This window comes from Lonchura striata, chromosome 13 (assembly GCF_046129695.1).
Source record: "Lonchura striata isolate bLonStr1 chromosome 13, bLonStr1.mat, whole genome shotgun sequence".
Taxonomy (NCBI): Eukaryota; Metazoa; Chordata; class Aves; order Passeriformes; family Estrildidae; genus Lonchura; species Lonchura striata.
Genome location: NC_134615.1, coordinates 22,822,118 through 23,084,330, shown reverse-complemented (window position 1 = coordinate 23,084,330; position 262,213 = coordinate 22,822,118). Strand labels below are relative to the sequence as shown.

The 262,213-nt window shown below is 59.1% G+C and overlaps 31 protein-coding genes across 39 annotated transcripts in view; 11 read left to right on the top strand and 20 right to left on the bottom strand.

Annotated features, from left to right (window-relative positions):
• The window catches only part of NFAT5 (nuclear factor of activated T cells 5), a 51,293-nt gene extending 20,641 nt beyond the window's left edge, over positions 1–30,652 (bottom strand). For 2 of the 3 annotated variants that reach the window (XM_021526905.2, XM_077786403.1), the window contains exons 1-3: positions 30,540–30,652; positions 12,392–12,517; positions 1,079–1,637 (exon numbers count right to left, since the gene is read on the bottom strand). In XM_021526905.2, coding sequence (XP_021382580.1) covers positions 1,079–1,637; positions 12,392–12,517; positions 30,540–30,612 — 758 coding nt within the window. In that variant the 5' untranslated portion in view covers positions 30,613–30,652. Of the gene's footprint in view, positions 1–1,078; positions 1,638–2,110; positions 2,598–12,391; positions 12,518–30,539 lie in introns of those variants that run through there. The other variant, XM_077786404.1, reaches the window with a different exon arrangement.
• A 4,995-nt stretch (positions 30,653–35,647) lies between these two features.
• CYB5B (cytochrome b5 type B) lies at positions 35,648–46,443 on the bottom strand. The gene is made up of 5 exons (XM_021526909.2): positions 46,261–46,443; positions 41,003–41,131; positions 40,540–40,566; positions 39,238–39,269; positions 35,648–38,372 (listed from the first exon to the last, which is right to left on the bottom strand). The coding sequence occupies exons 1-5, from the start codon at positions 46,408–46,410 to the stop codon at positions 38,282–38,284; spliced, it is 429 nt and encodes a 142-aa protein (XP_021382584.1). The 5' UTR covers positions 46,411–46,443; the 3' UTR covers positions 35,648–38,281.
• A 3,879-nt stretch (positions 46,444–50,322) lies between these two features.
• TERF2 (telomeric repeat binding factor 2) lies at positions 50,323–56,128 on the top strand. 2 transcript variants are annotated; one of them, XM_021526974.2, is made up of 10 exons: positions 50,323–50,594; positions 50,676–50,771; positions 51,184–51,314; positions 51,512–51,598; positions 52,077–52,223; positions 52,417–52,868; positions 53,456–53,686; positions 54,486–54,571; positions 54,829–54,875; positions 55,287–56,128. In XM_021526974.2, exons 1-10 carry the CDS (start codon positions 50,366–50,368, stop codon positions 55,443–55,445), a joined length of 1,665 nt encoding a protein of 554 aa, XP_021382649.1. In that variant the 5' UTR covers positions 50,323–50,365; the 3' UTR covers positions 55,446–56,128. The 2 variants fall into 2 exon arrangements, with proteins under 2 accessions (XP_021382649.1, XP_021382648.1); XM_021526973.2 differs by having other exon boundaries at positions 53,300–53,686.
• A 584-nt stretch (positions 56,129–56,712) lies between these two features.
• Positions 56,713–58,375, top strand: TMED6 (transmembrane p24 trafficking protein 6). Its single transcript, XM_021526975.2, has 4 exons — positions 56,713–56,909; positions 57,591–57,717; positions 57,844–57,995; positions 58,151–58,375. Exons 1-4 carry the CDS (start codon positions 56,715–56,717, stop codon positions 58,373–58,375), a joined length of 699 nt encoding a protein of 232 aa, XP_021382650.1. The 5' UTR covers positions 56,713–56,714.
• Positions 58,376–58,846: 471 nt separating this feature from the next.
• Positions 58,847–61,105, bottom strand: NIP7 (nucleolar pre-rRNA processing protein NIP7). The gene is made up of 5 exons (XM_021526976.1): positions 61,001–61,105; positions 60,523–60,609; positions 59,705–59,843; positions 59,265–59,405; positions 58,847–59,184 (listed from the first exon to the last, which is right to left on the bottom strand). Exons 1-5 carry the CDS (start codon positions 61,054–61,056, stop codon positions 59,065–59,067), a joined length of 543 nt encoding a protein of 180 aa, XP_021382651.1. The 5' UTR covers positions 61,057–61,105; the 3' UTR covers positions 58,847–59,064.
• A 62-nt stretch (positions 61,106–61,167) lies between these two features.
• COG8 (component of oligomeric golgi complex 8) lies at positions 61,168–66,139 on the top strand. The gene is made up of 7 exons (XM_031505875.2): positions 61,168–61,484; positions 61,630–61,837; positions 62,342–63,154; positions 63,800–63,968; positions 64,112–64,329; positions 64,411–65,119; positions 65,285–66,139. Exons 1-7 carry the CDS (start codon positions 61,168–61,170, stop codon positions 65,440–65,442), a joined length of 2,592 nt encoding a protein of 863 aa, XP_031361735.2. The 3' UTR covers positions 65,443–66,139.
• On the bottom strand, positions 66,051–69,752 carry VPS4A (vacuolar protein sorting 4 homolog A). Its single transcript, XM_021526978.2, has 11 exons — positions 69,658–69,752; positions 69,227–69,338; positions 69,011–69,158; positions 68,840–68,901; positions 68,497–68,616; positions 68,228–68,384; positions 67,435–67,583; positions 67,247–67,328; positions 66,952–67,171; positions 66,711–66,851; positions 66,051–66,436 (listed from the first exon to the last, which is right to left on the bottom strand). The coding sequence occupies exons 1-11, from the start codon at positions 69,676–69,678 to the stop codon at positions 66,335–66,337; spliced, it is 1,314 nt and encodes a 437-aa protein (XP_021382653.1). The 5' UTR covers positions 69,679–69,752; the 3' UTR covers positions 66,051–66,334.
• Positions 69,753–71,539: 1,787 nt separating this feature from the next.
• SNTB2 (syntrophin beta 2) lies at positions 71,540–77,783 on the bottom strand. Of its 2 annotated transcripts, none has more exons than XM_021526980.1 (7): positions 77,157–77,783; positions 73,728–73,938; positions 73,125–73,359; positions 72,615–72,730; positions 72,286–72,482; positions 72,035–72,216; positions 71,540–71,855 (listed from the first exon to the last, which is right to left on the bottom strand). In XM_021526980.1, the coding sequence occupies exons 1-7, from the start codon at positions 77,668–77,670 to the stop codon at positions 71,763–71,765; spliced, it is 1,548 nt and encodes a 515-aa protein (XP_021382655.1). In that variant the 5' UTR covers positions 77,671–77,783; the 3' UTR covers positions 71,540–71,762. The 2 variants fall into 2 exon arrangements, with proteins under 2 accessions (XP_021382655.1, XP_021382654.1); XM_021526979.1 differs by having other exon boundaries at positions 72,615–72,757; positions 73,149–73,359.
• Positions 77,784–78,201: 418 nt separating this feature from the next.
• UTP4 (UTP4 small subunit processome component) lies at positions 78,202–83,007 on the bottom strand. Its single transcript, XM_021526982.2, has 16 exons — positions 82,812–83,007; positions 82,300–82,491; positions 82,141–82,225; positions 81,981–82,070; positions 81,687–81,895; positions 81,390–81,561; positions 81,222–81,313; positions 80,784–80,880; positions 80,534–80,598; positions 80,311–80,433; positions 80,039–80,198; positions 79,699–79,805; positions 79,275–79,370; positions 78,965–79,150; positions 78,779–78,889; positions 78,202–78,434 (listed from the first exon to the last, which is right to left on the bottom strand). Exons 1-16 carry the CDS (start codon positions 82,968–82,970, stop codon positions 78,318–78,320), a joined length of 2,061 nt encoding a protein of 686 aa, XP_021382657.1. The 5' UTR covers positions 82,971–83,007; the 3' UTR covers positions 78,202–78,317.
• Positions 83,008–83,073: 66 nt separating this feature from the next.
• Positions 83,074–84,810, top strand: CHTF8 (chromosome transmission fidelity factor 8). Its single transcript, XM_021526983.2, has 4 exons — positions 83,074–83,118; positions 83,420–83,460; positions 83,535–83,652; positions 83,941–84,810. Exons 2-4 carry the CDS (start codon positions 83,438–83,440, stop codon positions 84,154–84,156), a joined length of 357 nt encoding a protein of 118 aa, XP_021382658.1. The 5' UTR covers positions 83,074–83,118; positions 83,420–83,437; the 3' UTR covers positions 84,157–84,810.
• A 792-nt stretch (positions 84,811–85,602) lies between these two features.
• On the bottom strand, positions 85,603–87,981 carry HAS3 (hyaluronan synthase 3). Its single transcript, XM_021526984.3, has 3 exons — positions 87,361–87,981; positions 86,738–86,839; positions 85,603–86,631 (listed from the first exon to the last, which is right to left on the bottom strand). Exons 1-3 carry the CDS (start codon positions 87,979–87,981, stop codon positions 85,708–85,710), a joined length of 1,647 nt encoding a protein of 548 aa, XP_021382659.1. The 3' UTR covers positions 85,603–85,707.
• A 2,413-nt stretch (positions 87,982–90,394) lies between these two features.
• On the bottom strand, positions 90,395–110,097 carry TANGO6 (transport and golgi organization 6 homolog). Its single transcript, XM_077786402.1, has 18 exons — positions 109,446–110,097; positions 109,132–109,248; positions 108,287–108,413; positions 107,483–107,607; positions 106,881–107,043; positions 106,286–106,368; positions 104,585–104,697; positions 103,122–103,298; positions 101,580–101,706; positions 100,889–101,068; positions 97,815–97,949; positions 96,175–96,597; positions 95,937–95,994; positions 94,339–94,505; positions 94,252–94,254; positions 92,331–92,465; positions 91,337–91,450; positions 90,395–90,721 (listed from the first exon to the last, which is right to left on the bottom strand). The coding sequence occupies exons 1-18, from the start codon at positions 110,085–110,087 to the stop codon at positions 90,545–90,547; spliced, it is 3,066 nt and encodes a 1,021-aa protein (XP_077642528.1). The 5' UTR covers positions 110,088–110,097; the 3' UTR covers positions 90,395–90,544.
• Positions 110,098–111,200: 1,103 nt separating this feature from the next.
• LOC110468793 (cadherin-1) lies at positions 111,201–119,832 on the bottom strand. Its single transcript, XM_031505876.2, has 16 exons — positions 119,691–119,832; positions 119,462–119,576; positions 116,074–116,303; positions 115,844–115,975; positions 115,596–115,751; positions 115,377–115,521; positions 115,092–115,264; positions 114,580–114,708; positions 114,290–114,475; positions 113,966–114,210; positions 113,718–113,860; positions 113,394–113,621; positions 112,669–112,890; positions 112,452–112,582; positions 112,214–112,357; positions 111,201–112,125 (listed from the first exon to the last, which is right to left on the bottom strand). The coding sequence occupies exons 1-16, from the start codon at positions 119,745–119,747 to the stop codon at positions 111,913–111,915; spliced, it is 2,649 nt and encodes an 882-aa protein (XP_031361736.2). The 5' UTR covers positions 119,748–119,832; the 3' UTR covers positions 111,201–111,912.
• Positions 119,833–120,773: 941 nt separating this feature from the next.
• Positions 120,774–126,639, bottom strand: LOC144247071 (B-cadherin-like). The gene is made up of 15 exons (XM_077786401.1): positions 126,498–126,639; positions 124,613–124,809; positions 124,428–124,538; positions 124,150–124,305; positions 123,929–124,073; positions 123,641–123,816; positions 123,420–123,548; positions 123,156–123,341; positions 122,826–123,070; positions 122,601–122,743; positions 122,068–122,292; positions 121,746–121,964; positions 121,517–121,647; positions 121,296–121,439; positions 120,774–121,207 (listed from the first exon to the last, which is right to left on the bottom strand). The coding sequence occupies exons 1-15, from the start codon at positions 126,637–126,639 to the stop codon at positions 120,995–120,997; spliced, it is 2,562 nt and encodes an 853-aa protein (XP_077642527.1). The 3' UTR covers positions 120,774–120,994.
• Positions 126,640–127,828: 1,189 nt separating this feature from the next.
• LOC110468794 (cadherin-1) lies at positions 127,829–130,795 on the top strand. The gene is made up of 9 exons (XM_021526914.2): positions 127,829–127,870; positions 127,978–128,097; positions 128,188–128,343; positions 128,418–128,562; positions 128,638–128,813; positions 128,881–128,970; positions 129,999–130,141; positions 130,369–130,504; positions 130,638–130,795. Exons 1-9 carry the CDS (start codon positions 127,832–127,834, stop codon positions 130,725–130,727), a joined length of 1,095 nt encoding a protein of 364 aa, XP_021382589.2. The 5' UTR covers positions 127,829–127,831; the 3' UTR covers positions 130,728–130,795.
• A 3-nt stretch (positions 130,796–130,798) lies between these two features.
• Positions 130,799–137,843, bottom strand: DRC4 (dynein regulatory complex subunit 4). 2 transcript variants are annotated; one of them, XM_031505864.2, is made up of 12 exons: positions 137,773–137,843; positions 137,271–137,354; positions 135,783–135,980; positions 135,430–135,636; positions 135,065–135,119; positions 134,419–134,624; positions 134,047–134,214; positions 133,862–133,915; positions 133,661–133,747; positions 132,511–132,720; positions 131,409–131,474; positions 130,799–131,166 (listed from the first exon to the last, which is right to left on the bottom strand). In XM_031505864.2, the coding sequence occupies exons 1-12, from the start codon at positions 137,773–137,775 to the stop codon at positions 131,017–131,019; spliced, it is 1,488 nt and encodes a 495-aa protein (XP_031361724.1). In that variant the 5' UTR covers positions 137,776–137,843; the 3' UTR covers positions 130,799–131,016. The 2 variants fall into 2 exon arrangements, with proteins under 2 accessions (XP_031361724.1, XP_021382585.1); XM_021526910.3 differs by lacking the exon at positions 133,862–133,915.
• A 614-nt stretch (positions 137,844–138,457) lies between these two features.
• DBNDD1 (dysbindin domain containing 1) lies at positions 138,458–141,852 on the top strand. 2 transcript variants are annotated; one of them, XM_021526917.1, is made up of 4 exons: positions 138,458–138,542; positions 140,555–140,698; positions 141,096–141,236; positions 141,324–141,852. In XM_021526917.1, exons 1-4 carry the CDS (start codon positions 138,512–138,514, stop codon positions 141,491–141,493), a joined length of 486 nt encoding a protein of 161 aa, XP_021382592.1. In that variant the 5' UTR covers positions 138,458–138,511; the 3' UTR covers positions 141,494–141,852. The 2 variants fall into 2 exon arrangements, with proteins under 2 accessions (XP_021382592.1, XP_021382591.1); XM_021526916.1 differs by lacking the exon at positions 138,458–138,542 and adding an exon at positions 139,602–139,654.
• Positions 141,853–142,187: 335 nt separating this feature from the next.
• On the bottom strand, positions 142,188–147,614 carry DEF8 (differentially expressed in FDCP 8 homolog). Of its 2 annotated transcripts, none has more exons than XM_021526911.3 (12): positions 147,506–147,614; positions 146,196–146,311; positions 145,997–146,079; positions 145,746–145,895; positions 145,408–145,549; positions 145,172–145,336; positions 144,661–144,788; positions 144,100–144,213; positions 143,612–143,692; positions 143,143–143,283; positions 142,936–143,045; positions 142,188–142,858 (listed from the first exon to the last, which is right to left on the bottom strand). In XM_021526911.3, the coding sequence occupies exons 1-12, from the start codon at positions 147,520–147,522 to the stop codon at positions 142,756–142,758; spliced, it is 1,350 nt and encodes a 449-aa protein (XP_021382586.2). In that variant the 5' UTR covers positions 147,523–147,614; the 3' UTR covers positions 142,188–142,755. The 2 variants fall into 2 exon arrangements, with proteins under 2 accessions (XP_021382586.2, XP_021382587.2); XM_021526912.3 differs by having other exon boundaries at positions 143,612–143,689.
• Positions 147,615–148,663: 1,049 nt separating this feature from the next.
• TUBB3 (tubulin beta 3 class III) lies at positions 148,664–153,741 on the bottom strand. The gene is made up of 6 exons (XM_031505877.2): positions 152,801–153,741; positions 152,333–152,675; positions 151,824–152,087; positions 151,138–151,246; positions 150,268–150,378; positions 148,664–149,961 (listed from the first exon to the last, which is right to left on the bottom strand). The coding sequence occupies exons 1-6, from the start codon at positions 153,739–153,741 to the stop codon at positions 148,886–148,888; spliced, it is 2,844 nt and encodes a 947-aa protein (XP_031361737.2). The 3' UTR covers positions 148,664–148,885.
• Positions 153,742–154,970: 1,229 nt separating this feature from the next.
• Positions 154,971–171,550, bottom strand: TCF25 (TCF25 ribosome quality control complex subunit). The gene is made up of 18 exons (XM_021526954.1): positions 171,371–171,550; positions 170,446–170,640; positions 169,072–169,146; positions 167,255–167,376; positions 166,577–166,642; positions 165,370–165,452; positions 164,817–164,947; positions 161,972–162,071; positions 161,563–161,656; positions 160,670–160,762; positions 160,090–160,195; positions 159,635–159,794; positions 158,320–158,407; positions 157,592–157,750; positions 156,955–157,045; positions 156,689–156,768; positions 155,964–156,036; positions 154,971–155,825 (listed from the first exon to the last, which is right to left on the bottom strand). Exons 1-18 carry the CDS (start codon positions 171,548–171,550, stop codon positions 155,664–155,666), a joined length of 2,058 nt encoding a protein of 685 aa, XP_021382629.1. The 3' UTR covers positions 154,971–155,663.
• A 556-nt stretch (positions 171,551–172,106) lies between these two features.
• Positions 172,107–179,356, bottom strand: SPIRE2 (spire type actin nucleation factor 2). Its single transcript, XM_021526985.2, has 15 exons — positions 179,127–179,356; positions 176,126–176,163; positions 175,590–175,949; positions 175,246–175,326; positions 174,883–175,047; positions 174,726–174,812; positions 174,508–174,616; positions 174,263–174,432; positions 174,033–174,183; positions 173,807–173,940; positions 173,429–173,563; positions 173,278–173,345; positions 173,144–173,171; positions 172,814–172,929; positions 172,107–172,723 (listed from the first exon to the last, which is right to left on the bottom strand). Exons 1-15 carry the CDS (start codon positions 179,338–179,340, stop codon positions 172,507–172,509), a joined length of 2,073 nt encoding a protein of 690 aa, XP_021382660.1. The 5' UTR covers positions 179,341–179,356; the 3' UTR covers positions 172,107–172,506.
• A 189-nt stretch (positions 179,357–179,545) lies between these two features.
• On the top strand, positions 179,546–216,113 carry FANCA (FA complementation group A; the record flags this gene model as incomplete). The annotated part of the gene is made up of 43 exons (XM_031505835.2): positions 179,546–179,627; positions 184,069–184,178; positions 185,054–185,126; positions 185,278–185,420; positions 185,715–185,810; positions 187,345–187,418; positions 188,373–188,488; positions 189,108–189,190; positions 189,634–189,667; positions 191,938–192,004; positions 192,676–192,788; positions 193,417–193,493; positions 193,947–194,088; positions 194,602–194,735; positions 196,085–196,195; positions 196,594–196,689; positions 196,782–196,841; positions 197,599–197,687; positions 198,080–198,140; positions 198,233–198,282; positions 199,342–199,418; positions 201,293–201,397; positions 201,852–201,994; positions 202,470–202,540; positions 203,650–203,749; positions 204,589–204,788; positions 204,917–205,013; positions 205,276–205,452; positions 206,446–206,519; positions 207,052–207,180; positions 207,637–207,703; positions 207,925–208,091; positions 208,386–208,491; positions 209,314–209,373; positions 209,726–209,830; positions 210,441–210,553; positions 211,235–211,376; positions 212,428–212,490; positions 213,657–213,759; positions 214,129–214,204; positions 214,564–214,705; positions 215,249–215,338; positions 215,913–216,113. Coding segments are annotated over 43 exons (4,326 nt in total), but the record flags the coding sequence as incomplete, so codon positions are not given.
• On the bottom strand, positions 216,102–223,479 carry ZNF276 (zinc finger protein 276). The gene is made up of 11 exons (XM_021526956.3): positions 223,299–223,479; positions 221,967–222,285; positions 221,826–221,878; positions 220,749–221,243; positions 219,879–219,957; positions 218,806–218,886; positions 218,395–218,505; positions 218,245–218,320; positions 217,765–217,882; positions 217,474–217,573; positions 216,102–216,879 (listed from the first exon to the last, which is right to left on the bottom strand). The coding sequence occupies exons 1-11, from the start codon at positions 223,477–223,479 to the stop codon at positions 216,594–216,596; spliced, it is 1,899 nt and encodes a 632-aa protein (XP_021382631.2). The 3' UTR covers positions 216,102–216,593.
• Positions 223,480–223,613: 134 nt separating this feature from the next.
• Positions 223,614–227,899, top strand: VPS9D1 (VPS9 domain containing 1). The gene is made up of 15 exons (XM_077786238.1): positions 223,614–223,730; positions 224,534–224,606; positions 224,690–224,782; positions 224,870–225,032; positions 225,296–225,407; positions 225,546–225,608; positions 225,758–225,810; positions 225,889–225,976; positions 226,176–226,261; positions 226,351–226,811; positions 226,922–227,051; positions 227,121–227,314; positions 227,390–227,471; positions 227,595–227,699; positions 227,824–227,899. Exons 1-15 carry the CDS (start codon positions 223,614–223,616, stop codon positions 227,897–227,899), a joined length of 1,896 nt encoding a protein of 631 aa, XP_077642364.1.
• Positions 227,900–228,452: 553 nt separating this feature from the next.
• Positions 228,453–229,853, top strand: SPATA2L (spermatogenesis associated 2 like). The gene is made up of 2 exons (XM_077786398.1): positions 228,453–228,800; positions 228,877–229,853. Exons 1-2 carry the CDS (start codon positions 228,453–228,455, stop codon positions 229,687–229,689), a joined length of 1,161 nt encoding a protein of 386 aa, XP_077642524.1. The 3' UTR covers positions 229,690–229,853.
• Positions 229,854–230,095: 242 nt separating this feature from the next.
• On the bottom strand, positions 230,096–233,345 carry CDK10 (cyclin dependent kinase 10). 2 transcript variants are annotated; one of them, XM_021526986.3, is made up of 13 exons: positions 233,140–233,345; positions 232,984–233,056; positions 232,515–232,586; positions 232,316–232,418; positions 232,126–232,207; positions 231,706–231,773; positions 231,447–231,499; positions 231,285–231,354; positions 231,146–231,205; positions 230,924–231,047; positions 230,702–230,841; positions 230,549–230,601; positions 230,096–230,472 (listed from the first exon to the last, which is right to left on the bottom strand). In XM_021526986.3, the coding sequence occupies exons 1-13, from the start codon at positions 233,281–233,283 to the stop codon at positions 230,375–230,377; spliced, it is 1,140 nt and encodes a 379-aa protein (XP_021382661.2). In that variant the 5' UTR covers positions 233,284–233,345; the 3' UTR covers positions 230,096–230,374. The 2 variants fall into 2 exon arrangements, with proteins under 2 accessions (XP_021382661.2, XP_021382662.2); XM_021526987.3 differs by having other exon boundaries at positions 233,002–233,056.
• Positions 233,346–233,472: 127 nt separating this feature from the next.
• CHMP1A (charged multivesicular body protein 1A) lies at positions 233,473–236,172 on the top strand. The gene is made up of 7 exons (XM_021526988.3): positions 233,473–233,582; positions 233,766–233,785; positions 234,329–234,406; positions 235,147–235,293; positions 235,531–235,659; positions 235,757–235,944; positions 236,106–236,172. Exons 1-7 carry the CDS (start codon positions 233,576–233,578, stop codon positions 236,125–236,127), a joined length of 591 nt encoding a protein of 196 aa, XP_021382663.1. The 5' UTR covers positions 233,473–233,575; the 3' UTR covers positions 236,128–236,172.
• A 2,312-nt stretch (positions 236,173–238,484) lies between these two features.
• On the bottom strand, positions 238,485–242,601 carry DPEP1 (dipeptidase 1). The gene is made up of 10 exons (XM_077786237.1): positions 242,341–242,601; positions 241,201–241,333; positions 240,849–240,981; positions 240,618–240,768; positions 240,456–240,525; positions 239,610–239,786; positions 239,454–239,538; positions 239,306–239,381; positions 239,024–239,159; positions 238,485–238,735 (listed from the first exon to the last, which is right to left on the bottom strand). The coding sequence occupies exons 1-10, from the start codon at positions 242,538–242,540 to the stop codon at positions 238,559–238,561; spliced, it is 1,338 nt and encodes a 445-aa protein (XP_077642363.1). The 5' UTR covers positions 242,541–242,601; the 3' UTR covers positions 238,485–238,558.
• A 993-nt stretch (positions 242,602–243,594) lies between these two features.
• Positions 243,595–245,542, top strand: LOC110468826 (sulfotransferase 2B1). The gene is made up of 6 exons (XM_021526989.2): positions 243,595–243,749; positions 244,161–244,369; positions 244,498–244,624; positions 244,695–244,789; positions 244,861–245,041; positions 245,117–245,542. The coding sequence occupies exons 1-6, from the start codon at positions 243,611–243,613 to the stop codon at positions 245,230–245,232; spliced, it is 867 nt and encodes a 288-aa protein (XP_021382664.2). The 5' UTR covers positions 243,595–243,610; the 3' UTR covers positions 245,233–245,542.
• A 2,553-nt stretch (positions 245,543–248,095) lies between these two features.
• On the bottom strand, positions 248,096–254,248 carry CPNE7 (copine 7). The gene is made up of 15 exons (XM_077786397.1): positions 253,930–254,248; positions 251,822–252,004; positions 251,683–251,757; positions 251,200–251,274; positions 251,040–251,123; positions 250,861–250,950; positions 250,555–250,653; positions 250,131–250,217; positions 249,971–250,030; positions 249,756–249,889; positions 249,576–249,630; positions 249,375–249,426; positions 249,174–249,307; positions 248,828–249,064; positions 248,096–248,233 (listed from the first exon to the last, which is right to left on the bottom strand). The coding sequence occupies exons 1-15, from the start codon at positions 254,134–254,136 to the stop codon at positions 248,096–248,098; spliced, it is 1,710 nt and encodes a 569-aa protein (XP_077642523.1). The 5' UTR covers positions 254,137–254,248.
• A 2,567-nt stretch (positions 254,249–256,815) lies between these two features.
• On the bottom strand, positions 256,816–261,977 carry RPL13 (ribosomal protein L13). Its single transcript, XM_021526924.2, has 6 exons — positions 261,912–261,977; positions 261,622–261,734; positions 260,634–260,775; positions 259,041–259,214; positions 257,805–257,861; positions 256,816–257,013 (listed from the first exon to the last, which is right to left on the bottom strand). The coding sequence occupies exons 2-6, from the start codon at positions 261,723–261,725 to the stop codon at positions 256,855–256,857; spliced, it is 636 nt and encodes a 211-aa protein (XP_021382599.1). The 5' UTR covers positions 261,726–261,734; positions 261,912–261,977; the 3' UTR covers positions 256,816–256,854.
• Positions 261,978–262,213: the final 236 nt, after the last annotated feature.

Here is a 262,213-nt window from a genome sequence, read left to right as displayed (position 1 = left end):
AAAAGTGAAACCAAAATGCACTCCTGCCTCCAAAAAAGCCCAAAATAAAAGAGCCAAATCTATCCATTTGACCACTTTAAAAGTGCTAAAGAAGCAACAAGTTAAAAAAAAGAATTAAAAAAGAAATGTATCAACACACTCTTGCAAACTGATGGAACTGTCCTCTTTAAGCAGCTACTGGAATGCATTTAGTGAAGAGTGTGAAGTGGAAGATGAGGGGCCACCACCCAGGCGTGCCCACGCAGACACACGCACACGACCCAGAAGCACAGAGAGAAACAGCATTAGAGATTTATTTCTGAAAAAATCAAATACAGAAGTGAATTCACAAGGAAAAACCAAAAACTGGTTCACCATATTGTCTTAACATTTCATTAAAAAGTAAAGCAAGTGATAATTTAAATGATGAGAAATCCTAATGAGACATTAACCGTTAGCTTCCACTCCCATCCCTATCTCTATTTGACAAATAGAGCAGCAGGTGAAGTGTACAGACTGAAATCCTTACATAAAATCCTGCAAAAAAACATTCAGGGTGCACCAACTCCATTCTGCCTTTCTTTTTAAATACATTTTCATTGCCATTTTATAAATGGAATTGTGTGGCCTTTAGGGAATTTCACTTAAAGAACAGATGAGCTCATCAGCGCTGCATTTAATTGCTGCAGGAAAGTTTAGCTTTATCTTCTATATAAAGATTAACAAGTCTAATGAGAACTTATCACAGAATCATGGAGTGGTTTGTGCTGAAAGGGAACTTCAAGAGATCCTGCTCCACCTTCTGCCATGGACAGGGACACCTTCCACTATCCCAGGTTGTTCCAAGCCCTCCTGTCCAACCTGGTCTTGGACACTTCCAGGGATCATGGGGCAGCCACAATTCCTGGGGGCAGGAAGAACTTATCCTGGGCTAGGACATGACCGGGACAGCAGAGAACAGAGGGGTTTATGTGAGAACCTAAGCAGGACATTTGCCGGGGCACAGGGGCACTTTTATTAGTTTGGGTTTACATACTGAGATAGAATGTTTTTTCTTTTTAATTTAAAAAAAAAAAAAAAAAAAAAAGCAGATACCAACCCATTTCCTGCTTTTGAGTTGCTTTTGCTGTCCGTGCTGAGCTGAGAAAGGACATAGTGAGGCGCTTTGGCACTGTCGGCATCAAAGATATCCATGTTGGACTCTTCGCAATCCCGGCGTTTGATCCCTGGCCTCTGCTTTGGGTTGCGCTTGCGCGATTTACGTGGCACCTCAGTGTTATCATTGTAGGAACTGGTACTCATGTTACTGAAGTTGGAGGGTGAATCCTCCATCCACATACTGCAGCTCTGTTCTGACTCCAATCCACAGCCCTCATCCTGGCAGGACATCCGGCTGTTGTCCAGCAGGTCCTCGGGCGGTGGCGAGATGTAGAGGACAGTGTGGCGCTTCGGCGTGGCCGGGTGCTGCTGGGCTGTGTGACTGGTTATCTGCTGCTCACTTACCCCTCGGGTACTTACCCCCACGGCCGCGGAGCAGCTCTCCACTTGCATAGCCTTGCTGTCGGTGACTGAGGTAGAGTAAATGGTAGGGCTGGAAGAGGTGGTAAAGGAGCTGCAAGCACCGCCCATGGAGGAAGAGGAGGGAGCTGAAGAAGCATCTGCGGTGTACAATTCACAAGTAAATACAGGACCCGTGGCGCGGCGTGCGCTGGCTATAGCAGTCCCAGTGAGATCAAGGTGATTTAGGAACCGATTGCTTTCCCCCGAGAAATGTTTGGAATTTGGTTCAGTTTTGGAATGGAAGTGCTTAAAGCAACACAGCCTAGCCGATGCTTTGGAAATGTCCAAACAAGTCTTAGCACGATCCACTGTAATCAAATTTTTTTTTACGACTTAATGTTAATTCATACAAATGGCTGCGAGTAAACAGAGCTTTCATTGCCTCAGCTGGACTAATTATTGGTGTAGAAGCCATTTTGTCTAAAATAGCCCCAAAGCAAAATGCTTATAATCCACATTCAATGCCAATTAAATAATTTATTGTTGGAAATTTTTAATATTTTTTTTTTTTTTTTTTTTTGAAAAAGATGGGACTGTGCTTAGCCACAAAATATTAAAATAAGTTTCTAACCTATGAAGCAGAGAACTACAGGTCATTTTTAATGCAGACACTCCCTGCTTCAGAGGCAAATCCTGGAATAAAAATATGAGAAAATAAATGAGAAAAAGAGCTGCTGATTATTCCATCATAAATGAGAAATAAAATATAAAATCAACTGAGTTGGTAGGCAAAATGGAACTGGTATCAGTCACTATGAGCGAGCTGTTGATTTTGAAGGTTCAAAACAGGGATGAAACATCTGTGTTGGAGACGCGCTGATCCAAGCACTGGGAATTTCTGTAATTTGACTTCTTCAGTCACTGGGACCAATTTCTCTCAGACTTTATGGGTCCCTTCCACAGGGACGGCTTGGGACAGACCTCTGGAAAATTCACATTAAACGGGAGATTTCCAACACTGTGACTGCAACTTCTGCAGAGGTCCCAGAGTTCAATTAGGTTTAGAAACATGAAAATTATTACACCAGACCTCTGAAGATTTCTGGAGAACACCATAATCGTTGCCACTGAAGAATTTTAATGGACAAATCAATGGATTATGTCAATTCAATAACCCAGGGGAAGCAGGCCATGCAAACATATGTATTTATTTCAATCAGCTGTAGCTCATTGAGGAATAACTGGATTTTATAGTCAGATTTTAGCTTTCTGTGAGGAGACCCTGTTTTCTGTATTTCTGCACTGCCACCCACACCTGGTAAACCAGAAGCACTGAAATAACCTAATTTTGGAAACAAATTATACATTAAATATGTACATAATAATACAATATGTTTGTTCAGCTACTTACTGCTGTCATACAGGTAATCTCTATTACCAAGAGGAACATGATGTTTTCCTTTTTGCTGCTTGGGATTCTTTTAAAATCCAAAATATCACAACAGTCTCTCAAGACAAATTAAATATTTAGAGACTGCTGGAGTATTCTATACAGTTTTAGTTATTTAAAAGTAACAGAATGAAGTATGTTCAGTCACGATACATACATTTAATTAACAGTAAAACTCAGCCAACTTGCCTATACTGGGAGTATCAATGACTGATAATAAAGAAATTTTAAACCATTACTGTTTCCTACAGCTTTCCTGTGCTAAATGAATGTAAAGCAAATTACGCCACTTCAGACTGTCAAATTCAGAGGTCATCAGTTTATCAGTAAACTACTCTACCTTCCCTGAGCCTCCCAGTGAACCAGGAGCAGCTGAATGATACCAGTTCCATTTTCCAGCTTGTTCTTTGGCAAATACAGTGGCTGAAATTGGAGAATTCAGTCACTTTGCATTCCAATTTAAAGGCAAATTTCTCCTTTCCACATCATGCATTAATTCAATGCTTCTTTCAAAAACATTTATAGGATTGGCAAGAACTATCAAATCTAGATATTCATTTCAGTGACAATATTTAGGAGCTGATTTGCAGCCACTTTGAGTTGAGACAGCCCGGTGCTATTTGGGATGTTTGTTTTGGTAATGAGGATCGTTTCCATCCATCATTTCCAGCTGCAGAGAGAAGCAGGAGTGTGCCCAGGGTCCCTGGAGCAGCCGGGGGCTGGCTGCCAGGAGCTGCCCAGGAAAGGAACTGGGGCAGAGCCCGAGGCAGCGCGGGCACCTCGGGGTCTGTGGGATGGGCACTCCTGGAACAGGCAGCAGGGCTTCCACTGCAGGGCTCCTCCTCCAACAGATTAACACCAGGTTTGGCACTTCACAGCAACCTGGGAGTGTGAGAAAACCTTGCACACTCCGGGCTCAGCTCTGCGTGCGCCACGTGCACCAAGCACTGCGCTCAGCTGCTGCTTCACTGCATCTCCTGGCCAGGAATGCAAAACCTGCACCTTTCCCTCACCTCCCTAGGAGAAAAAAATAAATATATCACTGAACCAAATATATCACTGAGCTAAAAGAGCTGGTGATGGCAGTGTTGTTTTAGGGCGCAGCATTGGGAAATATTGTCATTATTGCAATGTCATCATTATTGCTCTCCAAAACAATTTCTTCTCCTTTTTCTAGAAGTCACATGTACGTGCATGTGGGCTTTTATACTTTTAAAATGTAAATAAACATTGTCCATTATAAATTGGTTATGTTCTCCTCCATTTACCAGAGATGCCCCTATGTAATCATAAGATTAGATTTTGGAAATAAACTGAAACTGAACAGTAATGGCAAGAAAACCTCTCTTTAGCCTTATATAATAAATTAATGCCATTACTATCCATAAATAAAGTACAATAAATATTACAGCAAATGGAATAAACTGGCTGTATTGGAACAGTCAAATATACATATTTAAAACCTTTTGGGGGCATAAATTAGAAAAATTAGTAATTGCTTCAGTAACATTTTAAGTTATGAAAATACTAAGAAACAGTGAAATCTGTGTTTTCTCAGAGTATGCAGGCCTTGAGCCAACTCATCTTCCTTTGAACTAATAAATAAACTGGGTCAATCAAATAAGAATTCACCACGTTACTGCAATGAATAAACAGTGCTCTACATGGCTCCCATTTGGGTCCATCATTTTATTCCAAAGCCAGTGACATTTGTATCTGGCATCCAAATGAGATTTCTTGGATGAACATGCTGCATTTTGGAAAATAAGTAATTCAGTAATTTAAACTTAACTTGTGCTGCTTTACAAGGTGAGAGCATACACACACCTTCCCCAGCTTAGAGAATTCCTTTTATTTTACTTTCTTTAGACACATATTAACGGGCATGGGCACAGGTGGCTCATGATTTGCAATTTAACAGTGCGTGCAATGACAAATACATATATGTATTTTAAGTGAGTAGGTACATTTTGAAATAGAAGACTGAATAGATTTCATTTAACACAGTCTCAAAATCAAACTTGCTTTCAGAGCAATGACACTGAACAGAAGCCAAAAGTTTATCATGGCAAGTGTGCAGCCTCAGGAATAGAAATGAAATGTGCACCAGCATCACAAGGTGAGGGTTTTTTTTTCCTCCTTTTTTAAATAAAAAATAAGAGAAAAGAATATTCCACATTAAAGCAACTGTGATCACCGTTGAAACTAAACCTCCTGAATCTCTCCACTGCCATCACTGTTACATCAAAAGGAGCTGGAAGAATTCAGATTTTGTTGCCTGTGCTACAAGTTTTTCTCCCCTAAGAGAGGCAGAATTGTATCAATCAGTCCAGCACAAGGACTAAAAGTAAGGGAGCACATAACAGAGAGTGTCCCTGTGAGCAAACCAGGGCAGGCTTTTTCTTCTCAGTACCAAAAAACAAAGAAAATTTATTACCTCCTGCATTAGCAACCAAGGCAATGGCATATTTTCTATATTATCCTTGTCTCCTGTGAAGTCAAACAAGGCATTCAGCCTCTTAAAAAAAAAAAAAAAAAAGATTTGGAAAGGCAGGAGAGAGACAAAAAATGACTACTTGGCATTAAAGGAATTTTTTTAGGTAACACCTCTGTTTCAGCCTATCCTGAAATCCATGTTCACTCTTTTCAAGTACAACAAGGATTACTAAGTCCCCTAACCAAAACAGTCTCCTGATGACTTTGTTTTTAATTGCAAAAGTAAGTAATTTCCCAGACTGGAAATCTTAAGATTATAAAGACAAATAAATTGAAGATATTTCTGGTTTCACAAGTTCTCCAGTCACCTGTGCATGGACAGCCAGGACAAGCAAAAAGCCATCAAAGAACGAATTTTTTTTCTCAGAACTTCCCCTGCATTCCAGGGTATCCTCTATGTTCCGTGCAGAAAACAAGTGTCAAAAATGAAAACTCACCCACAGGGTGAGGGTTAAGTGGTGCATAAGCTTAACATGTGAAGCATAACTTTTATTAAGTGTGTTGATTTATCTAACATGTCATGTCCTTGCTAAGATTTTTTCATGCTAATTGGTTTATTTGAACCCCTGGACACAGAAGAACAATTTCAGGACAGACCCAGAAGGAAACTGCAAAATTTCCACATCAACCTTTATGTTGTCAAAGGTTTCCAAGGTAAAACCCAGAACTTACAAAGTGGCTGCAAACCTGCTTTCAACACCTCACATGCCAAACTTGGGGTTCTACTTTTCTTCTTCTTGTATTATTGATGTCATGTCAAAAACTTTTCCAAAAAGTTTAGTTTCAAATCAGTATCAATCCACTATTTAGAAATAAACAAAAAAAAATTAAAAAAAATTAAAAAAAAAAAAGAAAGAAAGAAAAGAGACTTATGAAGAAGTCTGAAAACAAGACCGACCTATACCCTGGGTGAGATTGGATGGGTTAAGTGTCTCTGGCACTATTTGTCTTCACTATTGACAGACACTGTCACACAACCCACCACTCGATGCCTGTCTCTGAATGGCGAAGCTAGAATGCAAGTTAAGTGTATTAATAGAGAAAAAAACTAGCATCCCAGCAAATATCATAAAGCAATCCAATTCACCAGTTATTAAACACACTCAGATTCAAGATAGGTAGGTTAATTTAATTTACATTAAGCCCAACAGTGTAAATTCCCCTTTACATTCCCATGCTGACCCAAGCAGTGTATTATTATACTCTGGGTAAATACATCAATCAATGGTTTTGTTATGACTCCCATTATTCAATTAACACTCAAGTTTAGGTATCTTAGGAGGACTTTGGTTAGTGGCTCACACACACCAATTCCATGGATCTCCGATCCTTCCCACTCAGTGTAAAAGGCAGATTCCAAGGAAGCAGAACTCTGGGATCCACAGCTGCTCTCTCCAAGCCCTGCCTGCCACCCCTCAGCACCGCCCCAGCTCCCTGCAGGAGAGCTTGGCATTGATGGATTTGGCAAAGAACACCTCAGTTCAAGAAACAGACTCTTTTCTCTTTTAGATACAGGGGTGGGCTTTTCCTAAGAAGTCAAGAACTGCTCTTGGCCTTCACGATGCTGCTGCAGAAGGAGATGCCCAAGCAGTGGCAAAATAGGATTGTTCTTGACCCTCACGGCCTTGGTTTTCCATTATTCCTTATGGAACAGGGAATTCTCCTGCCACAAAGTAGCTCTCAAGTCTTTCTAACCTAATAACAGCAGCCACCTAATGCAAGAAACTGTTTTAAGAATAAAACTTCATGGAATGATGAAATAGTTTCTGTTTGATTGAGCAGTTCTAGAAAATTTGGTTTACTGACTGTATGAAATTCATGAAGACTGATAATAAATTAAATTTAGAAAAAAGATGTGAACTAGACATGAAATTCATGAAAACTGAAAGCATACAATTTAGGAAAAAGATATGAACTAGACATGAATACCAATATAAATATGGAATTCTAAGGAAGATCATGGAGCAGGAAGGCCCTCAACACACACACAACTCCATACAATTGGAATATTCCAACTCAATTTAGAGAGAACACACCTAAAATGTTTCCATAAAATGGCAACAGTAAGAAAAATCTTTCTCTCTGGCATTTCCTAGCAATGCTGTCTCACCAGAAGACCCTCTGGAATGATGAAGGAACCTCTCCAGGCTAAGCTGACCCTCATCACAACCTGGCCTCTCCAGACTGGGCTCCACCACGGCTCTTTTGGGACATGAACTTCCAGGAGAAACACTTAAACCCGTGTACAGGAGCAGAAGGGCGAGTTCTGAAGGAGCCTTAGGGTCAGCTTGAAGTTCATTGTGTAGGAAACAAGTATTTGACTCGTGACTGCAGCGAGCAGACAGAAATCCCCGGAAGACATCCTCCTGGAAATGACAGGAAGGCATTTCCAACTGGGAGGGCGGTGGGAAGAGGAAGGGAAAAGCCTACAAAGAAATGGAAGTTTTTACAGGCATCGGAGACCAACTACAAAGAAGAAATTTTTTTTCTGCTCATTTGTTTACAACATGCAGTTGTAAGGCCAGAATAAGAAAACTGGGGACAGCACTGAGATCCCCTTTGAAATGTCTGGTAATTATTTCTGTATCAACAGGAAAAACTGACTAATGACACCAGGAAGGATGATAACTGAACAAAATATTTTCAGTAAAAATAAAAACAAAGGAGCCCAAGAAGCCACTCAGGGAAAACTAAACCAAAACAAACCCATCTCCTTTTGAGGCTTCATCAGAATCTTCCGTTAGAGAAGGATGAAAAAGCCTTATTTTGGCAGCAGAAAACATGGCCCCTTAGCACCAGTCTCTACCCTACAGGCAATGCAGGTATCTTTATCCATGCCTCTAAAGCAGCAATTCCAAATCAAAGCCTTGTTTTCATAATTAAAATGACCAAATATGCTTATGGCAACGTTTCAGTTACAATTCCAATCAAAAAAAGCCAATTACATCTGTTTGGGCAAGTAGCTTGTCCCTTTAATTAAAAATAAGTACAAAAAGAAGCATAAAATTGATCACAAAAAGATAGTTTCATCATTTACCTACTACTTTCCTAGGATGTAATCACAGTGCTTGGGAGCCAGAAGACTTCACTACATCACAGAGTTACTGTATCCCAGTATGAAGAATGCAAAAGAAGAGATCAGTAAATACATTTCAGTAGTACAAAACCTGTTTCCCTTCTGCTGCAGCAAGAAGACCACTCTGGAGAATTCCACTGGAGACTAAGAACTGGAAACTGGACAGCAATACAAAACAATATGGAAATATATAGATATATTTGCCTCTGTGGGAAATGGAAAGCAGCTTGAGAGATCATCAACAAGATGAAGTATCTCATTCCAAGTTTTGCTGCAGGAAGAACAAGGGATGGTGAGAAGGGAAGTGAGTTTCTGTAGCAGTTCACTGGGGTTCAGAAGGGTCAAGCATTCCTGGCACTGGAGATAGAAGATGAAAAAGCAACACTCATTTAAAGAATATGGTAGAAAATACTCCTGATCATCCCCCAAAGAGAAGAACCATGTGCTACCTACAAGCTGCAAAGACACTATTGAAAAAGGATTTAAATTGGCAGAGTCAATTTTAAGATTTTAAGGTTCAAGGTGTCTTGATCAACACAAAAAAATTGTTCAGGCTTTTAGAACCAACTGAGGAGAGACTCGAGCATCGCTCCTCGCAACTGGAGCTCACAAACACTGAGCGGGAGCACTGGGAAAGCTGCAGGAACATTTATTCCATGTAAAATCTCCAGGCAGAGCACACAATGACATTTCTCAGCATGACACCCTCATGCACTTCCAGAGTCTGGAGATGATTCATATTTAATGTGTTTATGGTGCTGCACCAGGCAAAATCCTCCTTTTCCTGTCCCCTGAACAAAGACCCTGGAATTCAAATAGCAAGCACTGAGAACAAGGTTTCCAGGGGTAAAACCAGATCTGTTCCCTCCCTTCTGTTTTCCAGAAGAACTACTGAATTAGAAGCTTGAGATAGCAGCTCAAAATCCCAGAGTTCTATGAAATCATACTTGTCTGATATTCAGAGTGGGTAATGACTCTTATGTCTGGTTTAATGAATAGAAGATACACCTTTATTAACAAATTAGTGAAAATCCAATCAGCAACATTCCATTTTCATACTCTTACAACTGTTCTGTAAATCATAAAACAAATTTCCAAATGGAAGAAGAACTAGAAGTCTGTTACTGTGAGGTCATCACTGCTAAAATCAGCCTATCCTGCTCCTCCAAAAAAACCAGGAGTTAACTGCAGCAGTATTTCCAACTTATAATATGATTTATATGGGACAAAACCCCACAGCAGGGTGACAAAAAAGCCTTGAGCAAGCTGAATTTCAGAAGATATTGCCTTACTTTGCGTTTCAGGAAGCAGAGAACAAGCTGTGTGAACTACTAGAGGAGTAGGAAAAAGCTCTGAACACTTTGGATCAATCCCTGTCACGGAATCTTCTCATTATCCAGAGTAATCAGATCTGTAGGGGAATTCTACATGGAGTGGCTAGCTGTTCAAATTAGTCCTTCCTTTTAAAAACAACAGTAAATGAGATTACATACAGCCTGATGCAGACTGAACTATCATTTCCATCTCATTCCTAAAAAAGGAGGTTTTAAGGCAAGTAAGACCAGATTAAAAAAAAAAAAAGGAATATTTACACAAAATGAGGGAAAAATTTCAGATACAACGTAAGAGCTTGCCATTTCTTCCTCCTTACCCTGTTCCTGTATAGCATCAGCTCCCCAAAAATCTGCCTACAGTCTGCTATTAAACACTTGATGTACGCAAATGAGAGTCAAAATTAATCTTTTGAAATGTAAGTGTAAAATGTGTTTGTCTCCCTGCACCTGGTTTGCACAAAGCCCAGGATAATTTTCCTCTAAAGACACCCCAGCCAGACCTCTCGTTACTACTCAAGGCAGGGTAGCAGACTGAAAGTGTGGTGGCAGCTTCTCAAAGATGCTGCAGAAATCCCACAACAATTAAAGAAAATAGTAAATCACCCTTTTCTCTACCAAGGGGGGACAGCTACAGAAAGAATACAGAACGTGCCACATCCAAACCAGCAATGGAAACAAAACAGGTCTCTGCTCCTCTAGGGCTTTGTTTTGTTGGGTGGGCAGTTTAAACAGAATTTTTGACACCTGTCACACCAGGCCTTTGTCCCAAGTCCCTCTCCTGGTCTCTTGAAGCTCCTCTAGGCACTGGAAGAGCTCTGAAGTCACCCTGGAGCCTTCTCTTCTCCATGCTGAATAATCCCAGCTCTCAACTTGGTATCAGCTCAGCCTTTGTGACCCTCTGTGGTCTCTGACACTGGAGAGTGTTCATAGGTGAATGATCAGGTCTTCTTTTAGTTTTAACAAGAAGTCTCAACATGGATTTTTAAAGTTTTTCATGCCAGAAACTTTCGCTGCAGTTTAACCCAAACACACCTAATGAATGCAGCTCAGGTTTTTTTAAGGATCTGGACTGGCTGTTGGCAGATGCCAAATACCTGGAGGCAACAGACTTTTAGTTCCATTCAAGTTTAAGTCTTTTCTGTTAGCTACAGAATTAATTAGCAGTTCAGGCCTGTCTGTGGATTTAGAGTGTAACAGGATTTGTGGGCTGTTTTTGTTCAGTTGTTTTGAGAATACAAGTTTCTACAAGATTTGGTTGCTGCTGTCTATGAACCAAACCCATCATTAAGCACTTTGATTTTAGAAATAGATGCCCAAATTATTTTTTTAGCAACTGATATAAAAACATCAAATCCTTTTGATATGATAGAAGCATCAAAATTCTTTCAATGACCAAGTTCCACTGTGCACAAATAAATCCACAGGTTCTCAGGAGAGGTCTGGCAAAACATGAATGGTGAGCAGTGCTGTAAAGTTTCTCTGACAAACCACTTCAGGTTCTGATCAGGATTCCAGGACCATGCAAATCTGGGAAACATTCTCATACAAACATTTAATGCGTATGAACTTGGAGAGAGAGAACAGGAATAATGCAGCTGAATCCTCACCCTATGGCCTTTTTTTTTTCCTCAAGCAACAATTTAAATCCAATTAGGAAGTGGAACATGACGTTGTAAGAAATATGGGGATCAAATAATGGAAAAAAACCCTTATCCAGTGAAAGGAGACATATCAATAATGGGCAAAATGATCTTTTTTCCCCATTGCACAGATGTGTACTACTATATACAAGTTACTGACAAGAATCCCAGATAGAAGCCAGCACTGAGGCTGATCTCCCAAATCAAACTTTGCCCTTAGATTCTCACTTTTTAGGTTTAATGAAGATCAGTGAGAGTCTTTATATCTAGAACATAGCTGGGAATAAGAAAATTATGCAGATTAAAAGGTCATGCCTCTTTTTTATACTGTCAATTAGAAAAATAACTACACTGGTTATTTACAAAGTTCCAGCTGATATACATTATATCCTCATGTATCTAAGGACCTTTTACCACATCACGCTAGAGATGTGTGTGAAAGGAGTTTAAACACTACACTTCCTCAGGCCCCAGTGGGAAACATGACCTTTCCTTCCTCTTCACATTTTGGTAAAAGCTTCATGGCCCAAAATGTCATCTCCCATTCCATTTTTATCCTAACTAGAATCCACTGGTCTACAGTCAGCCAGCATTCTGCCTTCGTTCCAAACAGGGATTTATTCCCTTGGAAGACAGAGTGCATTCTAGGAGTTAATTGCCTGTGTGGCATAACAGAATATAGGAACAGCTAATTTATTTCTTATGGAGCTGCATATATGAAACACAGCAACCATTAACATAAAACACCTGATGCTTTTGATCACCCAGCTGAATTATACCACCTACATTCTCCTAGAATGAACTCTGTTACTTCTCCACAAGCTCTTTTTTACACTCAGAACTTTGCCAGCACTGTTCATGTTGGCCAGAACGTCACAAACCTCAAGAAAACACCAGAATAAAGGAGAGTCCTTACCAGCAGCAACTACAGCTGGAGGCGGCGAACCGGCCTCACCACCGCTTGTTTGGCTCATGGATGCTATGGATGTTTCTCTGGAAGGTGGTAACTGCAGCTCCTTTGGGAGAAGGTCATAGACAGATTCTGTGGAACAAAAAGAACTTGATCAAAAAGTCACCCATGTCCTACACAAGAAAAGAAATAATGTTTTTGCCTAAAAGATATGAACTACAACCCAACCCTTTGAGAAGCTTTGGAAAAAATTACAGTAAGTGCCTGGAAATAACAGCATGGAAGAGAGTTATTTCAGAAAACAAACAAACTTTAAGATGCACATTCTGAAGACTGAAACAAAGGACGCAAACTTGTTCAAACAAAGAAATAATTCATGAACTTCCAGAGAAACTGTTCTCATCCAGAACGAAGGGCTGAGGGCAGCACATCATGTGATAATGTGAGACAAACCTGTTTTCAAAATTCCAACTGTGCAACTGACTTCCTAAGGGAAAAAGCCTAATTTAGCACCATCACCCTAACAACATCCTATGGAGTCTTAGCATTTGGGTGGAAAGTGACCTTAAAGCCCATCCTACCATGGGTTTGATGGGCTTTAAGGTCACCCCTGCCATGCAGGGACCCCTCCTGCTATCACAGGTGGCTCCAAACCCCATCCAACCTGGCCTTGGACACTTCCAGGGATCCAGGGGCAGCCACAGCTGGCACCCTGTGCCAGGGCTTCAGCACCCTCACAGGGAAGGATTCCTTCCCAATATCCCATCTAATGCTCATGTCTGGCAGTGGGAAGCCATTCCCTGTGTTCTGTCACTCCATGCCCTGTCCCAAGTCCCTCTCCAGTTCTCCTGGAGCCCCTTTAGGTGTTGGAAGGGGCTCTAAGATCCCCCCTGGAGCCTTCTCTTCTCCAGGTGAACACCCTCAGCCCTCCCAGCCTGGCTCCAGAGCCAAGGGGCTCCAGCCCTTGGATCAGTGACCTCCTCAGGGGTTGCTTCATGTCTTCCCTGTGCTGTATTAAACCATGGGTTTGATCTCTCTTCCTCCTTGTGTGTTACCAGGAAACCTCCTAAGGTTCCCTCCTAAGAGCTTGCTCCATCCTCTCGTTTTTTACAGCTCTCAAGTTAATTCCAGGCTCCTGTACACCTGCAGCCTTAGGTGTGCTCACCAGGGGTCTCAGGATAGAGGCTGGGTGTCGTATTTTAGACCACATTTCAAGTAACTTGGTCTGTATCAATGAAGCATGAAATTAAAGATTTGCTCTTAATGGTCTTGTGATCTTTGGGAATGTGCTTCAATTCTAATGCTGGCTTTTCCTTCCTTCCCTCTTTATCATATTGTTGGAATTATTCACAAAGATTAGAATTGTGCTGCTTGTGGATTACTGCAAAAATCATGTGCTCCCTGAGAAAAAATTATCCTGTAGGAGTCTTGGATGTAAGCATACCTCTAAAGCAAAAGGCTTGACAGAACCTTCGCCACATTGGAGAGTCAAAAATAAATTTCTTAGACAAAAAAAAAAAAATCCCAAGAATCAACCCAAAGAGACAAGCTCTCAATTACCCAAGAACTTGGGGTTTGGAAAGGAGCTTTTGTAGTCAACTCTGAATATATTATGAGTAATGACAGATGATGATGACAATTCACTCCTCTCAGAGGATTTCTTGAGGAGAAATGAATGGAAGTGTGTGTATATATTCAACTTACACATGAAATATAAAGTGTTCTATAGTTACCTGCAGACACACACTCATTCTGGAGCTCCTCACTAAACATTTTGAGTAGCAGCAGCCCTGAGCATCTGCCTGTGATTTTCCTGTCCCTACAGGCAGAAGTCCCAGTGCCAGCAGGAGCAAAGGCTGGTGCTCATTTACAAGGGCTTGTAGAAACTGCTGCACTCATCTCTGAGGAAAAGCAAATGCAGCTGCTCCTTGTAGTACAACAGGAGCAAAAGTGAGAACAAGTGTGACCTTCTGATCCCTTCCAAACCATTCTGTGAATCTATGAACTCATGGCAGAAGGTGACGGTCAAATCCAAGCCTCCAGAGGAGAAACAACTCTCCTGGCTTTTCTTGCATCAGATGCAGCTGCACAGTCTAAAACACATCATTACTGAACTGCAGCTCAACACGTTCCAGAGGAATCCCAAATGCCTGGGTACCTTTAAGAACTCTTGCTGCCACAAACCTACTCCACACTCATCAGACTTCAAATGAAACTTTGTGTTTTCACCTAAACACAGGCCAATGTTTATATATGCTGAACTATAAATAGCATTAAAGCAAAAACTGACAAATTCCAGAAACATGAGAGTTGTTGCAAGGAAACTAATTCTTCCCAAGAGGATACAGCTCCCCCCATGCCTCACACTGTCCTGAGAGCTGAAGTTACTGCTCAGCCCCTCTCCATCACCATGTTTAACACGTGTGTGCACTCACCAATACTGAGAACATTAAATTTCCTGCTAGAATTTTACGTTGATTCATGCAGAAAACACCCACTAAAGGCAAAGGCTGCTGCAGAAATGCAGTATTACATTTGGAGGCAAAAATAGCATTTCAGCATCACTACGTATTTCTACATAATTAGCAAGAAAAAAATGTGGAGACAGAATTCCTGCTTCCAGCAGCCAGCGCTGAATCAATGAGGAAGTTTAAGCTGCCTGACAGCACTAAGTGTCCTCTAATTTACTGGTGATTTCAATTCCTTTGACAAATACATTGGCTGATCCCAAGTTTCTAGGGTTTTTTCCCTGGAAGTAGCTCCATTTATACCTAGCACTTAAACACATTTTCTCTCTCCCTGCAGGAAGCAAGGAACACGTGTTTCAGGATTAGTGTTATTATGAACTATAAACAAGATAACACACAAAGCAGATAGCCAAACTAGTGATCAGCCGGAAGTCCCACACACTCATTTCCCAACACAAATCCTCACCTGCATAAAGTTAATCAGTTATCAGACATTATCTACAGTAAACTTCCAAATCTCTTATCTTGCCCCAAAATATCTTGCCTAGACAAGCCCAGCTTCACAAATTTTCCTTCTAAAACCATGGACACCCAGGGACAGGCAGATTTACAAAAAGTATTTTAAGTGTCAAATTTCTTCAACTGCCCTTTATCCAATTATCCTGCCCTTATAATCTCTCATCTGAGATCAGCTGCTTGGAACTTTGATCTTCCTGCCAGTTGTACTGGCAGTCCAGAAAATTCTGTTTCACGTGGTTATATGGACCAGAACCACACCAAATACGGGATCAGGATCCAACAACACAGCATTTGGAATCGGCAAAGAGAACATTCTGCTGTGTACTACTTGAACCTGCACACAACATTCTGAATTTATATATTAGTAAAAAACAATCAAGAAATTTAGGAAGGAATTGTTCCTTGTGAGGGAGGTGAGGCCCTGGCACAGGTGCCCAGAGCAGCCGTGGCTGCCCCTGGATCCCTGGCAGTGCCCAAGGACAGGTTGGATGGGGCTTGGAGCAGCCTGGGATAGTGGAAGGTGTCCCTGCCCATGGCAGGGGGTGGAACTGGATGAGCTTTAAGGTCCCTTTCAACTCAAACCTTTCCAGGATTCTCTGGAATTGGGTCATTTCAGGTTAAAACAACTGCACAAAAGGTGTCTGTGGCAGGGCTGGACACATGACCACCAGTCCACACAAAATATATCCTTGGGTCAACACGGACCTGGATCAGTCCCAGCAGCTGGTGCCAGGATCTGTGTCTTCAAGAGGGAGAGGAGAGGCCTTGGAAAGATTCAGGAAAAATAATGCTGAGAAGGTACAAAACACAGTGTGTGAAACTGATGTGGTGATGCTGCAGTAGGGGTGCAAACGGCTGGTGGTTTGTGATGGCAAACCAAATTCTACCAGGTCCTTCACCTCCTGTTTTGCTCATTTCCCCTCAGTGCACACGCACAGTTACCCTTTTCCAGGAATGGTTTTGTATTTCTGCACACAACCCAACCAGGCGGAGCTACAGACCTGGGCCTACAGCAAAGTCCGAGTGCTCGGCCATCCCCACCAGCAGCAAATGCCTCTGGAATTCCATCCTCATCCTCACAGCACCAAGGGACCTTTCAGAAACACGGCACACCTCGTGACCTGCAACATCACATTCCTCCTCACTCACCAGCATGCTGTGATTCCATTTAAACTTCATTCTTAGGAACAGAGCAATTAAGCTTACAGGAGCAAAGAGAACACAACACAAGTGCTTGGACATGTCCCATACAAAGCCCTGCTTTTCCCAAAGAGTAGGTGCCCCCATCATGGAGTGTGCTCTCCCTCCTCATGGAAGAAGTCTGGTGTAAAGCAGAAAACCAAGTACACAAGGATGCTCTATTCCACCACACACAGCACTTTCTTCTTCTGGGCCATGAACCCTCCATGACTTACTGGCTGCACCTACACAGACACTTCAGCAGCACAGAATAAAAACTGTGATTTCTAGAAATTCAGTGCCCTGTTACCTTGTGCTGTGCTAGCACTGGCTCAGGGTGTTAACAGAACCTCTCTGTCCTCAAACCTTTTGTGACACAAATTGAACTGAGATCCTTCTGGTTTGCTGACCAAATTGCTGCTACCTGTAACTCAGCACCTGGTGATGCTAGGAGCAGAGAGACAAGGAAAAGAGCAGAGAATACCCAACCAATGTTTAAAACAACAGCAGCTCATTCACAAAGAATGCAAACATCCTCACTTTGCCAGGACCCCAAACACTTTAAATATTATGGAATTTTCTTTACATAGAGAAAAGATACCCCTAAGCTTTGCTACTCCATATCAAAAGCCAAGCCATGTTACCCGGAACTGCCACAGCTGGAAGCCAAGTCACAAACCTGATAGAGAAGTTTGCTCTGGCCTGCAGGCAAGTGAGGCCATAACTAATGCAGAGGGCCCTGGCTGCAGCTCCAAGTCCACCACCACTTCTCCAGGCTGCTCCCAGGCCCAGCCTTGAGGAGGCTGTTGGAATCCAGCCCCTGCTCTCCTCCAGCTCACCTGTGTCTGTCCCACCACGGAGACCTGTTCCTGGGACTTCACCCCCTGTAACGCCAGCAGCATCCCTTCAATCCCCAGCCCTGGACTAACAGGTAATGACAGGTTTCCTGCTCCACAGAAATCATGTGGAGAGCAAGAGCAATACATGGGACAAGATGAGAACCACCTGAATTATCGGCACCAGCAGCAGAGATGGGGCATTTTCCACTTGCTGCTGACATTTTTGTCCTTAAGGACAAGTACATCCTGGAAATCCCTTACCACTTCCATGACCTCATGGAAGCAGCAGCCAAGTTAATCCTTGTCTTTAATAAGCTCCCTGCACTGAATGGCTGCCCATTTGATCCCCACTGATACTCCCCTCCTCAACATGGTTTAATACCCGCACAGATTTGGCTGCTTCTTCCAAAGCCATTTCCTTGCTGCAGCACATGACAGTCACACCAGAGATTAGGCAAAACCTTGGTGTCCTCCTCTAATCAGCTGGCAGCATTGGAGCAGAAATCTCTTCTAATGATGTTCACTAAGCTGATCAAAAAAACAAGCAAGCAAACAGGCCAAGAGAGTTGTTTATATGGAACTGAGATTAAAAGACAATTAGAAATCATGAAGTAGCAAGTAGCCTCTGCTACATGGGGGGGTCAATAAAGTGAGCACACATGCTCAGCAAATTAAGGAAACTATAAAGGAAAGATAACTGTATCCATATTCCACCTCACCCCCACTAGGGATGCAAATTCAGTTTCAGAGCACCCGCACACATCTAAAGGTCCTATGATGCTAATCTAAGACACAGTTTTGGGCTAAACCTGTATTACCAAGGCTCCAAATGTCAGTTTGTCACTCCTCACTCCAAAGGCCACTGCATTTTAATAAAACAATACATGTGACTCAACATATTTCAGAAATTCTTGTGGGTAAGGGATGCTAAAACCAGAATCTACTCTAGGCCTAAAAAAATAGAGGCCTCTGTGGTTGGTTTATCTGTTTATCCTGAAGTTCAGTTCTACTCAGAATTTCAGTGTCCGTAACCACCACAGCTTAGTGGTTGAGCTTACTGGAGGCCACTGATTCCACCACATTATCTTAGTTCACAGAGTTTTTAGAGAATGATGAAGGAATGGGGAGCACTAAATATTCAAAATCTAATCAAAGCTTCACTTTGTTAAAAGACATTTGTATCACATGGCCCTCAGGGACTTTTCTGTACACAAAAGCTTGGGTGTGGGAAGACTTTGAAGCAGATTATTTTGCCCATCAGGAAGAGCCTGTAAAAGCCAGCTGAGAAACCCTCCGGCTCTTCACCCCAAGATAAACAGGTTTTCCTGCAGACCCCACAAACAGCATTGACTAAGTTTGGTTATTACAACACAGAGAATTCAGAGAATCACAGAATCCTGGACTGGTTCGGGTGGGAAGAGACCTTAATCATCATTAAACCCCCAACCACAGGCAGGGACACCTTCTGCTATCTCAGGTTGTTCCAAGCCCCGACCAGCTTGGCCTTGGACACTTCCAGGGATCCAGGGGCAGCCACAGCAGCTCTGGGCACCTGTGCCAGGGCCTGCCCACCCTCACAGGGAAGAATTTCTTCCCAATATCCCAACAGAATTCAGGATACATTTCAGAAAACTTGGGCCACCCCACTAGAGAGAGTTCACATCTCAGTACGAGTGCTCTCCATTCCTCAAAGCTAATAAGCCAGGAGAAGAAACCTCAGGACCTGCTGGAATAACTCCTGCAGTGGAAATAGAACACTTCAGTAGCCTTCAGGATTTGAGTGAGCAACAGAACTGCTCCTCCAGCTGCCTTGAGAGAGCACACCCATAACTCCTGCCAGGGAATGCCAGGGAATCTGTCCCCAGCCCACGGAATGTTTTAGGCATTGAGATGGCAATGCTGATAACACGGCTGGCACAGGGACTGGCACTGGGCACCCGGCACTGGGCACCCGGCACTGGGCGACTGGCACTGGGCACCCGGCACTGGGCACCCGGCACTGGGCACCTGGCACTGGGCACCCGGCACTGGGCACCCGGCACTGGGCGACTGGCACTGGGCACCCGGCACTGGGCACCCGGCACTGGGCACCCGGCACAGGGACTGGCACTGGGCACCCGGCACTGGGCACCCGGCACTGGGCGACTGGCACTGGGCACCCGGCACTGGGCACCCGGCACAGGGACCGGCACAGGGACCGGCACTGGGCACCTGGCACTGGGCACCCAGCACTGGGACGGCGTGGATGGCAGCCAAAGAAGGATAACAAGGACTCAGTAAGAAGCTCAACAGAGGAAGCTCTCAGAGTCTGAGAAAGGAAACTGGAAGAGAGACAAAGCTCAGTGCATAAACCAGAACAGAAACAGACCGAGACAGGCACAGCCCAGATAGATCAGTGACCACTAAAGCACTTCCTACTTCAGTGCAGAGGGTTTGTTGTTGTTGAGGTTTGGGGTTTTGCCTTTTTCTTTGTTTGGTTGGATTTTCTGGGTATTCCTTAGGTGATCCAAACTCTCACTTGAGCAAGTCACCCATGACAACTGCAGGCCATGGCAGCTCTGCTTAAGGGACAGCAGAGATTTTCTGTATTTTAAAGTTACAAGAAAAAAGATTTGGAAGACAGAAAGAACACACAACAAAAAGTAAATGAGCTTTTCTTCTGTATCTGTCAAAAGAGGATTTAGGACATATTACAGACAATCATATTCCTGAATTTCCTAACACCTTTGCAACTTCATTGATTTAACATCACAAGCTTGGCAGCAGGGAAAACAAGACAAATTGTCCTGAAAACAGGCTTAGGTTTCACACAGAGCAAAAAGGAAGGACCCTGCTTCAGCACACATGGAATAGATAAAATACAGCAACTGTTCAAAGAATCACAGAATCACTAAAGTTGGGAAAGATGTTTAAGAACACCGAGACCAAGTGTTAACACAGCACTACCAAGTCCCACTGAACCACAGAGATACAGATTTGGATGGGACATTGGGAAGAAACCCTTCCCTGTAAGGTTGGGCAGGCCGTGGCACAGGGTGCCCAAAGAAGCTGTAGCTGTCCCTAGATCTCTAGACGGGTCCAAGGCCAGGCTGGAAAGGACTTGGAGCAACCTGGGACAGCAGAAGGGGTCCCTGGCCATGGCAGGGGGTGGAACAGGATGAGCTTTAAGGTCCCCTCCCACCCAAACCATCCTAGGATTTTGTGACACTTGTGACATTCTGTGACATAACTGCATGGCAAAAGCCAGAGAGCAAGAAGCAGCCCATAGGCAGAGCAGGAGGAGAACAGACACCCTAAAATATTTTACAGCTATTGGTCTAATCACTCCTATTTTTGCAAGAGTTGAAGCTGAGCTGTAGTAAGATCATAACACACAAGACTCCCCATCCTGTCTTACCTCAGTGCCAAATCCACCAAGTTGCACTTATTAAAACATTGCTTTTATGTCATATTTTTGGGTATGTCTCAATACAATTAAACAAAGGATTCAATAAAAATTGAGCATGCAACCTGAAATACGTAAAGACTAATTAGCATGTTCTTCCTAATTGCCCAACTGTGCCCATGATCTGCACACAGCTGTCAGATGCAGGTCCGTCCCCAGGGACTTGCCCTGCTGTCCTGCCAGAGGAAACCAACTGCAGAGCACTGTTCCCTGGGTGCCATGCCACCCTCAGCGTAGCTGGGATGGCGAGCAGGGCAGACTCCAGTCTGCTTCCAAGCAGGTCTTCCCACCAGCACTCCTGTTATTGTCAGCCCTGGCAGGGCTAGATTGCTGCTACAGCAACAGTGGCAGGTTTTCAAAGAAACTGCAGTGTATACAAGGATGTTTTACACAGCCAAACAGAAAATCTTCCTTCCAGTTCCCCCCCCCGCCTCAGACAAAAGCAGCAAACCCTAAATCAACTGGCTTCACGCGCGTGGAGGGAAAGGCAGAGGCCTGGTGCTGCCTGTGCTAGAAAACTTCAGGGTTAAAAAGCTGGTGTTGGTGCAGCTCCACTCTGCAGAATCCCCAGAGCATCCAAGTGCTCTGTGTTGATGACGTAGCACTGGGCACTAAAATTCAAATCTTGCCTGCAAATGCTGCTACTCCCTGAAATGCACATTCTAGTGTGTTAGAGAAGGAGAGAGATGAGTGTTCTGAAAGGCTGCTGCTTTAGAGAAAGATGACCAGTAATACATTATTAATGATTAAAGTCATTAACATTTGATCACAACTCTAATACCACAGAATCCCAGGCTAGTTTGGTTTGGAAGTGACCTTAAAGCCCATCTCATTCCAAGCTCCTGCCATGGACATGGATATCTTCCACTAGTCCAGGCTGTTTCAAGTCTCATCCAACACAGCCTTGAACACTTCCACAATATCATTATTTCTTGTACTTAAAAATAAAAATATAAGCTAAAAGATGTTTCTTATATTTTTCTAAAGGACAAGTATTACTTTCAAAAATGGCAGTATTAAATAGGTAATTTTGCAAGCAATTCATAGCCAGCTCCTGCACTATATCCCACCAACCTTCAAAAAAGTTGCTAATCTCAATATTCATGATTCTGCACAGCAGGGTAGAGTTGAGAAATTAATCCTTTTAAAGTTGAATTTCAACAACTGACAAAGGCATGTGTTAGCTGAATTCTATTTATGGCATTCATCCAAATATCAAATAAGGCTTTCCTGGCTGTGTTTCAGTCATCCCCATTCACAGCTCAAAGAGGACTTTTATAAATGTAGACAGGCAGTATAAATCCTGGATCTTGTTTGCATCCAATTTTACACATATCAGAATGAGAGAACAACATTATTTAGGAATTGTCACTTCAAGGAACAGACCAGTAATGACTTACTGAGACATCTATCCTGTGCAGCTGTAAACTCCAGACAGAAACCAAACAACAATAAAAATACTCCTAAAATACCACTGTGGACAAGGCAGAGCAGTAGGCAGGCTGACAGAACAGTAGGTACATGATCACAGAATCATGTAATCACAGAATCCCAGACTGGCTGAACTCGGAAGGACCTTAAAGCTCACCTCATTCCACCCCCTGCCATGGGCAGGGACACGTCTCACTAGACCAGGCTGCTCCAAGCCCCGTCCAACCTGGCCTTGAAATGTTTAAGAAACCCAAATACCAAGCGATCAAAGAACATCAGTAATAGCTATTTATCAACCCCTTTAAAACACCCGTGTTGTTTCAAAAATCAAAGTTCACCAGAAACAGAGGTAATCAGGCAGTTCCTTAGGTACAGCGCACCACCCAAATTCAGGGAAACACAGAATCCACCTGACCCACAGTTTACTGTTGTCTTACAACATTTCTCAGCCTGTGCAGGTTTGCACCATTTTTTGTGGTGGGGTTGTTTTTGTCATCTCTTACATTTGCTGTGAGCAAGAAAAGCAGCAGCAATGAAAGACACAAGATTTTTCTTTTGAGGCTGTACCACAACATGTAAGGTGAAGAACAAAAGGCACTCTAACAGACTTCCAACATGCTGTGGACACCCCTCGGATTCAGTATTTCATTACAAACTTGGATGTACAGGCTGTGCCCCTGAGACATGACCTGTCCTAGTAACTCTCACCATGACACGCGGCATCTCGAGCCCACAAAGCACCTCCACACCTCCCTGCCTTTGCTCCATTAAAAGGCATGTTCTTTCATCATCACCAAGACTGAGAAATGTTTGTGCTTCCCACCATCACTTTGCTCCCTACTGCTAACTCAACTGTTTGCTGATAAGCACTGTTCTTCAAACCACAGGCAATGTTCAATGCACAGCACTCCTGGCACAGCCTCACAGAGCTCTGGTGAGAGTCTGACACCTCTAACACTTCGAAGGGACTGACTGACTGATCAGGGACTTGAGGAGCATGCTCAGGAAACCTACAACTACTGCGCCTGGAAGGGATTCCTCAGAGAAATAAAGATGGAGAAGGCTCAGGGGGATCTTATTCATGTGTGGGAATTCCTGACGGGAGGCAAGAAAGGCTCCTCTCAGCAGTACCCTATGGCAGAACAAGAGGCAATGGGCACCAATTAAAACACATTGAATTCCATCTGAATTACCTTATCCATGAAGACAGCCAAGCAGTGGCTCATGCTGCCCAGGATGGTTGTGGAGACTCCATGAGGACAGTCAGACCCTGCTGGGCATGGTCCCAGCACCCGTTCCAGCACTGATTCCACAATCTCCAGAGGTCCCTGCCGGCCCCAGGGGCTGAGACTGAAAGCTGGCACTGCTTCCACAAGACTCACCCACATCCTCTCCCACCACCAGAACATCTGACTGTTTTCAGAACTTTAACCTAAATCAGATTCCTGGGCTCTGCATCATTTACTTGCGAGATAAAACCAAGACTATTAGAAACTGTAATTATAAATTCCTCAGTAAATCTGCTTTAATAGGGATACACATTCCAAGGAAAGCTGTCTTTTTTCCTCCCTAAGAAACAAAACATACTCAAATATTAGCAGGAGACCTCTTCATTCCCAAACTGAAAACAGAGTAAGCTTTAAATTAAATACAAGTCTTTCTTCACCACATATATAACCAGACTGTGGGATTTCTTGCTGAGTCCAAAAACAAATCAAGAGTCAAAAAAGAACTGAGTTGAAGTCCAGATACTCCTATTCTGCCCCAAATAGTAAGGATTTACACATCTCCACACTACAGGATCCTCGCTGCAAAGGCAGAAAACTGTCAGTTAACAGAAGCTCTGGACTCTGCAGCTCATTATTCCCCAATCACCCCATGGTGCTCCTATCCAAACTCACTGACTATTGCTGAGTGAATCCATACACACAAAAAACATCAGGCCTCCAGACAATGAGGGACTGAAACAACTGGATGTAGTGTCAGTTTTTCTGAACGGGAACGGAAACGCCAACATTTGGAAACTTTTTAGGACTGTCTTTAAACCTCTCTCTTCTGTATCTTGACCCTGTCTGGGCATCGACAGGAGCCACTGTCCATCTTCCCTGTCTGCCAAACCTCCCGACCTTCACCACACTCAGCCTGCTTTTAGGGTCAAAACCTTGTGTTTCTTCAGCACATCACATCAGTTTCATAAACTTTGTAAGGCGACCCCAAATTCTTCCTAGTTATTTACAAAGCAACCATAATACCTTTCCAGATGCTGAAGGGGCAAGTGATGGAAGGGAATGGAGAACAATTACAGAGTGTATTGATGTAAACAGTGACAACATTCCTCGGTCTAGTTAAATGATATGTGCCTCAGAGCTATACAATATAGTAAAATAAAGTACCTGAAGCTGGACATTTACATTTTAAACACTGCTGAAGCACTGCTTGCTTTGCAAACAGCAGTTACTGGAGATTTTATTGCATGTCCACTAGCACTTGCTATTACTACACAGTTCAAAGTTGGATCTGAGAGCTTGTTCAAAACTGGATCTGAGAGTTTGTTTCAGTCAGTTCCTAAAACAATTGCTAATGACAAACTGGCCTGACTGTTCAGCCTCCTCAGTTTACTCTCTACATACCCACCGAGATAACACACGTGATAACTGCAGAGACATGACCACACACCTTACTTCACCTGCACTTTGGCCACTCACCAACTCCTGCTGGCATTCACCAGCACTTCTACGCTTCAAAATTAGTTCAGGCCATTGCCTTTTTGTATAAAATGAAGCACTAGTTCTCTTTCACTTTCACCATCCCTGGAGGTCTTCAAGGAATGAGTGGACATGGCAATGAGTGCTCTTGTCTGGTCAACAAGGTGGAGATCATTCAAAAGTTGAACTCAACCTTAGAGGTCTTTTCCAAGCTAAATGATTCTGTGAAATACATTTCATATAAAACTACATAACCTGTGTACCAGTGCAAAAGTCAGATAAAGGTTCCAGGATGCCAATCATTTTTAGTGACAGATACCAAAAGGTAACTATGCTGTTGAAAATGTATAAATAAAGGTCAGATGCTTCACAAAAAAATTAAAAATCTTAACCTACAATCTGAATGTATGATAAGAAAATTCTATTTCTTGACAACACTAACCTGCAGTACAGAATCACAGAACCATGGAATGCTTTGGTTTGGAAGGGACCTAAAGTTCATCTCATTCCACCCCGTGCCATGGGCAGGGACACATTCCAATAGACCAGGCTGCTCCAAGCCTCATCCAACCTGGCCTTGGACACTTCAAGGCACAAAAGAATTGGGCAATGTATGGAGATTCTCTAACAGAAAAAAAAAAAAAACAACAAAAACTACAACTTTCAGAGAAGGACAAAGTATCCAAAACAAGTAAAACTGACAATCAAATACTCCAACCAGCGTCAGAACCAAAGAACCACACATTTCTTCACAGAAAGGGCTGCCCTGCCTGTCCAGGTCTCGGCACGAGAGCATAGTCACAGCAAATGCTACACAAGGCACAATGCAAGGAGCATTTCTTTCCATGGCAGAGCTCATCTGCTCCCACCTGCACCACTTGATCCCAGTGCTCCAGAGCCCCCATGTCCTGCCGTGACAGCACTCCTTGTGCAGCTGCACAGTAACTAGACCAGGAAGCAGAACAACGTGAGAAAATCCGATCAGAAGTACAATACCCCCATTCTAGATCAGTTTCCCAATCCCATTCATCTCCCAACTACAAACAACAATTGTGCTGGCACGATTCAGAGCACAGTCCATGGGTGAGAACAGACGGCGAGGAAAAGGGGCTGTTCAGACAGCTCTGCCACCAGAATATTCAAATTACACCCTGGAAAGCTGTGAATTCAAAGTCCTCCCCCTACCCCCAGCACCACACAATCATCTTGCAGCAACACATTCCAGAGTTTTGTTTTGAAAGCCAATAAAGGAGGAAGATTCCAAGGAGGAAAGGACATTTACGAGGCTGACACACAAGTTAAAGAACTTCAGTTTAATTCATTTTGGTTAATTCAGAATGTTTTGGAGGCATTCTGGTAGAGGTGCAAGAGGTGGATGTAGGGATTCATCCCTCATGGAACGCTCAGCACGGTGCATCCATCGTGGCACCTTCTACCAGCTACAAAAAGAGGATAAAAATTGCTACAAAAAGAAGCCAGTCTGATTTCTATTCCTAAAACCTGATAGTACTAGTTCTAAAATTCTACGCTATTTTTATAAAGCATCTTTTCCAACCCTCTTTGATAATTTAGTCACTGTCTTACTAGAATTATCCCTGGGATCACAGGAAGAAAAGAGTTCTGGTAAGGAAAAAGAAAAATCGCCAAACTCCACATTTTGTATCCCAATTCCCAGCAAACACAAGTGGATTACAGTCAGCTCACATTTACGCATGAAGAACGTTTGAGTTTTGGTAATATGACGTTTTTAGGGCAAAAGAGCTATTTATCAGAATACTAACACTTCTTGTTGCTACCAAATTCCAGGAAGTCTCTCCGTTTTACAGTCACTCCATTATGGGAAGCAAAATGCAGGACTTGAATAAAAACTTCTAACTGCACTTGTGCTACAGTGCAACAATGTCATTTTATTAGTACACACACATTATTGGGAAACTCAAAATGGATTTATTAGCTAAATTAATCCCATGTTTAATCAGATTTGGTCCCTGACATCTGATGAACTGCTTTAATTACAGGTTTTCACCTCTGCCTGCTGCCAATGAAGAGCCAACTTTGCTCTATCTGAATGCTGCAGATGATATTCAACCACAGGACAACCAGCCTCGAGGTTTTAGGTTTTATGCTCCAGTGATTTTTCTACTACATTACTAATCTGTATGCACATTTGGGTTGGTTTATTCCAAAAGGGACAGTGTGTTATGTAAAGATGGGAAAGTAACATACTACAGCCTAAATATTTTCAGCATGAAGTGATGCATTTTTTTTTGTATCTCTATTAACTTCTTAGCAGGAGATGTCATCCTTCTGCAATTGTTACATAGCATTTCTTAATTGATTATACATTATTTAATATTGATTATACATTAAAAAACTGGTTTTAGTCCTTCATACAAGCCAGCTCCTCAGGGTCTGTGGGATGAGCTCCTGTAACAGGCCTTGGAATCCACACCTCCCATTTCTTTCACTTTTAACAGCTACAACAAATATATGAAAGATTTAGAGATCCCATTGCAGAGGCTTGCAAGTTCGGTACAGTTTCACTATCATTTTAAGCCAATATGAGCTGCTGAAAGAACTAGTCCCACCTTTCCCCAAGGCCAGTTTCCACATGTCCCTTCCTTGAGTCAGCACAAGCCATTCATGAAGACCCACACAAACACAGGACACTCACCCCATTAAAAATCAAGATTTCTCCTCCCCTTTTTCTTTGGGAAGAATAAGGGAGAAGCTGAGTTAATTTTAACATGATCAGCTCCCCAGTCCAGCTCACTGAGGCCACGTCAGAGTTGGTGTGAGCAGAGCCACAAGGAAAAGAGGAGCACACAGCTGCCTGAACTGGGCATGTGGGAATTCACTGGGGCTGGAGCTGCTCGTGGAAACACACCTACAGGGGCAAAAACTGGAACATAAAGTATTGAGACACTCCAAGAAAATACTCACGTCCCAAGATACACATAAATGAAAAGAAATTACTCGAACAAGTTATCAGAGCAGTTTACGTTATCGACTCTCACTGCGGGGTGAGTTTATATTACCCACTCACACTCACCTGAGGTGTGGCAGCTTTTAGAGTTCTGTTTAATTTTTTTTCTTTTTTTTTTCACAAAATTCTTAACTGAGATGGCAGTGCAAACCAAAACTTTTAACACATGGAGGGGGGGACAGGCTGATGACATAAGTCAGTTTGTCCAGAGAAGGGGAGAAAATACACCAGGAAAAAAAAATCACACTGCTAAAAACTTCAGTCACTGGGCTTCCAAACGTAACTTTCCTTTTTTTTTTTTAATAGGTGCATGTGGACTCTGCCACTTGAACTCCACCAAACCAAATTTTCTCTGTCAGAAAGCCCCGCAGCTCCGCAGACCACCCCAGCCTGAGCTTCCCCCAGAAGCTCAGTGCTCCCCAGCGCCCACAGCGATGGTTCCCAAGACCAGGATCCCTGGCCACAAGCACCCGGAGCACAGGAATGCCACTGAGAGGAGAGGGACTGGCCCCAGTTCAACCTGGGGTTGGATTCCACCCGCGGGGCGGCTGCGCTGCTAAAAGCAGAGCAGTTAGAAGAAACTACTCGCTCTAACACACCCTCATCATAAATGCATATTTGTGGTTCTCTCACTGTGTTCAGACCTTTCCCTTTATCTCATCAGTTGTACTTGTACCCTGAGCCAGAGCACTTGTCCACGGGATAAACTTATCTGTATCTATCTAAGAAAAAAAAAAAAAAGCACACTGGAGCGTGTTCTCATCAGTCAGAGAACCAGTAACACCTTTTCCGAAATTTCAGCTAAAACCATACTCACAGTCACTTTGCTATTCATTCTCAAGAAATATATTCATTGGTTCTAAAGTTAAATTGCATTCCAACTTCTCATCTCCTTGATCTTTTGTGGTGACAAAACATGAAAAGCAAAACTTGCTTTAACCTCTTTATAACCCTTCTGTGCGTTATAGACCTCTGCCATGGCGTCTTGCTTGGATCGAGCAGCTCACTGTGACCACAACATCCTTCCCTCGACCTCTTCCAGCTCTGAACCCACATCTATGCACCGGAAGAAAAATACACTCTTGATTAATCAGTTTGAGACTCTCTTCCAACCTGAAACACTCAACCATTCCATTAAATACAAATAAAAATAAAAGAGAATTCACAGTAAGGTTGGGCAGTTCAAAAGTTCTCCTCAATTAACAAGTCCTTGAAGTAATGTTGTGACTTTTATTTTCAATGTGTTACAAACTAACACTGCACACTTCCCACATTTCCAAGAGGAAAAATCATAACTTCAATGGGGCTTATCACCTGTATTTATAATTTAATTAATATGTTCCAAGATACTCTTCCTACTGCTGGTACAAGGACTGAAACCAACTGGAACACCTTGTCCTGGGTAAACAGAGAGCCTTGAGCCCCTCTAGTAACATCCTAAAAAAACTTACAAGCTACCAGTGATAACTTTAAAGAGAGAGACAATTACTCTGAGCAGTTTGAGATCTTCCAATACGTACTTTAATTCATTAAAGTTTTTATTTCATTATACTTTTTATTTCTTATACCTTCATCTCTTACCAACACGCAATTCAAAGTTAATGTCCATATTATAGTCCTAAAAAAATTAAATCTTTACTGTTAACCATGTTAATGCTGTAATAACATTAAACTGGTTTAAACCTTCACTTCAGGGTAATAAGAGAGTTTTCCATTTATTTCATCATACGGCCCCAAAATTGCTCCCCTAACCAGCAGTACTGTGGGCAGGTGTGTGCAACAAACTACTAGTAAACTACTAATTCTAGTATCACAAATTAATAGTAGTGGCTTTCAAGTCTTTTAGACACGAAAAAAATACTTAAAAACTCTCTAGTAGTAATACTTGTCCTGATGAACTTAACCATGTTCACGTGCACTTGTGAGAGCTCAAATTCGGCATTAGGAAAACAGAAGTTAATCTAATTTACTTTTAAAGCCACTCCATCCCCTCCGGGTCCAACTCCCCACGGACAATGCTGCTTTAGCCCGGTGCACGGGGATAACGCCCGGAGATGCTCCGAGCTCCCGGCACCGGGACCCAGAACCGGCTCCGCTCCCCGGGCTCTGCGCCCGTTTTCAGCCCAAACCGGGGCATTCCGCCCCAAACATCCGAGCCTTCCCGTTCCACTGAACCGCGGCCCCGGGAGACTTTCGTGAGCCGCTCTGGGGTCCCCATCCGGAGGGTCAGGTCCCGCTCCAGGCCGGAGCGTGTCCGTCCCGGAGAGGAGAGCAGCGCCGGACCGGGAGCGGCCGGGAGGGAGCCGGCCGGGACCCCGGGCGGGCCGCAGCCCCCCGCCGCCGGCCCCGCCGCCGGAACCTGTCGGGACACATTCTTGCGGCGGCCGCGGCCGGGCCAGGAATGCGGCCGGGGGAGCCGGGGCGGCCCCGCGCGGCCCCGGGGCCCCTCGGGACGCGCATCCCGGGCGGGCGCGGCGGGCGCGGCGGGCGGGCGATGCCCCGCGGGGCCCGGGCGGCCCGGGGCGCGGGCCCGACGGTACCGGCGCTGCCCCCCCGCAGCACGGCGCGGCGCGGTCACTCACCCTTGGAGTAGAGCGACTTGGGGGACTCGAGGTCGAGGTCGGCGCTGAGCAGAGAGATGAAGTCCGAGGGCATCGCAGCTCCGCGGCCCGGCGGGGGCGAGGGGGCGGCGGGAGGAGGGGGGGCCGGGCCGGGGTTGGGGGGGGCGCGGCTGCCTCCGCCGCGAGGCGGAGCGGAGCGGAGGCACGGGCCGGGGGAGCGCGCGGGGCGCACGGCGGGCCGCGGGCGGCGGGGCGGGCGGGCGGTCGGGCCGGGGCTGCGGGAGCGGGCGGCGCTCGCAGGGCCGGTGTGCAGCGGAGCGCGCCCGACGCCGCTCCGAGCCCGCTGCGCCTGCGCGGGGCACGGGAGGGGCCGGCGGGGAACGGCGGCGGCGGCGCGGCCGCTCTGCGCGTGCGCGAGGGAGGACGGGGGGACCGGCGGGGGCGGGACGGCCGCGCGTGCGCGCGGGGGGGTGCGGGGGAAGGGTCTGGAAGGGAGGGGGGCGCGATGGAGCCCGCGGGGACCCTGCCCTGAGGGCAGCGGCGTGAGGGGAGCTCCTCGGGGAGCCCCCGGGTCCGGGAGCCCGCGAGGGCCCTTCAAGGGCAGCCCAGGATGCACTCTGAGGGGAGCCCCCCGCGTGAGGCTCACTCTGGGGAGCGCCCCGCCGTGAGGGCAGCAGGGTGGAGGTCCCGCCGGGACGGTCGCTCGGGAGCCCTCAGGGGGAGGCGGCGGCAGCGGCTGTCCCCGGGTCCCGCGGCCGGGGCTGTGCCTCAGGGGGCTGTGCCCGAGCGGCCCCGCCCGGTGCTGGGGGCCGTGATGACACCCCAGAGATGAGGGGCGGCTGTGGTGCCCCACAGCTCCATCCACCCGCAGGGCTCTGCCATGGAAACCCGCACGGCAGAGCCGCCAGACCCACTGGCGGGTATCGTCCCAAAAAACAGCTATTTCCGAATAACATGGGAATGCAAAAGCAGTCTCAACAGTGCGTTACCATTGACACGGATGGCAGCTGCCTTAAGACACAAGTGCCCCACATGTGGGGGAGTCAGGAGAACACGAGCACTGAGTTCTTTAGAGGGAGTTCGGGAGTCCCTTTTCCTGAAAGGTGTAAGACAGGGGAGGAGGTGTGGAAAGGTGTCTCGCACAGACATACAATTAATTTTCCGAAGTGTCCAAAATCTGCTTGGAAAGTGGGGAAAGGATGGGAAAATAAGAAGGGCTGCGTGTGAATGGATGGAGGTGCCAGGCGAGTGCTTAAGCTGTGAAAAATGGAGGCGGAAGGAGCTGTGAACAGCTGCCGCGTGCCTCCGGCGCCGCACAGGGTCCAGTTTCCCTGGGACACCAAAAGGTTGGCTCCCGTCCCTCCTGCTGCCAGCTCCTTGCCAGTCTGCCCTCCGATCCCAGCGAAATCTCCCTCTAAAAACCCTCAGGAGCTTCCATGCGCTCGCTGCAGCCCAAGAGCCAGCGAGGGACCCTTGAGCCCCACGCCCCGCTGGTCAGTCGGTCACTGTGGGATGGCCACACTGGTGTCCCCACCAAGCACTCGACCACTGTCCCATGCTTGTGGCACCACTGAGTTGTTCCTTGCAGCACCGGTATGCCACGTTACCCTGTTCTCTCCATCCCATGCCTGCAGGGCGCCAGGCAGTGCCCATGGTGTCAGGGTGGGACACACGTGGTGTCTGTGTCTCACAGCCCTGGCAGAGCAGTGGCAGCTGCACGGTGCGTGGTTGGTTGGTGGCATTTGAAGTCGGTTTCTCTTTCATCCCAGACAAGCTGCTTTAATTCCTGGAGCTGTCTGGCTTTTCATCTCCTCCACCTGCCTTCATTTGTGACGTGGCAGAAGGGCACAGGACTGCAGTACATCTATGGATTTCATCCCTGGCAATCAGCCATCACAGCTGGTGACCAGCTGGCACACACCAGTGAGCCATGGAAGTCTGCAAGACCCTTCCCTGGGCAGTGACAGCCAGGATGCAGCCAGCCGTCCTGGTCCCCAGGAATACTCGGTCATGGCACACCTGCAGTTCTGCTGCTGTTTCAGGGTGCTCAGCACAGCTTATCCATGCGTTGTTCAAATCAGGCACGAGTGTCCTCCCTAGTTAGAAGTCTTCTAAAAGGGCTTGCTGTGATCACTTAGTCCCTCAGCAAAATGTCCAGGAATTGGGCAGCCACACCTCCCCTGGGCAACCTGTGCCATGGCCTCACAACTCTCACAGGGAAGAATTCCTTCCCAGTATCCCTGGCAGAATAAGAATTTCTATCCCAATATCCCCTCTGGCAGTGGGAAGCCATTTCCCCTTGTCCTGGCACTCCGAGGTTGCTCTCCAGCTCTCTTGGTGCAGGCATATTCGGGATAGCTGAAAGGAAAGGTTCCCCTTTGGCAATCTCAAACCGGACAACTTCAGGGGAAAGGGGGATTCACCTGTGCTGGGCAGGGATTGCCCTGCCTTGCAAGGGAGGGAGAGCTACTGCTATGCAGGCACTACAAAACTGAATTGTTTGGGAAGCACCAAGGGAAAACCATGTAAGACTGTGCTATACTCGCCTTCTGTCTGAGTGATGAGGAAGACAGAGGCTCTTGGAGAAGGTGCCACCACCAGATGGGCTGTGGTGGGGAAGGAAAACAGATCTTAGTCCTGAAAGGGAAGTGGCAGAGAAGCCCTCTGAGAGACAGAGAGCTCAGGGATGGAGCAATTCAGGATGGAGAGGTGCCTTTGGGAGGCACAGGCATTCATGGCTGGGCACTGAAAGGACAGAGCCAAAAGCCTGAGCGCTGCTGGCCCAGCAGCAGCAGCTCCACGACAGCTACTGGAGAGTGTTTGGCTGTGAAGAGCTTTGCAGAGTCCTGGGAAGGGCAGAGCTGGGACAACACAAATAACAACACAGAATGGGGAAAAGCAGAGAAAAAAGGAGTCCATGTGCTCCCTGGAGCGAGGCAGGAGCAGCCCGGCTGTGCAATCCCACCTGTGCTCACCCAGCCTGGGGGAATTTCCAATGCACTGTCCTGGTAACGGCTGGAAAGGAGAGGCCCTGCCATTCCCAGCATTCCAAGACTAGGAGGCTATGGACAAAGGCCAAATTTGGAGAAAGAATTACTAATTTTTTTGGGAGGGAAGGACCAAACAGTCCTGGGCAATTAGAATTTTAAAGGACTAAATAAATGATTAGTCAGTCCATGGTGCAACACAGAGCAGCAGAACTGGGGGGAATAACCACACCAAGGCAGGTCAATAAAGCACATGTACAAGGTTTCCCAGGATCCAGTCAGAGCCATAAAACTCCTCTTGTGGGCCCTAAAATATGGAAAAGCCGTGGGAGGAGGCTGCAGTGGTTCTGTGTCATTGAGGTATTTTCTCTCTTTATTATAAAGTTCCTCTTCCTGCAGAAGCAGCCGGAGAGCAGCAGGTGTGAGGGGGAAGGAGCCTAAACCGGGATCGTGGGGACAAATTAGCAGGTGCCTGCAGAATATCACTAACCCCGTCTGCGATTCCGGAGCCTACGTAGGTGTTTTATTTTCTAGCGGTGTTAGAAAGACTGTCAGAAAATAATTAGGCTCTGTCAACAGTTCCCCTATTCCCAGATTACTTATGACTTCCTGACTCATTAGAGCTGCCGAGGCTGGCAGGAAACCTGTTTTATAGTAATTTCTGTTAGTGGTGTCCCTGGAGGAGAGACAACACGGCACGGGTGACACCAGCGTGTGACACCCGCGTGTGACATTGGCGTTGGCTTCACCCTCGTGATGGAGGCACCGGGGCCGCCGGGGTTGTGCAGGGCAGTTACTGCTGGCAGGAGACACTGTCCCACTCTGTCCCCATGCTGGTGACAAGGAACAGGACACTTGGCTGCGGGGCTGACGCTGGGCAAGGTCCAGCTTTAGGTTCACGGGATTTGCTGGTGTCCTGAAAATGTTCCTAGTTTGTGAGGGTTTTAAAAACAGAGGGGACACGTAAGTCCCATTAATGCGGTCTTTCCATTTAATCCATTTAAGCCACCACAGCCTCCCTGTCCCAGAGTGGGAGCTGTCATGTGCAAACACAAGTTGGCTGTGTCAGGACTCTTCTGAGACCCATGGCCCCTGAATTTTACCATCTCTGTCTCACACACCCTGCAAATCTTCCTCAGTGCTCAGAGGAGCAGGACCATGCATAGTACTGACCCTGCAGTGCTTGGAAGCAGATTTAAAAATAGTTCTGAAATCTTCTGTTTATTTCTCTGATTTTTGGATCTGATTCCTCTAGATCAAAGATAAATAAAGTTTACATGAGACAGTGCTTGCCAAGAACACAAAGCCCAACCTTCCTCCCCAAAACTTGCACTTCCCACTCAGTTCATGTCCTTTTCCCCTACATTATCTCAGCTAAAATCCAGGACCAAAGCAGATGTTCCCATTGATTTCCCATGCCCTTTTCCCCAGCCAGCACCTTGCTGACCTCTGGCTCCCTCCTCTGAGGCTCTAACCAGGTACTGCTGCCCTGAGGCAGCTTATAGTACAGTGAGATCCATAATTAGGCAAATTTTAAAAGCCTGATTCTGCTGACAGCCACGGGAGTGGGATGTTACACCCTTTTATAAGCAGACTTGCAAACAGGATACAAAATCTATGGTCTCCGTGCTATCTTTCCATTGAAAACAACTCTCCTACACACTCTTCTCATGGACATGGGATCCTGGGAGTCCTGGGACCACAGGGCAGTCACAAACCATGCAGGTTCTTCCAGACAAAACCCATGCCCATGGCTGCTCTACCACGTGCTCATGGCGCTTCCAAAGAGGTGATTTGGATTATCAGGGTGATGTAGGGAGCTGCCCTGCTGCGATTTTTAAAATTCCCACTGTAATGACAGCATGGAATATTGTCTGGACTCAGGAGCTGCTTGTGCAGCTTAGCCCCAGACTGCTGCTTCCCCAACACCCACAGGGACCATCAGGTCGCTCGGCCACACATGCTGCAAATCATCCTTGGCACAGGCTCAGCACCAGCTTCTGCCAAGGTTTTTCCTGTACCAACAGGAAGGCAAATCCCTTGTCTGCCATAGCTCACCAACACTGGATATTTGAGCCCTGTAACATGGGGGTTACACACTCCAGGGTACCCATCCTGGGGGAAGACAAGATCCTGCACCTGTTTGTTGTACACCTTTATTGAACACAGCAAACACACAGCCTGGCACCTCCTGCCAGGCAATCTCCAGGTACAAGAAATGGCATTTTGTGGGTGCCTGCATCATGGAACATGTACCAACTCCCCCCAGGAACACCCTCCCACCCCTCCTCCATAAACCATCAGCCCAATTAACAGCTACATTCTGCGTCATCGAGGAACTCGGGGTGGTGCAGAGGCAGAAAAGGCCGGCACTGCACTCCCAGGCAGCGCTGCCACGCTCACATTAACCACAGGAGCTGCCTCCGTGCTCGTATTTCCAGTTCCTCACTCAACCTCTCCTCCGCAGCACCTGAAGGAAGCAGAGCACAGCCCAGATTGAATTCCACCCTCAGAGGTTTCTGTGGGGTGAAAGCTGAGACAGCTTTGTCCCGGCATTGTGCAGAGACCTGGCAGCAAACACGGGCTGTGCGGGTTCAGCATGGGGACAGAGCTTGACAACTGCCTGTTTTAATCCTTACACAAAGTGAGTAAATAAGCTTTGTTAATGCCTCCCTTGCTGCCTGAGCCGTTCACACCTGTGGGACCCATCCTTGAGCCAGCCAGAAGAGGCTGGTGTGGTTTCACTACCACAGCAGAGGGAACCCAGGAAGCACTGGGCTCACTCCAGCCACCTCCATCCCAGACACGCTGCCCCTTGTCACTAATGGAGAAGGGAGAAGACTTTGATGTGCCCTCTGCAAATGCATCTCAGGTACCCTGAGGTCTTTGAGGAGCTGGCATATGTGCAGATAGAGGCCACTTGGGGTTCCACAAGGCACTGGACAAGGATCTTACTTACCAGCTCCAAGAAGCCTTAGAACAAGACTGAGAGTCTCCCTTGGGCAATTAATCCATTAAGAGGAAGAAAAGGTTCTGTAACATATGGGAATCGACAGGCAACTTCCCCAATAACGGAGGATCAAGAGCTGATAGCAAGGGTCAGTGATGGCAAGAAGTTCTTTACAGCAACCAAAATGCAACTGAACGTAGACAGTGCCAAGAAAACAGTATTAAAAAGAAGTCAAAATCCAGGTAAAAGTGCTGCCTATGGAGAAAACAGGTGTTTCCAGCATCACACCTGCCCCGTTCCTCAGGTGAGCCTGGTGCTCCTGGATCAAAACCAGCTGACCTTTGTGGAATCTTGCACTGCCCTGAACAACCTCAGCTCAGCAGGGTGTTCCTTTTGCCAACATGTGCCTTCCAACTTCAAAACCATTCCCTAATAGGGAACCCACTCTAAACTTCCCCAAACTGAGTTCAATTTTGTGTTACATGTGAAGCCCTGGCAGTGCTCTTACTCCAAGTTCCCTGGCCTTCAGTTTTAAAAAACAGAGTGTAATTCTACATCCAAGAATTTCTTCTATACAACCTTCTGGAGGACACAATAGTTTTGTGGTAGAGAGAAGAACCCCAACAACCCATGGGAGGTTTTCACAGCAGGACCCCTGGTTATCACTGCCCTTTTTGCTGCAATCCCAGGGGATGATCAGCGGGGCTGGAGGTCTGGATTGGGAGCCAGTGTCGGTGGCACAGCCCTGCCAAAGGGCAGTGGGCACCAGGACACCCCTTCATCTAGCAGATCCCAAAGCCCCAGATCAGTGTGCTGAAGAGCTGGAAAGGTTCCTGCCTCAGCACAAGAAGCAACTGTGCACTGTCTGCACTTCAAGGCCGACTGCACAACACACAAAAACAGGGCAAGAGGGAAATATTCTCCTCTATTCACAGACAAAACCAGCATTATCCACAAATCCCAAATGCATTTCTTTTCCCTTTTCATTTTGGGAGAAGAGACCAGATTTAATTGTTTCCCCCATCTGGTGCCCATTCACAGTACGTAAGAATGAGTTTAGTTTCCCATACATGTGTCAGATCATGACCTCAGGGAGAAAGAAGAATCTGCATTTCCAGAAGCCACATGCCAGTTCCCACTGGCTCTGCCACGCACAGCACAAAATCACCCAAACCAACCAGGATTCAATATAAGTTGTTCAGAGGATATACCTTCCACAGGGACAAGTACAAAATGAACAGAATCACTTTTAAAATCCATGTATTTGTTTAACCGTTAAAAACAGACATGTACAGAAAGAGGTGGCCAAACCAACAACTCCCTGCCGTTCCAATTAGTGTTGCCTGCACGCTCTGGGAATGTTCTTGCAGAACCAAAGCTCTGGACATCTTTTCTGGCAAGAGCTGGAGACAACTGGCAGATGATTCCCGACTGTGTGAAGGGCTGAGGCAGAGCCACAGGCCCAGGGCAGCTCTTTCATGGTGTCTGGCTTAACGCAAAGGCATTGAGAGAAAAGGTTGTCTGGGGGTTATGTCAGAGAGCAAGAGAGAGTGAGAGAGAGAGAGCATGAGGGACACCACACCAGTGTCAGGGAATACTGGAAGTTCCTCTTTCCCTGCCACTGCAAGAGGAAACAACGGATCTGTGGGTCCCAGAGTTAGGATAGAGTTTGGAATTAGCTTGGTCCCATGGATATCAACATCACTTGACAGACTCAGAGCTAAAAGCAAGGCAGGAAGGCTAAGGGCAGCAGAACTCCACGTGTTGCACACACACACTCTCTCTCTTTCTCTTTTCAGGCTGTCTGAGGCCCCAGCAAGGCCAGCTCACGAGCTTTTCCCATCCATCATGTAATAGCGACACATTAAACCTAAGACCAGTGCTCCGACGATGGGGATCAGCCATGTCGACCAGAAACTACGGGGAGAGAAAAAGAAACAACAAACTAAAGCGTACACACCACAGAAACCAGAAGGAAACACCTAGTTAATAATGCATTCCCAATATTCATCCCTTGTTACACATCCAGGGAACGCCACAGGTTGTCCCCCTAACCATGGCCACAGCTGGGGCAGACCCCACTGTCCCCATGCACAGGCTCTGCCAGCCCCACGAGAGGCCCAAGAGCAGCCTCGTGCCTTATAAAATTGCAGCTGGATGGCTGAAGTTTCCAGCTTGGCACACCCAGAGACCAGTGTGGGGGGTTTGTTGTTGGTTTGGTTTTATTTTCCTTAAATAAGTCAGGCTGTAATTTGTGTTGTACAAACAACAGTGTTGACTCAAGGATGGCGACGCTACAGCTGTGCCCCAGTAGATCTGCCTTGCTCAGACTCCAGAGGCCACAGCCTCACCCTCAACAGCCTCCTGAACAAAACCTCCTGCACCAGCTGCAGGAGACCAGGGTCCTGAGCTGGTTTTAAGGATTTTCAACTAGACTGGGCTGATCATGGTAAAATTCCCCAAAAACCCACCCATCACTGTGTTATGCCACCCCTCGGCCCACAGCGAACACCCAAACAACCCCTGTGGTGACAGGGATGCAACACCAGCACACGGGGCAGAGAATTCCAAACACTGGGATGCTGGTTCTGCCCAGCACAGAGCAGAGCCGGGCTCACATCCAGCAAGGGAGGTGCACACCCTGGCACTTTGGAGTTTCTGCTTGCCAGGACACTGCAGTACATCCCCAGGGATTTTCCTGCCCTTTGGAGTTCATGTGCAGCTCTACGAACAGTGTCCCAACCCCTCCATTTCTCACTCTCATTTTCAGGAGATACTATACCTTGTTTGGCCTGAGGATGTCCTACTTGGATTCTGGAGGAGGAAAGAGTGAGTTAGCAGAAGAACAAAGGAACATTAAATATGTGCTAATAAGACAAGCCTGAACGTGTGATTACAAATACAGAGGGAAAATAACGCTCTCCCAAACACCCCCTGTCACCAGTGTGGATGGCTTTGGGGGTGTTTGCTGTCATCTTCATGTTCTTTCCATCAATCCAATTGGTCCCACCCAGTCTCCAACTTCATGCTGGAACTTGCACCACTCTCAAAATAAGGCCCTGCTTATTACACCACAGTTTTGGGGTGGTTTTGTGTTTCCCCCCTATTTACTTGTACATTACTGATTCTCTCTCTTGTTCCATCTTTAAATTAAACTGGAACCTCCTTTTAAAACAGATTATGTGCTCTGGAGAGAGCCTCCAGCTGTGCACAATGTGCTGGACTTACTGATCAGAAGAGAAAAATACTTGAATAAAGTATTTAACTCAGATCCAAGGAAGCTACTCTGACCATCACCGATCTCTGTGCACATTTTCAGCATGTGATTCTGTTTATGAATCAGAGTTAAATCAAACAATAAATTTTAAGGTGCATATGTACATAATCACACATCTCCATGTCATATCTAAGCATAGGCTTTACCAGCCTGAGTTTTCCTTGATTTCCCTGCTGACAGTCCCCTTCTGAATTCCTGCTGCTCTGCAAGTGGTCCTGCTCAGAGGAACATCTCCTGAAGCCTTGTTGAAGGCAGAGCTGTGCCCTGTCCAGGCCTCCCAATCCAGCCAGCTGCAAGGCACATGTTTACCTCCCAGCTGGGATTCTATTTATTGCCTTTCCCTCTCCCCATCCCTTCCAAAGGCATTTTTGCAACACTCTGCCCTGTTCTAGTCCAGGAGTACCTGAGTGTTAAGCAACACCACTGATCCCTGAGGCAGTTAACAGAGAATTCCTGTTTGCCAGCCGGCCCCTGTTGCTGTCTCCTGGCTCAGAGGGAACAACAAGGAAACCAGTTCTGTGGTCAGGACACAGCCAGAAATGCAAAAAAATGGCCTGTGGCTCAAGGTGTGGAAAAAACGTTGCTGCTGCCAGCAGAGAAAGGGCACAAAAACTCACTTCCAATTTCACACTGAGGTACCCACTGAGGTTCAGAACAAAAACAAAGATAGAATTTGCTTGGGAAAATTATTCATGTGTAGTGTGCGTAAACATAAAGCCACAAGCTCCACAGGAAAAAAGGGGGGGGAAAAACCTCCAAAAGACGTGACATTAAATAAAACAGAAAACTGAAACGCTCAGAGCTTACCTTAGAACCTTCCTTTTCACGATCGCTCTGTCAGGCGGAAAAAGAAGAAGAAAGAGGTAAGAATGCTGACTTCAAAGGAAGGCTGCAGCTTTTATGAGGGAATTGTTCTGTACAAAGGTAATTGCCTGGGCTCAGTTTTCAAAGAAGTCCTTCCTTGGGCACCCAAAGGCAGGCAGAAAGGTGATTGTGCCCCTGGGAAACCTCACCCGCCTGAGCTCAGAATTACAAGGCAAACGTGCATTATGCTTCCACCAGCTACAGAGAGAACCCATGAATTCAGCTTAAGTGCCCCAATTTAAATGAAGTGAGAAATCTGTTCCAAATGGTGGAAGGAGAAGACTAATTTAGTTCAGTTTCCCCAGCAGAAACCCTGGACAACACAGGGACTGCCTGAGCCCCTCAGCTACTTATTTCACAAGACACACCTTGGTGTCTTTGCCTGGGGGTTACACGAGGCACTCACCGGGTGGACCTCTCCAATGTAGTACTGCTTCAGCATTTCCCTGGCATCTGTGGAATGCCCCACATCTTCAAAGCTCTCAGTGGCATCTCGGCCAGCTTGTTCAAGCAACACCTCTTCTCCACCTGGGTGCTGGAAGAGAAGAGTCCAGGTGAGCCAAAGGCTGGATGCAGAAAGGCACTGAGGATGTCATCAGCCTTCCTCCCAGCCCGCACTGCTGGATGCCTCAGCCAACACCATCAATAACATCTGACAGAGGCTCAATTGTCCAACCTCTCCTCAGGAATTCACAGGCACCACTGGAGGAAAGGATATTCTACTTCTTCAGGTGCTAAAAATGATGTCTGGCTGACTCTGCACACAGATGTGCAATACTGAACTCGATCCTGTGTGCAACCACCAGTGATATGGGAGGAGGAAATCCAGAAATACCGCAAAAATTCTACTGTTTAATATCATACACTGATTTCAGAGATCCAGAGCTACAACAGCCAAATCCCCAGGGAGCTCCACAGTGACAGGGACCCCCACTGCTGTGGGTGGCAGCTGGTCACAGCTGCCTCTCAGATGGGATGAATGGCACAAACCTGGGTGTGGTTCTGTTGTCTCTGGTGGGCTGGGCTCTGTCCACTGTCAATGTCACAATTGCAGGAACAGCCTGGCAACGGAAAGCACTAACCACACTCCTAGCAAAGGACAGTCCCTTTACAGCCTGAGTGTGAACCACCAGCTAATCCACTTACACCACTAAAGTGGTCACACATCCCAGGGCACTCACAGGGACTAACCCAGTTTTTCCAGGGCTTCAGGCAACCAGCCCTGAATTGAAGAAGAGATGTTGGGCTACATTTCAGATCAAAGGACCAACACACCTGATTCTCTCTGTCATATGCTTCTCCTTCCCTCAGATACAGAGCAGTTGTCACCCCTCCTCTTGCTTCAGTTTGTCTGCTTTTGATGCCAAAAGTCTGGATATTCCCTCCAGGCCATCCCACCTCGTACCAAACAGAGGATGGACACAAACCAGCCCCCTCAGTTGCTGCAGGCAATCCTCATATCACAGCTCTTTATTTGGAATAAAGCCCTTTATTGTCCATGTATGTCACTAAACCAACACAGAGCTTTCTCAGGAGCCACAAAGGGCAAGTAGGGGGACACAGTTTGTCACAGGCAGTTATCAGGTGGCTGAGGCTCCATGGCTCATTCCCTGTGTCTGGATGCAGTTCTTCTGGCTGCCCTTCTCCCACACCAAGCCTCAGGCTCACTCAATCCCAGAGGAGTCAGATCAGGGACTGCTGCATGTTGTCTGTTCACATTGCTCAGAACAACTGTCCAGTTTCCAGCTAAGGTCCACTGAAAAGCTGCTCATTTACCTAAGACTTTTAGAATAACTCCTTAGGGTTGCCTCACCAGAAATCTCATATTTCAGACAGGAAAATACCTGACTTTTAAGCAGACAACCTCCTTTTCCTAATAATTCACCCTAGAAGGATAGACAAAACCCTGCAGCAACAGGGAACATGCAGTGGATCTTTCAGTGACACCCAGTCTCTCCACAGGCAAGAGACAAGAGGAAAGATAAAATTCAAGAGAGGAGAACAGTAAAGTTCACTCTTCTTTATGTCTCTGGCTCTGAAGCCTTTCTATGCACTTGCTAAATCCACAATTATTTATTTGTGCATATCTGTCTTTCGCTGCCATCTCCAAGCCTAAAAGAAAAAGGCCTTCAAAATATTTTGGCATCTCCTATTTCTGAAGGGCTCTGTCCTCCAGACAGCACTGCTGCAGCCAAACAATTCCTACCTTGTCCTAGCCCAGCAAACGTAAACCCAGACTATTTGTACAGGAAGTTGTGGACTCTGCCACAAAACTGCCCAAATCTGCAGCTCAGCTGCTGCAGGAAAACATGGAAATGGTGTTGAAAACTATGGGGGGAGGAAGACTACTTCCAGGGGAAACAATGGCTGGAAAATGTCCGTTTCTGACAAGAAACAGCCAAAAGCAAACCAGAAGGAGGGAGGTGACAATAAAATTGGGTCCTCTGTGCCACTGGACCTCCTGCACACACAGTGAGTAACAGTGACTTGGAACTGAGGGCACCCAGCAAAGGCCTCTGAGAGCACACCCCAAACTTCCACAGGGAGAGAGCCTGAGACCCCTCCCCACAAACCCCAAGAACCTGTCTGCAAATCTCTGGCTGGGAACTGCTGGTACAGAACTGCTGGAGACAAAAGCGAGCTCAGCAGCAACACTAAGCTCCAGGACTAATCAGATCACTGTGTCAGGTAAGAGAAAAGATCACCAGGTTGAGGAGGAGTGAAACTTTCATTCCTAGTGCTCAGAGTTAAAGAAATAAACTGGGAGAGGGAAGAGTATTCCTGTGCAATAATCCTGTGCCAGCACCCTCCAAGCCAGAACCAAGGACCAGCAGTCACCTGGAGGAATGATCCACGCATCCTGCACAGCGCTGGCTGTGAGGCAGGGAAAAGGCTTTCCAAAAACACCTCTGCAAAGCTGGAGCAAATCAGCATGAGCAAACTCAGATGCTTGGTGCTCCTCCTTCCCTTGAAGAAAACTGTACCTGAAACCAGCTGAGCGATTTGGGTCAGTGGTGTCACAACCCAGGCTCCTTCCACCTGGAAGCTGGAAATGGATTCCTGCTCATGCTTATCACAGGGATCAGGAACGGCAGCATGTGCTGAGACACAGAGCTGTGGGGGCTGCTGTGGCTTGTGGGCTCAGATAACAGACACAAGAGCTTCCTGGAGAAATGTGCATCTCCAGACACCCCTAGTGACATGCGAAAATGGAGATAAACTGTATCCCTCCAGCAGAACCATAAATAAGTGTCTTACAGATTGTGCCTAAGTTAAAAGCTCAGATTTTGATAACCTTGTGGTGAAGTGTGAGCCTGACAGACCCCAGAGCACCTGCAGGAGGTACAGCTGCCTCCCTCCCTGAGCACACAGCCCCCCTGTTCCAGCCACAGCCTGCATGTGCTTATCTAGATCACTGCTACCAGCAGTAATAACAGGCATCCAGGTGTGGTCCAGTTACCCAGATCTGGGAGAAAATAGATCACCCTAAGGCTCTCTTAGATTTTAAAATAATCCCATTTCATTTCAGGCACTCACAGGCTCTCTGAAGCACAGGAGATTGCATCTCCCAGAAACACCTGCAACTGTCAGCTGCTGTCTCTGCACATCTCCTGCATTTGGTTCGTGTTCTTACAATTCAGCCAATTTTGTTCTGTGACAGATGTCTTGTTACTCCTGTTACACATAATGTGAACTGGAAACTTAAACTGGCCTACACGTCCAGCAGCACACGGATTTTGGGTTGGCTGACCTGCAGTGAGCAATTTGCAGGAATCATGAGGCCAAATTCAGCCTTTGAGCGGTGACTTCTTCAGGATTGCACAAGCCCACCCACGGACCGTGCCAGCAGTCTCAGCAGTGCCAGCCAAATCTGCAAGCAGAGGCCAGGAAGGGCATGCAGCAGCTCCTGCTCCAGTGACCAGGCGACAGGACCTGCGCTCTGCAGCTCCAGCTGCCCAGAGCTGCAGCTCCCACCCACCCAGACCAGCACTCCTGCTTCCCAGCGGCTGCACGGTGCTCCCGGCACTCCAGAGGGTAACGGACACAAAGAGGATTTCTGCCAATAAATCAGGCCTTGATCTCCAGCTCCCCTGCACCAGCAAGGGGTGTGCACAGCAGTGTTGTGTCAGCCACTCTGGCACAGCTCAACAGTGCCCTTGTTGCTCTCCTTCTCCCTCCAAGTAGGACTTTTTATGTCAGAGAAACACAAATGGGGAAAAGGGCCTGGAAAGGACAGAGTGAAATATCATCTCAGGGTGAAACACCATCTCAAGGTGACACTCAGGGCACTGATAAACCTGGAGGGACTGAAGTGTTTTTCTGGGCTCACTTATAATTACAAAGGTGTCCCAGGGAGCAGATCCCAGACCCCATGTTAGAGAGAACATTGAGGTGAAGTCTCAACCTCCCTGCAGTGTCCACAGAGACAAGTGTAAGACAAGATTCCCAGCGCCTGCAACTGCTGTCCCAAGCTCCAGCTCATTCTGGCTCTTCCTAAGGAATTTCCCCATGGAAAGGGGACTCAGGCCTTGGCAGGGGCTGCCCAGGGATGTTTGGAGTCCCCATCCCTGAAGGTATCCAAAGAACACCTGGATGTGGCACTCAGTGCTGGGGACAAGGCAGGGACTGAGCACAGGTTGGACTCAATGGTCTGGGTGGGATCTTCCAGCCTGGACAATTCTGTGATTTGGTCATTTTCTGGACCCAAAGAAGAAACCAGATTGTGTCCAACTTTATAAATAAATACTGAGAGCTGCAGAGCGAGGCACAACCTCCAGCTGCCAGGTGATGACTCCCCCCAGCCTGATGCAGCTGTACCCTCTCCAGGCAGCTCTGCCACCCCACAGCACACCGGCTTCAACCACGTGGGCCTGCAGGGAAACCAGAGCTGAATTCAGATCGGCAGAGCCAACAAGCTGGAACAAGTGCATTTCAATGAAGTGTCTTCTCTAGAGCTGGTGCAACCCAACCTTTGTACCCTGCAAATGCCACAAAGTCTTTGCTGTTATTTTAAGGTGGGATAAACCCCTTAGAGATTTTCATAGAACCACAGAATCACAGAATATCCTGAGTTGGAAAGGACCCACAGAGATCATCAAGTTTATCTCCTGGGCCTGCACAGACCCCCCCCCCCCCAACAACCCCACCCTGGGCATCCCTGGGAGCATTTTCCAAACTCTCCTGGAGCTCTGACAGCCTCAGGGCTGTGCCCATTCCCTGGGGAGCCTGGGCAGTGCCAGCACCCTCTGGGGGAAGAACATTTCCTAATATCCAACCTAAATTTCCCCTAACACAACTTCCTGCCATTCCCTTGGGCAATTTTGTTACTATCTATTCCCACTCCATTTGCAGCTCTCAGCAGTTAGGACACCACTCTCAACCTTCTCAAAACCAGAAGATAAACGTAGTGAGTCTTGGAGGGTTTTCTGTCCGCACAGCCAAGGGAAGCGGAGGTTCGGCAGAAGCGGCATTGTTCGCAAAGCCCTGGTGCGCGATCCCCTCGGGGCAGGCAGCGGAGTGGCGGCTGCGGTACCGCTGTCACCTCCTCCTCTCCCCTGGGGTGTCCCTGCAGCCTCCACATCCCGACTGCTGCAGCGCCCCGACCCCGCCCGGCCTCACGCGGCCCCGGCCTCTCCGCTCCCTCAGCCCGGGGCCGGGCCTCACCTCCTCCAGGAACCGCGTCACGTCGTACACGCGCCCGTGGATCACCAGCCAGGCCTCGCGGCTGGAGTTGCGCTTCGCCACCTCCTCCAGGGTGAACACGGGCCCGGTCCCCGCCGCCGCCGCGGCCTCTCCGCGCCGCCCGCCCTCCATGCTGCCCGGCGCGCCTCCGCGGAACGCGCGGCCTGGCCCGCGCCGGCCGCCGTACCGGTGCCAACGCCCCGCGCGGCCTTCCCTGCGTTCGGAGACCAATGGGGAGCGAGCTAGAGATGGGCGCTGCCGGCGCAGCCAATGGGAGGGCGCGGCGGCGGGCGTGGGCCAATGGGGAGCGGCCGGGGCGGAAGGCGGGAAACGGCGCGCGAGCGTCGCCTCTGAGGCGGCACCGGGGTCGGTGCCCTCAGCCCTCAGATCGGGGCGTCAGTTCTGGGCTGTCAGTCCCTGATCCTCCTCAGCCCCTGATCCCCCTCAGCCCGGGCGTCAGTCCTGAGCCAGTCAGTGCCGGGCCCATCAGTCCTGAGCCAGTCAGTCCTAGCCCATCAGTCCCTGATCCGCCTCAGCCCCTGATCCCCCTCAGCCCCAGCCCATCAGTCCCTGATCCTGCCTCAGTCCTGGGCCCGTCACTCCCTGCTCCTCCTCGGTCCCTGCTCTCTCTCAGCCCCAGCCCATCAGTCCCTGCTCCCTTCACCCCCATTCCCCAGTACTGGCTCCAAGCCGCCCTGCTACCCCTGTGCCACCAGAGAGCACAGTGCCCGTCAGGCAGCCTGCCCCCAGCTTTTCCACCGTCCCTCGCAGTCCCTCCTGCGCGTATGTAAGACAGCAGTGATCCCACAGCCCCTGGAACGGAGCGGTGGCGGTGCAGCACATCCCCAGTGCTGTCTTCCCCCAGGCTCCACAGCAAAACTCACCCTCGGGCTTGAGGAGAAGCACTGCGTAATTCTCTCCTCCCTCCAGCCGCACTGAGCAGTTCAGAGGCCGTTCAGAAGCTCAGGGACCCGAGTAACTCCAAACCCAATGGTTTCCCTTTAGGAACTGGTGTTTGTGGCATTACTTACTTGCGCTTGTGGCACAGGTACAGGGCTGGGCGGTGCCCGTTTGTTTTACAGGTGCTGAGGAGCAGAAGTGCCATGCTGTCAGTGCTAGCCCGTGACCAGCACTGGCTGAAGGCTGAAGCTGTGTGCAGGGAGGCCAGCAGGCAGGTCACAAACCCCTCTGCAGCCTCAAGGGAGCTCAAGTGCAGTTCTCTGTTTGGACAGGTCCATATATTCACACACTGGGATGTAAAAGGCTCTGAAACCTCTCCACAGTCACCTACTCAATAGTAAATATTAAATATTGAGCTGCTGCTCCTTTTGGTCCTTTCTGTCTATCTTTTCCCAGTCATCAGGGCTGTTTCCCTGGCTCTGTGTGTAACCCAGGCTCCTCTGACATGGAATGGTTCCAGCTCTTTGTTGTACCCAGGCAGCCCAGCTCTTGGCATCTTTCCAAAGTGATGTCTTTCCTTCTAGAGCCTTCCCTTTCCTTCTAGATCCAGACCAGTTCCTACGGGACGAGTTACCTTTGCTCAGATTTGCTCTACTTGATGGGTTTCTTACGTGCCTTTGTGTTTCCTTCTCTCCGTCCCTCATGCCTGGAGGGTTTCTCTGTGGATTTCAAAGAGATCTCATGACCCCCCTCCACATTTCCCTTGTCTCCTGTTCCACTGCTCCCTGGTTTTCTGTGGCTCTCCGCTGCCTTTCTGTGGCCAGAATGGTCTTGGAAGGGACCTTGGAGCTCCTCCAGTGCCACGCCAGCCACGGGCACGGACACTTTGCACTGTCCCAAGCTGTTCCCAGCCCTGCCCAGCCTGGCCCCGGGCAGTGCCAGGGATCCAGGGGCAGCCCCGGCTGCTGTGGGAGCTGTGTCCTGCCTGGTGCTCCAGCACAGCGAGAGCAGAGCCCGGTGACCAGGGACCCTGGTGCTTTTCCTGCTCTGTTTCCTGCTCTAACTGCTCCAGAAGGATGTGACAGGCACGAGACCACGGCAACCTGCAGATCCTGTTCCCTGGAATATTTTCTCTCATCTGTAATCACTTCATCAAAAGCCATAAATCAGCGAGGGGAGGCTCCAACGCACAAGCACGGCTGCAATTTGTGCCTTCCTGCCCAGTGTTTTGTTTGGCACATGGGACTGCAAAGCTTTTCCTGAAACATTGATGGTGACACCACAGGAGGACTCAGTGAAACTGGAGAGGGAGGCCACTGGCATTCCTGGTCCTGCTTCCATCATCCCTGCTTCCTCTTTGTTTATTGGAGATGATTCAGGGAGCAAAGCAGTGGGTCCATTTTTGTATTTACTCTGGAGTTCATTGTTCCAAGCTTGTTTTCCAGTCCTGGGTGCTGAACATCCCAGTCCTGATCTGAACATCCAAAGGGGGACACCTTCACCAGAGGGCACAGGAGGAGGAGATGGCAGCCAGAGGGACACGAATAGGAGGCAGAAAAAGGAGGCTAGGGGAGTTTTCCCGAGCAAAACCTGGCTTGGAGAAGGCAGGTGGCTCTCGAGTGGCCTTGTCCTGGTGTCTCAGAGAGGAATCTTGCTTTGCTTCCCTTGGGAAAGGACTCCAGGACTCTCTTTCCTGACCTTTGTGCAAAAATAAATAAAATTACCCAAAACCTTAAAACTTGTGCAGGGCCAACGGGATCTGCTGAAGTGGCTGGCACATCTACTTGGAGCCAGGTGGATCCTGGGAGCCGAAGTTATGGAGCTCCCCGAAATCCATGGAATTTTGTGGCCAGGAGAGCAAAGGCAGCGTCTGAAGGGCTGTCAGGGCCCTGCCTGGATGGAGAGGACAGAGCTGAAATCCTGGGGTCCCACCCTGGCACCACCTCCTGCTTCTTGTGACAGAGAAAGAGCAAAACCGCTTTGTCCATGAATATTCCACGTGGAAAAGGGTTTGGTCCAGAGCTCCCCTCAGCCCAGGAAGCAGCTGCTGGGATCGCATCCTTCACGGCATTCCAAGCGTGTCCCGCTCCCACCCTGCTCCCCAGGGCAGTCCCCCCGCCCCAGGCGCCCCTTCTGCCTCACACTGATTACATTTATCTTCCTTTGTTTGCCAATAAAAATCCCTCCCCGTTTTTCTGTTTTCCATCTGACACACGGATTTTTCCCATGTGTGTTTCCTCCTCTCCTGGCCTGGGGCAGAGGGAAGGGAGGATCCCAGATCACCTCATGCCAGAGGAATTTTCACGTGCTTTTCCATCTCAGGTGGGAGAGCCTCCAGGACAGAGTTAGGAATGTCCCCTGGGCCGAGGAGACGCGTGTCGAAGCAGGACACCCCGGAACGCCAGAGAACCACCCCAGGACCTGCTCCCAGTGCCTCCGCTCCAGGCACCAGTTCTGCTTGGGAATTGGCCAGATCCCTGGGAAACCAGGACTTCTAATTCATTACCGGAGGTCTGAGTGACCGTGGGACAACCTCTGCCCCAAAATCCTGCCCAGGTTTGCTGCTCCAGGCGAGGGGGACTGGCAGGCGGCTGGAGCGCAGAGCACAGGAGAGCGGAGGCTGCTCGAACACCGGAAAAAAGGCAAACACCCGTGCCCGCACCGGCAGGGTGGCACCGCCAGGGTCGGCTGGCAGTTTGACACCCCCAGGCGGTCCCAGCATGTACAGGCGGGTCCCGGGGATGGGCAGCGACCCCGAGCCCGAAGGATCGGCTGCGCCGCGGCCCTTCCCTCCGCTCCGCCGGAGGGCGCCCGACCCTCACCGGCGGGATGGCACCGTGCGCGCCGGGAGCTGCAGGCGCGCCGGGAGCTGCAGGCGCGCCGGGGCTGGCGCGATGCGCGCCGGGAGCTGTAGGCGCGCCGGGAGCTGCAGGCGCGCCGGGAGCTGTAGGCGCGGTGCGCGCCGGGAGCTGTAGGCGCGGCGGGGCTGGCGCGATGCGCGCCGGGAGCTGTAGGCGCGCCGGGAGCTGTAGGCGCGATGCGCGCCGGGAGCTGTAGGCGCGCCGGGAGCTGTAGGCGCGGTGCGCGCCGGGAGCTGTAGGCGAGGAGCCCCTAGCTAAGGCCGCGCCCGAGGGCTCCGCGGCGCCGCGCTGGTGTCGTCACTTCCGACGCGCAGGGGCCTGGCGGGATGGCGGCGCGGCGGCGGCGGGAGCGGAACCGGCGCCGGCAACGGGACCGGGACTGGGACCGGGACCGGGACTGGGACACCGAGCCGGAGCCCGACGGGGCCGGGATGGCGGCGCTCTCCGAGAAGATGGTGAACGGCTGGGTGATGCAGTTCTACTTCCACCGGGCCGCAGAGGCCTATCGCTCCGGGCGCAACCGCGATTTCCGCCAGTTCCGAGACATCATGCAGGGTGCGCGGGGCCGGGCGGCGGCGGGGGCGGGCCGGGCGGTTCCGCTCGGGCCGCAGCCCTGACCCGCCGTTTGTCCCGCAGCGCTGCTCATGCGGCCCCTGGTCCGGCAGCCGGACGTGGCCCAGATGCTCCGCATCATGCAGCTGCTGTCGCGGGTGGAGGAGGGCGAGAACCTCGGTAGGTGCTGCGAGATCTGCAGGGCCCCGGTGTGTCCGTGTCCCCGCAGCTCCCGGGGCTCGGTCCCTGCTCGGAGCAGGGCTATGGGTCAGCCTCAGGGGTCTCTTCCTCTCTGTGGGGCCAAGAGCAGCGTCCGGGGTTGGCAAACCCATCAGCCTGGTGGCTCCTGCTGAGCCTCGGGGCTTCCAAAATGCTGCCCCGGGTCAGAGCTGGGATGGTCTCGAGTGCTGCCCGCCGAGTTTCCCGTGGCTGTCGGGGCAGGAATTGAGCCATGGGCAGCGGCTCGGCCCGGGGGCTGCAGGGGCTGTGGCACAGCTGTGCAGGTGGCTGCTGCCCCCGTGCAGGTGAATAAGCAGCTCCCTGCAGGGAGGCGCCGTGACCGCCCCAGAGGTGTGGCTGTCCATTCTTGCAGATTGCACCTTCGACAGGGATTCCGAGCTGACCCCGCTGGAGTCGGCCATGCTGGTCGTGGACTACATCCGTAAGGAGTTCTCCGTGCCAGACAGGACCATAGAACCCGTGCAGAAAATGGTGAAGGAAGCTGTAAGATCTCCTTCTCTCTCAGTAAATACGTGAGGCAGCTTTTGCCTCGCGTGGGCGATGCTGGGAGCTGCCTCACGTGTGGGATTCCCTCCTTGTCTGCAAACTCCTGCCTGCTGTGCTGGGGCAGTTCTGTGTGGAAGCTGGCACTGAGCTGCTCCCTGTGCCCTGCTCCAGTCTGTGCTTGTTCTCCTCTGCAGGCTGTTGTCGTCTGTATCAGGAACAAGGAGTTTGAAAAAGCTTCTGACATCGTCAAGAAGCACTTTGGCCAGGAGCCCGGAAACCAAGTGAGTCTGTGCTGCAGTGAAGTGGGAGCTGCTGGCGTGTGCACAGGGGGTCTGATGTGTCCTGGGAAGGTTGGGGTGGAGGCCACAATGGAAGCAATCCTTCTGGAGTGCTGCACGTTTGGGTTGTCCCCTTGGAGCCCCCTCTGCCCCCCACCCTTCCTCACACACCTTCACAGCCCTTCCAGGCACCACCATTTATCCCTTGGTGAGCCCCCAGCTCAGCTTCTGAGCAGGGTCTGGGGGCAGCAGGAGTTCCCACTCCTGCTCTGCAGGCAAGGAGAACTCCTGACATAAGGTGCTTCTGCTGCTCCTTGGTTGCTCTCCTGTTCCTCTGGCCTTTTCCCAGCCTCACCTTGGTGTTCATTGGTTGTGCCTGGAGAACACTCAGCAGGAAGGACCCAGTCCTTGCTGTGCTTGTCACTGCTTCCCTGTCCCTGCCCGGAGCGTTCTCACCTGACCCCGTGCATCCCTTCTCCAGAAAAAGAGGAACGAGTGGCTGGCTGTCATCCAGGAGAAGAATCCCTCTCACCCAAAGGTCAAAAACTTCTCCTACAAGGACTTCCAGCAGAGCATCTTTGACTTCCTCAAGGGCTACATGGACGACTCGGAGCCCGTGCTGCTGACGGTGCGTGAGCGCCCGCTGCCCGGGGCTGGGCTGCAGCAGGGAAAGCCTGCCACGCCGAATTCAGGCCATTCCCAGGAGCCTTACGTGGCCCATCGAGGTGTTCCAGCCCTGAAACGCCTGTGGGAGGGGTGAAATGGAATGGGAGCACGAGGAATCATCTCTGTAATGGTGCTGTGCTTTCTCTCTCTTCAAGTCATTGAAAAAGACTTTGAACTTGGAGCAAGGCAAAGCAAAATCCTCGCTGGGGACTTCTGAGCTTGCAGATGGGCTGAAGGACCAGGCAGCAGCTCCGGAGGCCTTGGGAAGTGCAGAGGGCCCAGCCGGAGCTCCAGAGGCATCGGGAAGTGCAGAGGGCCCAGCCGGAGCTCCAGAGCTTGCAGGAGCAACAGAAGACCTGGAGGGAGCTGCCAACCCTGCAGAAAGGCTAGCTGGTCTCACAGCAGCTGCAGAGATTGTGGAAGAAGCCAGTGGCCCTGCAGCAGCTGTGGAACCCATGGAAGTAGTGACTGACCCAGCAGCAACGCCTGAACATTTAACAGCAGCGTGTGATGTCCTGAAGGGCACGCCAGAGCCTATGGACGTAGCCAAAGAACCAGCAGCAGCAGCCCCAGAACTCCCCAGGGTGCCCACCAGGGAGTCACAAAGGTGGGCAGAGGGGTCTGTCTCTAGGTTGTGGATGGCCTAGTTAGCCTCAAGTTCCCTTCCAAGGGGCAATCCCTGTGTCCAGGCAGCCCCTAATTCCCCAAAAGCCTGCCCAGGCCAGCCCAGAGGCGATGGTGCAGGACTCTGGGTGCTGGGAGAGGTGTTTGTTGAGGTGCTGTGGTTCAGCTGCTGTCAGGAGGTGCTGCAGTGAGCAGGGAGGGGGCAGTGGGAATGGCAGGAGGCAGTGGGGCAGGATTCTCCATCCCTGCTGCCTGGGGCACTGCCCTGAGCAGGAGGGAGGGCAGGGAACGCCCTCCTCCTGGATTTGTGCTGCAGGGAGCTGGGGCTGCCAGTGCGGGCGAGGCTGCATCTCGGGGCAGCAGAGCTCCCTCGGCAGTTTCCCTACAAGCCTCCTGGTTGTGTTTATTTTATAGGCAGCCCCCCGGAGCTGTAACCTCGTGTGGGATTTCTGTCCTGAGAGAAGCTTTCAAGATCCTGTCGGACTCTGGGGACCCGGACGCCCTTTTCACCAAACTGGACGAAACAGACTTGCCTTCCCCCAAGCAACTGTCTCCTTCTGTATCCCACAGAACCAAGAGATGCAGAGAAGTGGAGAATCAAGCTTCTGAGACCTCACAACCTCCTGAAACGTCCCATAACATCAAAAACTTGTTCAGCATAAGCAATCTGATCATGGAGTTGGACGGCTCGTCCAGCATGTCCAGCGAGGGCCCCGACTCTTCCCAGGAGCACGTGGTCTCTTCTGCTTCCAAACCTGCTCCGAAATTGCCTGAGAAGCCCTTGGCTGCCCAGAGTGAGAAGTATGGAGCCCCTCTCGTGTGGTATTGTCTGCTCTGCCCCAGTCTTGTCTCGCTGATGTTGGCAGCCTGAGCACCGAACCCTTGCCCTGTGTGCCAAGATGAGTGTTGGCCTTGCCCGCCAGCCCGTGTGGAACTGGGCACAGCAAACCCTCTCTTGCCCGTATGTTTGGCTTTAAAACCAATTATGGGTTAACGAAGAGGAGAAAATGATCGAGTCCTACTGGTAGTGAGGTGCTGCAGCTGGTCCTGGCATGTGATTCCAGTACAAGGAACACGTGTTGCTCTGATTTTTTTGAAGTGTTTTCTTTTATAGTTCTTTGGAAAGTTTTAAAGTTCTCATAAAACTTCTTTAGCCTTCTAATAATGTTTACATGTTTCTACTGGAGTTGTCATGCACTGTTCATGTAAATAATGATTGTTTTGCATTCTTTGTTGAAGTTTTCCTTTTTAATGGAAAAAGGGTGATCCCACAACGAATAATGTAAAACAATTATTATTTATATGAACAGTGTATGATAACTCTAATATGTAAATATTATTAAAAAGCTAAAGGAGTTTTATGAGATCTTTAAAACTTTCAAAAGAACTATAAAAGAAGACACTTTTAAAATCAGAGCAACACACGTTTTTCCACACTTCTCCCAGCTCCATCTCTAGCTGTAGGAGCATCCTTCTCTTGTTTCCCACCTCTTAATAAATACAGTGTCCACAGGCTGTCTCTGCTTGCTTGGTGGCCCTGCACCTGCTCCCCAAAAAACCTCCTGGGCCAGCAGCCAAAGTGAGCCTCACCTCATTCCAGGTCCTTCAAAGGACGGTGGAACAGCTCCTGTGGCACAGAGGAGAAGGACAGCTGGAGTGATGAGGACGAGCTCTTTGCAAATACAGGTACGAGAATCGCCCTGGCAGCGACTCCCTGTGCTGATCCTGGCATGGGGTCACTCACAGGGGTCTTGCTGCTGCCTGGGTGACTGAAGTTTGAAACCAGAAATCCTGTGGAAAGGCTGGGATAAAAGAATTGGGGTGTATTGCCTGTCACAGGGTGCTCTGACTGCACAGCTCAGCAGTTAAGCCCAAGGCAGCTTCTCAGGGAGGTCTGTACCTCCCAAATTATGGGAAATGTAACTCTCTCCCTTGTTTTCCAGTTTCATTTGAGAAAAGCAACCTCTCCAACTCCAGCTCCAAGAAACAGGTATGTGGAGCCTTAGGTGTTTCCAGCATGCCCTGCAGTGGGGCAGTGTCCATGGTAAAAGAGGCTGGAGCTGTGCCCCTCCTGCCTGCAGGGCACTGGGAATGTGCCTCAGGTCCCTTTGATGGCTCAGAACAAGGTTTGCCAAATTCCCCTCACGCTGGACAGGTTCTCGTTCAGGTGAGGGACACACATCTGGCAGCTGTTAGCCAGGAACAGGGCCCACGTTGGTGCCACCAGGAGCTCTCCTGGCCCCTGGGAAGGCAGCTGCTGCACCACAGCTCCCGTGCTGGGGCGTTGTGTGCAGCTGCCAGGACCTGGCTGCCTTCCTGCACGGGTGATGAGGGAAGGGACGTGCCAGGAGGAACTGGCAGCAGGCTGTGTGCCATGCAGCTGTTTCCTTGCTCTTTGTAGAAATGGACCATGCAGGAGAGCGAGTGGATCAAGGAGGGAGTGAAGAAGTACGGAGAAGGGAGGTGGAAATCCATTTGCCTGAAGTACCCCTTCAGGAACCGCACGGCCGTGATGATCAAGGACCGCTGGCGGACCATGAAGAAACTGGGAATGCTCTGAACTTGGGCGCCATAGGACTTTCTTCATGGTTTTTGGACCTGTTTGTTTTTTGGAAGCTGGACCAGAGTGCTGTCTCTGGCAGTGGGGAAGCCCCTCTGACACCAAAAGCGTGGCTGACAGCTCCAGCTGTACCTGCAGAGAGCAGCCTGCTGCATGTGGCAGGGCTGTGCAGCCTCTCAGCCTGAATTTAGACTGAGACTTCCTTGTCCACCTGACCACTGCAGCCTCTGGAACAAATCCCAGCTGTCTGCTCTGCTCAGGTGTGATCAGCAGGATGCTCTCAGAGGTGACTGTTTTTGTGTTTTAGTTGTCTGTTCTCTGAAGCACTTGGATCATCTCTTTGCCATCCCTCCCTTGTAGAACAGGCAGCACTGAGTCCCAGCACTTCTGTGCGGAAGAGATTCAGGCAAGAGGATCTACTTGTATTTTTTCCCCCTATTTCTGTTTTGTAAATGGCTAATCTGTGAGGAGAGATTGCTCCCTTCCAGCTCTGAGGCTTTAAAAAGCTAAAATTACTTTGTCTTTCAGTCCTTGGAACTATTTGTTTCTATGCTAAAACTTTTATTTCTGTCTTTGGTAATGTTTTCTTTGGACTTTTCCTGGTACTAGCCACATGTTCCTGCCTTCAGCTGCAAAGCTGGAAGTCACCTGTAAAATAAAGTTCCTTTCTTGTTTAACATCAAGAGTTGTGAAAGTGTGAATTTGTACCCCATGGGTGGAAATGCAGCAGAGGGGCACAGACTGCCCCAGGAATGTGGGGCTTTCCCTTCCCCTCTGGGAGTGTTGGGCGCTGCCCTGGAGGTACATGGGACACAGGAGTTTCTGGACTAGGTCGGGGCGATACAGGGGCACTTTACAAATTTAGTTTCTAAGTTGCTCTTGGCTGCCATCCAGCAAAGCCAGGGCTGGGAGAAGTTTTGTCTAGGAACAGCTGCTTCCCTCTCTGTCCTTCAGCTGCAGGTGCTGCACTTGGTGCCCCTTGCGCCCTGGCTGTGGCCAAGCGTTTTCCTCCCCTTCTGTAAATCCCTTCCCTGGAGCGCCCTGGGCAGCAGGAGCTTGGGTCAGAGCTGTGGGAGCTCCGAGGCAAGCTCTGAGGCGAGCTGGTGGTGGCCACAGGAGCCGTGTCCCGTTCTTGCCCCCTCCAGGGCAGGCTCCTGCCCCGGCAGCACAGGCTGCGCGCGCTGCAGCTGCGCACGGGAGCAGGTTAATGATTACCCCGTGCCCCGGCCCCGCCTGGGAGCGAGTGCTGGAGCCCCGGGCAGCAGGAGGATGCTGCTGCTGCTGCTCCTGGCTCTGCTGGGCCCCGCTGGCTGCCCCAGGACAGAGCACCTGGGCAGCTCCAGCCAGGAGCCGCCGTTCCGCGGCGCCGACCGCTACGACTTCGCCATCGTCATCCCCGGCGGCAGCGTGGAGTGCTTCTGGCAGTTCTCGCACCAGGGCGGCAACTTCTTCTTCAGCTACGAGGTGAGGGCTAGGGACGTGTCCTGGGACAGGCTGGGCTGGATCCAGCCCGCGTGCTCCTGTGGCATCCTGGAGACTGTGCCTTTCCTAAGGCCCTTCATGGAATTGTGTGGGTCGGAGGCATCTCACAGCTCATTTCCTTCCACCCCTGCCGTGGCAGGGACACCTTCCCCTCTCCCAGGTTGCTCCAAGCCCTGTCCAACCTGAGGGTTGACAACTGCAGGGATGGGGCAGCCACAGCTGCTCTGGGCACCCTGTGCCAGAGCCTCCCCACTGTCACAGGGAAGTATTCCTTCCTAATATAACCAACCTCATCCCAATCTATCATCAATCCCATGGATTTTTTAAACCACCTGCTTTAAGCCCAGGAAGTGGTGCTGGGAGCTCTGGCATAGTTGGAAGCTCTGCCCTTCACTGCCTGGCCCGAGGCTGTGGCACAGCGCTCCTGGCACAGCGTGTGCCTGAGCTCTGTCCCCACAGGGAAACTCCAGCCCTTTCATCTCCTGTTTACACTGGGCTGGCTGAAGGAGAGCCAGGGCACAGCTGTGCCTGGTTGTGGCAGCTTTCCCCTGGCTCAGTGCTTGGCAGAGCAGCCCCACAGGAGCACATCCTCAGGGCTTGGCACAGCTCCATCCTGGACACAACAGTGACCCACAAATCCCCCTCGGGTGTTCCCCGCTCCAGGTCCAGCGGGCGACGGGGATTGGCAACAGCAGGAACGTCCTGGTGACAGCGAGTGATCCCAGCGGCTCCCAGCTTGGAGTGTCCCAGGACGTGCGAGGCCAGATCAACTTCCTCACCCAGGACACAGGCGAGCCCCAGCCCCTGCAGCAGCTCAGAGCCCGCCTGGCCAGGGGGCAGGATGAGGGCTGAGCACCAGGATGTGTCTGCCTGGGGCCCTTCCACCCAGGGACCAACAACCCCCTTCCCTCTGCAGGTTTCTACCAGCTCTGCCTGGACAACCAGCAAAACCACTTTGGCTTCATGCAGGTGTACCTCAACTTCGGTGTGTACTACGACGACTTCAGCATGGAGCACCAGCAGCCAGCAGAGAGGAAGGAGCTGAACGACACGCTGGAGGCAATTGGGGTGAGGCTGAGGGAGGCACAGGGAGCCCCAGCAGAGCAGGGATGGGCACGTCCTGCCCAGGACACTGAGCAGGGCCTCTGCCCGGGCTGAGCTGCAGCTGAGTGCTGCACTGAGCCCCAGGGGCAGCTCTGAGTGCAGCTCTGCCTCTCCTGCAGGTGAGCATCCAGAGGCTGCAGGTCCACATCTTCCACATCTGGCGCTTCTACAACTTTGCCCGGATGAGGAAAGGGGCCGACTCCTTCCTCCTGGAGTCCAACTACAACTATGTCAACGGGTGGTCAATGGCCCAGAGCTGTGTCATCGTCCTCTCCGGGCTGCTGCAGCTCTGCTTCCTCAAGCGCCTCTTCCACGTGCAAACCTCGGGCAGCCAGAAGTGCTAGAGCAGGGCAGGGACCTCCCTGCAGAGCCAGGGGACCTGGCTGCCACTCTGTCCCACCACGGAGCAGGAGGAAAGGCTGGATTCCACTTCCAGAAGGAGGCTGGAGAGTTCTCCCTGCTCCTGCCTTATCTCTAGCCCTCATCCAGGGAAAAGTCAAAGGCCACACTGTCACCTGAGTTCTGTGTGCTGTGCGGGTTTGTCACATCCCTACCCATTGCTAGCATCTTAATGGGCCTTTTCTACCAGACTCCCAATAAAGGAACCCCTGGCAGAGTCCAGGGAATGCCTGCTGCCCTCCAGCCTCTGTGAGAGCAGAAGATGCTGGGCACTCCCTCCCTCCCTCCCTCCCTGAAACTCAGACTCTGAGGCTCTCCCCAACCTCATCAATCCCCCCAAACACACGCCAGTGTGTCACACTGCCCACAGGAGGAGCGAGGACTCATTCCCCCAGACCTCCACACCAGACAAGAGGCACTGAGAAAAGGATCAGGCTTTATGTGACAGGGCTGGGGCCAGGGCCCCTCCTCCCGTGCTGGCAGCAGCCCCCTGAGGGCTCTGGGGCTCTGTGCTGGCAGCTCCCCACGTCTCCATCCCACTCGGAGTGGGCTTCCCGCAGCCACGGGAAGGACAGAGCCCGTTCCAGCCCAAACACTCACAGAGCACGAGGGTCCCCAGGGTCCCCGGGGTCCCTTATGTCAGCGTCTCCTCGTTCCGCACGTACTCGCCGACGTCGGCTTGGTGGAACACCACGATGGCCAAGGGGTCGACCTTGCGGCACTCCTGGGTGGACTTGGCAGCCACCCCGAAGCCCTGGGGGACGGAGGGGAGGTGAGGGAGGGTCGCCCAGGGTCTGGTATCCCCCCGCAGCCCTGGTGGGGCCAGGCGCTCACCAGCGGGACGTCGGCCATGGAATACACCACGACGCCCTGGTACTGCGCCGTGTTCTCCGTGATGCGGCCCAGCCCCGACTTCAGCACGTGGTTCCCGTAGAGGAAGGACTGCTCCGAGCCCGGCTTCACCCACACCTTGTACTGAGAGAGAGGGGCAGGGCCTGAGGGGCCGTGGGGCTGGCACGGGGCTGTGGGCTGGCACAGGGCCGTGGGGCTGGCACAGGGCCGTGGGGCTGCCATGGGGCTGGCACAGGGCCGTGGGGCTGGCACAGGGCCGTGGGGCTGCCACAGGGCCATGGGGCTGGCATGGGGCTGTGGGGCTGGCATGGGGCTGTGGGGCTGGCATGGGGCTGGCACAGGGCCGTGGGGCTGGCATGGGGCTGTGGGGCTGGCATGGGGCTGTCACGGTGTCGTGGGGCTGGCATGGGGCCGTGACCCACCTTGGCATAGGGCGCGAGGAAGTCCAGGGCAGTGACGCTGAGCCGGAACTTGTGGGATTTGGTGAACTTGCCAAAGCAGCTGCCCGGGGCCACCAGGCTGTCCCGGGGCACGCTGGCTGCCAGCTTCAGCAGCTTCTCACTGCGGGAGGGAAACGGAGATTTTAAGGAATTTAGAGATTTTAATTAGAGATAAGCCTTACTAGAGTTAATTGGAATAAATGAGTAGGCCTTGGTGAAGTTAAGAGTTTGTAATTAACTAGTAACTGATTGCTTGTCAGCACAATGTTGAGTTAGCTGGGTTTACAATGAAGAATACACAAACTGACAAAGAGCTTTTAGGAACATAAGACAATTCTGGGGCTCCTCTGAAACCAACTGAAGACAAGGAATGGGAGTTCTACCAAGAGTTCATTTGTCATTTTTGCATTGAAAAGGTAGAAAGGCCAGAACAAGGAAGACTTCATTGACTTCCTCATTTTGGGACCTCTCCCCATGAAAGGGACACCGACCCATTTCAAGGAACAAATCACACATGCTGAATGGCTTTGGGAGTGATTGGCATAGGAAGTGAGGAATGGGCTGTACCAAAATGATGAATATGCATTTGTATTTTGGGTATTCAATACCTGTATGGATAAAAGGGCTCTGTAATCACCTGGAAGGGGCGGTGTGGATTTGGGAGCAATCCCACACACAACAAACACATTTTCTAACTTTAAACCGTTAGAGAGTTTTTGTCCCTCACAGCTGGCTGTCGGTGCTAGCTCAATGTCCGGATTTCCCAATCAAGCAGGGGCAGGGCCGCGCCCGCCGCTCACCTGAGGTAGAACACGCGCTCCCGGTGCAGGCGGAAGCAGTAGGTGCCGTCGGGCCGGTCCACCAGCAGCTGGATGTTCTCCCCGATGCTGCGGGACCGAGCCCGTCAGCCCGGCCCGTCCTGCCGCGGGACCTCCGGGGCTCCCGGTGCCCCGCCGGGCCGGGACACAGCACCCCTGGCTGCCCGTGGTCTCCCCGTTCCCCGCGATCCAGCCCGCCCGGTGCCCATCCCTCCCGGTGCGCATCCCTTCTCCGTGCCCGGTCCCGCCCGGTGCCCAGTGCCCATCCCTCCCGGTGCCCATCCCTTCCCCGTGCCCGGTCCCGCCCGGTGCCCAGTGCCCATCCCTCCCGGTGCCCATCCCGCCCGGTGCCCATCGCTTCCCCGTGCCCGGTCCCGCCCAGTGCCCGGTCCCGCCCGGTGCCCATCCCTGCCGGTGCCCGTGCCCGATCCCCGGCATCCCGCCGGCCCCGGCCCCTCACTATTTCCCGAGCTTCTCGAACACCGCGCGCGTCTCCGCCTCCGTCAGCGGCCGCATCTCCCGCGCCGCGCACGCGGGGCCGCCGCGGCCGGAAGCGAGCGGCGCGGGACGGGCGGAAGCGGAAGTGACGGAGGCGGAAGCGGCGGGCGCGGGGGTGACGCGGCGGCGATGGCGGCGGCGGCGGCGGAGGAGGCGCGGCTGCTGGCCTGGCTGCGCGGCCCCGCGGCGCCCGGCGGCCCCGAGCTCGCCGCTTACGTGTCGGAGCTGGCGGCGCTGGGGCTGGCGGAGCTGGGCCGGGAGCCGGCGCGGCTGGCGGCGGAGCGGGCGCGGGTCGGGGCCGAGACGCGCCGCCTCGCCTTCGAGCACTACCGAGCCTTCATCCGCTCCGCCGAGTGCACCGGCCGCGCCGGCCGCGGCTTCGGCGGCATCGAGAGCCGGCTGGGCAGGCTGCTGGAGCGGCTGCCCGCGCTGCAGGACGCCTGCCGGTGCGGGACGGGCACCGGGCACCGGCAGCGGGTGGGGACGGGGCAGGGCGGGCCGGGATGGGCTGCGAGGCCGGTGGGGACGGCAGCGTCCCCGATGCAGGCGCTGCGGGCAGGGCTCTCCCGCTGATGCCGTGCCGCCCCGCAGGAGCTTCATGCGCGATGCCGAGGCCATCGCCTGCAGCCGGCGCATGAACAGCCTGACGCTGAACCGGCACACCGAGATCCTGGAGATCCTGGAGATCCCGCAGCTCATGGACACCTGCGTCCGGAACGGCTACTACGAGGAGGCCCTGGAGCTGACGGCCTACGTGCGCCGGCTGGAGAGGAAGCACAGCAGCATCCCCGTTATCCAGGTGAGCCCCGCAGTGCCTGTGCCCGCGACTGGGGTGAACCCCGTGTTGTGCCATCCTGGGATCCAGCAGAACCCTGTGCTGACCCAAACCCCTGACCCAGGTGACCCCCACGCTGCCCCGTGTCTGTACCTGACTTGTTGCTCTGGTTTTTAAAAGTGTTACATTTTCTTTTATAGTTCTTTTGAAAGTTTTAAAGTTCTCATAAAACTTCTTCAGCCTTCTGATAATGTTTACAGGTTTCTACAGGAGTTCTCACACACTGTTCATGTAAATAATGATCGTTTTGCATTCTTCTTTGTGGGAGGAGGGAATTGATGGGCTGTTGGTTTGACCAGTGTGGTTGGAGAGGTGGCAATTCCACCCTCCAATCCACTGCCACTTTTGGAATTCTGTATATTGCGAGGTCAGAAATAGAACCGCCTCTTTTTCTCTGTTGAACTCCCCGAGCTGTGCACTCGTTTGGTGTCCAGCAGCGGCCCTGAGCACAGGCTCTGTGTTCCGCAGGGCATCGTGGAGGAGGTGCGCCAGTCGGCCCAGCTGATGCTGAGCCAGCTCATCCAGCAGCTGCGCACCAACATCCCGCTGCCCGCCTGCCTGCGCGTCATCGGCTTCCTGCGCCGCATGGACGTGCTCACCGAGGCCGAGCTGCGCGTCAAGTTCCTGCAGGCGCGCGACGCCTGGCTGCGCTCCGTGCAGGCCTCCGTCCCCGACCACGACCCCTACGTGCACCTCACCAAGACCATCGAGGCCTGCCGCGTGCACCTGTTCGACGTGGTCACCCAGTACCGCGCCATCTTCTCGGACGAGGAGCCGCTGGCCGAGGCCGCGGCGCCCGGCGAGGGGGCCATCTTCCACAGCTGGGTGCTGCAGAAGGTCTCCGAGTTCCTGCGCGCGCTGCGGCGCGACCTGGAGCGCGGCGTGGGCGGCCGGCTGGACTCGCTGCTGGGGCAGTGCATGTACTTCGGGCTGTCCTTCAGCAGGGTGGGCGTGGATTTCCGCGGGCAGCTGGCCCCCCTCTTCCAGCGCGTGGCCGCCGACGCCTTCGGCAAGGCGGTGGAGGAGGCGGTGGAGAAGTTCCGGGAGGAGATGAATTCCTATACCCTGATCTCGGCTCCGGCCGTGCTGGGGGGCACTGCAGCGGTGCCGGTGCCCACAGCCCAGCCTGGCACGCTGCAGCCCCCCATGGTGCTGCTGGACTTCCCACCCCTTGCCTGCTTCCTCAATGGGCTCCTCGTTGCCTTCAATGACCTGCGGCTCTGCTGCCCCATCGCCCTGGCACAGGATGTCACCGCCTGCCTGGACGCTGCCCTTGGCGAGGTGAGCCCGCAGGATGGAGCTCAGTCCTGGGAGATCATGGGCCAGATTCGTTCTGGGTTGGGAAAGCCTCTGAGATCATCCAGTCCAACCAAACCCTGCACTGCCAAGGCCACCCCTAAGCCGTGTCCTCAAGTGCCACATCCACACAGCTGTTAAATCTACCCAGGGATGGGATTCCACCGCTGCCCTGTGCCAGGGCTGGACAGCACTTTCCGGGAAGAAATTTTCCTCATGTCCCACTTAAACTTCCCCTGGGACAACTTCAGGCTCTTTTCTTGTCCTGTCCCTTGTTCTTTGGGAGCAGAGCCCAGCCCCACCCTGGGAGTAGTGGAGGGTGAGCAGGTCCCTCTCGAGCCTCCTTTTCTCCAGGCTAAGCCCTCCCAGCTGCTCCTTGTGCTTGAGCTCCTTCTCCAGCTCCCTTCCTTTCCCTGCACACACTCCAGTCCCACAGTGTGTATCTCTGATGTCCCAGAACTGACCTCAGGATTCAAATGTGGCATCACCAATGCCCAGCACAGGAAGATGGGCACTGCCCTGGGCCTGTGGCCACACTGTTGCTGGTACAAGCCAAGTGCCACTGGCCTCCTTACCCACCTGGGCACGTGGCTGTCACCAGGTGACCTGTCCGCCTCTCTCTCTGCCCAGGTGACCAAAACCATCCTGGCCTTCCACCGTGCTGAGGAGGCGGCTTTCAGCGGGCGGGAGCAGGAGCTCTTTACCCAGTTTTGCACAGCATTCCTGGAGGACCTGCTGCCCTACCTGAACCGCTGCCTCCAGGTGCTTTTCCCTCCAGCACAGATTGCACAGGCACTGGGTGAGTTCTCAGGCCTTGGTTTTTGTTGCAGGGGGAGGACACCCGTGGCTTCCCCCGGCGCTGAGCGGGCCCTGTCCTGCTCTTGCCCCTCTGCGGGGTCTCGATGCCCGCAGAGCCCCTCACCCCTCTCTCCCCTTCCCAAGGTGTCCCCCCGACGCAGCTGCAGCGTTTCGGCCGCCTGGGCCGCATCGACGTGGCCGCCCTCAGGGAGCCGCTGGCTTTCCTCCTTCCGCCGGCACCGGGCGGGGAGGAGCCGCCACCGGAGACCGCCCCGGACGCGGAGAGGGAACACGCGGCCGTGCCCACCGAGCCCACCGAGGGTCCCTCCGGAGATGCTGCGCTGCCGGGGGAGGGTGACCCGGTGGCCACGGGGTAACCGGGCCGGGGCCCGCCCGCGTCACCGGGGGAGCGACCCGGGCCCCGCCCGCCCCGGGGCCGCCAGGGGGCGCTGCGGCGGCGCGGGTGCGCGCGCACCCGGTGCGCCATGGCGGCGGCGGCGGCGGCGGGACGCGCCCTGCCCGGGCTCCCGGGACGGGCCCCGCCGGGGCCCCCGCTGCTCCCCCCGGGACGGGCCCCGCCGAGGCTCCCGGGACGCGCCCTGCCGGGGCTCCCGGGGTGGGCCCCGCCGGGGCTCCCGGGACGGGCCCCGCCGGGGCCGCCGCTGCTCCCGGCCCGCGCCTGCGGACACGCGGCGGGCTGGGACCGGCGGGAGCGCTCCTACTGGCGGGCGCTGCGGCGGCGGGTGCTGGGCCCGCCCGTGCCGCCGTTCGCCGCCCCGGTGCAGGTGGGAGCCCCGGTGCTGCGCGGCGCCGCCGCCGCCGTGCCCCCGGAGCAGTTGGGCGGCCCCGAGCTGCGGCGGCTGGCGGCGGCGCTGGCGGCCGGGCTGCGGGACCGGCCGTGCCTGGGGCTGAGCGCTCCGCAGCTCGGGGTGCCGCTCCGGGTTTTCGCCGCGGAGCTGCCGCCCGCCCGCTGCGCCCAGTACCCGGCGGAGCTGCGCCGAGCGCACCACATCGAGCCCTTCCCGCTCCGCGTCCTCGTCAACCCCGCGCTCCGCGTCCTCGACAGCCGCCTCGTCACCGGCCCCGAGGGCTGCGCCAGCATCCACGGCTTCTCCGCCTACGTCCCGCGGCACTGGGCCGTCCATGTCTCCGGTACGGACCGACCCGCCCTGTCCCGGGTGGGACCCTGCACCTGCCCCTCCCTCGCGCGGTGCCCGTCTCTTGCACGGCTCCTGCAGTGTCCCGGTTCCCCCTCTCACGCGGGTTCCTATTTTTTCCCCATCATCACCCCCCAACCCACCGCTCCCCCGGGCGCAGGCGTGGACGAGCTCGGGGTGCCGGTGAGCTGGGAGGCGTCGGGCTGGGCCGCCCGGATCATCCAGCACGAGATGGACCACCTGGATGGGATCCTCTACATCGACCGCATGGACCCGCGCACCTTCACCAACGTGGGCTGGATGGAGCTGCTGGACTGAGCCTGCCAAAAGAACCGGCGTGGCTCCGGGGCTCCGGCTCGGCTTTACTGCAGCCAATACAGACCTGTGGCCTCAGCGTGGCTCCGGCCCTTCCTGCAGCCAATACAGACCTGTGGCCTCAGCGTGGCTCCGGCCCTTCCTGCCCACGGCTGTGCACAGGAGGCAGCCGGCGTCCTGCCCACCCTGCCCTGGGCACCGGGAATTCCTCGTGGGTCTAGCAACAACCTGCTGCCAAGGCTGTGCAGGGGAGGGGCACTGAGGGGATCCTTCCCTCTGGGGCTTGTTTGGGGCTCACAGTCACAGTGTGGGCAGTAGCTGGGCACAGCACAGGGGGCACCGGGATGGGGTGGGGGGACAGCAAGGCTGAGGGGAGCCCAGGGACTGCACAGGAGGACATGGGGTATGGGCAGGTGGGTGTCATCAGCTGGTGGCTGCTTCATCCAGGTAGCTCTCTGTAGGCACAAATCCCTGTCTGGGAGGCTGGAGTGTGAGGAACGCCCTTGGGATAGGCAGAGGTCTTTGCTCTGGGTCATTGCATTTTGGGGGGTGGGGGGCTGGGCTGAGCCCCCTGGTGTGGGCAGAGCCTTGGGGAGTGGCTGGGCACCAGCTGAAGCACTCGGATTGTTTTTATTTTCATATAAACAAGACAGAACCCAAAGCAGCATTAAGTTAAAAAATAAAAAAAGAGCAGGAAGAAGAGTGGAGTGCAGCCCGGGAGGGACCCGGCCGCCCAGGCCATGCTCAGACCCACCCCCCGTAGTGTGACCCCCGGGCCGTGTCCCCGCAGTGCAATGGGGCAGGAGTGAGCGAACACGAGTCGGTTTGGCACGGCCAGGGAGGGGGGCACAGCGGGGCCTGCAGCTGCCCCAACCCCACACCCCCCATGCCCTCCTCAACCTTCCTGTCCAAAGTCCTCCGTGAATTTCTTCACTTTGAGGAGATCCTCGGCGTTGACGGTGGGGCGGGTGGTGGCCAGCGAGCGCAGCATGTCTGACTGCAACACAGGTGCGTGGGCACGTGGCTCAGACCAGGCAAGGGCACGGGATGGGGACCCCCAGGGCAGTGAGGCACCTTTGCCCCATGGCAGCAGCACGGACCACAGGTGGGAGCTGCCTGGCAGTCCCAAGCCCCTTTCCTGTCACCCAGCCCTCCTCTGGGGGTTAGACCGTGGGTTTGTGTCCACCTCCAGGAGCCACAGCCCTGCGTGCCCTCGGCCTGGAGGACGAGCAGGGAAGCAGCCAGGCCAAAGCCACAGACGGGACACTTACCATGCAGACAACGGGCTCCATCAGCTTGTCACTGGGCACCTCCATCCAGGTCATCTCGATGGCCCCAGGGTCACCGGGCGAGCACGGCGTCAGGAGATCGTCCACGAGGGCACCGGGGGTGGTGCGGGAGGGCCCACGGACCTGCACAGAGCCGGTGGCACGTGGCACAGAGCTCGGGGTGGGGGCACAGCAGGCACAGGGCCCACCCCTCCCCAGGACCACCCCGGCAGCCCCCGCTCACCTTCTTGAAGTGCGTGGCCGACTGCACCTTGCGCACGGGCTGCATCAGGGCGTCCCGCACGATGATGCTGATGTCGGCCCCCGAGTAGCCGTCGGTCTTGCGGGCGAGCTCCTGGATGTTGGCGTCCGTCAGGGAGTGCGGGGTGTTCCCCAGGTGCAGCCGGAACATCTGGGCCCGCGCCGCCTCCTCGGGCAAGGGGATGTAGATCCTCTTCTCGAACCTGGGGGCACGAGGGGTGAGCCCCAACTCCAGCCCTGCTGGGGAGCTGGCACGGGGGGCTGTACATGGGGCTCACCTTCTCCTGATGGCCGAGTCCAGCACCCAGGGGATGTTGGTGGCACCCAGCACCAGGATCCCGTCGCTGCTGTTTCCCACACCTGTGGGCACATGGCTCGGGACAATCTCCAGGGATTCTCTGAATCCCCAGGTTCCAAGCCTGCCTCATCCTGCTCCCACCCATCCCTGGGACGGGCCCCCACCCACCCTGCATCTGCACCAGGAACTCGGTCTTGATGCGCCGGGCCGCCTCACTCTCGTTCTCGTTGCGGGAGCCACACAGCGAGTCCACCTCATCGATGAAGATGATGGAGGGCTTGTGCTGCCTGGCCAGCTCAAACAGGTTCTTCACCAGCCTGGGAACAAAGCAGGGGATGGGGTCCCTGCTCAGAGACCCTCCTCAGCAGCACCACGGCAGCCCCACGTTCCTCCCATCCTGAGAAGCCCATGCTGGCAGCAAGGCAAGTGCCACACCAGGGGCTGTGTGGGCCCCTGGGACCCTACTGGGGATTAAAGTAAGTCTAATTATAGGATACAGAAATTAATCATGTAGAGTTAAGTTTAATTATGACTTGCTCACAGCTTGGCAGGGGTGAGCTCTCCTCAAAGCTCACTGTAAGTGAGCTGTAAATGAATTCTAAGCATGGACAGATGGGAAACTTTCAGGTAAGAGCTGCAACTCTGGAGGGCCCCAAAGCTGCCCCAAGATGGAGCATGAGAGCAGTTAATTAAGAAAAGCAGACAGAATCCAGTTAAGTGTTAGAAGACCCCAGTTTTAAGTCGCTGTTGGATTGAGAGGTCTGAAAAGATGAGGGGGCACAGGCTGTGAGGGAAGAGGCCCAGGGACTGCATTTCTCAGACTCCCTCTCTGAAGGCACCAACTCCCAGTTCTTTAACAGCCCCATTATTGGGGTCCCTGATGCTGGTGACCCCTGCCCCAGCCCACAGCCCAGCCAGGGCTCCAGGAGCCACTGTGGCCATGTCCCCGCTGCCAACTCACTTCTCACTCTCCCCCAGCCACTTCGACGTCAGGTCAGAGGATGACACAGAGAAGAAGGTGGAGTTGTTGGCCTCGGTGGCCACGGCCTTGGCCAGGTAGGACTTGCCAGTGCCAGGTGGCCCAAAGAGCAGGATCCCGCGCCAGGGCGTGCGCTTCCCTGTGGCAGAGACCGGGGTCAGGCCTGCCCATCCCTGCGCCCAGATCCGTGCTGGGATCACCCACAGAGGGGTCACCTTCTGCACAGCCCCTTCCCACTACCGTGGCCTCACCTGTGAACAGGTGTGGGAACTTGATGGGCAGGATCACGGCCTCCTTCAGGGCTTCCTTGGCTCCCTCCAGCCCGGCCACGTCGCTCCACCGCACGTTGGGCTTCTCCATCACGATGGCACCTGTGAGGGTGTGACTCTGCTCACACAGCCCCACAGAGATGGGCACAGATAGCACTGAGAGCCAGGGTCCCTACCCACACCCCCAGCAGCTGTTTGGGGTGAGCAGCCCACAGGAACGGGCCCCAGCCCCACAGCCTGTCCCCCTCCCCACAGCCACCCCTTGACAGGGCTGTCAGAGAATCCCTCCTAACCAGAGGGTCGAGCCCACCACAGCCTCTCTCACCCATCAGCTGCTCCTGCAGCTTCTTCTTCTCAGGGTTCTCGCCCTCGCTGTCACTGTCACTCCTGGGGACAGGGGATAGGGCTCAGGAGCGGGACTGGCACCGGTATGGCAAGGGGGGTCCTGCCAGCTCCGTGCCAGACAGGGGATCCCTCGCCCCCGTCCCCCACGCACCCCTTGTTGTCATTCTGCGCCTCTCTGACGGGCCTCTTGCCGTGCCTGTCCTTGCTCCGCAGGTACTCCTTCAGCTTCTCCGCCCGGTCCAGGTACTGCACGCACTTGGCTCGGATGCTCTCCTTGGCCTTGTCGCTGTGAGCCTCATCTGCAGGGACCCGCAGGCGTCACCGGGAGCCCCGAGCGCCGGACCCCCCGCGCCCCGCCCGGTCTCACATTTGATGGCGTGCAGGAAGTACTCCACGGCGTGCTGGTACAGCCGCAGTGCCTCCTCGTAGTTCTTGGCCCTGTCCTCCTCGGTGGCTTTGGTGACCAGGTCGATGGCTTTCTGCGGGGGGCAGCGCCGTCAGCACCGGGCACCGGGCACCGGGCACCGGGCACCGGGCACCGGGCGGGCCCCTCCCCACCGCCGGGCCGGGCCCGCCCGCACCGCGGCTCCGGCGCTGCGCCGGCTCCCTGCCCACCGCGCCAGCACCGGGGCTCGGCCCGGCTGGGCGCCCTCGGCGGGCCCCGCACCGGGCCCGGGTGAGGCCTCTCCCAGGCCGGCGCGGCACCGGGGCCCGGTGAGGCCTGTCCGCCGGGCCGAGCGGAGGCCCGCAGGCAGGGGGCCGGAGCCCCGGCCCCGTGGCGGTGCCCGCGGCCGGTACCTGCAGGGTGGACGTTGTCATCGCATCGCCCGGTGCGGCCGCTCCGGCGGCCCCGGGACGGCGGCGGCGGCGGCGGCGGCGACTGCGGCTGCGCGGGGCCGCGCGCCCCCTGCCGGCCGCGCCGCGGCGCGCGCCGCCCCGCCCACAAACGGGCGGGGCTTATGAGAGACGAATAATATATTCATGTGTTCATGTGGGCGTGGCTTAGATGGACACGCCCATTGGCTGACATTGCATGTTTGGGCGTGGTTTACCTTAGCCCCGCCCACAAAGCCCCGCCCCGCGGGCGCGGTGTGCGCGGGAACGCCCCAAAAACCCGGGAACGCGCGTGGGGGTGTGTGTGTGGGTTTGGGTGAGTTTGTGTTCACCTGTGTGTGTGTTCATGAGTGTTCACGCGTGTCTGTGTGTGTGTTTGGGTGTGGGTGTGTGTGTGTGTGTGTTTATGTGGGTTTGGGTGAGTTTGTGAGAGTTTATGAGTGTCTGTGTGTATCTGGGTTTGCGTGAATGAGTGTTCATATGTTTGTGTGTGTGTCTGTGTATGTGTGTGTTCGTGAGTGTTCAAATGTGTTTGTGCATGTGTTCATGTGCCCGTGCGTGTATTTACGTGTTCATATGTCTGTTTGTGTTTACGCGTCCTTGTGTGTGTGTGTGTTCCTGTCTGTATGTGTACTTACATGTTCATGTGTCTGTTTACCTGTTCACATCTGTGTGTTCACATGTCTCTGTGTGTTTACCTGTTAACACGTGTGTTTACATGTGTGTGTGTGCGTGCCCAGGCACACACCCCTGTGTGCACGTGTACGGTATTTCCCTGCGCACACACTCACACTCAAACACCTGTGCCCACTGCTGTGCCCACAGCTCAGCTGGCCCTGCTGCCCCTGCTCTAAAAGGTGCCCCAGCCCCCTAAGAAATCCCCATAGAGACCGTGCCTCAGTTTCCCCAGAGATCCCCCACTCCTTCCTGAGACCCCAACCCCTCCATCACCCCCAGACTCCCCCAATCCCCCCACTCCTTCCAGAGACCCTCGTTCCTCCCACCATCCCCACACCAGACTCAAAATGAGACCCGGAGCCCCTGGAAAAGGCAATCTGATATAAATAGCGATTTACAAAGAATACAAAAATAGAAGGAGGGGGGGCAGCACCCCGAGCCAGCACCCACAGGACCCCACAGCCCCCCGGGAGCAGAGAACCGTGCAGCAGTCTGCCGGGGGCTGGGGGGTCCCGGCAGGAGGGGGACCCTGGAGGTCCATCCGTGCCCCCCAGCCCCCAGGGTGTGGGAGCCGCCCCCGGGGGGAGGGAAAGTACAAAAAGCGAAAAGTGCATCAATCTACGTGTCCTGCCCCGGGGGATTCCCGGTGGAGCGGCAGCCCCGGAGGGTCCCGGCAGCCCCGGAGGGTCCCGGCAGCCCCGGGCACAGACACGGCGTTTGTTCAGCCTTTGGGAGGTTTGGGGGTCACTGCTGGGGGGCAGTGGGGCATGGGGGGGGAGGCCAAGCCCCGGGGAGCAGGACCCTGGGCCAGAACACCCCTCTGCACCCCTGAGTGCCCCCTGTAAGACAAATGTGTCCCCCCACCCTGAGCAGGGCGTGGAGACCCTGTCATGCAGCAATTGAGGGTCCCACAGCCCCAGCCCTGCCCCGTGTGGGGACAATGTGACCTCTCTGGGGGCAGCCCCAAGGCAGGGGGACCCCGGATCCCCTGGAAGAGAGCCGGGGGCACCAGGGGTCCCCCGGGGGAGCCCGAGCTGGCCCCGCTCCAAGGCACAGGCGGTGAGATCGGTGATGGCTTCAGCCCCAGGGGTAAAGCCGGGGTGTGCACCCCGAACCCGGGGGGGTAAAACCGGGGTGTGCACCCCGACCCCGGGGGGGGAAAGCTGGTGTGTGTACCCCGACCCCGGGGGGGGAAAGCTGGTGTGTGTACCCCGACCCCCGGGCACGCTGGGGTGGGCAGGAGGGGCTCCCCCCCGCAGCCGTCCTGCCGCGCTCCCGGCGGGATTCAGGGCGGGATCCCACTCCCAGCAAGGCACTGATGGGGCAGGAGAGGTTGGGGGGCCCTCTGTGACCCCCAGCTGGTTGGTGACAGGGCCAGGGCGCTGGGGCACCTATGCCAGCAGCCCCATGCGGGTGACTTTGGCCGAGAGGAAGGTGTGCAGGACGAAGACGATGGGCTTGGGGCAGGAGTGCAGGTCCAGCGCCTGGGGGGAGACGGAGAGTGGCGTCAGCCGCCCCCAGTCCCACCGGGGACTGCGGGGTGGGGTTCCCATCAGCCAAACCCAGCGAGTCTGGGCAGGGATGGGGGAAAGCAGGAGGCAGCAGGGGATGCCCTGGAGGAAGACCCCCAAGCCAGGGGTGAGCCTGGCTGCCCCCTCCTCACCAGCTCCCCCTCGGGGCCCCCGAAATCCAGGTAGAGGGTCCTGATGCCATCATCCGCGGACATCTTCAGCCGCTCGTAGGGGTAGCGGAAGAGCACGCTGGAGCCCGGCTCGTCCCGGGAGATGGTGAACCCGGCCTCGTAGTGGATGGAGAGCTGCACCTCCTGCCCGCCCAGCGTGCAGCCTGCGGGCACGGCTCCGTCAGCCCCGGCGGGGGCACGGGGGCGGCGGGGCCCGGCGCCGCAGCACTCACCCACGGTCACCTCCTTGATCAGCTCGGCGGCGGCGTGGCAGCCCTGCACCAGGACGCGCGTCCACGCCGACAGGTCCCGGTGGGTCTCCACGCGGAACACGTGCATCTCCACGCCCTGGCGAGAGCCCGTGCGCGTGGCGAACGTCAGCTCCGAGCCCAGCGCGGGCGAGCGGCGCCCGGAGCCCGAGTGCACCAGCCTGGAGGGAAGCGCAGGGCTGCGGTCAGCGGTGCCACGGCCGCGCCGCCAGCACGTCGCCCCGTCGGCGTTTTGGGGTTTGATCCCTGCTCTGAGGCACAGCCACGGCCCGAGGGGCCCAGCCCCGGCTCACCTGGTGGCCACCAGCGGGTAGCTGTGGCAGGGCGAGGCCCAGGCGTCCCTGGTCCAGGGCATCCCATCGTACAGCAGCAGGTCCTTCTCCGTCACTGCCATCAGCACCGGCCGCCACTGCTGCCGCCCGCCGTCCAGGCGTGCCTGCCGGGCACCAGGGCACCATGAGGGGTGCCAGGGATCCCCCACAGCCCAGGCACCCAACCCCTGAGCCCACGGTCACACGGACCCCCACCCAGTGGTTCCCCACGGCCAGGGAGCATCCACAGCGCTGGGAAACCAAGCTGGGAGCAGCCCCCCGGGGTCCTGCTCACCACACTGCCAGGCTGGCTGCAGCTCTCAGGCAGTGAATTCATGGAATAGGGATGGTGTGATGAGGGCTTCCATCTGGAAAATCCCAGTGGGAGAAGGGGCTGAGGGCATGGGAAATGCTGCCATCACCGGGGCACAGCTGGATGAGACAGCAGCAGAGCCCAGGCTGGGCTCTCGGGCTGCATCCTCAGCCATTGGCACCGCTGTGCCCGGGAGCACGTACCTGCTCGGCCAGCCAGGCGATGTGCTTCACCTCCCGGCCCCCAGCCGGGGGGCTGCCGGCGCCCAGCGTGGCATTGAGCTCGGCCAGCACCTGGGGCAGCAGCGCGGCGATGTTGGCGTGCAGGGCACTGAACCAGGCGTGGGCCGTGGCCGTGTCCCGGCACCGCAGCACCAGCGTGTTCCGGCTGTCCGGCGAGTGCAGCTCGATCAGCCTGCGAGGGGACGGGGACATGGCCCAGGCTGGGACACCAGTGAGCCCCTGCCTGGGCCCAGCACAGCAAACTGGCCGCGCCGGTTTGGGGCTTGTGCTGTGCCCTCATTTTAAGGCAGAGGGGCTGCCAGGCGCCTGGGAGGGAACGTGGTATAGCCCTGGCCAAACCCTCTGGAGTGTCCTTCCACAGCTCAGTGGGCAAAGCAGGGGTTATGGCCTCAGTGAGGGGCAGCCCAGCTGCGCCCGGGGTGTCCACGGGGTGTGGGGGTCCCTCACACTGGCACTGGTGGATAGACCTAGTCCTGTCCTGGGGGTCTTTGGGGAGCAGGATCTCCCCCACCGGGACCCAGCAGCAGCCCCTGCCCTCACCTGTTCTCCAGGTCGGGCATGCTGAGGTTCCGGGCAGCGAAGCACATCTTGAGGGGGATCACCTTGCGGTCACGGGGGCCCTGGTGCTGGGGGGACCCCGAGTCCTCACTGCCACTCAGGCTGGGGGACTGCGGGGCTGCCCCCTCCCACGGCAGGTCTGACACCAGCGATGGCTTCTTGATGTAGGGGGTCACCTCCCGCATGAACTTCACTGGGGCGGAACGGGGGCACAGTCAGGCCTGGGGAGGGTCCTGCACCCCCCACCACAGCCCCGTGCCCCAGGATTGATCTGACAGGGCAACGTGACCCTCGCACAACAAGGCTCGGAGGGTCCTGGGGGGTCCCACCCTGCCCGGGTCAGGGATGTCCCGAGTGAAGGACGGTGCTGGCAGCTCATCCCGCTGCCGGCGCGGGTGTAGGAAGGGGAAGGCGCCACAGGACAATGGTGCTGGGCAGGAGGTCAGGCTGCAGCCCATCCTGGTCCCATCCTGCCGGAGCAGCCAGGACTGTACCCGCCAAGTTTCCAGCGCTGCCGGCGATGCTGGGCCGGGAGCGCCGCTCACGCCCCGACGGCGGCCGGCCTCCGCTCCGCAGGGCGAGCAGGGTGGGCAGCCAAGACATGCCGGCTCCTCGCGCCTCTCCAGGCCAGGAAGGAAGGAAGGAGGCACCAGCTCCTGCTCCCCCCGGACTGTCCCACCCCGCTGACAGCAGCCCTGGACCCCCGCCCGGACACGGCTCCCGGCCGCCCCGCCAAGCCCAGGCAGCCAAGGCCAAGGGAGGGACGCGCCGGGGACAGAGATGGGGCAGCGAGAGGGAAAACCAAAGCAAACCAGCAAATCGGCTGTGCTGCACTGGGAAGCAAGTGGTGAAAGGATCCTGGAGCCGGCACAATGCCACAGCCAGGCCCTCTGGAGGGGGAGCGACGCTGCTGGTGGGGCCCATGCTGTGCCGCTGCCAATCCTGCGCCGTGGGGCTGCCGAGCGGGAAGGGGGAGCGAGGATGGGGCGGCAGGGACGGGGAGCGGGCAGGAGACACCAGCCCCCCGCTTCCCAGCGGCTCTGCTGAGCCACGAGGTGCTTGCCCTTGCTGCGGGCAGCACAGGAGTTAATATTAGCTGCTGCCGCCGCGCTGATCCCGGGATTACCGCCGGCCCCACACCCCTAATCCCGCTGCCGGGCCGGGCAGGGAGCGCCGCGGGCAGCTCCCGCTGCGGGGCCGCTCGGCAGATGTTTGCCAGATGTGGGCAGCTGCCTCCAGCACTGGGAGGGAGCTCAGCGCGTGGGGCTCCAGCTCAGGCACTGACCCCGACGGAGCCAGGAAGGTGAGAGGCCAAGCTGGGCAGCCAGCAGCTCGGGAGCCAGGGGTGCGGGTGCCCCGCGGTGACCGGGAATGGTGGGTGATGCCCAGGACTGTGTCTGCCCACGGTGGGGACAGCAGAACCGGCTCCCAGTTTTCAGTGGGCAGCATCCACGGTGCAGGCAGGACACGGAGCGCCTTGTGCCAGCAGACACGCGGCTAGCACGGGGGTGCGACCACCCCTTCTGCTTCTGGCGAGCCGTGACCAGCACGCAGCCGCACCACGAGGCCGCTGCTGCCCCGACGGAGCCACCGTCACCCGGCAGAGCCACTGCCACCCACGCGCTCACCGCAGAGGAAGCCCGGCTGTCGCTGCGCCCCTCGCTGCCCCGCTGCAGGAAGGGGCTGCACGGCACTGCCTGCTCCGGCTGCACGGCACTGCTGCCGGCACACCGGCCTCACCGGGCCGAGCCCCCACACCCGGCCGGGAGCACCGACCCGGCTTCCCCAGGCCTGTGCCCGGGCAGTGCCCATGGTCCGCACCGCACCCACAGCTCCGGAAGGGCTCCCTTCCCCCAGGGCAGCAGATGGGCCCGTGGGTGGTGCCTGGCGTGGGCCCCGAGGCCAAACCCAGCCCCAGGATGGGTGACACCAGCCCCACGGAGATGATGGTTTCCCCTCCACCACTGGCACTGAGCCCAGGAGAAGCTCTGGCACCTGCCAGGGCGGTCACAGCTCCAGGGCTGTGAGGAGGGATGGGGCTGGATGGCACTGGATGGGCAGTGTCCCCCATCAGCTCCTGTCCCAGCACAGGGAGAAGGAAAGGGAAAGGGAAAGGGAAAGGGAAAGGGAAAGGGAAAGGGAAAGGGAAAGGGAAAGGGAAAGGGAAAGGGAAAGGGAAAGGGAAAGGGAAAGGGAAAGGGAAAGGGAAAGGGAAAGGGAAAAGGAAAGGGAAAGAAGAGGCGTCTGCCGTGGTGCCCGTGGCGGAAGCAAGGGACAAACACAGCACAGAGCTGGAGCTGCTGCAGGACAGGATCAAACGGCTGGGCAGCGGGAGGAAGGACGGGCAGCGGGAGGAAGGACGGGCAGCGGGAGGAAGGAAGCACGGGCTGAACCCAAGAGCAGCCCCCACCACAGCACCAAGCCTGACACCGCTGCTCCACCTCAACCCCTGCGGCACCCCAGCCGTGCCCCAGCGCCTCGTGCCAGGTGTGCCCACTCCGGGGAGCCCAGCCGTGTCCCCTCGTGCCACTGCAGTGTGCCAGGAGCTCGTGGCAAAGCGGCAGCACCCGTCCCTGTGCCCTGTGCCCAGCGGGCACCGTGTCCCCGGAGCAGCCTCGTGCAGCGGAGGACAGACAGACGTGCCAGGACACCAGGACAGTGCGTGTGGCACCACAGCACTGTCTGATAGCCCTCCCTGATGGCACAGGGGGCTCGTGGCCTCGCGGTGCCCCGTGGCACACCGTGCCGCGCCGCCGGGCTGGGCAGGTCCTGCCCGAGCTTGTCGGGCTGCCGGGAACAGGTCGGGCAGGAGCCGGTGGCTCCGTGGGCCAGTCCCGTGCCAGCTGTGCCGCGGGCACGGGGCCCGCGGGGACACCGAGCCCGCAGGGACGTGGGCAGACCCTGGACCAGCACCCGGCGTCACAGCCCCGCCTGGGGCCAGCCAGCCAGCCTGGGGGTGCCAAGGATGGGGGACAACCTGCTCAGGGGGACGCCACAGCCAGGGGACACCAAGGCTGCCCTGGGGGATCCCAGATGTGTCTCCGAGGGAGCCCAGCCTGTCCTGGAGGAGCAGTCGGCGGGGATATCCTGTCCTTGTGCCCGGCTGCCATCCCGCCACAGACGGAGCAGCCCGACCCGAGGGACGCCCCAGCCCCTGTCCCCTGCCCCCCGTCCTGCGGGCCCCCCGAGGCTCCGGGGATTTGGGGGGACACACAAACACGCCAGGACTGGGGTGGGGCAGTGGCGTCCCACACCCGGAAAAGCGACCCAGAGCGGGTCCGGGAGCCCGGTGACAGCGGCAGGGGCGGTGGTGGGAGCCGGTAACGGCGGGGGAGCACCGGGGCGGGGGACAGGAGAGCACCAGGGGCCCGTACCGGGGATTCGGGGGACAGGAAGGGGCTGAGGCGTTACCTTCAAGGATGACCTCCCTCCCGGCTCTCTTCAGCGCCTGCACAGCTTGATCGTGGGTGGCATCGCGGAGATCGACGCCGTTAACGGCGAGGATGGCGTCGCCTAACCGGAGCGCTCCGCTCCTTTCCGCCGCCAACCCCGGGAAGATCCGTGAGATCAGCACCGGCATCCGATTCTCTCGACCTCCCTTAATGCTGATCCCGAGCCCTCCCGCCTCCGCTTTCACCACCCGCACCCTCCTCACGCCACCGGGTGCCGCCGCCTCCGCGTTGCCGTTCACCACGCCGTTCACCACCGACGGATCGCCGGTTCCCGGTTCCGCCGTTAAGCTCAGCGTTTCGCCGGTCAGTTCGGCCGACACGCGGACCCAGCGGTCCCGCAGGAGCAGCTCCAGCAGCCCCGTTTTACAAGCCCGGGTCCACACGGCCATGCCGCCGCCGCCGCCGCCGGTCACCGGGGAAGGGGCGTGGCCTGGCGGAGGGGGCGTGGCTTGCGGCCCCGCCCCCGCCCGCATGGCGCGCCACGGTAGGCTCGGGGGCGCGGGAGACTGGGGTGGGGCCGCCCCGCCCCCGCCCCGATTCCACCAATCAGAGAGGAGGCGGCTAAGCCACCGCTGATGCGATTGGTCGCTCTGAGAGGCGGGGCAAAGGAAGCCACGCCCCGCCCGCCATGTCTGGCGCTGGGATTTATTTGGCGCGCTGCGATTTATTTGGCGAGCCCCGCTGTGAATCTCCCGTGCTCTCCGTGGTCCCCGATTTCTCGCCCTCCGTCCTGGGGAATGACGCTTCCCTGGCCCACGCAACACCCACAGCCCCCGTCCTTAGGGAATGAGGCTGCCCGGCCCCAGGCAGCACCCACGGACCCACACGACTGATGCGGAGGGAGAATCCAACACCGGGATTAGACACTGAGGGAAAAGGGATGGAATTTGGGGTGTCACCTTATCCCTGTGCCCCGGGGAGGAGAACTGGAAGGATATGAAGATCATGTTGACATGATGGTGGTGTAACAACAGGGAGTCACGCACAAGGATGAGCCCTGAGCCTGGGCATGTACACAACAGTGAGGTTTTATTCCTACAGCACCTTAAGAAAATTCTTACAGTGCCCCAGGAAAGCAGCACAGAGACGGTTCCCAAGGTTGGAGTGGCTTCTTCTGCTCTCAGGTGCCAAATTTCTTCTGTTGGACAGGCTGAGGCAGCTGGGTTTTGAAGTCCATGATGGGTCGTTCCACCACAACCAGGCAGTTCTTGTCCAGCAGATCCATGAAGAGCAGTGGCTGCAAGGCCAGAGATGGGAATCACGGAAATAGGGAATGGTTTGGGGTAGAAGGGACCTTAAAGGATCTCGTTCCACCCCCTGCCATGGCAGGGACACCTTCCACTAGCCCAGGTTGCTCCAAGCCCTGTCCAGCCTGGCCTTGGACAGATCCAGGGGCAGCCACAGCTGCTCTGGGCACCTGTGCCAGGGCCTGCCCACCCTCCCAGGGAACAATTCCATCCCACTATCCCATCTAACCCTGCCCTCTGGCACTGGGAAGCCATTCCCCCTTGTCCCCTTGTTCAAAGTCCCTCTCCAGAGCCCGAGCACCTCCTGACCCTGCTCCCCAACACCACCACCCACCTGGAACTTCTTGCAGATCTTGAAGGCGTGGAGCTGCCGCTTCCGGGCGGTCTCGGGGAGCTGTTTCAGGGTGCTCTGGTTCATCAGGATGGCGCCGTCGTCGGGCAGGGGCTGCGGGAGCGGGCAGAGCACGGGTCAGGCCGCCCCCGGAGCGCCCGGGCAGCCCCGGCCCTCCCCCCGGCTCACCAGGGACTTGTCGAGCACGCAGAGCAGGAAGGTGTCGTGCAGCAGGATGTGCGCGGCGTTCTTGGGGTTGAAGGTGATGTGCGTGATGGGCGAGTCCCGCTCCAGCCAGACGCGGTGCAGCCCCCGGCTCTGCACGGCGCGGCTCCAGCCCGTGTACTGCTTCTCGGGGATGCTGAACTCGGACAGCTGCGGGGCACGGACACGTCAGGGGCGCCCCAGCGGCTCCAGCCAGGCCCCCGAGCCACGCTGGAAGGGCAGGGACACGGGGAAGGGAGCAGAGCCACGAGAGCTCCACTAGCAGAGCTCCTACCTGCTGGTCCGAGTAGGCGATGACGAGGTTGTTGGTGATGGGGTGGATGGCGAGGGCCGATACGGCGCAGTCGTAGCTGGGCACCACGCAGTGATGCTGTAGGAGGGGACAGTGTGCTGGTGGGACCCGCCACAGCCACTGCTGACAGCGCTCCCACACACCCATCCCGAGCAGAGCCTCCAGGACTGCCTCTGACCCCCCTCCCCACACACCCACCCCGAGCAGAGCCTCCAGGACTGCCTCTGACCCCCCTCCCCACACACCCACCCCGAGCAGAGCCTCCAGGACTGCCTCTGACCCCCTTTCCCACACACCCACCCCGAGCAGAACCTCCAGAACTACCCCTGACCCCCTGCCCCACACACCCACCCCAGCCCTGCTCCAGGGGTGCAGTGATGTCTCCAGGGGTCCCTCCCAGGCCCACCTTGAAGCATTTCAGGTTGTAGACGTGGATGGCCCAGTCGCCGCTGACGGCTGCCAGCCAGTGCCCGTCCGCGCTCGGCGCCAGCAGGTAAACGGCCTCGGAGCAGCCTGCAGACAGCCTCGGGCTCAGAGGGGTGCTGGGAGCCTCAGACCCACAGACACCCAGCCCCACGTCCCCCCTGCCTGTCCAGTGCCCGGCCACGAGGGCACAGACACCCCCGGGAGGGACTCGCACACCCCTCAGGGCAGGAAAGGGGGACACCCCCGCTCTGCACCCACAGGGGAGGGGAATGCGGAGCCCAGGAACCCCCAGCCCCACCCCAGGAACCCCCAGCCCACACCTGAGGGCGGCCGCAGTGTGTGCAGGTGCTTGCAGCCCCCCGGCTCCTGCAGCTGGAAGACGTGCACAGCTCCTCGAGCGGAGGCCACGAAGAGGCTGTCGGAGGCGGCGGAGAACTGGAGCTGGTAGGCTGGAGGCAGCAGCTTGGGCGCTTTGGGGACCTGGCAGAGGGGAGAACGCAGCCCTGGCAGCCGCCCCGCTGCCACCCATGGTCCCCACGAGTGACGCTGGCTGTGCCAGCCCCCAGGCCCCACGGCCCCCCGCCCCTCTGACCTTGCTGAGGCTGACGCCGTCCCCGTCGCAGTGCACGCGGTACAGCTGCAAGCGGGAGGCCGTGGAGTAGCCCAGCCAGGTGCCACAGGGTGAGATGCTGCTGCAGTAGATGTGCTCCGGGCCCTGGGAATGCCACGGGACTGAGGGGGGGCCCGAGGAACCCCCAGAGCCCAGCACACGCCCCTCACCTGCCCCAGGGGCACCCCAGCCCCCTCAGCCCTACCTTGCTCTTGAGCTGCAAGAGGTGCTCGGGCATCTGGCACAAGGGAAGGACCTCACCGTCCTTTCCTGGGAAAGAAAGCACACGGACACCGGTGAGTGGGAAAACCACACGGGGCTCTCTGAGCAGCTGGGGATCCTGGGGGAGTGCCCAGACCCTTCCCTGAGGCCCAGGACAGCTCAACCCCCAAATCCTGCTGGCAGCCTGGGCTCTGCCAGGGAGCTGACACCAGAGAGCTGTGCCTGTGACTCACCAGTCTCCTCAGTGGAGCCAAGTCTCCAGAGCTCCAGGTACTGGGAGAACTGGAAGAGGAGCAGCCGGGCTTTCCTGGCGCAGGAGACGAGGCGTCGCTGCGTGGAAAAATGGGCAGGGTGTCATGGACCCACAGCCTGGCACAACGGGCTGGGGCACAGCCGGAATGCCCTGGAGTGCTGGTGACTCCCCACGGGGGTGAGCAGGGAAATCAGGTCCCATGGGATGGAGATGGAGACCCAGCAGGACCAGCAGGACCAGCTTGGCAACTTCCACTGCTCCTTGGCAGAGCCTCCAGATGTACCAGGAAAGGAGACAAACAGGGCAGAGGAGGGAGCCAGGCTCAGGGAAGGAACCCTGGCAGGGCAATGAAGGCACCTGGAGGGGCAGGGAGATCCAGCCCTTCCAGCCCCACGACCCCAGTCCACGCATCACTCACGTGGGGGAAGATGAATTTTCGGAGCACCGCGTCGTAGCTCTTCTTCTGCACCTTCTCCATCAGCGGGCGGATCACCAGCTGGGCATCCAGGCCTGCAAGCCAAGCACAGCTCAGCCACACCCTGGGAGGGGAGATCCCGCCCAGTGCCGGAGCCAGCAGCAGTCCTACCCCCGGAGATGAGGGCGGTGGGGCTGTGTGCCACGGCCCGCACGTCGTGGCTGTGGAACTGGAACACCTTCGTGCGCACCCACTGCTTCTCCAGCCCGCCCAGCCTCACTGGCAGCAGCTGCAGCTGGTAGGTGGCCCCGCTGGAGGTGCCCACGACTATGCTGTCCTCTTTCTGTGGAGGGAAACGGGACGGGGCTGTGGGAGCAGCTGGGAACAACAGGAGGGCACTGCCAGGAGGCCTCGAGTGCGGCACCTCCGCTCCCTGCCAGCCAGGGGGGAGCTGGGGGTGTCACCCACCTCTGACACGGCCAGCGAGAGCACGGCCGAGGTGCTGACGGCGCAGGACTCTGCCAGCGTGCCCTGCTGCCAGTCCCAGAACTGCACCCTCCCGAAGGAGTCGGCGCTGACCACGGTGCCGCTGGACAGGAGGGCGATGGCCCACACCACGCACTCGCGCTTGGCCTTCTCCACTTGGTGGTTCACCATGATCCTCTGCACCGTCTGGCCTGCAGCGGGAGAGGGCTGGAGGTGGCCGGGGGGTCCCCCAGGTCCCGGGGGACGGGATGGGGCTGCTCCCGGGACAGGAGGTACCTGAAGCGACGTCGATCACACGGAAGAAGTCGATGGAGCCAGCCACGATGTGAGTGTCCGAGGGGTGCCAGGACAGGCACAGGACACGGCCTGGGCAGGGAGAGAAGCTCCGTGGGCTCGCAGCCCCGCGGCCGCCGGGGTGCCCGGACCCGGGACTCACCTTTCCGCCTGTCCAGGTTCCGCTCAAACTGGATCCCCTCAGCAACGACTTGAAAGATCTTGACAGAGCCGTCCTCGCAGCCGATCTGCGGGGGCCGGGATCAGCGCGGGCCACGGCAGGACCCTGTCCCCCGCCCGGTGCCGCTCCCGGTGAACCCACCGCCAGCTGGGTGCCGGTGCCGTTGGCCACCATGCTCCAGACGGGTCCCCCGCCGCCGTCCACGCCGCGGGCCGCGCTCAGCCCGGCCAGGTCGTACTCGGTGATGTCCCCGCCGAGCCCGGCCCCGAACAGCCGGGCCCCGGCCGCCCAGCACAGCGACTCCACCGACCGCGCCTCGTGCCCGGGGATCACCTGCGCGGGGACGGGGTCACACCGGGGCACGGCCCGGTACGGCCCGGTACGGCCCGGCAGGGCCACCTAACGCCCGGTACAGCCTCGGTGGGGCTCGGTACAGGCCCAGCAAGGCTCGGTACGGATCCGTAGGGACTAGTAAAGCATGGTCCCGGCTCGGTACGGCCCGGCTAGGCTCGGTACAGACCCGGCACCCGGCTCGGTGCCGATCGGAAGGACCAAGTACGCACGGTACGGGCTCGGTACGTGCCCGGTGCAAGCTCGGTAAAGCTCGGCACAGGCCCGGTACATCCCGGTACGGCCCGTGCCGGCGCCCTCACCTTCTCCTGGAAGTAGTTGGCGGCGAAGTTGTACACCTCGACGGTGCCGTCGGTGCGGGCCAGCGCCAGGCGGGTGCCGCGGGGCTGGCAGGCGAGGCAGCGCACGCCCGCCGGCACCAGCCCGAAGAACCGCACCCGGTGCACCTGGAACTCGCCCATGGCGCCGCTCCCGGCCCCGCTCCCGCTCCCGCTCCGCCCCACGTGCGCGCGGCGCGCCGGAACCGGAGCTGCCCCGGGGCCGCGCGGGAGCGGAAGCGGAAGCGGCGGCGCGGCGGGAGATTCGCGCGGGGCCGGCGGCGGGCGCACGGTGCGGGCGGCAGGGAACCGGCCCCCGGAGCCCCGGAGCCCCGGGCCGGCCCCGCGGGACCCGGGGAGCGATCCGGGCCGGGGGGCTCCGGGAGGGGATGGGGCTGGGGGCTGGGGGCTGGATCTGGGGGGCTGGGGACATTCTGTAGGGCCTGGGGGTGGGTCTGAGGGCCCAGAGCGGGGTCTGTGCGTGGGGGCTCTGTGGGGCACAGGCAGAAGCTCATCCTGGGGTCCCCAGAGGGGAAGGGCCGGGGGCTGCTGCTCCCCGGCCCGCTCCCCCTGCCCTGACCGTGTCTCTGCAGCCCCCGGCACGGCCCGGCATGGTGCAGATCGTCATCTCCAGGTGAGCCCCACGGGTCGGTCCCCGTGGCCCCTGTGCCCTCTGGGGCCCGGGTGACGCTCCCCGTCTCTCCCCAGCGGCGGCGCGGGCGCCCTGGCGCAGTGGGTGCTGCTGGAGCTGCAGGGCCAGGTGGAGCCCCGGCAGAGCGGGGAGCTGGCTGGGAGCCTGCTGGGAGACCTGCACTACACCTGTGAGGTGAGACCGGGACCACCGGGACCCGCCGGGGACGCTCCAGCCCAGCCTCACCCTCCTCTCTCCCCAGGGCATCCCCATGCTCCAGCCCAGCCTCACCCTCCTCTCTCCCCAGGGCATCCCCATGCTCCAGCCCAGCCTCACCCTCCTCTCTCCCCAGGGCGTCCCCATGCTCCAGCCCAGCCTCATCCTCCTCCCCAGGGCATCCCCATGCTCCAGCCCAGCCTCATCCTCCTCTCTCCCCAGGGCGTCCCCATGCTCCAGCCCAGCCTCACCCTCCTCTCTCCCCAGGGCGTCCCCGTGCTCGTGGTGGGTCACCACATCCTCTACGGGAAGGTGGTGCAGCTGGAGAAGCCGTTTGCTGTGCTGGTGAAGCAGGGAGGAGCCTCCCAGCCCAGCCCCGTGGGGCCCCACGGCCACTACACCGTCACTGCCCTCATCAAAACCAAACTGCTCTTCAAAACCCGCCCCAAGCCCATCATCACCCACGTGCCCAAGAAGGTCTGAGGGGAAGGAAGGATGCGGGCTATGAACTGTGATCTGCTGCTGGAGAAAGCAGCAGGGGCTTGGGGAGATCCAGGACCTCATCCCTGTCCTGCGCAGAGGAGTCTGGCACTGCTGGGTCCTGTCTGCACACCCAGAGCCCTTCCTGGGTCACTTGTCCCCCAAAAATGATTCTTTTCAGAGAGCAACCAAGCTCTTGGCCACAGACCCTGTGGATCACTCCAGGAGACATGGCTCCTGGTAGGTAGGGACTCCTGTGAGCCTGGGCAGGGGTGTCCCACCCCGGAGCTGCCCGCAGTGTCCAGCACGTCCCAGGGATCCATGGAGGTGCCAGTGTGGAGATGTCTCCTCCTACCCCCTCCCTCCAGCTGTAGGAACACCAGTGCCACACAGGGACTCAGGACCAACCTCCCTCAAGTCAGGCAGGGGCTTCAGGGACCCTCCCCAGAACTCCACCATGTGTCCTCACTTCAAGTCTTTATTTCCACAACTCCGTCAGGATATAAAAAAAACAGCCTTTTCCACCCAAAATATGGAAAAAAATTCCCCTGGCAGGTTCAAAAATAAATAGATTTACAAACCATCTGCGATAATACCAAAGAGCTACAAAAGTCTTCTAAAAAACCTTGTATTAAATTAAACAAAAACCAGCTAAAAGCTCCGTCGTAGAAAGGGATTTTTATCCAAGTCCTGAAAAAAAGGACCCACAGGTGAATTCCCTGGGGAGGGGAAAGTTGGGAAGCACCTTGCCTAAATCTTCCCACTGCTGGGAAGGTAGCGGGGTGGGAGTGATGGGGCCGTGGGTTGGCCAGAGCATGACATGGCCCCAAAGGGTGTCCAGCAACGCTCAGCCAGCACACAGCCCCCCAGTTTTCCCAGTCTCTCCATGCCAGGATCCCCCCTTGGCTCTTTGGCAAAGCTGAAGGATCCCACTGCCCTCCTGGAGCAGCCAGACCCCCCGAAAGGCCTGGGGGGGCTGCCCGTGGGTACGTGCCCGCACGCAGCCGTGGGGCAGAGGCAGCACCAGCCAGCAGTGCCAGCACCGTGCTGACGGAGTCTGTGTGTCCTGGGGGTGGGAAGTGCTGTAGCACCACGGAGGTGGGACTGAAATCCCTGTAAAAAGCACCGAAGGGTGGAAAATTCTGGAGTGGGGCGTGGGGAGCGCGGCCAGCAGCGCTCCACACCAGGATGCTCCATAGGGCACAGCTGGGATGTAGCTGGCAGCACCTGGCTGGGTGGTGGGCAGCCCTGGCTCAGCTTCTCTGTGGCCAGCTTGGGATGGAAAAATGAAAATATAGGAAAAGTTTACACCTTAATAAAGAAAAAAAGCAAGATCTCAAGATCTGATGAGAAATGCCAAGGGTTGGGAGCGCTCAGCGCTGCCCAGCAGCTCCGGGATTGGGAAAAAGGGGACTGGGGGTGTTCACTCCAGCATGTGGGATCACCCCAGCACCTGGTGGTTCCAGGATGGGGAGGAGGGGACAGAGGTGATTACCCTGACACATCGGATCGCCATGGCACGTGGGATGACCCTGGCACGGGACCACCCCGTGGTCAGACCTCAGTGAAAACCAGCCCACACTGCTCCTGCCTCTTGCCGCAGCGGCGGGCAACGATGGCCAGGTAGAGGGTGAGCAGAGCCACCCAGTAGCAGGCATAGAGGATGGCACCCGAGACGAGGAAGGCCACCTCGGTCTCGCTGAAGAGGTCCTGGCTGTAGGCGGTGTAGGCCAGCCCGCCCAGCAGCACCGCCACCCACACCGACACTGGCAGCAGCCCCACGAAGTTCACCACGATGGTGCGGCGCCCCGAGGTGCCCCAGCCCGACTTGTTGATGGTGGCAATGGCGAAGATTTTGGCGGGCAGCAGGCTGGACATGTAGAGGAGCGCATAGAGGGACATGAAGATCATCTCGGCATTGCCACGCAGGAAGCAGGCGTAGGTGGCCTTGATGACACCCACCAGCTGCACCGTCAGCAGGAACAGCAGGATGTTCCAGACACGGCCGCGGTAGAAGAGCTGGATGACGGTGGCGATGAGGAAGAAGGGGAAGAAGCCGGTGACCACCGACTCGTAGGTCATCCAGAGGTGATGCTTGTGGAACCAGAGCGCGTTGTAGAGCCACTCGCGGAAGTAGGACTTGCTCCAGCGGGTCTGCTGGTTGAGCCAGCGCAGGTACCGCGTGGGCGTCTCCGTCAGGCACTTGGAGCGAGCCGTGTACTTGGTCCGGTAGCCCAGGCTGAGCACGCGGTTGGTGAGGTGCCGGTCGTCCCCGAAGCTGCACTTGCTGCCCAGGAAGGTCTGGTGGTACCAGTCCTCGAGGAACTGCTGCAGCAGCGCGTTGCGGTACATGCCCAGGGGGCCGCTGATGCACTGCACGCAGCCGAAGTACGACTGGCACGCGCGCTCCACGTTGAAGGCCATCCAGTACCGCACGCTGCTCAGGAAGGAGAGCCACGAGTCGTACTTGTTCAGGATCTGGGGAGAGGATGGACGTGAGCCCCGGCAGTGCTGCGGCCCCCCGGGGCCCCCAGCCCTGCCCTCGCCTCGCCGCCCCAGGGTGCCCTCCCTCGTGCCAGGGTACCTGGACATCGCCGCCGACGCCGCCGACGTGGGGGTCGGCCTCCAGGATGCGGAGCATCTCGGCGGTGCAGGCGGGGTCCAGCACCGTGTCTGAGTCACACACCTGGGGGCAGAGGGAACGTCGAGCCCCGCTCCCGCCGCCCACGCGCGCCCGGCAGACAGCCCAGCCCTCAGCCAGGCAAGCCTGAGCCACGGACGGCGAGACCAGGCAGAGCCCCGGAGACCGGCAGGCAATGGAGGGGAGCAGAGCACCCGGTGGGACTGGGGCACCGCTGCCCAGGACACCCATCTCTGGCTGCTGGCACTGAGGGAGGACGTGTCTCAGCCACCACATGTGGGGACCTTGCACCGCGTGCCACGCTGCCCCACGGGATGACACCGTAGCGGGCCACGTGCCGAGGAGGTGATGGGACACCCATGGGCAGCAGTGTGGGCAGCAGTCAACACCTCAGCCACCCCAGTGCCAGCGACCCCCAGCCCTGGTGGCTCTCGGCTGGTGCATGGGGCCAGACCCGGTGCCAAGCACCCAGGTGCTACTGGGGATTCCCGGGGCTGCTCCCGTTCCACCCACATCCCCCCTGCCCAGGACGCTCACTGCCCGCGTCCCCCAGCCCATGCGTGCACCTGGATATAGTCCACGGAGTCTCCGAGCGCCCGGAAGGCCGTGTACATCACCTCCCGCTTCCCGCCCCACTTCTGGAGGATGCAGGAGTAGGTGTTGCTGCGGACCAGTGCCTGGACGCGGGCCAGCCCTTCCCGCAGCCCGGCCTCCGTCTCCCCCTCGCCCCACGCGTGGAAGTTGCTCCTCCAGATGTAGCTGCCGGAGTGCTCGGAGCCCATCACGTCGTGGAAGATGTCCAGCATGTAGGTGTCGTCGGGGCCATTCCCGTCCACCACCATCACCACTTTGAGGTCAGGGAAGGCGATGCGCTTGACGGAGCGCAGGCACTTCGTCAGGTAGTCGGGATCCTCCTGGAAGGCGGCGATGCAGAGGGCCACCGAGCGGCCCGGCCGCACCGGCTGCCCCTCGCGCCGCATGCGCCGGTGCTCCAGGAAGGCGAAGAGGCTCTGGATGAAGAGGTGCAGCCCCAGGATGGCCCCGTAGAGCCCGAAGGAGAGGTAGTGCTTCTCCGTGTGGATGAACTGGTACCCTGTGACGTAGGCGGCCAGGATTCCCCCCAGCACCGCCACGGCGAAGAGGCTGGTCCCCACGACACGCAGGGCCGTGGAGAGGCTCCCTGGCATCTGGGGGGACAGGGGGCACCATCAGGGCAGGGGGACACCCTCCCCATCAGGCTGCCCAGAATGCAAAAACGGGGTGGCCCCGCTCCTCTGCTGCCCCACGGCCGCCCTGTCCCTCACCGGTTCCTGGTTTGGGAGTGACACCTTCCCAACGCCTCCACGGGGCCAGAGGAGGTGCGGGGGTCCCGCACACCCCACTGTGGCGCCAGGCGAGGTGCAGGGGTCCCAAGCGCCCCACTGAGTACCGTGCCAGCACCCCCCATCCACCCAAGCAGGAGCACGGCTGCTCGCAGGCGATGGCTGGAGGACAGGGAAGGGCACGGGGATGTCGGGACCGGGGTGTCCCCGGGGAAATCGCGGCCGCCCGGAGTCCTCCTCCAGCAGAGCGGGTGCGGAGGGACCCCCGGGCGCGGGGACGGCAGCAGCCACACCCCCAGCCCGCTGCGGGACCGGACGGGCGGCGCGGGCAGGACGGGACTGCGGAGGTGCACCGGGACGCGGGCAGGGGGTGCGGGCGGGTCGGCGGTGCACGAGCACGTGCGGGGGTGCGGAGCGAGCCCCGGGAACCCCCGGCGGCACCTCCCGGGCAGCCCCCTCCGGCTTTCCCCCGGTCCCGCAGCCCCCGGCGCTCCCGGCTCCTCCCGGTCCCGCAGCCCCCGGCGCTCCCGGCTGCCCGTTACCCCCGGCCCCGCAGCCTCCTGCGCTGCCGGTCTCACGGCGCCGCGGGGGCACCGCGAGCCGCCACCAGCGGGCCGGGACGGAGAAGGAGGGACCGGGACTCACCGTGGAGGTGCCGGTGGTGGTGGTGCCGCCGCTCCCCACCCGCCGCCGCCGCTGTGCGCCCGGCCCGGCCCGTGCGGCCCCTTTATACCGCGGCGGGGCCGGCACCGCCCGCAGCCCGCGGGGGCCCCGCCCGGCACCGGCACCGGCACCGGCACCGCCGGCACCGCCCCCGGCACCAGCACCGGCACCGGCTCCAGCTCCGCCCGCAACCCCCGGGACCCGCCCCGCACCGGCAGGACCTGGCACCGGCCCCAGCCCCGCACTGCGGGAGTGATGACCGGCACCGGCATCAGCAGCACCCGCGCTGCACCGGCACCGGCACCATCACAGACATCACGGCACAGCTGCTATACCGGCAGCACCGGCAGCGGCTCCGGTGCTGCACCGGAACCGGCATCAGGTGCGGGCAGGGCACGGAGCCAGCCCCAGGGACCCCCGGGATGCGCTCGGGGTGGAGGGAGGCACTGTGGAGGTGTCACCCCCAAACCAGTGACCGGGGAGGGACAGGGACCGGCCACTCCATCCCCGCCAGCCCCGCTCTTGGGACCTCTCTCATGACACCCACGTGTCACCTTCCTGCGCCACCGTGTCCCCGCGTGGCATAAGCCACCCGTGTCACCCTGTCCCTGTGGCTGGTGGGTGCCAGGACAGGACCAGGGTCATCCCGGGGACAGCAGCAAAAAGCTCCTGTCCCTGTCCTTGTCCCTGCGCCGGCCTGATGGCAGGGGACACCCAGCTGGGGGGGCCGTTCTGAGTCTGTAGGAGGCACAGCCTCGACTCGGGGCTCAAATTCAGCACTTCTGGGTTTCTCACCCCAGCCGTTCCTGCTGTGCTGGGAGCTGGGTGCGAGGTGATGCTGGGCTCGGAGTCTCCAAGCACCAGGAGCTGGGCAAGGGGATCCCTGCAGCAGGAGCAGCCCGGGTGGGACATGGCCAGGACGCTCAGCCTCGCAGGGAAGTGGGGGGCCGGACACCCCACGTTTGGCAGGACACAGGGCAGCTGGGAAATGGGCTCCTGGGGCTGTGCACGGTGGGGCTGGGCTGCCCGGAGCCAGGGGAGCAGGGGGGACGCCAAGCGGGGTCCCTGAGGACTCTGCTCCCCCCACGCTGTGGGTGTGCAGCAGCTCCCAGTGCAGGAATGGGGCCCATGGTGCTGCAGCACTCACGGGGACTGCCCTGCCCGCAGGGAGGAGGTGGTTCTGATGTTGGGGTATCCCTGAGCACATAGTGGCAGTCCCAGCCAGGTGCCCCGCAGGGTCTCTTAGCCCCTCCTCAGCATGGAGGGGCTCTTGGAGCCGCAGCAGAGGGGCCATCCTCAGACCCTGTGCTGAGGCAGCCCCCGGACTCCTCAGCATTTTTATGGTGTGAGTACAGTGCCAAGGAGGGGCCACAGATTCCACTCTGGGGGTGCAGACAGGAGCCCCCCTCCCTCCTGACTGCCCGCGGGGACAGCCACACATTTGGTGCTGCCTAGCCAAAAGGAGCCTGAAGCACTGGCCCTGCCAGCTGCTTGCCCAGCTCAGGACTCACCCTGGGCGTGATGCCCACCCTTCCACGGGACACAGGGTCTGGGACAGGACCATGATGGCACCCGTGAGCTTTGCGTGGCCCCACAGACATCACGGACACAGGGCTGAGCACGGCTCCGTTTAATCCCACACCTCGTCCCAGCGAGGTTCCCCTCCCACCCGACACATCCTGGAGGGCACGGCCAGCCCTTCCCTGGGGGAGCCGCTGGCCCTGACCCCGGGGCAGGGGCAGGTCATTTCCGCGGCTCAGCCCCGCTATGGCAGCACCACGATCTTCTTCTCCAGCGTCTGCGGGGGGAACAGGACCCTCCTCACGGCCGCGTCCAGCTCCTCCAGCGCCAGCTGGGCGTGCAGCACGGTGGCGGCGTCGCGCTCGGTCGCGGCCACGAGCTTCAGCAGGCGGTACAGGTCCCGCAGCACGTCCCGCAGCACCTGGGCACGGCAGGGCCGGTCAGCAGCGCCCCTCGGCGAGCCCCGGCAGGGCGGGGCTGCCCCTTCCCCCGGCACCAAGCCCCGCCACCGCAGCCTCGACCTCCGTGACTCAGTTTCCCCACATGCCAGCGGCACGTTGTGGTGATCCTTCAGCCCAGCGGCATCGGGGCATGCCGGGATCCCAGCTGTGGGGATTCCCGTAGGGAACTGGCTGTTTCCCCCATGGGAGCTGAGTCCCAACACGCTTGTTACTGGGAACTGCGGAGGGAGGCCACAGTGGTGGGAAAACCGGGCATTTCCAAGTCAAATCAGCGATGAACAACTCCCACAGCTCCCAAGAGCTGGCACTGCCCCCAGCATGGCATGGCACTGACCATGGCACAGCCCAGCAGCTCAGAGGGATGCCCCCACAAAGCCCCCCTTCCCCAGGATCTGTTGAGGGAACCCTTTAGTGGGGGATGCCCAAAATGGGCGTCTCAGTCCCTGGGGGCTTTCCCTGGAAGCCGCTTGGGAATGAGCCCTGCAGCCCCTACAGAGCACGGGCCCTCCCCAAGGTATGCCCAGGAGCCCCCTGGGGACTGTCCCTGCCCCGGGGACAAGCAGGGGCTGACCCACCTCAGTGACCTTCTCACTCAGCCCCCGCAGCAGCAGCACCACCACGTGCACAGCGGCTCTCCGCACCTCAGCCTCGGGGTCTGTCCGGGCTATGGCTGTCACACAGCAGGTGACCTGTGGGGACAGGCCAGGGGGCATCACCAGGGACCCAGAGATGCAGGGGATCCCATCGGAGCAGCCACGGATGCGCTGGCAATGTCCCAGCAACGAGGATGGGACCCTCACGCCCTGCTGGGTGCAGGCTCTGAGCAGCTCCCACCAGGGCCAGGCGGCACATGGAAGCCTCAGGAAGCTGTGTGAGAGTCTGTATAAAAATCAGGCAGAGCCAAAGGAATCCAATTAAATCCCGGCAGTGACAGCCGGGAGAATTAGCAGAGCTCGCACCTTCCCGAAATAGCAGCGTGTGGCTCCCTGGCATCACATCAACTGCCGGGATCCACCGGTGCCAGCGGGAACCCTGGCACCGAGGGGAGCAGCCCGAGGGGTGTGGGGGGTGTGAAGCTCTGGCTCCCTCGGGGCTCAGACCCATCACCTCCAGGGCTGCTGGGCCCCTGGGACTCGGGCTCGCCCCAACTGGGATCTCCCGGCAGCTCCTGAAGCTGTATCTCATCCCCAGCCTGCAGCCAGGCAGGTGAGGGCCAGCTCCGTGATACTGATGATACCGATAATGATAATTAAGATAACGGGAGAGTAACAAGCTGTCATTAAGCGGGAGGTGTCTCTGGCAGGCACCACTTGTGGCCCCAGGTCTCCTCTGTCAATGGCTGCCATGGGTGGAGCAGGTACCTAAAATTCAGGGCTAGAACCTCCCTAGTGTTTGCTTCAGGCCTCATGACTTTCATACTCCACAGTATCAGCAATTATCACTCGTGTCCTTTATGGAAATGTCCCGTTTCCATATGGAAATGTCCCATTTCCATGTGCTAACAAACGCGCTCGTTAAGGAGAGGCCCCACGCTCCCCAGGCAGGGTCAGGGAAGGATGGAGCCCGTACCTCCTGGATGATGGAGCCCAGCTGGAAGCCGAGGTGCTGGCAGAGCTCGCCCAGGTTGGAGAGGCTGCTGGCCCTCAGGGCACCGTCGGGATCCCGGGCACCCCGCAGGAAGGCCCGGAGCAGCGGCTCCCGGTGCTGAACACCATGTCCCCTGCAAGGGGGAGCAGAGCTGTGTGTCACCAGGGAAAGGCCCACCCTTCCTGCCAAAGCCCTGGCTCCTCTGGGAACAGATGGGCTGGGCATCTGCCTTGCAGCACCACCAAACAGCTGGATGCAACACCTGGAGTGTGGCTTGTGCCCCTCAGCACACACCCCATGGCACAGAACCTGGGGCTCTTTGCACGTTCCAGTCCTCCCATGGGGTTACTCACAGTCCTGTACACACACCAAGTGTGAATCTCAAATTCCAGCACCATCCAGACACAATCCCTGCCCCAATTAGCACGCAGAGGTGCTGTGGATGTGTGAGCTGCTAATGAGAGCTCACACCCGTGCTCAGCATCCACAACCATCCCGGGAGCATGGCCATCCCACAGGAGCTGAGCAGCTGTGTGCCCCACGGGGTGCACACACCTACCGGGCAGAGCTTGAGGGCTGGAAAGAACACTCCAGAAGGCCAGCTGGCCTGTAACTTCTATGTTTCTCCAGCTCTCTCAAGCTCTAGAAACTCCTTGGACAATGGTGTCTGGCAGCAGATGGAGGCAGTGGCGTGGATGCCTTGGGATGCCCCAGGGTGTGCAGACAGGAATGATCCTTGGGGGCAGTGGAAGCCCCCCACCACCCTGCATGTGGGGGCTCAGGGCTGGGGTCTGGCACAGGCTGGGGGAGCACAGGGCAGCGCCGTGATGCCAAGGACTTGCTGGGAATGTATCATGCTCTGTGCCTGCATCCCAGGACTTGGAATCACAGCAGTAGGAGCAGGGCAGGGTGATCCGAGTGGGATCCCCTCCAAAGCCAGCAGTGCACCAGCCTCTGTGCCAGATGGCTACAGAAGGGGCATGCAACACTTCCTTTCCCCTCCCAGATAGGGAAAGCCACTCCAGTGGGACAGAAAACAGGCATGGGCACAGAGCAGGAGGGAGGCATGGTAGTCTCTTGGCAGAGCAGGAGAGCTCAGAGCCAGAGAGGGCTGTGGAGCGATCCTGGAAGTGCTGGATAAATCCTTGCTCTCCCATGCTGAAGCTTTGCAACAGAAACAACTTGGTGCAATTTGTTCTATAAATACGCCGGCGAGCCGGGACGTGCTGGAGCTGCTGCCCGTGGCAGCGGCACCGCGGGGAGAGCGCGGTGCAGGACGTGCCACCGTCCCCAGGGCAGCTGCCAAGGGCACCCTGCACCAGCCCACACACACGGACTGGGACTGAGGGGCTCTGAGCTGATCACTGGAGCCCCACAGGACACCGTGGGACGCCCTGCACCCACACCAGCAGCGAGGACGGATGGTGGCACAGCCAGACACTGATGCCACAGCTGGCAGAGCTCAGGGATGCCACTGGTGCCAGGGCATGTGGCACAGGTGACAGGAGAATCACAGTCCTGGGGTTCAGGGGGGTCCTGGCTCTTCAGGGGCATCCCCAGCAAAAGCGCACAGTGCCCACCCGGTGACCAGGGAGCTCTGCCTGGCTGCCCCAGCACTGCTGCCACCTCCCTGGCTGTGTACAGCTCCAGCTGTGTGCTCACGCTGGCCAGGCCTCCTCCACAGAGTCAGGCAAGGCATTTTAGGACGTGTCCCAACAGCAGATGCCAGAAAGGCATCATCCAGCTCCTACCTCTGAGCACGGCGTGTCCGGGCGCTTCCCGGCAGTCTCCAAGCCCGGTGCTGCTGACCGAGGGGATGGGGGCTGCTGGCAGGACCCATCACCCTGCTCCTGCTGCTGGCAAACCCCAGCCAGCTTCTCTTTGGCTTTCAGACCCTTCTCACCTTCTGACAACAAAGGCACCTATGGGCTTTCCCCCTGGCAACGCTGAGGCCAAGTGGTGCTGTGGCTGCTGGCAGTGCCATGCCCACGGCCACGGACTCACCCAGCGCCCGGGTGACACGCATCAGCACCTCGCCCAGCTTCATCCTGGTGACAGCAGCCATGGTGTCCTCCGTGCCCTGTGCTGGGCGCTCGTACTGTGCCAGCAGGACGGGCAGAATCCGCTCTGGATACTCACTGGAGAGCAGGGCAATGCCTGGAGGGAAGAAAAACTGGAAAATCAGTAATTTAGCAGTTGGCATCAGGCATCCACTCAATGTGCTGGGTAATGATGCCATTTGACCCAGTGAGGACTTGCTGCACTGGGGGCAGCTGGGAACTGCAGCCACTGCTTGGGCACAGGGTCTGGTCACTGCTCCCAGCTCTTAGCCAGCAGCACATGGTGCCAGTCTCTGTCCCTGCTGGATTTACCTGGCCCAGACTGGGAGCAGGAGCCAGTGCGTGCCGCATGCCCACTGCATCTGATCTCAAATTAGGCATCAGAGCCTTTTCCACCTCCAATGGCCTCCCCTGAACACACTCCAGCCCCTCAATGACTGTCTGGTCACGAGTGGCCCAAAACTGACCCCAGATTCCAGGTGTGATGGCCAGCACATCAGGAATACATCACTGGAGCCCGGCTCCATGAAACCCAGCGGTGCCACACGTGCTGGCTCAGCCCCAGCCCCGCTGCTGTGACAGGGAGCGAGCGGGATTTGGGGACCAGTCCTGCACGGCCCCCAGCCCTGCGCTTGGCACGGCCCCCAGCCCTGTGCCTGGCACGGCTCGGCATGGCACAGGTGCCGCTGCCACGGCCGGCTGAGTCAGTGCTGCAAGGAACCGCACCAGGGTTAATCACCAAAGGCACGGCAGCTGCACCGGCATTAATCACCGGGACGTTACAGCCTCTGTGCCCCAGCCGTGGGCAAGGACAGACCCATCCCTCTCAAGACCGTGCAGGCAGCGGGAAGCACAGCATAAACTCCTTTCCCAGCTGCTGCCGAAGGTTACCAACCCAACGGCAGCAGTGCCAGCATCGCTGTGGGCCAAGGGAATGGCACATCCCCTCCATGGCACCCAGGGGACCGTGACTATCCATTGTCACACAGCACACACACGTCACCGGTGTGGCAGCACCTGCCTGCAGATCCCACGGGCAGCCGGGTGCTGTGGGGCTGTGCCGAGCGTGCTGGGGCAAGCACTGACCTGAGGGTTTCCTGGGAAAGGGTGTGAGTACTCGGGAGCTGCCACCTTGGCAGAGCCCTGAGGGAGCACCAGTGGGTCCCCCATGTCCTGCTCCTCTGCCAGGCTCAGCTAAAGAGACCCCCCTGTGGGTGCCAGAGCTGTGCCCATGCTGTACTGGAACTGCAGCCCCAGCCTGTGGCACAGACCTGGCACAGGGATGGTGACCAGCTCCTGGGAGTAAGAGTAACTGGGAGATGAAGTCTCCAGCTTCAGGAACTCGGCACAGAGCCCACATGTGGCCGCAGGCTTGGCGAAACAGCACAAAGCCACAGACTGGGAGGGCAGGAGATGCCGAGCCCTCAGCCTGGCCGTGGCTCTCCTGCTCTTCCCTCGCAGGGTGCAGAGGCTCCACAGCACAAAACCTTCCCTGACAAAGGGCTGGCACTCACCCCGACAGGCTCACCTTGGATGGCTGAGAGGTAGACAAAGGCGTCCTCGTGCTGCACATTCTCCAGGAACACCTGAAGGAAGGAAAATGCCATCGGCAGTGACCCTGGGCTGGGCCAGCAAGGCCAGAGGACTCCAACAACCGCGACCATCTCCAGGCTGATGGCCTGTTCAGCGCCAGCTCTGCCGGTGGGGGACACAGCAGGGGACAGGGACCAAGGCAAGGGACAGGGACCACAGCAGGAGCCTGGTACCTGCAGCAGCTTCTCCTGAAGCCGAATTGCCTCTGGATCCCGCTGCGTGACCAGGCTGGCGAGGCGGCGCAGGGCAGCTGCCCGGCTGGGGGGCTGGGGGTCGTAGGCTGACAGCAGCAGCTCCTGGAGCCCAGCCGGGGCCGGAGAGGCACTGGGCTCACGGCACCGCTCCTCGCTGCTCTCCCCGTGAGCCGGGGGCCCGGGGGCTGTGCCAGCAGGGCTCTGCGCCGCCGCGCCGCGCTTCCTGCCCAGCACGCCGGCGGCAGCGGCGCCCAGCGAGCCGGGGGCACAGGCGCCGTGGGTGCAGATGGCGACGCGCAGGTCCGAGGCCAGCTCCCGGGTCAGGGGCTCGGGGTAGGTGCGGGACAGCTCCTCCAGCAGCGGCACCAGCCGCTTCAGCACCGCAAAATCGCTGGACTTGAGCTGTGCAGGGAGAGGAGCAGCGCTGGCACCGGTGCAATGAGGCTTCTCTCCCTGGGATGCTCCCAGGAGGGTGAGGAGCCCCAGAGCTCATCCCCAGCTCGGGTGCTGCACTCCAGGCACCTCGAGCTCCTCTCGGCCCAGCACCAATCCAGCCCTGGCAGCAGCCACGGGAGAAGATGGGAAGCGCGTGATCCTGAAGAGCAGCAGTGCCTGGGTATGGGGCCCAAGCCAGGGACATCCCTCCCACCAGCACTGTGCCAGATTTGCCTTCAGTTCTGCCTGGAAGGATGCTCCCAGCACAGCAGCCATGACCTGTCCTGAGCTGGAGAAGCTCTCGCCCTAATCTGGATTTAACTGCTAAAATCTGGGATGTGAGGCCTGAAAATGGGCGCTTTAGCAGAGATTTTGGATGATTGCATAAAACCCCTCGCTGCTGAAACCCAAACAGCTCTGCAGCTGCTTCCAAAACCTTTCACATTCTATTTTCCAAATTATATCACTCCCATTAATGCAAAAGTGGGAACTGGAACTCGCCTGGGAGGGGCCCACTGCAGCCACAAGACTCTGGTTTTAACTTCTCTTCAACTACAACCCTTTTCCCAGTATTAGAAATTTAGCAATAAGAGACAATAAATGATCTTTTTCTGTTAACAGCTGGATCTTCCTTAGGGCAAATCCAGGGATGAAACAACCCCAGCAACTCAGTGATGGCAGCAGGTTAATGGATGTGCCATTGCACATCATGGCAGCTCCACTGAGTGACATAGAGCTCATATATATAGATACAAATATATATGCATTACAAGGTAACTGAGAGATATAAATAACAATATAAATATGTATAAAATGTAAATATAAAAGTATAAGGGGATTTTCAAGGGTACAGCCCACATGGGAAGTTCACAATGCTCTGCAGCCAGAGTCTGTGACCATGTGGGGAAGCAGAGGGTGCAGTGCTGGTATTTAAAGATGCTGTATGTGACTGCACTGTATCAGTGCCTTTTTCAGAGAGATTATAAGTTAGTTAATTGGGCTCTTGGGGGTGCCCTGCTTCGATTGAATCCTTGGTCAGCTGCCCCAAGGAAAGAAATTATATATCTATGTCTCTATATCTATTTACAGGCTGCAACCGAGCAGGGACCCCGAGCCAGGGCACCCTCAGCTGGGTGTGGCAGTGCCAGCTCCCCACCCCACACCCACCCAGCCTGGCCCCTCACCTGGACGGCCCCGCCGAGCACGGCGGCCACGAGCCCCATGGCCATGGCGAGGGTCTGCGCCTCGGCCGCCGCGCCGGGGCCCTGCGCAGGGCGGGTGCAGGCCCGCTGCAGCACGGCTGCCAGGAACCGCTGCACCTGCCGAGGGAACAGCCAAGGGAACAGCCGTCAGCAGCAGGGACAGCCCAGGCCAGCTCCCTGCAGCTCCCGCGGCCTCTGCGCCATGCCAGCCTCCCCGTGCCTCGCAGCTCTGCAGGACAATCCCACCCAAACCAGCTTCCCCCATCCCACACAGCTCACTAACACAATCCCACCCAAACCAGCCTCCCCATCCCACACAGCTCACTAACACAATCCCATCCAAACCAGCCCCCCCGTCCCTCACAGCTCCCCATCCCAATCCCATCCAAACCAGCTTCCCCCATCCCACACAGCTCACTAACACAATCCCACCCAAACCAGCCTCCCCATCCCACACAGCTCCCCAGCACAATCCCATCCAAACCAGCCTCCCCATCCCACACAGCTCCCCAGCACAATCCCACCCAAACCAGCCTCCCCATCCCACACAGCTCCTCAGCACAATCCCATCCAAACCAGCCCCCCCGTCCCACACAGCTCACTAACACAATCCCACCCAAACCAGCCTCCCCATCCCACACAGCTCCTCAGCACAATCCCACCCAAACCAGCCTCCCCATCCCACACAGCTCCCCAGCACAATCCCATAGCATTCAGACACAGCTCTCAGGGAGGCACAGGGATGGATTGCTGGGGTGTCTGTGCAGGGCCAGCAGTTGGACTCAATGATCCCTGTGGGTCCCTTCTAATCCCGAACATTCTGTGATTCTGTAATTCTGTGAAACCCTTCCCATTTTCCTCCTGTTGCCGCTACCCCAGTCCCAGTGTGGGCTCAGCCAAGTCACGTCCACAACTGGGACAAAGTGATGGTCAAACCGGTGGGGTCTCTCAGCAGCACAAGCCCCCCTGGGGCTGGAGGAACAGAGGGATCCCAGCTCCATCTCTGCCTCCTGCCTGGCTCCACCATGGGATGGAAGCTGGAAGGCAACTGGGTTAGTCCCAAAAGGAAGCTCAAGGTGGGTCTGTATGGGATTGCCCTAGGTAAAGGCTTGGAAATCCCAGAGCCAAAGAGCTCCAGCCCCCGTCCACAATTCTCCATATCAGCCTCCCCCTTATCCTGCACAGCTGACACACTTCCTGTGTTCTCACTTTGGGACTTTTTCCCACAATATTTTTATTCCACATATAACGATCCTGCCTGGTTGGCATTGGCCTTCTCCACACTTGGCACCAACATCTTTGATCCCACAGGCTTCCTGCCTTCCTAACAGATCCTGAAATTAGGGAGTTGATGTTCCTCATGCTTTATCTCCTCCCAGACAAGCCTGGGAAGGGTTTGGATCAGGGTCACTCCTACCTAAGAGGTGTGTTGCAACAAAAGAGGAACTATTGTGTTCCTATTTCAGACAACAAAGTATGAGGGCACCAAGGTCCTCTTGCACCAAATTCCAAACTTCCACCCCCAGGGCACTGGATGCAGGCAGCATTTCCTCCTCAGCTGCCAGATTCCTTAAGCACATCCCTTAAGCAAGGAGGGAGGCTGTGGAAAAAGGCTTTGGAAAACGCTGCATAAAAGGCTGAGGTACCTGCTGGGATAATTATTCCAGAGAAGAAATTCCATCAAACAGCAAGTAAGTAAAAAAAAAATTGGAATATTTGCTCTCATAACACAGTGACAGAAGCTGGAGGGGTTGAAGTTATATTTAATATTTAAAAAAGGAAAATTGTGAATAAATAACAGTAGATTGCAACTGAGAAAAATGAAAACTTAAAAAAAATAATCTAAAAAAGAAACATTTTAAAGTGGGAGGGAAAGAAAATGAAAACTAAAACACTGAGGCACAGTTGTGTCTCAGGCAGGAGGAGAGAATCCTTGGTGCAGTGAGGAAATCAAGTTGACCTTGGTTATGGAGAATACGTAAATAAAATAAATGTGCAGTTGCGGGGGGCCACAGCAGCTGCTGCTCCTGGGCTCCAGCTTTGGAAGGATGGATCCCACTTGCTCCCACCCCATTAGGGCCCCCAAAGGCCCCAGGGAACCCCACACTGCAGAACCTGCTCAAAGCCTGTCCCTGTCCCAGCCTGGGGCCTCGCTGAAACACAACCCCAAGGCAGGAGGATAATGGATTTTTTGTCTGGATTTCTTTGGTGGTGGGTTTTTATCCCAGACTCCTGGCTGGACCCTGAAACCTGGCAAAGCCCTCCCCCATTTCCCAGCACCGCGCCTCTCGCCCGGCGGGTGGGTGTGATGGGAGGCAGGTGGGGACAAAGCGCCGCTGGCTGTGTCCCCTCTGCTGCTGAGCACACAAAGGCTCCTTTGTCCCGAAGGGAACGTGAGGAAACCTGCCTGAGCCGTGACCACGGCAGCACCGGGAGCTGGCACGGCTGGGGCACCGGGCAACACGGCAATAAAACACAGGATGAGGAAGTAAAAGGCACCGGATCTGCAGGGGGAGATCCAGAAGGGAATGCCCACGCTGCTGTCCAGCTGCCTTCCCGACCGACCCCATCAGGGCAGGCTCAGGGGGAAAGATTTTAAAAATCCTTTTTGGGACTGGGGTCAAGGGGCACCAGTGGCCTTTGAAATTACAATATTTAATAAATTTGGCACTGTCCATTCATGAATGTAGGAGCAGAGTTATGTCAACCAGGTTGCTCCCATCCAACCTGGCCTTGGGTACTTCCAGGGATGGCACAGCTACAGCTTCTCTGGGCAACCTGTGCCAGGGCCTCACCACCCTCACAGGGAGGAATTTCTCCACTGCACCCCTTCTAACCCTGCCCTCTGTCAGGATGAAGCCATTCCCCTTTGTCCTGTCACTCCAGGCCCTCGTACAAAGTCCCTCTCCAGCTCTCTTGGAGCTCCTTTAAGGACAGGAAGTTTCTCTCCAGGTCACTCTGGACCCTTCTCTTCCCCAGGCTGAGCAATCCCAACTCCTTCAGCCTTTGCTCCTGGCAGTGTTCAGCCGATCCCCCCGGGCTTTGCCACGACCAACCTGCGCGATGTCAGTGAACACGGTGTCGGAGACGCCCTCGCACAGCGCGGCCACCAGCTGCAGCACCAGCAGCTTCCTGCCCTGCCTGGCCTGGTACTGCTCCAGCTCCAGCAAACTCCCTCCAGGCTCCACAGCTGGGCTTGGAGCTGCCTCGTCCTCCGCAGCCACCTGAGTCAGCTCCTGCGGGGAGGGAGCGCAGGCACGGCCAGGCAGTGGTTAAACACGGGGCCAGGAGCGCCAGGTGACTCCTCACAGCACCACCACCTCCCAGCTGCTAGATGAAGGTTTCTGAGAGCTGCCCACAGCTCCTGGGTGTCCCATCCCCATCCCCTCCTGTGACTATGGGCTGGGACACAGAATCCCAGTCCAACCGAGGCCTGGAGGGAAGCCTGGGGGGCTCCAAGTGAGATCAAAGGAAGCAGGTATGGGGCCCCTCTTCTAGAGCCAAGGAAGCAACAGGGATTATTCCCAGCCTCCAACACACTTCAGACATGCTCCTGTAGTTAAAACAACCCAGAGGGAGGATGAGGTTTAACCCCTTCAGGGACAGGGCTGCTCCCACTCCTTGGCTTCCCACCCAGCACATGCCATACCCCAGGACACACAGGGGGATGATCCCTCTTTTGCCTTCTGCTTGTCCAGGGAATCCCTTCCCGCAGGTATGGTCCAACCAGGGGCTGGCTGCCCTCACCTTCAGGCAGTGAATGAAGAAGTCTCCAGCCAGACCATTCTTCTGGCAGTGGGACAGGAGCTCCACCAGGCTCTCTACATGGCACTGCTCCAAGGAGATCTTCTGGTACAGGGCCTCATCTTCATCGCTGGAACAGGCCACTGTGTCACCAACACAAACACACCCAGAACCCCCTGACACCCAGCCCCAGGGCATGGTGAAATCCCAGCCTGCATTTCCCTGGAAGCCTTCCTTCCCAGCACTTCCCAGCAGAGCCTGGAGGCAGCTGAGCCAAGCGTTGCCCAGGTCATTTGGGCTCTGCTTATTAAATAACCTGCACTCATTAACAGAAACCATGAGCCCATAAATAACACAATCAGGGCTGGGTAAGTTAGGCAGTGGTCAGAGCCGTGGCACCAGGAGCATGGGCAGAGCCAAAGCCAGTATGGAACAAGTTTAAAGTAGTCCCAGTTTAAGCAAGGCAGAGTTGCTTCTAATTCTGGTCCTCCAGTACCTAAAGAGAGTTTATAAAAAGGCTGGAGAGGGACTTTGAGCAAGGGCATGGAGTGACAGGACAAGGGGGAATGGCTTCCCACTGACCAAAAGTGGGTTAGATGGGATAATGGGAAAGAATCCTTCACTGTGAGGGTGGGGAGGCCCTGGCACAGGTTGGCCAGAGAAGCTGTGGCTACCCTATCCTTGGAAGTGACCCAGGCCAGGTTGGACTGGACTTGGAGCAACCTGAGATACTGGAAGGTGTCCCTGACCATGGCATGGGGCGGAACAAAATGAGCTTCAAGGTCTTTTCCAACACAAACCAGCCCGTAATTCTAACTCGGGTCAGGAAAAGCTTGAAAAGAAGCCACACCAAATGTATTTGTGGGGATTTTGCTGCAGGTGCTCCCAACTCCCAGCACACCCCTGGGCACAGCTGTGCTTCTGCCCGCCCCACAGTGCTGCCCTGGCCCTCCTGCCAGCTCACAGCCCCTCTCTTTAAACCTTTAAACCCAGCCTCCTGCTGCAGGACATCCCAGCCAGCGTGGCTGGAGACTAAAGGCTGCAGTTAATTCCCAGCATGGCCAGCTCTGCCTCCACTCAGGTGCCATCTGCCCGCGCCAGAGGAGTTCTGTGGCTGCTCTGCGACGCTGGCACTGCCACAGTCTGCGCTGTGACTGTGCCACCTGTGCCCGAGGGACTCTGCTCACTGTGTCACCAGACAGGCTCGGGCTGGAGGCTGGAAGCTGAATTTGGGGGGTGTTGAGATTGGAAACGTGCATCCCCTTCCCAGACACTGTGCAGGCAGGCAGAGTGCACACCAGTGCTCAGGCAGAGCGTGATGCCTTTTGGGGCTGGAAATGAGAGCTCTGCACCCTGCCCAGGGAACCTGGGGCTGTGTTGGCTCTGTGGGCTGTGTGGAAGTGCCACCTGCCCGAGCTCAAAGGGATGAGACCTGTGGGATGGCTCTGGCAGCCTGGCAGCCCCCTGCTTTGCCCGGAATCTCTGCCAGGCTTCCCTGGAAAGCCCTGGGTGCCGAGTGACCCAGGGACTGTCCACAGCACACACCTGATGGTTTCCTCCACGACGATGGCAGCACCGCCCTCGCTGCCCACACGGAGCTGGCACTGTGGGTGTAGGGTGGGCACGTGGCTGCTCAGCCCTGCCAGGCCATCCAGCACAGCCAGGGACTGCTCCCGCTCTGCCTTCTCCAGGAACCACAGCAGGATGTCCTGGCATGGTGAGCTGTCAAGGAGAAAGGAGCCAGTGGTGATGCTGCTCTGCCCACTGCACCTTCCCTGCATGTTTTGGGATGAGGGACATGACTGGAGTGCTCCTGAGCAGCCACGGGCTCTCCTTGGGATGCTCCAGCTCCTGGCTCTGGCAGTGAAAGCATTTGTGCCTGTTTCTAAAGGAATCAGCAGCATATCCTGTCCTTCTGGCGCTCCCAGATGGAAGGATTTGGGTTCCTCCACACTTCAGGCTGGCAAAGAAGCACTGTGAACACCCTTGGCACACCCTGCCTGTGCCTCACGCTGAGGTGACAAGGGCTGGGAGGCAGTGCCAGGGGAGAGGAAGAAGGCGATGGGAGCACTGAGGTGGCACGGGGAGCCCTGCCAAGGGAAGAATCAGGTTAATGAGGTGAAGCAGCCACACTGGGCCGTGCCAGGGGTCTGGAAACCCGAACACTTCCAGGCAGCTGTGGGTTCAGTCATCCCTGCCAAATTCCTTAGCAAAGGAAGCAGTGACTGCTGGCCCAGCAGCAGCGTGAACTTGGCGTGTTCCACCAACTTGTCACGGCACTCACGGCTCTTTGAAGTGATTAACGAGGCCTTAATATTAAACAGCAGAGACCGTGTCTACACACACCTTTTAGGGAAAGCCTCCACACGCCAGGATCACCAGAGCACTGTGCAACCCCACCAGGAATGTTTTTACCAGGATGGCCCTACCTCCAGGGAAAGCCTGGGGGAACCAAGGAGAGAGGACAGCCAGCACCTGGTCACGCCTGTCCCTGCCACGACTGGCACATGTGGGGCTTCCCACTGTACACCAGTCAGTCATGGTATGGGGGATCAGCTGCCAGGAGGCAGGTCCTGATTGTACCAGAGGAGAGTGATCCCAGACTGGAGACTGACCCTGTACTTCCAACAGGCACTGTTTAAACTGCTTTTCCAGTTTTTATACTATTTGTAGATCCCTCCATCCAGTTTCCAGCATCACTACCTCCATCCATGGATAACCACAATCCCTGCTCCTGGCAGAGCCACCCTGCGCTCCCGAGGGCACGCTCACAGAACATCCTACACAGAACAGAACATCCTGGCTCCAGGGAAGACAAAAACTAACAAGAGAACGACTTCCTGGGGCATAGGCTGCCAGCAAGGTCGTGTGCCCTGCCTGTGGTTACTGCCTGCTTGGATGAGAAGGTGGATCTCTGCTCCTGCCTGTGCCCTGAGTGTGGCTGCTGGAGGTGGGCAGAGCCCAGCAGATGAAACCCCAGCAGAAGCAGAGCACAAACCCTCCCTTACCGTAAGTATGACACATTCTGCTTGGCAAAGGAATAGAGGGAAAACACCACTCCCAGGACTGACTGCAAGGATCCCAGCAGCAGGCTCGAGCTGTCATTCCCAACCACATACACCTACGGAGAGAGGGGCACAGGGAGGGGAGTCAGACACCTGCACGGGGCAGAGGGGAGCTCAGGAACACGTCTGTGCACAGAGCAGCTATCAGGGAGGATGGTGGAGGGCTCTCAGCCTTTTCCTTCAGTCTGGAGGCTGTCTTCCCTGATTATGCCACATTCCCTATTAAAACCCGCCTTCAGCACCCTCTTTCTCCAAGAATTTGCTTAACCACAGCAGGGCTCCAAGCTACAGGAAGGTTGCAGGCAGCTTCTTGTGAAGTCTGCTGCTTAGAAGTAAGGTCCTGCCTTACCCAGGGATGCAAGAGGCCCCCTGGAATAAGCAAATCTTCACTGAATTACTGTAAATCTCAAACACAGAGATCAGTCACTAGCAGGGCAGCTGGCCTAGTGGGTGCTGAGCTGAGGCACTGGGCTGCTCAGGCTCGGGAGGGGACTGCAGAGGCTCTGGGAATGCTGTTGGTGCTCAGGGGGGTATTACAGGGGTTCTGGGAATGCTGTAGAGCCTCGAGGTGGGGGTGCAGAGGCTTGAGGGGGGCTATAGGGGCTCAGGGGTGATTGCAGAACCCTACTCCTCCCCTCCACCTCATCCAGCACCCTCCCAAGAGGCTGAGAAATGGTCCCCACAGGGCCCTGCCCTGCCCCACTGATGCACACAGACCTGTTTTCATGTGCTAATCCCCATGGAGCCATTCCTCCTCCCCAGACCCTTGTGTACACAAAGCCTCCCGATGAAGCCCCAAGGATGGTTTCTCAGTAAGCATCAAATGACACTTGTTAGGCAAGAAACCCCCACCCCCAAACCTGGGGTCCCCTCACTAATCTGGCTGCTGCAGGCCCCTAGTGCTCTGCCATTAAGGAAGGACCCACCCCAACCCCCCCAGCACTGCTCTGGGAGGGAGCAGCCCTCCAGACTGGTCTCTGCCTGCCAGCCAGTTACAACAGATCATTACTGGGAAAATAGACAACAATCCCAGCATTTAAGAGCTTAGCCTGCCTCGGGGCATGCCAGGAAGCAAGTCACCAGCTTCTGAAATTTCAACTCCTGGACTGGAGATGTCCTTCTGGGTTGGAACATGCAGCAGGAAGCTGCTGAAGCCTGCAGTGTGGCACTGGGGCTACTGGTGGGAATGGCAGGAAATGGAGTTATGAGCGGAGGTGTCACAGGAGAGACCTCCACAAAAAACCCTCATCCTTTACAGGAAGCACAAGGATGGACCTCACCAATCCCTCAAAGACTAGAACCAAGATGTGTGCTCCAAGGAAAGCTTAGGGCTCCTTACAGTGCCTAAGGGATCTCCAAGAGGGCTGGAGAGTGCTTTGGACAAGGGCCTGGAGTGACAGGACAAGGAGCAGTAACTTTCAACTGCAAGAGGGTGGGTTGAACGGGATACTGGGAAGGAATCCTTCCCTGTGAGGGTGGTGAGGCCCTGGCACAGCCCATGTGGAAGCTGGGGTACTCCTGCAGATGAAACCAGACAGCTGAGCATGACTGCAGGAGACACTGGGTTTGTGTGGCCCAACACACACTGAACTGCTCACCAGGTCTCAAACCAGCCCTTTTTCCCACCCAAAGCAGACACAGTACCTTGAGCACATCTTCCACACAGCTGCCCAGCTCTGCCTCTGGCACCAGCACATCCCCTGCTGTCAAATCCTCCAGTGCCAACTCTGAAAGAAAAGGGCAGAGACATGAGCCCCCCAAATCATCCCAGAGCCCCCAGCAGCAGAACTGCCCCACCATTCCCTGCACCCAAAAGCACTTCCACAGCTCCCTTCCCTCCCCACGGGAACAGACCAGCCCTCATTAGCCACACTAATTGTGTTGTAGTGTCGTAAACCCCCAAGGAGACATCAACACAGACCACAGCTCCATGATGGATGATTCCCCAGAGAGCTGCTGGTCAGTCTGGGGAACCAACAGTTTCTGTCTAGAAGCCCGAAACAAGGATGTCAGACTGGGAGAGGTTCCCAAAGAGCACGGGGCAGAGCCAAACTGCTCAGCTCCCAGGCTGCAGTGACTGGACTCAAGTAGGGGTAAATACAGCGTACCCAGACAAACTGACAGGGTCAGCACAGAGAGCTGGGCTGCCACACTCCTCTGCCTGGCTGCTGGCCTGAGAAAACTCAGATGGAATGACAAAAAACAGCGAGGAGCAAAACCAGACCCCTCCCCAGTCCACCTGCAGCCCCGGAGCAGCGGCGGAGCGGTGCCAGCAGGGGCTGCAGCAGGTGCCTCTCTGCCAGCTGTGGCTGCTCCCTGGCCATGGTGAGCAGCGTGGTGGTGGCCACACGCTGGAACTGCCGCGCTGCCGCTTTGTCCTGGATGTGCAGCAAGTCCAGAATCTGCAAGGAAAAAGAAACAAGGATCAGCAACCCCTCAGAGAGGGCAGCCTGGCGCCTCACAGCAACCATGGAGCCACCCATGTGCTGCTTTGCTGGCAGCTGGCATGACATTCCATGTGTGGAAGAGCCAGTGTCCCTCCCACACACACAGGATACCTCTCTGGGCTCAAACCAGGAGCCTGCCCCACTCCCAGAGCCAAAGGCTAGAAGAGCTACACACGGAGCTCTGTGTAGCACAGTGCCAAGTACCTCGTGTGAGCAGACAACATCACCCAGCATTTCAATAAAACATGGAAAATTCAAGAGTGGAAATGTCCTACTGCCAGAAAAACATCTCTCAGCTTGAGCCAGGCCACACTCCAGCAAAAGGAAGAGCCCCAGCACTCTCCAAGCTGAGAGCTGGCTCTGCACTCCCCGGCAGAGGGGATGAGGCACTTACCTGGGGGCACACCTGTCTGTAGTAGTCCTCGAGGGACAGGCACTGCTGTGGGCAGGCAGCCAGGATCTTCCCAACTGCATCACATTTCCTCCAGTCCAGAGCTGCTGCTTCAGCACCAGCACCACCTACAACAGCAGCAGAAATCCCAGGTCAGCTCCGACAGCTCTGGCTGAAGTCAGGTGTTCCCAGCCAAAAATTGGATTTTGAGCTTTTATTGCTCTTTCAGGAGACACCTGAACTTAAGGATAGAAAGGGGAAAATTGCTGTGCAAGAGCTCTGATAATGGAAAACAACTCCTACAGCCAGGTGGGTGAGCCAAAAGGTGGGGAGAGGTTGTGCTTGGATGGTTGGAGTTGGCCAGACGAGATTTTGGCACTAAGAACCGTAGGATTCAGCTTGTGGAGAGCAACAGCTTCCTTCCCTGGCAGGACATGGAGCACAGGGGATGGGATGGCTCTCACTGTCCCTACAGCTCTCACAGCCCAGTGCCCAGCACAGCTCCCAGCACACTGGCACTGGGACAGGGCACTCCCCAGGACTGATCTCACTCTGGACACACAAAATGTGTGACCCAATCGAGGCACAAACAGGCTTGGAGCCTTTCAGTGTATCCCAAATTAGAGCAATCTGGGAGCTCAGCACAGTCACAGGCAAAGTCTGTGTGTCCCCATGTCACCTCAGCCTGGCACAAGCCAGCTCCTACATCCAGCTCTTGTGGCTCTGCTTTTCCGGGCCTCTCATGGGATGAACTGTCTCAAGGCACATCTGAATGTGTGATGCTGGCACCCAGAGCCCCCCACTCACCGTCTGTGCCCTCCAAGACACCCCGAACCACGGCCTGCACCCCGCCAGGCCTCAGCAGCCTCTCAGAGAGCAGATGCCCGCAGAGCCGCCGCAGCCAGGCCGGAGCTGCCCCGGCGCCCGGACACCTCTGCGAGGGGGCAAAGGAGCAGGTGAGGAGCGTGTTTGCACACACCTGTGCCAAGCCCAGCTCTGGGCAAACAGCCCACGCTCTGACAGAGAGCACAGGATACAGCCTTTGAATTGCTGCTTCATCCAGTGGCACAAAGCAAACCAGGAATTAATGAAAGAGGTCAGCCCTCAGGTGCTTAGCATGCTATTCCATCTCTGGAAGTATCAAAAGCCAGGCTGGACAGAGCAACCTGGGATAGTGGAAAGTGTCCCTGCCCATGATAGGGTGTGGAATGAGATGAACTTTGAGTTCCCTTCCAGGCCAAGCCATTCTGGGATTCTATGTTTCTTTTACGGGCATTATCCCATGGGGTCTTTACTAAAACAACACTTAAGAGATTCCCCATCTCCTACTGCCCAGGATGCTTTGGAACAGCCCCAAAGAGCAGCAGGTGCTCTGTGTCATCCCCAGAGTGGGAAAGGTGAGGTTGGAGGAGCTGTGCTTGGCTGGGCACCGCAGATGTGGGTACCAAGCCAAGGTGGCACGTGCGGCGATGACAGCCCCTGGCACACCCACACTCCGCTCCTGCACAGCAGGGCTGGAACGACACACACCCAGCACTCGGGGACTGGCTTTTTAGGTGTAAGAACATTTCCAGAGGAGCAGCATCCTCGGTGTGTGGGAGGCACGGGGGTACGGACCCTGAGAGCCGCGTGCCGGGGATGGCTCCGGGTACCTGCTTGGGCTGTCCCTGCAGGACGAGCAGCTCCTGCACCGCCAGCGGCTGGTAAACACGGTCCAGGATGTCCCTCAGGGCTTCCCGGCACTGCGCTCGCTCCGCTTCCGAAACACCCTGGAACAAAGCATAGCAGGGCTGTTGAGAACAGCTCGGCTGGGCACTGAAGCCGGCGTGCCGCTGCCCTGCAGCCCCTCGGCGGGCTCCGTGCCCCGTTATTTCTCCCACACGGGGCACGGCGGGCAGGGACCGCTGCGGAGCGGGCTGGGGCTCGGCCGGACACGCACGGCACCGCCGGGGAGCGGGACACGGACCTGGCAGAGGGCGGCGGGGCCATGCCCCAGCCCGCAGAGCCCGCAGAGCAGCAGACGGAGGTGCCGGGCGAGCAGCGGGGCGCCCAGCGCCGGCAGCCGGGCCAGCTCGGCCAGCGCGGCCACGGCGGCGAACAGCCGGGGCCCGCGGGTGCCGGGCGGCGGCCCCGGCCCCGGCCCCAGCCCCGGCGGCAGGTGCGGCAGCAGCCCCAGCCCCACGGCGGCCCGCAGCGCCCGCCGCACCGCCCGCTCCTGCCGCACGCTCAGCGTGTCGGCGCCGGGCGGCGGCGGCTCGCCGGGGGCGGCGGGGACGGCGGGGGCGGCGGCGAGCGCGGCCAGGCGCTCCTTGAGGCACAGCAGCAGCGCCAGCAGCCCGCAGGCCGCCGCCCAGCCCGGCTCCGCGCCCGCCGCCCCGGCCGCCAGCGCGGGCGCCCGGGCCAGCACGGCCGCCCGGAGCTGGCGCAGCGCGGCCCAGCCCGCTGCCCGGGCCAGCCGCTCCTCCAGCGCCGCCGCGTTGCTGCGCAGCGTCTCCGGGCACAGGGCGCGCTCCGGGCCGGGCTCGGCAGCGCTGTCGCCGTCACTGGGCGGCCCCAGCAGCAGCTCCAGCGCCTCCACCACACGGCCCGGCTCCGCGCCGCCCGCCATGCCGGGACCGGCCGGGGTGAGCGCCGCCATGCTGAGGCGGGCCGGGGAGGGGCGGGAGGGCGCTGAGGGGAGGGGCCGCCGCCATCTTGGGAGGTGGGAACGGAGGAGAGGGCGGCCGGGGGGCCGGGGGCCGGCCGGGGCTGGGGACAGCGCCGGGCGGTGAAACGGCTTCCACTGCCGCAGTGCTGGGACGGAATCCTTCTCACTTGACAGCGACGAGGCCCTGGCAGGTGCCCAGAGCACCCCCGGACCCCTGGCAGTGCCCAAGGCCAGGTTGCGCACTGGGGCTCGGAGCAGCCTGGAGCAGTGCGAGGTGTCCCTGCTCATGGCAAGGCGGGAGATGGATGATCCTTAAGGTTTCTTCCAGTTCTAACCATTCCGTTGTGAGTTTGCAGGTCCCGAGTTGTGCAACTCCCTGGGGGCTCTGGACCCCAGACCCTCCTGGAGCAGTTCTGTGTCAGGAACGAGAGATGCATTGCACTATTTGGGTCTTCAGCCTCTGTTTATTGATACCTTATGAAAACTTCAGCATGCTGTCTGCACCAGATTCTGTGTGCAGAAAAAACAGCACAAAAATGGCTAACAGTCTCCTGTTACAAGGCCTTTTAAGTCTAATCAAAAACTAAGCTACCCAATTAAGAAGTGGCACCTATATTATTTTCCTTTCTAACCCATTAACTGACCCCTAAAGACCCACAATGCAGATTTTTCTAACAAATTACAAGATCCACCTAAACCCAAGAAAAAAGAGGAAGAAGAAAGAAATTCGAGACAACACCCTATATCCTCCATCTAGAAACCATCTATAACATGCTAAAAATCTTAAAACCTAAATTTTTTACCCATGTGACATACTACGCTACTCTCTACAATCTATTTCACACTTTCGTGGTTTCTAGTTTACCTTGAGGCTTTCGAAGTTTTCTCCGTGAATGAGGATCAAAGTCAGTGCTCCCTTGGAGATCAGGACACCCCAGAGCAGACAGAAATATTCCTGGTGTCCTGGGTTTCCACATTCCGTGATTCTGCTTTCCCTGTGGAGAGGGCCATGGCCACACTTGCGCAGCAGGTAAAGCCTTTGAGCACCGGCAGAGCCTCACACACAGACGAGTCTTTGGTTTTCTTAAAACAATTTTTTATTTCAATTTTATATAAAAACCATGCGCAATCAACATTTGGCCACTGCTGGTTTCCCAGCTCGCATCAGACCCTTTTCCCATGATAAAAAATACAAACCGTGACAACAGCTAAACTCAGAGGTCAGGATTTTGGGAAAGCCCTTTGATTATGGAAAGCACCTTTCAATGACTGCAGGCTAATTCCAACTGGCACAACATGGGAGGAAATCATACCACAATCTGGGATACAGAAAAATAGAAATCTGCCTGTACATACTGTAGTAAATACAATTCCCTGTGATGGTTCATCTTTGGTCTGTATTGATTGAATGCCTCATTCCACTTCTCCATCACTAGGTTCAAGATCTGAGCTTGTCTGGAGCTGGGAGCACGAGGTATTTTGGAGACCACCAAAGAAACCCTTTTTCCCATCATGGAAAAGGGAAGAAGAACATGGTCCTGCCCCCCACAACTGGGAGCACCTCAGTTCCAGGATAGGGAATGGACTAAACTGTTCCATGCCCTGGAGCCAAGGGGGCCAGGAAACACCCAGACTACCCCAAAACCCCCCATCCCCAGTGAGCCTGAGCTTTTCTCATTGAGGGAGACACGGGCACGGGGTTCAGGAGGTGTTGGAGGGGGTTTGGCCACCCTGGAGACCGACGTCAGTCCTGTGAAATGAGGTGGCAGCAGCGGGCTGGGGGTCCCTAATCGTCCTCCTCGCCGCCGCCGTAGAGCTCGGCCAGCTTGCGGAAGCGGCCGCCCCAGTCGTTGAGGTAGTCGTAGTCCTGGTCGCCGTCGGAGGCGGAGGAGTTGAGGGAGCTGAGCGAGGTGGCCTCCGAGCCGCTGCCCTCGTAGTCGAACACCAGCAGCGAGTCGTAGGGGGGGGCCGTGGGGTCCGTGTCGGCCGCCTTCAGGTTCTGGGGGAACAGAGGGCTCAGCACCTGTGTCCCCTGCGCCGGTGAGGCAGGGACGTGTCACCCCTGAGGCTCCCGGGGCAGGACTCACCTCGTCGATGAAGTTCCCGATCTCGTCGGGGTTGGCGGGGCGAGGCCGGTACTGGGGGGCCGCCATGAGCGGGGGGGCCACGTCATTGCGGATCACCTCGGGCCGGGCGTCCAGCCCCCGGTGCAGCTGGCTCAGGTCGTAGTCCTGGGGGGACAGGAGGAGTCAAGGCTTGAGGGACAGCCATGGGCACCGCCACCACCACTCGGTGGGCAGGGTCCAGCAAGCACAGCCATCCCACCTGGTCCTCCTCGCCACCGCCCTCCTCGTCATAGTGGTACACGTTGTCCCTCATGTCATCCTCAGGTGGGAGCAGTGGTTCCTTCACCACCTTCCTCCTCCTTGCGAAGAGCAGCAGCAGCAGCAGGAGGACTGCAGGTACAGGGAGGGGGTGTCAGGGCAGCAGGGAAAGGGTGACCCGCACTCTGTCCCTCCCGTCTTCGTTCCTGGGTACTCACTGAGCAGGGCCAGGATGCCCCCCAGGATGCCCAGGATGGCGGGCACGCCCATGCCACCGGAGATGAATGCTCGCCGCTCGCAGTTCTTGGCTGGCCCCTCACAGCTGCACACCTGGGCTCGCACCTGTGTGATCTGCTCCTTGCCCTGCGCATCCAGCAGCTTCAGGAAGATGCTGTACTCGCCTGGCTCCAGCTCCTTCTTCATGCTCAGCTTCACCTCGTCTTGGTGAACCACAGAATCATTTGGGTTAGAAAAGGTCTCCAAGATTATTGAGTCTAGCCATCCTCCAGCACTGCCAAGGCCACCACTGACTCATTTCCACAAGTGCCACATTCACACAGCTCTTAAATCCCTCTAAGGATGGGGATTCCACCACTGCCCTGGGCAGCCTCTTCCAATGCCTGAGCACCTTTTCCATTAATGAATTTTCCCCAATATCCAACCTAAATCTTTCCTGGCACAACTTGAGGTTGTTTCCCCTTGTCCTGTATCTTAGGGGCAGATCCTGACCCTCACCTGGCTGCACCCTCCTGCCAGTAAGCTGTGGAGAGTGAGAAGGCTCCTCTTGAGCCTCCCCAGCTCCCTCAGCCGCTCCTGGTGCTCCAGCCCTTTTCCCAGTTCTGGGCTCGGAGCACCCTTGGCACTGGCACAGGACTTTGCCCCATGGCAGGTCCCCAGCCTAGTGCTCATTGCAGGGCCCAGCACCAGAGCAGGTGGCACCCACCTGGTTGCACCACACTGGCAGTCCAGTTGCTGCCAGAGCCGTGCATCAGCTCTGCCTTGAAGGGGTGAGTGTTGGGGGGCAGGTCCTTGTCGATGATCTTCAGCGTCTGCTCCTCAGGCTGCTGGTTGCAGATGTCGAAGCTCCGGGGATCTGGCACAGGCCCGTTGTCATTCACATCCTGAAGCAGGAGGATCAGTGTCCCCGTGCCGGTGGCATAGTTTGGTGACCCTGTGGGACTAAGAGTCAGCCAGGCACCCAGGGAGGGGCCTGCACCCCATGGGAGACATGGAGATGGACACGGGGGCAGCAGCTGGCCGTCCTCACCGTTGTCTATGGCCAGGATGATGGCCTTGTAGGTGCTGTTGATGGCATGTGCCGACTCCCGGTCCAGTGGCTGGGCTGCCGTAACGATGCCGTTCTCAGAGTCAATGGCCAACCACCCCGCGGGGTCGCTGCCCATGCGATACCTGGGGGCAGCCAGGGGTCAGCAGGGGGAGAGGAAGGGGCACACGGTGCAGCGCAGCCCCTCGGACATCCCAGCAAAGCCCCTGCCACCATCACCCTCCACTCACGTGATTTTCTGTCTCTGGTCCTTGTCGGGGTCCTGGGCTGTGTAGGAGGTGACCTGGTATCCCACTGGCACATCCTCCATCACCTCCACCTGCTTGACCGGGGGTTTGAAGATCGGGGCTTCATTCACGTCCGTGACCACCACCAGGACATTGGCTGTGGCAGGATTCAGGGCCACGGTGAAGGGGGCCTCGTTCTCCACTGACACCACGAGCTTGTACCGGTTCTGGGTCTCATAATCCAGGCCCTGGGGGTGGGAGAGAAGGCGGGTAGTGCCAGCAGGGAGTCAGCTGGTGCTGAGGCAACCATGCGGCAGCAGGACCCACCTTGGCAGTTTTCAGGAGCCCATCGTTCGTTTTGGGGTCAGTGGTGATCTCGAAGTCGCCCTGCGGGTCCCCGCTCTGGATGCGGTAGACGGCGCGCCAGGCCGGGGAGCCTGGCAGGTCCTGGTCTGTCACATGCAGCCGGATCACCAGCACCCCCACCTGGTTCTCATCCACTAACCCCTCGTACTGCAAGATGGGACAGGGACAGTCACCCATGTGGCCCCAGACACCCCAGGAGGGGGCTTGTGCCACGATGGCTGGGGAGGGCAGTGGCTGGGGCTGGGTGGTACCATGGCAGGGTTGAAGACGGGAGGGTTGTCGTTGGCATCAGTGACTTTGATGATGGCAGTGGCAGTGTTGGTCAGGCCAGTGCCTTCCTGGTCTGCAGCCTGGATGATCAGTGTGTAGTTGGGAGTAGTCTGCAGAGCAAAATCACCCCAGTTAGGGCTGGTGGGGACTGGGGTGTTCCCCTCCTCCAGGTATCACCTGCCTGCTCCTCCACCCTTCTCCAGCTTCACTGTTTCCTGCTGGCACAGAGGCAGCCAATGTCCCAGCTGGCCACCCAAGGGGCTGGCACTGTACCCACGCCAGGGCTCAGCAAGGCTGGGGGTTCCTGGAGTGTTCCCAGCATAGCTCCTGGTGGGCTTAAGGCAGTAGACATCCCTACAGCCAGGGACAGTGACCCAGAGATGTCACATCCCGAAACCAGATGGACCCCAGGGCTGCAGTATCCCATTCTCCCCATGGCACATTGCACTGTGGAATAGATGCAGGTTCCCTTGGGCTGTGGCAAGGTGCCCACCTCCCGGTCCAGTCCTGTGCCAATGACACTGATGATGCCCTTCTCGGCATTGATGGTGAACATCCGCTGTGCACCCTTGGGCTCCTCGCTGAGGATGGAGTAGCCGATGATGCCATTGTTCACATTGATCGCATCATCTGCATCCGTAGCGTTCACGGTCATCACAGATGTGCCTGGACACGGGGACAAGCCAGGGAGATTTTAATGATGAGACAGAATCCACCAGACACCCTGGCACTGCTTGCTCTCAGGGCTCTGTGTGGCCCCAGCTGAGTCCCCACGTACCCGGCTTTGCATTCTCCTCAATGTAGCCAACAAAGACTTGCTGGGTGAAGACGGGCCGGTTGTCGTTCTGGTCAGTGACGGTGATGATGATCTCCATGGGGTCTTCCACGGGCTGCCCGTTGGCCGACACGGCGTGGGAGTAGAGCTGCAAGGGCACAGTCAGTGTGTGTGCAGTCCCCAGGGCTGTTCCCGTCCCGCCACAGATGCCCCCTCACTCACCACGTATTTATCCTTCTCCTCCCGGTCCAGGGGTTTTGTCACCTCCAGCCACCCCGTCTCCCGCTCGATGATGAAGACACCCGCGGGGATGGTATCCGCTCCCTGCCCCGTGATGCTGTAGAAAACCTTGGTCTCCTTGTCCTTGTTGGATTTGATCTGGCAGCAGGGCAGGAAGAGGGGGGTGGAGACATGTCCCAGCACTCTGGGGACACCCCTGCACCCTGCCTGGTTCTTGTGGGGACACATACCTGCACCAGCTTCTTGGGGAAGGGCCCCCGCTCATTCTCAGGGCAGTTGATGGGGGGGATGACCCAATCCCTCTTGTGCCGCCGGAGGCCGTGTCCGTGCTCCGGGAAGATCAGCGTGTCCGGCACTGTGTCCTGTTGGGACAGTGGCTCTGCTCAGTGCCCTCTGCAGCTGAGCCCTCTGCACCAGAGACGGGAGCTGCTGTGACCCAGGGAGTGGGTCTGTGCTTTACCTGCTGCACCCGCTCGTGGTGTCGGTGCTGGTGCCACCGCTGGCGCAGGGTCACCTTGGCTGAATGCTTCTTGCCCATGGTGTCCCAGGTGTGCACAGCAAAGGTGATCTCCCGCTGCTGGAGCTGCAGGGGCCGGGTGGCAGAGACAATGCCATCCCTGCTCACCTTGAAGCGCGTGTCATCCGGGAGGAAGGCGGCACGGCGTGGCTCGCCACAGTCCACAAAGTTCACTGGGGACAAGGGACTGAGTGGCAGAGGGTTCTGGGGACATGGGCACACACAGCACAGCCCCACTTCAGCAGCCTGGGGTGTGGGGTCACAGCAGTGGTAGGGATGCTCCACACACAGTGACAGATGCCCTGCCAGGATTTCATCCTGGGTACAACACACAGTGCATCCTTGCTCTGGTCTTGGTCCAGGATGGGACATGGCAGGACCTACTGTGCCAGAGGACCCCTGCCGGACAGTGACAGTGGAGCAAGTGGCACCTGGCACAGCATGTCCCAGTCCCCAGCACCATATATGGCATGGCACCAGGCACAGCACATCCCCATATGGGTGTATCCCCGTGGCACAGCATGTCCCCAGGCATAGCATGTCACCACCACTGTGCCCATGCTGCTCCAGCTGCTTTTTCAATAAAAACAAGGGCAGCAGCCATCCACCTGCACTGGCACCAGTGTCCTGGCAGTCAGGCCCCTCAGCCTGCCCAGGTAGCTCTGGGACCCCCAATCTCAGGTTCAGCGGGCAGGCGGGGCCCGATGTCACTAGCTGGGCACCCGGCTGGGCGCGGCAGAGCTGGGCCGCCACGAGGCAGCGGTCAGCGGGCATCACATGAGCCGGGCCGCGCTCCCGAACAAACAGCCTTTGTCTGGGAGAGGGTTGTGCGAGCCAGCGGCACCCAGGCCCCGGAGCCAGCCCTGGCACCGCCGCCCCGGCTGACCCGCGCCCCGGCAGGGGCCGTGCCGGGGTGGGCAAGGAGGCACCGCCGGACGGAGGGAAGGGAACGGAGCCGTGGGTTACATCAGCCCACGAGCAGCCCAGGAATGCGGGCTGGCTGCGGGATGCAAGGGGGTACGATCGCTGCCCCCCTGCCCACCACGGTGCCCCCGAGCCGGCCCGGGAGGAGCCGCCGGTGCGATGCCAGCCCCGCGGCAGGACCCCCGGGCAGGGCGGGCGGAGCCGGTGCGGCCGGCTGGGCAGGAGCGTGCCGGGGCAGGCGGGGAAGGAGAGGCAGCCGCGGGCGCAGCCCCAGCGCTCGGCCTGGCTCGGGGCCCGGTGGGTGCAGGAGGGGCGGCACGGGGCCCCCAGCCCCACACTGCGTGCAGTGAGCGCTCAGTGCTCAGCTCGCACTGGCTTCCAGGAGGGTGCTCAGAACCCGCTCCCCCCTTCCCGCTCTCCCCCTCCAACTCCCCCCCTTCCCACCTGGCTGTGCACAACCTGTTTTTCCAGCTCGGCTGAAGGAGGGCTGGCCCCAGCCCTCCTCTCCCCGGGGCTGCGAGCTGGGGGGGTGGAAGGGGGGCCCTCTCCTGGGAATGATGGGGGTGGGAGAAAAGAAGAACTCAAGAGAGTCCTTCAGGGGGATCCCCCCACTTCAAGGGGGATCCCCCCCCCACTACCATCTACAGAACACTGGGACAACCAGACTGGTACAACCAGGCTGCCAAACTGGGTGTGGGGCTGAGACCCCACACAGGGGATCAGGGCAGGCCCCCAAAGCCACCTCATGTCCTGTGAGGTCTCAGTGGGACTGGGCACAGGCAGAGCAGGGTGTCCCCATCCATCCCTGCAGTGCCACCACCCCGTGTGTTGCACACATGCAGCTGTACAGGGCAGGGGGCTCACCCCAGGGTGAAGGTGCTGCGGGTGACACATCCCACTGACGTCACCCCAGTTTCGCTGTGACTTCAGACTCTCGAGGTTTCTCCACCCAGGATTGAGGGGCACTATCCCAGCCCCCACCACATGCCCACCACCCCAGAGCCCCCCGACCCACGGAGCAGGGCCCTGGCGGTGCCGCAGCCCCCACGCAGGTGTTGCTGTTCGCCGCCCAGGCGCCGCGTGGGGCTTGTCTGGGCCTGTTGGAGGGAAAACACAGTTCTCAACTCATCAAGCTAATTACAGGCCGGATCGTCAGCCTGGCTGCAAGCTTTGGGGTGCTCCATGGCCCAGCACGGCCTGGCATCCACCAGGCTCAGCCACCCCACAGGTGGCATTACTGTGGCACAGCTGTGAATCACTGGGTGCCACACAGGCCTCAAGGGCAGACGGTCCCTTCCTTCCTCCCACGCCCTGACTGTGCCCGGAACCCAAAGCTGAAAGTGCTGGTGCTGGGACAGAGGATTTCCAGCAGGTCTCGGTGCTGCAGGGAAGTCACAGGGCTGCCCGTCACCCCCCCCCCTCGTATCAGGCCCAGCCCTGATGGACATCAACTTGTGCACGTTAATGATCAACCACAAGGCAAACAAACACAATTCCTGGGGTATGGGGCAGGGTCCAATTCCTGGCTCTCCCAGGCGAAGCCATTACAGAGCTGAGGATGTTTGGGAGCCTGGGTGCAGCACTGGGTGCTCATTACCCCTCAGCCCTTTGCCCACCTGGCCACCCTGGCACACACACTGCAGTGCCAGCACCAGTCTCAGCCACGAACTGGTGCAGATGGTGACAACCACTGCACACAGCCCCAGAGCCCACGGAGTCTCTTTTGGGGGTCCCAGAGTGGCAGCAGATCCCCAGCACATGAGTCCCCAGTGCCCCCTTGCCATGCCAGAACAGGGCATTAATGCCAACACAGTGGGACACCAACATCCCCAAAAGCCCAGGAGCCCATCCTGGTGCCCATCCCCATGCCAAGAGCTGGCCTGGCGGCCTACACAGTGGGTCCAAAGCGGGGCTCACCATGGTGAACCCCGGGTGCCAGGCGAGGCACGGGGCAGGGCAGGCGCCTGCGTGCCCCACACCCCAGGCTGCCGGCCCCGACAGGTCTGCGGTGCCTGAGTCAGCGCCGCCCGCGCCGGCGCGCCCCGGGGAGCGGCTGCCGCGGCCCCCGCGCCACGGCACCGTCCCGCCGTGCCAGGACCCCCGACGGCTGCCTGCGCTGGGACCAGCAGTGTGGCCCCTCCGCTGCGTGTGGACACACCAGGCTCTGTCCCCCATGCCACCTGCCACCGCAGCGAGCCTGTCCCCACCGTCATGGCACTGTCCCCGCTGCCACAGCCCTGTCCCCACGGCCCCATCCCCGTGGCCGCGCCAGCACCACTCGGGCACGGAGACACGGCTTTATGTCCCCCACTGGCCGTCCCTGTCCCACACACCCCCCTGTACCCATAGTCCCGTCCTCATCCCACAGCCACCCTGTCCCCACACCCGGTTGTCCCCGTGTCCTTACCCCGTCCCAGTGCCCGTCCCGCCGCCACGCCGTCCCGCGGCACCGTCAGGGTGAAGGTCTCGGCGGCGAAGCCGGGCTGGCACGACGCTGCTCGCTGGCACAGCCGCTGCCCGCTCTGCCCGGAGAGATTCGTTAGCACCGGGCAGGGTCCCGAGCAAGGTCCCGCTGCCCCGGGCAGGGTCTCGGCGGGGTCCTAGGCGGGGTCCTGCCGCCCCATTCCGTGGCTCACCTGGAGCAGGAGCAAGAGGAGGCAGAGAGGGACGGAGCAGCCCGCCCGCCGCCCCATAGCCGGTGCCGGTTGGTGCCGGAGGGATCGGGCGCTGCCGCCGCGGAGTCGCAGGTGCGTCCGGTCCCCTCCCGATCCCTCCTCGCAGGTGTCGGCCCCGCCGAGAACCGCCCCGTCCCGCCCCGACGGGAGGCGGTCCCTCCCCGCCCGCACCCCCGTATTCCCGGTACCTATGACGCCCGGTACCCGGGAACCCCCCACGGTACCGGTGCGGTTCTCTCCCACGGTCCCCGGTACCGTGGTACCCCCAGTACCCCACCAGCCCCCGGTACCCTCTACACGCCTGGTGCTCTGCCCGTCCCAGGTACCCGCTGTTCCTCGAGCCTCTGATATTCCCAGCCCCAGCCACACAGCTCTCGTGCTTTCCATGCCTCTCCCGTCCAGGGTAGTGGGAGCAGGGGGTGTTGGTGGGTGACAGGAGCCAGGAGTACCCCAGGGTGCCCCCATGCCACGGCCCCAGATCCCAGCTCTGCAGCAGGGGACAAACATCGTACCCAGGGACCCCTCGGGCAGGAAGGGCCCCTCAGGATGCTGCAGTCCCTGACTTCCCCTATACCCCTCCATCCCCAAAGCTGGGGAAGGGGACCCCCATCCTGTGTCAGGACCTGATCCTGGAGCCAGTGGGAGACCCTCAGAGCTTAGGGTCCTGCCAAGGCCAGAGGCTGCTGTGCCCACCCATGCTAGCACCCATGGTCATCTCAGGGGGTTGGGGTAGCAGCAGGGCTGTGTCTGCCCAGGCCAGGAGAGATTTAGCACCAGCAATGCCCAATGCCACCAGTGTCACTCCCATGGACAGATTGGCAGTCAGTGCACTGCCCATACCCATCAACACCCCCTGGGGACGAAGACACCCCAGGACGGGGGGCACGGGCACTGGCCCTGCATGGCCAGTGATGCATGACGCTGCAGCTGTGCCAGAGGTTCCACACTGCAGTGGGCAAGGGAGGACAGGGCTGGAGCGGGGTCATTGCTGGGCTAGGGGCAGCACCGACCTCCAGGGCACAAAGTGACACAGACCCTGAAACATCTAAAAAAACCAAATCCTTTATTAAAACTGACCCGGCTCCCATCCCCTTGTCTGCAGCATCACACGCCATCATTCCATACCTTAAAAAATAGATAATAACCACAAAAATGCAGGCGAGGAGGTGAGGGGGCTGCGCTGGGGTGGGGAGGGGGCACGGCAGGGGGAACCCCCAAGGCACAGAAGCAGCAATAAGGCGGGGGCAGAGGCAGGCTGGGGGTCCCTAATCGTCCTCCTCGCCGCCGCCGTAGAGCTCGGCCAGCTTGCGGAAGCGGCCGCCCCAGTCGTTGAGGTAGTCGTAGTCCTGGTCGCCGTCGGAGGCGGAGGAGTTGAGGGAGCTGAGCGAGGTGGCCTCCGAGCCGCTGCCCTCGTAGTCGAACACCAGCAGCGAGTCGTAGGGGGGGGCCGTGGGGTCCGTGTCGGCCGCCTTCAGGTTCTGGGGGAACAGAGGGCTCAGCACCTGTGTCCCCTGCGCCGGTGAGGCAGGGACGTGTCACCCCCGAGGCTCCCGGGGCAGGACTCACCTCGTCGATGAAGTTCCCGATCTCGTCGGGGTTGGCGGGGCGAGGCCGGTACTGGGGGGCCGCCATGAGCGGGGGGGCCACATCATTGCGGATCACCTCGGGCCGGGCGTCCAGCCCCCGGTGCAGCTGCCGCAGGTCATAGTTCTGGGGACACACACACATGGAGAGGGGCACAGTCAGGTTGCTCACGCTGTCACCAGGTCCCTGACCCCCACACCCACCTGGTCCTCCTCGCCGCCACCTTCCTCCCCGTAGTAGAAGATGTTGTCCCTTGTGTCATCTTCAGGCAGCAGCAGCGGCTCCTTTGTCACCTTCCTCCTCCTCATGAAGAGCAGCAGCAGCAGCAGGATGACTGAGGGGCAGAGTGCCATCAGGAGGGACATGTGTCCCCCTCTGTGCCCAGAGCTGGGGTATCCCCGCAGCCCCAGGAGCCCCAGGATCTCCACTCACGCAGCAGGGCCAGCAGCGCGCCCAGGGTGGCGAGGACGAAGGGCAGGGCGGTGACAGGCTGGGACCTCTGGGGACAGCCCTGTGCCTGCCCCTCACAGGCGCAGACCCGTGCGGTGACAATGGTCACTTGGGCTCTGCCCGGCTGGTCCAGCAGCCGCAGGTACACACTGTAGGTGTCTGGCTCCAGCGGTGCCACCAGCTGCAGTGTCACTGTGTCACCTGCGTGGGATTGGGGGCTCACGGACAACGCACCAGGAATGCGGCCGTGGCACAGCTGCCTCTGCCGAGGACCCCCACAGTATGTTCAGCCCCCCTGCAATACCTGTGTCCCCCACCTCCACAGCCCAGCTGTCCCCCGAGCCGTGGGTGAGCTCGGCGCGGAAGGGGCCGGTGTTGGGGGGCAGGTCCCGGTCGGTGACGGTGAGGAGCTGGGGCTGGGGACTGCGCTGGCAGACTGTGATGTCCCGTGGCTCCGCCTCGGGGCCGTTGTCGTTCACATCGAGCAGGGTGAGGAGTAGCGTGCCCGTGCCCGTGGCCGGTGGTGAGCCTGGTGGGGACAGTTCTGGAGGGGGGATCCCAAACCCAGGGCTCTCATGGGGACATGGGTGACTAAGCAGGCATGGGGACAGGAGGAGCCTCAAAACCAAGGCTTTCCCAGGGACAGAGCCGCTGTGGGCAAGGGTGGGAACAGCAAGGAGTGATGCTGGAAGGGGCAGTCCCAAACCCAGGATCCTCAGGGAGCTGGGGTTCCCCGGGCAGGGTGGGGCCAGGCTGGAGTTGGGATGTGTTTCCTGGTGATGGCAGCACGTGTTCCTCACGCGGGAGGGGGAACAAGGGCCCTTTCATGTCCCTCACCATCATCCACGGCCAGCAGCACAGCTATGTAGGTGCTGTTCTTGACGAAGGGGGACTCGCGGTCCAGGTGGTCCCGTGCGGTCACCAGGCCATTCTCAGGGTGCACGGCCAGCCAGCCCGCCGGGTCGTGCCCCACCAGGTACCTGGGGGGCACAGGGAGCTGGTGCTAGGGCGAGGGGCAGCAGAGATCCCCCAAACCTCCACTCCAACCCTGTTCCCGCTCACTTGATCGTCTGGCCCTGTGCCTTGTCAGGGTCCTGGGCCATGCAGGCTGTGAGGGTCTGCCCCGGGGGCACATCCTCTGACACCGTGGCCAGCTGCACGGGTGGCACGAACTCCGGGGCCTCATTGACATCCTCTACAGTGACAGTCACCGTAGCAGTGGCCATCGGCAGCTTCACGACGAAGGGGACCTCGTTGGCCACTGCCACGTGGAGCACGAACTGCTGCTTGGCCTCATAGTCCAGACCCTGGCAGAGGGGGAGACACCGGCAGTGACAGTGGGACAGGCAGGACTCTCCGTGGGCAGCATGGGGGACATGGGATGACAAAGACCTTGGCAGTGCGGAGGATGCCCTCGTTGGTGGCGGGATCGGTGGTGATGGCAAAGGCACCCCCGTCGTTGCCGCGCAGGATGGAGTAGACGGCTCGCCACGCCGGCGTGCCGGGCTCGTCCAGGTCGGTGACAGCCAGCCGGGCCACCTCCTGCCCGGCCGCGTTCTCCGGCACGGCCGCCTCGTACTGCAGGTGAGGGGCATCATCAGCACCACGGCCCAGCGGGCACCAGGAGAATCACACCAGTGGGGGTGCCCACATTACCATTTTGGGGTCAAACTCGGGGGCATTGTCATTGACGTCGGCGATCTCGATGACAGCCAGCGCTGTGGTGGTCAGTCCCTCACCATCCAGGTCAGCTGCCTGCACGGTCAGTGTGTACTCCCGCACACGCTGTGGTGGACAGACAGACAGACAGACAGACAGACACTGTGTCAGTCCCTGCTTGGGGCTGGGACCCTGCCCCACAGTGCTGCAGAGCCCACCTCCCGGTCGAGGCCGCTGGCAATCACGCTGAGGGTGCCAGTGGCCCGGTTGACAGTGAACATTTGGGGATGGGGCTCCCGTGGCTCCTGGCTGAGGATGGAGTAGGCAATGACACCATTGTAGGTCTCCACTGCATCGTCCGCATCCGTGGCTGTCACCTGCATGATGGAGGTGCCTGGGGATGTGGGTGTGCAGGTAAGTGGGATGCTGGGGGGCACAGTGCCGAGGCTGTGCCCAAGGAATACGGCTGGTGGGATGCAGAGCTTCCCCAAGGCCCGGGGTCCTACCTGGCAGAGCTCCCTCTGGCACAGAGCCCCTGAACACCTCCTGTGTGAACTGGGGCTTGTTGTCATTCTGGTCCGTCACTGTCACGATGATCTCCATCGGCTCCTCCACGGGCTTCCCGTTCTCAGACACGGCGTGGGAGAAGAGCTGCGGGGTGGGGTGTGAGTGGGGGGCCTGGCACAGCACCCCAACATCCCTCTGGTGTCCCCAGGCAAGGACCTACGTGGTACTTGTCGATGTGCTCGCGGTCCAGCGGCTGCGTTACTTTCATCCAGCCCGACTCCTTCTCAATGGTGAAGATGCCCTCGGGAGGGGCGTCCGCTCCCTGCCCGGTGATGCTGTAGAAGATCTTGGTGTCTCTGTCCCTGTTGGATTTGATCTGGGAGGAGACACAGACCAAGGGGCTGAGGTCAGAATCCCCCACCCCACCACACCCTGCTCGATGCAGCGGGGATGCACCCCCAGCACCCACCCCCATGCCCAGACTGCCCAGTGTCGTACCTGAACCAGCTTTTTGGGGAAGGGGCCCCTCTCATTTTCAGGAACCTTGATGGGGGGGATCACCCAATCCCTCTTCTGCCTCCTGAGAACAGCGCGAGCCCCGGGCAGCTCCTGTGGGATGGGGGTGAGTGAGGGCACAGCCGGCTGGGGGAGCAGGGGGTGGGGGATATGCGGTGCAGCGTTACCTGGGGGGAGCGCCTGCTCTCTGCGGGAACTGGGCCAGGGTCTGGCTGGCCAGCGGCATATCGGGGAGAACCAGCATCTCGGGGGGGTACGGCGAGCGCCCTGCCCAGCCCCGGTAGCCGCACGGGGCCCCCGTCCTCCCGCACCCCGACATCGGGCTCCTCCGTCCTGTACGGCCCCGCGCAGCCTCCGGAGCTCCCTGCGAGGGTGAGGGGTCAGGGGGGTGGGGGGAACTTCTCCCCCGACACCCCCGAGCCGCAACCACCAGCTCCAGGACCCTGCAATCCCCCAGAGTGCCGAGGCGGAGTGAGCCAGGGGACGGTAGAAGAGGGGAAGAGGACACCGGGAGCGGGGCAGGGAACACCGGGCGCCGTACGGGAGCGCAGTGGAAGTTTCGGTGGAAGTTTCGGCTTTGTTTCACAGATGATGGGAAATTCCTGCGCGGGCAGAGCCCTGCCCCAGCCCCCTCCCGGTGTGTCACCCCCTCGGGGCTCCCAACCCCCCGTGGCCAGATCGTTGGGCACTGAATCTCCCTCCCCCGCCTCCCACGCTGCATCCCTCGTGCCGGACACAGCCCCGGCTCCGCACCCCCCGGGGGAAGGATTAGGGGATTAGCGGAGCTGAGCCAGCTCCGGGCGGCCGAGCGGCCCGGGGGGGCTGCGGAAGGTGTGGAATGGGGCAGGGAGAGCTGTGCCCCACGGCTGCTCCACACCGGAGGGACCGAGCCCGAGGGCGACGGTGGGGCCGTGTGGGGAGCAGCAACCGTGCCCCGAGGGCAGCGCCGGGGCCCCTCCCAGTCGCGATGGCCGCGATAAAGAACTTTAACAGGGCTGGAGGGGCATCAGTCACCCTGGCAAGCTGGGCATTGGGAGCCCGGGGAAGCCCCCAGCCCCCGCCGTGGGGAGCCCCCAGCCCCGCTCCCAGCTGTGGCACGGCTTGCTGTTCCCTCCGAAGGGCACAGGGGGTACCCCACCATGTCCTCGGGGTCCCTCCATGGAGGGCCACAGGGCACCGCGCCCGCTGGGTGCCGAGGCGGAGCCGCTCGGTCGGTGCCGGGGCCATGTGCTGCCCACGGACGGGGGTCGCGGTGGCACGGCCAGACCCCAGCCTGTGCCCGCAGCAGGGGCCTGGCAGCGCCCACCTCCAGTCCTGGCAGGCTTAGCTGATGGAAAAGGGATGTGAAACGGGATGTGGTGTCCACAGCAGACAGAGGTCGAGGCCCCTCCCTAGCACTTACCGCCAAGGAGAGCTTTTAGTGCTCCCGCGGCCATTAGATGAGCGCTGGCTCGGGCCGCGTTCCCGGGCAGCCCCAGTCTCCCGGGAGCCGCCGAGCGAAGAGGGCAGCGGGCCCGGGCCAAGCTCCGGCAGCGGGCCAAGAGCTGGCAGCAGCAAGCCCCTGCCCAGCCTCAGGCCAGCCAGAGCCCGCACCCCACAGCCGGAGAAGGGTGGCCCCCGGGCACCCAGCCCCACTGCCAGCCCGGCGCCGGCCGCCCACCCTGCGGGGTCCCAGCCCAGCTCGCAGCGGGCGCCCCAAGGCTTGGCCAAAGGCACTGGCATCAGCCGCCACCAGCCCAGTGAGACCAGACGGGCACCGCCGGCCCCGCGGGGCACAGCCAGCCCCACGGCCCGGGGGGGAGCACAGCCTTAGACCACAGGAGCCCAGCCAGCCCCACGGCGCAGCCCCACAGCCGAGGCACTGCGAGGTCCTCCCGAAAAGCAGCGGCCCCAGCACCGGGGGAAAAGCGATCCTGATCCCGGCAGTGAGGGAGGCCCTGCCGCCCCCCTCCAGTGCTCGGAGCCGCGATCCCGGTCCCGATCACGGCCCCAGCCCGTCCCCGGGATGTTCCGGGGGTCCCGGTACCGCCGCGCCCCGACGGTGTGAGTTACCTGGTGCGGGGAGCGGCCCGCGGCGCAGCCCCGGGAGGACGCACGGCGGGGCCGGGGAGAGGGCGGCCGCCGGCAGGAGCGGGGAGAGGAGGAGGAGGATGAAGATGGAGAGCGGGCAGAGCCCGGAGCGCGGCCCCCGCATGGCCCGTCCGTTGCCGCCGCTGCCGCCGCCTCTCCGGTCGCCGCCTGCCGCGTCCCGTCCCGCCCCGCCCCGCCCCGCAACGCCCCAGGTGAGGCGGCGGCCGCGCAGGTACCGCCCCGCCCCGGAGAGCGGCCCCAGCACGCCCCAGGCATTCCCTGGCAATGCCCTGGACCCCTCAGTTACCCCCGGGACCCTCCATCCTGGCGTTCACCCCCTACAACACCCCCGGCAGCCCCCGTTACACCGCGGTACCCCTCTGGAAACCACCGGCAACCCCCGATGCAACACCCCGGTACCACCGGGGCATGCCCGGTATTTCCCTGAAACCCTCCGGCGATCCCCAGTACCCCATGTTACCTCCCAGGCACCCACCCGTCAAGATCCAGGCACAGCCCGGTACCGCTCGGGCACCGGCCGGTACTGGAACCTTCAATACCCTCCGGGCACACCCGGCAGCCCCCTGAAATCCTCCTGTCAATCCGCAAAACCTCCCGGGAGCCCTGGGGCACCGCCTGGTAGCCTCTTGGAACGCCCTGGCAACCCTCGGCAATCCGCGACACCTCCCTGGTCACCCCCGTCGGGGACCTCCCTGGTCCGAGCCCATCGGCATCGCCTTGGAGCCCCCTGGCACTCCCCGGTAGGGCCCGGCAATTCTCGGGCACCGGGCACTCCCCACCGGGCACCCCAGGTCTGTCAGTGCCGCCCCCCGGTGCCCCGTCCCCCGCCGCTGTCCCCCCCAGCCCCTCAGCGCAGCCCGGTGGACACGCCCGGGCATCCCGGTATCTCCAGGCTCCTTCGCGGTCCCGCCGTTTGTCCCTCCCGGTGTTCCCGTGGCACCTCCCACCACCGCCCCAAGCAGGAGCAGCCCCCCTCCCCATTCCCCCGTGCCCCCCTGGGTGCCTCCTCCCCCTTTGCCGCCTGTGGGTGCACTGGAACTCTCGGGGGGCTGTGTGTGCCCCCCAGCCCCACGGCAGTGGGGTTCCCGTGGCCACGGAGGGGGTTCCTGCACTCCATCATCCCCCCCAGCCTGGAGCAGCATCTCGTGTGCTGGGTCCCCCCACACGGCGCCCCCAGACCCCCCCGGGGCTGGCAGCTCTGGAAAGCCGGTTCTGCTTTCCTGGCCAAGGTCACTGACACAACAGGGAAGGTTCCCGGCTGGCACCTGGGGGGAGCAGCCAGTGCAGCCGCAGCCATGGCACCCTGCAGCTTCACCCTCCTCCTCCTCCTGCTGGTGGGACCATCGCAGTGGGGCCGGGGGTGCTGCAGGGCCATCCCCGGGAGGTTCCGGGCAGAGCCGTGTCCCTCCATGGCCCTGCAGCCCCGCTCTCCATCCCCCAGGACACGCTGATCTTCCCAGAGCACGGACACGGCCTCCGGCGGCACAAGAGGGACTGGGTCATCCCCCCCATCAACTGCCCTGAGAACGACAAGGGACCCTTCCCCAAGCAGCTGGCACAGGTACGTGTGCCCGGGGAGACCGGGCAGGATCCAGGGGATCCCTGGGGGACTGGGACACGTCTCACCCCCCTCTTCCTGCCCTGCTGCCAGATCAAATCCAACAAGGACAAGGAGACCAAGGTTTTCTACAGCATCACGGGGCAGGGAGCGGATACCATCCCCGCGGGTGTCTTCATCATCGAGCGGGAGACGGGGTGGCTGGAGGTGACAAAACCCCTGGACCGGGAGGAGAAGGATAAATACGTGGTGAGTGAGGGGGCATCTGTGGCGGGACGGGAACAGGCCTGGGGACTGCACACACACTGACTGTGCCCTTGCAGCTCTACTCCCACGCCGTGTCGGCCAACGGGCAGCCCGTGGAAGACCCCATGGAGATCATCATCACCGTCACTGACCAGAACGACAACCGGCCCGTCTTCACGCAGGCAGTTTTCCACGGTTCTGTGCTGGAGGGAGCTGAGCCAGGTGGGACCACTGCCACCCCCTGGCAGGCAGCACTGGAGGGCTGCGTGACAGGTCAGCAATAACCACCTGCTCCAGGCACATCGGTGCTGCGGGTGCTGGCCACCGACGCAGACGACGCCGTGAGCTCCAGCAATGGCGTTGTGAGCTATTCCATCCTGAGCCAGGTGCCAGAGAAGCCCCAGCCCGGGATGTTCACCATCAACAGCAGCTCTGGGCTGGTCTCCGTGGCCGTGCCGGGGCTGGTGGCAGAGGTAAGGCCCGGACTCAGCCCCACCGAGCTCATCCCCCACTTTTGGGTGACACGGCCTTTTGCCACAGGCGGTCCCTGAATACACACTGGAGATCCAGGCTGCTGACCTGGGGGGATACGGGCTGCGAGCCACCGCCACCGCCCGCATCAGGGTGCAGGTGAGGCGCTGAGCCCCCGGTGCCCTGGGCAGGGCGAGGCTGCGGTGAAGCTGGCGCTGGCTCCTGCCAGCCCCACGTGCCCGGCTGCGGCAGCACCGATGCGCTCCAGGTGCTTTCCGTGGTGGGAGGTAAGACTGGGATGGCAGCTGTGCTTTGGCTCCTCCTGGCCCACCTTCCCACCAGGCTCTGGGCCGCAAGCCTCAGGGCCACAGCGCCGCCGGAGTGTGGGTGCCAGCGGGGCTCCTGGGAAGGCGCCCGTGCCAGCTCAGCCCAGCTGGGGAGGAGCACCCGGTTCTGCGGGAGCCCCGTGCCAGGATAGCGGCATCCAGCCACGCCAGCTCCACGGGGAGAGGCTGTGGCGCCAGCAAGGGAGGCCGGGGATGGCGTTTTGTGTGGGGGCACCCGCCACAGGTCCCTGGCCGAGTGGGACAGAGGACAGCCAGGTAAGATTGCCGGGGTGCCTCTGTGGCACCCCCACATCAGCCGCTGTTGGTGTCGGGCTGGCAGTGGGAGCTGGTCCGGCTCCAAGGACGCTGCCTGGTCCTGCCGGCTGCTGACACAGCCCCGAATCGTGTTCCGTCCCAGCCTGGGAGCTCCAGGAGAAGAAGGGGCCTGGCTGCCCCCAGCAATGCTGACCTTGACACCAAACAGCTCCAGAGAGCTGGGCAGGGTCAATGTCCACCCGCACGTGACGCTGTGGGCAGGGATGGGGCTGCTGGGACAGGGCTGCTTCCTCGCTGGGTCCAGGCTGGCTGCTGTGCTGTGCCGAGGCCCACCAGGACAGGCAGGTGAGCAGGGAGCATGGTTCTGCCGTGAGCACAGAGCCCTGCATCTTAGTGGGAAGCAGCTGGCACCCACGCACCGTGGCCGCCGTGCCTGGGGCTGAGCACCGTGGCATCACGTGGAAGGACGTGGCTTTCCATATCCCAGCTCTGGGGAAGAGTGAAGTGCAGGGGCTTGGCTGCAGCGCAAGAAGGCAGACGGTGCTGCCAGGACAGGTCCCAGCCCTGCTTCCCCCTCTGCCACAGGCTGACGGCATGGCTGAGGTGGGCAAGGGCACTCTGACCACCCACGTGCTGAACACGGCCACGGGGCTGCCGGCAGCCGGCCTCGCTGTCCGCCTGGCCCAGCTGCAGGAGCCAGGGCCACAGTGGACGGAGCTGGCACAGAGGTAGGAGAGCTGTTGGCACCTTTGGGTGGTAGGAGTGGGGCAGGGACACTGCTGCCAGTGCGCTGTGAGCTTGGCCAAAGGCTCCTGCACAACTGCCTGCCCAGCCTTTACCTGGGGTTTGTTTGCTGGTGGCAGGGCTGGTGCTTGGGGGTCTGGCCAGGGCAGGTCTGGGGGTGGGGCAGGGCTGTGTTTTGGGGTACAGCAGGACTGCCTTGGTCTGGTTTCAGGCACACGGATGCAGATGGGCGCTGCCAGTCCCTCCTGGCACCGGAACAGGCCAAGGCTGGCACCTACAAGCTGCACTTTGAGACAGCTGAGTACTGGCAGGGACTGGGGCACACCAGCTTCTACCCCTTCGTGGAGGTATGGAGTGTGGGGAGACTGGGGTGGGTGACACAGCATGTCTGAGGCCTGGGGCCAGGCTCAAGGGGCTGCACTCCCCTGGGCCTTGCTATGGCAGGGGGATTCCCACTGCTGTCTCCTCACTCTCCCTCAGGTCATCTTCATCATCACTGACCCCACACAGAAGCTCCATGTCCCACTGCTGATCAGCCCCTACTCCTACACAACATACCGGGGCAGTTAGAAGGGCACAGCCTTCCCCTGGGGACGCAGGAATGACGCCACTGATGCCATTAAAAACTCCAAACAGCACCGTTTGTCTCAAAAAATCTCCTTCCACTTTTGTGGGAACAGAGGTAGCCCCAGGGGCAGCCTGGTGGGGTGGGTGAGATGCCTGGACCCCTCCAGCTGTGGCTCCCCGTGGGAGGAGAGGCTCCTGAAGATGCTCACGGGGGTCTGTAAAAAGACACGGAGCAGGAAAAGAGCACAGCCCCACTGCCAGTGTGCCAGTGGGACCCTCAGTGCTGCCAGCATCAGGTGGGCACTGAAACGAGTCCAGCAGGGCCCTGCCCCAGTTCCTGCCCCGGGAAGGGGAAGGACAGTGGCTGGAAACCCAGGTTGTCCAGGGGGATGCCAAAGGCTGTCAGCTTTGCCTCGAAGGTCTGCAGCATGTCGTTGTGTGCCTGTGAGGAAAGGCTCCCTGTCAGCCCCTCTGTCAGCAGAGGAGAGCTCCCTGCACCCCCAGGCTCATTTCCAACCCTGAGCCAAAGCCATGGAGTCACAGAATCGTTTGGGTTGGAAATGCCTCTAAGCTCACCGAGTCCAACGGGTCCCCCAGCAGCGCCAAGGCTGGCACTGACCCCTGTCCCCAAGTGCCACATCCACATGGCTCTTAAACCTGTCCAGGATTCCTCCCTGCCCCTACCTTGCAGACTCTGGCCAGCTGGAGCTGCAGGTCCTGGATGGTGGCATTCTTGGAATTGAGCGCATCCTGCAAGGGGAGATTGGGCTGAGGCTGCGCTGCCCAGCCCTGGGGACACGCTGGCCGTGCCACCAGCGGGTGTGGCGTGGCAGAGCACACGGAGGAGCTGCTGTGAGCACGGCCTGGCATGTGGCCACCACCCTGCCCCCTCTGAGTGGCACTGCCAGGGACAGCCAGCCCCGGGCAGGGACAGGGATGAACACCACAGCCATCCCGGTCTGCCCGGCCGCGTGGGGAGTGCTGGCAGCACCTGCTCCAGCAGCACCACCCTGCCGCCGCGGCACCGCGGGAATTACAGGGAGCCAGGCTCCCCGAGGCAGCTGAGAGGAGGAATTCAGCGACCCCAGCAGCTGCAGCAGAGCCCGACGCCAGTGAGGCCATCCCAGGAATGTGTTTTCCTTCCACCTGCTGGGAGGTGACACATCCGCTGCCTGTCCCATAGGTCTGGTATGCATCCCAGAGCACCCCAGAGCTTCCCTGACTCCCCCTGCAGCAGGGACCTGGCTGGGGACAAGCGGGAGGGCACCAGGTGGCGGAGCCCTCGTTCCCTGTGTCTGTGCCCAACCCGCAGCGAGCGCTGCTCCCTGGCTCCAGCTGCAGCAGGAATGTGGGTCTCCAGGCTCTCTGCAGAGGTATTTTTAGCACGGCAGACACCGCAGAGCCCCAGGATCCTGTCTGCGCCGTCCCCATGGCCAAGCGAGGCTCACCAGGTGCAGCCCCCCCTGCACACAGCCCCTGGGTGCCACTGGACAGGCTGGCAGTCAGCTGGCTGTGTGGCAGTGCCATGGAGCCTGCGGCCATGCTCCTCAGAACAGGCCCCACCTGAGGGACAGATCAGTGCCAAACTCCGACACCCACGCGCCCCGCTCCCGAGGCAGAGCCGAGTGCCCCGCGGCACTACACGTGGCCCTGAAGTGCTGGGAACCAGTGACGTGCCACCTGCCACCTACAGCCATGTAGGATGGGGACTGGCGCTTTCCAGGGGCAGCGGGCACCCCACAGTGGGCTCTGCCCCCCAAATCCAGCCCTCGCCGGGCCCCAGTACCTCCAGCTTCTGCGAGACTAAGGAGAGAGCGCTGGGGTCGAGGTTGGAGGCTGCAACGACCTCGTTGAGCTCCACCTCCTTCTGCTCCAGGAGGGTGAGGAGTCCGTGCAACTTCCGCTCCAGGAGCAGGTTCTTGAACCCCGTTTTTTGCTGCACCTCGTTAATGGCTATAGTGAACTTCTGATAGAGGTCGTCTCGCTCTTCCTGGACCTGCTCCGGGAGGCAGCACAGTGTCACAGCACCCTCGGGACCCCAGGGGACACGGGGGTCTGCACAGTGGTGTGGAGCACCAACACGGCACAAAACTGGTCCAGCAGCTCGGCCCGGCCGTTCCCCAGGGCACCTGCAGCCCACAGGGAAGGCAGGTGCTGCGCCACAGCTTCCCCCCCTCCCTTCTTCCCTCCCTCCCTCCCTCCATGGTGCAGCACCTGCGCTTCTCCCTCCTCCTCCTCCTCCCCTGCAGGCATGGAATGCCCCCATGGCTCCCTGCAGCACTCGTTCAGACCCCAGCGAGGGCCCCCGGCACACGGGGGTCTCTCCTCTCATCCCCACAGCTGGCAGCAGTCCTTGGCTTACAGCTAGTTAATAAGTGTCCTAATTAGGACACAGTCTCTCCTCCAAAGCCTATTTCTGAACGCTCTGAATCTGGCGCTGTCTTAATGATGGATTGTTAATGAGGCCTCGGATCAATGTTCATATTCCTGGGGATTTCTACGAATTGCAAATGAGCTCTCTCCTGCCTCGGAAGATTTATCTGGGTTAGTGGGGGGAGCACTACTCTGCAGGGCTCTTCCCGAGCACCCCAGCACGGGAGGGAGCAACCCTGGCACAGGGCAGAAGGAGGGGCTGTGGCAATGCCCCCTGTCCCAGCTCTGCCCCACGCAGCCCGGGGCCCCGCTGCAGCGTGCATGATTGCTCAGCAAAGGACAAGGCCAGGCCTGTCTGCTGACCGTGGGAGAGGCTGGAGCTGCGAGCAGCTTTGCTGGGAGCAGCTTTGCTGGGAGCAGCGCTTCTCACCCGACTCTGGATTAGCTTTGCAAAGCCCTGGGCTAAGCACAGCCTCTGCTGAGCCCCACGCCCTGTCCTCTGCAGAGGGTTTGGAAAGGTTTGGAGAGGGAATGGGATGCACAGCTCTGCCTGCAGGTCTCACCTTACTGAACCGCTGCTCCAGCACCTCGTGTTCCCACTGAAGGTCCTTCAGTTCCTTCTGGGTGATTTTCAGATGGGCTTTGGAGTTCTGTGAACGGGAAGGGAGGGTTAAAGAGCACAGGATTGTCTGGGAAGTGTTGGAGATGTGTTCTGGGAAGGGAGGAGAGTGAGCAGCAGAGAGAAAACCAGGCAGCACTCACACCAAACGCCCTGCAGTGGGGCTGATCTCCCTTCCAGTCTCTCTTTGGATCCCCACCTGAGATCCCACAAATACACAGTAAGCAGAACACGACTTGCTTTGCCCAGCAATCACAGCACACCAAGGGGCAGAGATGAGTGTTTTCGCTCCAGGAAAGAGCCCATGAAAGGACAGGGCTAGCCACTGACCATCAGGGCCTCCTTGTCCCTGTGGTAGTGAACCAACTTCTTTTGCAGCTCAGCCACCAGCCCCTGGGCCTCCTGCAGCGGCTCTGCCAGCCCCTTGTTCTCGCGCAGCACGTCTGCCTTCTCCTTCTCCAGGACAGTCTCCTTCTTCCTCAGGTCTTCCACCTGCTCCTGTTCTTGGGAACACCAGTGCTGCTTCGTGGAGCTGCCCAGCCCCTCAGAGTGCCCCACACCCTCAGGACACCCTCCCCACTCGTGTGCCAGGGTACAGGCCACCAGCAGCACCCACATTGACAGCTGGGCACCGCCAGACCCAGCTGACACCCTGGCAGGAGCAGTGCCTGGGTGGAGGGGTGACACAGGGACGGGCAATACCTTCAGGAGCTTGATGAGTGTCAGGTTTTTGGCGGTGATATCGTTGTAGTAGTTCTTGATGGCACCAAAAGCCCCCTCGTGGTTCCCCATCAGCTCGCTGATCTGGGTGTTCTTCCTCTCCTCCAGCTCATGGATCTCCGTCTTCCTCCGCAGGTCCATCTCATCCCGCAGTGCCTGCATCTTCCTGGTGTACTTGGCCTCCATCTCTGGGGGAAAATTGTCAGAGCTGGGGAAGAACTGGCTGAAACTGAGGAGGAAAAGTGACCAGAATGGGGGAGGGAGAAAAAACAGCCAAAACTGAGGGAATGCTTGCCAAAACTGTGTGGGTTGGGACCAGCTGGAATTGGGAGGGAACAGCCAGAACTAAAAGGCAAACTAGACTGATCTGGGGAGGAAAACCAGCTGGAACTTGTGGGGAAAACTGGCCAGAACCTTGAGTGGGGGAGATCAGCCAAAAGGTGTGGGAAGCTGACCAGAAGTGGGAGGAAAAAATGGCCAGAACAGGGACGGGAAAAATGACCAGAACAGGGAAGGGGAAAATGGCCAGACCTGGGGAGAACCTGCCCCCATGTGCTCAAGGTGCTGCTTGGGAACCAGAAGCAGCTCTCCCTGTCATGATCCTGTGGGATCTGCCTCATGCCCTCACCTTTGGTCTGCAGCTCAAAGTTGCTGCGTAGCTGGGCCATCTCCTCCTCATGTTTCTGTGAGGAAGAAACTCCGTGTTGGAAGAAACAACCAAATCCCAAGCCAGCCCATGCCCAGGGATTCCCCCCTGCTGTTTGGGAAAGGATTCTGATCCCACGTTGATGCAAACAGTGGCTTGTGGGTTCTCCAGCTGCTCTCACAGCTCCCCACTGTGGGAGAGGGGTCACCCAGGAATCCCTTCTCCCCATTCCAGCACCAGAAATCCCATCTCACCCCACAGAGAGTCAGGGAGGCAAGATCCCCCCCGTGCTCCCACGCTGGGGATGAGGCACCTCACAGGAGGCTCCAGCCTAGCCAGGGACATACCAGGCAGAGGTTTGTAATGGCTGCCTCATTGGCCAACTCCTGCCCCTTCAGCTTTATGTTCAAAGAGCGCTTCTCTTTCCACAGCTCCTGCTCCTGGTCCCAGTGATCCTTCTGGGCCCGCCTCAGGGACAGGACTCCCTCTGCCTTCAGCTCCGTCAGGTTCTCCTGCTGCTCGTGCAACAGGTGCTTCACCTTCTGCTTGTACACCTGAGGACAGGCCAGAGACCGGGCGAGGGGCTCAGCAGGAGTCACCAGGGATGCTGGTGAGACATTCCTGGATCACATCCCGCCCAGCTCCTCCTCCTCTCCTCCTCAGAGCTGCCCAGGCCTCACCTGCAGCCCTCCAGCCCCACCTTGATCTCCAGCTGGTGCCGCTCCTCCGCCTCCTCCATCTGGCGGTCCCGGTTCCGCAGCTCCGCCTTGCTCTCCTCCAGCTCGCGGCGAGTGATCTCCCAGAAGCTCTGGATCCTGCTACACTCCAGCTGGAAGGAGTTCCGCTCCTGCCGCTCCCGCTCCAGCTCCTGCCGGAGGCGCGCCATGTGCTCCAGCAGCTGTGAAGGCAAGGCAAGGGGGCAGGGAGGCCTTGGGCAGTGCCCTCGGACACTCCACGCCCCAAACCCGCAGGACGTGGTGGCTGTCACCGCTGTGGAGCTGTGCAGGTCCCTGACCAACCCAGCAGCTTCTGGAAAAGCAGTCACAAAAGCTCATCTGCCCAGGATGGGGCTCTGCCTGGCAGGGTAACAGCATTCTCAGGTATTGGAATAAAATGAGAGAGGCTCCATTTTCTTCATGTAGGAAAAGCCCAGTCTTTATTCACATAACTCATTTCATACTATTTTCACAGATCTCATGTGCAATATCTACTAGTGGTAGTTTTCTTACCACTTTGTTTATTGGTCAGAAGGTGATTTGTGTGTATGAACTAAGGTTCAGGCTGTTTGCATTTTTCTTTTGTGGGCTGTCATGGAATAGATCTAATGTTTATGCAGGTGCACTTATTTTTCACCCAAGAATAGGCTGTTATGTTAGCAAACTATTCATTCCGAGTTTGTTTTCGCATGGGAACTTGCAAAGTACTAGCTGCACACCTTTAGTTTAACAGAGCAGGCCTGGTTTTATGAGGCCTTTCTTTTATAATTCTTCTACCTGTCACAACACTCAGGTGCTCGGATACTTCTGGCTCATGGAATTGTTTGAGTTGGAAAAGCCTCTAAAATCAAGTTTAACTGTTTCTCCAGCAGGTCCCCAAGTGCCACATCCACACGACTCCTAAATTCCTCCAGGGATGGGGACTACACCCCTGCCCTAGGCAGCCTGGGCCAGGGCTGGACAACCTTTTCCAGAAGACATTTTCCCAATACCCAACTTCAGCCTGCCCTGGCCCAGCCTGAGCTGTTCCCTCTCCTCCTGTCCCTGTTCCTGGAGCAGAGCCCGACCCCCCGGCTGTCCCCTCCTGTCAGGAGCTGTGCAGAGCCACAAGGTCCCCCCTGAAGCTCCTTTGCTCCAGGCTGAGCCCCTTCCCAGCTCCCTCAGCCCCTCCTTGTCCTCTGGACCCTTCCCCAGCTTCACTCCCTTCTCTGGGCCTGCTCCAGCCCCTCTTTCTTGTCCTGAGGGGCTCCAAGATTCCGGGTACGGCCCTGGCAGCACCCAGAACACAGGGCTGGAGCGCAGAGGGAGGATGAGGAGCCTGCTCCTTGCCACAACAGCAGGAACCGGCGGCCCCGGTGGCACAGCCCGGCTGCCGGGCCCGTCACCCCGTGCAGCCGCTGTCCCCGGAGCCGGGCCCGGCGCCACGCCGGGGGCCCCGGCTGTCCCTCCCGTCCTCCCCGGGCCCCGCTCACCTCCTCCCTGCTCATGTCCTCCGGGGCCAGGCCATCCACCACCGCCGGGCCTCTGCGCCCTTTCCCCGCTTTCTTTTTGGGTGCCTGAGGACAGAAAGCCAAGCACGGCAGGTGAAGGAGCGAGGAGGAACCGTGCACGCCCCGAGCATCGCGGCTCCCCCGGCACGGACCGGGGACAACGGCGACACCGGGAGCGGCCTGCGAGAGACTCGTGCGCTGCCACTGCCGACTCAGCTCCGTGAAGCCCTGGGCACAAAACGCCCGTACCCAAAGGAACGCCTGAGCGGCATCACCGCAGCACCGGGCACGGCACCGGGCACGGCACCGGGCGGCTCCGCACCGGGAGCGGGCCGGCACAGGACGGGGCTGGCAGACATGGGAGCGCGGGGTTCCACCGCCCTCCCCTGCCTGCACAGCCCCGCTGCCGGACCTCGCAGCTCTGCCCCCGGCCCCGGTTCTCCCCCCCGGCCAGGTCCTGGCCCGGTCCCGGCTCCGCTCTCACCATGGCGGCGGCGCCGGCGTCTCCGGGCAACGGACGGCAGATCCCGCGAGAGAGCAGCGAGATCTCGCGAGAGCGGCGCGGGGTGAAGACACGCCCCTAGCAACGCCCCGCCCCGCCATGGCAACGGGGGCGGGGCCGGAGAGACCGGGAGGGACCGGGAGGGACCGGGAGGGACCGGGAGGAACCGGGAGGGACCGGGAGGGACCGGGAGGGACCGGGAGGGACCGGGAGGGGACCGGGAGGGGACACCGGGAAGGAGCGGGGGGACATCGCAGGGACCGGGCGGGGAGGAAGCGGCGGGGGGCGGTGTGAGGGAACGGGGCGACCGGGGGAACCGAGCGGTTCGGGGGAAACCGGGAGGGCGGGGAAGTTCGGGGAGCACTGGAGGGACAAACCCAGGGGGTCCCGTTGTGCCCGGCCCCGGCTCCTCCAGCCCCGAGCCCACCGCTGTGACCGGGGCGGTCCCCACAGCTGCAGTCCCCCGGCTCAGCTCCCGCATCCCCCGGTCCCCGCTGCACCCCCGGTCCCCGTGCTCCCCCCCCGGCTCTTCCCGGTCCCCTCCGCGCCCTCTCCCGTCCCCCCGGTGCTCCCGCCCCTCGGCTCCTCCCATCCCCGTGTCCCCGCCCCCGGTGTCCCCGCCCCCGCCGCGGCGGGCAGGACCGTGCGGGCTGCGGGCTGGCACCGGGCCCGCCCAGCACCGGACCGGCACCGGCACCGGCATCAGCCCCGACCCCGGCCCATGGCGGCTCCGGCGGCGGTCGCCACCGGAGGTGAGGGCGGGGAGCAGAGCGGGGAGGCTCGGACCGGCACGCCCATCACCGTGGAACCGGGCCGGGCCCCGCGGGGCGGGCGGGGAGATGTAGGGCGGGGGTGCCACGGGAAGAGCTGCTCGGGGGGCGCAAAGGGGCGCAAAGGGGGCGTGGGGCCGAGCTGGGGGTGCCCGGCTGCAGGGGGACGGGGATTTGGGGGGGCGCGGGCAGGACATCGCGGGGGTTCTGTGCAGGGAGAGCCGGGGATGGAGGGAGAGAGCAGCGGGGTACCCAGGGAATGTTGGGGGGACACGGGGGTGTTCAGGGGTCGGAGGGAGCCCTGGAGCGCCCCGGGGACTTGGGGGGCAGCTCGCAGGAGGTGGGGGTGCAGTGCGGTGACCGGGGGGGGCAGTGGGGTGGCCGTGTGGCCAGGCGGAGCAGGGGCGGGCACCGGGGACTTGGACTTGCCACGGGGTGCCCGGGGACTGCGGGGGCACAGCGGGGTGCCCGGGGGTGTAGAGGAGCGGTAGGGTGCTCGCAGGACGTGCAGGCACCCTGGGGTGCCCCGGGGACGCGGGGAGCAGCGGGTGCCTCGCAGCCATCCCGCACAGCGCTGGCAGCGCCGGTGTGCGGCGGGGCTCGGGGACCGGGAGGTGGCTGCGCTGCTGCAGCTGAGGGGGCCCAGAATTCTGGGGGGGCTGCACCTGGCTCCAGAGGCGGTGCCCGAGCTGCCCTGCACGCCCGTCCCTCCCGCGTGTGGCCCGCCCACGGCTGTGCCGTAGCCGCCGGCACGGGGCAGCCCCGGCCGCGGCACCGGGGGAGCGGCGGGACACCGGGCCCGTGGGGGGACAGTGCCGCCGGGGCGGGCTGCGGGCGCCGTGGGGTGCCCGGGGCCGTGGGGTGCCGGTACCGGCGGCTGCCCGGCTCTGCGGTTGCCGTGAGTCAGCACACGGCGTGCGGGGGAGATCCCTGATCCGGCCCCGCTCCCGCCAGGCAGCCGGTGAGCCCAGGCCGGAGCGGGCGGCGCGGCCGGTGACACTGCCGGTGGCACTGCCGGTGGCGCGGCCGGTGGCGCGGCGGGACCATGCAGGCGGAGGCCAGAGGGGAATTCTGCAGCCGGGACCAGCGCCCTGGTGCGTGCGGGCGTGTGCGGGCAGGGGCCGTGCTCCTTACGGTGACACGGCACAGTGGCACCCACCGGGGCCGGGCACCGCGCGGGGCACGGCGGCGGCAGCGGGCAAGGGCAGGCAGCCCCCGTGTCCGCCCCGGGGGATCTGCTCTGCTCTGGAGCGCGGTGAGGACCCCCTTTCCCGGCCCGGGGGAACGCACCGTGAGCGCGGGGTGCCTGATCCCCCCGCGGGGGCAGAGGGCTGCTGTCCCCTGCTGTCCCCTGCTGTCCCGCCGCTGTCCCGCCGCTCTGCCCGCCAGCAGCAGGAAAATCCCTTTCCCCGTTGGGTTGGAGGTCTCTGACCGTGCCCCGCTGTCACCATCCTGGTGGGAGGGGGGCGATGCCCACCCCTGTGCCGTGTCACCCGGTAGCTCAGTGGTGGCATGGTTTGGCGGTGGCACGTGCTGCCAGGGCACTGGCACTCACGGGGACAGGGGACAGGGTGCTGTGTCCCCCGCGCTGCCCTGGGCACACAGAGCCTCCTCCCAGCCCCAGTGCCCCGAGACACAGCCACAGCCTCGGGCTGTGCCACCACCGTGTGCCACGGGCTGTGCCAGGGCCGTGGCCGTGTGCCACGGCCGCCTGGTCCCTGCGGCCCTTCGCGGGGCCAGTCCCAGCACAATCCGCCCTTGTCCGGCCCCGCACAGCCTGCGCTTTGTCTCGCCGACACAAAGGGGCTGCGCGGGGAGGGGGGCGCGGGGCGGGGGCTGCCAGCTTCCGACACGAGGGTCTCGGGCAGCTCTGCCCGCCCCCCGCTCCTCCCCGGGGCTCCTGCTGTCCCCAGCCCCTTAGCTGGGCACCCCGCGAGCGCCGGGGGCCCCAAAAGGAGCTGCCCTCGCTGACACGGAAGGTGCTGATGTGACAGAGCTTGGCAAGGAGCCGCTGGTCCCGGAGCGCCCCGCAGGGACCCCCACGCACGGGCCGGCCCAGGAGACCCCCCGAGTCCCCGAGGAGCAGGGGGGCATCCCCATCCCCAGCGCCGGCCTGCTGCAGGTCACCGAGCGCCGACGTGAGTGAGGCCCCGAGCTGGGGTCCCTCCTGTCCCTGCCATCCCCGCCTGTCCCTGAGGTCCCCTGCTTTGTCCCTGGGATGTCTCCTGCCCATAGCATCACCTGCCTGTCCCCAGCACCTCGGGTCTGCTCCGCGGTTTCCTGCCCATCCCCGAGTGTCCTCCGCCGGCCCTTGGGGTGTCCTGCCCGTCCCCAGTCTTCTGTCATCGCCTGGGGTCTCCTGCCTGTCCCTGGGGTCCCGACACCCCTAGGGTCCCCTGCTAGCCCCCAGCCAGTCACGGTCGCCCCTCAAGTCCCTCTATGAGGGGTCCCCCCGCCCCCAGCTCCCCAAGCAGCAGACCCCCGCCTCCCCCAGTGGGGACAGCGGTGGGTCCCCAGCCCTGGCGGTGCCCGCAGAGCCCCTGAGCAGCGTGTCTTCGCTGGAGGTGCACTTCGACCTGCTGGACCTGACGGAGTTGACGGATATGTCAGACCAGGAGCTGGCCGAGGTCTTCGCCGACTCCGACGAGGAGAACGCGGCCGGAGAGACGCCCGGCGGTGAGCGGGGGTCCGGGGCCGCCGGTCCCGGCCTGTCCGCCCGTGCCGGTGCGGCGCTGACCGGCCCCCCGGCCGTGCGTCCCGCAGGGCTGCAGCCGCCGGCGGCGCCGCGGGCCGGGTACCTGCGCTCGCCCTCCTGGACCCGCGCCCGGGAGCAGGGCCGGGACAAGAAGCACCTGAGTGACCCCGAGCTGCCGCCGGGACCCCCGGGACCCCCGGACGCCTTCCTGCCCGCCGAGCGCCCGCGGGAGCCGTAGGGACCAAAGCCGCCGGGGACACCGGGATACGCCGGTGCTGGTCCCGTCGGTACCGATGGAGCCCGTCCCCGGGCGCAGGACTCCCGTTAGCCCGCCCGGAGGGCAGAGGCGGCCCCAGCCCCGCGGCGGGGACGTACCGGGCTGCCCTCAGCCGGTGGCCCGCGGCCCCGGGGGAAAACCGGGCCGGCCCCGCCGGCCCCCGGGAGCGGCACGGCCTCGGTTACCGGGAGCGGCGGATGGGGCAGGACGGGACGGGTCGCACGGCTCCGCGCGGCCCGATGGAGCGCGGCCGGTGCCGGTGCCCGCCCGGTTCTGATGTAGCAGTGCTGTGATCCGGTAAAACCGACCGACCGACCCACCGCCGGCCTCTGCCCGTCTGCGCCGCCGCGTGGGGGAGCGGGAGGAGCCGGGGGCACGGAACACCTTGGGAAGGGGGGTGCCCGGCTCCACCGGGTACCGGGGCGGCGTGGCCGCGGCCACTCTCGATGGGCGGGACACCGGCACATCCCCGACAACGTCGCGCAGCGCAATTCTATTCCCCGGGCGGCGCCGGCCCGGGGCCGGCCCGGTGCCGGTGCTCCCCCCGGCAGCCCCAGCCTCGGCGGGAGCTCCCGAGCTGCCACCCCCGCGCATTCGCACATTCCGCCCGTGCCCCCGGTGCCCCCGCCGCCGCCCGAAGCAGGGACACGAGTGCTGGGTTGTGCAGAGAGGCTCGTTAATGCTACAGGAACCAGCGGGGAGAAGGGAGGCAGCGGCTCCACCCCGCGCCCGCCCCAGCCCGGGGAAGATCCCGCAGCATCCCCGCCGGGGCTCGGCCCCGGTAACGGCGGTGCCGTGGGCCGGGGAGGGACCAGAGCCCAGTATCGTGTGTGGGAGGGACTCGGTCCCGTCCCGGTGCCGGGGCTGAGTTCCTGTCACTGTCACCGTCACTGCAGGACAGGGCAGCGCCGGCCCCGGCCTGCGCCCATCCCGGCCCGCAGCCCGGTTCCGGCAGGGAGGGCAGGAGCCGCTGTGGGCCTTTCCCGGATCCGTTAACCCCATCCTGGCCCCTCCGGTGAGGCTCTCCACGCTCCCGGCAGTGGCTGGGGTCCAGCAGCGGTTCCCTCCCGGCAGCGCTGCCATGTCCATGAGCAGAGGATCCCAGAGCCAGGGCCACCCCAGTCCCCAAGCCACCACTGGGCTGATTGTGTCCATCCCAGAGCCCCGTGGAGAGTGGGGGGCAGTCTTGGGCCTGAGACCCCACAATGGGGCCAGACCCCCCCTCAGGGCTCCGCCTCCGTGCCGGAGTCCTGGAACAAGGATTGCTTCCGCAGGCTCAGCCGGGCGCACCGGGGGCAGGTGGTGGAGTTGTCGTAGTAGCAGTCCCTGGGGAGGGTGGGGACAGTGTTGGGTCACCCCCTGCCACCCCCACGTCCCCACGTCCCGCCCCAGCGTGTCGGTACCTGTGGAAGACGGCCGAGCAGTCGGCGCAGACCGAGGTGTGGCTGTCGAAGGGGAAGAGCACGTCGCCCTCCCGGCACAGCTCACAGACGAAGCCCTTGGCCTGGCATCGCTGGGGGAGCAGCAGCAGGTGACCACGGTGACCCTGCCAGCCCTCTGCTGGCCCCACGGGGGTCTCCCCACGGCTCTGCCCCCCAGCATGGGCTCACCTCGCAGTCCAGCTTGATGTGCTTGGCAAAGAGCGTGTGGATCTCGGTGAGGGAGCAGCCGAGGCGCCCGGCCTCGATGTCGATCAGGTCCTGCAGCGAGTACATCTCGTCGTTCTCCACAAAGTGCTGCCGGTCCTGCAGCTGCGGGCAAACGGGCACTGGGACTGTCACCCTGTGTGACTGTCACTGCTGTGTGACTGTCAACACTGACTGTCACCAAAGTGTAACCATCACCACGGTGTGACCACCACCGCTGTGTGACTGCCACTGCTGTGTGACTGCCACTGCTGTGTGACTGTCACCACTGTCTGACTATCACCAAGGTGTAACCATCACCAAGGTGTGACCATCACCACTGTCTGACTGCCAGCACTGTGTGACTGCCAGCACTGTGTGACTGTCACTGCTGTGTGACTGCCACCACGGTGTGGCCACCACTGCCACGCCTGGCCCTGGCCCCAGGCCTGACCTGCAGCAGCAGCCGCGCCTCCATCGCCTCCTTGCAGGTGATGAAGTAGGGCTTCATCAGCAGGATGTCCTGGCGCAGCTTCTGCGGGGGACACGGTGGCAGAGGTGGGAATGGGGACAGGAACGGGATGGGAATGGGGACAGGGATGGCATGCAAATACAGCAATGGGGACAGGAACGGGAACAGAGGTGGGGACAGGAATAGGACCATAGGGAAAAGGGCAATGGTAGGGGCAGGATGACGATGAGGATGAGGACAGGGTTGTTAATGGGATGGAGACAGGAGCATGACAAGAAAAAGACCAGATTGGGTCTTTTTTCACCCCTGTTACAGTCTGGGCACCCTCTGCCCCAAACTGCCCACCCCACCTTGCTTCTTCTCTGTGGGACCCAGTGGGTGCCACTGGGGTCCCCCCTCCTGCTCACTGCACAGGCCCTCTGTGGTGTCCCCTGCCCTTGTGGGGTGTCCTCCCCACACCCAGCACTCACCCGGATCTCCACCAGCTCCTCCACGTAGTTGAAGAGCAGTGGGTTGATCTCCCGCAGCTTCAGCACCGGCCGTGACACCATCAGTGCCAGGTACCTCATGCTGCACCGTGACACCTGCCCAACGCCACCAGGGCCACCCTCAGCACCTGCCAGCCCTGCTGCCACCGCCCACTGACCCCTGCCAGGGACACGGCCCTGGGGACACGGCCCTGGGGACATGGCTTCCCCTCAAGTGATCTTTGCCCAGCAACCCCCATAACCAGGGACATGGCCTCCATGACAAGGGGCGTTGTCCCCCAAGTGACATCTACACAAGGCCATGGTCCCCGGGGACATGCAAGACCAAGGATGGGATCCCCCAAGTGACCTCTACCAAGGGACATGTCCCCAGGGACCCCCATGACAAAGGACGCAGCTCCCAAGTCACCTCTACCCACTGATGCACCTCCCAGGGACCCCCATGAACAAGGACATGGCCCCCCAGCTGGCCTTCACCCAAGGCCACTGTCCCAAGGGACTCTGGTGACACCCCAGGGTGCCCCCACCCCACGCCAGGGGCACCTTGCGGGGCTCGAAGTCCCAGTTGTGGATGGCACGGGCGGGCACCACGGCCAGGTCGTTCCAGTGGCAGCTGGAGCAGTAGTAGAGGCCGGTGTAGTCGCACTGCCGGGCCTCGCTGGGCACCCCCCCTGCGGTGGCACAGGGCTGGCATGGGGCTGGCACTGGCACCGCCCTGCTCTCTGCTCGCCCCACGCCCTGTGCGTGACCCAGCAACGCCTGGGGACGCCCCAGATCCCCAGAACTCCCAGCCCCCACAGCCCAAACCTGCAGCTGCTTCCAGCCCACAGCCCTTCAGCCCCAGCAGCTCCCCCAGCCCCACAGAGCCCCCCCGAGGGAGCTCGGCCCCACAAGCTCCCACCTCCCCTCATCCTCATCCTTCAGTCCCACAGAGCTTCATGACCCCCCCAGCCCTACACCCCCCAAACCCCACAGAGCCCCCCAGCCCCTGCAGCCCCCCAGCCTGGTTTCCTCAAGCCCCCCAGAGCCCCCCAGCCCCCCAGGAGCAGCTCACGGAGGGAGATGGGGGCCCGGCACTCGGCACAGCGGTAGTCCTGGCTGTCCAGCCCACTCTCGGGGCAGATGCTGAGCTGGTACTCGGCCTGGTGGCTCACCTGGGCACGCACGCAGGGCCGGCTCACCAGCGGCAGGCACTTGCTGTGGCACCGGTAGTAGCAGCCTGGGGGCACAGCCGGGTGTCAGTGAGGGGATGGGGCAAGCAGGGACGTGGAGGGCGCGTCCCAGACCCACCTGTGCAGGTGTACCAGGTCTGGATGAGCCCCCAGATGATGGTGCTGCACTTGTCACACATCTGCTTGACGCTCTTACTCTTCTCCTTGTAGAAACGATGCTCCAGGACCACGCGGATGTTGGGCTCATCCTCACCAGGGTCCTGCAGGGGGAAAGGGGGGTCAGAGAACCAAAGAATCACGGCATGGCTCGGGTTGAACCTTAAAGGCCGTCCCATTCCATCCCCTGCCGGGGGTGGGGACACCTTCCACCATCCCAGGTTGCTCTAAGGTGCAACCTTCCAGGGATGGGCATCAGCCACAGAGCCCCTCTGGGCCCAGCTCCAGCCTCAGCCCCACCTTCAGCTCCTGCAGCTTGAGGCGGAGGTGGATGAGCCGGACCACGGCGTCCTTCTGCCGCTCCGAGTGCTCGGGCAGCGCCAGGATCAGCCGCTTGCACTCCTCGATGGCGCGGCGCAGCTGCGGCACGTCCGACGCCAGGATCAGCCCCTGCCAGCACCGCCACAGGAGGAGGACGAGGAGGAGGAGGAGGAGGAGGGTGAGCCGGGCCCCCCGTCTGCCCCCATCCCCACGACCCCCTCCCCACTCACCACGGGGCGGGAGAAGTGGTCCTCGGCCAGCCCCAGGTCCAGGGCGCCCTCGGGGTCCCCGGGGGTGGGATCCGGCTGCTGGGCTGCAAAGGGGGGGTCTCAGGGGGGCCGAACCCACCCCCAGAACTGGGGGTGCCGTGGGGGGCTGGCCTGGCTGCCCAGCCCGCCGTGGGGCAGGGCGTGGGGGGGGCAGCAGCACCTGGGGCAGGGGGTTCTCCGTCGGGGCGCTCCGGCTGCTCGGGGCTCTTGTTGAAGGGGTTCAGGTGTGCCTGGCGGAAGCGGGCCAGCCGCTCGTCCGACGCCATCGCCCCCGTCCTGCCGGGCAGAGGGCACGGCCTCAGTGACCCGGCACCCTGGCACTGCCACTGGCACCATCAAGGCACCCCCAATACCAGCACCGTTACCCTAAAAAATACCAGCACCAGCACCCTGAATACCATCACCCTGATACCATCACCAGCACCTCAAATACCATCACCAGCATCCTGATACCATCACTGGCACCTTAAATATCAGCACCAGCATCCTAAATACCAGCACCAGCATCCTAAATACCAGCACCAGCATCCTAAATACCAGCACCAGCACCCCAAATACCATCACCAGCACCCCAAATACCATCACCAGCATCCTGATACCATCACTGGCACCTTAAATATCAGCACAGCATCCTAAATACCAGCACCAGCATCCTAAATACCAGCACCAGCATCCTAAATACCAGCACCAGCACCCTGATACCATCACTGGCACCTTAAATATCAGCACCGGCATCCTAAATACCAGCACCAGCATCCTAAATACCAGCACCAGCACCCCAAACACCATCACCAGCAGCCTGAATACCATCACCCCGTCACAGGCACTTGCACTGTATCACCAGCACCCACGCCCTGGCACCAGCACAGTCACCCCATCACAGGCACCAATAGCAGCACCTCAGCAGCACCGACACTGTCACCAACATCCTGTCATAGCACTGATGTCCCAGCACCGCACTGACATGCCAGCACCAGCAACACTGTCAGCAACAGCTTGTTACCAGCAGTGACACCCCGGCACCAACACCCTGGCACTGCCACCTCAGCACTGCCACCTCCCCACCATCAGCAACACCCCGGTACACCCACCGGGGGTGGCACCGACACTCCAACAGCAACGCTGGAACCCTGCCATGGGCACTGACACCCCCACACCGACACCTCGTCACTGCCAGTGACACCCCGGTACACCCACAGAAACCCAGCACTGCCACCGGCACCGACACACCGGCCACAAACACCGACACACCGGCACTGGCACCGACACACCGGCACCGGCATTCTGTCACAAGCACCAACACCCCAGCACCGCCCCCGACACCTCGGTGCTGCCACCATACCCCGCCTCCGTTCCCGTTCCTGTCCCCGTCTCCGTCCCCGCGGACGGACGCGTCTCTCCGCCTCCCACGCCCGGGCCCCCGCCCTGCCCCGCCGCCACCGCCCGCTTCGGCCCACGGGCACCACGTACCGGTACCGTCCACCCATCCCGGCCCCGAGGGCCCCGCTGTCCCTCCGGTCCCCTCCGGTCCCCTCCGGTCCCTCCGGTCCCTCCGGTCCCTCCCGTCCCCGCGCCCCCGCCGCGCTCACCGCCGCGCGAAGCCCCGCCCCCGCCAGGCCACGCCCCGCCAGGCCACGCCCCCCGCGCCCTGCGTGCTGCTGCCCTCTGCCGGCCGGCAGACCGCACTGCACCGCGCCGCGCCGGGCGGGGCCGCCCCGCGACACGGGCACCGGGACACCGGCACCGAGCCCGCACCGTGACACCGGCACCGCGACACCGGCACCGAGCCCGCACCGTGACACCGGCACCCTGACACCGGCACCGCGACAGCGGCACCGAGCCCGCACCGCGACACCGGCACCGCGACACCGGCACCGCGACAGCGGCACCGAGCCCGCACCGCGACACCGGCACCGTGACACCGGCAACGCGACACCGGCACCGAGCCCGCCCCGCCACACCCGCACCGTGACACCGGCACCGTGACACCCACACCGCGACACCCGCACCGTGACACTTGCACCAGGACACCCCTACAGCCCCCCAGCCCCACCACCACACCCGCACCGTGCCCGCCCTACAGCCCCGGCCCCAGAGCCCCCAGCCCTACCATACCTTGTCCCTACAGCCCCCATCCCCACAACCCATAGCCTCCATCCCCACTGTGTCCACCCTACAGCCTTCATCCCCAGTGTCCCCATCCTCACTGTCCCCGTCCCCACAGACCCCAGCCCCACAGCCCCCTGTCCCTATAGCCCACAGCCCTACTGGTCAACGGCCTCCAAAGCCAGAGCACTCAGATGCAGGAGTGCCCCAAATCCTCCACAACTGGGCACACACCCAGCCTGGGGAAACACCCCTGGCATCCTCGGGGTCTGTGCTACCCCCTCAGACTGGGGAACAAAGGGCCACCCGTGTCCTGGCACAGGGCCACACCCCCGAGCATGGAGAAAGGTGACAGTGGGGACAAAGGCACAGCCTGCCTGGGGCACCTGGACCTGAGGGGCAGAAGGGTGGGGGGCAGTGCATGGGGGCTTCCCGAATGCCTCCCCTGGCTGGGAATGGCTGCAGGGGCAGAACCGTGTGAGCGTCCCCTATCCCCCCTACCCAGCAGGCAGAGACAGGTAGTACCTGGACAGCAATAAATTTATTAAGTATTCAAAAAAAATAATAAGACACAAACCAGTAAAAAACGAAAAGGGGGGAGGTAGGAAGGGAGGCGAGGGGCCGAGCCGGCTCAGGTGGGGCTGGAGTCAGGAGACACTGAGGGGATGGCGGGGGAGCAGCACCTGGGGCTGCAGCAGCGCGAAGCCGGGGGGCTGCGGGCGGTGTTGGGGGCGGCGGCGGGCGTCACTTGGCGCCCTGCGCCTCCGACTCCTCCTCGTCGTCCTCGTACATCTCGCCCTCCTCCTCGGCCGTGGCGTCCTGGTACTGCTGGTACTCGGACACCAGGTCGTTCATGTTGCTCTCGGCCTCGGTGAACTCCATCTCGTCCATGCCCTCGCCCGTGTACCAGTGCAGGAAAGCCTTGCGGCGGAACATGGCCGTGAACTGCTCCGAGATGCGCTTGAAGAGCTCCTGGATGGCCGTGCTGTTCCCGATGAAGGTGGAGGACATCTTCAGCCCCCGTGGCGGGATGTCACACACGGCCACCTTGACATTGTTGGGGATCCACTCCACAAAGTAGGAGCTGTTCTTGCTCTGGATGGCCAACATCTGTTCATCCACCTCCTTCATGGACATGCGGCCACGGAAGACGGTGGCCACGGTGAGGTAGCGGCCGTGGCGGGGGTCGCAGGCGGCCATCATGTTCTTGGCATCAAACATCTGCTGGGTGAGCTCGGGCACGGTGAGGGCGCGGTACTGCTGGCTGCCGCGTGCCGTCAGCGGGGCGAAGCCGGGCATGAAGAAGTGCAGCCGCGGGAAGGGCACCATGTTGACGGCCAGCTTGCGCAGGTCGGCGTTGAGCTGGCCGGGGAAGCGCAGGGAGGTGGTGACGCCGCTCATGGTGGCCGAGACGAGGTGGTTGAGGTCGCCGTAGGTGGGGGTGGCCAGCTTGAGGGTGCGGAAGCAGATGTCGTAGAGCGCCTCGTTGTCGATGCAGTAGGTCTCGTCCGTGTTCTCCACCAGCTGGTGGATGGACAGCGTGGCGTTGTAGGGCTCCACCACCGTGTCCGACACCTTGGGGGACGGCACCACGCTGAAGGTGTTCATGATGCGGTCGGGGTACTCCTCCCGCACCTTGCTGATCAGCAGCGTGCCCATGCCCGAGCCGGTGCCCCCGCCCAGCGAGTGGGTCAGCTGGAAGCCCTGCAGGCAGTCGCAGTTCTCACACTCCTTCCGCACCACATCCAGCACCGAGTCCACCAGCTCGGCCCCCTCTGTGTAGTGCCCCTTTGCCCAGTTGTTCCCGGCACCGCTCTGCCCTGGGAAAAGAAAAGGCTCCGATGGCCGCCGGCCCCCCACGCCCACCTCCCGAGGGCGCCGGGGAGAGGATCAGGGCTGGGACCAGCCGCCGCCGCCGGCAGCACCGGCACATCTGACGCCGGGGCGGGGTGGGAAGCAGGAACCGCAGAGGTTTGGCGGCGAGCCGGCGGTGCCGGGCCCCGCGGCGCGGGAGGGGTGCGCCCGCCGAGCGCCCTGGGGACGGCGACTGGCCGAGCGGGTCCGAGGATGCTGGGGCCGGGGGGAACACCGGGGGACGCTGCACCCCGCCCTGCCCGGGCACCTACCGAAGATGAAGTTGTCAGGGCGGAAGAGGTGGCCGAAGGCGCCCGAGCGCACGCTGTCCATCGTCCCCGGCTCCAGGTCCACCAGGATGGCGCGAGGCACGTACTTGTGAGCTGAGAGAGACCCCATGACGGGAGGGGACCTGCTGCCGCCCCCCCAGCCCGCCCCCAGAGCACCCCCAGGGTCCTACGGGGCTGGGTGCACAGCTCGTGTCCCCCCGCCCCAAATCCCAGGGGCTCCTGGTGTGGGTGCATGTCTCGTGCCCCCCAAACAATGGGGGTCACATGGGGTGGGTGCAGATGTCTGCCCCCCATTTCCCCCGGGCCCCGTGGGCTGGGTGGGTGTTGGTGTTTTGTCCCTCCCACACCACAGGATCCTACAGGGGGAGTGCAGGTGTCCCTCTCTCCACAAACCACAGGGTCCCATGGGACTGGGTGCACGTGTGATGTCCCCCCCCCACCAGTGTCCCAGGGGGTGGGTGCATGTGTCATGCCCCCCACCCAAACGACAGGGTGCCATGACCTTGGAGGCACACGTGCCCCCTGCCCCCTCACACGACAGGGTCTGGGGGGGTGCACACGCCTGCCCTCCCGGGGTGCAGGTGTTGTGTGTGACCCCTCCCACATGGCAGGGTCCCATGGAACTGGGTGTACACGATCTCCCCCTGCCCCAAACTAAATGGTCCCACGGGGTGGGTGCACATGCCTGTCCCCCCCCGCCATGGGGTGGGTGTGCCTATCTGACCCCCTCCCCACCCGGCACGCCCAGCTCCTCCTGCACTGGGGGGTCAGACTGGGGCCCCACCGCCCAGGCCAGGGTGGGGGTGCCAGGCTACCCTGCCGGGGGAGGTTCCGAGGGGGGGGGTCGCTTACAAGAGGCCTCATTGTAGTAGACGCTGATGCGTTCAAGCTGCAGGTCCGAGTCCCCCACGTAGTTGCCGCTGGGGTCGATGCCGTGTTCGTCGCTGATCACCTCCCAGAACTGGGGAGGACGGGGAGCTCAGCGGGGCGGGAGGCACCGGAACATCCCCAGGCAGAGGCACGGGGCGCCAGGATCCTCCCATCCCCAGGCAGAGCTGGGTGGGGCGAGCGACACTGGGGTACCCCAAACACTGAAATCCCCAGGCAGGGAGAGGCGGGGGGCACCGGGACTCCCCAGACCGCTGGGCAGGTCTCAGCGGGGCGGCGGGCACCGGGATCCCCCGAACACCCAAAATCCCGAGCGGGGCGGGGGCTACCCGGACTCCTCAAACCTCGGGACAGGGCTCAGCGGAGCGGGGGCAGGGGGATCCCCCAAACACCCAAAATCCCGAGCGGGGCGGGGGCACCCGCAAGCCGCGAGCGGGGCTCAGCGGAGCGGGGGGCACCGGGACCCCGGGCGGCGGGCGGGGCGCGGCGCGGGCGCTGTCCGCGGTGCTGACGGACAAAGGCGGGGGGCGCGCTGGGGGCGGGGCGCTTTGTCCTCCCGGTGCGGCGGCGGCGGGGGAGGGGAGCGGGTCCGTCTTTGTCCGCCGCCCGGCTCCGCCGCGGCGGGCGGGGCGGGGCGGTGCCGCCGTTACCTTGGCGCCGATCTGGTTGCCGCATTGCCCCGCCTGGATGTGGACGATCTCCCTCATGGTGCGGCCGGGCCGGAGCGGAGCGGGACGGGAGCGGGCTGGGGCCGGGAGCGGAGCGGCACCGGAGCGGAGCGGCACCGGGAGCGCGGGGGGCGGCGCGGCCGCCGCCGCATCCTTTATAGGCTCCCGCCGCCGCACCGGGCCGGCCGCTGACGTCACCGCCGCCCGCAGCCAATCCGCGGCCGCCGCCGCACCGCCGCAACGGCCCTGCGGCACCGGCACCGCCCGCCACGCCCCGCCCGGCCCCGCCCGCGGCCACGCCCCGCCGCGGCGGAGCGGGGACCCCGGCACCCGCGGGGGGCACGGCCGGGGGGGCGCCCCCGGGGAGCGGGGACACCCCGGGACCCCCGCGGGGACCCTGGGACCACCCGGCGGCGGCGGGAGCATCCCGGGGCGGCGGCGGCGGCGGCGGCGGCGGGGCAAGGGCACACACGGGGGACACCCCTCCCAACCGCGTCCCGGAACGGGGAGGGGTAGGGACAGGGTACGGGAGGGACATCCTGGGGGTCCCGGTCGCCGGTCGCCCCCGCGGGAGCGGCTGCAGTGCCGGTGCCGGTGATGAGGTGGGCGGCGGCGGGCGCGGCCCGAGAACAAAGGCGACGGTGATGGGCCCTTTGTCCGGGGGCGGCCGGGACCACCCCCCGCGAAGGGTCCAGCCTCCCGCCGCCCGGCCGGTCTTTCCCGGTTCCCTCCGGGAGCAAGTGACCCTTGACGGACCGGCGGGACCGGGAGGGACTCTCCCCCTGGGGCTCCCCCGGGCTGCCCGATGCCAGCCACAGCGTCACTGCAAAGAGCCTTTATTGGGAACAGCGAGTCCCTCGCCCGGATGGGCACCCCGCGGCTCGTCCTGTCCATCCGTCAGTCCATCCATCTGTCCATTCCAGGGCGGGGGTGGCCGTGCCGGTACCGTGTCCCCCTACCAGGAGCACGTCACCACCTCCCGCAGCGTCCGCCGGAGCTCCTGGCTCCGGAAGGCGTAGATGAGGGGGTCAATCACCGAGTTACAGATGATGAGGACCAGGAAGAGGTTGAAGTAGCTGAAGAAGCAGGTGCAGAAGGGGTTGGTGGGACAGGTGACGATGAGGATGAGGTGGAAGAAGAAGGGCCCCCAGCAGATAAAGAAGACGCCCAGGAGAATGGTGAGGGTGACAGCACCCTTCAGGCTGCCTGCACGGTGGGCGGTGGTTGGCTTCTGATGGCTGGAGATGCTGTGGAGGTGGTGGCGGGCCAGGGCGAACATGTGGATGTAGAGCACCAGCATGAGGACCAGCATGAAGAGGAAGAAGCCGATGAGGCAGAGGAGGACGGTGTTGCTGTGGTAGTAGGTGATCAAGACGGTGCTGGAGACGGTGCTGGCCAGCCAGACGCTGGCCATGGTGACCACGGCCCGCTGCAGCGTCATGATGCTGTGGTAGCGCAGGGCATAGAAGATGGTGATGTAGCGGTCGACGGCGATGACCCCCAGGAAGGAGAGGGACGAGACGACGGAGCTGCAGATGAGCGTGTCGATGACGCTGTCCATGTGGCGGACGATGCCGGGGCGCATCACCAGCACCCCGTGCTCCAGCAGCAGCATGAAGAGCATCTCCGCCAGGTTGCTGATGCTCACCAGCATGTCCGACACCGCCAGGCAGCAGATGAAGTAGTAGGTGGGCGAGTGCAGGTTCCTGTTCTTCAGGATGGCAGCCACAACCAGCAGGTTCTCCACCAGGCTCATCAGCCCCAGTGCCAGGAACAGCTCGTTGGGAATGTCCAGCCCCTGGCACCAGCCACCAGTGGCCCCAACCGTGGCGTTGCTCTGGTTGCCCTCGCTGGCGTTCGAGGGCTCGCGCAGCAGACGCAGGGGGGCCAGCGTTGACATAACCACCTCCTCAGCCCCGGGGCCCTCCGTGGCACCTGCACAGCCCCCGAGCCCCCGTCGTGCCCCGCCAGTTCTCCCGAGCGCCCGGCGGCGAGGCCGAGGGGATGCCGAGAAATTGGGGACGGGAGGCGTGGGATGTGCTGGGGGTGTTGTGTGCCCGCCGGGACCCTCCGGTGTGGTGGCCGCTCTCTGTGCCAGCGCTGCCCGGCGTCCCACGCCCGCCGGCCCAGGGTGCTGGGGAAGAAAGGGCCCTTTCTCTGCCCCACTTTAAAGCGGCTCCCGCAGCTCCTCCTCCGAGGAGGGTGGGCACCTGCATGAGGGAGGCACCCCGGCAGTGAGGGGGGCCGCTGCCGTGACCGGGGCTGGGACGCGCCCAGGATGACCCTGGAGAACCCGATTGCTTGGGATCACCACGTGCCCAGGGGTCTCAAATGCCCTGGGGTGCTCCGTGCACCTTGGGGGTGCTGCCACAGGGGTCCTCTGTGCCCTGTGGGACTGTGCACCTTAGGGTCCTCACGTGTCCTGAGGTCCTGGGTCTGCTGGGGGGGACCCCTGAAGTCTGGGGGCCTGCAGATCTTGAGGGGTCCCCTGTGCCCTGCAGGCCTCTGTGTCCTAGGAGGGTCAGCGTGCCCCCTGAGACTCGTGTCTCGGGGGGTCCCATCTGCTGTGGGGATCATCCACCCGCTCCCTGAGCTATCCACACACCTTGGGGACCCCCGCAGGACCCTCTGCACGATCCAAGCTGTCCCACGCACTGGGGCTGGGAGGGGTCCCATTCCCACAGCCCCAGGGAAGATGTTGTACAATAGGGCAGGCATGGGACGCGATAGGGATCGTCACAGGCACCGTTAAATAAATGGGATGCTGCAGAGCCCGGCGCCGCAGGGATCCCAGGCAGGCCGTGGGGACAGGACCCATCTGACCATCATGTGCCTTAGGTCCGTGTTGATGCCCGGAGCCTCGCGGCTGCCAAAGAGCCATTCACAGCTCCTCGAGCAGGCTGATCCCACGGTTACCCACTTCCGCTGGGAAGCCCTTCCCTCTGGCATGGGTGAACGTGGCTCTGCTGCACACACCGGGCACGGGGTCCCAGGCTGCCCCAGGGCCAAATTCCGGCGACGGGATCCCATGGGATTTGGATATAGCAGTGGGGAATGGAGCCAAGGCAGGCTAGCTTGAGACTCGGGGTCTGCACACTCAGCTCAGCTACAGCCCCCAGGGAGGCAATACAGCAGAAACAGGGATTTATTCTGTGTATTCACCATTACTCAGCAAAAAAAGGGAAAAAAGCTTTACGGGAACAAGGATGAGTCGAGGTTTGAGTGTGGCTTACCTCGATCCTTACTCTAGAAGGTGAGAGAATAAAGGATAGACAAACAAAGAAGAGGGGAAAGATTTCTTCTCAAAACATAATTACAAGGCTGAAAAAGCTGCTCTGTGCATAATTCTAGTGGCACAGGGGACTCTCAGACCTTTGGAAGGTTCAGTGTAGTGAGGGTGCAGAGTATTTTGTGGAGGGAAGAAAGCTCCAGGCTACGGGAAATACAAAGGAACTGAAGACGAGGGCAACAAAACCCCTCTGGGAATTAAGGACAAGAGGCAGGAGAACAGGGAGGGGAATAGGATGGAAATTGTGTGCAGAGGAGGCCAGAAGGGGACTAAGCTGTCAGGGGGACAAGGGACAGCTGCTGTTGATTAGCTCGGACATGCTCAGCCAGCCCTTGTCCCCTGTTGAGAGAGGGGCCCTGGGCAAAGCCCACGGCTGTGGCTGCAGCCCCCCTCCCTGGATGGAGACCGTGCCACAGATGCAGCCCCCTCCTCAGAAGAGCCCGTTCCCACAGTGAGTCCGTTTGCGTGACTTTATTGGAGTGCGGCACAAATCGGGGGTGATGCCAGAGGGTTTGGGGAGAGACACCCCGGGCTCAATCCCAGTCGCCGTCGCCCTCGGGATTGTCATCGCGGGGGGGCTCCTGGAACTGGATGTTGGCCAGCATGTCCCGCATGGCCGCCATCAGCCTGTTCACCCCCTGGTTGAGGTCCTGCGCTGCCCTGGCCTCGTCGTCCCCGTCGTGCCGCATGTCCCCCTACGAGAGAGCGGCACCGTGGTGGCGCTGGCAGGGACAGCACCGCTGCCAAATCAGCACCAGGCTGGCGCCAGCAGCAGCTCCTGGAGCAGGAACACCATGGGGGAATGGTGCACCCAAATCCCAGCGTGCACTCACCTGCAAGTTAAAATTTGGCAACAGAGAGCGGAAGAAGAGGGATAAAGTGCTTTCGTTGGAGGGATGGCTTGTCCTGGAAGACACAAGGGGCACCATGGTGAAGGTACAGCTCAGTTTGTGACTCCTCACTGGGATGTGGCGGTGCTGGGAGAACCATGTGCTGCTGGAACCAGCCCTGAAGGAGGGAACTGGGGAGTTCCAATGAATTCAGGCAACTCTGAGCAAACCAGCCATTAAGAGCACAACCAAGGCCAGGTTGGAAGGGTTGGAAGAGCAGCCTGGTCTACTGGAAAGTGTCCCTGCTCATAGCAGGAAGTAGAATGAGATGAGCTTTAAGATCTTTTGAACCCAAACCATTCCAGGATTCCATGATCCTACCAGCTCTACCTGAGCGGATTGATGTGGAACACACACGTGGCATCACCCCAACACCAGGACTGGCTGGATTTAAATTTCCATTTACACCAAATCCTCCCAGTCAGCCGTGGCCTGGGTTTTCCCTGGCTTTTGCCCTGTGGCTGGGAATGGCCAGTGGTGATCATCATGGGAAGCAGCAGGACCAGTCCAGCCTGTAGCTCTGCCTGCCTGGAGCACCAACAGCTCTTCCTCTGCCACGGAGGAGGATGCCAGCACCGAGTGCCCGTGTGCAGCGTGGCCTGGGGCTGGGGGCACGCCGGGAACACGGCCGGCGGTGCCAGCACAGGCGCTGCCGGCGGAGCTGGTACCTTTCCGGTCGGGTGTAGGAAACAATGGAATCCAGGGGAGGGAGGGGGTCGAAGTCCATCACTGGCTGGGAGGTCACCTCCTGCAGGGAGAGCAGAAAGGAGGGATGAAAGAGAAAGGAAGGAATGAAGGAGAAAAGAAGGGATGAAGGCTGTGTATCCAGCAGTAGCTAACATGGGCGCCCACAGAAGCCACGTCAGAGCAGGGGGACACAAGTGCCACCACAACACATGCAGGCACAGCTCCTGTGTCCCATCAGGCCCCTCACCAGAGGCAGGGCTGCCGTGGCCTCCTTCATCTCCGAGAGGATGATGTGCCGGTAGATGTTCCTGGGAGCGCTCTGGTACCGGATCTTCCTCCTGAGGCGGGGAGGGGACAGAGCAGTGAGCCCTGAGCAGGCACATTCCCATTTCTGCTGCTCCAGGTGCAGTGTCAGCAGCTTCCCTGGCTCTGGGGGACAAGGCTATCTTGGATGGAGCTGGCTTAGAGTGAGCCAAAGGGGTGGGAGCTGCTGAGCTCCGGAGAAAGAGCAGAGAGCTCAGGAATGAGTAGATTGACCTTGGTTTAGGACACCTGATGGCTCTCTCCTGTTTCTCAGCACTGGGAAGTGTTTCTAAGCTGTCACCTGTCCTGGCCATCCCTGCCCTTCCAGGCCACCCCTCCACCCTCTCCAGGATGTTTCCAGGGGCAGTGCAGGATATGCAGTGCAGGTGCAGCTCTACATTCCTGTCTGTGAAAAGCATGGAAGAATCACTGCCTTCCTGGCCCTGTGCTGTGACCTTTGCATCAGAGCAGCAGCTATGCCAGCCCTGTCCCTGGCACAGGAACTGCTGCTGCCCAGGACAGACCCTCTGTCCCACTCTGTCCCTGGCACAGGAACCCTGCCCTCCATCCTCTGTGCTCACTTGTGCTCGGCCTCCTGCACCAGCGTGTCCTGGGCGTCCACCATGTGCAGAACCTCGTGGACGTGGGGCTCCAGCCAGGCCATGACAGCCGGGTCCTTCCACAGGGCGTGTGTCCTGCCCACGTACAGGGACGTCAGCTGGTTCAGGGCGGGTGACTGGCTATGGGAGATGGCTGTTACTCACGGCACCCTCCTCCTCCTCCTCCTCCTCCTCCTCACGGGACAGTGAGGGCTCAGCTCTGCGCTGGCCTTTGGCGTGGGAACACAAGAGGACTCGCATGCTCCTGCCTGGATATGGCCATCCACCTCCACAAGAACTTCTGCCTCCATCTAGTTTTAGGCTAAGCAAAGCCATGAAATGAGGGAACACTGCCCTGGCCTCGGGGAGAGCCTTTGCACGCTGAGGAAGACCACGTGTCAAGGGAACGCAGACTGGTTGGAGACAGCCTGCCCTTCGAGGACACGCGCGTCGCTCTCCCTCCCTGCACACACCAGCAGCCTCTGGGGTGAACTTCTGACCCGTCCACCTTGAGGTGAGGTGGGTCTGTCAGCCCGATCCAGAGGCATTATGGAAATCCATTATCAAAAGGATTATCAAATGAGGCATTATCAAATGAGCCTGCTCAGGGAACCCAAACAAGCTCCTCCATTAGCTGTCTGAGCATGCAAGATCCCCGCCACCAGCAAAATCGATCCCTTCCCTTTGCTGAGAACATCCCCAGGCCTTACCTGATCTGGGCATTCAGCCCAAAGAAGGGGTGGGAGGCCACCCTGGCATCAGGCTGCACACTGCAGTGATCCAGCAGTGGCATCAGAACTGCGAGACAAAGCAGAGAACTTGTCTGGACCTGTTGGTAAGGGGCACTGTGGGGTGGGGTCACCAGGACCCTCTGGGGCACCAACGAGGACACAAGGAGGGGAGGAGGACACTGCTGGTCCCTGTGCCCTGAGCGTTATTTCAGTCACCCCAACAAGCAGCCTAAAAGATGCTTCCAGCCCCCACAAACTGAATCTCTGCTGGAGAGCTGGTTCTTCCTGCTGCACACACCCTCCCCTGGGCCTCAGGGCTGTGTGCTCCTTTCATGGACAGCAGCACCCACAGGATGAAAGGGAGAGTGATGGGCACCCATGGGGGGAGCACATCCAAAACAGAGCTGTGCCTTGGAGGGAGAGCCAAGGAGACTGCCTTGTCCTTGCTCTGGGCAGCCCTAAGGAAGTGAGACATCTCCCTGCTCCAGTATTCCAGCTCTCACCCTGCCCCAGCCTGCTCACCCCTGACCATTGCTGGTGGAGGAGCATCACCTGCTCTGGGGAGGACAGAATCATGGAACCACAGAACTGACAGGCTGGAAAAGCCTCTAAGGTCATTGATCCCAACCATTCCCTCAGCACTGCCAAGGCCACCCCTAACCCATGTCCTCAGGTGCCATGTCCACATGGCTTTTAAGTCCCTCCAGGGTTGGGGACTCCACCACTGCCCTGGGCAGATGTGCCAGGGCTGGACAACACTTCTGGGGAAGGAACTGTTCCAAATATCAAACTTTGAGGCTGTTTCCTCTTGTCCTCTTCCTGTTCCCTGGGAGCAGAGCCTGACCCTTCACAGCTGCACCCTCCTGTCAGGGAGTTGTGGAGAACCAGAAGGACCCCCTGAACCTCCTTTTACCCAGGCTGAGCCCCCCCAGCTGTCTCAGCTGCTCCTGATGCTCCAGCCCCTTCCGCAGCTCCGTTCCCTTTCCCAGACATGCTCCAGCCCCTCAGTGTCTGTGCTGGGGTGAGGAGCCCACAACTGTACTCCCCCCACCACACTGGGCACAGGCACTGCCTGACTGCTTCTGCTCTGACTCAGGGCTGCCTCCTCAAAGGCCCTTGGCAAATTGCTGCCTGCCAGGAATCCAGTTCTGCCTGCCGGGAATGCAGTCCCCGCTCTCCCAGAGGACAGCGACAAAGCCCTGGAGGATGGCCTCACCAAGGATGGCCTCACCAAGGATGGCCTCACCGGGGATGGCCTCACCAGGGGGACAGACTCACCAGGGGACAGACTCACCGCTTGGGAACATGATGAGCGCGAGCTGGATGAGCCGGGCCGCTCGCTCCCGGGCCTGGCTCCGCTCCAGCTCCGGGCGCTCTTCCTGCTGGCTCAGGAAGAAATAGGCCAGTGGCACCGAGAAGGCAAAATTGGGCAGCTGGGACAGATTCCGGTGACTCTGCAGGATCAGGGAGAGAGAGTTACCGAGAAATGACGCTGTGCAGCAGAGCTGGGCTGTGCGGGGTCGGGGCTCTGCCTGCTGGGGTTAAGTGAGCTCCCAGCCACTGGCTCGGTGTGCTCGCAGCTGAGTGAGCAATTCTGAGTTCTTACAACTACTTGCAGGACCCAAAGATTACAGGAACCAACAGCCCAGCCTTTATGGATCATTCCAATGCTGCTAGAATGGCAGCTGGGCTGTGAGAGCCTCACCTGGTGGGCAGCACCCCAGGCACCCTCACCTGCTGGGCACTCACCTCCCACTCCTGGAAGAGGCGGGTCAGGAAGGTGTATTCCCTGGCCCGGAGGGACAGGAAGTCGATCAGCAGCAGCACACAGAGCGGGTCATTCTCAGGATCAAGGCTTGGGAGCAGGGGGAAAGAGAACAAACTCAGTGTCACAACAGCTGAGAGAGCTGCCCTGATTTCTGAGTCAAACAGCCTCTCCCAGTGACATCCAGTGACTCAGCAAGTGGAGAAAACAGGAACACATCCCGCATGGCCAGCGGGATGACAGAGAGGTGCTCTGTGTCCCTGCAGAGGGGACAGTCCTCTGCCACCAGGGAGGATCAGTGGCCACAAACTGAGTGGGTTGAAGCCACTGCCACACTTTGCTCTGCTGAGCCTCCAAGCTCAGGCCACAGTTTGGCAGTCACAGGCCACCCAGGGCCCCTCCTCACCCATCACCTCTCCAAGGGCACCAGGAGATCCCCAGCACGGACCCGTGCAGCTCTAAAGGGTGGGAATGAGCCCATAAAAACCCAGGAGCAGCAGAACCTGTCTGGGGTGACCATCCCGCCCCAAACCCAGACACTCCACCCTCGGTGGAGGCACCTACCTCAGGATGAGCTTGCAGAACTCCAGGGCTGTGCGGGGACAGCCTCTCTTCTCCAGGAACATCAGGTGCTTGAAGAGAGCCAGGAAGAAAGCCCTGCATGGAACAGCAGCAGGACTTAGAGGCCAGATGTGGAAAGGAGTATTTTGTGTCACTCAAAAAAGGGGACACACTCATAAAGAGCTCCACAACCCCAAGCATCACATCGTGGTGTGGCGTGGGGTGCCACAGACCCCCCGCCATGTTCCCATCACTTGTTTTTGTTATCTTTTTTGCAAGAACAGGAACAGAAAACTCACGACCTGCTCTGGAGACCAGGACCAAGACAAGTAAATTCCCCCAAGTCCACACCCTGCCTTTCCCAGGGGTGTGGGGACAGTGACACAGAGTGGGGGGGCCCAACACCTGAACTGGTGGTACAGGTCACTGATGGCACAAAGCGTGTCAGGCAGAGGGCCTGAAATGTGAGCACCCTCCAGGTACAGCAGTTTGGGAGAGATGGCTTGGGTCAGCTGACTGGAAAATTCCCAGAATAAAGTCACCTTTCCCAGCAGCTGCAGAGCTGGAGTTACATAAAGATCCAGGCTGGGAGGAGTGTGAGTGCTGGAAACACACAGCAAGGATTTTTGTGACCATTTTGGGCTAAGGGTTACTAATGGCATGAGAAGGATATGACAGGGAGGGACAGTTCCTGCTGCAGGAAGGTATCCCTCGGGAAAAGGGATGCCTTGTGCTGAAGCTTCTGTGCAAGAGCTGCCTGTGCTCCAGCACCATCCCAGGAGCCCCCACCAGAAAGGGACACTCGGGGGTCTCCCTGGATGAGCAGCAGTGGTGAATCTGGTGGCTGTGGCCAAAGGAGCCCCAGCTGAGCCTCCCTGCTGCCCAGCCCTGCTCACCTGTTCTCTGGGCGCCGGTAGTCCAGCCTGCAGGTCCCGCTGGTGAGGCTGAACACGGGGTGGAAGGCGCACTCCAGGCTGTACAGTGCCCGCTCTGGGGACAGCAAGGTCAGTGCCAGGCCCAGGGCAGGGACACCACCCCAGCACAGCACTGCCCTGCCCTTGCTTCAGCCCGAAAGAGAGGAAAGCAGCTCATTCCCAGCCCAGCGAGGCACAGAGTTACTTCACACAATGTGGTGGCAACAGCTACCAGGGCAGTGAGCGCTTCCACCTTAGATCACGCTCTGGGTGGGAAAAGGAACCATTCTGGGATTGGGGTTGGTCCAAGAAAAGCCAAGCTCCTGCCCTCCACTGCCCCTGCCAGGGAAGGATTTCACACCAACACATCTGCTCCTCACCTCACGCTTACCTATGAGATCCCGGGCCATCTCCTGGTCCTCCTGCATGCGGCACACCTCGCTGAGCTGCAGGAGGGAGTCCACGTGGTAGGGGTTCATCTGGAGCAGCAGCTGCACAGGGGCATTGCAAAGACCCTGTCATTACCAGTGGCTCAGGAATTTGGTCACTGGTACCACCCAGCAGCCAGCTGCGACACACAATGCCAAGAGCTCCCTTCATCCCACCCTGCCAGATCCATCCCCAAGCTGGAAGGGCACAAGGAGCTCTGTCTCCATGTAGGATGGGAGTCCTCAGTGGCAGCCTCCCCTGGGCAGTTCCCTCCCAGCTTTTCCAGCAGAGGCCTTTGCTCATCTTCACTGTCCTCCTCTAGATCTCTCCCAGCTCCTCCATTTCCATGGAAAGCAGAGAATGAGATGCAGGCACTGTTAAAGGTTTGTTTTTTTATTATCTATCCCTCAACAGTTTTGAGCATTTGGTCAGGTTTTGCATTCTCTGGATACTGAGAGGATATTTGGACACATCTATTACAAATCCAGGAATCAGCAATAGTAATGGATAATAATAATAAACATTTACTTCCAGGCTTCAGAAGAGAAGTTTAATCTAAAAAGTTTCTCAATTAACTAATTATATTATAAACAGGCTTTTGTCAAATACTTAAAACCTCAGTTCAGTAAAAAATACTGAAGCTTCAAATCTTCTCACAGTTTGGGGATTTTTTTTTCTCCTAAAACTGAAAAATAAAGCTTCCAAAACTCCAAAAGTTTCCATCTGCAGGGTGGGGACCCATGGGGCCACCAACAGCACAAAGACTGGATGTTCCAGGCTGGCCCAGCCCAGCCTGGAGCCACTTGCCTGATGCTTAACCTCCTCCTTAAGGGGTAAAACTCTTAAGCTCTTTTCCAGTCTGTTTTTTGGGGGGACATGGAGCACTGTGATGGAAAAAAGCCAAGAAAAGTTCACCAAGGGTAACCTTTGAACCTACCAGCAAGTGCAGAAAAAAACTCTCACTGAACAAGAGGCTCCCCAAAAGTAATGGTTTATGTGGTGAAACCACAGCAACAGGGCAGAGCTGGGCTCCAGCCATGCCAGGACTGTGGTGACCATGGACAAACTGTCTGGAATTGCCAAATCCATCTGTTAGATCTTACCCTTGATAGAAAAAGGGAAGACTTCAAGCTGCACAAATGTCCTCAAATTTAGCCAGACACCCTAAGAGGGTCAGAGCATCCAGATTAAAACATCATGGAAAGCCTGTCCTGTGTGGGGGATCGAGCTTGAGCTGTCCTTGGGACACTCACTGCTGCACAGGAATTACCTTGGCTCATTTAATCCAAATTCCTCAATCCAGGCAGAACTGCTGAGCTGGAGAGAGCCACACGGCCCTGAGCAGAGGGTGGGAAAGCAGAAGGAAGTAAACTTTATTCTGCAGACAATGGGCTCTTTAAAGAACATCTCCAGGGCATGTATCCCAGCTCATGTGGCCAGACCTTTCAGAGAAACATCCCTCAGTTATGGTTTAATTGGGTGCAGAGCAATTTTGCTGTTGCCTATCACTCCTAACTATAAATGTTACCATACAGCTTAATGAGCTCGGACACGCATGAAGGGCTCCCAACACAAAAGCCTGTTCTGCTGAAATACCAAGAAAAGACACATTTTTCATCCTTGCAGGGGTTTATAAATAGAACAGCTGTGAGTTTGGATTGCCAGTTCACGATGGGTTTAGACAATATTCCTCCTTTCCCAGCTAAGAGCTGAGACAAGGGGGCTTTGTTCCCACCCTTCCAGCCAAACGGACTGTTCCTGTGGGCTCCTCTCTCAGAAGGTGACCTGGCACGTGCTTGGCAGAGCCACCAAGGCTCAGCCACCAGCCCTCCTCTGTACCAAGGAGGTCACTGATTAACAAGGTGACAGCACAGCTCAGCACTCGGCACTGCCTCCCCCCACACAGAGGGACACGGGGATCTACTGTCCAAACAGGTCCTAAAAGCCCAAACACAACTGGAAATAAATAATCCAAAGCTCTGCAGAGGGATCTGGACAGGATGGATCAAGGGGATGAGGCCAGTGGGATGAAGGTCAACACGGTGACATGCTGGGTCCTGCTTGTGAGTCACACCAACCCCCTGAATGAAACAGGCTGGGGGAAAAGTGGCTGGGAATGGACCTGGGGGTGCAGGAGACAGTGGATGGACACAATCCCAGGTGGGCACCTGGCCTGTGTCAGTAACGGTGTGCCCACAGCACCAGGGCAGTGCTCATCCCCTGTGCTGGCACTGCTGGGGCACTTCCAACCCTGGGGGCAGTTCTGGGCCCCTCACCCCAACATAAACATCAAGGGGCTGGAGCATGTCCAGGGAAGGGCAACAGAGCTGGAAAAGGGTCTGGAGCAGCAGAAACAGTGGAGGGAGCTGGGGGGGCTCAGCATGGAGAAAAGGAGGCTCAGGGGGAACCTCTTGGCTCTGCACAACCCCCTGACGGCAAAGGGGAGCTGGGAGGGCAGGTTCTGCTCTCAGGGAATGGGGACAGGACAAGAGGAAACAGCTTCAAGCTGTGGCAGAGGAGGTTCAGGTTGAATATTCAGAGCAATTCCTTCTCCCCAGAAGTGTTGTCCAGCCCTAGCCCCAGTCTGCCCAGAGCAGGGGTGAATTCTCCAGTCTTGGAGGGATTTAATAGCTGTGTAGATGTGGCACTTGGGGACAAGGGTTAGGGTGGCCTTGGCAGTGCTGGGGGAACAGTTGGCTTAGAAGCTTTTCCAACCCAAATTATTCCATTGGAATGCATCAGCCCAACCTCCCAGGGAAAGGGGCTGCAGGAACACAGGAGGGAACAGCACGACCAACCCAACGTACCACAATGTTGTTGGGGTCCATGGACTCCACAGCGTCCAGGAACTTGAACTGGACCTGCTGGTACTCACGGTGGTGCTCGAAGGTGAAGTGCTGTACCCCCCTCCGGGTGTCCAGCAGCTGCATGGTGATACCTGCAGGGTGCAGGGGAGACCTGGGTACCCCCAAAGAACCTCCTCTGCTCTCTCACAGCATCGCTGGGTCCAGAGACACACGTTTTTGGAAACTCACAGAGAATTTCACTCTTTTCCCTCTCTCGTGAGTCCAAGTCCCAAACCCACCCAAAACACCCAGGCCCCTTGTTCTCCTCAGGGATACTTCTCATTATCCAGCAATTCTGCTGCTAAGATGGGAAGCACCCATGCCCTGCTACCTACAAAAGAGGGGGAAACGAATCCAAATCGTAAGGTACCACTCCACAGAGCTCTCTGTTGAGGCAGGAGGGGTATTTCCACCAGCTGAGGAGCAGTTCCCTCTTAGATTCCATGCCCTCAGCAGCATCCATGTCACATGGGCCAAGGGCTACGAGGGCAGGGGGCAGCCCCAAAAGCCTCACCTGTCTTGCTGTAGCGTGGCCAGGTGTTCTTGGGGGCTGTCAGCCACATGCTGCGGACGTACTGCCGCTGCCGCTGCCTCGGCCTGCGGAGGGGAACACACGGGTCACAACTTCTCTGCACTGACAGGAGCAGGAGGGATGGAACCATCTTAAAGGGAAAAAGGAGATCCATTTTCTTCCCCACGGACAGCTACACAGAGCTGTGCCCAGAGCTCTGTTTGCCTTCAAGACACAACACACCTGTGCTCAGGCTCTGCCTCATATGCACCATCTAGGCCAGCCAGCGCCTCCAGCATCTCCACTTCCAGAGCTTCCCTCCCTGTTTTTATCCCTGCCAAACTCTCAGCTGCCTCTGTGCTTCAAACAGCTTCCCAGGTCCAATCAAGAGAGACCCACATCCCCCTGACTCATCTCTCTTTCCAGCAGGGCCTTCAAATGTCCACTGGATTACTTTAAGCTGTACTCAAAAATGCACAATTTATTGGTTCAGGAGCAATTCAGGAGAGAGTCAGGGATCACAGACTATCCTGGGTTGGAAAAGACCCACATGGATTATTAAGTCCAACTCCTGGCCCTGCACAGGACAATCCCAAGGGACTGCAGTTCCTTCCTCAAGCACCAGATGCTCTTCCACAGACTCTCTCTCTCCTTCCACCTGTGCTGCTCCAAGCTCGGACCATTCTTGGTTTTCCAACCAACCCATGGAAGTGGGGGTTTTGTGGATGACAGTGAGCACAGTGCAGTGGATAAATGCAGAGACATCACACCCAGGGGAGGAAGAGGCTCCCTGGGCCCCTGGATGCAAGGGGCATGAAATGCTGAAAGTATTCAGGGTTCACATTCTGTCCAGAGGCTCTGGAATGGCAACAAGGGACAAATGTGGAGAAACAAACAAAAACTTATGTGCCTGCACTCTGTGAACATTGGTGAAAAGACTTTGAAGGGTAGCTTGGAAATAAATGAGAGGGGAAAGGAGCAAAAGAAAAAGCAAATGCCAGTAAAAGCTTGGAGAAGTCTTTCCCCACCTTGTACATATTGCAGAAAATACTCCTCTGTCCCAATAAGCAACTACTAAATGAGTAACACACCCTGAGCCTGGGATTACCTGCCCAGGTGAGGCACTGGGAACTCTATAAGCCCTGCCAAGGGCAGGACAGACACACCTCCTCATATTTGGAAAGGGTATAATACCAAATTCTGGACTAACCTCTGGTCCCCGAGCACAGCACGAGCCCCAAAGTATCTCTTCAACTCATTCTCTGGGTTCAAGTTTCTGAGAAGGTGGAAAGAAGAAAGAAAAGCTCCATCAGTTAAACAGTGCTACACTCAAGTCTCTCCATCAACACCCAGCAACCCAAAGTGCCTCTGGAAAACCCCCAAACTGTCACACACTCCCCACTGATCAGACACAGCATGGAGAAAAGAGACTGGAACTGCTGGAACTGGAAGGGAAAGGCTGCTCCATCATTTCTTCCTGGCCTGCTCCAGAGCTGGGGAAAACTGCTGCTGCCCTCTCCAGGGCAGCTGGAGCCTTAGCTGGGATGCTCCCAGGACAAGCCAGGCTCAGGAGCACAGTGAATCCCATCACAAACTTTACACACCAGGGCTGCTGGCACCTCTACAGAGGATCTGAGGCTGGAAGTCCCTCTGGAGACTAATCTGCTCCTGCCACCACTGCAAGCAGGCCTGGCAGCAGAGAATCCCCATCAGAAGCAAACACAGCTCCCAGAGGAGCAGACAGGATCAGGGATGTACACAACCATCCCACCCCTTTCCATCAAGGTGGGGAGCTCCTGGCCAGATCACACTGGGAAGGTCCCAGCTCCGTTCCTCAGGGAGCAGATGTCCTTCACACCAAGCCAGAGGCAGGAGGAGCCAGCAGTACCTGTGCTCCACGTAGAGCAGAGGCCGGCTGTCGGCGCTGATCCCGCCCTGGCTCTGCGGGGCCAGCCCGGGCTCCTCGATCCTCTCCAAAAGGCTCTCGATGTCCTCCAGCTCGTTGTCTTCCTTAAGAAAGGCAAAGCCAAGGCATTGATGACAGGCTGAGTCACAGCAGCCTGCAGGTCACCCAGCACAGATCACACCCAGCTGCCTCCAGCTCATCCTGATCCCTCAGTGAGGGGCTGTGGCTCTTCAGAGAGTCTCAGAATGCTTTAGGTTGGAAAAGACCTTAAAGCTCATCATGTTCCATGTCCCATGGCCAGGGACACCTTCCCACAGCAACAATGGACAAATCCCAGGGTGCTCCAGGCCCTGGCCAACCTGACCTTGGGCACTGCCAGGGATCCAGGGGCAGCCACAGCTCCTCTGGGCATCACCACTCTCCTCACAGGGAAGAATTTCCTCCCAATATCCCATCTAACCCTGCCCCCTGATAGTGGGAAGACATTTCCCCTTGTCCTGACACTCCAGGCCCTTGTCCAAAGACATTTTAAATATTGAAATAACCAACCTTCACCCTCTACTTTCCACGGAAACACCAAGTTACTGCTGTGAGCCTCATGACAAGGTCTCAAACACTCACATGACTTTAATCCAAATCTCCCGTTCCCCATTTTCCAACCACCCCAGGAATGCATCCAGCTGCTCACATCTAACAGTTATATAACACTTTAACCCTGGTTTCCCTCCATTTTCCCCAACAAACAACAAGTGACACATTTCTTACGTGCCTGTTTCACATCCTCCTCATGATGTCCATGGGTGGAACACAGAATTCCATTCAGGACACCCAAGCAGCACTGCCAGGCTGCCTTTTCAAGCTAAATTTAGCCCCTGTGTGTGGAGTGTACAGAGGAAAGGGAGGGACAATGTGCTCTGCATGGAAGTGCTGGAACAGAGGCTGTATTATCCCTCACTGGCAAACCCAACTGCCTGGGTCTGGGTGTCCCCCCAGCCTTCAGCTGGCACATGTCTCCCTGCTGCTCAATATTCTTGGATTGGGCAAGGAAACAGGCTCTCCAAAGGGGCTCTCCATCTCAGAAACTCACTCCTGAGTGGTATTCCCAGAGAGGAGGTGGCCCTGCTGTCATGGCTTAGCTATTCATTCCAGAATCCAGTGGCTCAGGATGTGGACCAAAGAATCTCCCTGGAGTGAACAGGGAGGTTGGACTCCATGATCTGGGAGGTCTTTTCCAACCTTAAGGAACCTGTAATTCTGTGGACAGTTCAGACTCAAACATCACCAGCAAACCAGCTGAACCTCACTCCTCTTGAATTAAGGAGATAAATGACTTTAATCCATCTGCTACTTCCAGCTCTGGGATCCGCAGCACTGGAAGGATGTGGAGCTGCTGGAATGAGTCCAGAGAAGGCCAGGGAGGTGCTCCAAGGGCTGGAGCTCCTCTGCTCTGGAGACACCTTAGAGCCCCTTAGTGCCTGAAGGTGTTCCAAGAGGGCTGGAGGGGGACTTTGGACAGGGATAGAGTGACAGGACAGGTTGAACAGGGCTTGGAGCAACCTGGTGTGATGGAAGGCCTCCCTACCCATGGCAGGGGATAGAATGAGATGAGCTTTAAGGTCCCCTCCAATCTAACCCATTCCAGGATTCCACGATCCTAAAGAGGCTTCTTTAACTTTAAATTTTGAAACTGCTTTTTTTTTTTTGCCTTGAATCTCTCCTACAGTCACCTCAGAATTCCCACTTTGCCAGCAGCACTGGAGGAACCACTGGACCCTGACTCAGAACACACACAGACGTACCACAGTCTCTCCTGCTGAATTTTTCTTGGTTTTCCTTTTCTTTTTTTTCTTCCGTGGCTTGTTACTCGTTGCCAGCTGCAAAGACAAAGGGAAGAGCTGTCAGCATTCCCAGGGGTGCCAGCTCCATGGGAAGAAGAGCATTTCCCACAGGAAATCAGCATGCTGAGGGTCCTTAAACGAAACCAAAATTCACCCTTCAGTGTTTGTTAGTGGGTGGAAATCAAGACACATGGAGAAAATGGAGGAAAGCACCAAAGATTCAAAAAGGGCAAAACCTCAGCTAACTTTCACATCAGTGTCTGAGGCTACAAAATCGAGAGAGAAACAAGTTCAGCTGTGCCAGGTGTGGAGGAAATGCTTCAGCCTCTTCCAGTCCCAACACCTGACAAAGGTCCAAGTGCCAGAGTGGCTCTCCCCAGAGATGCAGCTGCTTCAGCTCAGGATGCTGGGGGCATTCCCTACCCTGCTGGCACAGCTGCTCTTACCCGGACTGCACAGATGGGAAGCACATTTCCAGGCTCTAGCAGGTAACTCAGCAAGGGATCACAGCATCATGGGATGGTTTGGGGTGGAAGTGACCTCGAAGTTTATCCAGTTCCTATCCTCTGTCTAAGCAGGGACATCTTCCACTAGACCAGGTTGCTCCAAGCCTTGTCCTGGCTCTACCCAGGAGCAGCAGCTGCCTGCCAGGGCTCCCACATCCTACTTGGAGCTCTGGGAGCAGCCACAGGTGTGTCTGGCAGTGCTGGCACAGCCACCTCACCAGGTCAGGACCCCTGGAGCCACTGCTCACACAGGGACACACTGTCCAGAGCACTCACAGCCCCTGGGCTGGGAGAGGTCACTGGCACAGCTGGAATGCACAGTGGACTTTGCTCCTCTGCCACCCAAACCAGGGACACAAACCCCAAATACATAGCAAACAAGTGAGACCAGGGCCCAACCCCCTTTGCTCCCCCAGCATTCTTCTCTGGTGAGATCTGGGCATGCCTTGCAATGGGAAATTGTTAATTAAATACCCCTTTCCTTAGAAAATCCTGCAAGGAGACACTTCTGGGCTGATACAGACCACAGGAGGAATCTTGACATCCAATGACAACAAAGTACTATGGGGAAGAAGAGGTTCAGTGTTCAGCTGACACTGCTTGAAGTCCTCACATCCCCTCTGTGAGACCACTCCTCCCTGGCCCGACCCCAGCGCTCACGTGGGCACAGCACAACGCCTTCCCCGGGTGCCTCCCCTCTGCAGCCGGCAAATCCCTCTGGATCCTGCATATAAACCCAGCCCCAGCAGCAAAGTGCTCGTCCTGCCCAGACAGGAGTGAATTCCCGGGCAGGAGTGAGTGTCCCTGCCGGGATCCCTGGCAGCATTACCGTTCTGTGTGGCTGCTCGGCCTCCTGCCCCTCTCTCTGTCCATCACCGTCCGTCTCCGGAGGGCTCCCAGCCCCTTCCTTGCTCCCGTGCCTGCTCCCCTCCTGGCTCCCTCCCGCCGTGTCCTGCTCGCTGAGCCGGGGCTCCGGTCGCTCCTCTCCGGCTGCCGGCTCGTCCTCTGACTCCTCAGCTGGGATCTGCAAACACAGGGATGGAACTGCCCACGGATCTGATCCACCACTCCTCCTGCACACAGATGGAGGTCTGGACACCCCTCGTGTCAAGCGTGTCACCCAGAGGCTGCCCACAGAGGGGAGCACAGGACTCCCATGATGTGTCCCCTCACACCATGGACTCCACTCTTCCCTTGGAAGAGCTTCCAGACGTGGCCTTGCCCACGCTCACACAGCCAGGCGCCGGGGAAGGACAGGGACTGGATGGGGCTGGAGGAGGTGTCTGGGAAGCAGGACCGGGCTCTGTCACCCCAAGGACCCAGCAAGGCCCGTCTGACATCCAGCACTGGGATCCGGCAGTGCTGGGAAGGTGGCAGGGATGTTCCTAAAAACATTCTCACCAGTCCAGCTCTGACACCATCCAAACCCAGGCCTCTCTCCCATTTCCTCCCGGTCCAGCCCCAGCTGCTGCCCCCCACCCAAACCCATCACTGACCCCAATCACTGACCCCAAGTCACTGCCATACACACTGTCACCTCTGCCACCCCCTCAGTCACTGCCCCCCTGTTCCTTCCAGTACCCCCAAAGCCCGTCAGCCTCTGCTCCCAGGTCACTGTCGCTCAGCAATGTCCCGACTGCCCACCCGGCTCGGTCACTGCCCCACAGCTGACCCCCCAGAAACGTCCCCCGAGTCCCCGCCAGCCCCAGCACCCGCCCCCAGCCGCTGCACCCCGCGGCTTCGCTCCTCCTCACCAGCTCGAAGCGGTTGCTGACGCCGGCGCGGGGCGGCCCGCGGGGCCCCTTCCCGGGGGCTGGCGGCGGCCCCCCCTCCCGGGCGCGCTCCGGGCCGGGGCGGAGGCCGAGCTCGCCCAGCCCCGGCCCCTCCTGGCCGCGCTGCTCGCCCCGCAGCCGCCTCAGGGCCCGGCGCGACATCGCCCCCGCCCGCCGCGCGCCTGCGCCCGCACCGCGCCTGCGCGCCGCCCGCGCCGCGCCCGCCCGCCGCCGCCGCGCGCGGCCATTGGCGGCTGCGCGCAGGCCACGCCCAGGCCACGCCCCCCGCGCGCCGACGTCCCCGTCGGGGCCCGCGCGTGGAACGCGTCCCGGAGCGGGGAGCGGGGAAACGGGAACCGGGAACGGGGAAACGAACGGGGAAATGGGACACGGCCCTGAGACACGGGGAAACGGGGAACGGGAAACGGGGAAATACACGGGGACACGGGGCACGGGAAACGGGGAGACGCGGCAGGGCCCGGGACACGGGCGGGGACCGGGCGCAGGCTGGGGTGGGGGCGCGCGGGAGTGGGGAGGGGAGCGCAGGAATGAGGTGCGGGGCGTGCCCACGGTGCTGTGCGGGGTCACGGTGGGCACAGCCCGGGGCGGATGAGGGCTGGCGGTGGGAGATGTGCGGGTTGAAAGGTATCCCCGATCCCCTGAGAGCCCGCAGCACCCTCACCCCGCTCCCCCATCCACTCAACAGCGGCCACGCGGCCCCAGGGCAGCCCAGCGGGTTTATTATGGAGGGGACATACAGAACAGCCGTGCCAGCCCAGGGCACCCCGGCACAGCCAGGGCTTGGCACAGAAGCGGGGCCGGGGGGCGAACGCAGGGGCTGTGGGTGTCCCACAGCAGGATCCAGCCCCCAGGAGCTGCCCCGCAGCGGGATCCGTCTTCCCGGGGGGCTGTGGGTGTCCCGCAGCAGGATCCATTCCCTCGGGGGCTGGTGGCAGGGACGCACGGGGATGGCAGGGACAGCGGGAACGGGTCCTTTTGCCCCCTGGTCCATAATGTATATAAATATAGAAGCTGTGTGTATCCATCCTATGTATATATGTACATCGGGGGGCTGTGCCACCCCCGTGGCGACCTTCACCGGGCCGCCCGGCCCTTCTTCACTTGAGCCACGCGTCGCTGTAGAGGGAGCGCGCCTTGGCGTGGCGCCGGGACGCGGCGCTGGCGTTGAGCACGGCCACGCTGCGGCGGCTGGAGCTCACCACGTCGGTGACGAAGCCGGCGCAGTCGGAGCAGACGTCGCGCAGGACCGAGCCCTGGGCGTAGATGTGGGGGAATTCCTCCTCCACCCGGCGCCAGCACGGCCCCGAGAGCGAGCTGCGGCACAGGGCACCCCGTCAGCCCCCGCCGGCGGAGGAGGAGGAGGAGGAGGAGGAGGGGAACGGGGAGGAAGGCTCAGGGACTCACTGGAAGGGCTCCCTCCGGCGCAGCGGCGGGGCCCTGGGCAGCAGCGAGCCCGGCAGGCTCTCGAAGCCCAGCGCGTAGACGGGGATGTGAGCCAGCTTCTTGGAAGGCATCTTCATCTGCCGGAATGCGGGAGTCAGGGCGGGACGGGACAGCGACAGCGAAAGGGACAGGGATGGGGTAGGGATAGAGCACACAGGGATGGGGATGGGTCAGAGTGACAAGACAGGACAGGAGTGGAGTGGGATGGGGCAGGGACAGGGAGAAAATGGGGCAGGAGAAGGGCAGGGCAAGGGGCACAGTGGCACTGCTCAGACAGAGCCAGTCCCTTACCTTTAGACTGCAGGAGCTACAGACAGACCTAGGGACAGAGAGAGGTGGGTGAGAGGGCCCATTGTGGGGACCTGCTGCTGCCCTCCCAGCCCTGTGACACAGCACAGCATGGCACAGTTGGGCACAGTGCTCACCGCTTGCAGAAGAAACACGACGTGGGCCAGGAGAAGAGAGGAAACTTGGCCCTGCAGCAGCAGCAGACCTGTGGGCAGAGCAGGGTGAGCTGGGGTGGGTGGGTGTGGACACACGGTCCCCAGTCCCTCCAGCCCCCATCCCCATTCCCACCTTGCCCCTCCGCAGGCTGCTGTACAGCTCCTTGCTCTGCAGGAACTTCTCCATCTCGGCCTTGACCAGCACCCTGCGCACGTTGATCATCTCCTCCACAGTCAGGGCCAGGCTCTCCACAGGGTGGCTGAACTCCTGTGACGGGGGGGATGTCACTGCACTGTGACACAGGGCACGGTCCAGAGCACTCCTGTGCCAGGGCAGAGCCTCCAAACATGGGCAGAGCACCCCTGGCATAGGCAGAGTGTCCCAGGAGAGGCAGGCTATTTCTGGCACAAGGACCCCCCAGCCACCGTGTATCCTTGTGCCAGGCTGCCATGTGCCCACGGTCATGCTTGCCTGGTGTCCCCAGCCCCAGTGTTCCCAGCTGAAACCCACCAGCCAGAGGTGCTTGGAGCTGCTGGCAGGGGCAGCACTGGATCCATCCTCTGGCCTCTCCTCCACAGCTCCGAGGGCAGCCCGGGGCAGTGCTGGGCCATCTGGCAGCGGGTGGCAGCTGGCAGGGACAGAGCCTGCGGGGAGGGACAGGGAGGCTGTGGCCACCACCGCTGACGGGCATGGCACAGAACCCCTGGAGACAGGGACATGGCACCCCCGGGGGTACCTGAGCGGGGCCGTGGCTCGGGCTGCAGTGGCTCCGGGTCCCGTGGCACAGCCTGGTCACCCCCCAGTTGGCTCTGCAGCTGGGCCAGGTCCTGCTCCGAGAAGGAGCGATCCCTTTTCAGTGGCACCTCCGTGCCCGGAGAGTCCTCGTCCTGCAAGGCCGTGGGCACCGTGTCACCAAGGGCACCCTGGCACCCCCGTGTCTCCCCACCTCTGCAGGTTCTCCCTTGCCTCGGAGAGGTTCATCTCCTCCATCTCGGCCAGGGTGGGCGCCTTGAGCAGGACGCGTGGCCGTGGGCGCGCGGGCACGGCGCTGGCCGGGCAGCGGGACAGCTCGAGGCAGGAGCTGGAGCTCAGGCGGCCGGCGCAGGCGTGTGGGATGCAGGGCAAGGAGCTGTATCCTGCGGAGGGACGGGCTCAGCGCCGCGGGGATGGGCACACGGTGACACAGCGCAGCGGGGAGGGGACCCGGGTACCTTTCTGCTCCACGGGCCGGAGCTTCCGCTCCTGCCTGATCTCCTCCAGGATCTTCTCATGGAGCGTCCTCTGCTTCTGGGGCAGCGGCCGCAGCCGCCGCTCTGATGCCTGCGGGATACACAGATGGGACCTCAGGTGTGGCCATGGCTCAGGGGTGGCACCCATGGGACCCACCAACACTGTCATGACAGGGAGGTGGCCCGGTGCTGGCACTCACCTGCTTCAGGGGGGGCCGGGAGCGGATGAAGTCGAGTATGAGCTCGTGGGCATCTTTCTTCACCCGGGGGGGGATGTCTCCATCCACCTGGGGAGGGAAGGGGGTCAGTGCCAGGCTGGAGAGTGGCAGGAGGGGCTGGCACGGTGGCCACGCTCACCATGACCTTGCGGAGTTTGTAGTTGCGGGCACGGATGTCCTGCATGAGCATCTCGAAGGGCGTGAGCTGGTACTCGGTGGGCAGAGGGTTGAACTGCTTCTCCTGCACCTTCTTCAGCTTCACACCGTGCCGCAGCTCCCGCATCAGCTGCACCCACAGCCGGGCCTGGGGGGACACACGGACACGGTGTCAGCACCCACCCGTGCCCAGCTCAGCCCTGTGCCCAGCTCAGCCCCGTGCCCAGCTCATTCCCCGTGCCCAGCTCAGCCTCCGTGCCCAGCTCAGCCTCCGTGCCCAGCACAGCCCCGTGCCCAGCTCAGCCCTGTTCCCAGCTCAGCCCCATGCCCAGCCACACTGCTGTACCCAGTCTGTGTTGCGCAGGTTGCCCAGATCTGCCACCGGCCGCTCCTCTTCTTCCTCATCCTCCTTCAGCTTCTGCAGTAGCTGTTGGGACACAAGATGCTGTCACCTTGTCCTGGTGGCACTGAAGGTGCAGCCAGGACTGTGCCATGGGGCTGCAGCACTGAGGTGCACCCCAATTCCTGGTTCCCAGGCAGCACAGCAGTCTGGGAGAGGCTGTACGGCCAAGCACCGGCACCAGCAGCCCTGGTTGGCATGGGCAGAGGGAGCAGTGCAGCCTCCCCCATTCCTTTGTCACTGCAGGTGGTTTCCTCGGCAGGGCCCTGGTGCCAGCAGCCCACGCTCACCTCCTTGGCATCGCGGATCTTGGCGAGGAAGGCCATGAGCTCCACGGTCTCTGCGAAGAGGGCGCGGCACACAGCCTGGTAGTGCGCCGGGGCGCCGGCGGGGTCGGCCAGGCGGGCGGCGCAGCAGCGCATGGCCTGGCCGAAGGTGCGCACCGAGCGAGGCGGCCCCTCGCCCCCCTCCTCCTCCTCATCCTGCCCCCCGTAGCCCTCGTCGGCCGTGGCGCAGCCGCTGTCCTCGGAGTCGCTGTTGGTCATCAGGTCGATGAGCTGCTCCAGGCGCGGGCTCAGCTCCCGCTCCTCGTTCTCGTCCAGCCCCCAGTCCAGCGCCCGGTACACGGCAAAGCCCAGCGACTGCACCATCTGCGGGGGACAGCACCGGCTGGGGCAGCGTGCACCCGGCACCAGCTGGCCCCAGCCCCTCCTTGGTGCTGGTCCCGTCCCAGGACCTGTGACCCCCGGGCGAGGGGGGCAGGTGCTGTGCCCAGCCCACCCCGGGCCGTGATGGCAGATGGGGCAGGTCACCGGCCCCCACGTACCTGGGCTTCGGCCGAGGGCGTCAGCAGCACGGGCAGGTCTGGGGAAGGAGGGGAGAGTCACCCACGGTCCGTGCTGAGTACCCCACCCCGCATCACCCAGGGACGTGGTACCCACCCACTCCGGCCGTGGGGTGCCCACGCTGAGCTGCTCACACCCCCCGCTGCTCCTCCCCCCTTCCCTGGCTCATCTCGTATTTTCCTGGTCCCAGGGCATGGCTCCAAGGCACAGTGGGCACCTGCACGTTGAGCCCTGCTACCAGACAGTGCTGGCACAGCCTCCCAAGGCACCCATGTACCCCTCACTGCGAGGGCTGGAGGGAGCTGAGAGCTCTGCATCCATGGGGAGATGCCCCCCTGTGGGATGTGGGCACTGGCAGTGTGGACACCAGGAGTGTGGGCACCAGCAGCACAGGCACCGGCAGTGTGGGGCCTGGCAGCCACAGCTGGAGCATGGCACACACGGGGAGCCCAGGACACGCTTGTGGGCAGCTTCCCACGGGAGCTGGAGCCCAGGACACGCTTGTGGGCAGCTTCCCACGGGAGCCCTCCTGGCAGCTGCAGGAAAAGGAACACAAATGGCCTCTGCAGTGTCCCCAGGGCTCCCGGCTCTGCTTCCCTCATCATTAGCTCTGCATTGAGCTGATCAATGCGGCAGCCACCAGGATGTGCCAGCCGTGTGCCAGCCATGTGCCAGCCGTGTGCTAGCTTTGTGCAAGCCAGGAATGGACAGGAAAGGCAGCACAAGTGGTGGCCCTGCCATGGTACCACACAGAAGCCCATCAAAAACCATGTCCTGAACTGTGCCCAGCTCCCACTGCAGTACCAGCCCCTGGTGGGTCCCAGCAGCTCTCACCAGTCACTGGGGCGCAGCTGAGGGGGGAATTCCCATAGAATGGGGGACTGGAGCGGTTCCAGAGGGTGCTGCTGGCTCACCCAGCCCAGATCCAGCCCCGTGCCCTGGTAGAGCTGCAAAGCCACGTGCCAGGCTGGTGCCACCACCTGCAGTGTCACCCAGAGGCACCCAGAGCCCTCCCAGCCTCAGGATTCACTGTGAAGGCTTCACTGGTTCATCCCTGGGGAAACAGCTCAGGCTGGCACAGGAGCAACCCGGGAGCAGGAGGCGGCACAGTGGCACTGATAGGTGGCACTGGCAGATGACACCAGCAGGTGACACCGGCAGGTGACACTGGCTCCAGCCCTGCAGTGGCTCAGGACAGGGTGTGGGGCCGTTCCCGTGCAGGACCAGTGGAGCCGGTGTGGCCACGCCGTGCCCAGCCACCATGGGCACGTGCCATGCCTGTGCGTGTCCCTGCCCTGGGCATGGAGCCACCTGATGCACCCGTGTCTGCTCAGCCACTGGCACCAAGGACACACGGTGACCTCGCAGTGTCCCTGCCCAATGTGAGCGAGGCCCCACAGCGACCCCACGACACCAGGTGCCATCCCCGGTGACCTCGCTGTGGGGCGAGACGGGTGGAGGTGCTGGCCATGCTCCAAGTGCTCCTCGTGGCACCCAGCCACCCGGTGGCACCGCTGGCAGCCAGCCTGGTGACACTCTGGAACCGTCACAGCCATACCTGGCAGTGCAAGGCACCTGTGGAAGGACGGCTGGGAGGCCAAAGGTTGGGATGGCGCTGTCCCGTGTGCCACTCCCGGGGCCTGGAGTGGGGCACAAGATCCCCTGCGGTGCAGAGGTGGGTGACGGGCGCCCATGGATGTGCTGTGTGGGTGCCCACGTCCATCTGTCCTTGCTGCGTGTCCTGCAGCCCCACGGTGGTTCCAGGACCACACAAACACCCCCACACCGACTCCAGCCTCCCTGGGTCACCCCGTGCTAGTGACCTGGTTGGTGCCAGTGCGGGTATCAGTGCCACACCAGTGCCAGGCCCCCGGGTCACCAGCCCACCCCCTCCCCCATGCCCCGGGCCACCCCTTGCCCCGATAGATACCGGCAGTGCGGCTGGCACTCCCCTCGCCCGGGCTGGGCATGGGGCTCACCCTCATCCCTGCCGGTGCCACCTTCCTGCTCCCGGTGCTGGCACCGGCCCTTTTCCCTGTCCTCACAGCTTCTCTGATGACCCCCTGCACTGCTCCCCTGCTGCCGGTGCCCCGATGCCTGCCCCACATCTCCGGTGCCACTTCTGCCCGTCTGCCGCTCCGGTACCGGTTCTTCCCCGCCGCTGCCGGTCCTTCCCGCTGGGGCCTCTGCGGGTCCCCCCCCCGCTACCGATCCCCCCGGTCCCTCCGCGTCCCCGACGCCGGTGCAGCACCCCCTGCCGGTGCCGGTAAGTCCCGGTGCCGGTAAGTCCCATGTCCCCGCTCTTTGTGCTGGTAAGTCCCGGCGCCCCGGATCCCGGTGCCGAGAAGTCCCGGTGCCAGTGAGCACCGTAGGCTGCTCGCGGTGCCAGCAAGCACCGGCGCGGGTAAATCCCAGAGCCTCGCTCCTTGCACCGGCAAGCCCCGGTTCCGGTAAGTCCCGATATCCCGGATTCCGGTGTTAGCTAGCCCTGGTGCCGGTAAGCTCTGGTGCCCCCGTACCGGTAAGTCCCATTTCCCCGTTCCTTGCGCTGCTAAGCTCCGGAGCAGGAAAGCCCCGGTGCCGGATCCCAGTGCCGGTAAGCTCCGGTGCCCCGCTCCCGGCGCCTTGCTTTCGGTGCCGGTGAGCCCCGGTGCCCCGCTCCCAGCGTCGGTAAGCTCCGATAAGCCCCCGTGCGTTCCGGTGTTCCGGGGGTCTGTGCCGGTAAGCCCCGCTAAACCTCGGTAAACCCCGGTGCTCCGCTCCCGCGGTGCCGATAATGCCCAGAGCCGGCAAACACTGGTGCCCCGCTCCCGCTGCCTGTAAGCCCCGGTGCCCCGGTGCCAGCCGGTAAGCCCCAGCAAGTCCTGATGCCCGTAAGCCCGGTAAACCCCGGTAAGCCCCGCTTGGCGGTGCCGTCCCGTCCTCCCCCCGCGCGGGCGCCGCCCGCTCCCGCCCCCCCCCCCCGTCGGCGGCGGCCCTCACCGTGCGGCGGGGCGGGCAGGCGGAGGGAGCCGTCGGCGCGGAGGCGGATGTCGGCGGTGCGGAGCGGCGCGGGGGCGACGGGGGCGGCGGCGGCGGCGCGGCAGCCCTGGAAGCAGAGCGCCCAGGCCTGCTCCTCGTTCAGCGGCTGCTCGTAGCACTTCAGCACCTCCTCCAGGGACAGCTCCCGCGGCGGCCCCGCGCCCGCCCGCGCCATCGCCCCATCCCGCACCGCCGAGCGCGGGCGGGGCGCGCCGGGCGGGGGAGACGGGGCGGGGCCGCGCGGGGCCACGCCCCGACAAGCCACGCCCACCCCGGGCCCGTCCGCACCGCTGGGTGTGAGGAGGGGCGGGGCGGTGAGAGAGGCCACGCCCCCCGCCCCGGCACCGGCACCAGCACCGGCATCGGCACCGGCACCGGCACCGACACCGGCCCCACCGCAGGCACCTGCCGAGGCTTGGGACGGCGCAGGATGTACAGGGCCGGGCGGTTCGGGACGGTACGGTACGGTAACGGGAGGGTACGGTGGGGCACGGCGCGGTGAGCTCGGTACAGTCTGTCACGGCACGGTGTGGCGTGGCACGGTATGGCACGGCTCGGTACTGTGGGATATGGCTCGGGACTGTCTGGCACAGCTTGGGGCAGAATGGGATGGGGCAGTAGGGTGTGGCGTGGTACAGTATGGTACGGCTCAGGATGGCACAGCTTGGCATGGCACGACATAGCTCGGCTGTGCATGGCTCAGCAGGGCACGTCAGAGCTCAGCAGCGTGGCTCAGAGCAGCACAGAACAGCTTGGTACCGATGGCATGGCTTGGCATGGCATGGCACGGTACAGCCCAGTGTGGCACGGCACGGCACAGCACAGCACAGCTGCAGAGCTGGGAGCAGGGAGTGGTTACGCTGGGTCAGCTGGGTGCAGAGTGCAGGGTTCAGGGCACACAGCTGGGCACAGGGCACAGGCGTGGATTGCGGGGCGTGCGATGGGGGCAATGCCCAGCATGGGCACGGAGCAGCGCTGGGTGACACCCCCGAGGGACACGAGACACCCCCTGTGCCCCAAGAGGAGCAGGGTGGCCGTGGTCCTGGCTTGGCCCCAGCCCTGGCTCTTGCACCGTTGAGCCCCCATGTCACACGTGGGACAGCATGTGCAGGGACACGATGGCCTTGGCACCAGAGTCACCTGGGGACACAGGAGCAGGAGTCAGGGCAGGAGCAAGGATGCCAGTGCCCATGGGGACTCCTGCCACGAGGAACCTGCCTTGTGGGGTGCTGGGAGAGCCCTGGGGCACTCAGCTGGGATGAGGAGCTGGCACAGGGAAGGAGCCAGGCTGGGACAGGAAAACTTCCTGGAGGGAAGGACAAGAGTTCCAGGTGCCAGAGTGCGGTTTGGGCATGGCCAGGAGCAGCAGGAGCTGGGTGAAGGTGCCAGGATCTGCTGGAGTCTCTAGGCAGACAATATCCCATGGGAATATGGTGTGGGGCTGGCATCCCGCAGCCACTGGGAAAGTCTGACATGAGAGCAGGATCACCTTTGGGTCCCTTCAGACACACGGCAGGATTGTCCTGACAGAGCAGAAAGGACAACCAGTTCATGGGAAAGGTCAGAGGGAGCAAATGAACACTCTTGTCATGATGAGCTTCCCATTTCCATGATGGAAGGAGAATAAAACCCTATCTCAGCTCCATTAACCAATGAGCATAAACAGGGATCAATCCCAGAGCTGTGCTGGCAGGGCTGGGACAGGGACAGAGCTGACACATGGCTGCTGTTCTGTCCCACACGGCCAAAGAGCTGCTCCAGGGCTGGAGATGTCTGTCAAAGAGCCTAGGATGGAGCAGAAAAGCCTTTCAGTGCCAATCCCAGAAAACCTGAACAGTGCCAGCTCCATCTCTGGGGAAGAAACTGGGATATTGGAGCTGGGATACCAGCCCTGCGTGGTGCCCTGGGGTTTGAGAAAGGGGAGAAGGGATACGTGTGATCCAAGGTGTCCGTGCATCTCTGGGAACCTCAAATGCACCGTGGGCGGGTGGGACCGTGCTGCAGGGAGTCAGGAGCACGGTGCCAGCTGCATCTCCAGCCGGATCCGCACGGGATCCTGCCCAGCTGCAGCCCCCGGCGCGGCGCCGATAGCTGGGTCTGGATTGAGAGGTTTGGATGCCCGGTTCACCCCGGAACCAGCCGGGTTGGAGCCTGCTTGGAACCGGGAGCAGGGCCGTGCCGTGCCGTGCCAGCTTTCCAGCGCCTCCGGCCACAGCCGGAGCGGCACCGTCGGGGATGGGAGCGGGAGGACGTGCGGCGTTTGAAGGAAAAGCCACCCTGCAGGATTCACGGCAAGGCATTTGCATGACAAAGCACGGAGCCCTTTGCTTTGGGTAAATCTGTAATTAATACTGAATCGTTGTGTAATTAAAAGCTACCGGCATGGAAAACTCAAACAGAAGCCAAGCCTGTGTGTGGATGAGGGAAATAGAATTAAAGCCAGAAGAAACAGGGGGGAAAGAAAGATGAAGTGTTTGGGAAATGGTGTCAGAGCACTATGGGAGGGTTGGAATCCTGACTCTTGCAGTGTGGAAGCAGGATAAGGTGGGGAGCTGGGATGGAGAGCAGGCAGAGCCCTTCCCCAGCCACCTGCAGCAGGGCTGTGCCACTATTTCCTCGTGGGTAATCCATTCCCGTGGGTCTCAGCTCTCATATGCAAAAATAAATTCCTCCCAAAGCCACAGGAACCTGGGATGAGCGCACAGAGCACCTGTGGGGTGGATGTGCTCTCCTGCTTTCCCTCCATGCTGCAATAAACTGGGAACATGGAAGGAGGGAGCATTTTACTGGGCCATTTTCTGCTGCCGTATGCTGGCCAGAGTTTGAGGGGGGACACTCTGAGAGACAGCCTGGGGACACTTGTGACCCTTGGGGGCATCAGGGGGGGACCTTGGGGACACCATGAGGACCTTAAGGTCACCCCTGGAAACTCCCTGAAGACCTTGAAGGCATTCCAAGGACAATGGGAACACCACTGGGGATGCTGGGAATAAACACTGTGAGTACTCTGGAATGCCGAGCTCACAGTTGGATGCCTGCTGGGCCCAGTCGTGATGGGGGATCCCAAAAGCTGGGGCTGCCCAGACCCCCCAGAATCTGGGGCTGACACAAAGGTGCAGATGGCACTGGGGGTTAAGGCGACTCGGGAATGTGACTCTGGCCAGGGTTCCCAGACTCGGTGGGATCCCGTGGCACTGTCCATGCTGGATCTGTGCTGGATCTGGATCTTCTCCTGGCTCCTGGCAGCATGTGCTGCTGACTCACACCAGCACTGCAATAAACCATCCACGGCCAACCCCAGCAGGAGCTGCTTCCTGGCGCTGGACACACCCCGAGGACTTCATCTTTCCATAGGGAATTGCCCCTGCTGCTCCCATCCATGGTGGTCGACAGCAGCGGTTCATCATCAGGAAGGATCGGATCCGAGGGAAAAATTCCTCTGTGAATTCTGCTCTGCTCCTGGTGAAACTTTGTGGCCATTCAGGACCTAAAGAGATCTGAGGAAAAAGAGGGAGAGGGCTTTTGGACAAGGGGTGGAGTGCCAGGGCAAGGGGAATGGCTTTGCACTGCCAGAGGGCAGGGTGAGATGGGATATTGGGAAGGAATTCCTGGCTGTGAGGGAGGTGAGGCCCTGGCACAGGGTGCCCAGAGCAGCTGTGGCTGCCCCTGGATCCCTGGAAGTTGGACAAGGCTTGGAGCAGCCTGGGACAGTGGGAGATATCCCTGCCATGGCAAGGGGTGAAACGAGATGAGCTTTAAGGTCCCTTGCAGCACAAACCATTCCCTTCCAATCCAAACCATTCCACAATTCCATTATTTATTCTCCCAGCAATGCTGGTGATTCTTCCCTTTGGGAATTCCAGCCACTCTTGTCCCCTTCCCTGGGTGGGATCAGGGTCAGCAGCTCAGACCTGAGAGGATCGGAGCTCCCCGTGTCCCACACACTCCGAGCTCACACCCCACACCCACAGCGGGTCCTGTTGCCGTGTCCCTCACACCGCACAGCCACAGCGGGTCTCCTCTCCGTGTCCCTCACACCGCACAGCCACAGCGGGTCCCCTCGCCGTGCCCGACCCCCCGTGTCTCCCCACGCCCTCCTCGTCCCCTCCCGCCGCCCTTCCCAACATGGCAGCGCCGCCTCAGCCACCACAGAGAGGGTGGCGGGGGCGGGACTACGCAGCGCTTCCAACCAATGGGCAGAGGCGGCGGGGTGGGCGCGGGCGGCCTCTGCTCCCTTCCAGCCAATGGGATCGGTGGGTTCGGCCGGCGGGAGCCAATGGCGGCGCGGGCTCTCGCGGCGGGAAGCGGCGGGCCGCGATGGCGGGCGCGGGCGGGAGGAGCTGGCGGGACCTGCTCGGTACGTGAGGGCTGAGGCGGGCCCGGGGCGAGCTCCGCGCCGGGCGCTCCCTGCGGGGACAGCGGAGGGGACAGGGGAGCGTGAATGTCCGCCCTCTGCCTTCCTGCACCCCTTCTCTCTATCTGCACACAGCCCTCCCTCTGCCCCCATGTCCCGTTCCATGCACCCCGCTCTGCCTTCCTCAGAGCCGCCGTGTCCCGGTACTCAACATCTGCCCTTGTACATCCCTCTCTGCTTTCCTCAGAGCCCTCGTGTCCCGGTACTCAACATCTGCCCTTGTACATCCCTCTCTGCTTTCCTCAAAGCCGCCGTGTCCCGGTACTCAACATCTGCACTTGTACACCCCCGGTACACAACATCTGCCTTTGTACCCTCCGCTCTGCTTTCCTCAGAGCCGCCGTGTCCCCATACACCCCCTCTCCCTGCCCTCATGTCTCCCGTATGTTTTCCTCACACCCCGCTCTGCCTTCATCCTCAGCAGCAGGAGCGGGAGGTGGTTTCGGGCTGTCTTGGGAACTCACTGCTCAATAAACCCAAACTTCTCAGCAGGGAGAACCAGGAAGAGGAAAAGCCCCTTTGGGAGCACAGCAGAGCTCCAGGGAGCGGCTCTGCGGCTGCTGGATCAGCACCAGAACCTGGCTGACCTCCTCCTGGAGGTAGGAATGGGACAGGGATGTTCCAGGGTGTCGTGGGCTGGCTGGGCAGCGGGAGAGCCCAGCTGGAGGTGGGTGCCACTGGCTGTGGAGTCAAGGTCCCAGGAACACAGTGTTCCATGGTACGTGGAGAGAAAAACCAACAGTGTAGGAGGAAGATGAAGCTGAAAGCTCCGTTTTGCAGAAATGGGATTGTTACCCCTTTTCCATCAATGTTGTACGGACTAAAAATGGTTAAGCATGGTTTGGGACAAAGGGAAATCCAGCACATTTTCCTTCAGATCAGAGCTGTCTTCTTGTGAATCTAGGGAAGACAATTCAGAAGGGACTTGGCTTTTCCCTGAATTACCAACCACACCTGGCTGCCCTGGCTGTCCTCATGACAGCCTTATCTTCTCATTCAGCTGCCTTCTCCCTCTCCTCACACACTGATTTTACAGTTACAACACATAATGAAAATATCTCCTGTAGTTCAGGATCTGGATTTCTCTAGAGAATATTTCCCGTTATAAAAAGAAAAAGGGGATTTAACTAGAAAATCAGCCAACATTTGGACAAGTTTCATCAAATATTTATGGCCACATGGCTTCACAGAAAGGACTTGAAAGGTAAGGATTATAAAAATTCTGCTCCTGGTGCTGCTGCTGAGCTGTTTGGTCCCTGGGGATGAGGAACTTTGACCTGTATCTCCTTTTTTATGCATAAACTGACAATAACTAAACACACACCTCTTGTAAGGTGAAATCTGTGCTTTTCCACTCCCACGTGGGAGCTTCGTGTAAATTTGTTGTCAGTTGCTCCAGCAGTGCAGGGATAGGTTTATGTATAGGGATAGGTGACAGACATCTAAGAGTTCTAAGGTTTTATTTGGTTTCCAGGTGGGAGATCCAACCAAGCCAGGTGTGCAGGATGGGGCAGAGCACCAGGGAGTGTCACCAGAATCTTTTATAGGTGAGCATCTACCAGACCAGATGTGGGGAAGAGCCCTTCCTCAATACTGAATTTCTGTCTTTATGGGCATCCGCAGTTTTACTTGCTTTTCATTGTTCTGCTCTTGTTTCTTACTTGCCTGGTGATGACAACCTTCTGCTTTGCTGTTTAGTCTCTGTTCTGCAGGAACAGGCCTCCAAACTGGGTGTGCCCACAGCGACCTTGGCAGCCAAAAATGCCGTTGCCAACGTGGAGCGGATCTGCCAGGATTCTGCCAGCCCCTCAAGAGTCCCACTGCTGAACTCTGACCAGAGAGTAAGGGGAAAGCTTTATCTTTAATTTGTCAACAAAACAGCACTGTTAGGTTTCACTTTAAGCCCAGTTTATCTGCTCTGATTAAACCCCAAACATGAGCGGAAAATTATTCACTGAGGTGTTCAATTTGCTTGCAGAAGTACAAGATACATAAGAAGTTTAGGCCTTTCCCCTAAATTCTCTCCATCATTTGAACCTTTAAAAAGCAGCAAACAGGGCAAAGCAACAAATTGCTTTTCTGAGAGCATATTCACAAAGAGAAATATTTCTGCTTCGTTTCCGGGGTGATGCCAGAGGAGGCTGACCTGCTTGCTTCAGACTGTGAAGGATTTGCTGGCAAACAACATGTTCTGTCGCTCCCTCTTCTGCCAGGAAATGTGGAAAATGAAGGTGAGAACTGATGGAGAAACACTGTGGTGTGGTGTGGTGTTGACCATGAGGATTCATCTCTGAATTCCTAAGAATGACTGGTTTTCCTGACCTTCCAAAAGCATGAGCTGAATTACAGATGGTGGGACTTTTTGGTTGCTCTGTTTGTTTTAGAGCAAATTTAGTGGGAACTTCCTTGTCTCTGCAGTGGGATTTGCTTTTTCAACCCAGTTGAGGTTTGGAATTATTTGAATTATTGGAAACTGCCACAAAAGATCATTGACAGCACCGTGGTGATCAGATGCTGGTTTTGGGGTGCTCTCCAGGTCCAGTGCAGAAACTCCCAGCTAGCTGTGGGATGGCACAGTCCCAGAGCCCCTTGTGTGCTTTTCCAGCAATATTCTAAGTGTCTTTGGCATCCTGGTTCTCCGCTTGGTTTACCTGGGAATGGTGATAAGACAAGGTGAGGTCACAGAGAAAGCAGATAGCAGATAACAGCTTGTGCTGACTGACAAATGGGATGTCTTGATTTCATTCGGGTGTATTTTGTGGAGACAGGTGCTGTGCGTGGAGTCAAGGGTTTTTTTATGAGTGGGACAGTTCTGATTGCTCACTGCTCTCATGGGAAAGCAGGAAAAGGCTGATCTGCCCAGATAAAGGGCTGTGCTCTGGTCTCAAATATCTGCTCCTGAGCTGAAAATAGCACCTGTGTGTTTCACATGCTGATTAGGATCTCCTGGTCCTGGGGAAGACACGGGGATAAGGGAGAGATAACTGTAACTGAGGGTGTTACAGTAAGAATTAGGTTGTGAAGAAAAAGTATGTGGGCGAGTTTGGGGTCAGGGTGTGAGGCAGCTGCTGGTCACAGCAGAAAGCTGCTGGGGCTTTGGCTTTTCCCTGTGCCCAAGGCTCCCAAATGCCTCTTCCTTCTCAAGGTGGGGAGGTTTTGTGGAGGTGTTTGTTCTGCCTGGAATGATCAGAAGCTGCTGCTGCTGCACCTTTTCCCTGCCAGGTGCACCCTGCAGCGCAGTTTTGCTGGCTCAGGAGCAATGCCTGGTGCCTGGTGCAGACTTTTGTTCCTTTTTCCTTTGTGTCCATCAGCCTTTCTGCCTGGATGATTGCAGAGTCTCTCCCTGTAGTCTCCTGCAATCCCAGCTCTGTTGGGATATGGACTTGAGAGTGGCAACCTTGTTCCACAGGGACTAATAAACAGTTAGTAGACTAAAAGATAATTCTCTAATCTGGATCTGGATATGCATTAACAAGACCTGAAACTCAGTTGTCTTATCTGTTTCCTGGGATATCCCTGCTCCTTTAAATCTACAGAATCAGCATTATTCCAGAAGGAAAAGATGAATATATTCATTACTTGTCCACAAAAATATAAAATTATGATGCATCTACAACCCTAAAGCACCCAAATTCATCGCCAGGTATTTCCTGCGTTGTCAATTTTAAATTTTAACAGCCGCTGGGAACAGAATTCAGCTTTTTTTCTCATGTATCATGTGCAATAGCCAAATGTTAATGTGAGCTGCTGGTGACATCTCCTTAGGAGCCGCCGGTGCTGGAAGCCGTGTGGCACCTGCACAGCGGGGACATCGCTGGCCTGGCAGAGCTGCTGGAGAGGTGAGCAGGGCTCTGGGGGGTGCAGATGTAGCTGATCTCCCAAAGCCTATTGAAACATAATCAGGGATTATCATGAGTATTCTGGACTGAGGATATGGTCAGGTGCTGGCAAGGGATCAGATTAGCAGGATTTAGGAGCTGCTGTGGGTTTGGGGGGTTACTCCGGGGTAATTAGCCCAGTTTAGTGCAGTGGCTCCTTGGTGACCACCAAGTGGGCTCGAGAAAAAGTCTTGCTCTGCAGAATATGGGTGTTTCCATCTTCACAAAATCTTACAATTTTTTGGTCTGGCAAAGTTAATCTCCAGGAATTGTTAGTCTAAGAATTTTAGGTTTTGCCCCCCAACAAGTGTCCAAGACCAAGTTGGGCAGGGCTTGGAGTAACCTTCTGTAAGTGTCCCTGCCCAAGCAGGGGGTGAAACAAAATGAACATTAAGGTCTCTTTGAAGCCAAACCATTACATTATTCCATGATACAGAGCTAACAACTCACCCATTTGTGAAGTTCAGGTTGTCTCCTTATTGTGTCAAAGGAATGTCCCAGTGATTTTTGAGGCTTCTGACACTTGCTCACTTGTCTGTTCACAATGAAAGCAATTTAAGGGAACCAAAGGCATAGATTAAGAATTTAATTTCTTTTTTGAAGCATTTTTATCCAAGTGTCTTAGAAATTGGAACTGAAATTCTTCTAGCAGTGGTTTCTCAATGGAAACTTTCATGTCGGGGATGAGGAAATACTTGGATGCACAATTTCACCCACGTTTTTCCTTTGCATGTGCTTTTTGTGAGATCTTTTTATAAAGCAAATAATATAAAAAACAACTGCTTGTAAAGCAAATGTGCTGGTCCAAATTAAATAAACGAAGTGGCATATTTAGAGCAGAGTGCACGGGTGGAGAGACAGCCAAGCCTTACAGAAAGCAGGAGGGATTGAACTGAAGGTGCTTTTGTGTTGCAGGAGCCCAGCAGGCCCAGCAGCAGTGGAGTGGCTCTGCAGCAGCCTCTGTGGCCTTTGTGAGCAGGCTGGGGACATCCCCTGTGGGGACACGGAGCTGGCACAGAGAATTCTCTCAGGCAAGGCCCTGGGCTGGGTGCAGGGCAGAACCTCAGAGGTGCAACAACGCAGGCTTCACTTTGTGTTTCCTTACTTCATTTCTCTGGGGAATATATTTTTAATATGTTTAGCAAATTTAGCAAATTTTCTGCCTTTAAAAAATAATTAGTTTGAATTTTTCTGTCCTTTAGGGTTATGGTAACTCAAGAAAGTGTAATTATGAGGGGCCTGGTTCAGGGATGATACACTGGCACTGTGACACTCTGCAAAGTCCCAGAGAGATTTTGGGCTAGAAATATTTCAGAGTTCCATTTCCCCCCTGTTAATTTCTATTCTTTATTTTCTTGGTTTAGTTAGGAAAAAATCCCTCCAGTGTGTTGAGTGTGGACCAGTGTAGCTGATCAACTACAGCCCCTCTGAGTTCTGCAGAGGTCATGGAGCATAACTGCAAATTCTTTACACTTTATAATCCTTGAAGTTCTGGCTTCTTTTTCCTGGGCATAACTTTACTCCAAGACAGTAAATGATTCCTGCTGAGTGAAGGCTTTTTACAGACTGTTGGGACAGGTGGGAGAGGAAGGAGCAGGTGACCTGTGTGCAGAGGGGATGCTGGAACACCAATTCCTTCTTGATTTGCAGACTTTGCCATCGTGTTTCTTCAGAATGGCTTTGAGCAGGCTTCAGAGCTGGGAAGGAAGGTGGAATTCCAGAAGGTTGCCTACGTAAGGACAGAATGAACCTGGTTGCAAACGGTGCTTAAATAAAACAATTCCATTAATCTCTGGCTCTTGCTGAGTACAAATAATTCAGAGCTTGGAGCTGCGAGGAGAGGGTGCTGGTACAGGTACAGGTACTGGAGTAGGGGAAATGGTGAAATCAGAATTTAGACTTTTTGTGTGGAGAATTGCTCCAAGGTGGCACATCAAGGGTTTTTTTTAACTTCCTTTCACCTGGATTGCTTGGGTGTTCCATTTGAATATGAGACATGGAATGTTGTAAGGTTGGAAAGTGCTGCCCTTCTGTCTATTTTATCTGTTCTATTGCAGAGCCTAAGGTCTAAGGGAAGCTTTAAGAGGGACAAAACTCATTGAGTCAATTTACTTTTTCTGCATTGAACTGCAGCCCTTTAAAACTCTAAATCCATTAATTTGCCAATTTTGAACAGATCTGCCATGCTGTCTTACAGAGAATGCTGGCATGTAAGTATTGCTGTGATCCCAGCTTTGTGCAGCCACTGCTGTTTCCAAGACTTCTATTCCTTGCTCCCTGCTGAATCCCTAAGGAGAAATCCTTTGCCTGGCTGCTTTGTCTGTGTTGTTGTGCATAATATTTATGTCACTGATTTTATTTGCCACTGCTTTCCCTGTCGTTCTCTTAAAGTGTCTCCAGACACTGCAGATAATTTCTTGCCTTTTATACTACTTTTTTTTCCTGCTCCCAGCTGTAACATCATAGAGATACCTGACTCGATTTCCTGATTTTTAACAGGCTTGCTTGGAAGCAGGTGAAACACAGAGGTTAGGCCAGGATCAGCTTTGCTTCTTAGATTTTATTTTTTCTGCCTAAACTTTGAATTGACAGCATTGAGCGATTTTGCTGACTCATGTTTGGATTTACAGGCTGAGGTTTTCTGAAACCTCTATTTTTATGCTGAGCCAAGCCATCTAGTGTAGGTGTGTAGTCTCTAAACACCAATGTCCATGAACTGCAACGTGCCTGCCCTGGCCTGAGCTGCCCTGGTGCCTCTGCTGAGGGCTCAGCGCAGCAGCGCCTGATTTACCAGCAAATCCTGATGCAGAAGGACTAAAGACACACGGAGGTTATTTTTGTCCTGTGTCACAGCTGATCCTCACGGGGAGATGCTGTACCTGCTGTTGTCACACTCCTTACCCCCCTGCCATGTCCCACACCCCGGCTGGTGTCACCTGACAGTGCAGCTGCTGTCACTCCTGTCTCCTTAGTGACAGCGCTTTCCTTGCTGGCAAGTTTCCTGCTCAGTGCTGCTGCAGAGGCTGCTGCTTTCTCTCTGCTGTAAGGTGACCCCCATGCCAGGCCATGGCACCTCCCCTCCATCCCTGTGGGTGCTGCCAGCCCCATCCCTTGCCCCAGGTCTCGCAGGGAGCACTGTCTGTACACAGAGATACCTCACAGACCTTGTGAGTTCTTCCAAAAAGGGAAAGCAGCAAGAGAAGTGCTTTATTATTTAATATGCATGAATCCCATCTCAGGTGGCCCTTTAAGCAGTTGAAAACCAACCCTTCTCAGCAGAGGAGCAGTGATTTTGGAGGAGGAGGAGCAAGCTGTTGGCAGGCAGACAGGAGTCTGCATCCTGCTCTTCATTTGCCCTTCCCGTTTGCGCAGCCTGCACTGCCACACTCGCAGTCTGTGTGCCTGCAAAATGCATTACAGGAGGTTTATGTAAGATATTTTATTAGTCCATACTTTTGGATCACCTCTGAGGAGTCTCACTTCATTAATCCCTGGAGAACATTAGGATTTTTAATGTAAAAAAATTCCCTGCTGCTGAGGACCTTCACAGGAGGAGAAGGACAGGCTGGGAGTAGCATGGGAGCAATGTGTTCGCTGTAATGATCTGGCAGTGTTGAGCTGCTGTGCCTGAAGATAAGCTGAGTTTATCTCCTTTGCTTTATTCTCTCCTACTTAACCTTAAAGTATTCCTCAGCAGGAGAGAGTGTTACATCCTAAAGCTGTGGTGGCATGTGAGGGACATCTGCTTCTCTGGTTCCTGCCCCTGCTCAGGGTTTTTTCTTCTTTTCAGGGTTTTTTTCCTTAACGAAATGATTTGAATACACAAACCAAGCTCCATTAAGAGTTGAAAGAGGAGGGTTTTCGAGGCAGGGTGGCACAAAGCAGAAGTGCTGCTGCAGCAGACTGCAAAGCAGAGGGTTTCCCAGTCTGTGGGCTCAGAGAGGTGTGGGCTGATCATCGCCAAGACAACGCGCTGCGCAAGCTGCCAACCTGTTTGATCTCTACCCGTCGTTTTGGGGCAGATCGAGCTTTTAAAGGAATTCCTGCTATGCAAATGGCACATTACAAACCCTCCCCCAGCCTGCCCTTTGTCTGGACCGTGGTTTGCAGGGTGCTTAATTCAGCTTGTGCAAATCCCTGCCTCCAGACAGGCTTCACGATGCTCACACTCACAGATGCATTAGGGCTGGGTTTGGAAATGAAATACTGATTTATATGCATTTTTAGATGGCTTCATTAATAGCACGTTCTTGGGAATGTTTTAAAATTGGTTCAAGGTCAATGGTAATAGTTTCTGAGTCCCTGTGTCACTTTGGAGAAAATCTGGTAAGAATTTAGCACTGCTGAGTGGCTTCTGCACATTTCCCTAGTGGGGTCACCTTTGTAAAGGGGCACAAATTGCTCATTCCTGTTAATTCCCATGTGGGGTTTAGTGTTACAGTTCTTTTCTCACTGGGTTTTTGTGTGTTTTGGGGTCCAGGGGTGCTTGATGCTGTTGGTAAAGAGAAGCAGGAAGATGTTTCCATGGTGCAAGCTGTGAGGTTCTGGTAAGAAACGTTCCAAACAGTGTCAGGAGGAGGTTTTTATCCAGTGTTGTACTTCTTACTGAAATAGGAGCAATGCTGTGGGGTGTTTTTTACTTATTTACACACCCTCCCCACCTCTTTCAGTGCTATTTGTGCTTGGTATTCTCCTCTAATAAAATATGTGCAGATAAAAATGCTTGTAAAAAAGATAAGGGCCAGGTAGGAAAGTGGGTTCTGGCAGTGCTGGAGCCAACCCTGGACTTCCCTCTTGTCATGCCAGAAATTCCCCATCAAGTTTCCTCACTGCTTCTTAGCAGAAACATCTGGAAGGTGAAATCTGCAATCCCTGCTTCCATACTTGTTTCATTGAACTGCTGTGTCACCTTCAGCCCTGTGCAGGGATACCCCTCAGACTCACAATTCATCTGCTGGCTACATAGTGTTGAGTAACCATTCATTTTTTGTTTTTTTGTTTTTTTTTTTTTTAATACATATCAAAAAGTATATAATTGTGGCAATCTGAGAAGATGGATGTAGAATAAAAATCAGTCATTCACCCTAAGCTGCACCTGGTTGTTCCTATTTCATCAGCAGCTGGTGGATCATATATTATCACACCTGACTGCTGATATTTTTCAGTCTGGCTGATCACCTGGCTGACATTGTTTCTGGTATCTCCTTGTCCTTTGCAGGCTGAATGTGTTCAACGTGTCCCTGTATGGAAGTGTGGCTCACCCCGATTCCTTGAGGCAGTTTTTCAGACACACCCTGACCGAGGTTCTCACCTACAACCCCGTGCTGAAAGGTGGGAATGGGCAGGGACAGGGGTCTCCAGGTGTCTCCAGGTGTCTCCAGGTGTGTCCAGAGCTCTGTCCCACACTGAGTGGGGCCCAGCCTGCAAGACCCAGAGCCAGAGCAGCCTCCAGGCTTCTCAGCTCCTTCCTGGGGTCTGTAAAAGCAGGGAGCCAAATCAGACAAGAAAAGTCATCTCAGGGTCATAGCTCGGGAGATTTTTGGCAGGAAGATTTTAATCCCGGATCAATAAACATGAAGCTTGATGTTTTTAGGAATAAATATGTTTGAGCTATGAAATCCACTGTAAAGTCCCCACAAGCTGTGATCTGGAGCTGCTTGTCTGCTGTGTGGGAGAGCTGTGTCATTGCTGGCTCCCAGATGAAAGAGGTTAATGAGGGAAAAGCTGATTCCTTGCTGATTCTCTGTGCGTGTGCCATGTCAGCCTACGCACGTGGGATCACAAAAACAGCTCTGGGGTGGCAGTGCCATAATGGAACGGCCCAGCCCTTGTGCCACAGCCAAAGACTGATGGGAGACAGAATTCCACTGGGCAGTCCTTAATGGCTGCACAAGGGAAACCTGTGTGTTTTGGGTGTATTGTAAAACCTGCTGCTGAAGTTTTCTTTTTGTGGGTGCAGTGTCTGATGCCATCCAGATGCAGAAGGAGTGGAGTTTTACCAGGACTTCTCCCCTGCTCACGACTCTGTATCGCAAGGTACGTCTGCCTGGTGTCACTCAGAGAATTTTGTTATGTTGGGCTTATATCCACTGGAAAACCTGAAATCAGATTATTGGAAATTAGTGCAACATTATCCAGTTGCAGAATCCAAACCCACTGCCAGAAGCTCTGGGAGGAGGAAGCATGACGGAAAAGAACGACAGAGGTTTTTGCTAGTGCAAAGCACTTAATGAGAACAAAGGTGCTGATTGGAGATGTGAATTTTCACTGGCACAGAGTAAGACATGAGTTCTGAAAGAATGGGAATTTTACTGTTTATTGTAGCTGGTGCTGGTTCCAGCCCAGGCTGATATTTGGGCCTGGGAAGCTGATCCAAAAGCTGCAGGATAGCTTGACAAAGTCACAGAGAAGCCTGTCAATCTTGCCTGTAGTCCCCTCTTTCTTGTGGCTGTATGTCCTAGCTAACAGGAATTGCCATCACTCCTCCAGTTGTTGGTGACCTTCAGTGTGAAGGAATCCATCTGCCAGCTGCAGCAAGTCCTGGAGACCCACGAGGTGAACTGGCAGCACGTCCTGTCCTGTGTGTCCACGCTGGTGGTGTGCCAGGCTGAGGCTGAGCAGCTCTTCAAGGGTAGGTGGGCACTGCCAGCCTGGCGTGTGCCTGTGCTGCAGGGCAGTCAGCACAGGGGCTGTCTGCATGGGGGTTCCTGCATGGAAAAGAGCAGCAGGACAGGACATCTGCTTTTCCACTCAGACTTTCCATGTCCATAGTAATGTGAATGCCAGGCCTCGTGCCTGCCTCTTCTCAAACTCTGTGTACAGCCCAGAGTGGTGGTTTGATAATTACCTTCATTGTTAATTGGCGCAGTGATTACTGAACCTTAGTTCTAGCTCACCTTTGCTAGCAGAGCTTGTTTGTGAGAATTCCTTACTAATTATCCCAGTGCTGGACTCCCTGCAGGGAATCCAAGTATGTTTGACAGTTGAAAGTGCATAAAAAAATAAAATCAGACCCCAGAGGTTCTCCAGGCTGCAATACATGTCCTGCCTCATGTTTTATCACAGGTATTTGTCTTCATTTACTGCAGAATGTACAGCACTGTTGTCAGGAGCAAAGTGTGAGGTTATTGTTTTATATTCCTAGATCTACTGAGCCATCTCTTGCTAAAGGCCTTTGGGAATTATGACATGGAAAATATGATCACTGCGTTCCTGATTGCTCGTCAGGCTGCTCTGGAGGGCCCTGCTGTCTTCATGCCTTACTCTGAGTGGTTTAAGGTGAGACTAAGTGAGGCCTGACTGGTGAGCTTTGTTTTAATTGTGTGAGGCAACCTGTGCATAAGGAATGATCTGATGCGTGGAGAAAGTCTTGTTCCAGACAGGATAACCAGGAATGAGAAAGGGGAAGAAAAATAAAAAAGAAAAGTTCAAGGGATTGTATTGATTTTAGGAATGATTGAATATTTATTACTGCCTTTGTGTCTGCAAAGAATAAATTTATTTGGTTTTCCCCAGTTTTCCCTCCTTTCATCTTTTAAGTCCACCTTGCCTGTTCTAGTTATTTGCTAGGAATGCAGACATGTAATTCCTGTTATTATCATCATCTTGGATGGATTTCAGTATCTTGATAAGCAGCACTGTTGTTACTGCATAAGTTGGGGGTTGTGGCAGAGGAAGCGTTCCTGGTTCCTGGAGGTTTGCATGCAGCTGTAATTGCTGTGTTCGACCCTACAGATAATTGGTTGTTGCTTTTAACTGTAAACAGGTGGGTGTTTTAGGGATGCAAATCTCCACGCAAATTCAGCCTGGAAATTCCTTTGTATGAGTTTGCAAATCTAAGCTCAGCTTTGGCTGATAGAGTGTCCAGGAGGTATCAGAAGGTAAACTGGTTGTGTTCTCTGTAGTCTCAGACTGGTTGTTTTCCTCAGAAGGCCCAGATAAACCTGTGCAGAAACCTGCAGATTTGTGGTTCCCTCATGAATATCAATCTTTTGGTGCATCTCAAAGTTGCCTTGTTTGAGTGTTCTTATGGCAGCAAACTTCCATAGAGACTTCTGTAAATCACTGTGATCCAAGGGAGCCCCTCTGCTCTGGAGTCAGGCTGGGAGAGCTGGGAATGCTCACCTGGAGAGGAGAAGGATCCAGGGAGAGCTCAGAACCCCTGCCAGGGTCTAAAGGGGCTCCAGGAGAGCTGGAGAGGGACTGGGGACATGGGATGGAGGGACAGCACACAGAGAATGGCTTCCACTGCCAGAGGGAAGGGATGGATGGGATATTGGGAAGGAATTCCTGGCTGTGAGGGAGGTGAGGTCCTGGCACAGGTGCCTAGAGCAGCTGTGGCTGCCCCTGGATCCCTGGAAGTGCCCAAGGTCAGGTTGGATGGGGCTTGGAGCAACTTGGGCTAGTGGAAGATGTGGCAGGGGTTTGGATCTAGGTGGTCTTTAAGATCCCTCCCACCCAAACCATTCCATGATTCTATAAACTTTCTCTGGAGACTTTTCTGCAGAAAGATTCTCCTGACAGAAATGGGATTTTTGGGATTGGTGTGCTCGGTTATGGCACTGCTTGGATGAGGATTCTCTCCACGCTGAAAGGCTGTCTTGCCATTTTCCTCTGTTTCATTTCAGGCTTCCTTTGGGAATGCTGGTGGCCACCACGGGAGCAGTAAGAAATCTCTGGTTTTCCTCTTGGAGTTCCTGTCAGAGCTGGTGCCCTTTGAAGCTGCACCATACCTGAAGGTGAGAAGGTGCTGGCAGAGATGGTTTTCAGGTCCAGAACTGCCCCAGAGTGACTGTCCTTGTGCCTTTCAGTAGATTCAGCTCATTATAAGTGCTGTTATAGTAATTGCATTACTTCTGGTTCATTATTCAAACCCTTTTCTTCCTGCAATAAGGAAGGATAAAATTATTTTATTGATGGGGAAAATTCCTTCCATGGGATTAAGTTTAGGCGCTTCACTGATTTTGTTTGTTTGTTGTTGGGAAAAATTATATCAGTTGCCATGAAAATGATTGATCCTTAACCAAGCAATAATGCCTTCTCTGGGGAGTATTTGAGGTGAGCATTAGTCAGAACGAGTTAGAATTTTACCTGGTGTCCTGTAACAACGGCAAGTCTCGTGGTTGTCACGTTTCAGGTGCACATCATGTTCCCACCCTTTGTGCCCAGCAAACACCGCTCCCTGCTCTTGGAGTACATCACCCTGGCCAAAACCCGACTGGCCGACCTCAAGGTCAGGAAAGGTTGAAGTCTTTTGAGAAGAGTTCTTTCTGGGTCTGTCAAAGCCTGCTGTGTGTGACCACCTGCACCTCTGACCTCCCACAGGTGGCCATAGAGGACATGGGACTCTACGAAGACCTCTCTGCCCCCGGGGAGGCTGTGCAGGTACTGCTGCTCTGTGTCCCAGTTTGCTCATCACCCACGTCCCTTTTCCTCTGGAAAAGCACTGAGGTTATCAACCTCCCTGCCATTCCAAGGCTGAGTGTGCTGCCAAGTCTCCAGCTTTAAGCCAGAGGTTTCAGTGGCCATAAACACACGATCTCCCCAGTTTTCATGAAAACTGGAGTCACATTTTATAGGTATCTTGATTCTTTTTGGTGGAGCACTCCATCTCTGTTGTGTGGGACTAAAATGTGGGTATTCAAAAGAGATTTTGGGGTGGAATCTACACTCTGCAGTTTCACACTGTGAATCATGATGAATTTTAGGTAACAACAATAATTTATAAGGAAGTGTTTGGCTTTATTATTCCTTCCTACATTTTGATCAGAGGAAGAGGCCTCACTTACATGATTACATTAAATACAGGCTGGAGGCAGGGTAGCTGAATATAATACAAGAAACCCAGTCCTGTGATGAACTCACAGGCATAAGTGAGGATTTAATTTAATTTTTCAAAGTCTGGTCTGGTTTTCAGCTGAGAAACTTGTTGCAGCTTGAGGTGTCTTACAACTCAAACGAGAGAAACCCGGGGTGTCAGTGCCTCTGCCTGCAGGCACAGGCTGGAAGTGGAGATGATGTGCCTTAATTCCACATGTACAGCTAGAATAGAATCACAATAAAGCAAATTCAGAACAGAAAAGGTAAGTTCATCATCACCCTTGATTTCTCACATCTTTCTTCCATTCCTCGTGTGAGGCAGCCCCAGGCCCAGGCTCTCCGTGATGTTGAAAAGGCCCTTCAGATATTTGAAAACACCAGGAAGATCCCAACCTCTGTGATAGAAGCCAGGTACTGTGTGCTTCTCAGCTCCTCCTGGGTTTAGCTAGAATAATAATAATAACAATAATTGTAGAAGCCAAGTCTGAATCAAAATAAGGAAACAAGAAAATTGAGGATGTGAGCAAGGGAGATTTGGGGAAGTTCTTCCCACTTCCTGAGGAGTCATCTTAATAGAGGATATTTGTGGGGAGAGTGAAAAGGCACATTCCCCTGTGCAAAAGAAGTCCAAAATTATTACAATATAAAGCAAAATGAAATAAATTAAAAACCACTGGCTAATCTGAACCTAGTTTGTCTGTGGTCATTCACGTTACCATGAACATCAAATTAACTCCTGAGGTGTGGAGATGGAACTTTGGACCTTTGGCATTGTTAATACTTTGCTCTGTTTATTTTCTCAGCATTTTCAGACGACCATATTACACTTCCTGGTTCCTTCCAGCTCTGCTCAGGCCCCGTGTGGTCAGTATTTGGCTTTTTTCTCTGCCCCTCCCATTAGCTGTGTGTTTGCACACAGATAATTTGCCCCTGACCTGCCTTTTCCTCTCTTGCAGCTCCCTAAAACTCCAGATGGACGCATGGCTTTTATAGACTCCTTAAAGAGGTATTCAGACATCCCAGTGTTGTTTTCTGTGCTGCTGGGCTTTCTTTTTGGGACATTTGATATCAGGTTATCAGAGGCTTTGACGCCTTGCTTACAACCAACCTCTTGGCAGGGCTTGGTGGCCCAGGTCTGTGGCTTGCACGTTGTGCATGGAGGATCTTATCTGTGCAGTCTTTAGGTGTGTGTAATTAGTCCTCTGGCCACTGTGAAATCATTCTTTAGGAGTCCCTCTGGCTCCAGGCCAGATACATTTTTATGCAAATCTTGAAGGATACAGCTGAATATAAAATTTCCCCAGGAATATGAGCTCCCTCTGTGAAAGGCTCTTTGGGAGGGGATAAGGAGGGAGTGAGAGATGAAACTTAAATGTCTGTTAATGCTCAAGGGGCACCAGGGTGATGCCTCAGGAGGACACAGATCCTCTCAGAACTCCAGCTGGCCCTGCATGCGTGTTTAAATGTGCTTTTCTGCACTGCAGGAGTAGCTTTAGTTTACATCCAGTAGTTCCTCTGTAACCCCTCATGAAGGAAGAATGTTTGCAACACTGCCTGCAAATGAGGTGCTTGGCCCTGCCTTGTCATTCCAGTCTGGCTCTAAAATTAAAGGCTGGATCATTTAGTGAAATTAAAGTTGTAAGGGAAGCAGCTGAGTTCTGGGGAGCCTCGTGGGACGTGCTCTTAGCAGTAAGTGCCTGCCCTGCAGAGAAGAGGTCACACCTTGGTCTCAGCACGTTCGTGTTTTACATCTGTGAATGCTGCATCTCACAGCTCACACTCTTATGGGGTCTTACACATCAACTAGATATGAAACAGGCATTAAAATATGAATTAATAACATGTACAGTATTGGGTTTTCATGTGCTACACGTGTGCAATGCTTGCTGTGAAAGCCCTGGGTAGAAATCTCTGCCCCTCATGTCAGTTGATTAAAAAATGCTCCAGATGCTCTTAATGCTTCAGAGTCCCTCTAATTACATTTCATAGAAGGGCTGTTGTTTGTGCTTATTTAATAAAGGCAGTTTGTGGTTATGCAGGGTAATGCATCTCTTCTTTTCCACAGAGCTGACAAAATACCTTCAAACTTGTACTCCACATACCTGCAAACCTGTCATGCTATGAAAGAGAAGGTGTTACAAGGTAAAAAATACTACATTTACTGTGAAATGTTAATTTTTCCACTGCTGCCCTCCCGAATTGAAAACTTTCATAGATTTATGGCTGAATAGGTATTTAATCCATATAAATAAGTGTTAAGTCCTTTATGTTGCACGGAGGTGTTAAATTCTTACTCCTGCAATGACTTTTTCTGCCAGCCCTGCCTGGGTGGGATTTTTGCAGTCCCTGGGAGCCCTGTGCAGTGCTGAGGCTGCAGATGATGGCTGGGCCTGAGCTGGCTGAATTCCACCTCCAGGACCTTTCCATGAATCAGCGTTTGCAGCCTGAGCTTCTCAGCCCGGGCTGGGAATTGCTGTGCTGGGAGCCTGCTGTGCTGATCCCTTGTGCAATGACCCTTGTGCTGTCCTGGCACCCTCTTTTAGGAGGGGATTAGGGAGATCTGGGGGGGCAGGAGGGGCTGGGAAAGGGATTGCAGCTCCTGCTTTACAGATGTTTGGGTGGGAGGTGATCCCGGTCCCATCGCTGCAGCTTTCCTGGGGCAGGATTTTGGATATTGAGGGTGTTTCATGAGCTCTGCTGTTCCTGTCAGCCAGTGGGGGTTTCAAGCACACCTCCCAATGCTCTGCACACAATGCAAAGGTGGGGCTGGGCAGCAGAGGTGGCTCCCAGAGAGAGCCTGGTGGGGATAAGTTACAGATTCCTGCTCTGACTATGAGATCGATCTGTAGCCAAGCCCTGCTCGGGGCCTTTGGAGCCTTCTGGAGGTGCTGTGGCTGGAGAGGCAGGGCAGAGCCATCCCTGGGCACTGCAGATGTGCAACAGATGTGCAACAGATGTGCAGCAGGCCGGGCTGGCCGAGGGGTTGGCTTGTCAACCATGGGATGGATCCCTGATGGGCTGGATCCCTGCGGGATGGATCCCTGCAGGATGGGATGGATCCCTGTGGGATGGGATGGATCCCTGCGGGATGGGATGGATCCCTGCAGGGCTGGATCCCTGTGGGATGGATCCCTGCAGGATGGGATGGATGGATTCCTGGGGGCCAGGATGGATCCTTGGGGGCCAGGATGGACCCACAGTGTCCCAACACCTCCACAGGCTCCCGCTGGCCTCCAGTGGTGCCGTGTGCCGCCCTCCTGAGCAACCCTGTCCCCTCCTGTCCCCTCTATGATCCTGGCCCTGTTCCCTGCCCCATCCCCGGGCTTGGCACAGAGCTGGGATTTAGGACAGGATGAGCACTGGGCAGCCCCAAACCCCATTTGTCAGTGCTCGCTCCTGCACACGCAGGTGACTCAGTGGGCTCCCAACACCTCATTTTACAGCGTGTTTACAACCACCAGCAATGTCAACCTTTGTTATTTGCTGTTCTTGCTGCTGGGTGATTTATTCCTGGGCCCTGCACTAGAAGCTGTTCCTGTCTAACGAACTCTGGAGGGGTTTTGGGGCTGTGGCAGTCGCTGGTGGCATCTCTTTCTACTGGGAAAAGGAATTTTCTTTTATTCCCTCTCTTAAACAAAAAGCCAGAGTAACTTGGGACATCTGGAGAAGCTGATGATGTATCTAGCTGTAATGTCTGTCTCTGCATTCTGAGCCTGACTCCAGTCTTGAGGACAGCAAATGTTTCTGTGAGGGGCAGAGCTAAAGGAAGTGGGAAGAAAACTCTGAAAACAAAACTTTTTTTGCCTCTCGTCTTTAAAAACTGAGTTCCTTTTTGCAGCTAGGCATAAACCCATAAATTATTAATTAAATAGCACTTTCTGAGTGTAAAAACAAAGCTCTGTGTGTGGCAGACTGACAGTTTGGGGTTTTGTTAGAGCTTCAGGAAAAGTAAATTCTGCTTCTGCAGAAAGTGCACGCAGAGATTGCTGAATGCATTTCCTCTCCTCCTTGCCTAGATGACTCCAAAGCGGAGCCCAGCCTTTCCAAAGAGCCTTTTGAGCAGCTGAAGGCTGAACTAGCTGTGCTCAGGACTCTGGTTGTGGACCAGGCTCAGTGGGAAGGTATGAGGGAGCTGCTTCTCATTGACTGTCCCAAAAGCTGCCTGAATAAAGTGTGGCTGGTGCTGGCCAAAGGCACAGCAGGAGTGCAGCCACTGCTACCTGCAGCTGGTAATCCTTCCAGCTATGAATATGTACATTTTAATGTCTGATCTACTCCCATGCCTCATTTGGGGCTTATCTTTGTGATAATCACACCAGCCTCTGCTGCCCCTCTCCTGGGGCTCACCTGGTGACTCGGGCCCCTTTGGAAAGCATTTTCCCCTCTGGTGTAAAAACTTCTCCCGAGTTGTGAAAAAATAATGGTGGGGATGCTGACCCACCGTGTCCCAGCCAACATTTTTTGCTTATTAAAGCTTTTCCTAACACAGTTTTGAGTGATTGAAGTTGGTACTCTGCTTGTTCTGGCTGCTGCAGGGGCTGTGGGTGTTTCACCCCTGTCCCCCTGTCCCCGCAGAGGTGGCAGCGCAGCTGGCCGCGGTTTCAGACAGACTCCGCGGGGTCCTGGGGGACAGCAGCGAGGAGAAGGAAGCTGCTGCTCTCAATTCCCCGGTCCAGGTGGCCGTCCCTGCCCCCGGGCTGGCACCCTGCCACCAGAGCGTGAGTACCAGCTGGCCTGGGAGGGGCTGGGCAGGGAAAAATGCATCTGGATGGGAGGTGTGAAAGGCTGCTTTGTCTGCAGGAGATACACTTCTCCTTTTGTCTCCCTAAAGCTGCCCTGCACAGACTGTTCCTGTGTTTTAACCACCTGAAAGCTGCAGGATGACAGGGTCTGGAGATATTTTCTACCAGAGCAGTCCCTGTGATGAGCAAGGCTTTCCTCCAGAGCCTTGCCTACGTGTTTGTTGTGTGCTGGGGTCAGTCCTGAGCTGGTATGGGCTTAATTTTCCATCCTTAGTGGCAGTGGATCTGTACAACTTGTAGTGAATCTCATTGAACAATTTGTTTCCTTGTTTTAATGTCAGGAAATGTAATATATCAAAGCAGAAAACGAGGTTTAGGTATCCAGCCTGACAAGCAGGAATTAGCAGTGTGGGTTTTATTCCAGGTTTATTCCTGGTGCTTTTTCTTTCAGGTTGTTGATCTTCTGCTGACATCATTCTGCCAAACCCTCCTAGCTGCTTCCTCTTTTAACCCTCCTGACAGGTAAGATGGGACTCAAAGAGCAGGAGAACCAAAGCTGGGTGATAATCAGAATTCCAGCACTAGTGCAGGGCTGAGGAGGGGCTCTGGGTGTTCACAGCCCTGGTGCCAGGCTGGCAGCTGCAGGTGAGGTGTCTGCACTCCAAGAGCGAATGCACTCTGAGGCCCATGAGTAAATAAAACAAGTTTCTGCTCCGTTGTTACAGATCCCTTCAGCAAAGTGGCTTTTGGCTCTGCTCTGAGCTCTGTGCCAGGGGCTGAACACCCCCACAAACAGTGCCCAGGGTGGGGGATGGCAGTGAAGCCAATCCCTCTGGTGCTGGAATTCCTTCCCTGGCAAGGGCTGGGTGTGCTCTGGCCTGGCTGAGGAGGAGAGGCAGCAGAGCCTGTCCCTGGAGCTGCTGCTCAGCTCCTCCTCGTGTAGCAGGGCCTGTAAACATCACGGGCAGCATGTCAGTGGAAAATCACTTTGCTGGGCAACAAGGCTGTGCTGAGGAGCTGGCTGGGAGCCCAGCTGTCCTGGTACTCTCCCTGTGCCTTGGCAGCCAGGGCATCCTTCCCTCTCTTGCACTGCTGTGCCCCAGAGCAGATGAATCACTGCTAAAACCCTGACTGAAAACTCCCTGTGACAAACAAGAGTCCCAGGAAATGATGTCTGAACACAGCTGCCACCTGGTCTCCTCTGAGGCTGGGTTTTTCTGTTATCTGGGTGGGAAAATCCCTCCCTGCCCCTGCTTTACAGCAGGGCCTTATAGCAATTCCTTCCTGCTTTGTGTTTTGATCCCATTTATTGCTCTGCCTCTGTTCACCCTGTGCCCAGGCAGCTCCTCCTGTCCTTATTGTCACCTCAGAGGCCACTTTGGCCTTGGGAGGTGACAACAAGGATTTGAGATGCCATCCATTGTGTGAGGCAGGGCACTGGTGGGGGGTCTGTGGGGGTTCTCTGCTCAGGTTCCCCAAAAGTGCCCCTTCCTCTGAGCCTGTGGATGGAATGATAATTGTGCTGTGTTTACAGACAAGCCTGGATCAGCTCCAGGCTGTTTAAGCATTTTTAATTACCTGTTCCTGTGCTGGGGATGAATGTAATGAGCTTGTGGTTTCCCCTGCTGCAGGCAGGGCCCGTGCCTCTCCCTGCTGGTGAAGATGATGTGTGGACACAGGAATCTCCTGCCTGCCCTCCTGGCCAGGCTCTGCCAGCTGATTTATCACCAGGTCGGTTTTCCAGCCGGGAATGCTGTGGTGCTGAAGGCCGTCCTACCCCATTTCCTGACCTGGGGGGCATGGACCTGTCTGGGCTGCACTGTGGAGGGACTTCACTGCCCTCCAGGCTTCCAAAAAATCTATTCCTGATTTGGTCAGGGAGTACGAAGCTGCCCACAGGACCGTGAGGAGAATTTTTCCTTACAGAAATACCGCTTGTGGAAGGTTAATGCATTCTGAGACATTTTAACAGAAGCTAAAATAGGCAAGTTAGGGAAAGAGACAAAAGAAAAATGGTAGAATGCTTCATTCCTAAGCTTCCAGGTTGAAATATTCAGTAAAAATTTAAAAATAAAACGAAGATACTCCTGTCTGGGCTGCAGCAGCGTATGGTTTTGTTATTAAAGAATTGCTTGGTTTATTTCATCTATCCTGTGATATTGCAAGCGTGACAATAACAGGCTGATAGACTAAATTAGCTGTCAGAGAGGCTAAAAAGCCTCGAGGATCCCAAAATCTGAATTATCAGTGAATTATTTCAAGTTGCTCTATTACAGAAGCCTCCAGTTCTGCTGTGGGTTGTCTCTCATCTGCTCAGTTTTTGCTGCACTACTGGTGATCAGAAACAATGTTCTGCTCCTTCACTAAGCCTGAGTATTTTCAGAAAAGTGTTTTGGTACAAAAAAAGTTATTTCAGGAAGGTGTTTTTGTACAAACTGCACAAGTGAAGTATTACAGTATCAAAGATGAAATTTCAAAGTGTTACAATGAGACAAAATGTAAGAGTATTACCAATGAACTGTTATAAAGTTACTAAAGATATCTTTCCTGCTCTTCACTTTACCTTCCAGGGCCCTTCCCTCGGTGCTGCTCATGTTTTAGGACTGGCAGCTTTTGTGATCCACTTAAGTGAATACAGGACTTTAATTCCTGGTGTGGAAGCCAATTTTGGGGCCTCTCAGGCAGTTCCTGGAAAGGCCCTTTCTGTTTCAGAGTACTGGAGCTCCTTGCTGGTGTGCAGGACAGAAGAATCATTTGCCTTCTGCTTGAGGTGAGATGGGGCATCCACCCCCTCCCTGCTCCCCCAGGTTTTTGGGAAGGCTCCCATGGAGCATTTCCAGAGCTTGTGGAGGTGATTGAACCAACCAGACAATGGAGTTCTTTCCTTTTCTCTGTCAGGTTTTGCACTGCAGCAGCAGCTTATCTGATGTGCAAATTTTCATCCTGCTCTCATGAAGATTTTTGTGCCTTGATTCCTCCTGGCCTGATTAAAAAGGTAAAAGGGAAAAAGTTTTGCTGTAACTTAGGAGAAAATTCAGTCTCAGGTCCCTGTGCAAGTGACACTCCTACCAAGAAAACAGTGTAGAAATACATTTCTGTGCCCTCCCCTCTTAGCCCTGGGTGCCTCTGCTTGTGGGGCAGCTGCACACAAGCAGAGGGGCTGCTTCTGGGGCAGCCAGTGCAGGATGTGCTGGTTTTATCCTTGTGCAGGATGTGCTGGTTTTATCCTTGTGCAGGATGTGCTGTTTTTATTCCAGCTGCAGCACCTCATGCCACGGCTGTGCTTGGAGGCTCGGGGAGTCCTGTGTGAGGAGGCCAAAAGTGCCCTGAGCTGGAGTTCCCTGTCCTGCCCCTCTCTGAACTACAGGAGAGCCAGCCTGTGCTTATGGAGGCAAGCAGGCTTCCAGGAGCTCTTGAAGGAAAAAACATTCCAGGTAGAAATCTTTTCCATCACCTAAATTTACCCTCTAATTCTCACTTTTTTAGATCTGCCCTTTGCAGTTTCCTTATTGGTGATCAAAAGCTTCTTGTAAGAACTTAATTCCTGAAAGTAAGAACTAAACACCTGAAAAGTTGTCTGACAGCTGAGTCATGTAGGCTCGGATGGGTGCTGGGTGTTGTTTGATGGGGATGATAAGGTAGAAAGAGAAAACCAGAGGTAAAACTTTTGTGTCCTACTTCTTGGAAAAGCAGGGAGCTTGGCAAGCTGTAGAAGCTCAGGAACTGCAGAGCAAAGGCCTGTCCATCACCCTGGCTCCCTGCTGTGCTCTCTGGGAAGTGCTGGAGAGGCAAATAACTGGAAATCCTTGCTTTGTGTACATGCCAATGTTCCCCTGAGCCACCTTGGGTTGCCTGGCTCATTCTGGCTCAAACCATCTCAGCTATTCCCTTTGTACCACCCTTGCAAAGTCTCTGATTTGACAGACTCTTATTTTAACCTACTTCCTCTAGAACCAGTTTGTCTTTGTGCAGAGGGGTTTGTGATGTTCTTAGAGTGACTCCTTGTGCTTGGCTCAGTGTCCAGGGCTGGAGCACCCTGTGTTATAACCTCCCTTTGATGCTCACACAGCCTGACTGAGCTGCTTGGCTCATTTTGCCTTTATTTCTAGTAACACACGTTCATCCTGGTACCTGGCCTCGGAGGTGCTGAGTGTGTTTGGAAATGTCAAAGGGGTGGGGGTGTGTGAGACAGGCTTTATGGGATTTCCATGAATTTTTGAAGGCCAGCAGGGTTTTAGCTTGAATTTTTTTATAAGAGAAACAGCACAGGAACTTCCTTGGGTTGATATCTTTTTTTTCATGTCTCTTAATCCACATGGAATTGTGTCTGGAGATTAAGTGAAGTGGGTTTTATGCTGGGCGGCAAGTTCTGCACAAGTTATTTCCCTTGCTGTTCTTCCCTGCTCCCAAATCCTGTTTTTTCCCAGCTATCTTTCAGAGAGTGGCTGCTGATGGAGCTGGAGGTGTGCCCTGGAAAGGACATTCTCTCTGCTGCAGAGAGGTAAGGGCCAAGGGGCTCTGTTGGAAAGGGAATAGCCCAAGAGTGTCCCATCAAAATTAGGGATCAGCACTGAAGATGAGGAAGTAAATCAACAGTTGCTGCAGGATACAAATGCCTGCTGCCTGCTGTGGTCTGTCCTGAGTTCAAGCACTGCTGGAATGAGTGGTGTGTGTTTTCACACACAAGGCCAGGCTGGACAGGGCTTGGAGCAGCCTGGTCTGGTGGGAGGTGTCCCTGCCCATGGCAGGGGGTGGGACTGGATGGGCTTTAAGGTCATTTCCAACCCATCCCATGGTTCTGTGAGGCTCACCCTGCATGGGCAGCCCTTCCAAAGCACTTGTCACAAACCCTCCCTGATTCTGGAAGCCAGAGCTGGGTGGGGTCTGCTGGAGGACTCCTTATGTCTCTACTTACCTGGAGCTCTTATCTGAGCTCACATCACTCATCACTCTCGATGTGTGAGCTTCCTTTTACTTCAAGGGAAGAGCACCATTCCAACAGATTTCCCATCTCCTCCTTTTCCACACTGCAGACAGGATTTCCATTACTGGGCCATCTATCAGAGGTACCTTCCTGCCCCTTCTGCTGCTGGTGGCTGTGATGGAGACCTGGAGAAGGCGTGTGGAGTCATCATCAATGCCATCCTGGATTCCTCACAGAGGTGTTCAGGGCCACGACTTCCCTTGCTGCTGGTGGCCCTGGGGCTGTGCACTGGGAGCTTGTCCCTTCCGTGGGGCTGGGGAAGCCATTCCTGCTGGTCTGGCTGGGAGGGGCAGCTGGTAGGGTGCCCTGTGTGACTCACCAGTCTGTGCATAAGCATCGTGCTGTGGGAGGCAGAGGTCTGGGGCTGCAGCCACAGAGAGGCCCTGGGCTGGCTGGCTGTTTAAAGCTGACTTTGTACTCAGCTTTGTGTGGCCCGACAAGCACCAATGCCCCGGGGGAGTGGCTGGAGCTGGAAAATGAGGAGGGAGCTTAGAGGAGAGCCACTGTCTCAGCTATAGCTTATTTAGGGCACAAAGTTTGAGCTCTGTGTTCACCTGAAGCATCTGGCTGTGTTTGAACTGTGCTTTTCCCTGGGCTGGCAGGGGCAGTGACCTCGTGTGTCCCCTAATTTCAGGCTGGACCTGGGTGGCTGTGGCCAGTCGAAGATGTCGGTCAGCCCCGAGATTCTCTGCAGGCTGCAGGTGATTTCAGACTCTGAGGTGGATGTTTAGTCCTTGAACTTGCCCAAACTATTCCCTCAATCCTGGCTGCTGGCGAGGCTTTATTCAGCCCTGACCTGTGAGCTGAGGTGGGGGGATTGGGAGGGTTTTTCTTGTTGATCTCTGGTTGCTTCAGAGAAACAAAGAGGGTTTGGGAGCAGGCTGGTGTATGGCCCTCACTGGTTTCCCCACACCTTGTTCAGGAGCTGGTGCTGGAGCTGAGGTGCAGGCCAAAGCTGCTTCCTGGCCACTCAGCTGCCCAGAGACATTTCCTGTTTGAGATCCTTCAGGGAAGACTGACAGGCAGGCAGCACGGCTCAGCTCTGGGAGAGCAGCTGTGGAGGCAGCAGGAGCTGCTGCTGCACAGGAGGTAAGAGCAGGCCTGGGCAGCTGGCAATGCCTCCAGCAGCACTGCTGCTCAGGGTGGGCTGGTGTGTGCAGCGTCCTCCCCTGTGAGTCCACAGCAAGTGACAGTGGCACTGCATGGCACAGGGACAGCTGTGCAAGGGATACTCATTCCCTGGCACCCACTGGAATTGGCTGTGTTTCCATGTGCCATCTTGGGCTACCAGTCGCCCCTGCCAGGCTGGATGTCACACATCTTCCTGGGGAGGCTGATTCTCTCCCTGACAGTAACCTGAGTTTTCATTCTTCCCTGCCCAAGGATTCTGGTGGGGCTGCCTGCATCCACCCTGATCACCATGTGTTGGAAAGGGAGCAAAACAGTGTTGGACTGTGACAGCTTCTTTTGTTTTGTCAACTCTGAGCTGGTAGGTGTTGTGAGCCAAATGGTGATTGCTCATTGGTAAATGCTCTAGACAAAGACCTTAAATTTGAATTTAGGGAAGGAGATCACATCCAAACTACCCAGAGAACGTGTGGCTGCCCCATCCCTGGAAGTGTCCAGGACCAGGTTGGAGCAACCTGGTCTATGCCCTTGGTCCCTTCCAACCCAAATCATTCCATGATTCTGTGACTTTTGGGTTAATTCATTCAGAGTTGAGGTGGCATTTGACACTATTAAGAGCAAATCCTTGGGTGTCACTTTGGTGGAGTGTGTTACAGACAAACTTACTCTTCTGGAGAGTCTTCTGGAGGCCTGGGAGGGGCTGAGCATGAGCTCTTCTCCAATCCCTCTCTCATGCCAGGGCCTTGAACTGTTTTGCTGTGGAGTGAGATCCTCCTCATCCTCCTGAGAAACATCCAGGGACATCCCTGCAGCTTTCTGGGAGAAGGTTGTTTGACTTGCAGGTCCCTCAGGACCCTGCTCTGTGCTCCATGGCAACCTGATTTCTATTTATTCATCCTGACTGGCCTTTCCAGGCCCTCCTGTGCTGTCATATTTGGCACAGCCAGAAACCTCTGTTCCCCCCAGGAGTGTTAATCCATCTGCTGTGCCACCCTGGGCTCCTGGGTGCCGGGGCTGTGCAGCTCAGCTCCGTGGGCGTGCCTTGCACAGAAGAGCTGATGTCCAGCACTCACAGGGTGCCTCTGTGCTGGCTGAGCCCTGAAATGCTCTTGGGAAATCCCATTCCAAAGGGAAGGAACGATGGTTTTGTTGATTTTGTTTCCCTGTCCATGTGTTCCTGCAGAAGAACGTCAGTTCCAGGGGGTACGCGCTCTCCTACGACATCACAGCTCACTTCTTCAGGGTAATGCTGCTTTTGTACTCTGCCTCACTGGCCCTGCTCAGAGCTTTGCTCCTGACACACGAGGTGCAGGAGGAGCTTTCCTCCTTTGCACCTTCCTTTTGAGAACTCGGTGTAATTCCAAGAAGAGCAGTAACCAGGAAAATGCGGGGGAGCAGCAGGAGGAGGTAGTGGTGGAGGTGAATTCTAATACAATGCAGCAAAGCTGGTGGGAGGAGGAGCTGTTGGTAGCTGTTTCTTTTGCTGAGCCGTGCTGACCCCTACAGTTGTCTCTGATCAGTTCACACACGCTCGGGAGGGACTGGAGCAGCAGAGAGGGATGTGTGGAGCCATCCTGTCTTCTGTCCTCTTCCAGGGCCTGCTGAGTGCCAGCCTGGGCTGTGAGGATGCAGCAGAAGGGGTCAACGAGGCTCTGGCCACGTGTCAAACCAAGTGTCCCGTGCTGCTCCTCTCTGCAGCGGTGACTGATCTCGTTCTGGTGCTCTGATTTTGGGGGGGATCCAGGCCCAGCTCAGAGAGCTCGTGTTAAACACTACCCAAGCGTGTAACTTCCAACAGAAACTCTCAAAGCCTTTGGAGATTGGCAGGGTGTTTTAGAGCCCTGATCCCACCTCAGGGTGTTGCCACAGGGTTTTGGCAGAGTGGGAGCTGGGAGGCTTCTCCTGGTGCCTGATGCACTGTGTGGGCTGGTTGTTACATCCAAGCAACCAAAATGCCCCAAAATCCCAGGTTTTATTCCCTTTCCTGTGTGTAACTCCTTGTGTGCAGTTTTACACAGGGATACACGTTTTGGTGCATGTGTTGAGCATCACCTTTATGGAGCAGTTCTTTCATTCTGGCTGCTCCTGCCAGGGGAGTCCCAGGGCCCTTGCTGTGAGCATGGTCACAACTGACCCTCTGCATTTGCAGGATGTGAAATTTCTGCCGTTTCTGATGTGTGCACGTACAACTTGGGCTTTTTCACTAAGGAGAGGGGAAGAACCCCTTTTTTCTCTGAGTCCCTGGCTGAGCCTGACTGCAGCCACTGAGCACCCCACTACTAATCTGCTGGTTTCCATCTTTGTCCCCAGCTTTGGTGGCCGAGGCTGGAGCCAGTGCTTTGCTCTCAGTGGAAGAGACTCTTTGGGGCTCCACTTGCAGAAGAACTGGACAGGCTGAGGGGCTGGCATGGCTCAGGTACCAGGTGTGTGTGAGGGATGGAGCAGGGAGCTGCTCTCCTGGAGGGTGGAATGCTCTCGTGGGCTGAGGCTTGCAGGACAGCTCTAGCCAGACTCCTCTGGAGGGCCTAAACTCAAAATGGGTCGTGCTAATGATTTAGTCTGGCCCTAGGTGTGATGTGGGTCAGAGTGCTTCCCCATGAGGACAAGGGAGTCTCTGCAGAGGAGGCAGAGCAAAGCCTTAGCATGGTCTTGAGTCATTCCCAGGAGCTGCCACACCCTTTGCTCCCTGCATTTGGGGAATCTGGGCTCCTGAAGCGCTCACTGGCTGCTTGCTTCCTTCTTTACCTCTGCTCACACTGTCAGTGCCCTGCAGCTTTTCTCCAGAAGCTGGGAATTTATGTAAGGATCCCCTTGCAGGTTATGGCAGGTGATAATCACATGCTTCTCTAGTGTAGTTACTGCCTGTCCAACTGCTGATAAAAGAGATTTGAGAATGCTTCCGTCTGCTACTAGGCTTTGGCTTTTTTACAGCTGTCTCCATGTAGCACCCAACTACAGGGAAAACAATGAAGAGAATGATTTATTTTCTTGGCTCAGTCACAAACTTGCACCTTTGCCCAAGTCCCCGATTTCCTCCTCATTCACAGCAGTACTTTCCCCTTTTTTGACCTGCAAACCCATGACCTGTTTGTTGTGTTTGCCAGGTTCCTTTGTTCAGGAGCAGCTTTCCCTGTGTCTGACCCCCCTTGGCTCTCAGCTGCCTTCCTGCATGGTGCCATCCTGCAGCAGTCACCACGAGGACGAGGGACAGAGGCACTGCAGAGGCTGGGGACTGATGCAGAGCAGGCAAGGCTGGGTGCATTTCGTGTCTCTGCTCTTCCCTACACCTGAAAACCAGGAACAGGAGGTCTCTAACTGAGAGAAGTTGTCCTGAGATAGTGCTGCATCCCTGGTAATCCCTGTTGGGAAGTGGTGCTGGTGGATAGTTGGCAAAACGTGGCTGTAATTTGCCAGTTGCTAAATTCTTATCCTGAAGGCAAAGTTGTGCCAAGCTTAAACTTTTACCTCAGACTCTGGTTCCTGTGAAGTCTGGGAGGGCTGTTCAACAGCTGCTTTACAAACTGAAGCTGGAGAGTGCCCTGCAGAGAGGGAGAGCTCCATCCATGGTGTGCCAGGATTCCCTCTCCCTCCAACAGCAGTCCTTGTGGATTTTAGCTTGGCAACCTGGCTGGAAAGTTAAGGAGATGCAGGAAGTTTGTGAGACAGCAGTGCAGGCATTTTAAGGGCTCTGGGAAGTTGTGCTGGGATTCCCAGAGACAGATTTCCTGAGGGTTTTCCCAAGTCTGGTGCAGGAAATGGCTCAGCAGGTCACCTCAGTGCAAGGGGAATTCTCTGGGGGGCTCTGAGGAGGAAGCTGGGCTGCTGCCCTGCACTTCTGGCTGTTGATTTTCCAGGGAAGAGCCAGGGTCAGAGCTCAGCATGGAGAATGTCCCTGTGCCAGAGGGACACAGGTGACAGTGCTGAAGCAGAACCTGGGCCTCGAGTTTACTCTGGGGTTTTTCTGGGCAGCAGCTCCTCTTCCTGTGGGATTGTTCCTCCACTCTTTTTGCTGGTCTGGAGCCAGAAGCTGCCAGTCAGAAAATGGGGTCACTGGGTACACTTGGCACATAGGGAATAGCTCAGCTTTCCCCTCAGAATTCCTGGAGGGTGCCAGGGGGAATGAGAAGCATGGGAGGGCTGGGGGTAAGTGGGGTCCCAGCAGGTGAAGCACTCTGTGGTTCATCCAGGGCCAGGCTGGGAATGCACCTGGTGAAATGTTTTATTTCCTGAACTGCAAAGGCCACGTTCCAAGTCACCACTGCAGGCACAAATGACAGGCAGCCTCTTTTCCTTGCAGCTCCTTGTTGCTCTGCTGTTCTTCTCACTCCTGGATCTCATCTCAGCCAGAATAGCACCAAAGGTGAGTTCAACCCCAAGGGAATTCTCACGACTTCTGGATGTGTCTGATCAGCTTGGTTTGCTGCCCAAAAATGCTTTGTAGCAGCACTGGGAAGGCTGGGAGCTTGTTCTGCCAGGAGGAAGGGATCAGCAACACCTCAGACAAGCCTGCTGAAAGCCCTTCTGTTCCCATCAGATTAAACCTGAGTTTTCCTCTCACTGACATTATCTCCCCTTTCACTACTTTTATTTCTCCTCCTGGATGATTTATTATTTCCAGTTTCCTGTTCAGACTTTACACCTCCCAGGTAGTGCAGGAACCTCATGTCTCACTCAGCTTTTGTGTAGCCTCTCACATCTGTCAGACTGATGTTTTTCCTCAGGCTGGAATGTGGTACTTCATGGGAGAAGGGCTGCCCGGGAAGGAGGAACATTTGTTTCCAAATGGTTTAATGCTATTTAGTGAAGGAGCAAAGATGACAGGCTGCTTCCAGCAGCTGCCTGCCCTGAGCATCCTGCTGCCTGTGAAGGCTTGTTTCTGTCCCTTTGCTGTCACCTCAGCTTTGAAGTGCAGCCATTTGAGGAGTCACCTCACAGATGGGATCAGGGAGCAGATTCGAGGCAAGAATAACCATTTGGTCTCAGTCTGCCCGTGGGAGAGTCTGGGGGAAGAGCCAGGGAGGAGAGAAACATCCTGAGCAGACAGAGCTGAGAGGTTAATCCATGTGAAACGAGTAAAGAAAAAAGAAACCCCACAATAATCCCAGGACATGTTGTCACTAGAAAGGGCAGAGGGGATGGAAGCTGCTCCACGGGATGGGTGAAGGATGTGCAGTGGTCTCCTGGTTAATCCAGGTTGGAGGGCTTGGAGCAACCTGGTCTAGTGGAAGATGTCCCTGCCCATGATGGAGGGGTGGATTTAGATGATCTTTAAGGTCCCTTCCAACCCAAACCATTCCACGGTGCAGCTTTCCCCTGTCTCAGTGGAGCCCTGTGGTGGCCTGGTCAGTGAGGAAGACACTGCCTTGCTCTGGTGCCCAATTCCCCTGGGGGAATCCAGGCTGCCAGGTGAGGGGAAAGACTTGGGGTAAATTCTCAGGTCCTTTAGCAATCTCTTGTGGGGGTTCCTTCCTGCTTGAATGCAACCACAGCCCAAGAGGAACAAGACCTCTCCTTTCTGACACCCAGGAAGGAGTGGATTTCCAGACATCTCTGGAATGGTCCCAGCAGATCCTGCAGTGCCTGGAAGGGAGGGGCACATCCTGGCCACTTCTCTTCCATTCAGAGGGAGGTGAGTCCTGGCCCCAAGGGCTGGAAGGACGGGTGACCCATCCCTTGGGTTGGAGTGTCCCTGTGAGAAGGGGCTGCTGGGCCTTTGGAAGCAGCACAAAAAACACTTGTGTGAGAGCTGAGAACATCCTGCTCCTATCCCCGAGCATGGCAGGCCCAGCTGATGATCAGGAATTACTGAACTCAGTCTTGCCCCTGCTGGTAGAGAAAGCCTGAGGGGACAACTCGCTTCTTTTGCTGGTCCCACCCCCAAGCATCCTTATTTATTGTGGCCTGGAAGGAAAGTGTGCAGCCCCTGTGCAGCCCCAGAAGCAGGAAAGGCGAGGTGAGGCCCTCTGAAGGTGCTCAGTGCTTCTCCCTGTCCTTGCAGACCCTGGGAAGGGCCGTGTCCTGCGCAGCGCGGCCTCGCAGCGGCACACCCGGCTCCTGCCCCTGGCCTTCTTCAGGTACCCCCCTGCCGGGCTGGGAGGGAGCACGGGGGGCATGTGGGTGCTGCCTGGCACCCACAGCAGCTGGCATGCAGGTAACAGCACTGCTGGCCTGCAGGTGAGCACAGTTACCTCTCTCTGAGCCGTGCAGGACAGAACCTCAGCAGGCACGGTGCTGTCTGAGGAGCCCTGCACCTTTTGCTGAAGAGCTTTGCCAGAAGTGTCCCTGTGCTCCAAACACAAGTTTTTGGACCAGCTTTGCTTCCTGGGGTGGCCTTGCACGCCATAGGACTCAAGTCAGACAGGGCAGAGCAGCCTCGTGCCTGTGTGTGTCCCATGGACCCAGAGCTAACAGAGCCCCTGTGTCACCCCTCCAGCCTCAGGCCCAGCTTCCACCCAGAGCTGCTCCAGCGGGAGCCCGGCTTCCTCAGCGTGGCACTCCAGATGTACATCCAGCTGCTCCAGCTCTTTGTGGAAGGGGAAGTCCTGCCACAGTCTGATCAACACCCCACAGAGCAAGTAAGCAAAGCCTGGACTCTTTTTTTTTTTCTCCTGTTATAGACTCCCAGAATGGTTTAGGTTGGAAATGACCTTAAACCTCATCCTGTTCCACCCCTGCCTTGGGCAGGGACACCTTCCACCAACCCAGAGTGTTCCAAGTCCCAGCCAACCTGGCCTTGGACACTTCCAGGGGTCCAGGGGCAGCCACAGCTTCTCTGGGCAACCTGTGCCAGAGAAAAATTTCTTCCTAATATCCAGTCTAAATCTACCCCTCTCCAGCTTAAAACCTCTTGTAACTGATCCTATTCTTTAGCTCTTCCCCTGCAGCAGCACTTGCAGCATCTCTCTTATTCCCACCTTCCATGCAGAACAGAGGGAACTCCTGCAGGTTCCTCATGCCCTGGGGCGGAGAGGAACTGCTCCCAAACCCAAACAGCCCCCTGCCCTCTGAGCTGTGACAGCCTCGGGCGTGCCGTTGTGGCTTCTGCTTCTCTTCTAAGCAGGGACTGGGCTGAGGGTGGAGTTTTGCCTCCATGGCCGTGTCTCTCCCGTGTCGTGCAGGATCCCTTGGAGCTGATCTCTGCAGCCCGGCAGTTCCTGCTGGGAGCCATCCCACACTGCCCTGCCCAGAGCCTTGGGAACACACAGCTGGTAGGTGCAGTGCTCCCCTTCTGTCCCGGCGTGTGAGCTGGGAGTGCTGCTGGGGCTCCCTCGGGCACTGATCCCCTACCTGTGCCAAGCCCCGTGCTTCCTGACCCCCCTGGGGATGCTCCGTGCTTCCCTGACCCCCCTGAGGATGCAGCTCTGTGCTGCTCTAACCCACCTGGGGATGCTCCATGCTTCCCAACTCACCTGGGGATGCCCCGTGCTGCTCTAACTCACCTGGGGATGCCCCGTGCTGCTCTAACTCACCTGGGGATGCCCCATGCTGCTCTAAACTCACCTGGGGATGCTCTGTGCTGCTCTAACTCACCTGGGAGCAGGGGGACACCTGGTGCTCAGCCGTGCCACATCCTCCACCGTTCCCAGCACATCCTACCCTGCCCTCGTGTGGCCGTTCCCACTCGGTCCGAGGGAATTGTCAAGCACAGCCACGGGCAGAGTGGAAGTTTCTCCCTCCTCTGCCTGTGCTTGGCTGAGAAGGCAGCAAAATGCCCCGGTGTTGCTGGAACTGGCTTTGGGGAAGCAGGAGCAGATTTAAACTGGCTCCCTGCCCTCTGCCCAGCTCCTCAGTGCCTGTGAAGAACTCGACCCAGAGCTGGGAGCCACCCTTCTGCACTTCTCACGGCCCGCTGCGGACGTGGAGCTGGAGGAAGAGCTGGACCTGTTCTGAGGAATGGACTCAGCCCAACACCTCACTTACACCTAACACAAGGAGCCACCTTTCTCACCTGGGCCATTTTTTTTTTTCAAATTACTTTGTAAATAATTTATTACAAGCATAACCATGAAGCTCTTGTTACAATAAAAAGTAGGTTACAAATTTTCCGTTTAGACTTGCTTTGGGACTCATAATTATGTTGTTGTTGTTATTTTTTTTTTCCTTCTTTTCCAAAACAAAATGTCTCCCTAAAGTTGTCCCACTGTCCTCTGTCCCCCTTGAGCCCCTGGGGGCACCTCTGTGCAGGCAGGGAACAGATGTGGCCAACGTGGTTTCTAGGACGTGTGCGTGGGGCTGGGGACACGGAGGGGCGCTGCCAACGTCCCTGCCCCTGGGATTAGACACTCTTAGTACAACACTGCTGAATCAGACGAGAGCATGGAAATCACTGCATGACAACAAGCCTTTTCGGAGCGAGCTGAAGCTAATTCCACGGAGTTCTTTGGGAGACTAAAACGTAGATTAAAAATCTCCAGTGCCGGAACGGCTTCTACGGGGCTGGGCTGGGCACGTGTCCCCGGCCCCTCAGGTGGGCTCGGGCTCCGCAGTCACTTCTGGCTTCACCTCCTGGCCTTCGGCAGTCCCTGAAGCAGTGAGGAGCAGGATGGGCTCTGGCTCCAGCAGCTTGGCTTTGTCCTGAGTCTGGGTCAGAGGGTGCACCATGGACATGTGGACGTTGAGGTTATGGGCCTTCTCGAAGCGCTTCCCGCACTGGTCGCAGGCGAACTCCAGCTCGGCCTCGGCTTTGTGTTTGGTCATGTGGTACTTGAGGGAGGCGCGCTGGCGGCACTGGAACCCACAGATCTCACACCTGCCGGGCAAAGGGGCTCAGCACCAGCCACGAGCAGCGCCGGGGCTGCAGCGGGCGCTGGGAATGGACGTTCATTGACACGGAATCCTGGGCTGGTTTGGGTTGGGAGGGACCTTAAAGCACATCCCACCCCACCCTCTGCCGTGGGCAGGGACACCTTCCACTATCCCAGGCTGCTCCAAGCCTCGTGCATCCTGGCCTTGGACATTTCCAGGTATGACTCCACACCTTGTGCCAGGGCCTCACCATCCTCACAGGAAAGAGTGACTTTCCTATATCCCATTTAACCCCGCCCTTCAGCAGTGGGAAGCCATTCTCCCGTGTCCTGTTACACCAAGACCTTGTCTCATATCCCTCTCCAGCTCTCCTGGAGCCCCTTTAGGCCCTGCGAGGGGCTTTAAGGTGTTCCTGGAATCATCTCCAGCCTGAACACACCCAGCACTCTGAGCCTTTCCTCATAGCAGAGGTGCTCCATGACCCTGTCCTCATCCATTCCATTTCAAGTGATCCAGCCAGCTCCAGGCCGGGTTTGCATCCCAGAATTAGTGTGCCAGGGTCAGTGACTGACCCCTCTGATCCCCTGGCGTCACTTACTGCAGGGGCTTCGCTCCCGAGTGCCGCATCTGATGGACCGAGAGGTGCTTGCGCTGTTTGAAGGTCTGCCCGCACTCGTCACAGATGTAGTTGCGTACCTCTGCCACGGAAACGGGGCGGTCACGGCTCTGCCCGGCTCCTGGGGTGTGCCCTGCACCCGCCCACGCTCCCTGTGGCAGCCTGAGCCCCACGTCCCACGCCCACAGGGAGCCCCGTCCCCCTTCCCCCGTAGCCTCTGGACAGGGAGCCACAGGCTCCGGGCACCCGTGCCCCGCCGCCGCTGGCACTCACCCGTGTGGATGAGCTTGACGTGCCGCTGCAGGTACCGGTCGATCATGAACACCTTGTTGCAGCCAGGGTGAGGGCAGGGCCTCTCCCGCATCTCCTCGTGGTGCTCTTTGATGTGTTTCTGCAAAGCAAGGACAGAGCTTCTGACAGGGAACAACAACCTGGATCCCCCAACACCGAGAACACCACGTGCAAAACCAGGATTTGCGTCCCAATCCAGCCCTGGCAGCAGGGGCTGCAGCTGGACACGCTGGAGCCTGCTCCAAGGGCTGCTGTGAGCCAGTGGCAGGCTTCCAGGACAGGAGAAACAGGGAGAGCCAGAGCAGGTTGGAAAAGGCCAGGACTCCCAGCAGGCTGCTTTTAGTAGCTCACTAAAAGCAGAGCAGGGTGAGGAATTAAACCCATCAGGGATCCTCTGCTGACATGGAAGTGGCTCCAGAGTACTGGGAGCCAGCGTGGGACAGCAGCAGAGCCTGAGCTCACCTTCATGCCATCAGCCCCTCTGTAGACAGCGGTGCAGCCCTGGTAAGGACACTTGTAGATGGTGGGCAGCTCCTCCCTGCAAGCAGAGGTGTGTGAGGTGCTGTGGGTGCGGGGCTGCAGCCCAGCCCAGCCCTGACAGACCCTCCTTACCGTTCACATTTGATTTTTTTTTTCCAGCCTGGCTTAGGACCTGGCTTCTTCCTTATTTTGGGCTCTTCTGCCTTCTTTGCTTCTTTACTGTCGCTTTTCTTGCCAGAAACCCTCCAAGAAAGAACCAGGAGAGTGGTTTAAGACTTGATCTTGGTTTTAGACCCACCAAAGTGTCCCCAGCTGTTACCCCTGCCTGTGACCTGGCACAGCAGGAGCACACACAGCCCCAGGTACACGAGCCCACTGTGGCTGTGCCAGGCTGGGGATGAGGGCCCAGTTTAACCCAGTGGGGGCCTTGGGGCCATCTCTGTGACCCCCAGGCAGGAATGTGTAGAGAACAGAGCCTAAGGAAAGACATGTCAGCCCCACAGGGGTGGGCACCAGCCCCCCAGCCACCCCCCAGCCCCTTACTTCCTCTCGGGGTAAGGCTCGAAGGAGTCGTCTGAGGATTGCACGTTTCTCTTCTCGCTTTCGTCGTCGCTCAAGAAGTCCCTGAGAGACAGAAGCTGCCCTTTACCAACGTGACCTCGGGCTGGCCCTCGGCACCAGCAGCTCCCCATTCCCAGCACATCCATCTCCCCCACGGCACGTGTCCTCCTCCCCGTCCTCTCCCCAGCAAACACAGCGCCGGTGAACGCAGCAAAGACCCAAACCAGGTCCTTTTAGGGCTCAATCTCTGCAAGAATAATCAAACCACTGTCAGGAGAACAAAAAAGCGGCTGTTACTGAAAGGCTCTATTCATGGGTGAGGGATGTGGCTGCTGCTTCCTCTACTGGGCAAAAGAATTTTGTGGAGCAGGAATGTCACATAACTGTCTGGTGCAGGTTAATGAAGCTGTAGGTCGTTCTGTATTCCCTCAAATGTAACAGCCACGTTTGGATTTTTCTTTTTCCTCCTTTTAGGCCTGAAGCCATATAAAAAGAAAATTAATTCCTGAAGACAGGAAATAGGCAATAAATCGTTGCAGCCCTTTCAATGTGACAGCTGACAGGCTCAGCTGACACTGGGGTCACTCTGCACTTGGCCCTTTATTCGTGTATTCCAAACACCTGTGTTGGACTGAGCCAAATCCTTGCTCACAAAGGCTGCCAGGTCCCTCCCTCTTCCATTTCCCAGTTAAAGGCTCTCTCCAGGAACAAATGGGAGCCACCCCGTGCCTGCATTCCCACTCCCACTGCTCTCCCGCAGCTCCAGCCGCGGAGGGAACCGTCCGGAGCTCCCGGCACAGCTCCTTCCCCAGCAGAGAGGGGACAGAACGGGGCCAGGATTGCTGGGAGCAGCCCACAGACACGGAGCACACGTGTGTGCAAACCCCCCAGAGCAGAGGAGGGAGCTCAGAGCCTCAGTGCCATGAGCTCCGTGACGCTGCAGCAGAGCCGCCGCTCTGAGCCCCCGGCGCTGGTGGAGGAAGAGCTCTCCGGGCTGGGGAGTTCCCGCTGGCAAAGAAGACATTTAGGCTATTTTAAACCCACTCTTCTCTCACCCCTCAGAAAGGTCACTGAACTCGTCTTTTACCCGCTCATCCGACGTTGCAGACAGAACCTGCTTCCCACTCAACTGTCCTAGGGAATGAAGGAGAACACGGTGCGTTACAAGGAAAAGCAGCAGAGCCGCGGCTGCGCTTGCGTGGTCACACCGTGGCGAACATGATTGTTTGAACCAAACTGTCCCCTCTGCCCAGGAACGGCTCTCCCCGTGCTCCACCCTGGCCCTGCAGCTCCCAGGAGCAGCTTTTGGTTCCTCCTGTGACACCTGGAACTGAAAGAATTGTCCCCAGGAAAGTCCCAGCTGCCATTCTCGTGTCCAGCAGCACACACCTCCTGTGGGTGCTGGAACTAAACACAACCCCACTTCTGAAACATAAAATGGGTGTTAATTCCTCGCTTCTGGAAGTGGTGTTTGGGGCAGTGCACCCAGCCCACACCCACTCAGCAGTTTTCCTTTAGGGGCAGAAGGGCCCCCTGGGATTCAGCATCAGCTGATGCGCAGCAGGGAAACCCAGCTTCAGGGTTGAGATGAAAGAAACATCTGGAAATATGGGGCTGAGGAACCACTGACCATTCCATACCCCCAGGGAGAGCCTGGCAGCAGGGTCTCCCCTCCATCAGAAGGGGAACAGCACACAGGGCCGGGAGTATGACCCCGTGTTCCCCTGTCCCTTCTGCATGGCTCAGCGTCCTCCTCCTCAACCAGAGGCCAATCTCTGAGCACTTCCCAGAAGGATCTGCACCCTCCTTGAGGAACAGCAGTCTCCAAGGACAGGGCCCAGCCCCTTGTCGCTCCCTGGGCCACCTCTCCAGCTCCCTGTCCTTCCCCCGAGGCCGGGACAGAGATCAGGAAGCAAATCCCTTACGTGTGGCAGTGCTCAGAGGGGAGGTGGGCTGCGGCAGGGCCTGCTCCCGGACGGAGGCTGCGCCGTCCAGCTGCGAGGCAGACGGGTCCCTGTCCTGCGGCGCCTCGTTCTCCACGCTCGCCGCGGTCCCTTTGCCGGCGGGCTGCTGGCACGGAGCCGTCCTCACCGGAGCACGCTGGGCTTTGGGAGCAGGGACAGCCTCGGCACTGTCTGCCCCGGCCCCGTTGTCAGTCAAGCGCTGCTGCTGCACCGAGCCCTTGCTCCACTCCCGCTTGACGGACAAGGCGTTGTCGAGCAGCACGGAGCTGCAGTCCGAGTCCGTGTCCATGACGTAGTCGTGGCCGTCGCCGCAGCCCCAGACGGCGCGGATGATGCCGCAGTACTCGGAGGAGAGCACGCTGCGCAGCCCCGGCACCGAGGCGCAGCTCCCGGCGTGCGCGTGCGCCCACGTCACCAGGCTGCGCAGGCACTGCGGGCTGGACGTGATCAGGTCAACTGCCCGGGGGAGAGGCAGCGCGGTCAGGCCTGGGCACGGGGGGCACACGGAGGGGACAGGGACGTGGGTCTGCTCCCCCCCGGGGCTGCCCCGCGAGGCAGGTGGGAGCCACCCCAAAGGGCTGCACCGGGGCAGTGCCGGCGCCTGCCAGGATCACAGGGCCACTGAGGCTGGAAATGATCTCTGAGATCACCGAGTCCAACCAAAAACCACCACCCTGCCAGCCAGACCGGAGCACTGAGTCCCACGTCTGGTCTTTCCCTAAACACCTCCAGGGACGGTGGCTCCACCACCTCCCGCCATCATTCCCAGCTGAAAGGGTATTTCCAATTGTCCCCAGTGTCCAACATCAGCTGGGACAGGTCTAGCACTGCAACCCAAATCTGCTCTGCCTGCTCTTCCGACCCCCAGGTGAGCCTCTGCCCGCTTGGCCCAGCTCAGGAAGGTGGGGATACTCCCGGGCAGCCAGAGAGAGGAAGGAGAACCTTAACCAGCAGCGTCACCCCCCGGACGTGGTCATTTCTCACCACCCATCAACCCCAGCCCTGCGCTGGAAAAGGAAAAGGGCAGTGGGCACTCACCCAGGCAGGAGGCACCTCCTTCCATACCCGGCTGCGCCTGGACCCCGCTGCTCCTGCAAAAAGCAGAGCGGCACAGTGGGATTCGGGCGTGGCGGAGGGACCACGCGGCGCCGCTGCCGGGGGGCGAGGAAGGCCACGTACTTTCCTTTGGACTTGGCGCGGCCCGTGGGCGAGGCGTTCACCCGCTGGATGAAGGTGCGGAGGACGCTGCGGCACTTGTAGAACTGGGCATGGCATTTCTTGCAGACGAACTGTGGCAGCGCGGGGTCCTGCCGCACCGCCACGCCCAGCAGCCGCTGGAAGTCGGTGAAGAACACCTGGTCCACGCGGCGCTGCTTCTCCGAGCTCTCCCCCAGCACCGGCACCTTGCCGAAGGCATTGCGAAGGCTCCGCGAGGAGAACTTGCCGTGGCACAGGCGGCAGTAGCCGCTGCTCAGGGTCCTGCCGATCCCTGCCCGGGAGGAGCAAACGCGGCTGCTGAGGAATGACTCCGGGGCACCCAAAGGTGTTCCCCTCCCCTTCATCCCGGCTGCCTCCTGAGCCCTGCCTCCAGCAAGGCACGGCACATCCAGGCAGGAAAAGAGCCCAAATCAGCCCTTCTGGCCCCGCTGTCCCAGCAGCAGAGCCTCCCCTGCACTCCGGGGGTCCCGGGACTCTGCCAACGCTTTCCCCCGGTTTCAGCAGCTCATCCCCCGGTGTTTAGCTCCCGACAATTTCCAGCTGGCACTGCGTCCCTTGGCTGCCCCAGTGCTGGCCATGCCATCCCTCAGCAGGGAGCGGTGTCACCGGGCAGTGTCACCCGCGGCATCCCCGCGCTGGGGGATAATCTCCATCCCCCGCTCGGCCCAGGTGTAACGGGAGCCCCGAGCACCGCCTCCTCCCGGTCTGACCAGCCCAGCTGTGCCGCGGACCCCGGGGTGGCAGCGGGACCAACGGGGGTCTCGCCGCACCCCGCGGGGGTGGCGACAGCGGTGCGACGGGGCAGCACCTCCCGGCGGACGGTCCCGGGGGGCTGAACCCCCCGTTCGTGCGCGCCCCGTGTGCCACCCGGCGTCCCGGGGCAGCGCCGGTGTCCCGGCACCCACCGGAGCCGTTGGAGATGCCGCTTATCTCCTGCCCCAGCGGCAACACACCCGGTATCAGCCACCCCAAACCGCAAACCGGGATGGCGGGAGGGTCCCGACCACGCTCAAACCGTGATGGAGAGAGAGTCCCGGTCTCCGCCAAACCGGAGCGGCCAGCGGCCGAGCACCCCGAGATAGCGGGAGGTTCCCCCGCTCTCCCTCCCCGCGTACCGAATCCCTCCTTCCCTTGCCGTTACCGGCACCGGTGTTTCAGGGTGGGAAGAAACTCCACAACAAACGGGCGAATCGCGACCTGCCGCCCGCTCGGCACCGAGCCCCGGCACGGGGACGGAGGGAGCCCCGCCGCACCCGGTCCCGCCGGTGCCCCGCAGCGGCTCCGGCCGTGCCCCGCTCCCCCCGCCCCGGTCCCGCGCTCGGGCCTCACCTGCCTCCGGCGCGCCGGCGGCGGCCGCGGGCGGCTCGGCGGGCTCGGAGCCGCGGGCGGCGGCGGCGGGGGCGCGGCGGGGCGCGGCGGGGGCGCGGGGGCCGCCCGGGGCCGCCAGGAACCGGCCGCGCCGATCGCGCTTCATCGTCCCCGCCGGGCCGGCGGCTCCGCCCGCCCGCAGCGCCCCCGCCGGCCGGGGGGACCGCCGCGCCCGGTCCGCCCCGCCGCGCTCCGGGCGGGCCCGCGGCCGCCGCGCGCCGTTCCGGCCGGCCCGCGGCCATGGCCGCGCCCGGCGGCGCCGAGGGGCCCGCGCCGGGCCGGGCCGGCCGCGGGCTGCAGGCGGCCATGAGGGCGGCCAGCGGCGCCCTGGGCATGGACAGCGCCGGCCGGAGCAGGGTGAGCGCGGGGACGGCCGGGGAGGGACCCCCGCGTTCGGCCGCATCCCCGGGATCAACCGCCGGGCTCATCCTGCATCCCCGGGATCAACCGCCGGGCTCATCCTGCATCCCCGGGATCAACCCCCATCCCCGGGATCAACACCCATCCCCGGGATCAACCGCCGGGCTCAACCCCCATCCCCGGGATCAACCGCCGGGCTCATCCTGCATCCCCGGGATCAACCCGCGGGCTCATCCCGCATCCTCGGGATCAACCCCCATCCCCGGGATCAACACCCATCCCCGGGATCAACCCCCGGGCTCATCCCGCATCCTCGGGATCAACCCCCATCCCCGGGATCAACCGCCGGGCTCATCCTGCATCCCCGGGATCAACCCCCATCCCCGGGCTCATCCTGCATCCCCGGGATCAACCCCCGAGCTCATCCTGCATCCCCGGCATCAACCCCCATCCCCCGGACTGCATCCCCGGCCTCCTCCTGCATCCCTGCGCTCCCCCCGCATCCCTCGGCTTCATCCGCCGGCCTCACCCCCAGCCGCGGGGCAGCACCCCTGGGGTCATCCTGCATGCCGGGGCTCATCCTGCATGCCGGGGCTCATCCTGCATCCCGGGGCTCATCCTGCATCCCGGGGCATGCCCCCGGACTCGTGGCTCACCGGGGCAGCTTCCCCGGTCTGAGCCGGCACCCCTGGGCTACGCCGCATCCCCGGAACTCCCCGCGTCTCCCACTGGGAGCCGGAGCTGCGATCCCCCGAGGCCGGGGGGTTCCCGGGGTCCCCGCTCAGCCCCCACCTTGGCAGGAGGCGTACGTGGAGTACCTGAAGAGCATCACCCTCATCGCCCAGGCCCTGCAGGAGGAGGCGGCAGGGACAGGTGAGGCAGGACCCCGTGTCCCCCCGCCGAACCCGGGCGGTCGGGGGAAGCCCTGCAGTGCCCTCAACACAGCCTCCCCGCAGAGAGCAGCGAGGGGGTCACCCCTGACACCCCGAAACTGCTGAAGCTGGCGGAGCAGTGCCTGGAGAGGGTCAAATCCATCGCAGCGGCGCTGGGTGAGTGAGGGGTGGGGGTCCCGTGCTGGGCAGCCGGGTGCCCACGCAGGGGTGAGGCACAGCCGGCCTGTCCTGCCCCCTGCCCAGGGAAAGCCCAGGTGAAAGCGGCTGCACAGGAGCGGGGCGGGGGCCCCGCGCCCCTGCCCCGGCACCGCCGCGTCTGCTCGGACGAGGGGGGGAAGCTCTCGCCGTTCCTGCCCCCGGAGATCTTCCAGAAGCTGCAGATCGCTGAGGCACAGAGCGCACGGAAGTACGGGGGGCTTGGACCCGGAGCTGGGACAATGGGGCTGGAACAGAGCCTGGCGGAGCATGGGGGGCTGCTGTGGGCTGGGATACAGGCGTTGGGACGTGGGGGGCTCAAACACAGCGAGTAGGACATGGGGGGTTCAAACACGAGGGTTTGGGATACAAGGACTGGCGGTGGCCCCGCGCCCGCCTGGGGAGTCACGGAGCAGGATGTGGTCCTGGCACGTGTCCTGTGCCCTGTGGCGAGTGCTGAGGCCGTTCCTGCAGGGAGCTGACCCCGCTGGAGGAGGCCTCCCTGCAGAACCAGAAGCTGAAGGCGGCCTACGAGGCGCGAGTGGCGCGGCTGAACCCGAGCCAGGCCGTGCAGAAAACATCCCTGGCAAGTGCGGGCTGGGGAGGAGCTGGGAGCTGGGCAGAGCCGGCAGCCAGGCAGGGAGAGGGTCCCTGGGGGAGCCCCCCTCCCCACTGGTGGCCGTGGGGTGTGGGTGATGTTCCCAAATGCCCTCCTGCTCCGCAGACGCTGTCCCTGCAGCGGCAGATGATGGAGAACCTGGTGATCGCCAAGGCCCGGGAGGAGACTGTATCCTTCCCAGTGGGATTGCTCCACCCTGGCCTGGGTGTCACCCACCCCACACAGGCCTTTGGGGTCCCAGCTGGGGGATGGGGGAGGGCAGAGGGCAGTGGGTGAGCACGGTGGTGGCTCTGCACCCTTAACTGTGCCCGGCCCAGCTGCAGCGCAAGATGGAAGAGCGGCGGCTGCGGCTGCAGGAGGCGGCCAACCGGTGAGTGGGGCTGTCACCGCAGGGACCCTGGGCTCTGGGGACACCCAGCAGTGCCCTCATGGCCCGGGCTGTCCCCAGGAGGTTCTCCAGCAGCGTGGCCCTCACGCCCGAGGAGCAGGAGCAGCGGGCACTCTATGCTGCCATCCTCGAGTATGAGCAGGACCATGTGAGTGAGTGTGTGCCAGGGGCTGCTGGCAGGGCTGGAGGCTGTGCCATGGGGCTGGAGGCTGTGACAGAGGGCAGCAGGCTGTGCCATGGGGCAGGAGGCTGTGACTGAGGGCAGGAGGCTGTGCCATGGGGCAGGAGGCTGTGTCACAGGGCAGGAGACTGTGCCATCCCCATGACCAGCCCTGGACACTCCCCAGGACTGGCCAAAGCAGTGGAAGGCGCAGCTGAAGCGGAGCCCGGCGGATCTCTCAGTGGTGTCGGGGCTCTTCTCCTGCCTCCTGAGGTACTGCTGGGCTGGGCACGGCCCTGCCAGAGCGAGGGGGCTGCAGCTGCTGCCGGTGCCCCCTGCCCACCCCATCGCTCTGCCCACAGCTGCCCCGAGCACCCCATCACGCAGCTGCTGCGGCGGCTGCAGTGTGCGGTGTACGCCCGGCTCTACCCGGCCGTCAGCCGCGGCCCCGCCGACGCCTCCCCTGCCTCCCCCTCGGGTCTGTCCTTCCTGTCGCTGGACGCGGGGGGCTCCTCGCTGCCCCCCGAGCCGGGGGGCCGCCGGCTCCGGGCGTCCCGCAGCCTGCACTGCATGTTCTCGGTGCCCGAGCACGGCCCGGCCGCGCTGCGCCACAGCCGCTCCAGCACGCCCCTGGCCGACGGCGGCGCCCCGGGACCCACCGAGCCCCCCGAGACCCCCCGGGAGAGCTCCTTCGAGGACCTGGAGCGGTTCCTGGCGTCCCCCGAGGGCTGGGCCCCCGCAGAGCCCCCGGCCAGCTCCGCACAGGACGCGGCGCTGCCGGAGCTGCTGAAGGGCGTCGTGAGGGACATCCACAACGCCATCGGTGAGGGACAGCGAGGGGCTGCGGGCGGGCGGGGGGCTCTCCTGCACCCCGGGGCACAGGGTGGGCAGGACGGGGGGGTCCCAGCGTGCTGCGTGCCTCGCCCTTCCCAGACAGGCTGCTGGCTCTGACCCTGCTGGCCTTCGAGGGGCTCGGCACCGCCGCCGGCAAGGACCAGTGCCTGGCGTGCCTGGAGGAGGCTTTCTTCCCCCCGCTGTGGGCGCCGCTCCTGGCTCTCTACAGGTACCATGACCCGCCTCGGAGGGCACCGCCGAGCCCTTCCCGGCACCCCCATCACCTCCGTGCCCGCAGGACCGTGCAGCAGCCCCGCGAGGCGGCCCTGGCGCGCAGCATGGAGCGGCACCGGCACGCCGGCCCCGCCGACATGGGGCTGGCGTCGCGCCTCTTCCCGCCCGGCGCCGGCCGGCCCGCGTACGCCTCGGCCGTGCGGGACCTGCGCCTCATCCCGCTGGAGACGTGTCCCCGCAGGAAGTTGGAGTGCATCGGTGAGCGGCGCGGGGGGCGCGGGGCCGGGGCGCGGGGCCGGCCGCGGTCACCCTGACGCCCGCCCCGCGCCGCAGTGCGGGCCCTGCGCGGCATCTGCGAGTGTGCCGAGGAGTACTGCGGCAGCCGCGACGCCCGGAGCCTCGCCGCGGCCGCCATGTGAGTGCGGGAGCTACGGAGCGGGACGGGCGGCTGCTGTGGCCGGTGCTACGGAGCTGCGCGGTGAGCTGCTGGCGTGCCAGTCCCTGTGGCCGCCGTGGCTGATGGCCTCTGTTGTCGCAGCGGGGCAGACGACCTGCTGCCCATCCTGTCCTACGTGGTGCTGCAGACGGGGCTGCCGCAGCTGCTCTCCGAGTGTGCCGCCCTGGAGGAGTTCATCCACGAGGGGTACGTGCGGGGGTGCGGGGCCATGCAGGCACCGTGGGCTCGGGACACCGGCGCACCCTCCCGGGACAGGGCTGAGCCCGGTGGGTGTGGTGGTGTCGCGGTGGTGACACGGGTGTGGGCGCAGGTACCTGATCGGAGAGGAGGGGTACTGCCTGACGTCCCTGCAGAGCGCCCTGTCCTACGTGGAGTCGCTGCAGTGAGGAGGGGGCGCCGCGGGACCCCCGCGCCCCGGGCAGGTGCTGCGGGTCCTCCCGCCCGCCGGGGGGCGCTGTGGCGCGGGGATCGGCCCCGCCCCGGGGGCGGAGCTACGGGCGGCGCGTGCGTGCCGGCCCGGCGCGCGCGGAAGGGGAGCGGGAACGGAGCGCGAGCGGGGCGGGCGGGGGAACCGGGACCGGGGACCGGCAGGTGCGGGGGAACCGGGGCCAGAGCGGAACCAGGGACCGGCAGGTGCGGGGGAACCGGGACCGGAACCAGGGACCGGCGGGTACGGGGGAACCGGGACCGGGACCGGGGACCGGCAGGTGCGGGGGAACCGGGACCAGGGCGGAACCACGGGCCGGGTGGGAGCACCGGGAGGCCTCGGCGCGGGGAACCGGGGGAAACCAGGGCCGGCGAATGACACCGGGAGGACTGGTACCGGGAGGCCTCGGGGCAGCGGAGTTCCGGGGCTGAGGCTTCGGCGGGGGGGTCTCACCGGTTCGGGAGGGGGTGCCGGGGTACCGGGGTGGGGTCTCACGCCGCTGTACCCGCAGGATGTGTGCAGGCTCGGCGCTGCGGCAGGAGCACCGGCAGGACTACGGGCAGGAATTGCGGCAGGAATTCCAGCAGGAGTACCGGCGCTCGCTGGAGCGGGAGGCCGGCCCCGCCGGGACCTGCCCCGGCCCCGCCGTGGCGGAGCGGCTGCGGCAGCGGCTGCAGCGGGAGCCGGCGCTGCTGGAGGCCCTGCAGGAGGACGCCCTGGCACTGCTGGCCCGGGGGCTGCGGGACCACCCCGACCCCGGGCTGGCGCTGCGAGGCTTGGCCAGCGCCTTCCGACTGCTGGAGCTGGCGGCCGTCAACCTCTACCTCTTCCCGTGGCGCCGGGAGTTCGGCACCATCCCGGTGAGGCCCTGAGGTGGCAAGGGGTGTTGTGGGGGTACCCAGACACCCCCGGCCACGCTCCCCGCTCTCCTTGCAGACCTTCTCCGGCGCCTACGTGCACCTGCTGCGCCCAGCGCTGCCCGAAGCCGACCTGCTGCGGAGTTTGGGCCGCCTGGGCTACGAGCGGCGGGACCGGCACCGCCTGGCTGTGGGCCGGCTGCCGCCGGGGCCCGCGCTGATCGCCGCCGCCGTCGGGTTCCTGGCCTGCCGCCTGGAGTGCGAGATCCTGGCGGAGCTGGCGCCGCGGCTGCCCCGCGCCGAGGAGCTGCTGGAGGCACGGCATCGGGCCGGGGGTGCCAAGGGGCGCCTGGAGATGCCGCAGGACCTGGGGACGCGGCGCAGGGCGGCTCCCGACTGCGGTGACGACGTGGATCTCTACCAGGAGAGGCCAGACAGCCCTGAGGACATGGGGAGCAAAGACACAGCCCCCCCAGTGCTGTGGAGGGACCCTCAGGATGTGCCCAGGAGGGGCTGGGGACGCTGCGACAGCACACTCGGGCCAGAGCCTGTGGGCAGCGCTGATCCGGACACCTCCTCTCACCTCTTCCCGGAGCGGGAGCTGGTGGGTACCAGCAGAAACCCCCAGGTGCTGGGGGAGCTCTGGGATTCCCCCCAGGCCACGCCAGAGCTGCCCTGCTACCAGCTGCACTCGTGCCTGCACCGGGGCATGCTGCCCTCGTACTGCTGCAGCACGTGCCGGCAGCTGCACGGCGGCGGCTGCGCCGTGGGACGCGCCTGCCGCAGCCGGCACCGCGGCCAGGAGCTGCGCGGGGAGCGGCAGCAGCGCCTGTGGCTGCAGCGCACCGAGCTGGACATGCTGCTGGCCAAGGGCTCTGCGCCCCGCTCCTGACGTGGCTGCTGCAGCCGCTGCCCCGGGCAGGGGTGGGCACGGCCCTGCTTGGCACAAGGACCAGGACTCGTCAGCCGCCGAGACTGCGGAGCCCAGGCGCTGCTGCAGCCCGGGCGCTGCTGCTGTAAATTATTCAGTGCATCAGTAAAGTGGCTGTCTCAGCACGAGGTGTTCTGTCCTGGTGAGGGGGAGCAAGATGCCTGGTCCAGGGGCAGGGGCTGCAGTGATGCCTGACAGCACAGCACCCTGCAGGAGCAGCTCCTGTCTTCCTCAGAATGGGGGCAGGATCCACTTAAAGGGGGCAGAACCTGGGGTGTTAATGGAGGCATTCTTGTCCCCAGAGGAAAGGAGAGCAGAGCCACCAGCTGCTCCTGCTGGCACCTAAAAATGGAGCCACCCCACACAATGTTGTCACAGATGCTTTTATTGATGGCAGAGTCGGGGTTCCCCCCAACAGACAGCACAAACCAGGACCCGCCTGGGACAGGACTGACCCTGCCAAGCCTGGGCGTCCCTGGGCCCCATCTCTCCTGGCTCTGGGGCCACGCTCACCCGGCTGCAGACCGGAGCCTGCCCCGTCCCGCACGGGCCGATGCATGGAGGAGCCGTCCCCATGGCGCTGGGACTGTTGGACTGAGGGACTCCACCTCAGCCAGGACACATCACTCCTGTTCCCAGGGACAGCTCAGGGCTTGCTGCGCTTGGCCTGGCTCTCCAGCGCCGTGCTGGCCGCCCGCTTGTTCCGGTGGTGAGGGAAGGTGGGCATCAGCTCCGGCTCACAGGCTGTGGGGCACAGAGAGGGGTGAGCAGGTCCCAAAAGCTCCCAGTCCTGCCCTGCCCCAGGATGGGCAGCACTTACGCAAGGGCTTCTCCTTGAAGTAGGAACTCTCCAGGCAGTCCTTGGCCGTGGCCCTGCAGGGACAAGGGCAAGTGGCAGGGACCACTCCAGCCTGGGGGACAGCATGGGGCAGGTTCCCTGCCCTACCCACCCCACCTCCTGCCTAGCTCTTACCTTTTCTTAGGGTCATACATGAAGAGGAAGTTGAGCAGTCGCAACCCAGCCTCCGAGAGCCAGGGAAACCTGTGCTTCAGGTTGTTGTAGGGCTGTTTGCGCAGGGTGTACTGGGTGGCCAGTGGCAGCTTGGAGAACCCCTGGAGGAAACCGAATATCATGGGGGGCCAGGGGAGCAGCCAGGGAGAAAGGACAGTGGGGAAAAGGGCAGGGAGCTCTCACCGGCCAGATGTTCTCGTTGGGTGTCCCCAGGAGCTGCACGATGAGATCGATCTGGTGGATCTCGGAGGTGCCTGGCAGCAGCGGTTTGTGTGCCAGCAGCTCGGCCAGGATGCAGCCAGCAGCCCTGCGGAGCACAGGAAGCACAGGAGCCTCCCCAGTGATCCCCCTGCAGTTTGCAGCCCCCCAGCCCCCTCTCCAGGCTGCCTCAGCTCCCCTCATTACCACATGTCAATGCTGGTGGTCTGGGTCGTCATGCCCAGCAGCAGCTCCGGTGCGCGGTACCTGCACAGGGGACACTTGGTGTCGGGGCTGGCACGAGCCCGTCCCGTGGGGGAAACGCACCCCAGCCCCTGCCACTCACCACAGAGTCACCACTTTGGGGGTCATGGGCTTAGGGGGCATCCCGTAGGTGCGTGCCAGGCCAAAATCAGCTGCAACAGAGAGCAACAGTGAGGGGGGAGCCCGGCTGAGCTGCGGTCACGGCACAGAGCAGCCACGGCCGGGGGCAGGTGCTGGGACTCACCTATCTTCACACAGCCCTTGTCGGTCATCAGCAGGTTGGAGACCTTCAGGTCCCTGTGGGAAACAGCAGCTGGAGCTGAGAAAGCACACGGAAAATCCAATCCCATCCTTCCACAGCCTCCCTGCCCTGCCAGCGCTCCCACACTGATGGGCCCCAAAGCCCCACCCAGAGCTGCTCCTGATGGTGCCACTTGCTCCCAAGACACGGGAGGTGTCCCAGACACCCCTTTGTCCCCCCAGCTCCATCCTGCCACTCCCACCTGTGGATGATGTAGTTCTCATGGAGGTACTGCAGGCCCTTGAGCACCTGCAGGATGATGCACTTCACCTGGGGACAGAGGACAGGAGCTGTCACCTCTGTGGGAGCAGCACCAACTGGACAAACCCACACAGCCCAAACCCACTGGGGTGTTCTGCAGCCCCTCCATCCCTGTGTTCTCCCAGGGGGTTCTGGGTGAGCATTTTCTCCCAGCTCTGTCTGACAGTTTGTTCCAGCCCCATACCAAGCCTGGAAAGTCCCTGAAGGCTTCACTGAGAGTCAGCAAAGCCCAGCTCCATCAGGAATGCCTGGAATCCCCCAGCTCAAGCTCTAGGGAGCCCTTCACAGCATCCACATGTTTTGGCAGGAATGGCAGCACCCTCTAAGAGGTGCTGGACCCAAATCCTGCCCCACCCTGTACCTGAGCCTCCGAGAAGGGCGTTTGCATGTTCTCCAGGAGACTGGCCAGGTCCTGCTCGCAGTATCCCATCACCAGGAAAATGCTGGTGGAGACAAGGTAAGGTCAGAGCCTCCCCCAGGACCACTCCATGTGCTGAGGCTGCTCAGAGCTCCAAGAAAGGCTTGGAAGGAAAGGGAGGACAGACTCTCACCTCTCCAGGTGGTTTCCCACAACCACATCCTTCAGCTCCACAATGTTGGGGTGCTGGAGCTGCAGGAGCAGGGTGATCTCCCGCAGGCTGCTGATGGGCATTCCTGGGGGGGAGAGGAACAGCTGTGCTGCAGGAACAGCTGGACAGGACACAGCAGGGCAGGACACAGCAGCCCCTGTTTCCCCCACTCCTCCATTACCATCTTTCTCGTTGTCCATCCGCACCTTCTTCAGTGCCACCGTCTCGTCGGTCAGCGTGTCCCGGGCACGGTCTGGGGACAGCACAGGTCACGTTAGCACCAGGACACACACCTGGCTTTGTCCCAGCCTCGCCTCAGCCCCCCAGCTCAGCCACAGGGGGGGAACTGGGAGAGCTTCAGGCACCTCCTGACCGAAACCGTGCTGGGATTCTACACGGGGAATGCCAGGGAGCAGGGATAGATGGGCTGTCCCTAAGGAATTTCTCCCTGGGAGGGTGGGCAGGCCCTGGCACAGGGTGCCCAGAGAAGCTGGGCTGCCCCTGGATCCCTGGCCGTGCCCAAGGCCAGGCTGGACGGAGCACCGTGATCTGGTGGAAGTGCCATCCCCACCCACGGCAGGGAAGGGAGCGCAATTCACTCGGATCCCTCCCGGTGCCGCCCCGGCCCGGCAGGCACCGCCCGCACTCACACACGATGCCGTACGTGCCCTCTCCGATGCGATTCAGCTTCTCAAACTCCTTCACGCTGCGGCACCGTCCCAGCTGCAAGCAAAGAGCGGCGTAGAGGCGGAGCGGCCTCCGGGGCCCCTCACCGGCTGCAGCCCCCCGGCACCCGCTGCACTCACCCGATCGGCTGCCGGAACCTCGAAGAAGCCGTCTCCCCGCAGTCGCCTCAGGCGCAGGGGCTCCAGCTCAGGCTCGGCCGGTGCGGATCCCGGTGCCGGTGCGGATCCCGGTCCCGGTGCAGGTCCCGCCTCAGCCGCTGCCATGTCCGCGATGCCGCGTTCCCTCTGCGCACGCGCGCCATTATCCCGCCGCAGGCCCCGCCCACGAGCAGGCCCCGCCCACACGCATTAAGCCGCTGGAACCGTCGTTAGAGAGCGACCAATAGCGAGCCTAGCCCGGGATGGCCCCGCCCCCTATAGGCCCCGCCCCCTCCGGCCCCGCCCCAACCCACTCCGGCCGCGCCGCCGCTCTCGCGAGACCCAGCGCGAGCACCCCGGAAGCGGCGGCAGCGCCACCCGGAAGCGGCGGCGGAACCCGGAAGCGGCGGCGGGCAGGATGGACGGTACCGGCGGGGGGGTCGGGCGGTACCGGCGCTTCCCGGCGGGGCTGGGGCGGGTGGAGAGGGGTGAGGTTGGGGGTGAGTCTCGGAGCCAGAAGTGGTGGCCGAGACGTGTGGGCGGGGTCCCCGGTCACCCGCTCCCGGTACCGGTCCCGTCGCTGAGACTGTGCTCTCCTTCCTTTCTAGACACGCTGTTCCAGCTGAAGGTGAGAGCAGCGGAGGTCCTTCCACCTCCTTCGCCGGTCCCGGGAGAGTCCCGGTGCCGGTTCCTTCCGCGGGGCTGCACCGGCGGCGGGACCGGGACGGGAGGAGGCCCGGCCGAAGGAGTGACCGGGGCTGCCGCGGGCAGAGGGCCGGGCAGTGGCGGGACAAGCGGGCACTGGCACGGCGGCACAAAGGGGAGCAGCTTGGCAGTGCCGGAGCGGGGTGAGGGGGGATGTGGGGCAGGAGTTCCTCTCTGGCAGGGTGGGCAGGCCTGGCACAGGTGCCAGAGCAGCGGGGGCTGCCCCGGGATCCCTGGCGGTGCCCAGGGCCGGGCTGGACGGGGCTAGGGGCACCCTGGGCCGGTGGGAGGGGTCCCTGCTGTGCCTGGGGGGGCTCCGGGGTCCCTGGGGTGCTTGGGTGGGCTCTGGGATCCCTGGGGTGCCTGGGTGGATTCTGGGGTCCCTGGGGGGCTCCGGGGTCCCTCCCACCCCCAGCAGTGCGGGACCGTGGCCGCTCCTGCCCCTCGCACCCCGCTGTGCCCGCAGTTCACGGCCAAGCAGCTGGAGAAGCTCTCCAAGAAAGCCGAGAAGGACTCCAAGGCCGAGCAGGCCAAAGTGAAAAAGGTGTGTGGGGCTGGGCACCGCGGGGTGGCTGGCACTGCCCCCTGCTGCAGCCCTGGCCGGCAGGGTGGCACACCCGGCCCCGCGGCGGGGCACTCGCCAGCGGTGTCCTGCTGGCAGCCCACCCTGCTGGGAGCCTGGGGGTCTCTGAGTGTGGGGAGTCTGTGCCAGGGCAGCGCTGTGCCAGGCTGTGGGGAGCGCTGATGGTCAGGATGGATGGAGACAGAGATCTCTGCAGTCAGAGATAGGAAATATGTGGTTTATTTATTGTGAAGGGAGCGGGTGTGGGCCTCACTCGGAGCTGCCAGCTGCAGCTCGGAGCAGGAGCAGGGAGAGACAGCAAGAGACAGACAGAGAGATGTCACAGGGGCAGGAGATTATGCCAAGAGAGCCTCCAGCCCCTGGGCACACCTTACAGGGGGCTCCAGAGTGGGCATGGAACAAGACTTGGGCCAGTGGGATTACACATACCTGATGCTTCAGGGGAGGGTTACAGGTGTGGGATAAACTGTGTATTTTTGAGGGGTGAGACAGAACATCTGACTCTGGAGGTCTGGAGGTCAAAAGGGGGGTTGCCTTCCACTGGCTGAACTGTTCCTGGTTTTTCTGCTTGTTCAGCAGCCGTGCTTTGGTATCTCAGCGCTCGTTCCCGCTTCAGTCTCACTTGTGGTTTCTGTCTTTCCCAAATCCCTTTGCTGGGCAGTGGTACTCACAAAGCTTTCCCATCTCTCCTTCCCCCACAGGCTCTGCAGCAGAAGAACGTGGAGTGTGCCCGGGTCTATGCCGAGAACGCCATCCGCAAGAAGAACGAGGGGCTCCACTGGCTGCGCATGGCCTCCCGCGTGGACGCCGTGGCCTCCAAGGTGCAGACAGCTGTCACCATGAAGGGGGTAAGAGCCTCCAGCAGCCTCTGGGAGCTCCATCCCCACGTGGAGCTGCTCCCCTCGCTGCTCCCCTCGCTGCTCCCAGCCACCCCCAGCCGTCTCGTCCTCCAGAATGATCCCAGCAGGGCTCCCGGTGGTCTCAGACCCCCTCAGACAGGTTCAGCCTAGCTGGGATGGCCTCAGGACACCGCTGGGATTTGTCTGTAACCCTCAGAGCGTTCCTGAAGGAATCTTCTCTTGCAGGTGACGAAAAACATGGCTCAGGTGACCAAGGCTCTGGACAAGGCCCTGAGCTCCATGGACCTGCAGAAGGTGTCAGCGGTGATGGATAAATTCGAGCAGCAAGTGCAGAATTTGGATGTTCACACGTCAGTGAGTGCCGGGCGGCCAGGAGAGGGAGGGTGGGATGGCAGGGGATCCCTGCCAGGTCTCCAGGCCAGGCAGGGGGACAGGGCTGTGTCTGTCCCAGGTCATGGAGGACTCCATGAGCTCGGCCACCACGCTGAGCACGCCGCAGGAGCAGGTGGACAGCCTGATCGTCCAGATCGCCGAGGAGAACGGGCTGGAGATCATGGACCAGCTCAGCCAGCTGCCCGAGGGGGCCTCGGCCGTGGGGGAGAGCTCCGTGCGCTCCCAGGAGGACCAGCTCTCCCGGAGGTTGGTTCTCTCCCAGTCCTGGGCACTCCCAGTGCCTCCCAGCACCCCTCACTGCCCTGAAGGAAGAGTTGGCCCTTCCTGGGGGGCCCAGAGGGGCTCCCTGGACAGGCTGGGGGCTCCTGCTGCCCTGACCCGGCTCCGCTCTGCTGCTCTCCCTGCAGGCTGGCTGCCCTGCGGAACTGAGCCCTCCCTGGGCCTGTGGATGGCACTGCTGGAGCAGGACCCCCCCTGCAGCCCCCCAGCGCCTCGGGACTCTCCTCGGGGGGTGACAGCCCCTCCCCGGGCCAGCAGCGATCCCGGTGGGAACCCCGTGCTGGATTCTGGGGGGGCTGCGTCTGGGGGTGCTGCCTGCAGAGCCCCACACCCGCTGCTGACGGAACACTACGGGGATTTCCCTGCTCGGGGGTGCTGCTCCCCAGCTCCTCTGCTGCTCCCCGCCCCTGCCCACAGCAGAGCTGAGGGCTGAGTTCCTCAGGAGCTGGCCGGGAGGAGCAGGAGAACCCTTCCCGTCTCGGCTGTGGAGCTGGGGAGGTCGGTGCCTTGCAGGAAGGGGCGGTGACAGCGGGCTGTCCCCTCCCTCGCTGTCGCTGTCACTGTCCCCGTGCCCTCTGCTGCTCCGTGTCCCGCCGGGCCGACACCCCCAGCCCCCCTACCACGAAGTGCCCTTTGGAACGCCCTCCCCTGCCCAGCCCTGTGCGTGTCAATCCACAGATTCCCCGGGCACTGCCAGCTGGAAATGGTTGTCCCGGCCCTGACTGCCAGTTTAGACCAGTGAGGAGCCATGTCCAGCACTGGGAGCGGATTGCAGCAGCCGTGGTGGCTGCAGACATGTCCCCAAATGTCCCCCTGCTGGGTGGGTGTGACAGGGAATGCAGAACCATCCCGGGAGCAGCTCTGCCTCCATCCCTGTGCCTCGTCCCTGGATCTCCTCTGTCCCCTCGCTGCTGGCACCAGGCCGGGAGCTGCTCTCCGTGTCCCCTCCCGCTGCTCCTCCCTGTCCCTTGTCACCTTCCCCTGGGGCTGGAGCTGTTTGGCACGGCGGAGCTGCTGGGTTGCTGGGAGCTCTCCAGGAAGGAAGCGCCATTTCCTTTGGGTCTCCCAGGAGGAGCTGTCACCTCTGGGGGATGTCACGGGGGCCACTTCCCGGCACAGACACTTCCCGCTGCGTTGATTGCTCTCCCCGAGTTCAGTGGCCTTGGGAGCGTGTGGCTGGTGACACAGAGCCTTCCTCGCCACCGAGGAGGAGGAGGAGGAGGCAGCTTGGGCTGCAGCAGAGCCTTGGATCTTGTCCCACCTCCCGATGGGCCGGGCGGGAAGCTGGGGGACCCTGGAGATTTGTGCCTGGCTCCCTGCACGGTGTCCCCACAGCTCTGGGGGCTCCAGGCCTGCCCCCGTCCCCCTCCCTGGGCTGTCTCTCTGTGGTTTCTTTGGTGGGTTTTTTTTTAAAGCTTGTCTTATTTGCCTTCTTTTTGCCCAAACCGTGTCCATGCCCTTCTGTGGGTTTAAATAAACAATCTCTGAACACCCCAGTGTGTGTTGGGGGTGTGGATGCAGACAGGGTCGGTGGTCCCCCTTGTCTCATCGTGTCCCCTGCCCTGCCATAGGAGCTGGTGCCAGGGGCTGCCCTGGAGCTGAGGAGGAGGAAGGGACTGCTCTTGTTCCCAGAGCCTCTGCCCATCCAGGAGCTGGGAAGTGCTGGGGTACCCACTCTGGGGATTCTGGAGGGCGAGGACAGCCCCTTTCCCCCGCTGCAGGGCCCTGTCCCTTCCATGTGGCCGAGCCGGGGGAGCAGAGTGAGCAGGAGCTCGGAGCAGCTGGAGCCCAGCTCCCTTCCCCACGAGGCTTGGGCCAGCCCAGCTCCCTGCACCGTCCCCCAGCCCTCGTGGGGACAACCGGGCCCCCCGAGGGGAGACCCCGGGATTGGCACCGCACCGAGGTGGCACCGCACCCATCCTGCCATCAGCACCTGCCCACAGCAGCCTCGCTGCCAGGGACGGGGTGAGGGTGCAGCCTTCCCTTCCCTGCTCCTTCCTTTCCCTGCTCCTATCTCTTCCCTGCTCCTTCCCTTCCCTGCTCCTTCCCTGTCCCGGCTCCCTGCCCCGTGCCCGCCTGGCAGCCGGGCGCTGTGCCTCAGCCAAATCCCGAATGGCACAGGAAGATGGCTCTCCTTCTCCTGCCTGTTCTCCCGCCTCCGCTCCGAAGACAGGCTGTTCCTGAATGCCAGAGGAAATTGCTAAGGAGATAATTAAGTAGCCAATTAATTAGCTAATGATTAATGGAAGCATCCTGCGGAGGCAGCTCCGCAGCCGCCCTGGCCAGGTGCTGCCGGGATGTGTCACTCCCGCTGCGGTTGCGGTTCCCGGTGTGCGGGGCGGGCGCCGCCGGGACCCTCCGCTCTGCCCCGCCGGTGACATGTTGGGGAGTCCGGTGGCATACCGGGGGGCCGGTGGCATACCGGGGGTCCCGGCATCCCCCGCCGGGAGCCGGTGGGCTCTGGCACGGGTCCCGCCGAGCCCCACACGGGCACTCGCTGCCGGCACTGCTTGAGCCACGGTTTTATTTTGCCAGCGGGTCCGGCAGAAAGGAGCGCGGGGTCGTGCCCCGGTGCCGGGTGCTAGGAGAGCACGGAGAGGAGCAGGGCCAGCGCCAGCGGCAGTGCCAGGGCTGCCGGCGGGCGCCGGGCGGTGCCAGCGCCGTTGGGGTACCCGTATCTGGTTCTGCACGGCCCCTGCAGCTCCTCGAAGGCGATGGGGGTCTCGTGGGCAGCCGTGCCCTGCAGGCTCCTCTTCACCTGCGTGGGGACAAGGTGGGCTCCCGCTGTGAGGGGCAGTGCCCGCCCGCTCCTGCCACCCCAAACCATCCCACGCACGTCCCAGTGCCCCATGTGTCCCCCTGGCTCCCTGTGTCCCCGTAAATTCCTGAGTGCCACACGCCCTGCTGTGTGCTGCCCAAGCGTCCCTGTGCCACGTGTCCCCGTGTCCCTTACATCTCCATTCCCGATGGCCCAGTGCCACCTGCGTGCCCACGGTCCAGGTGTCCCCTCGCCCTGTGCGTCCCTGTGCTCCCACGCCCCACTCACCTCCTCCACTCTGCTGAAGACCCGCAGCAGGTTCTCAGCCAGGGCCCCCTTCACCTCCCTCTCCGTCCAGTTCCTCGCCAGCAGCTCGGCCACCAGCGCGGGGTACTTGGAGACGTCCTCCAGGCCAGCGGGGACCCTGTGCCACCCCACAGCTCGCAGCTGGGCCACCCCCAGCACCCCCAGCTGCCTGCACAGGTGCAGGGGGGATGCCCGCACCCCTCAGGAAGTCCCCACGGTGGGCACACGCTGTGCCACCCCATCCTGCACCATCGCCCCCTTTACCCTGGGACCCCGTCGTAGTCCCCCCCGAAGCCGACAGCCTGGGCACCGGCCACCTTCTTCACGTGGTCCATGTGGTCTGTGGGGGGACACGGGGTGAGCAGGGCAGGGGGGGTCACTGCCACCCCCACCCACCTGGGCACCCCCTCACCTGCGACGTCGGACAGCGTGGCCTTGTCGCTGCAGGTCACGTAGGCGTTGTAGAAGTTGACCATCACCAAGCTGCCCGTGGAGGCCTGGGGGGGACCAGCCCTGAGCCCCCAGCCCCCAGAACCCCCCGCCGGCCCTGCCCTGTGCCCACGCTCACCACCAGCTGCAGCACGTCGTCGGGCACGTTGCGGCGGTGCTGGCAGAGGCTGTAGGCAGAGGAGTGGCTGAAGATGACGGGGGCTTTGGAGATGTTCAGCACCACCTTCATCGTGTCCACTGAGACGTGGGCCAGGTCCACCATCATGCCCAGGCGGTTCATCTCCTCCACCACCATCTACTGGGACAGGGGACAGGGGTGGGGCTGGGGGGCTGAGGGGTGCATGGGAGGGGTCCCCCAGGGGGATGTCTGGAGCTGCTTGGGTGGCTTTTGGCTGGTGGGACAGAGGGATGGATGATAGACGGATGATGGATGGATGATGGATGGATGGAGGGATGGATGATGGATGGATGATGGATGGATGATGGATGGATGGATGATGGATGAATGATGGATGGATGATGGATGGATGATGGATGGATGGATGATGGATGGATGGATGGATGATGGATGGATGATGGATAGATGATGGATGGATGGATGGATGATGGATGGATGGATGATGGATGATGGATGGATGGATGGATGGATGATGGATGATGGATGATGGATGGATGGATGATGGATGATGGATGGATGGATGGATGATGGATGATGGATGATGGATGGATGGATGATGGATGGATGGATGGATGGATGGATGGATGGATGGATGGATGGATGATGGATGATGGACAGATGGATGATGGATGGATGGATGGATGATGGATGGATGGATGGATGATGGATGTTGGATGGATAGATGATGGATGGGTGGAATTGCACTCAGCATGGGGCCAGTGGGTGCCAGTACCAATTCCTCCAATGCCACCACTCCTGGACACCACTGCTGATGCCATTCCTCACCTTCCCAAATGGTGAGAGGCCGTGGTGCACTGGCTTTTCATCGTTGGTGTCCACCAGCCAGTTGTCAGCCCTGCAGAACAAGGAGAGCATCAAAGTGGCCACACCTCTGACCACATCCCCCATGCCAGCGCTGCCACCTTCTGTGCCCCCAGGGGTCCTTACCAGGGGGTGTTGCAGCTGTGGGTGAGGGTCATGTAGCGGGCGCCCAGGCGGTAGAGGGTGCGCAGGACGCCCAGGCTGCTGTCGATGGAGTGGCCACCCTCCACCCCGATGAGGCTGGCCACCTTCCCGCTCTGGAACGCCTCCCGGATGCCTGCGGGGTGCCGGGGGCATCAGCCGGGGCGGGCAGCCCCCTCAGCGCCCCCGCGGTGCCGCGCCCCCGTGCCCGCTCACCGCCGGTGTCGGTGACGCAGGCGAAGGTCTCGGGGTACAGGTCGCACATGCGCTGCACCACGTCCATCTGCTCCAGCGTGCGCCTCACCGCGTCCTTGTTCTGCGTCTCGCAGGGCACGTACACCGACCAGAACTGCCACGGGCACGCCATCAGCAGGGCCGCTGCCCACCCCGCTGCCCACCCCGCTGCCCACCCCGGCGTCTCTGCCCGTCCTGGTGCTGTCCCACGGGCCCCAGAGCTCACCCTGGTGCCCTCCCTGCCCACCCCAGTGAGCCCCACCCGCCCTGGTATCCTCACTGGTGCCCCTGCCCTCCCCAGAGCCCACCCCAATGCCCACCCCGCTGCTCCCACCTGCCCGCCCACGTGGCCCTGGCGCAGTTTCGGGATGTTGGTGTGGGTGTCGTTCAGCAGTGTCAGGTTGGCTGCTGGCAGCCTCAGCTGGTTGTTGAACTTCCAGAGGAGCTGCCAGGGCAGGTCATTGTGCCTGGGCAGGGACAGGGTGGGCACTGAAGAGTGGTCTGACCCTCTGCCCTCAGGCTGCCCACCCTCCTGGCTTGCCACACACACAGTCCCCTCATCTGGCTGTCATTCCATCCATCCATCCATCCATCCATCCATCCATCCATCCATCCATCCATCCATCCCCCATCCTCCACCTTGGGTCCATCTGCCCACCCGCGTGTCCCCTCAGCCAAAAGCCACCCAAGCAGTTCCAGACAGGAACTGGAGACAGGTCACTCCCAGGGGACTGTGCCATGTGGGACCCCCCGGAGGACCCTCCCTGTGTCCCTTTCCAACCCATCATCAGCCCTCACACCCAGGGGAGCCAGCCCAACATCCCTTTGACCAGGATGTCACCGCAGGGACACCCTGGCAGGCACATCCCACACCCAGCAGTGCCACTGGGGAAGTGGCAGCGTGCCACTTCCTGCTCCTGGCACAGTCCCGCATCCCCTGCTCCCCTGCGCTGCTCCGGTGGCACAGCACTGCTCCACGAGGGAATGCTGCAGGGGACCGGAGCCTCCTGAGGGTCCCGAGAAAGGACCAGGGACATCACTCAGGACTGAGCAGGAACTTCCCCCGGGGCAGCCTCACCACGGCTTCCCGGTACCCTGCCCACTCCCGCCGGGCTGCGGCGCCGGGGATCCCCTGGGCTGCACAGACGGTCCCACGGGATCCCCGGGAAAGCTGTCCCCTGTCCCCAGCAGCCTGGGGTGCCTGGCACGGGGATCCCCAGGATAGCTCTGTCCCCTGTCCCCAGCAGCCTGGGGTGCCTGGCACGGGGATCCCCGGGAAAGCTGTCCCCTGTCCCCAGCAGCCTGGGGTGCCTGGCACGGGGATCCCCAGGGAAAGTTGCTCCCCGTTCCCGCACAGCCGAGGGGTGCCCGGCCCCGGAATCCCCCCGGGCTGTCCCCGCAGGTTTCCCAGCTGGGGTTTTCCCACAGAGAGGAGCAGCGGGGCACGCTGCGGGGCCAGGCGACCTTTGCTCACCCGTCGATGACCGGCGTGGTGCTCATGATGCGCTCGGCCTCCTCCAGGTGCTGCTCTCCAGTGCTGGGCAGTGCCAGCACCAGTGCCAGCACCAGTGCCAGCGTCAGTGCCGGCGCCAGCACCCACACGCTGCTGTCTGGCATCTTCTGCTGGGTGCTGCTGGGGACAAGGGGGGACCTGCCACCACCGTGAGAGCACATGCGCTGGGATGGCTGCCCCGAGCTCCTCCGTCCCCTCCCACCGTCAATGAATAACCAGGAGCGCAGCGTTACCCCTCCCTGGGTGCCCTGTGCCCGCTTGGCAGTGCCAGGGCTCCGCGGCCTCCCCCAGCCCAGCCCCGGTGGCTGCGCCGTGCCCCGGCCTCTCCTCCGAGCCGCGGTGACGCTCCCAATCCTCTAATGAAGCCCAGATTCTTTTTGGTTGGGACAGTGCCAGTCCCATCCTCTCCTCAGTCTCCCCGGCACCGGCACCCCCAGTCCAGCACTGGCACCCCCGGCACCCCCGGCACCCCCGGCCCCGCTCACCCCGGCCCCGGGACGCTGGGGCAGTCCCTGCCTGCGACGCCTGTGAATTAACTTTTCCGGCTTGCGTGCGGTGACGGGGCTGGGATGGGCTCCAGCCACCCCAGAGCCGCCCCCCGCCTTGGCGCCGAGCAGCCACATGCCCGGGGGCAAGCAGCCGGGCTGGCACGGCCGTGGTGTGGGGCTGCTGCTGCTCCTCCGTGTGTGCTTGGATCCCCCGCACTCCGGTGCCGCTGCAGCGTCCCGAGGGGAAACTGAGGCACGGCCATCCAGCGGATGCTGCGCATCCCGGCTGGCTCCAGCTGTGCTGTCCTTCCCAGCCAGAAGGGCCTTGCTGGGACTTCTGGAGAATGGCATGGAGCCACGTGGAGATGGCCGGCCCAGCTGGACATCTCATCCTGCGGTGTGCTGGGATGGGAACCCTCTCCTGCCGTGCCAGCCGCGGGGAGCTCGGCGTGGGCACGGTGTGGGGCTGGCATCCCTCGGGTTTCCTGGCCTCCTTCCCGAGGTGACGCGGCGCCCACGTTTCTCCCGGCTCCTGGGCCTGGGGAGGCAGGACCGCCACCCCACCGCACCCGTCCCGGGTGTCTCCAGCCCCCGCCAGCGGCGCTCTCCCGGCGCTGGCCCCAGCGCGGATTCCCGGCTCCCGGGCAGGAATGCGCGGGGGGTTCCGGCCCCCCGCCCGCCGGGGCCGCTTCCTCTTTCGCCGCTATTTAAGCGGCTCCCGGCGCGTCCCGCCCGGCCGGGCCATGGAGCGCATGGAGGTGACCGAGACCTTCGCGGGCATCGCCCTGCCCGGCCACCTCCACACCCAGGAGTCCCTCGGCTTCGCCGCCGCCTTCACCTTCCGCCCCAGCGACGTGCTCATCGCCACCTACCCCAAATCGGGTGAGGGGATGGGGGGACACGGGGGCAACGAGGGGATGCGGCGGGACGGGGCTGGGACACCGGGCGGCAGCGGGGAGCTCTTCCAGGGCCGCCGGGGGGCTCGGAGACACCCGGACCCGGTGCCCCCGGCCACTCTTTGGCACAGCACGGGCACCGCTGGCCAGCAGGTCCTGCCCCAGCCCTGTCCTGCTGCCCTCCCGTCCCCAGCCCCAGCCCGGTGTCCCTGGGGCTCAGGGAGGGGGCACACGGCACTGCCAGCCCAGCCGCTGGCACAGGAGGGGTTGGGAGGGATGGGATGGGACAGGCTGAGCCGTGCCTTGCCGCGCCAATCCGTGCTGTGCCATACAGCGCCGTGATGTGCCAATCCATGGTGCCGGGCCCGTGGCCCTGCCCTGACACCCACCTCTGCAGGCACCACCTGGATGCAGGAGATCCTGACGCTGCTCTTCAGCCTCGGCGATGCCCGCCCAGCCAAGACCATCCCCAACTGGGAGCGGGCGCCCTGGCTGGAGCAGATCTACTGCCGGGAGGCGCTGCGGGACGCCGAGCCCCCGCGGCTCCTCACCACCCACCTGCCCGCCCACGTCCTGGCCCCCGCCCTGCAGCGCAGCAAGGCCAAGGTCAGAGGGGTCCCCGCTGGTCTGGGGGTCCCTGCGGGGACATCCCACAGCTGGGGAAACGCTGGGGGCTTTCTGAGCGGGGTGGAGGGGAATCCCCCCGCTGTGGGGGTGACACTGCGTCCCTCCAGGTGATCTACGTGGCCAGGAACCCCAAAGACGTCGCCGTCTCCTTCTACCACTTCCACCACCTGGCCAAGTTCCTGCCCGACCCCAGCTCCTTCGATGCCTTCCTGACGCAGTTCCTCGAGGGCACAGGTAGGGACTGGGGGGGTGTGTGGGGGGACACTCAGCCTCGGGGTCCCCCGTCACCCCCTCCTCCCCCCAGTGCACTACGGCTCCTGGTTTGACCACGTCAAGGGCTGGCTGGGCCAGCGGCACCTCCTGGACATCCTCTACGTCACCTACGAGGAGCTGCACCAGGTGAGCCCCGCTGCGGCCCCGTCCTGTCCCCGTCCCCGCCGCTGCCCGGTGCTGACCGTGCTCCTGCCCAGGACCTGCGTGGCACGGCGCAGCGCCTCAGCGACTTCCTGGGGTGCCCGCTGGCACCGGGCACGCTGGCAGCCCTGGAGCAGCACTGCAGCTTCTCCGCCATGCGGGACAACGCCATGGCCAACTACTCGCTGATCCCCGCCGAGATCATGGACCACAGCCAGGGCCGCTTCATGCGCAAGGGTGAGGGGGAAGGGGCCGGGGGCGCTGGGCACCGCGGGCGCAGCAGCCCTGACTCCCCGTCCCTCTGTGCCACAGGGGTGGTGGGGGACTGGCGCAGCCACTTCTCCCCCGAGCAGAACGCCCTCTTCAACCGGCGCTACCAGGAGGAGATGGGGGACACGGAGCTGCCCTCGCAATGGCCCATGGCCTGACGGGCCCGGGCTTTGGGGGGACGCCGAGCCCTCGCCTGCTGACAACCACCTCGTGGAGACCCTGCCGGGACCCCCTCAGGCACCCCATAAAACACCCCCCGTGTCACCCCGGCACCGGGGGCTCCCACGGGGCTGGGGGTTCCGGTGAGGGGCCGTGGCACCGTCCCACATCCCTGGGGGCGGGGAACCTTTCCGGCCATGCATTGTGGCCATCCCCGTGGCCTCGCTCTCCCCGGCCGGGGACGCGTGGCCGTGACCCCCCTTTCCGCCCATCCCGCCCTGCGGAAATAAATATTTATTGCTGTTCCCAGGCAGGCAGCTAATCCCAGGGGTGTGAGGCGGGAAGAGCTGCTCTTATCAGGAGCACATCGGGGTGGGGACGCATCCCCGGGAGCCGTACTGACAACGGGGCAATGACCGGGTGGGCAGCACGGGCCGGGCACGGGCACAGCACGGCCACGGTGGCTCCCTCGGCAGCACCCAGGGCCCGACCCCCGGAGTCTCCCTCCCAGCCCATCCCCTTCCAGAGCCCTCTGCCCCGACTACCCTGGCTGGATGCATCCCCCTGCCCCTCTCCCCTCCTGGGGTGTTTGCACGGAGGGGCTTGTTCCACCCCCCCAGCACCCTGGGGTCTCCCAGGCAGGCAGCACCCCGAGCCCCCCAGCCCCTCTGCTGCCACCTTCAAGGAATTGCCCTGTGGAGCCCCGCTGCAAGCAGAGGCTCAGTGATTAACCGGCTCCCCTACCCTGCCCCTGCAGGGTGAGCAGGCTGGGGGCTTGCCCTGGCACCACCCTGGGCTAGGGCTGGCTGAGAGGGGACAGCTGGTGAGACCCTCCGTGGGGTCTGTGGGACGGTGGCACCGGTGTCCTGCCACTCCTGCCCCCTCTGCCAGCCCCTCCTGCCGGCAGGGACAACCCCGCGTGGTGTCTCTGGACGTTCCCAGCCCCGCGGGGTCCCTCTGCAGCCACCCTGGGGTACCCATCTGTCCCCATGGGTTGGGTGCCAGGGCAGCTCCTGCCCGCCCCAGGACCGGCCCTGCTGCAGCCTCCCTGCTGCAGGTTTGGGTTTCCACGGCAACACCCCGGATCCGCCTTAAAGGAGATGAATCAGGAGCTATAAATAGGGGCTGCATGGGGGTGCAGGTACTGCGCCCCTGCCCGTGCCTTGTGTGCCAGCAGCGCCCCAGGGCCAGCCGGGCTGTCCCGCAGAGTGACACCCGCACGGGGCCAGCCTGGCAGCTGTACCTGCACCCAGGGAGGTGGCAGCATCCTGGAGCCCAGCTCCCTGGCACTGCACAGCAGCTCCTGGGTGGCCCCTACCCCGTGAGGCTGTGCCAGGCTCCAGTTTCAGTCCCTGTGGTGGCCTTGGGCACACCCTGCTCCTGGGGATGCCACCTTGCCAGGAGCATCTGCCGGCACCGCGAGCACACAGCGTGTGGCAGCAGCATGGCACAGTGCCCGGCACACGGCACGTGGCACAGCACGATGCGTGGCATATGGAACATGGAATATGGCAAAGGAACATGGCACCCAGCACACGGCACGTGGCACAGCACAATGCGTGGCATATGGAACATGGAATATGGCAAAGGAACATGGCACCCAGCACATGGCACAGGGCATACAGAACATGGCACACAGAACACATCGCATGGCACGTGGCACAGAGCACATGACAAATAGCACGTGGCACAGGGAACATGACAGGGCACGCAGCGCCTGGCAGACGACAGCGCACATGTCACACGGAACAGATGCACGGAGTATGCCACACTGAGTGCCACATGGCAGAGCATGTGGCACACAGCATGTGGCACACGGGACAGACACGTGGGACACAGCATGCACGGCACGTGGGACATGACACAGTACATGGCACAGGTGGCCGTGGTGCATGGCCCATGGCCTGTGGCACAGGATACACACACAGCACATACATGGCACACGGAACACAGCTGGGGACACATGGTGTGAGGCAGGGCACACTGCCCATGGCATGTGGCACATTGCACATAGACAGGGCACATGGCACACAGTATATGGCATGTGGCACATGATACATAGCACATGGCACACGGCACAGGGCACACAGTCCATGGCATGTGGCACATAGCACATGGCACATAGCACATGGCACGTGGCACACAGCCCATGGCACACGGCACATGGCACACAGCCCATGGCACACAGCACGTGGCAGCGGCCGTGTGCCGGGCAGCTGGGCTGGCTCCGTCGCCGCCTCTCCCCGCTCCGTGCCCTGGATTCGGGGCCGTGGCACAGCGGGGCGAGCTCCCGCTCGGGCACATCAAAGCCACGGACACCCGAAATGGGGGGGCTGGGACTGCCCGCGGCTGCCGTCACCGGGTGCGGCGGCACGGTGTCACCGGGAGCTGCCAGCCTCTCCTGCCAGCCCCGGTGACCCCCGGAGCGGGGGTGGGCACGCAGAGAGCAGCAGGGTGGGCACAGGGCTGGTGCTTTATTGGGGGGGATCATGCAGCCTCCAAATACCACAGTGACAGAGAAGCGGGGACCGAGGGGACCGAGGGGACAGCAGGGGAGGGTCCGGGCCACGGGCAGACACCGGGGGCGGGCAGTGCGGGGGTGTCCTGCACTGGGGGGCCGGGATTTCCCCGTGTCCCAGCCGGGGGGCCGTGGCAGGGCAGGGCCTGGCGGGGACCCCGATTGTCCCCAGGCCGCTGGGAGAGCGGGGGGGGGTCTCACTGGGGCACCTTGAGACTGGGGGCTTCACTGGGGCAACCCAAAGCTGGGGGGCACTGGGGGCGTCTCACAGGGGGAACCGAGGCTGGAGCCGGGGGTGGGGGGTCCCTCACTGGGGGAAAGCGAGGTTGGGGCTCGGGGGTCCCTCACTGCGGGGAGCCGAGGCTGGGGTCGGGGGTGGGGGGCCGGGGGCAGCGCGGGGGGAACGCTTTGTAGCTGTAGTACTCCACCACCTGCTTGGGCACCTCCGCCAGCACGCACTTGGCCAGGGCTGTGGGCGACGCCTGCGGGACACCGGGACACCGGGCTGAGCCGCGGGACACCGGGACACCGGGACACCGGGCTGAGCCGCGGGACACCGGGACACCGGGCTGAGCCGCGGGACACCGGGGCACCGGGGCACCGGGCTGAGCCGCGGGACACCGGGACACCGGGCTGAGCCGCGGGACACCGGGGCACCGGGCTGAGCTGCGGGACACCGGGGCACCGGGGCACCGGGCTGAGCCGCGGGACACCGGGACACCGGGCTGAGCCGCGGGGCACCGGGACACCGGGACACCGGCCTGAGCCGCGGGACACCGGCTCCCTGCGCCGCCAAGTGCGGAGGGGACGAGAGAGGACCGGAGGGACAGAAGGGGACGGGAGGGAGGAGATGGATGGGAGAGGGAAAGGGGATGGAAACGGGTGGGAGGGAACGGGAGGGGACAGGAAGGGATGGGAGGGGAGGGAAGGGCCGGGAGGGGAGGGAAGGGCCGGGAGGGACAGGAAGGGATGGGAGGGGAGGGAAGGGCCGGGAGGGGATGGGAGGGGAGGGAAGGGCCGGGAGGGGAGGGAAGGGCCGGGAGGGGCAGGGAGGAGCTCGTGGCTGCCCCACTCACGTTCTTGAACTCGCGGAACGGGACGAACTGGACGATGTCGCGCAGGACGGGCTCGCCCTTGGGGGAGCGCAGGACGCCGTCGTCCCCGTCCAGGATCTGCATGTCGGTGAAGTCGGCGTTGCCCACGCCGACGATGATGATGGACATAGGCAGGTAGGAGGCGCGGACGATGGCCTCCCGCGTGTCCGCCATGTCCGTGACCACGCCGTCCGTCAGGATCAGCAGGATGAAGTATTGCTGGGGGGACAGGGATGCTCGGGGGCCGCCCGACCCCGCGGCCGGCCCCTCTCGGCTGCCGCGAGCGGGCGAGGTCTCAGCCCGGCCCCGGCGGGGCGGAGGGACCCACCGACGCCTCCTTGGTCCGCTCCTCGTCGGCCGCCACGCGAGCCACCTTGGAGATGATGGGAGCCACGTTGGTGGGGCCGTAGAGCTGGATTTTGGGCAGGCAGCTCTGGTAGGACTCCACGACGCCCTGGATGCCTGTGGGGTGTGCGAGGGGTGAGGGGCATCCCAGCCGTGGATCCGGCCCCTCTGGAGCTGGACTCACCCTCACACTCATCATTGTCGGGGTTGAAGTTGATGGCGAAGTCGTGGGAGACCTGGAGGGAGGGAGGAAGGGGAGGGGGCAGCTGGTGCAGCCCCTAGCACAGCCCCCGGCATCTGCCGAGCCCCACCAGTGCCACGGCCGAGGGTACCCAGAGGGACGAGCACATCCCTGGGGTCCCACGGGGCCCTGAGACCCCCTCACCTCGTACTTGGGGGGGATCCTGGCACCGAAGCCCAGAGCCGAGAATTTCTTATCGCTGCAAGGGAAGGGCTGTGAGGAGCCCTGGTGGCAGCACGGAGCGCCTGTCACCAGCAGGTCTCACCCCAGTGGACATCACCGGTGTGTGTGTGTGGCCCCGGGGGACCTGCCAGAGCCACCAACCTGTCGTAGTCCTGGCAGATCTCGCCCACGGCCACCAGCGCCTTGAGGTACTCGTTGGGCTGGTAGGGGTTGATGTAGTGCAGGGAGCAGCTGTTTCGGGGGTCCCCGTTGGAGGCCGTGAAGTCGATGGCCACCTGGAGGGGGGCAGTGAGGGTCCCCAGGGTGAGCAGGGCCACGGGGGTGTCCCTGCGGGGCGGGGAGGGGACGCTGCTCACCGTGAAATGGATCTGACAGCCGCCCATGATGTAATCCAGGAAGGAGTAAACCCTGTGGATCTTCCAGAGGGACCCGCGTCAGGCGGCCCACGGAGCCGGGCATGGCTCGGCACGGCCTGGCACGGCCTGGCACAGCCTGGCACGGCTCCCAGGCGCTCACCTTCAGGTCCAGCAGCACCACGACCCCCGAATTCTTGTAGTTGCGCTTCTTGATCTTGTACTTGGGGTTCATGCAGTCCCACTGCACCTGCGGCACCGGCACCCGCGCTGCCTGCAGCCCCCGCCGGGGCACGGCCCAGCCCGGGCCCCCCCGGTGCCACTCTGCCCCGTGGGGACCCCACGGCCCCGGAACATCGTGGCCCGATGTCCCTGCACCCCCAGACCCAGGGTGCAGCTGCCTTCCCCCACTCCCAGCTACAGCCCACCCATGACTCCCCAGAAGACCCCCAACCCACCATCCCTTCCCCAAACAGGAGGGCAGCAAGAAGAAAATGATGCCAAACCCAGAGGAGGAGCTGGAAGGTGGCTGCTAGGACAGGCTCTGCTGGTGACCCCCAGGCCATCCCCGTGTCCCCATGTCCCACCTTGTTCTCCCCCATCGCCTTCTGCATCTCCTCGAAGGTGGTGAAGAACTCCCCGATGAAGTCGTGTTTGCCCCGCGAGTCGTAGTCCCACACCACGCACTGTGATGGGCACGGCTCAGCCCTGGCACCAGCGGGGCTCAGCCCTGGCACCAGCGGGGCTCAGCCCTGGCACCAGGGAGGCTCAGCCCTGGCACCAGGGGGGCTCAGCCCTGTCCCCTGCACTGTGGGATCCCCAGCACACCCCCAGGGAAGCTGGGGGACAGATGCCCCCCGGGCAGGAACAGAGTCTTCATCATTCATCCTCACCCTCAGCTTCCTCTTCTCCTCACAGCTGCAGAGCGAGTTGAGGGAGACTTTGAAGGGCTCCCAGATGGGGCTGAGGTTGTTCTTCACCACCTGCAGGATGGGGTGGGGGGCTCAGCGGGGCCGGGGAGCCCCGGGGTGGCCGGGGGGTGGCCGGGGGCTCGGTGCCGCCGTGGCCCCACCTCGGTGCGGTACACCAGCTGCTCGCTGCGGTCGTCGTCGATGCGGTAGATCTCCAGGAAGGGATCTGACTTGCTGAAGAGGTCCTGGGGGAGGAGGATGAGAGGGAGCAGTGCCCACCCTGCCCGCCGTGCCCTGTTTTCCCCCTGGCACCTGGCTCACCTTGTCGTCCAGTTTCTTGGCGCGGAAGGCAAGCTCCACGTAGCCGTTGTTCCCCGAGATCTCCTCCGAGATGATCTGAGAGGTGGCCGTGGGTGCTCAGAGCCTGGCATAGCTTTGCCCCCCTGCCCACCACCTCCCTGTGGTGCCCTGCGAGGGGACAGGGTCCCACGTGCCTCCCCAGCACAGGAGGGGCCTTCAGGATGGCCAGCAGATGCCACTGGGGACCCTGAGCCCTCCCCAACTCCAAGAGTCTGTGCCACCCTACTGATCCAGCCCAGTGCCACCCAGGTGTCCCAGTTTGATGCTGTCCCAGTCCCTAGTCCAGTGCCACCCACGTGTCCTGTCTGGTGCCATCCCAGGGTTCCAGCCCCACGTCACCTGTGCACCCCATCCCAGCGCCACCCACGTGCCTGGCTTTGGTGCCACCCCAGTGCCCCTGCTCAGCGTCACCCGCCCCAGTGCCACCCCCAGCGCGGTGCTCACCGTGATCGTGGACTTGCCCGCAAACTTGCCGTACTTGAGGAACAGCGGCTTGGTCACGCGTTTCTGCGCCACGATCTGCGAGAGCGCAGCGTTGGGGAGGGGCGGCCGCCGCGGGGTCCCCGGGGGTGCCCAGGCTCACCTGCCCCATGGTGCACTCCATGCCCCCCAGGAAATCGTCGTCGTGCGTGCCCACGCCGGCCTGGCCGTGGCTGTCGTACACCTCGAAGCGCAGCTTCTGCACCTCCTCGAAGTAGTAATCGACCGTGAAGATCTTGGCAAAGACGGGGTTCAGGTTGCTCTTGATCACCTCGCTGCGATCCACCTGCGTGGCATTGGCACAGGGCCTTGGGGGGCAGAGCTCACGGGGATGTGGGAAGCGGCGGTGCGGGACGGGAGATGGAAGGATGGGACGTGCCAGGCTGAGGGGTACGGGGATGAGAGAGTGAAGGATGAAGGGACAGGGGTGCAGGAACAGGGAATGCAGGGAAGGACCGGCTGTGCCCCAGTGCATGGCATTTGGAGGAGCCCCTTGTGCCCCCCACAGCCTCCAGCCCTGCCAGCCCTGGGTCCGGGACGCTGCTCCCACTGGGCTCCCTGTGCTCATCCAGGGGGACACTCTGCCTCTGGCTGTGCTTTGCCACAGCTCGGCCGGAGCAGGAGCAACGGGCCGGTGCCAGGACAAGCTGCTGTGCCCATCCTGGGGTGGCCATGCCTGGGGGTCACCAGCCCCAGCCCCGGTGGCCCCAGTGGGCAGTGGGTGCTCAGCGTCTCCCGGCCGCGCTGGCAGCGGGTGCTGAGCAGTTCCGGAGCCTCCCCCGCAGCCGCCCCTGCCAGGGTTGACTCAAGGGGACACATCCTGGCCAGGGCACCCTGCCAGCCCTGGCCCCTGCCCACTGCCTGCTCAGTCCAGCATCATCTGTCAAACCCACGCTGCTGCCACCTTGCCGTGGCCAGCAGTGTCCCTCCTGCATGGGCAGCCCCTGATTCTGGGGATGTGGGTGTTGGGTCCTTGCACCCTCTGGACCCAGGGCAGAGCCAGATTCAGCACCCCCTCCTCCGGGGCACACAGGCTGGCGGGGACAGGAGTCACTCCAAAAGGTGGCTCAGGAGGGACCCTCCTGCCTCTTGGAGCTGGCTGGTGTCTGGCACGGCATGGCACAGAGCGTGGCACAGAGCACTGTGGCACAGCCGGGTGCAAGCGCCTGCCATGGCACAGCACACCGCAGCTGGCACGGGGCCCTCGTGCCCCCCTCCCCGGCGCCGCGCTGGCTCGAGCAGAGTCGATGACACGCGAGGGGTTTAGCGCTAAATCCGCGATTAGAGCGGAGCCGCCGCTGCCAGCCCCGAGCTCAGCATGGGGAGGGATGGAAGGAGCCGTGCCAGCCCCAGTGCCATCCCGGTGTCTGCCAGCCCCAGCGTTAGCACCAGCCCTCCAGCCCTGCGCCACCCCAGGGAGAGCTGAGATGTCCCTTGTCCCTGTCCCGGGGCAGTGGAGCCACTCGGGAGCCGCGTGTGGTGGGCACCACGCCCGTCCTGCTCCCCGGCCCCTCTGCAGCCCCAGTGAGCTGGATGTGACCCAGTGTTAGCACCATCCCCACGGGCTGCCGGGTGCCCCACAGTGCCCTGCCCACCCTGCCTCACCCCCGGGACCCTGTTCTGCACTGTGCACCTTACTCTGCACCATCTCCTGTGTCCCATCCTGCACCCTGTACCCTGTTTTGCACCTTGCACCCCGTTCTGAACCCTGACCCTTCATTGTCTCCTGCATGTGGTCTGAACCCTGCAACCGGTCTTGCACCATGCACCCTACTCTGCACCATCTCTGCACCCTGTACCCTGGTCTGAACCCTGCACCCTGTTCTGCACCTAGCACCCCTTTCTGCACCCTGTACCCCAGTCTGCACTGTCTCCTGTACTCTGCTCTGAACCCTGCACCCCATTTTCCCTTATCTCCTGTACTCTGCTCTGAACCCTGTACCCCTTTCTGCACCCTGCACCCCATTTTCCCTTATCTCCTGTACTCTGCTCTGAACCCTGTACCCCTTTCTGCACCCTGCATCCCATTCTCCCTTGTCTCCTGTACCCTGCTCTGAACCCTGCACTCTGACCCCCGTTCTGCACCCTGCACCCCACCCTGCGGCCCCCTGCATCCACCGCCCTGTGCCCAGCCCCGCCACGTCCCCGGCTCCCGCCCTGCCCAGCGCTGCCCGGCTCGGTGGGTGCCAGCAGTGCCCCCCGCTCTCCTACCTCCATCCACTGGCCCTGGGACTGCATCAGCAGCAGCACGCAGGGGTCCGACTTGTTGAGGGTGTCGCGGTCCAGGAGGTGCTTACAGCTGACCCGCAGCTCCACCTTGGAGAGCACGGCCAGCGGGGCCTGCGGGCACGGCTCGGGCACGTCGCCCATGCCGGCCGGGCGCGGCCGGGGACCGGCGGCCCCGTGGGCGAAGGGCATGGGGGGCGAGCGGGGCGGCCGCGGCCTCGGGCGCCGTCAGGGAGCCGGGCAGGTGCCCGTCATGCCCGGGGCACGGTGCCCCGCGGTGCCGGGCACGGCCCCGGTGGCGGGACAGGCGCGGGGCAGAGGGGCCCCGGGCCGCCCTCCCAGGCCGGGGGCCGGTTCCAGTCCCGACGGCTCCGCGGGACCCTGCAAGGCATCAAAGCACAGCGGGCTGAGGGGGAGCCGGGCACCTCGTGGCACTGCCCGGGTACCCCCAGTGCCAGCCAACACCACGGGCAGGGCTGCGGGGGGCTCACACGGTCCTGCAGGGCCGTGCCCAGCTCTGTGCCAGCCCCACCCCAGGGCAGGATGCGTCCCGAGGGGAGGGGGGACCTAAGTGGGGTGGGGTACCCACCCTGGAGTGCCCCGTGTACCACCCCCCTCCAGTCCCTGGGCAGGGCTCTCCGGAGGGGAGTGGGGACACCAACTCCGTGTCTGTGGCACCGGGTGGCACATTCCCCCCGTGCTGGGGACAGCGTCCGTGCTGCCCCCGGAGCCTGGCAACACCCAGCCAGGCGGTGCTGCCTGACGGGGCAGCGAGGGGCTCTGCCAGTCCCGGCCCGGCCCGGGGCTTGTCCCCCCGCCTGCGTGTCCTGAGGGCTCCTGGCTGGGGCAGGGGCAGGGACGGAGCAGCCCCTGCCCACCTGTGCCCTCCCGTGCCCAGCCCGGCCGAAGTTTCCTGGGGAAGTCACGCAGCACCCAGGCCCTCCCGGTGCTCCGGTGGGCACCGTCCCCATCCCCGGGATCGCGGGCACCCCTTGGCATCATCCATCGCTCGGTGGAGGGGACAGCGGGTCCCACCCTGCCCGTCGCCCCCTCACCTGGGTGCTGGTGGCCTGGGCTGGGACACGGCAGGGGCTGGGTCGGGGCGTGCCCGCCGTGCCGGTGTGCCCGCCGCACCGGTGTGCCCGCCGTGCCGGTGTGCCGGAGCTGCTGCCGCTGCCACCTCCACACAACTGACTCAAGCTGCAGCTCGGGAGCGGAGCCCTAAGAGGGAGATGGATGACAAGCTCCGTTAACTGCCTCGCTGCCGGCTCCGGAGCGGAGCCCACCCCGCACCGGGGCTGAGCGGGGTCCGCAGGGTCCCCAGCACCGCTGGCTGTGCCAGGGCGGGAGCTCCTGCTCCAAGTGGGACCCCCACGGCACAGCCACCGCCCCCCACCCTCCCCAGCTGCTCTCCATGGGGTACCCAAGGCCACCTTGGTCCTGGCCCCCCACACTCCGAGCCAACAGCCCAAGCACAAGGGTGGGGTCCCCCCAAACCCAGCGGGATCGCTCCCCACGTGCTGGAGCATCCAGACCCACATTCCATGCACATGGAGCCCCATGTGCTGAGTCCCCAGCCCGGGACCCCCCACCCACCCCAGTCCCCCCAGCACTGCGGTGCTGTCAACCCAGCTTTCTGAAGATGATGTAATTAGCTCAAATTTGGAGGGATTAAAATGCAGACAGGGCTAACAAGCACGAGGGCACCGCAGGGCCCGGGCTTTGGGAGCTAATCCCCAGCCTGCCTGGCAGAAATAGGCCACTCTCCTTCCCACTCCCCCCACAGCCCCAGCACGGCTCGGTAGGGCAGGAGATACCAGCCCACAGCAGGACATGGGCTGGGCACAGGGGCTGGAGGGACACCGCGGTAACCAGACACAGGCAACGCCTCAGCAGGCTCATCTTGCCTCTTTGAAGTGCCCAGGAACCACGCAGCTGTGCCAGGACTCCAGCACTGAGTGCCACGCCCCATCCCATCCCATCCCATCCCATCCCATCCCATCCCATCCCATCCCATCCCATCCCATCCCATCCCATCCCATCCGAGGTAACAACGGGCTGGGTGAGTGCTCCTGGAGCAGCTCTGGCCCCACCAACACATCCCAGTGACCCACCAGCCCTGCCCAGGGACAGCCAGAGGCTGGGATTTCCCCCAACAGCCACAAGGATTGGCCAGAATCCCCCAGTTTCTCCTGAGCTCCTGTGGTGCCAACTGAAGTATCACAGAATCATTTGGGATGGAAAAAGACTCCAAGATCAGTCCACCCTCTCCCCAGTACTGCCAAGGCCACCACCATGTCCCCAAGTGCCACATCTACTACAACATGGCCTTTAATTCATGCAGAAACAGCTGAAAGTGCCCTAGAACTGGAGCAGGGGCTGAGCCAAGGGCCAGGGAGTAGAGAACGAAAGAGTAGCACAGTCCAGCCCTGGAACTTGGCTCCATCCAAGCCCAGCTGAGGGGCTGGGCCACACCTTGCTCCCCCTGTACCCCCCAAAAGTGGGGAAAGCTCCCCATGTGGGCAGCACCTGAGTGACACCCATCTTGTACAGCTCTGCCTCATACAGAGGTATGGAAATCATCAAACCAGGAATACTGGCACGGAAGGCAGGGAAGGGGCAGCAGCCAAAGCCTGGCATGGAGGGGGAACTCCCAAAGCCCCTGAGAATCAGAGCAGAAGGCAGCCCGGGCTGCAGCCCTGACAAGGCAGAGGAGTGGGCACAAGGCAGGTGTTTAACTCGCTGTCAGGGAAATGCGGAGCCTCCAAGCACGGCAAAGGCTTCCCATGCTGGAACACGTCCCTGTACCGCCACGGGCACACGGGGCGGCTCCGCTCGGTACATGTGCCCCAAAACCACAGCACACTGGGCTCTCTACGGCTTTTTATTGACAGTTCTGGGGAGAACAGTTCATTTCTTCTTCTCCACGTCCTGCTCCGCCGCTTCCTTGGCGCGCTTGGCGCGGATGCCGAAGAGGCGGGCGTTGGCCCGGGCCATGCGAAGGCTGGCAAAGGCCTTGAAGTTCTTCTCATCTTCCGAGATGACACGCGCCTTCTCCCGCTTGAAAACCTGCGGAGAGAGCGCCAGACAGTCAGGCTGCCCCTCGGAGCCCAGGCTCCCCAGCAGCATCCCTGCGGGAATGGAGCGCTCGTGCCATCTACAGGCCCTGCCCTCGGCCTGCTCCGCCGGGATCTGCCCTCCCGCCGGCTCCTCAATGGAGCAGGAATAAAAACAAGCACCACGGGAAACCTGAGTCAGGTTTCACAGAATCGCAGCTTTGTTAAGCTTGTAAAGACCTTTAATAGCAAGTCCAACCATGGCTACCACCAACCATGTCCTCAAGTGACACATCCATGTGTTTTTTCAGTACTTCCAAAGATGGGGACTCTAACTGTCCTGGGCAGCTGTGCCAGGGATGGACAGCCTGGACAGTGAAGAAATTTTCCTAATATTCAACTTAAACCTCCCCTGGCGCAGCTTGAGGCTGTTTTCTCTAGTCCTGTCACTTGTCACCCGGGAGGAGAGCGTGACCCCACCCTCCCTGCTCCACCTTCCTGTCAGGGAGTTGAAGGGAATGACTAGAGGTTTGTGACACTGACAGCAGCTCTGGGAAGCAGAGAGGATTTAGGGACCCATGGTGACCACAGAACCTGCCTGAACACTCCCACTGCAGCTGACCCCAAAGCACCCCCAGTTTCACAGTTCTCTCAAAGACTTATTCCTGTTTTTTTTTTTTTATCCACGATGGGCAATGTCTGGAGACAGCCACCATCAGCTGTGAGGCAGCAAGGATGGAACCCTCTCTGCAAGTCCAACCTCAATCACATCACACACACAGAACATGATGAAATGACACTTACGTTCTTGATGGGCATGACAGGTCCTGTGAGCTGAGTGGCCATCTTGAGTTCCTCTGGCTGCACAACAGAAGATGGGAATGTTAGAAGAACAGAATTTAAACTCCAGCTAGAACCTCAGCTAAAGCACAGCCTGTATGCAGGTACACAGCTTAAACTTGGTGCTAATGATCCTGCCAGGAGCTGTAACACCAAATGGGAATGCAGCCAGCACGTCAGAGCGTTTGGCACTGACGAGCTGCACCAGCGACCCACGCTGTGCCCGGACCCAGCCAGAGCAGCAGCGGCCACAGCTCTGCCAGCTGGGACAGCTTTGACACCAACTGTGCTGCCACAATTTACACAGCATCACAGGATCATCGAGCTTGGAAATGCCTCAATGATCGTCCAGCCCAAGCTGTGCCTGATCCCCACCTTGTCCCCAGCCCAGAGCACTGAGTGCCACATCTGCTCCTTCCTTGGACACCTCCAGGGATGGGGACTCCAAACCTCACTGGGCAGCCCCTGCCAGTGCCTGACCACCCTTTCCAGGAAGAAATTCCTGATGTCCAACCTGAACCACCTTCCCCGGCACAAACTGAGGCCATTCCCTGAGCCCCCACAGCTCATATACACCAAACATGTTCCTCAGTAAGTCCTTAGGTGGATTCCGGCTTTTTGTAAGAGTATGTCATCATACAAAAATGACTGAACGTTTACTGAATACAGCTGACTTCCAGCAAACACATCTGAATCAGTGTTTCAGCTCCAGGCTCTTCCTCCTGCTCTGAAGATGGAGTTAAGCAGCTTGGAGCTGCCAGATTCCTCACAAGATGGGAGGACAGCCTGAACTCACCCTTGTGTTCTCTGGATCTACTGGCAGCAGAGCCAGGAAACAGCTCTGCTCTGATCCTGGAGAGGTTTTAATGAAAATCATTTTTGAATGTCAATAACAACCACCTTCTGGAGCCTGGCTGGCACACAGCTCGGGAGCCACTCACAACCTGTCCCTCAGCCTTCCACCAGCAGGACTGACTCCAAGGGGAATTTCCAGCCATTGTGATAATTTAGCTCTCTAAACTAAAACTCAACTGGCTGAGCGAGGAGCAAAACTCCAGGAATCAGCACCAAAAGAAGCCAGCAGCTGCTCAGCCAAATGCCTGGCTCAGAACCACAGGGTTCACACGACGGGGAAGGCTCAGGAGCTGTGCCTGACACCCCTCCCAGGGCAGGACACACTTCCAGCAGTCAGGTACTCACAGAGCTGTCTCCCTTCTTGGGCATGGCTGGCTTCCTCGGGAAGAGGATGAGCTTGGAGTGGTACTCCTTCAGCCTCTGCACGTTGGCCTGCAGGGACTCGGTGGACTTGTTCCGCCTCCGGGGATCCACGGAGATCCCGATAGTCCGGGCGAACTTCTTGTTGATGCCAGCGAGCTGAGGAGAGAGCAGTGTCAGCACCCCACAGCTCCCAGCAGCCAGGCGGGGATCCCAGCACAGCCAGCACGGGATGCAGGCTCTGGAGGAAGGCTGGGCATCAGTGAGGGACCAACAAAGGGTGTCCTGGTGCATCTTTGTGCTTAAAATGTTGCTCTGGCTGATTTTTGCAGGTGGGTTTCCCCAGAGGAGCAAAGTGCAACCCATGCAGGACACATTTAAACTTGGATTCAGACAGATGTTTATGAGTCACCTCATGGACAACTCTGGTTCACTGAATACTGGAAGCTCCATTAAATCGAGATTTTTTTTCTAACCATCTGAAACAACCCTTAAATAACTATTTTTTTAAACTACCTTAAACAAAAAACTCATTTTCTGTTTGAAGACAAACAGCTGCATCCTGCTTTGTGTTCCACTGCTACCCAAAAATTAAAGAAAAATAAGTAATTAGGTATTTGGCACCCAGAAGAACAATCTCCCTGCCTCAGTGCACCAATTTCAGTTATAAATGCTTTAATTAAGACACTGAACCAGGCGCAGAGGCAGCTGGTGCTGCCAGCGAGCCCTGATGTGGAATCTGATCACAGATTCAGTGGGGGCCCTGCAGACCACCTTTAGCAGCTCAGCACACCTGGGCAGGTCACAGGGACAAGGAACCGAGGACAGGAAACATTTCCCACTTTAATCCAACTATTATTACTCCAGCTACTCTAAAATGCTGCGCTGAATGGTTCTTCCTCCTGGTACAACATCCTCTGCTAATCTTAGAACTAAATTGAGCTGAGTTTACTTGGTCCTTAACTGGAAACATTGGCTAAAATATTCATAATTAGCAGAAAAATGTTTCATAAAGGAACAATTTAATGAAGATGATCTTAGTCTTCTCCCTCTCTCAAAAAAGTTTAGGAAACTCAAGGCTCTTCCAGAATTCAAATTTCACGGAATCTCTGAATAGTAAGGGTTGGAAAGGACCTTAACAACCTTTAAGTTCCATCCCTTGCCAAGAGCAGGGACACCTTGCCCTACCCAGGCTGCTCCAAGCCCCATCCAACCTGGTCTTGGACACTTCCAGGGATGAGGCTGTCACAGCTTCTCTGGGCACCTTGTGCCAGGGCCTCCCCACCCTCACAGGGAAGAATTTCTTTCACAGATCCAACCTAAATTTCCCCTATTTTATTTTAGCAGAATTTTAAATGACAGTCTGACCAGATAAACAGACGTTTACCTTTCAAAGCACTCTTCACACACCCTCTCCACCACCACAGGTAAGACCATTCTTTCCTTGCTCCCAGAGCCAGGAAATCCACAGCCTTCCCTGGCAGGTACCAACACCTGAGGAAATCACCTTGTGCAGGACAGGAGAAGCAGCTGAGCTCAAACTTTACTTGACTTTTTGAACCGATGCTCTGTACTCACTTTAAGCTCCTCCAGGCTGAAGCCCCTGCCAGCACGGACTTTTTTGTGGTATCTGATGGTAGGGCACCTGACGATGGGCCGGATGGGTCCAGCCACGGGGCGGGGGGCGATGCGGCGAGCCTTGGCCTGGCGAGCTTTCCTCCTGGAATGGCAGGGCCACAGGAGCCATCAGCTTGGGCAAGACCTCTGAGGGGATCGAGTCCAACCTGTGCTTACCTTACCAACCCCAGCTTAGCTTATCAACCCAGCCCAGAGCACCAAGCGCTGCATCCAGCCCCTCCCTGGGGCAGCCCTAGGGATAGGGACCCCACCACCTCCCTGGGCAGTCCCTTACCAGGCCTGACCACCCTTTCCAAAAGGAAATTCCTTGTGATGTCCAACCTGAGCCTCCCCCGCACAAACCAAGGCTGTTCCCTCTCCTCTGGTCCCTGTTCCCCAGGCCCAGAGCCTGACCCCCTCCTGTCAGGCAGTTGTGGAAACCCAGCAGGTCCCTCCGGAGTCTCTTTTCTCCAGGCTGAGCCCCCCAGCTGCTCCAGACCCTTCCCAGGTCCATTCCCTTCTCAGGACATGCTCCTCAATGTCTGCCGTGCAGTGAGGGGCCAAATGTAACACCGGAGTTCCAGGTGTGACATCAACACCAGTACAGGGGACAGGCACTGCCCTGGTCCTGCTGGTCACACTATGGCTAGTCTAAGCCAAGTGTCGCTAGCCCCCTGCCCATCTGTGACAGCCACGGGGTACACGGCATCTCCACGTGTGCCACTCCAGCCCCTGCAGGGAGGTATCTCCTGCCCTGCCCTGGCCCCGGAACGAAGAGCCGGGCCGGGCCGGCTGCTGCTGCCATCAGAGACCCAGGGAGGAGCGTTCATCACGGTGGGTGCAGCGATTCCGGAGATGTCTCATCACTTGGCTGCGGCTGGCAGAAGCTCGCCCGAGCAGGAGCGGTCCCTGGCTGAAGGAACCCGCGGCCCCGGAGCTCGGAACTCACCTGCGGAGCTTGCGGGCAGGCTGGTTGAACCAGGTGGCGACTCGGCGCTGCCAGTCCTTGTGGAAGTGGGGCTTCAGGATCATCCCATTGCGGCTGGGCGCCATGGCTGCGGCCTGCGGAACCCGGCACGGTTAACGCGGCCATACCCGAGACGCCCCCAAGCCCGGGCCCGCCACGGCCCCATCGGCGCCCCCGGGGCCTCCCCCCCGGCCCCATGCGGGGCTGCGGCGGGGGCGGGGGCGGCCCCGGCGGGCGGATGGCGGCGGATGGAGCCCGCGGGCCTCACTCACCTCCCGCTACGACAATGGCGACCGGAAAGGAAGCGCTGGCGCGGAGGCGCCGGAAGTGCCGCGGCGGCGCCCAATGGGCAGCGCGGGAGATGCCCAAAGAGGGGCGGGGCCAGCGACGGCTGCTCCTTGCCCGCAGCAAAGATGGCGGCGCTTAAAGGGCCCGCGCACGGCGGGGAGAGCGGGGCCGCGGGGAGCGGGAACCGGGGCCGCAGCCAGCACCGGGGACGGCAGCAGCGGCTCCATGCCCTCGCCCGTGCCCAGCACCTCCTGGGCACAGCAATGGGACGGACACCGGGCAGGGG

What these genes read in the sequence shown, in the direction of transcription:
- LOC110468793 (XM_031505876.2), bottom strand. Translation starts at nt 119,747, where the DNA reads ATGGGGCGGCGGGCGGGCTGCTCCGTCCCTCTCTGCCTCCTCTTGCTC. An exon ending in GACCAGAGACAGAAAATCAC is followed by an intron (nt 113,861 to 113,965) that starts GTGAGTGGAGGG and finishes GGCTGCCCCCAG; the next exon opens with GTATCGCATGGGCAGCGACC. An exon ending in GCGGTGGCGAGGAGGACCAG is followed by an intron (nt 112,358 to 112,451) that starts GTGGGATGGCTG and finishes CTGTCCCCCCAG; the next exon opens with GACTACGACCTGAGCCAGCT.
- SNTB2 (XM_021526979.1), bottom strand. Translation starts at nt 77,670, where the DNA reads ATGCGGGCGGGGGCGGGGCCGCAAGCCACGCCCCCTCCGCCAGGCCAC. An exon ending in ATGCCCGACCTGGAGAACAG is followed by an intron (nt 73,360 to 73,727) that starts GTGAGGGCAGGG and finishes GTCCCCTCGCAG; the next exon opens with GCTGATCGAGCTGCACTCGC. An exon ending in TCGCCTGGCTGGCCGAGCAG is followed by an intron (nt 72,758 to 73,148) that starts GTACGTGCTCCC and finishes GGTGCCCGGCAG; the next exon opens with GCACGCCTGGACGGCGGGCG.
- SPATA2L (XM_077786398.1), top strand. Translation starts at nt 228,453, where the DNA reads ATGTGTGCAGGCTCGGCGCTGCGGCAGGAGCACCGGCAGGACTACGGG. An exon ending in GGGAGTTCGGCACCATCCCG is followed by an intron (nt 228,801 to 228,876) that starts GTGAGGCCCTGA and finishes CTCTCCTTGCAG; the next exon opens with ACCTTCTCCGGCGCCTACGT.
- CHMP1A (XM_021526988.3), top strand. An exon ending in AGCAGGCCAAAGTGAAAAAG is followed by an intron (nt 234,407 to 235,146) that starts GTGTGTGGGGCT and finishes CTTCCCCCACAG; the next exon opens with GCTCTGCAGCAGAAGAACGT. An exon ending in ATTTGGATGTTCACACGTCA is followed by an intron (nt 235,660 to 235,756) that starts GTGAGTGCCGGG and finishes TGTCTGTCCCAG; the next exon opens with GTCATGGAGGACTCCATGAG.
- DRC4 (XM_031505864.2), bottom strand. An exon ending in CCATTACAAACCTCTGCCTG is followed by an intron (nt 135,120 to 135,429) that starts GTATGTCCCTGG and finishes TCTTCCTCACAG; the next exon opens with AAACATGAGGAGGAGATGGC. An exon ending in AGCTGGCCAGAGTCTGCAAG is followed by an intron (nt 131,167 to 131,408) that starts GTAGGGGCAGGG and finishes CTTTCCTCACAG; the next exon opens with GCACACAACGACATGCTGCA.
- TANGO6 (XM_077786402.1), bottom strand. Translation starts at nt 110,087, where the DNA reads ATGGCGGGCGGCGCGGAGCCGGGCCGTGTGGTGGAGGCGCTGGAGCTG. An exon ending in TGTTCACTGACATCGCGCAG is followed by an intron (nt 97,950 to 100,888) that starts GTTGGTCGTGGC and finishes TTCCCTCGGCAG; the next exon opens with GTGCAGCGGTTCCTGGCAGC. An exon ending in TTCAGGAGAAGCTGCTGCAG is followed by an intron (nt 95,995 to 96,174) that starts GTACCAGGCTCC and finishes TCCTTCCTTCAG; the next exon opens with GTGTTCCTGGAGAATGTGCA.
- NIP7 (XM_021526976.1), bottom strand. Translation starts at nt 61,056, where the DNA reads ATGCGGCCGCTGACGGAGGCGGAGACGCGCGCGGTGTTCGAGAAGCTC. An exon ending in GAGCGCGTGTTCTACCTCAG is followed by an intron (nt 59,844 to 60,522) that starts GTGAGCGGCGGG and finishes TCCCTCCCGCAG; the next exon opens with TGAGAAGCTGCTGAAGCTGG. An exon ending in CCATGGCCGACGTCCCGCTG is followed by an intron (nt 59,185 to 59,264) that starts GTGAGCGCCTGG and finishes TCCGTCCCCCAG; the next exon opens with GGCTTCGGGGTGGCTGCCAA.
- TERF2 (XM_021526973.2), top strand. Translation starts at nt 50,366, where the DNA reads ATGGCGGCGCGGCGGCGGCGGGAGCGGAACCGGCGCCGGCAACGGGAC. An exon ending in AGAAAATGGTGAAGGAAGCT is followed by an intron (nt 51,315 to 51,511) that starts GTAAGATCTCCT and finishes TCTCCTCTGCAG; the next exon opens with GCTGTTGTCGTCTGTATCAG. An exon ending in CGAGCTCTTTGCAAATACAG is followed by an intron (nt 54,572 to 54,828) that starts GTACGAGAATCG and finishes CTTGTTTTCCAG; the next exon opens with TTTCATTTGAGAAAAGCAAC.
- VPS9D1 (XM_077786238.1), top strand. Translation starts at nt 223,614, where the DNA reads ATGGCCGCGCCCGGCGGCGCCGAGGGGCCCGCGCCGGGCCGGGCCGGC. An exon ending in GAGGCACAGAGCGCACGGAA is followed by an intron (nt 225,033 to 225,295) that starts GTACGGGGGGCT and finishes CCGTTCCTGCAG; the next exon opens with GGAGCTGACCCCGCTGGAGG. An exon ending in CCAAGGCCCGGGAGGAGACT is followed by an intron (nt 225,609 to 225,757) that starts GTATCCTTCCCA and finishes TGCCCGGCCCAG; the next exon opens with CTGCAGCGCAAGATGGAAGA.
- LOC110468826 (XM_021526989.2), top strand. Translation starts at nt 243,611, where the DNA reads ATGGAGCGCATGGAGGTGACCGAGACCTTCGCGGGCATCGCCCTGCCC. An exon ending in CGCCACCTACCCCAAATCGG is followed by an intron (nt 243,750 to 244,160) that starts GTGAGGGGATGG and finishes CCACCTCTGCAG; the next exon opens with GCACCACCTGGATGCAGGAG. An exon ending in TGCAGCGCAGCAAGGCCAAG is followed by an intron (nt 244,370 to 244,497) that starts GTCAGAGGGGTC and finishes GCGTCCCTCCAG; the next exon opens with GTGATCTACGTGGCCAGGAA.
- CDK10 (XM_021526986.3), bottom strand. Translation starts at nt 233,283, where the DNA reads ATGGCAGCGGCTGAGGCGGGACCTGCACCGGGACCGGGATCCGCACCG. An exon ending in GTGGGAAACCACCTGGAGAG is followed by an intron (nt 232,208 to 232,315) that starts GTGAGAGTCTGT and finishes TGTCTCCACCAG; the next exon opens with CATTTTCCTGGTGATGGGAT. An exon ending in CCAACGAGAACATCTGGCCG is followed by an intron (nt 230,842 to 230,923) that starts GTGAGAGCTCCC and finishes GGTTTCCTCCAG; the next exon opens with GGGTTCTCCAAGCTGCCACT.
- TCF25 (XM_021526954.1), bottom strand. Translation starts at nt 171,550, where the DNA reads ATGTCGCGCCGGGCCCTGAGGCGGCTGCGGGGCGAGCAGCGCGGCCAG. An exon ending in GCCTCTTCCAGGAGTGGGAG is followed by an intron (nt 159,795 to 160,089) that starts GTGAGTGCCCAG and finishes CTGATCCTGCAG; the next exon opens with AGTCACCGGAATCTGTCCCA. An exon ending in GGGCTGAATGCCCAGATCAG is followed by an intron (nt 157,751 to 158,319) that starts GTAAGGCCTGGG and finishes CATCTCCCATAG; the next exon opens with CCAGTCACCCGCCCTGAACC.
- LOC144247071 (XM_077786401.1), bottom strand. Translation starts at nt 126,639, where the DNA reads ATGCGGGGGCCGCGCTCCGGGCTCTGCCCGCTCTCCATCTTCATCCTC. An exon ending in GCATCCTCCGCACTGCCAAG is followed by an intron (nt 123,071 to 123,155) that starts GTCTTTGTCATC and finishes CCCCTCTGCCAG; the next exon opens with GGTCTGGACTATGAGGCCAA. An exon ending in TCGGGAACTTCATCGACGAG is followed by an intron (nt 121,208 to 121,295) that starts GTGAGTCCTGCC and finishes CTGTTCCCCCAG; the next exon opens with AACCTGAAGGCGGCCGACAC.
- DPEP1 (XM_077786237.1), bottom strand. Translation starts at nt 242,540, where the DNA reads ATGTGCTCTCACGGTGGTGGCAGGTCCCCCCTTGTCCCCAGCAGCACC. An exon ending in CACAGCTGCAACACCCCCTG is followed by an intron (nt 240,526 to 240,617) that starts GTAAGGACCCCT and finishes CTTGTTCTGCAG; the next exon opens with GGCTGACAACTGGCTGGTGG. An exon ending in CACGCTGTCCGACGTCGCAG is followed by an intron (nt 239,382 to 239,453) that starts GTGAGGGGGTGC and finishes GTCCCCCCACAG; the next exon opens with ACCACATGGACCACGTGAAG.
- VPS4A (XM_021526978.2), bottom strand. Translation starts at nt 69,678, where the DNA reads ATGACAACGTCCACCCTGCAG. An exon ending in GCTGCAGGAGCAGCTGATGG is followed by an intron (nt 68,617 to 68,839) that starts GTGAGAGAGGCT and finishes ACACCCTCACAG; the next exon opens with GTGCCATCGTGATGGAGAAG. An exon ending in CGGCCACGCACTTCAAGAAG is followed by an intron (nt 66,852 to 66,951) that starts GTGAGCGGGGGC and finishes GGCTCTGTGCAG; the next exon opens with GTCCGTGGGCCCTCCCGCAC.
- DBNDD1 (XM_021526916.1), top strand. Translation starts at nt 139,606, where the DNA reads ATGCAGGCGGAGGCCAGAGGGGAATTCTGCAGCCGGGACCAGCGCCCT. An exon ending in CAGCCGGGACCAGCGCCCTG is followed by an intron (nt 139,655 to 140,554) that starts GTGCGTGCGGGC and finishes CTGATGTGACAG; the next exon opens with AGCTTGGCAAGGAGCCGCTG. An exon ending in GCAGGTCACCGAGCGCCGAC is followed by an intron (nt 140,699 to 141,095) that starts GTGAGTGAGGCC and finishes CGGTGCCCGCAG; the next exon opens with AGCCCCTGAGCAGCGTGTCT.
- RPL13 (XM_021526924.2), bottom strand. Translation starts at nt 261,725, where the DNA reads ATGGCGCCCAGCCGCAATGGGATGATCCTGAAGCCCCACTTCCACAAG. An exon ending in TCAGCCTGGAGGAGCTTAAA is followed by an intron (nt 259,215 to 260,633) that starts GTGAGTACAGAG and finishes CTCTCTCCTCAG; the next exon opens with CTCGCTGGCATCAACAAGAA. An exon ending in CTGTCATGCCCATCAAGAAC is followed by an intron (nt 257,014 to 257,804) that starts GTAAGTGTCATT and finishes CTCTCTCCGCAG; the next exon opens with GTTTTCAAGCGGGAGAAGGC.
- TUBB3 (XM_031505877.2), bottom strand. Translation starts at nt 153,741, where the DNA reads ATGTCAACGCTGGCCCCCCTGCGTCTGCTGCGCGAGCCCTCGAACGCC. An exon ending in GCAACCAGATCGGCGCCAAG is followed by an intron (nt 151,247 to 151,823) that starts GTAACGGCGGCA and finishes CGTCCTCCCCAG; the next exon opens with TTCTGGGAGGTGATCAGCGA. An exon ending in CCCTGACAACTTCATCTTCG is followed by an intron (nt 149,962 to 150,267) that starts GTAGGTGCCCGG and finishes TTCTTTTCCCAG; the next exon opens with GGCAGAGCGGTGCCGGGAAC.
- SPIRE2 (XM_021526985.2), bottom strand. Translation starts at nt 179,340, where the DNA reads ATGGCGCGGGCGGGCGCGGGGCCGCCGCGGGAGCTGTCCCTGGAGGAG. An exon ending in ACAAACTCCGCAAGGTCATG is followed by an intron (nt 174,813 to 174,882) that starts GTGAGCGTGGCC and finishes TTCCCTCCCCAG; the next exon opens with GTGGATGGAGACATCCCCCC. An exon ending in GTAGCTCCTGCAGTCTAAAG is followed by an intron (nt 172,930 to 173,143) that starts GTAAGGGACTGG and finishes GCATTCCGGCAG; the next exon opens with ATGAAGATGCCTTCCAAGAA.
- COG8 (XM_031505875.2), top strand. Translation starts at nt 61,168, where the DNA reads ATGGCGGCGGCGGCGGCGGAGGAGGCGCGGCTGCTGGCCTGGCTGCGC. An exon ending in GCGCTGCAGGACGCCTGCCG is followed by an intron (nt 61,485 to 61,629) that starts GTGCGGGACGGG and finishes GCCGCCCCGCAG; the next exon opens with GAGCTTCATGCGCGATGCCG. An exon ending in ACAGATTGCACAGGCACTGG is followed by an intron (nt 63,969 to 64,111) that starts GTGAGTTCTCAG and finishes CCCCTTCCCAAG; the next exon opens with GTGTCCCCCCGACGCAGCTG.
- CYB5B (XM_021526909.2), bottom strand. Translation starts at nt 46,410, where the DNA reads ATGGAGGGCGGGCGGCGCGGAGAGGCCGCGGCGGCGGCGGGGACCGGG. An exon ending in TGACGCGGTTCCTGGAGGAG is followed by an intron (nt 41,132 to 46,260) that starts GTGAGGCCCGGC and finishes CTTCTCTTCCAG; the next exon opens with CACCCAGGTGGAGAAGAGGT. An exon ending in ACATCCTCAGGCCAAACAAG is followed by an intron (nt 38,373 to 39,237) that starts GTATAGTATCTC and finishes CTCTCCCCGTAG; the next exon opens with TTTCTGGTCGACATGGCTGA.
- CPNE7 (XM_077786397.1), bottom strand. Translation starts at nt 254,136, where the DNA reads ATGCCCTTCGCCCACGGGGCCGCCGGTCCCCGGCCGCGCCCGGCCGGC. An exon ending in AGGCGATGGGGGAGAACAAG is followed by an intron (nt 250,218 to 250,554) that starts GTGGGACATGGG and finishes CCGGTGCCGCAG; the next exon opens with GTGCAGTGGGACTGCATGAA. An exon ending in GCTGTCAGATCCATTTCACG is followed by an intron (nt 249,890 to 249,970) that starts GTGAGCAGCGTC and finishes GCCCCCCTCCAG; the next exon opens with GTGGCCATCGACTTCACGGC.
- TMED6 (XM_021526975.2), top strand. Translation starts at nt 56,715, where the DNA reads ATGCTGCTGCTGCTGCTCCTGGCTCTGCTGGGCCCCGCTGGCTGCCCC. An exon ending in ACTTCTTCTTCAGCTACGAG is followed by an intron (nt 56,910 to 57,590) that starts GTGAGGGCTAGG and finishes TCCCCGCTCCAG; the next exon opens with GTCCAGCGGGCGACGGGGAT. An exon ending in ACACGCTGGAGGCAATTGGG is followed by an intron (nt 57,996 to 58,150) that starts GTGAGGCTGAGG and finishes CCTCTCCTGCAG; the next exon opens with GTGAGCATCCAGAGGCTGCA.
- UTP4 (XM_021526982.2), bottom strand. Translation starts at nt 82,970, where the DNA reads ATGGGCGAGTTCCAGGTGCACCGGGTGCGGTTCTTCGGGCTGGTGCCG. An exon ending in TCTTGCAGCTCAAGAGCAAG is followed by an intron (nt 80,434 to 80,533) that starts GTAGGGCTGAGG and finishes TGGCATTCCCAG; the next exon opens with GGCCCGGAGCACATCTACTG. An exon ending in GCGTGCTCGACAAGTCCCTG is followed by an intron (nt 78,890 to 78,964) that starts GTGAGCCGGGGG and finishes CCGCTCCCGCAG; the next exon opens with CCCCTGCCCGACGACGGCGC.
- CHTF8 (XM_021526983.2), top strand. Translation starts at nt 83,438, where the DNA reads ATGGTGCAGATCGTCATCTCCAG. An exon ending in GTGCAGATCGTCATCTCCAG is followed by an intron (nt 83,461 to 83,534) that starts GTGAGCCCCACG and finishes GTCTCTCCCCAG; the next exon opens with CGGCGGCGCGGGCGCCCTGG. An exon ending in ACCTGCACTACACCTGTGAG is followed by an intron (nt 83,653 to 83,940) that starts GTGAGACCGGGA and finishes CTCTCTCCCCAG; the next exon opens with GGCGTCCCCGTGCTCGTGGT.
- DEF8 (XM_021526911.3), bottom strand. An exon ending in TCAAGCTGCAGGAGCTGAAG is followed by an intron (nt 145,550 to 145,745) that starts GTGGGGCTGAGG and finishes TTCCCCCTGCAG; the next exon opens with GACCCTGGTGAGGATGAGCC. An exon ending in TGCTCGGCCGTCTTCCACAG is followed by an intron (nt 142,859 to 142,935) that starts GTACCGACACGC and finishes CACCCTCCCCAG; the next exon opens with GGACTGCTACTACGACAACT.
- ZNF276 (XM_021526956.3), bottom strand. Translation starts at nt 223,479, where the DNA reads ATGAAGCGCGATCGGCGCGGCCGGTTCCTGGCGGCCCCGGGCGGCCCC. An exon ending in GGACCGGGGCGGGGGGAGCG is followed by an intron (nt 222,286 to 223,298) that starts GGGCACGGCCGG and finishes GCGTTTGCTCCT; the next exon opens with CCCGGGCAGGGATCGGCAGG. An exon ending in AAAAAAATCAAATGTGAACG is followed by an intron (nt 218,321 to 218,394) that starts GTAAGGAGGGTC and finishes CTCTGCTTGCAG; the next exon opens with GGAGGAGCTGCCCACCATCT.
- HAS3 (XM_021526984.3), bottom strand. Translation starts at nt 87,981, where the DNA reads ATGCCAGGGAGCCTCTCCACGGCCCTGCGTGTCGTGGGGACCAGCCTC. An exon ending in ACTCCGTGGACTATATCCAG is followed by an intron (nt 86,840 to 87,360) that starts GTGCACGCATGG and finishes CTCTGCCCCCAG; the next exon opens with GTGTGTGACTCAGACACGGT. An exon ending in GCGTCGGCGGCGATGTCCAG is followed by an intron (nt 86,632 to 86,737) that starts GTACCCTGGCAC and finishes TCCTCTCCCCAG; the next exon opens with ATCCTGAACAAGTACGACTC.
- LOC110468794 (XM_021526914.2), top strand. Translation starts at nt 127,832, where the DNA reads ATGGCACCCTGCAGCTTCACCCTCCTCCTCCTCCTGCTG. An exon ending in GCTGGAGGGAGCTGAGCCAG is followed by an intron (nt 128,563 to 128,637) that starts GTGGGACCACTG and finishes CACCTGCTCCAG; the next exon opens with GCACATCGGTGCTGCGGGTG. An exon ending in CCGCCCGCATCAGGGTGCAG is followed by an intron (nt 128,971 to 129,998) that starts GTGAGGCGCTGA and finishes CCTCTGCCACAG; the next exon opens with GCTGACGGCATGGCTGAGGT.